The 288,358-nt window shown below is 38.2% G+C and overlaps 1 protein-coding gene and 1 pseudogene across 1 annotated transcript; both read right to left on the reverse strand.

Annotated features, from left to right (window-relative positions):
* Nucleotides 1-13,473: 13,473 nt before the first annotated feature.
* Nucleotides 13,474-15,767, reverse strand: LOC118547089 (exocyst complex component 3 pseudogene; annotated as a pseudogene).
* A 13,801-nt stretch (nt 15,768-29,568) lies between these two features.
* On the reverse strand, nt 29,569-195,050 carry KCNU1 (potassium calcium-activated channel subfamily U member 1). Its single transcript, XM_036110253.2, is given in 30 exon segments — nt 29,569-29,974; nt 32,785-32,918; nt 34,630-34,821; nt 42,393-42,532; nt 49,423-49,483; nt 49,909-49,947; nt 61,768-61,932; nt 63,318-63,542; nt 66,761-66,857; nt 115,129-115,243; nt 133,776-133,873; nt 134,009-134,098; nt 138,084-138,152; nt 138,492-138,604; nt 142,460-142,612; nt 145,852-145,921; nt 147,054-147,136; nt 148,181-148,286; nt 162,114-162,224; nt 163,880-163,971; nt 164,901-165,071; nt 170,104-170,179; nt 171,373-171,448; nt 172,410-172,521; nt 173,602-173,692; nt 174,794-174,855; nt 189,982-190,101; nt 192,832-192,983; nt 192,986-193,048; nt 195,023-195,050. Coding segments are annotated over 30 exon segments (3,510 nt in total).
* Between the last annotated feature and the right edge of the window lie 93,308 nt (nt 195,051-288,358).

Consider the following 288,358-nt stretch of genomic DNA (forward strand, 5'->3'; position numbering starts at 1 on the left):
ATATGTCTCCTTTTGGTCTTTCAAATATTGATTTTTAAAATATTCTTCAGGAGAAAGCCACTTGGGGACCTTTATCCTGGGGTTCACAGATGACGCATGCCCAGATGCGTTTATTGCAGGGTGGAAATAATAGACTTTTTCCTCTCCTCCTTTCTCTCCACCTAAGTATCTCTTTATTCGTTACTTTAATTACCTAATCGTAAATTTCTTTAGGGGGTTACTTAGAAAGAAAATTAGCATCAAAGCTTGGCAGTAAATTCTGGGGCTTTTGGAGACAGTCCAAGCTGTTTCACCTGTGATTAATTAGATGGTTTTTTTTTTCCTTTAAGTGCCAGAAGGCTGTTGAGGTCTTTAAGCAGTTACATGACTGCTGGCAGTGCTGCAATTATGATGGATGCGTGCGTCTGGAGTCTGGGGCTGCAGCCCGGCATTTGTTGGTGTATATGTGAGAGACAGAGATAGAGACAGAGGCAGAGACAGAGACAGACTTGGAAAGCACAGGCTTGGAAAAACTCCAAGGGTTTAAAAAACACAATGAGGTGCTTCTTTAATATTCTTGCAAATGCAAGTCTACAAGCTCCTGGCCAGGATCTCCTGTCAACATACTTTGGCAATTTCAGAAATGTTGGTTTAGCAGCACTCTTCCTCACCATTAGCCACTGAAGTCCTCTGTGGGTCTTTGCGTAAGCTCTTTATGGCATGCTCTAAGGAATGCACATTTTCGACAATCCTTTTGCTATATAGAAAGCAGAGCAGTCACACCTGTTTTAACATTTCACCCTGGTGAAAATCAAGAGGGGGAGAATGCAGTCTCTTTGGGTAATTCACTGGGTATCAAATTATCCCCAAACACTGGCATAAAGTCAAAGCGACATCTTGGTGTATTTGGAAGAAGGTTAATACTTCCAGTCACAATGAATATGCTATCAAGGATGCAACAGAGACATTTGGTGACTGTTTTATTACAAGCCCCGGCTTATCATTTTTTCCTTTATTCCCTGTGTGAATGAGGGAGTGAAAGGATCCTTCAAACCATTTGACTCAGTCAAGGTAGTAGAACATTTAAAGTTTTTGCCAACTTTTGCTGAAGTGTCCATGTAAACCCAGAAACTCCTAAGCTCCTGGCCCTGAGATCATTGTCGTCTCCCATATATTTCTCCATCTGCCCATAATGGCCATGACAATATTTAAACAGCAGATTAAGTATCTGGTACTAACCTGCCCTCCAAGAGCTGACAGAAATGTTAGTCACATGGGCTGGGTACAGAGACTTCTGCCTAGATCAGGGGTCTGCCAAGTCTCTTTGTAAAGAGCCAGAGAGGAAATGCTGTAGGCTTGCGGGACAGAAGGTCTCTGTTGCAACCACTCAACCCTGTTGTCGTGTGTGAAAGCAGCATAATCAAGAGGCAAATGAATGGACATGCTGCGTTCTAATAAAATGTGTTTGCTGACCCCTGGCCTACGACAGGGCTTCTCAGACTTTAATGGGCATACAGAACACATGGGGATCTTGTTACAGTGCAGATTTTAGTTCAGCCAGTCAGGGGTGGGCCTGCGATCTGCCTCCCTAACACCCTCCCAAATGAGCATCCCAAATGATGCTGCTGGGCCTCGGACCTCACTCTGAGTGGCAACCCTACAGTGTCTCCTGGAAATACATCCAGGGTCTTTCCAATAACACTGAGCCTCCGAGAACAGGGACGGGCATTTAGTTCATTAGGAATGCTGCTGTAGGACTAGTATTAGGTTTATACCCTCCAAGCCTATAATCTTCAAAGATTCTTGCAGCATTCCATCCCTGGAAGAGCCCAGATTTCCCTCTCCTGAATGTTACCTTCCTTTTTTCACCTTTAAGATTGGTTGTTAAGGTCTCGCGTTCCTAAACGGACAGATGGCTCCGGCTGTGGCGCAGCTGCACACACAGCTCATCACCGTCATTTACGCCGTCTCTGCTGCCGAACTGCCAGCACCTTCCTGGCCTCGGCGTGGAGGGCTCTAATGGCCGAGCAAAGGCCCTCTGGCCCCTGCCTAATTGGCTGCAATGCAAGAGCTAATGTAGGTTGAGAGACCAATTAACTGGGCTTGTTTCTACCAACACTGCATCTGAACATCAATTATGCTAAACACCATGCTATATTAAGACATTTCCGTGCCACTATCATTTGCTATGGGACACCTCAAAGCAGGGCGGAGAGGAGCTGCCTCTTACTGCCTGCCTAAAGGATTTCTCTCTCACAGTGCAGAGGGCTGGCGATTGGGAGCTCAGCTTTAGAACTAGAAAAACCACAACTCGGGGACATATCTGACACTAATTGGTTGCCTTCTCTGGGCCTCAGTCTCTAGACTGTGGGGGTTCAGGTCCAGGAAGCCAGAGAATAGGATGGGTGAGACATAATGATAGTCCTGCATGACCTGCTGATTCCATTAAGAAATGAAGACATTAAGCACTGGGATGCTCCAAGGATAGCTTCCCTAAACCTGGAGAAAAATTAGTAACTGGAAGCTCTGAGGAGGAAAAAGTTATATTTTCTTCTACAGGTTTAGCTAGTTTTGAATTCCATTCCTCCATCATTTCATTGCGAGCTTTTCCCTTGGAATGAGCTGCTTCATTTTTACATCAACACTTTGGTCTTGAGGCAGCCCAATTCATTTTCATTCATCCTGATTGTTCAGCTCCTATATACTGAAAATGCTGAGCAATCTAACCAAATCTATGACACAATGGAGTTTACAGTTTAGTTGGGAAGACTGGACTAATTCTGAAAACTATGAATTTACTCATTCATCCTTTTAACAAATATTTGTCAATCACCCATTATACGCCAGACACTGCTAGGCTAGAAGCATTGGTCCTACTCTATCTAGGGTTATTGCTACAAGGAAAGGCAGGTAATCAAATAAGCAACAGTAAATTTGTGTGAGATGTGCTGTTATGTCTGCCATAGATGCTACAAGGGCACAAACTACAAAAAAAACCCCTCAGAATATAATTATACCTCTGTATTAAAACATTAAAATGTAATGTATGCTTAAAATTCTCCATTACCCACACCTGCTTACTTCAAACTTCTACCACTCTCCTTAAAATCTTTGGAACTTATAAGAGAAAGCAGAATATCAGGTGTAAGACCCCTCAATTTCCAGCCGTTGGAAAGCTATGTTTGCATTTATTCTCAAACCCATCCTTCTGGTCCCATGGGAAGAGATGTTATTTCTCTTGTTAAGGTTATTCCCTCCACCTACGCTCTTGACCAGCCCTCCTGTGTCACCCAGGACCTTCCTGAAGCTGTGACTCCCTTTCTCCTTCCCAAATTGGCAACTTCATCTCAATTGGTTCCTTCTTCATAGAGTAAAATTATGATCAAGTCTGTTGTCTATCTTAAAAATAAAGTCCTCCATTGATCCTGCACCTCCTTGCCTTTTCTTATCTTCCAAGTCTAGAATTCTTGCTTCTTCACTTGTTTTCTGTTATTTCTACCTTCTGCTCCCTTCTTCCTCAAACACCTGCAGTCTGGCTTCCTCTGGCCCTGAACACCCAGACACTGCTCTGGCAAAAGGCCCAAATAATCATCTCCAGCTAAATCTGATGCATTCTTCATTTGACTTCATCTTTCTTTATCTTGACCCCAAATTTTACATTAATGACTATCCAGTTCTCTTTTCCCACTTGGCCTGTCCTTGTTCTCCACTACTTCACCGACCAATCCTTCTGTCTCCTCTGCTGAGCTCTTATTTCTCTGTGTGTACCTTAAATATTTTGTTTCCCATGTATGTTTTATTTTTGGATCTCTTCTCTTCTCTTACCGTCCCTGAGTGATCCCTGATCACATGCTGTCACCTACGACCATCTGTTGACTGTCAAAATGCATTCTAGTCAACTCTGCTCCTCTGAGCTTTGGCCCCCTCCATCTGCCTCTCAGCCATCTCAGCTGGTTCTAAACATAAATCATCAACTTTCCACCAAAATCTGCTATTCCTTCTGTCTTGGTGAATGGTGAGATCATGTGGAACTTGGATGTTGTCATCTACTCTTCTTTTTCTCACCCCGGCACCCAATTCATTGATCGATAAGTCCTGCCAACTCCATTTCTCTACCATTTATATTTGTTATATCTGTTCTCTTCTCCATTTTCACTGCTCTTCCCTTAGTTCAGCCCTCATCATCCTTTATATGGACAAAAGGCAGTTAGATTACCATCTGATTCTTTTGCCTCTGATGTTATCTCTGATTTTATACCCTTTCAGTCTACCCAACACATTGTGGCCAGGGTTACCTTCCTAAAATACAAATCTGATTGAAAACAAAAGCACACACACACAAAACCATCTGTGGCTGGCCATTGCCTGCAGCGGTTGTCAAACTATACAGGAGAGGTTCAGCTGAGACATTTGAGCAGCCTCTATGAGAGGGATAGAGAGGGTAATTAAGTACTTAAATCCTCTTTCTGCTCCCTGCACCTCACCCATTGTTGTGCTGGCAAATGTTTACCAACCAGCCCCCAAAAGGTAAAAACAAAAACAGCAAAACCCCTTATTTGTAAAGTTTGATATTTTCCATGGTGCAAATACTCCCACTATGGCCAATTTCAAGTTACAAACATTGCTGGAGTTTGGAAGAAATGTTCACAACTGACTCACAAAACCACACCTCTTGTTCTCTTTCCTCACACTGGGTATTTCTATGGTGTGTGTGTGTGGGGGGGGCAGGTGAAAATGATTCCCTGCCCACGTCTGGGCCATTGTAGGAGAGGCTTCTGATAAGCCTTACCTGGAATCAGCAGACCCAGATGGGCCCAGGCCTTCCTGCAGATTGTGCTGGAACTCAGGGAGGAGCAATGGCATGTAGAAACTGAATGCAAACTGAGGAGATAACTGGGCTTCATAAACAGAAGGTGAGGTGGAGCTGATGCCGACAGCAATACTAGGCAGCTACTCGTGCGAGTGCCCACTTTTCAACCCAGAGGACAGGGGGGCTTAATAAAGGGCTGCCCTTGCTCATGGACTGGCCCATCACCATGCTGATACCCTGCAGCTGGCCTGTCTGAAAGCCACCCTCCCAGATGGCACTGCCTCTGGTCCCCAAAGCAGGGCACATATAAGTTTTTCATAACTGTGACCGAATGGATTACTCCTTTCTGTGCAAGAATGTATGTCGTTGTCAACATCAAAAATTTCCCTTTGCTCTGGCAGCACCTGCCTTGTTGATTGGGTGCCTTCTGAACAGCTCACTCACACAAAGCATTTAAACCTGTCTGACTTCAAAAGTAAGGTAAGACAAGCCACGTCGAGCAGAATAGCACAGCCTAATATGATTATTTCTCCTCTTCCTGGTGATAATAGAATTATGCAAAAGCTGCCTTGACCCAGTAAGGATTTGCTCTTCAGAACCAAATCTCTGCTTTCCCCGAAACTCACCACTCCTCCCCTTGACCCCCATCCCTACTTGCTTTCTACTCATTTGGCATTGCAGCACATGTTTGTGTTCCGTCTTGCAAATCCAAGCGTCTCCCTTGTAAAGTACAACAAACTAATGAAAAGTGTGGCCAGATTTATCTAGTAGGTAAATGATGAAGAAAAGACATCCATCTTCATCTATTAATTCATTCTGAAATGTTAATTATCTCCAGTGTGACTGCAGTCAGCTCAGTTACATTTAATTTAAGGAGTGAGACTTTTTACAACTTTCTCAGGATTCCCTCTAGTTCTTACTGTCCTCAAGTTGTCTGAATCCTGGGAGGAGGCAGGCTCTGCCACTGGGCACTAGTAACAGTTGATGGGTAGACAGCCAAATAGAGCCTTGGAGGGAAGATCCGGAACAAAGCAGGTTTCAGAAACCAACCAGCTCCAGACAGGGAGCCTGCACTTTACCTATGGACATGGTCCCAGAGAGAATATGCCTATCCTTCACAAACACCTTATAAGGGAGGTATTATTAGCAAACTTTCATGGGTCAAACAATGATATTCACAGAAGTTAGGCCACTTCTCCAAATTCATGCCTGAAGAATCAGCAGAGCCTGAACTGGAGCCTGGCCTCTCTACATTTAAAGCCAGATTCTTTTCTTCATCCTGCATTTTACACATGACTGTGTAGACTTTCTTTCACCCCAGTAGGAAGACGATGTCTGCCTAATGAGGGTTTATTAGGTTATTTTGTTTGGTGGGTTATTAAGAGGCAAGAATAAAAGGAGATTGCGGTGAGAAGGGCATTTGGGAAATGGTAGAGTGACTTAAGAAAGTGGCAGTTTCTATTAACTGTGGAACTTTTAATAATCTACTCTAAATGCATGGATTAAGAAAGGACATACTTCCTGAAGAATATTTTCAAAAGAACAATTCTTTCCAGACTTCTTAGAGTACTAACTCTGTACACTAGGAAGATTTCCTCTGGGTCTCAGATCAGAACCCCATGTGTGAAGATGTCCAGACACAGAGTATCTTTTTTTTTTTTTAAGATTTATTTATTTATTTTAGAGAGAGAGAGCATGAGAGTGGGGGCATGCAGAGGGAGAGGGAGAGAGAGAACCTCAAGCTGACTCTCCACTGAGCACGGAGCCCGACACGGATCTCGATCTCATGACCCTGAGATCATGACCTGAGCTGAAATCAAGAGTTGGATGCTTAACTGACTGAGCCACCCAAGTGCCCTGACACAGGATATCTTTGATAGCAATAAAACAATGAGCTGCCATTCTTCTGAGCTCCTTTTGTTCATGTCTTTAGTGGTTGAAACTTGACACATGTTCTGACAACAAATTATAAATTTATTTGTGAATTAAGTAGTATTTGTAAAGCTATGAAAAGTTATTCCTTGGTAATAAAACCTCATGTTTATTATTAATTTATTCATCTAATATCCATTCAGCACCTAATGTGTAGGAAGCGCTAGTTTAGGTGTTGAGAATACAACAGCAGATGGGGCAATGAGTCTTTTAAAAACTCGTACTTAAATTGACTTAAAACTTAAAATCTCTTAAGAGGCCAGGAAACAGTCCCATTGTGAAATGATGAACTAGGGGGAACCTAGGTGATAGCAATAGGGGGGCAATAAGTAGATGAAACCAAGATATGTTTCAGAGGTAGAAGTGACAGAACTTACTAATGGATTGGATGTGGACTGGAGGAAAGGAGAGGATAGGGCTTTCCTCCTTGGCCTGGACAACTGGGTACATGTGGGTAGAGTTAACTGAGATGCAGTTCCATGGAGGAGGAAAGGATTGGGGCCAAGGGAATGGTAGAATCAGTAGTTTTCTCTTGGCCATATTAAATTTCACACACTATCAGATATCCTGGTGTTGAAATTAATTGATGCACAGAACTCAAGGATTATATAAGGGCTGAAGATATGAATTTTAAAGTATATAGCATATAGAGATCTTTAAAGTTATAGATTTGAATGAGGCCACTAAGGAAGGTAATAAGCAGAGAAGATGAAGAAGCTTAGGTTTGAGCTCTGCAACTTTCCAACACTAAGGGGTAGATAATGGGATCTATTCAATATGCCTGGAAGAAATGACCAGTGGAAAGGAAGAAAGCCCAGAGAGTGAGGTATCATGAAAGAGAAATGAAGAAGGGGTTTTTAGAAAGAGACAATGATAATCTATGTACAATGCTGCTGAGAGAGCAAGTGAAATGAGAACAGGAAGTTAGCCCCTCCACTGAATAACGTGCGAGGCACTGGTAACCCTGATAAGAATTGTTTCTCAGGCATTATCTGGTAGGAAGACAAGTTAGAGTGAGTTGAAAAAAGAACTGGGAGTAAGGAAATAGGTCAAGCAGCTAAGAATCACTTTGATTGAAAAAATTATATAATGAGGGCCCTTAAAAAAATCTTAGCCATATGATGAAATAATTATCACATGTCTCATCTGGAAAGCAATAGGGACTTCTAGAAAAGTCTCTCAGAAGAACTGGTCTAGTCTTTAACAGAATGGAAAATTTTGTCCTAAATGAATGGCAAATACCTTAGATTTCTTAGAACCAGAGCTGATATATGACTAGTATGCACTTGTATGGCAATACTGTTTGATATAACACTTCCATGATGGTTGGTAAACAGTCACTACCTTAAGTAACCCTGTTTTCCTTCCATCATACTACATGACCCAGCCTTCTAGACCTATTCAGAATTTAACAATGATGTAACCACTGACAATGTTGGTGATCAAAGGCTCTGCTCCCTCTATACAGACAACATCCAATATGATTTTGAGTGTCTGTAATCTACATGTTTTAGATAGTGTTACTGCTTAGATCCATGATTTCAAATGCCAGTAGCAGTTAACTAAGTACTGATATTTTGTAAAGAGATAAGTCTGTTTCAGAGTAGGCTACTTGTGGATGCTCTCAGTGGAGACTTTTACATCAAAGCTCTAACTACACCGCTATACAGGCTCCATAGGAGTCAGAGTTTCTCCCTCTTTCCCTGATCAAGCCTCTTGTCCCTTCAGGAAAGTCCAGGGCTTATTGGGCATGTGTTTTCTAGCTTTGCTATCAAGTTAAACTTACTTCAAGGCTAGAAGCCAGGACAACAAAAATTTAAAATAATGGAACAGTTCCTGCTGTGGTAGAGGACAGCCAGATATAGGGTGACACATGAGCTTAGCCTATTCCTGGTTGCAAAGGCACTAATTTTCTCTTCCAATACCAATCCCACTCAAGTCATGATAGAGAGACCAACAATGTGGAAGGTCTCAGAGGAGATCCATGTAGTAGGAACAGGAAGTCTGGTTTCTTTAGTTCTGTTATAGATTATCTTAAGTCACCTTTTAAGAAAGATAAAAGAAGGGCACAACAATGTGAGAGTTATATATAGAGAGAGTTATAGATGCAAATAAGCAATTTTATGGTATAAGCAGTATGTGCTCCCTATGTAGAGTCAGCATCCAATCTGATTTGTTAAATCACTCTGCCACTATCTTTTTTTAATTATAATTTTTTTATTATGTTATGTTAGTCACCATACAGTACATCATTAGTTTTTGATGTAGTGTTCCATGATTCATTGTTGGCGTCTAACACCCAGTGCTCCATGCAATATGTGCCCTCCTTAATACCCATCACCAGGCTCACCCATCCCCTGCCCCCCTCTAAAACCCTCAGTTTGATGCCACTATCTCTGCTGCGAAAGCCTTCCATAAGACTGTCCATGTAGACACCAAGAGTGCTTTTTCTTTCCTAGTCCCCCAAACTGTCACTCCTCATAATGCCAGATAGTTTTGAAATTCAAGAATAACTGAGTTCATTGGCCTCCACCTACACCATCCCTGTGTCATACTTTTACCTGACCCATACATAGCACTGCTTTTGGCCAGAGTTTATCAGAGTTACTCATGAAAACATCTCATTTACTTTCTAGTCAAAATAAACTAGAACTTTTGCTTTTGTCGTTATAGTTGATAGGTATTCTTACAGGGATCTTTCACTGCAAAATAAACACACCTTGCATAGGAAATGTACTTTGAGGCATTGCTGGCTGCATAAGAGGTAGAGGAATTTTCTATAGACCACACCTTAAAACAGAGAAACAAACATACAAATAAAAATCTACATGCTATGTTCAGGGATGCAGCAGTTTGTTGGGCCCAAGCAGTTGACCTAGGCAGATGACTGTTATAAAGTTACTATCAAGAGGTAGAAAGTTGAGCTTGGAATTACGCACTGAATGTAGGGTGTGTGTGTGTGTTGGGAGAGAAGAGGCAGTAGTAGTATTGAAGTGATTCCAGTCAGTGGTGCCCTCCGAATAGTGGCAACAGTAGAAGCAAATCTTTCTGGAAGTAAGTTTCACAAGTAGATCCAAATGATTCCACAGACTAAGGTCAATAAGCTTGAATGAAATATCAGCAAGCCCAGAGAATTCAGGTAATGCTGAAGGTCAGCAGAAACAAAACAAAAACAAAAACAAAAACAAAAACAAACAAAAATTAGAGTTCTAAGGACTGAAATGTTGGAATTGTCAGGCATTTTATATATAAAATGCTAATCAAAAATTAAAGGATACAACCACAAATACACACATTAAAAAAGATACTGTCAAAATTAAATGCACAGAATTGAAAAAGAATACAAATGAGGGGTGCTTGGGAGGCTTAGTTGGTTAAACATCTGCCTTCGGCTCAGGTCATGATCCCAGGGTCCTGGAATAAAGCCCCACATCAGGCTCCCTGCTCAGCAGGAACCTGCTTCTCCCTCTGCCCCTCCCCCTGTTTGTGCTTTCTCTCTCTCTCAAATAAATAAATATTTATTAAAAAAAGAATACAAATGACATGTTTAGAAATTAAACATTTAATAGCTGGATTAAAAAAAAATCCAAGTAGAAGAATTAAATGGCAATTATTAATAGCTGAAGAGACAATTAGTAAAGTGAACAATACAGTCAAAGAACTACTTGTGGTGCTGCACAGAATGATAAAAAAAATGGACATTATGAAAGACACATTATCATATGTAGAAGACGTGTCTAAGTATACCCAATCAGAGTGCCAGAAGTAGGTAATAATGTGAAAGAGGGGTAATACTGAAGAAACAATGGCTCTAAATTTCCTATTACAAACAAAAATCCCACTAGTACAATGTATTTCAGGCGAGATAAATAAAAAACAATTTATATCTGGGGCCATAATAGGATAAAGAAAGACAAATAAAAGGTCATAAGACAGACATTTAAGAGCAGATCACACTCCTTAAAAATAACAGTGTAAGCCGGAAGACAATGGAATAACTTCAAAGTATTGAGAGAAAATAACTTTCAACAAAGAATTTTATACTTAAGAAATTTTTTTCCATAATAAAGATGAGATATATTTACAAAGACATAAAAACTATGAGAGTTTACCACCACACATTGTCTAAAAGAATTTCTTAAGATGTACATCTAGAACAAGGAAAATTACTACAGAAGAACATTTTGACATGTAAGATGATGTGGTACAGATAACCTAGAAGAAATGGATAAATTCCTAGAAACATACAACTTACCAAGGCAGATTAATAATGAAATAGAAAATGTGAACAGACCTAAAACTGGTGGGGAGATTGAATCAGTAATCAAAATGCTTCCAAAACAAAGAAAAGCCCAGGGCCAGGTGGGTTCACTGGCGAATTCTCCCACACTTAAAGAATGAATGCCAACAACAACAAACTCCAAAAACAAAGAAAGAAAAAGCCAAAAAAATCCCTCAAAACCTCCCAAACAACAACAAAAACATACAAAAAAACAAAAACAAAAACAAAAAATTAATGTCAATCCTTCTCAATTTCTTCCAAAGAACTGAAGAGGACAGAACTCTACCAAACTTGTTTGTTGGGGCCAGTATTACCTTGATGTCAAAGTCAGACTTAAAAGACACTATAAGAAAAGAAAACTACAGGCCAGTATCTCTGATGAGCATGGATACAAAAATCCTCACCAAAATACTAGTGAACCAAATTCAACAGCACATTAAAAGCATCATACACCATGACTAAGTGGATTTATCTTGGGATGCAAGGATGGTTTAGCCCGTAAAAATCAATTAATGTGATATACTACATTAACAGAATAAAGGATTAAAACCACATGATCATCTCAATAGATGCGGAGAAAGCATTTGACAAAAATCAACATCCTTTCATGATAAAAACTATCAAAAAAGCCCTAAGAATAGAAGAAAATTACCTCCCTGTAATAAAAGCTATATATGAAAGGCCCATAACATACATCATACCTAGTGGTGAAAAAGTGAAAGTTTTTCCTCTAAGATCAGAAAAAGGCAAGGATGCACACTCTCACCATTTCTATTCAACATAGTACTGGAAGTCCTAGCCAAATCAATTAGGCAAACAAAAGAAATAAAAGGCATCCAAATAGGAAAAGAAGTAAAACTGTATCTTTATGCGGACAACATGACCTGATATGTAGAAATCCCTAAAGATTCCACTAAAAAAACTTTTAGAGCTAATAAATTCAGTAAAATTGCAGGTTATAAAATCAATAAGGAAAAAATCAGTTGCATTTCTATACACCAACAATTTAATATCTGTAAGAGAAGTGAAGAAAACAATCCCATAAGCAATAGCATCAAAGAGTGGACTGAAAACTCTGACACTGATGAAAGAAATTGCAGAAGATATGAGTAAATGAAAAGATAACCTGTATTCATGGATAGATGGAATTAGTATTGTTAAAATTTCCATACTATCCAAAGCCATCTAAAAGTTCAATGCAATCCCTATCAGATTTCCAATGGCATTTTCCACAGAAATAGAACAAACCATCCTAACATTTGTATGGAACCATAAAAGGATATAAATTGGCACAGCCACTGTGGAAAACAGTATGGAGGTTCCCCAAAATAGGTAAATTTTATTTAAAAATAGAATACCATAGGACGCAGCAATCCCAATTCTGGGTATATATCCAAAGGAAATGAAATCACTATCTTATTAGTGATTAGTGATTAGTGGATAGATATTTGCACCCCCCTTCAATGTTTGTTGCAGCATCATTTATGAGAGCCAAGACATGGAAACAACCTAAGTGCCCATCAACAGATGAGTGGAAAAGAAAATGTGGTACATATATACAATGGCATATTATTTGGTCATAAAAAAGAAAGGAAATCCTGCCATTTGTAAGAACATATATGACTCCTGACGGCATTATGCTAAGTGAAATAAGTCGGACAAATACTATATAATCCCACTTCTATGCATAAAACAAGGAGTAAACTGGTGGTTGCCAGGGGCTGGGGGTGGGAGAAATGGGTGATTTGGTCAAAGTGTACAAAGTATAAGTAAGTTCTGGGGATCTAACATACAGCATGGTGACTATAATTAACAATACTGTACTGTACACATGAAATTTGTGTGTTAACTCACCTTATTATGGTAATCATTTTGTAATACATACATATATGTATATACACTTTAAACTTACATAGTATTATATATCAAATATATCTCAATAAAGTTGGAAAAAATAAAAGTTATTATTCCTTAATTTTTTTTTGATGGATCATCATTTTCTAGTAACTTTCTCCATTTTTTCACCTAATTTTTCTTTTTCTTTTCTTTTCCTTTTTGTTTCTCTGCTCAGGATTTAAGCCTCATTTATTAAGCAGCAGAGTTTTAGAAGTCTTAATGAAGACATGAGTGAAGACCAAGGGGTGAATGAAGACAGGGCTCTTCCCTCTCCACACACCTTCTCACCATTGTGATAAACAATCTACCATGAGGCATTTTACATTAGAATTCTGCCTCAGAAAGGTGTTTACAACAAAATGAGAGAGCTTGAAGAATCACAACCAGCAGGGTACTTGTTCTCCAAGAAGCCATGTGCCCGGCTACCTCACAAACATGCTTAGCCCTTCAAGAGATAGGCACAAGGGACTGAAACATCTAATGTGACCCTTCAAGAGTCACTTTTGCTTTAATATATTTCTGAGGGTGGGGATGATGAGTGCAAATAATGTACATAAAGCTGAAAACCGACAGGTTATTTGAAAAGCTTTGCTATGTTCATCCTAGCAATTATGATTTCCTTGAAGATGGGCATGTAGTTTAGATTCATCTGCATTGGGCCCTGTTCCAGAGTCTTGATGATGGTCTGCTTTGTGTCCTGCTGGGCCAGTGTCTCCTCACATAGCCAAGAACATGCTGATGTGGTCATCCCTGGAGTCTGGGTGTTTGCTGATTAGAGTCAAGATGTCCACATAGAGCAGAGAAGGGTCAGTAAGCTTAACAACTTCTGCAGTGGCATTGATAGTGTCACCATGTCCACCTGTATCTTCACCAAATCCACAAGCCACCTTCTGGAACAAGAAGTGGAGTTCCTCAGCCTCCTTGCCCATCCTCTCAGAACCTCCCCATGCTCCTTGGTGCTCCAGAATGAGACGTGCTTCTGCATGATGACCCACAGGTACTCCACTTGCCATTCTCCTCTTTTTATATGGCTTTTTGATTTTGGCAAAATCATTGAAATATTCTTCCACAGTGAGACAGATTATTTTTATAGTGTTTGACTCTAACAGCCACTTCATTGTCATCAACTCATTGAGATGTTGCTCCAGATCTAGAAGATCTCCCCCAGAAGGCTTCTGCAACCCTCCTTTGCAATGGTGTCTGAAATCCAATCCATGTTTGGTTGGTTCAGAGACAGGCCCTCTTCTACTTCGTTTTTTCAAATACTCCCTTTTAAAACCAAATATAAATTCTTCAAAGCTCTGACAGTTGATGGCTATCATATGTTGAACATAGTGTGAGCATTGCTGACTTCTCAGCTGTTCTTCCTTATACAACTGAACTTCATCTTTGCATCTACTTATCAAAGAATTCATTTGCTAAAGATACAGACTAGTTTGTGTCACAAACCTTTGTTTTCACTTATCTGAGCAGCCACTTCAAAAATTTGTTCAAACATCTAGAAGGGAGTGTTACCCAGTAGTACCCACTTTGGTCAGTCTTCAGGCTCAGCATCTTTTACGCAGTCTTTCTTGTCTGTTTCAAGTGCTTTTTGCAGCCAGGTAATAATGTCTGAAGTGAGAATTGACATGTACCTGTGGAGCAGATCAGAGACTACTTTAGAGAAAGTAAAAGTTCTGGGGCATGGATATCCACTTCTGGGCCAATTCCACATTCCCCGTCATCTCTGTGCTTGTGTAGGGGTTTGAGACCCATGTCAACCACAGGCTCATGATCTCATTTGCTTCTAGGTCTTCTGACTCAAGCTCTTGCATCTGTTTTCTCAGAGCCTGATGGCATGTGTTCAGATGGTTTCTGAAAATCTCATAATGGGGAGGAATACACTCAACCATTAGGTTTTTGGCAATGATGGGTTATCCATGATTTCTGGGTGGCATATAAACCACATCTTGTTGGAATCCCTGGGGTCTGCCTGTGTGGCGTCAATTCTAGTATTCATGGTTCCATCCAAGATGGCCAACATTTTCTCTTTGCAATTCTTGGGCCTCTTGGGGAGAAACCAAGCTAGTTTGCTCTTTTTGGCCAGATACACATTGGTCAATTTTTCTTCCTTTTGAATGATCCTGACAACTGAGACCAGCAAGTGGGGTCACAGGAGACAATGACCAGCAAACTCTGCAGCACCATCCACATTGCTTGGTCAACTCATCTGAGAGCCCCTGCATGCTCCCAAAGTAGCCATGGATAAGGGTCATGTTGTGCATGTTCCCTCTGTTCATGTGGGACTGCTTATATGTCAGCCCTTCTTGGGAGAGAGCATTCTAGGTCCACCAGCTTCCAGTGGGCCTGCAGGAATGCCCCTTGTTCAATGAGGTCCTGTGTCTCCCTCACAATTTGGGGTCCTGAGATGTTCTTGAGTTTCTCCAAAGCAGCAGTGACCCGGCTATGCCACATCACAGCATACTTCATGCTCTCAATGGCACTATTGCTCAATAGTACTATTGCTCTGCAGTCTGCTGACATCGGCAAGGGATTTCTGGATGTCTCTGATGTCATTCAGTGCTTTATGGAGCTGGCTAAGGCCCATGCAGCTAACCTGTGCAACCACAAATGGATAGTGACCTTCCATCTGGCCTCTGTCGAGGTTCTTTTCCAGGCCTCTTTTCTGCCATGGTGCTCCACTTTGTCCAGCTGGCCTGGTCACTGAAGCAGCCCAGTATCTCTTTGGAACACCCTTGCAATATCTTCCTGATCTCTCTTCTTAGTGGCTAAAAAGCAGGTAAAATCCCCTGCACCTGTGATACTAGAGTCACCCCTCCTCACTGCCACTGGGCACCCTGTTGAAGTATCACCCAATTTCTTAAACATGTTAATCACAGTTAAAATATGTCTTCTGTATTATATCTAGATCATCTGTAGGTTGTCTCCATTGTCTGTTTCTTTTCTCTTGGTTTTTGGTCATTTGAGTCTCTCTATTGTCATTCATGGTAATTATTTCCTTATTTCTTAAAGGCAAAAAAGGAATAAAAGAGACTATCAACATTGCCATATCTCAGCAACTAGAAGGAAGCAAAGCTTGGGGACCCATCTGGAAGCTCATTTAGGTTGCTAAAGATAAATTAAGGCAAAGATAAAACTGATTCCAATCATTTATATAGAGTGCTGGATATTGTGTAGAAACTCTGAATAATGCTACCTTCCATCAGAGAGGGCTTATTTATTTTTTTACTTATAGGTAGTTATGGTAGGGATTGATCACCTTGATACGATCAGGGAATGGGGAGCATGGAAGCTCATTTCAGCCTTTGTGAGAACTATCCTATTTCTAGTTTGAAGTAATCCTAAAGTAGGACCTTTCAAGAACATCAACTGAAAGCAAAGGTTGTTTACCTGGGCTCATCCATTTGCCAGGCCTTGAATGCCAATTTTCCCCTCCCCAGCATGCTGAGACTGGCAAAAGCTCTGCTTAGCTTTTTAGCTTCTTATCCGGTCCTTTCTTCCTGGCTTCTCAGCCTCTTACAATGAAAATGTTAGGGATAAATAATATCCTCAGGGAAAAAAAGAAGCGCAGAAAGTTATGCTCACAGTTCTCCAATTCTCTTTTCTTCCAAACCTAGTCCCCTCAATTCCTAGCAGCCTTGATATCCCTCGACTCCATTTTTCTTCCTCTCAACCCAACAGACTGCTGAGAGCTCTTAGCTTTAAAAGCCAGCTTGACCTGCGGGTTGGTGCCAATTACTAGGGAAGAATCAGCAGAGACTGGTGAGCTCACTCAATGTTCTTTTCTCTTGGAGCTTAGCCTTCAACTTCTTACTGTGTTGCTTTACGATTACTTCAAACGGGTAATTTCAAAACAATTTTTATACAGTTTTAAATTTTTTTCCGTTGGAGTGAGGGTTGGTCTGCTACAGCTACACTATCATAACTATAAAATAATTAAAAAGCATAATATTTTTATATAAAAATTAGAATTCTCAATTTCTCTGAAAAAAAATTCTGGAAAAACTGGGCCCACATTCTTGCATGGAAATAATGGCTAGAGGTAAGTAGCTCCTGTTCTTTTAATTTTAGGTATACGCTCTTCAGTTTTCTTTAATTATCTGGATTACTCAGTTATCCCTGAGAGTAAAAAAAGAAGTAGGTCCATAATCAAGCTTTGAGTAACGCTAATACCTAATTGTGTTGTATAAAAGGAGAGCTGAAAGCGATGTGAGAATGCATATTCAAAAAAGGAAAAGGAAAATTAGAAGATTGTTGTATCATGGAAGTCAAGGGAAGACAATGTTTCAGGATGGAGGGCGAGATGACTGTGCTGATGAACTGTTCTAATTCTTCTATATTGAGCGACTGAAGTGTAATTAGTGATCTTGAAAGAGTATTTTTAGTAGAATAATGGATATGACAGCCAGGTTGGGGTGGCTTAAGTAGTGAATCAGAGATGTGGAAATAAAGTAGTAAATGTAGCGGGCTAGTGAAAAAGTCTGTCTGTGACAGGAGGGCAAGAGCAAGGATGTTACAGGGGATAATAAATTTAAGATAAGAGTGGCCTTTCTTTACTGCCTTCTTCCCAGTGCCATCAGCTAGCCTTTCCTTGCTTTCTTGCAAGATGAAACACTACTAAGATATTTTCTTGAAGGCAAGAAAGAGTGAAAGGTGGTCAGCATTTTCATCTCTCAAAAAAGAAAGAAACAAGGCTCACTGGGCTATCTGGAGGCTGATTTAGGTTGCTACCAAAAAGAGTAAATTAAGGCAGAGAGAAGGCTGACTTCAACCATTCCCCTGACCCGAGGAGTCATTGCATTGTCTGAAGTCACCCCCCTTTCCTGCCTTTACCAGAAACAGTCAGGAGACAGCAGCACAAAAGCTGCTTTTTTCCTTTTCAAAAGCAAGAGGAGGGCTGAGACATTTGCCCCCTAGCTTCAGGGATCTGTTAATTGGCTCCCCAGTAAAATTACAGAAGCAGGCTGCCTGATAATGATTGTAAATGACAGAGACGATCAGGTTTACCTTGTGATGTCCCCAGGGGACTTGCAGTTAGTTTAGTCTGAACTTAGCATCAGCTGCTCAGGTACCTTTCTTCCCAGCACGTGGTAGCTGGACTCATCCTGTATACTTTCAAACCTCATTAGTGTTAAGGCCTTCTCTCCCTCTCCCTCCCATCCCCCGCAGCCTCCTGCCTCTCACTGTCCCCCCTCCTCCTCAATTTCCAGGACTCCAGAAGCATGCCAATCCAATAGAGAAATTGAAGTAAGATTACTTGCAGAGGTTGGGCTCTTTTGTCTTCTGGCCTGGAAGAAACAACTCATGGCTTTGAGCTGTGGGTTATTGTCCCTCCAGGAAACTACACACCAACTTCACTGAACTCCAACCTCCATTAACTCCTTTACAGTTTGAAGGTACTCAGCTCGAGGATTTTATAGTTCATTAGAGGTGTTTGGAATGTACCGTAGGTCTTAAATAGAAGTTAATATGCCAAATAGCTAAATGTTGAAGGAGGCAGTTTTCATTAAAACCAAATCTCCAATCTTTTAATTTTCTAGAAGCCACTGTGTATGTGGGTGTAGTTATATATGTATGCATATGTATGTGTGTGAATATGAGGATATTTAATATATTAGATATATATTACACATTACATATACATATATTATAATACATATGATCTATGTGTGTATGTATATGTATGTATGGACATATGTATATATATATATATCTCCAAACTTTAATGTATGGATTACTTATGGATCTTGTTAAATTTAGATTCTGATCCAGGAGGTTTGGGATGGAGCCCACTTTCAGGTAATGTAGATACTGCTGGCTTGGGGACCACATTTTGAACAGCAAATCTTAAAGAGATCTTTGCTTATTCCCCTCCAGCTTCTTCATCTTAACCTAACTGTCCTACTCCTCAGTTCTGTTCAAATGTTGCTCCTGTGTCTCTTCAGGCTAACAATCCATTTGATAGAGGGCATTTTTGCTATTTCTCAAAATAACAAAAACTTAGCTATTGAGTAAAGTAGACTCTGGACTGGTGTTCTGGTTTCCTGTTCCAGACAAGTACACTGGGAAATACCAAAGATGATGTGAAATTTTTATTACTTTACTATTCTTTCTTTAATTTGCTAAATTGAGGAATGACTTTATGAATTTTTAATTAATTTTTATCTATTTCTACATATGCATATAAGGTTAGAAATTCACTTTTTTTACTGATTTGTATGTTTACCACATTTTTTTTTATTGTGGTCAAAAACATAAAATTTACCATTGTAACCATTTTTCAGTGTACCATCCAGTACATATAGTGTTAACTAGAAGCACATTGTTGTACAACAGAGCTCTAGAATTTTTTCCATCTTGCAAAACTGAAACTCTGTCCATTGATCAACAACTCCCTTTTTGCTCTCCCCCAGCTCCTGGCAATTATCATTCTCCTTTTTATTCCTAAGAATTTGACTGCTGTAGATAGCCTATATAAGTGGAATATTCAGTATCTGCCTTTTTGTGACTGGCCTGCCTCACTTAGCAAAATGTCCTCAAGGTTCATCCATGTTGTAGTATATGATAGAATTTCCTTCTTTTTTAAGGTGGAAGAGTATTTCATTATATGTATATGCCACATGTTCTTTATCCATTCATTCACTGATGGACAGTTTGCTTCCACCTCTTGGCTCTTGTGAATAATGCTGCAGTGAACATGGGTGTGCAAATATCTCTTCAAGGTCCTGTTTTCCCAGAAATGGAATTGTTGGATCTTATGGTAAAATTCTATTTTTAACTTTTTAAGGAGCCTACTTTCCCACAGCAGCTGCACCATTTTATATTCCTACCAACAATGCACACATTTCCAATTCCTCTACATCCTCACCAATATGTATTTTTTTTTTTTTTTTTTGGATAGTGGCCATCCTAGGGGGTGTAAGTTGGTATCTCATTGTGATTTTGATTTGCAAAATCCCTGATGATTAGTGATACTGAGCATCTCTTCATGTGCCTGTTGGCCATCTCTATGTCTTCTTAGAAAAGTGTCTATTGAGGTCCTTTACTCATTCTTAAACTGGATTGTTTAGGGTTCTTTGTTGTTGAGTTGCAGAAGTTCTTTAAATATTTTGGATATTAACTGCTTATCAGATGTATGGGTTTTTTTTTTTTTTGGTTTGAAAATACTTTCTCCCATTCCATAGGTTGCCTTTTCACTATGTTGATTGTTTCCATTGCTGTGCAAAAGTTTTTAAGTTTGATGTAGTCCCCTTCTCTATTTTTGCTTTTGTTGTCTGTGCTTTTGGTGCCATATCCAAGAAATCATTGCCAAATCCAATGTCATGAAGCTTTTCCCTTCCCTATTTTTTATTCTAGAAGTTTTATAGTTTGGGGATTTATGTTTAGGTCTTTAATCTATTTTGAGTTAGTTTTTGTATATGATGTAATGTTAAGGGTCCCAATTCATTGTTTGCAAGTGTATGTGTATATCTTGTTTTCTGATCACCATTCATTGGAGAAGTGCACCACAAATTTTAATATATAGTCTTTCAATTATCATTTAGATCTCAAAAGTTTGTAACACCCATTACAAAGTTTTAAATTTGACCCACGGTTGATTTAGTTTTTGTTGTTGTTGTTGTCGTTGTTTTATTTCCAAATATGTTGGTAAATTTTATTTGTTGAGGTCTGGATATTTGCTACCAATTTTGAATTTTATTGCAATATGGTTGGTATGGTATCATTGGTTCATAGAGACTGACGTTGTTGATGTCTCCATAGGAAATTAAAACATATAATATGTGTGCTGGAAAAGAATGTCCATTTGCTACTTGTTAGATTAGTTATCTATCTATCTATCTATCTATCTATCTATCATCTATCTATCTATCTACCATCTATCTATCATCTATCTATCTACATATCTATATCTATCTATCTATCTATCTATCTATCTATCTATCTATCTATCATCTATCTATGTATCATCTGTCACCTATCTACCTCCATTCGATCAAGCTAGTAAACTCATTTATATTATTCAATGCAAGTACTAATTATTTTTCTGCTTGATCTATCACTTTAAGAAAAGTGTGTTAAAATTCTTCCATATGATTGATTTCTCAATTTCTCTTCATAATTTTATCAGTTTTAGTTTTATATATTTTAAGGCTATCTTATATGCATGATTTACTTGAAGATTAGTATTTTGTTTACAAAATGAAATTTTCTTCAGTAATGATTTTTGATTTAAGGTATACTTTATCTGATACTAATAGTATCACTTGATTTGGTCCATATTTTTCTAGTATATCCCTTTATTTTCTTTCAGTTTCACATTTTCTGAATCATCATATTTTATGCTATAAACAGCATATAACTTTTAAAAATCTAATCTGAAAATCTTTATCCTTTACATAACAAGATTGCTCCTTTTACATTTATTTAATATCTTATGTATTTGTATTTCTTACTACCCTTTACATTTTTTTTATATGCTATTCTTTTAATTTGCTTTTCCAAAAAAAGGCTAGTTTCTCATGAATTGAGTCAACATTTTTGGATTCCATTTTTTTGTCCCTTTACTGATTAGTTTCTCTCAACTGATTTGGAAATCATGTATTCTTCCCTTTGTCCTTAAGCTTTATTCTCCAATTTTTTTTACATGCTAAAGATTTAACAAAGACTAACATTAATAATTATCTCTGCCCTCCTCCTGAACAATGATATGATGTAACAACAATTTTACTTAATCACACTTCTTTCAAATCCCCTATTATTTCTATTTAGTTATATTAGTTTCAACTTGTTTTAATCCCTTCTATTACTATTAGTAGTAGTATTACAACTGATATGTCTTTATATTTACCTCAAAAAATTCCACTTATTTTCTTATCATTGGTCCTTATATATTTCTCCATCATTTGGAGTTTATTCTCTTCTTTCTGAAGTATGTCCCTTACTAGTTCAAGGTTTTTAAGTGTTATGTTTTCAGTCTTTGTTTATCTAAAACTGTCTTTATGTTTGCCCTTCCCCTTTGAATGGTAATTTAGATAGTATAAATATGCATATTTTTATAATTTTTGTTATTTTCTTCCTCAGCATTTTGATGTTATTGGTCCATTACCTTTTCTTAATTTCTCAAGGGTAATCCCTTAGTAGGGAATCTTCTTTCCTGTCCAGGTATGGATATGTCTATATGTAGAATCATTTTAATTTTCCATTATTTGAGTGAGTTCATGACTCACTGGACTTCTTATATTTCAGAATTCTTATATTTTATCAGTTCTAAATATTTTATGACTTTTTTTTAATCTTCCTCATTATCTTGCTGTCTGGAAATTGAATTATTTATATATTAGACTTTTCATTCTCTTTCATGTCCCCTAACTTTTCTTTCATATTTTCCATTTGCTTATTTCTTTATTTTACATTTTATGTAAATTATTTAGATTTATCTGTATCTAACATTGCTTACATCCACATATTGAATTTTTATGTAATCAGCTATTTCTAGAAGTTCTGTTTCTTTTTCTCTTGAAAAAGAAAACTGCTGTATGTTTAAAAATTCTGTTATAATTTACCTAGCAGTTCTGAGTATTTGTAGAAGGAAGAAAATCCATTTGAATTCATTTAGTCATACTGTTGAAACCATAAGTGTTAGAATGATCTTTCAAAATATAAATGACAACACATCATTCCATTATTTACAATTGTTAAAGAGCTTCTTAATGTACTTAGAATAAAATGTAATCTGTTTCTCATGGTCTAAGACTCTTAATCAGGTCCTGCCTATTTTTTCAATATCATCTCATGTAACTCTTCCTGTGGCTTATTCAGTATTCTCTAAACATACAGGCTTGCTTTCTTTTCTTGAACATGCCAACTTCCCTTTCCTAAAACAGCGTTTCCACAGAATCCTTCCCACCCTTCGGTGGTCTCTGATCACCACATTCTCTAACACATCAACATGTCTAATTCTTTTCTAGTATGAATGAGTACAGAAGTAATGTTCAAAATCCTCTAGTTCAACTTTCTGCTTTTATAAAAAAGTAAAATGAGCTGGGAAAGTGGCAGAGAAAGTTTTAAGAACTTGCTGGGCAAGTTCTCTTAAGATCTCTCTTATTTGTGGAACATAAGGAATATCATGGAGGACATTAGGAGAAGGAAGGAAAAAAATGAAGGGGGGTAATTGGAGGGAGAGATGAACCATGAGAGACTATGGACTCTGAGAAACAAACAGGGTTTTAGAGGGGAGGGGGGTGGAGGGATGGGTTAGCCCGGTGATGGGTACTAAGGAGGGCACATACTGCATGGAGCACTGGGTGTTATATGAAAACAATGGATCGTGGATCACCACATCAAAAACAAATGATGTATTGTATGGTGACTAACATAACATAATAAAATTTAAAAAAAAAGATCTCTCTTGAAGATCCTGTGTTTAATGAGATATCTAAAACAAGTACTCATGTTTCCTGATTCCCCTGCCCTATGTTCCTTCTGGTGACTACTCCATTGATTATAGAAGGCCCACATAAGGGATTTGGGAAGACAATAGATAGACTGTAGGGTGATCCATGACCTCCCTCCCACTTATATGACGAATTTTGTGGAATATACAGACACATTAGTTTTCTGGGGAGGAAGGATGTACCTTCATCCAATTTTCAAAAGAGTCAAAGCCTAAAAAAATCTTAGAAACTACTGGCATATGGCCTCGAGAGTATTATTTTGTAAAAATAGGGCATTTATGGCTTCAGTAATTGGAAGTTATTGAGGGCTGGTGAAAAGGAGATAAAAGTGTTTAAGTGGCTGAAGTGAGGGGTAGGGGGTGGTTGCACACGTGTGTATGTGCGTTTCAACAAATAAATCTAGACTTTCCTGGCAAAAAAAAAAAAATAAATAAACTACTGGCATACATAGTGTTTATGAATTATTAAGTTTCCTGCATATTTTCTCTTGTCTTCATATCAGTTCTTCTATAAATAGGAATTGAACAAAAATTACAGAGGTGAAAGACCTATATTCCAAAAACCATAGAACATTGATGAAGGAAACTGAAGATGATACAAACAAATGGGAAGATATTCCATGCCCATGAATTGAAAGAATATTGTTAAAAATATCCATACTACCCAAAGCAATCTACAAATTTAATGCAATCCCTATCAAAATACCAATAGCAATTTTTCACAGAATTAGAACAAATAACACTAAAATTTGTATGGAACCACAAAAGACTGTGAATAGCCAAAGCAATCTTGAGAAAGGAAAACAAAGCTGGAGGTATCACCACCCCAGATTTCAAGGTACACTGCAAAGCTACAATAACCTAAACAACATGGTACTGGCAGAAAAAATAAACATTTAGATCAAAGGAACAAAATAGAAAGCCCAGAAATAAACCCACACTAATATGATCAGTCTATGATAAAAGAGGCAAGAATATAAAATGGAGGAAAGCGTCTCTTCAATAAATGGTGCTGGGAAAACTGGACACCTATATGTGAAAGAATGAAACTGAAACACTTTATTATGCCATATACACAAAAATAAAGTCAAAATGAATTAAAGACCTAAATGTGAGATCTGAGACCATAACAATCCTAGATGAAAATATATGCAGTAATCTTTGACATTGGACATAGCAACATCTTTCTAGATAGGTCTCCTCAGGCAAGAGAAACAGAAACAAAAATAAATTATTGGGACTACATCAAAATAGAATCTTTGGCACAGCAAAGGAAATCATCAACAAAATGAAAAGGCAGCCTACTGAATAGAAGAAGATCTTTGCAAATGACATATATGAGAAGGGGTTAATATTCAAAATATATAAAATATACAATTCAACACTAAAAAAATCCAAATAATCCAGCTAAAAAATGGGCAGAGGACCTGAATAGACATTTTTCCAAAGAAGACAACCAGACGGCCAACACACACATGAAAAGATACTCAACATCACTAATCATCAGGGAAAAGCAAATCAAAACCACAATGAGATATCACCTAACACCTGTCAGAATTCTTATTATCAAAAAGACAAGAAATAACAAGTGTTAGTGAAGATGTGGAGAAAAAGGAACCCTCGTGCACTGTTGGTAGGATTTAGTCAACATAGTAAATCAGTGTAGCCACTGTAGAAAACAGGGTGTAGTTTCCTCAAAAAATTAAAAATAGAAATATGCTACAATCCAGTAATTCCATGACCTGATATCTACCCAAAGAAAACAAAAAACACTAATTCAAAAAGATATACGCACCCTTGTTTATTGCAGCATTATTTAGTCAAGATATAAAAACAACCTAGGTGTCCATCAATAGATGAATGAATAAAGAAGATGTGGTGTATATGGGTACACACACACACACACACACACACACACACACACACACACACTGGAATATTGCTCAGCCACAAAAAAAAAAAAAAAAAAAAAAAGATCTTGCCATTTGTGACAAGTTGGATGGACCTAGAGGGTATCATGCTAAGTGAAATAAGTCAGAAAAAGACAAATACCATATGATTTCACTTATATTAGAATCTGAAAACAAAACAAATGAACAAAGTAGAAACAGACCCATAAATACAGAGAACTGGTGGTTGTCAGAAGGGAGAGGGATGGGAAAAAGGGGTGAAGGGAAGTGGGAGGTGCAGGCTTCCAGTTATGAAATGAGTAAGTCATGAAGGTAAGAGGTACAGCATAGGGAATATAGACAATGGTATTTTAATAGCCCTATATGAAGACAGATGGTAGCTGCACTTGTGGGTGAGCATAGTATAACATATAGACTTGTTGAATTACGATGTTATATACCTGCAACTATTGTAATATTGTGTGTCAACCATACTTGAATAAAATAAAGGACTGAACAATCATTATGAATTAAGAATCCACTACATTAGTCAACTAATGTTCGACAAAGCAGGAAAGAATGTCCAATGGAAAAAAGATAGTCTCTTCAACAAATGGTGTTGGGAAAATTGGACAGCCACATGCAGAAGAATGAAACTGGACCATTTCCTTACACCACACACAAAAATAGACTCCAAATGGTTGAAAGACCTCAATGTGAGACAGGAGTCCATCAAAATCCTAAAGGAGAACACAGGCAGCAACCTCTTCGACCTCAGCCGCAGCAACTTATTCCTGGAAACATCGCCAAAGGCAAGGGAAGCAAGGGTAAAAATGAACTATTGGGACTTCATCAAGATAAAAAGCTTTCGCACAGCAAAAGAAACAGTCAACAAAACCAAAAGACAACCGACAGAATGGGAGAAGATATTTGCAAGTGACATATCAGATAAATGGCTAGTATCCAAAATCTACAAAGAACTTATCAAACTCAACACCCAAAGAACAAATGATCCAATCAAGAAATGGGCAGAAGATATGAACAGACATTTCTGCAAAGAAGACATCTAAATGGCCAACAGACACATGAAAAAGTGCTCAACATCACTCAGCACCAGGGAAATCCAAATCAAAACCTCAATGAGATACCACCTCACACCAGTCAGAATGGCTAAAATTAACAAGTCAGGAAACGACAGATGTTGGTGGGGGTGCGGAGAAAGGGGAACCCTCCTACACTGTTGGTGGGAATGCAAGCTGGTGCAGCCACTCTGGAAAACAGTATGGAGGTTCCTCAAAAAGTTGAAAATAGAGCTACCCCATGATCCAGCAATTGCACTACTGGGTGTTTACCCCAAAGATACAAATGTAGGGATCCGAAGGGGTACATGCACCCCAATGTATATAGCAGCAATGTCCACAATAGCCAAACTATGGAAAGAGCCAAGATGTCCATCGACAGATGAATGGATAAAGAAGAGGTGGTATATATATACATAATGGAATATTATGCAGCCATCAAAAGGAATGAAATCTTACCATTTGCAAGGATGTGGATGGAACTGGAGGGTATTATGCTGAGCTACATAAGTCAATCAGAGAAAGACATGTATCATATGATGTCAGTGATATGAGGAATCTTAATCTCAGGAAACAAACTGAGGGTTGCTGGAGTGGTGGGGGGGTGGGATGGATGGGGTGGCTGGGTTTTAGACATTGGGGAGGGTATATGCTATGGTGAGCCCTGTGAATTGTGTAAGACTGATGAATCACAGACCTGTACCTCTGAAACAAATAATCCATTATATGTTAAAAAAAAAAAAAAAAAAAAGAAGAAGATAGCAGGAAGGGAAAAATGAAGAGGGGGAAATTGGAGGGGTAGACGAACCATGAGAGACTGTGGACTCTGAGAAACAAACTGAGGGTTCTAGAGGGGAGGGGGGTGGGGGGATGGGTTAGCCTGGTGATGGGTATTAAAGAGGGCACGTTCTGCATGGAGCACTGGGTGTTATGCACAAACAATGAATCATGGAACACTATATCTAAAACTAATGATGTAATGTATGGGGATTAACATAACAATAAAAAAATTTATAAAAAAAACTAATGATGTATGGTGATTAACATAATAATAAAAAAGAAAAAACTAATGATGTAATGTCGGTGATTAACATAACATAATAAGAAAAAAGAAAAATATTTCTTGGAGTTGAAAAAAAAAAAAGAATCCACTATATTGCCAAAGGATCTAGTGTTATGACTTGTATTAAGATGTTGCCATTTATAAGTAAAGGGTTTGCTTCTGGAGTTATGGAATCACTTTGCACATGAGTCTAGGGGTATTTTGACAATTTTATCTATCAAGACTGGCAATATAAGTACTTGAATGTTGGCGATAGTGCAAATACCTCAATATTTCTTTAGCCATATTTCTGGTACCCAATCCCCTAAAATACTGAAAAATAAAGAATTACTCATTCTGATTTCTCTGCTGTGTTGGAAATGAGATCGTTTGTGGAATATGCTTTTACTCTGTAGAACTGAGATTGAGATGCTAATCAGATTGGTTGATATGTGTACAGCAGATTTGTGGCTTTTAAATAACCATAGGACTAATCTCCACTTTTTTTTCTCAGGAATATTTTGTTTCTACCAAATCTGCTATGTGTATAAAATGACCCAGTGAATGGGCAGAGGAATGATACTGCCTTTGAAGTAGATGTTTGGTGGAATGTCTTCCCAGACCATTAATCATCTTCCCTTTCTTCCCTGAGGACAAGTCCTTCACTGGGGGCACTCTGCTCCTCAGCCATTGATAGCTGGGGTGGGGTGGCCAAAGCTGAACCCACTACATACTTTTTTTCAGAAATCGGGATCTGAGATTCAGAGACAGCCAGTGAAATCTTTGATGCATCTATAACTCTACTTATAAATGTGGAATTGCAAGCGAATATATTTTGCCACATGTAATGAAAAACAAACAAACAAAAGTCAGTCTGTAAAAAGTGAAGAATGAAGAAGACTCAGGTAAGCTTAAAAAAGAAAAGGAAAAAAAAAAAAAAAGAATTTCCTTGGTCTCTGACAACTTTCCTTACAATGACTCCTTTTTTTCTCCACATAGGCTGAGTGGATTTTATTACAACCAAGGCTTAACTAATATAAAATGCTATTTCCTGTGGATGAGTGTTTTGTTTTTCTTCTAGTTTTGTTTCATTTCTTTTATTTATGTGCTTAGATGCAGAATGTAAGTGCTGGAGTCTACTCAATCAGGTTTAAACGTTGATGTGATCACTTGCTAGCAAAGTATACTAATTTGGATGCACTCATACTAAAAATTTACTCATTATCTGAAATTCAAATTTAACTGGGCATCCTTTCTTTTATCTAGCAACCTTATTTTTGACATAGTTTTTTCCTTTGTAAAATGGAGGTAATAACCAAATCAGAAAAGATGTTAAAAATGTCAAGGATATCATAAACATTATTTCAAATAATGTTTTAGAAATGTGGTTTATTATTTTCTTTTGTCTTCCCTTTTACCTGTGCTGTATCTATAACACAAGAAGGTGTTGCTTACAAAGACCACCCATTGGGAGTAAATGGTTCATTTTGGAACATGGGGAAATGTTTTATGCATTTTATGCAACAAGGTCTTTATTATCAGATTAGAGAATTTGGAAGACCATATACTTCTGTCTACTTGACTTCACCTAGGCACCCCATCCCAGAATACTCTAATATTCATTCTTGTGCTGGGCATATAGCTAGGTCTTAGTTATATACAGACTGGTTTCCAATTCAAACCAACATCTCCCCATCTGATCTTTCTCACCTTCTATAGAAAGAGATGAAGAAAGAAAAAGCATAAGGAATAAAGGAAGGAGATAATATAGTAGTTTACTATTTGCCTGCTTAAGGATAAAGAATGTAAGATTCTTTATTTCTCATCTCTTGTGTCTAAATTCTTCTCATTTTTTTTTTTTTTTATCTTGATGGCTTATATCCCCTGACTGGATGAACCCAACAAGTACTGAAGGACCTCTTTAACACAGCTCATTCTAACATGTTTTCTGCTTGAGGGACAAGGGACATAGAGCAATGAACTTTCTTTACAGAGCATTCATCATGCATTTCTTTATTTATAACTCTAGATCCAGTGGGATTGGATGAGACTTTTGTCTCTCCCCAGTGTGGGTTTGCTGATCCACCACTAAGCAATGGGCATAAGAGTGGCATGCTTCTGTTTTTATTTTCCTGTTCAAAGTCACCACCTCTGGAGGTGCTTTACAAGTAGCCAGCTAGGGGCTTGTGGAGAATATCAACAGGCCTTAGTTTGGTTTTGAAGAAGCAGGGGCATTCACCTCTGTGCTTTCCTTCATTTTTTCCTTCCCATTTTCTCTCACAGTTTCAGTTTCACCTAAATGTGTCTGGGATGATAGTTTATTGCTCTGAGTCAATACAGCTTGCTTAGAATCACTAACGGAAATAGTTTTTGGCTCCAAATAATGAACAGATGTCATCAAAGGTTTTGTTGTAGTCCGGTGGACTGGGTCAATAGTAGGAGAATGATTTATGTTTGTAGGTTTCTCTGATGTTGGCACTATATTTATCATTTCATATGGACTCTGAGATGAAGTATCCAATTTGTAATAAGAAGTGCTGAAAGGGATGGCACAAAACACAAGATCCGAGGGCAGGAGCTTAAAGTCATTGGCTGGCCGGGTGATCACAAACCTGTAAGAAAAGCCAAAGATGACTCCCAAACCTCTGCAACCGGGACAGTTGTGGCTACAGGCAATGGCCCAAACAAGGAAGTCTTTGTGCTGGGCCAGAGGAGGAAATGTTTTTTGTTCTGCTTTGCTTCACTGGTTTCTTATTAAGAGTAAATACCTTTGACACAGAGCAACAGAAGTCCTAGACTAGGAATTAGGAGACTAACATTCACTCCTGCCTCTGAACCCAAGCATCTCTGACCTGAGTTCGGCATGGCATCTCCCTTCCTTGGGCCTTGATTTGTTCATCATTTTAATGGGAGAGGGATAGGACGGAGATGTGGACTGACTGATCTCTAATGGTCTTTTGGGCTCCAGGTTTCTCTGCTTTTAATATCCACTACACTAATGAATTCAGTCAGCCCAATATTGAGCACTTGACCAAGCTTTATAAAAAATCAGAGGATTACATACTTCCAGCTATTTCCATTCTAGCTTAGGCCTACCCTAACACTTAATGCCACAAACTTTCACACACAGTGCAGTGCGGCCAGTGTGGGGGGAAGAATATTAAACTGAAGTTTTATTTGAAATTTTGACTAGTAAGCAAATAGTGAATGTCAATGAGTCTTAAAGAACACCCAGAGCCTGGACCTGCATAAAAAGACTTCATAGGGAAGTAGGATGCCTTAACCTAGTATCAGGCACATAGCAAATTCTCAATAATGTGAGTTAAGTTAATGAACACACCAGTGTTCATGTCAGAACACTGAGGCAGAATAACCTTTCATGCCTTTCATCCTGCATTTCTTCATTGCTGTCCCAAGTGGTCACCTCTTCTTTCCTGAACAACCATCTCAGCGCACCTCTGACCTCTTTTCGTTGAATAATCTTCCCCCTTTTATCTTTCCCACTGAGTCCCCTGTAATGTCTATAATAGTTTAAGCAAGACCTACTATAGTCAAAGACTCCCTTTGAAACAGAAATATCATTTCCTTCCTGGAGGTCCTCTCAAGTATAGGCTGCATGTTCTCCCAATTACTGAGCTCCATGGGTTTTCCGGAGGTGTTGGAGCAAGGGCATGGAGTTCAGGCAGAGAGAGAGAGAAACCAGCATCATTCGTGCTTCCCAGTGCTGCTTCCAGAACATCACTGCTCCCTCAGCATCTTTGTGATTAATGCTCTATAGCCGTATCACCCTCCCTCTCGATTCATCGGTGTCATCTACAGACCTCCATATTTATTTAGGCCTCTGGCACTTGGGACACTTTTTCTTTCAAACTCTAGCACCACTATCATCTCAGCAATGGCTATGCCTATACTTCACGGGGAAATCCTGGTGTTACACACAAATTCCTTTGAGCACAGCCCTCACCTATGGCTATGTTTGTCTTGGCACCCATTCTTTTCCTTCCTTTCTCTGATGAGTAGAAAAATCTTCTTTCCATTCAAGACTACCCCACTTTGAGTAGCTTGGTTTCTTTCCCCTTAGAAAAGAGAACAAGTTTCCTTCAATATTCTTCCACTCTATTGTTTTTAATCTCTCCTTCTTCTACTGAATCTTGTCCATTCCCACTGTGAGGATCCTAGTTTGGACCTATATTACTGTGTTGTCTGTAGATTGCACACTCTCTTTTCCCCTCCTGCCCTCCACATGCATTTCCTCTATGTTCTCCTACACTGTGGTCAGATTGCTCTTTCAACTGAAATCTGAGCATATCGCTCCCATAATTTATACATGTAAAACACAGTGGTCTAGAAATGAGGCAGTTAATAAACATTTACCCAATGAGTCCAGCAGAAAACAAGTAAATCTTTCCAATGTGGACAGTGGCTTTCAGCTTTAAGAAGTTGTATAGACAAGCTGATACAGCCACTCTGGAAAACAGTATGGTAGTTCCTCAAGATGTTAAAAATAGAGCTACCCTATGACCCAGTGATTGCACTACTAGGTATTTACCCCAAAGATACAGATGTAGTAAAAAGAAGGGGCACATGCACCCCAATCTTCATAGCAGCAATATCCACAATAACCAAACTGTGAAAGGAACCAAGATGCCCTTCAACACACGAATGGATAAAGAAGATGTGGTACATATATACAATGGAATATTACTCAGCCATCAGAAAGGATGAATACCCACCATTTGCATCGACATGGATGGAACTGGAGGAGATTACGCTAAGTGAAATCAGTCAAGCAGAGAAAGACAATTATCATATGGTTTCACTCATATATGGAACAAAAGGAATAGAGTAGAGGACCACAGGGGAAGGGAGGGAAAACTGAATGGGAAGAAATCAGAGAGGGAGACAAACCATGAGAGACTCTGGATTCCAGGAACCAAACTGAGGGTTACAGAAGGGAGGGGTGTGGGGAGATGGGGTGACTGGGTGATGGGTACTAAGGTGGGCACGTGTTGGGATGAGCACTGGGTGTTATATGCAACTAATGAATTGTTGAACACTACATCAAAAACTAATGATGTACTATATGTTAGCTAACAGAACATAATAAAAATAAATAAATAAAGATTAAAAAAAAAGAAGTTGCATAGACATGGATGAGGGGTAAGTTACAAAAGAATCCTGATTTAAAATCTGGGTCTACATCTCAGGTTTCACTGGGGACAGGGACACCATTATCCTTACATGGTCAATATTAATTTGATCATCAGTTCATTCATGTTATTTACACCCAGCTTCCTTCTTCCTATATCACTGTCTACTTCCCCTGGACCCTTCTTTGTAATTATGGACCCTGAGCTCTGGACTTCTCTTTCACATTGAATAAAGTAGCTTTGGCTCTTATGCTTGGATAGATGGGTAGCACTCTCCAAGTAAGCATACTCCCCTTTTTTGTTCCGGCTTGTTCTCCTCTTCATCTATCATGCGGTATAAACCAAGGCACAGGATTCCAAAATTATCTAATGAGCCACAGAACACTTGCCCAAATGTCTTTCTTGGCTGGGGAGAAAAGAGAAAAACATGTGTCTGTTGGTACTTTAAGCAATAACAAGCACTTACTGGAAAGTTATTATCTTTCCTTGTAGTAAAAGTTTGGAAGACCCAAAAGCTGTTTCCTAATATCTTTTATGGTGGCAGTGTCAAGTAGGAAATTAGGTTTATGATAAGTTTTGAGCATCTAATCCCAGTGATTGTTTTTATCACTGTAATCTTTCAAGAGCCTCTTGTGGGCGTGACATAGCATGTTGTTATGCTAGTTTTTATTACTACTGCTATTTTGGTAACCATTAAAGAAGTAACAATGAGTAAAAGATTGGAAAATTCAGTTTTCAAGCTATATAATGGGTTGGGATGTTCAGTGACCCCCAGAGTGTGATCTTCTTATCCTACTCTACCACAGTTTACAGTCCCAAGTATTCCTCTTGACACTGCTCTCAGGCTATAGCCAACAAGGGCATGATGGATAGACAATAGGGTCAAAGCATCAGCAAATGCATTCAATGAAGCCACGTGAGAACAGTTTGTCTCATTATGTGATTCTCTAGGGTAGAGAACAAAGTGAGGACAAGATACAAGTGAAGAAAGGAAGGAGAACAATGTTGACCAGTCCACTGTCACCTCTGATACTGACAAGAAGTTGCCAGCAGCAGTTGTCCTGGGCTTATAATCACTCCCAATTCAATCTCGGGTGAGGAACCCAGGACCACAGAAATGCAAAGGACCAAAATGTGCTAAGGGAACTTTGCCATATTGTTTGCACCTGCAATTCAGATGTATGGAGCATGGGGTTTTCCCTTTTTGGCAGTATCTATCAAGACGTATCAGGTACAGAGACCTGGAAGAGCCTGCTCCATGTGAGGGGGATTCTGCTGATGTCCTCTGAACAAAAAATATTTCCTTAAAATGCCCTGCCCTGGACAACTGGTAGAGAGCTAAATGTAATGTCAACCAAAGCTAAACCAAAAGGCACTGATAACTACATTACTCATTCCCAGGCTAGACTCCACTGTGATCCCCAAACACCCAGATGCCCCACTGCATATGCCATAATGACCTTTTCCCCTTGCATTTTCCACTGGCTAGCCCAATCTGAGTCTTAGACCCAAACACAGAACGCTTCTGCCTGACTTAGGCTGACATGATCAGATTTCTTTATCAGCTCAGGTATAGGAAGAGTAAGCAGAGCCTGGGTCAGACTGCCTTGGAGGGTCCCTTGCTTTTCCAGTGGGACAAAGTGTGGCCTCAGACAAGTCCTTTTTTCTCTGAGTCTCAGCTTCTTGATCTGTTCAGTGCAATTAATAACAATGCCTACCATATAAATCCTTGGACAGGTTAAGTAAACAACAACAACAAAGCAGACTGGCACAGGGAACATGCTCAGTAAATATTAGTTATTATAATTATTAATACCCTTGCTAAGGTACAAAGTTATTAGATTTCTCAGATGCTTCCTGCACACTTGGATTTTTTATCTGGAAGATGAGGATAATAATTCCTGTCTTACCTACCTCCTGGAATTGTAAAAAAAATAAATAGGATATGTGAAAATACACTTTAAATTCTAAAATACTCTATGAATACAAGGTTGTATTAGATTTTGTTATTCTTTCTATGCTCTAGGCCATCTAGGAACCCAAATAGCCTGAATCATTTTCAGAAACCCAGACTGGTAAGGAAGTGGGAACCTTTATCATGATAGGAGTAGACTCACTTTAATGTCTGACAAGATGGTTTCCGTTAAGGACAGAAGCCCCAGCTTACACCGCGCTCTTCCAGACATAATTGAAGTGCAGCTGTGGGTCAGCCCATAGATACTCTTATCCAAATGCTGTTCCAGCTGAGAACTTATCCCTCCTGTCACCAGCATCTGAAGTAATTCCAGGACATGATAATTGTAGAAGGCCTGGAAAGCAAGGACAAGCCGTGTGGAAAGTCAGAAGAGCCAGCACAGACACTGTGGAGGTGTACAGTCTTGCAGACTTAGGGGGCATCGCTGTTTGAAATGGACCCAGTGTGGCAAAACAGGGTCTCTCGTCATCATTATTAAAATCAACTAAAAGCTCTCAGTTCAGGTAGGGCACTGGGTTAGGCAAAGTACAGAGAAAATACCATTGACCCAGCTCCTGCTCCCTTGGGCTCACACTGTGGCAGAAGAAAGTGGGTAATGATGCTAACACCAAGGATGCCCCCCCCCTCCAAAAATAGCCAGAGGAGTATGTCAGACCACAGATACCCTAATAATCATCAACATATATTTAAAACTATGTATTTAATGTGACTGCTATAGATTTTTCCTTAGGGGACTATTGACATTATTACTGTCATCTGTAACTGAATCTTCTGGATGTGAGCCTACTTATATTAAGTAGGTTAAAAGATGACTTCAAATGCCTTTTCCTCCCTAATGTCCTGACTGATGGTCTCCTCCTTTTGATTGTGACCTGCCTGAGGACAGGTATTGACTTGGGTCTTATTAATATTTAGGTCTCCCGTAGCTCTTAGGTACTACACAAATAGTAGGTGTTGAATAAATTAATAGAATTTTGGAATCTTTGGCATCAAAATGAAACCAAAGGAGGATGTGTGGGACAACTTCTTATTTTGAAAACTACTTTGAGTCTGAATAAACCTAGCTATGTTCTTAAACCCAAAGGATTCCTATCGTATTTAGTGTAAACTAGGCATTGGCATACATGTAAATAGCACTGTAATATATTACCCATTAGATTTTCCCAAATCTATTGAATACATAGTGTTTTAAATGTTCAACCTTTTGTTTTATCTAAATTAGACTTTTACTCCAGCAGACATGAGGATTTATATGTTCATATATTACTTATAAAAATAATAGGAATGACCTCAATTGTTACTGTCGTAGAAATTTTCCAGTTCACTTTCTCTAAATTCAGGGACTTGTCTTCTGCAGACTGAATTATGATAGGGGCCTGTTTACTAGTCTTCCTGTCTTGTTTTTATTCTTACTTGCAATCCCTGTTCAAAATCTTTCCAGAGAGATTCTCTAGGACACCAATCAAATCATGCTGTCCCCCTCCTCAAACCTTCAATGTCATATCCCTGCTATAAAACCAAGCTCATCTCCTCCATTAATGGTGCCCTCCAGTGCACGACAGTCTATCTGTTGCTCTAGCTACATATTTACTCCTTCATGCCTTTGCTTTGGAACATCTGACTGATCGCTCATCAAACTCTATGGTTGGCAAACTCTATGCTAGTCTCCTCATCAGAAAGAAGTTTTCCATGCAGAACATGCCCTCTTTAATACCCATCACCAGGCTGGGTGTTATACGCAAACAATGAATCATGGAACACTACATCAAAAACTAATGATGTAATGTATGGTGATTAACATAACATAATAAAAAAAAAGAAAGAAGTTTTCCTTTCTTTGTGATCCCACAGCCACTGGCTTTTGCTCCATTTCATCCTTCTATATTTTATAGTTAGTAGTTTGTCTGAAACACACCTGACTTTGAATCTTAGCTGAGATTAATCTTAGCTGAATAACCCTAGCTATGTTCTTAAACTATTTTCCCAAAGAATTCCTATCATATTTAGTGTAAACTAGGCATTGGCATACATGTAAATAGCACTGTAATATATTACCCATTAGATTTTCCCAAATCTATTGAATACATAGTGTTTTAAATGTTCAACCTTTTGTTTTATCTAAAAACTTAGCTGAATCCTAGCTGAGTACTTTTGGACAATTCATGTCCAGGAACAGTTTTATAACCTTTAAAGTTGACATGATAATACCATCTTTGAGCCTTGTTTGTGGGATGAAATGAGATATACCACACACATTACTAAATTCTGTTCTCAGGTATTGGGATCGCCTGGAAGGATGTTCATGAGTATAGATTTCTGGGATCCAAGATCCATTGGATCAGAATGTATGGAGAGGAGTGGGCATCAGAAATTTAAAGGCCACCTCTGGTGGTTCTGCCACTGGTTGGTGCTCAGATCACCCTCTGGGGCAACACTTCCTTAAATGATATGGTCTTTCAGAGGACAGACTTTGTCAATTTAACATTCATGTCCTCAGGGGTGCATTGAACAAGGCAGGTGTTAAACAGCTGTAAGAATACTAACTGCAATTGGCAGTCAGTTTTTAACAAATAAATATTGCTAGTAAAATGTAGAAGCCATTGGAACAAGAGGGTCTAAGAAATAATATAAGGTATATGAATTAAGATAGAATAACAGGAAAATAAGTTTTAAAATAGTTTTTAGGTTAAAAGATGACATCAAATGCCTTTTCCTCCCTAATGTCCTGACTGAAGTGATCCACTGACTGATGGTTTCCTCCTTATTTCTTCTTTGTTCCATTTTGCTACTACCCAGAAGGGTGCTTATGGAATCAGCTCCCTGAAATCCAGGCATGAACAGGGGATGTAAATCCAGGTTGAGCCACAATCCGTTTAAGAACAAGTGGCCATAGTGTAGAGTGATCAAACATAATGCTGTTAGAATAATTCTCCACTGATTAAAGAAAAGGTATAAATTCTAGGGTTATCCTGGTGTCAAGGGCTCTAGGGAAACATGTACTTTACATATTTAACTGAGAGAGGCTTAGCTTTTGAATATATCATTTCTTCAGTTTTGACATCAAAAGGATTGCAATTCTATATTGGGGAAAATAAAGGGATTTACATGTCACTCTTACTCCATGAGCTCATCTAGTATTCTTATTATTCAGGGTTCTATGGTATTGATCTCTTTCTTTTTTCCCTCTCTCCTTTCCTCCCTTCCTTCCTCCCTCCTCCCTTCCTTTTCTTTTTTCTTTCTCAAGAAAATAGGAAAGTTGAAATGTGCTTCAAATATTTTAAGACCTTTAAACTTGGATACTGTTTCTAATATAATCAGATTTACTAGAATTTGGACTTTCAGGGTTAGAAAATGTTGCAGCCCAAAGTGTTTTGACTTCTAGCTACAATGAAGCTGTAGGTCTCTCTCACAACTTACAATATTACTTAATAACATAGGTACTAACATCCTACCTACTTGCTGCTTTTTATTCTGAAAATCTAACCGCAAAAGGCCTTAAGATCAAACATTCTCTGAGAAATACTTCTGAGAATGAGGCTACATGGTAAGAAAACTACAACTAACCAGCTGAATGACCTTAAGGGAGTCACGTAACCTCTGTGAGCTTCAATTTCCTTACTTGTAAGGAAATTGCTCCCTACGTTCATGTCCAGTTCTGAAGTTCTATTGTTACAAAGCTGTGTAAGAGTCCTGCTTATGGACCTGAGTGTCTCTCCATATTTTTTTATAACATTAAGCTGATAAAGGATTAAAAGTGAATCTGAATTCTATTTTCTAATGATATGTTTTCCCATCTGGGGAAGGAGTTTACAGTAGTCCACCAGAGGCTATTTGAGACCCTAGCGTCAGCTGTATCAGATTTGGAGGGCAACACTATTATTTTATGTTGAGAAAAAAATCACAAGTGTATCAGGGGATAGAATAAAAAACTACATGAAATCCAAAACAAAACTTCAGTAAAAGCAGTGATGACTTCACAGCACATTATTCAGGCTTCATTCTATCCTCGGGACTTGCACATTCATTCCTTTGCATTTATTAAGGGGGAATGGAGAAAAAGGGGGAGAAGTCAGAGTCAAGACCAGTGATCTCATCTTGTTTCTGACTTGGCTGAGGTGTTAGCCACCTTTTTCCTGAGGGAGTCTGTCTGAAATTCATCTGTATTCCCCCTTGCACTTCTGTGTAGTGTGGGCATCAGGGAAACAGACCTTGAATTATAACTTCTGACTATGCAGCAATGGAAAACAGATCTCTTGGTGCATGGAGCTGGGCAGCAGGTTGGAAGAACCACCTAGAAGGTGTTCTTTGGGGAGGGGAATTATGGGACAAAAGGCACATGCAAAATTGGGTGGGATGGTGGACTCCTGTCTCTTATACAGGACTCTTGACTGGAAACTGGAAATCTATCCCAGAAGAGAGAACAGGATTCTGGTCCTTTCATTTTATGCCTCCCTCTCTGTTGGTCATATATTCTAACTTCTAGGGAGCAGTTTTCCAAATCTTCTTAACAACAGACATCATCCTTCACATCAAATCCTAGGCAGAAGCCTCATGCACAGCACAGATGAAAGCAGTTGTTCTGACTGGGGGGACAGGTGCAGGCAGGGGAGCATGATGGGGTAGGTGCACCCTGGGCTCCTTCCTGCTTGTCTGCTCAGCACCGCCTGAGCACCAGGGGTAGATTCCTTTAAGCAAAACTTGAAAATCAATGCACTGGAAGGATACTCATGATCACAGAAAGAGCTTTCTGGAAGGACAGAGGACTATGACAGCGAGGTCTAACTCTGGAATCATACAAAGTGGGGTTCGAAAACCAGCTTGTCATCTGTAAATGCTGTGACTTTGGCACTTTATTTGCCCTGCTAAGCCTCAGATTCTTGATTTGTAAAATGAGGCTCATAATTGTATTCTTCTAATTGGTTGAAAGAAGAATTAAAGTATTGTAGCAAAGACCTTGGCCCAAAGTAAGTGCTTCAGAGATGTTATTACTCTTCCTATCACAGTTGTTGCTCTGTTTATTAACATTATTCCAGCAAGAAAATTTATTGGGAGAAGTTACCTTGAGGTCTGTGTTGGGAAAGACCCGTAGGTGTGATCTGGAGGCAGAGAACTGTGATCATTAGTGGTGGCTGCCATGGAAATGTTTTAGAGAAGTGATAACCATGGAGCCCACAACTGCTATCCTAACTTTAAGGGGAGACCAAGATCTTTGCCTTTCTCTCCCACTTCTCAGCATGAAGATGCTCCAATATGTATGGAGAAGAAACTGGAGTGTTGACAAATGTATTCTGTAGCTACCACAGTGGTGGCTCCCAGATGTTTTCAGTGTCAGAGGATATATGTTCTCTTCTCCAAGGCTACTGCTCTCATTTCCACGAGATCAGGTGTAAGGTAAGAGACTACCCAAGATCAAAGAGTACTCAGAAGACTCAAGATGATAGAATTTGAGGCCCAGACCTGGCCTTTGGGCTCCTTCTTTCTGTGTGGCTGGACAATGGGAAGTCACCCTCACCCTTATAAAGCCAAGTGGACCCAGTAGCACCAGACCTAGGGGCAAGGGAATCAAGAGTGGGCAGTATGACCAGGTCATTTTCAAAGGTCTAGTTCAGCTCATCATGGCCAGAGATTTGGGACTGGCACTCCAAATAGTATTAAAGTGTGTTCATTTTGTTGTGTCATGAATCATTAAGGATTCAAGAGCTGAGGCAGAAGGCTACCAGGTAGATATGCAGAAGGTCAAGACCCAAGCCAGCCCCCTTGATAGAAAGATTTGCCCGAAGCTTCATTGCTATGCTTGTGACCTCATGTGACTCCCCCCTGGATCAGGCACAGTGTGGGTTTTCTCTCTCCCACAGACTTCACTGTGGGAAAGACTCCTGAGTTTTTACATAGCTTATTTCCTTTTCCAGGAGGACTAGATTGTCCTCCCTGTGGAGAAGCCCACAGATACAATATCTGAAGGCAGCCTGGGAGGTGGTGCTACTCCTCAGTGTGGTCACAAGACCTATGGTGAGTGGGGAGAGGCCCAGCTGCTGGCTCCCATGACCACGTTTGTGTTTGCTGTGCTGGCTGACATGATGTGTTCATTTGTTTTAATGTCTCTCTCAGCCCTCTTCTGCCCATCCTGCTCTCCCCACTAGCTCTAAACAGAGTCTGTGACTTTGTTCCTACCTCTGGGGACCAGTGGAGTTTAATTAAGGTTCCAGTGTAATTTAAGGCACAAAGCTGCCTGCCATCTAGGGATCTCTGAGGAGAACTGGGACCTTAACCCCATTTAAAATGTATCCTGCAGACAGGTCCAGTTCATCCAAAGTCACCTTCTGCCTGACATTCCAGTCATTAATTACCAGCAAAGTAACTGACATATCAATGACAGACAGTGATAAAACCCTTTCCCTGACAGAGCTACCTTCCCAGAAAAGTCACCTGACTTGACTCCTGGCTCAGTCAAGGCTGAATGCTGCCTAACCCTTTAGGAAATTCATTGTCTACCAACTTGTTGAATGTTAAACTATCACTGACCTGGTATTATCTCTCTGAGAGCTTGATGGGATTTATGAGATGCCCTCCCCCACCCCCAATGCTCAGGGAAGCAGAGCCTAAGGCAACATAATCCCCTCAGGGCCAGTGGCACTGACACCATGAGGGCAGTGTGTGTGGCCTAGCCATGCTCCCCAAAAACTGCAAACCGTGCCTTTGAGGCACCCACACAGTTCAGGAATGATGCCCCTTCCACACGGAATTACAGAAGGCTACAAGTTTATCAAGCTGTGTTCAGAGCCCTGTGCATCTGTACACTGATATACAGCCAGGCTGCAATGCTTCCCTTGGAAAATCTGGGGAGAAAGAGTCTGGGAGGTTGTAGGTAACAAGGATTTCCTTTGGAGGAGTTCTTGTGGCCATTTACGAATGGGTACGTACAGATTTTGTGTTTTGGTCCAATTCCTTGAATGAACCAAGAGTGCTTGCAGCTCAATGCCTTTTCCCTTTTTCCCTCTGCCTGGTGTGTTTCCTTCCCAAAGATCAGAACGGTGTGTGCTCTCTTCTCTTCTGGAGCTAGATTCCCATGCCACCATGTCAGTGCTGTCTTCCTTCCCTGGCCATGCTATTGAAACTTTCAGCTCCTTTCCTAATCCCTGTATTTCTCATTTCACATTGCCTTAGCCTTCTAGCTATCTGACATGCCACATATGTTCCTTATTTATCATGTTTCTGTTACTCTTCTCCATGAGCCCGAGCTCCATATGGGCACAGACGTTGGTCTATTTCATCACTGCTGTACTCCTAGCACTTGGAACAGTGTGCCCTGCACAGAGTAGGTATTCGCTCAGTGAATTAGCTCTACTTATGGAAATACCATAGTCGAGGCAAGGGACCTGCTCAGAGGCTAAAGAGGAGGTGAGAGCTGAAGAGCAACCATGTAGTCAAAAACACACCCCAGGAGTGGGGTAACATGGAGGGAGGGTTGACTTAGTTCTGAACAAAGCTCATACCTCCAAAGGCCAAAGCTTTTCCTTGGTCCCCATGTCTCCTTATGGCTGATTTCTGTATAAGCTGTTGGGGATATTTTAGAGAGAAGAGAAAGCAATGTCTTCTAAGCTCTGAAACCAGAGCTTGGTCTGCCAAGATGCACTTGAAGCTAAAAGGTAGGCACCTTGCTTTTTATGTGCTCATTCCTCCTGGTACTAAGTGTTCTGGTTCTAAGGGCCAGACATGTTTTTAATCTTGAAACTGTGAAAATTTGGCTTCTCTTGCCAAGTAGTTGTGAAAAAAGATGAAATAATGTATGTGAACAAGCTTTTTCAGAGAATCAAAGAGAACTCTGAATTGTGAGGCATTCTCCTTATTTCCCAAAGCTTGAACCATCCTTCCTCCCCTCTGCAAGCTGCACTTAGCTACACTTACTGTGGCCAGGAGGGAATCCAAGAAGCTGCCAGAAAAGACAGTGCCTGTGGAAAAGGATGTGCTGAGATGCAGGCTTGTTCCTGAGAAGGATTCATCCAGTCCACTCAGCTGTTCAATATAGTGGATATTGGAAGGATTTTCTGCAAGGCAAAGATGGAAAAAGGAAAGACAGGCAGACAAGCTTAAGAATACAGGACTGCCATACAAAGCAGGCCAAGGGGTGACCACTGAACAAAGAATTTGATGTCTACACTGGGGTCAATGTAGGATCTACACTTACTTCAGTATCTATCTATCTATCTATCTATCTATCTATCTATCTATCTATCTATCATCTATCATCATCTATCTATATATCATCATCTATCTATCATCATTTATCTATCTATCATCATCTATCTACCTATCATCATTTATCTATCATCTATCATCTATCTATCTATCTATCTATCTATCTATCTATCTATCTACCTATCATCATCATCTATCTTATCTATCATCTATCATCTTCCTTCCTTCCTCTCTCTTCCTTCCTTCCTTCTTTCCTTCCTTCCTTCCTTTCTTTTCTTTTCTCTTTCTTTCTTTCTTTCTTTCTTTCTTTCTTTCTTTCTTTCTTTCTTTCTCTTTCTTTTTCTTTCTTTCTTTCTTTCTTTTTCTTTCTTTCTTTCTTTTTCTTTCTTTCTTTCTTTCTTTCTTTCTTTTTCTTTTTCTTTCTTTCTTTCTTTCTTTCTTTCTTTCTTTCTCTTTCTTTCTTTCTTTCTTTCTTTCTTTCTTTCTTTCTTCTTTCTTTCTTTCTTTCTTTCTTTCTTTCTTTCTTTCTTTCTTTCTTTCTTTCTTTCTTTCTTTCTTTCTTTTCTTTCTTTCTCTTTCTTTTTCTTTCTTTCATCTTCCTCCCCTAAACACATGTATCCTTCTTGGGTACCTTCATCATCAAGGGTATATCCTTGCACCCCAGGCCCAGGTCCTCCAAACAAGTGTCCCCAATGTCACCTTTATATAATTTATCTTTCAAACCAGGACACTTTTGTAAGTAAAAGGGGATACTCTCAATAACTGCACGGGGAAAACAGGCATAAATGGGAACATATGATCACCCCCGGTACAGACATTTTTCATAATACTATGCCATAGATACCCTAGTATTTATTTGGGTTTTTAGAGTTATCTAGGTCCATAATGAGTTAAAGTAGTACCTCTCAAAAATTTAATGTGCATATGAATCTCCTGGGCATCTTGTTACAGATGTTACAGATTGTTACAGATTCTGATTCATTGGGTCTAAGGGTGAGAATGGGATTCTAGGTGTCCAACAAGCATCCAGATGCTGCTGATTCATGGACTACACTCTGAGTAGCAGGGATTAGAGAATCCTCCTAATTGGGGCTCATGTAGCAGTAGCCAAAGTAACCATTAGCATGTCTCTATTTGCCCCAGGCTGCAACTCAGATCCCTGGAGGAAGCCTCTGAAGGGAATGCAACTGGTCATTGTTGGGAATACAAACAGAAGCACTGACTGCCTTTGTTCCAAGACTATTGTTTCAAAAATGTTTAAGTAGAAAATAGCATTGGAAGATAAAGATAATATCTCCCACCAGAGCAAAGGGAATCATGCTTACTGCCCATTATAAAAGATTCTGGTTCCTGAAGCCTGGGGTTCTTCTCCTATAAAGCAATTCATGGTGGGTACAGGTATCATTTGGCCCTTTTCATGTCACCCTGTGGGAACAAGGCCTTGGGCAAGCAGCACAAAACTGATGATACTTTGGCTATGGCCATTGCTTTGAGTGATAAACTGCTCTTTATCTTTGACCCAGTGGTCTTGTGTCTTCTGCCAGTGTCCATGAAACTGTGGCAGGTTACCTTGTTGGTTTGCAAGTAACATAAGGTCTTACTTACATCTTTCACAGTTCTTGACAGTCATATTACAGATCAAACCAAATCTACCTGGCATACGATGCAGAATACATTCCTAACTAAGATTGGATTGTTCTTTAATTCTTCAAATTACTCCTTGTCTTTATAAAAGGTGAGCAATGCATGATAATATCAACCCACATTTTTTATGCACATGTATTTTTTTCTCCTTGCATTGCCAACCCTCGACACACTCACATACCCCAGGAGCCCTTGTCCAAATCTTGCTGTGTCATCTTAAACTATTGGCCTCTACTTTGCTAGACATTTTCCTGCATGCCACGGTACATTCTGTACCAAAGTGCTGGCAGTCAGACTTGCAGCTCTCATGTCATCATGACCCTTTCCAGCCAGCCAAAGAACAAAAACTGAGTGAGCTGACAGGTGCTTTGTTAGACTAATTTAACAAGGGCTGCCTGGTGCCAGCAAGTCTTTAGTTGAAGCAAGCTCTGAGTCCCTGGAGAGTGACCAGATGTACTTTGGGATCAGTGAGAAGCTGGCTGGCCCCTCCTGACCACTCCAACTTACATCACAGTCTTCTAATCAATGTCCTCAGTGTATATACACCTTGGGTTAAACATGGTTCAAAAGGATAGAAAAATAAAAATAAAATACAAATAAAAACTGTAGCTGGGGGAGAGGAGCAAGATGGTGGAGGAGTAGGAGACCTAAATTTCGTCTGGTCCCAGGAATTCAGCTAGATAGGGATCAAACTATTCTGAACACCTATGAACTCAACAGGAGATCAAAGAAAAGAATAGTAACAACTCTCTGAACAGAAAAGCGACCACCTTCTGGAAGGTAGGACATGCGGAGAAGTGAATCTGAGGCAGTATTCGGGAAGATAGATGGCGGGGGAGGGGCCTCCATCAGCCACTACTGGCAAGTGATAGAGCCATGGAGCACAAAATCAGAACTTTTAGAAGTTGGCTACGCTGAGGGATGTCGCTCCAGTGGCTAAGCAGGGGGTGGAACCCTCACTGGGACAGTGTGGTCTCAGGACCCTTGGGGTCACAGAAAGCCCGGGGGTGCCTGAGTGCGGCAGAGCTCCCAGGTATCGGAGCGGGGAAGCCTGCTGCAGAGACAGAGCCAAGGAGTGGGCTCTCAGCTCGGGGTTGCCATAAACCATGATCCGTAGCAGAGTCGGGCCACTGCTCTTCCAGCAGGGACCCAACAAGTGGCCAACACCAAAGAAATACAAACAATTATAAGAACATATTATGAGCAACTATATGCCAGCAAATTAGACAATCTGGAAGAAATGGATGCATTCCTAGAGATGTATCAACTACCAAAACTGAACCAGGAAGAAATAGAAAACCTCAACAGACCTATAACCACTAAGAAAATTGAAGCAGTCATCAAAAATCTCCCAACAAACAAAAGCACAGGGCCAGCCGGCTTCCCAGGGGAATTCTACCAAACATTTAAAGAAGAATTAATACCTATTCTTCTGAAACTGTTCCAAAAAATAGAAATGGAAGGAATACTTCCAAACTCATTTTATGAGGCCACCATTACCTTTATCCCAAAACCAGACAAAGACCCCATCAAAAAGGAGAATTACAGACCAATATCCCTGATGAACATGGATGCAAAAATTCTCACCAAAGTACTAGCCAATAGGATCCAACAGTACATTAAAAGGATTATTCACCACGACCAAGTGGGATTTATCCCTGGGCTGCAAGGTTGGTTCAACATCCACAAATCAATCAATGTGATACAATACATTAATAAAAGAAAGAACAGAACCATATGATCCTCTCAATAGATGCAGAAAAAGCATTTGACAAAGTACAGCATCCTTTCTTGATCAAAACTCTTCAGAGTATAGGGATAGAGGGTATATACCTCAATATCATAAAAGCCATCTATGAAAACCCACAGCGAATATCATTCTCAATGGGGAAAAACTGAAAGCTTTCCCCCTAAGGTCAGGAACGCGGCAGGGATGTCCACTATCACCACTGCTATTCAACATAGTACTAGAAGTCCTAGCCACGGCAATCAGACAACAAAAAGAAATAAAAGGCATCCGAATCAGCAAAGAAGAAGTCAAACTCTCACTCTTTGCAGATGATATGATACTTTATGTGGAAAACCCAAAAGACTCTACCCCAGAACTTCTAGAACTCATACAGGAATTCAGTAAAGTGGCAGGATAGAAAATCAATGCACAGAAATCAGTGGCATTCCTATACACCAACAACAAGACAGAAGAAAGAGAAATTAAGGAGTCAATCCCATTTACAATTGCACCCAAAACCTTAAGATACCTAGGAATAAATCTAATCAAAGAGGCAAAGAATCTGTACTCAGAAAACTATAAAATACTCATGAAAGAAATTGAGGAAGACACAAAGAAATGGAAAAACATTCCATGATCATGGATTGGAAGAACAAATATTGTGAAGATGTCAATGCTACCTAGAGCAATCTACACATTTATTGCAATCCCTATCAAAATACCCTCAGGTTTTTTCAATGAAATGGAACAAATAATCCTAAAATTTGTATGGAACCAGAAAAGACCCCGAATAGCCAGAGGAATGTTGAAAAAGAAAAGCAAATCTGGTGGCATCACAATTCTGGACTTCAAGCTCTATTACAAAGCTGTAATCATTAAGACAGAATGGTACTGGCACAAAAACAGACACATAGAACAATGGAACAGAATAGAGAGCCCAGAAATAGACGCTATGGTCTACTGACTCTATGGTCAACTAATCTTTGACAAAGCAGGAAAGAATGTCCAATGGAAAAAAGACAGTCTCTTCAACATATGGTGTTGGGAAAATTGGACAGCCACATGCAGAAGAATGAAACTGGACCATTTCCTTACACCACACACAAAAATAGACTCCAAATGGTTGAAAGACCTAAATGTGAGACAGGAGTCCATCAAAATCCTAGAGGAGAACACAGGCAGCAACCTCTTCGACCTCAGCCGCAGCAACTTATTCCTGGAAACATCGCCAAAGGCAAGGAAAGCAAGGGCAAAAATGAACTATCGGGACTTCATCAAGATAAATAGCTTTTGCACAGCAAAAGAAACAGTCAACAAAACCAAAAGACAACCAACAGAATGGGAGAAGATATTTGCAAATGACATATCAGATAAACGGCTAGTATCCAAAATCTATAAAGAACTTTTTAAACTCAACACCCAAAGAACAAATGATCCAATCAAGATATGGGCAGAAGACATGAATAGACATTTTTCCAAAGAAGACATCCAAATGGCCAACAGACATATGAAAAAGTGCTCCACATCACTCAGCATCAGGGAAATCCAAATCCTTAATCAGGGAAATCCAAATCAAAACCACCTCACACCAGTCAGAATGGCTAAAATTAACAAGTCAGGAAACGACAGATGTTGGCGGGGATGCGGAGGAAGGGGAACCCTCCTACACTGTTGGTGGGAATGCAAGCTGGTGCAGCCACTCTGGAAAACAGTATGGAGGTTCCTCAAAAAGTTGAAAATAGAGCTACCATACAGTCCAGCAATTGCACTACTGGGTATTTACCTCAAAGATACAAATGTAGTGATCCAAAGGGGTATGTGCACCCCTACGTTTATAGCAGCAATGTCCACCATAGCCAAACTATGGAAAGCCAAGATGTCCATTGACAGATGAATGGATAAAGAAGATGTATATATATACAATGGAATAGTATGCAGCCATAAAAGGAATGAAATCTTACCATTTGCAAAGACGTGGATGGAACTGGAGGGTATTATGCTGAGCGAAATATGTCAATCAGAGAAAGACATGTATCATATGATGTCACATATGAGGAATTCTTAATCTCAGGAAACAAACTGAGGGTTGCTGGAGTGGTGGGGGATGGGAGGGAGGGGGTGGCTGGGCAATAGACATTGGGGAGGCTATGTGCTATGGTGAGCGCTGTGAACTGTGTAAGACTGTTGAATCACAGACCTGTACCTCTGAAACAAATAATACATTACATGTTATATGTTTAAAAAAAAAAGAAGAAGAAGAAGATAGCAGGAAGGGAAAAATGAAGGAGGGGAAATCGGAGGGGTAGATGAACCATGAGAGGCTATGGACTCTGAGAAACAAACTGAGGGTTCCAGAGGGGAGGGGAGTGGACAGGATGGGTTAGCCTGGTGATGGGTATTAAAGAGGGCATGTACTGAATGGAGCACTGGATGTTATATGCAAAAAATGAATCATGGAACACTACGTCAAAAAATTATGATGTAATGTATGGTGATTAACATAACGTAAAAAAAAAAAAAACTGTGGCTAACAAGTTTAGGTTCTAATCTGTGTTAAAGACAACATTCCCCTCTGTCATGTCTTCCCCTTTTTTCATCAATTATTGTCAGTATTAAATCCCAGTGTGTTCCCTCTTATCTCCCAGACATATCCCCAAATGCACACAGGCACCTTCCCTGCCTTCCCCACCCTTCTTTCTACTCCCAGAGCTCCTCACTAGGAAAGTCTCATATATGTGCATTTCCCATAAGGTGTTGGTGAGAGATAACAGCTTATTCTGGTATTTCTGCATGGAGTGTTTCCATTTTAGAAGAGCACCACTCAGGGGCAGGATTAAGATGACACAAGGGAGACACCTAGGACTCAAAATTTAAGGACCCCAGGAGTGGGTGCCTCCTTAACATCTGCATCCTGCATGCCTCATTTGTGTCACCCTAATCCCAGTCCTGGTATCACTACAGGAAAGGAAGCTGCCTGATACAATGTCCCACAATGGGTAGGTAGGTGAGTATAGGGAGATCCTTCCTAGCCAATCTCAAACTCATGCCCCACCACCCACCCTCCACTGGAGATTTCCTCCAAACAAGAATGAGCCAGTTCCTGGTCTCACTTTCCTGAGAACTGAACAAGAGGAGAAGGCAGGTGTTATTCCTGCACCATGACATCCAGATATAACAGTCTCTGCTTGATGATGTCACTAGTTAGATAAAAGCCCAAAGTAATGTCCAGTCAAACACTTAATGTTTCTCTGGGCCCCATTCTGATTCCTCAGTCCTTTGACTGTGGATTCTAAAAAGAACCTTGGGACATCAATTATGGATGACAAAGATTTCTCCCTTGCATTCTGTCCTTGAAACACAACTTACTCAGTTCGGTGAGGATGGGGATTCTTCGGTATTTTGATTTCCCAGAATATCTGCCAAAGTGCTCTGAAGTCCCTTCTGTGAACACAGACAACAACAAAGAAGAAAAGAGATGGATACATGCAAACAAAGTGACTTACAAAACTTGGCAAGGATGGAGAAGCACACCATGTAACGTGATGCTTCATCTTAACAAAGTTACTCTCATGTCCAAATCCTTGTTTTTTTTCTATATTTAGGGGAAACATTGGGTCCTCCTCAGCATCTCCTTTTGAGAAGTGGTGTGTGTGTGTATTTTAAATGGCACTTCAAATGAACTACAAAAAAGGCAAAGCTCAACCAGTGGTTGCTTATTGACCACATTAGTAAAATATGATTATTCTCTGTGGAGTGGTAGTGCTGGATGATGGCCCAGGCAGGCTGTGCCTGAATCCACATTCATTTGCTTGCAAAACTTTCAGGAAACCATGAATAAATAGGTGGGGCTGCTCCACCAGTGCTTCTGGAGACACTACAACTGGTTTCTGACTCTTAGTGCTCTCAGCCTTTTGGAGATGCTCTCTGGGTATTCAGGTGCCCATGTGGCACTGCTCATGTCTTTCTTCTTCCACAGAATTGGCTGCCTCCCATCCCTGGTTATCCTGCCTCAATCCTGAATGCCTTGGGAGTTCCTTAAAGATGGGCAGGGTGTCACTTAGAGCCTCTAAGCTTTGCTTTCAGTTTACAGACAGATTTCCCTCCTGTGTGAGGAGGTGAAGCGCTTCACTCTCCTCTGTGAGCCTCGACTCCACAAGACAGCGATGCACAGAATCAGCCTGAAACACAGTGCTACCATGCAGGGAACCATGGACAGGTTCAAAACCAGGCAGAACACCAGAGTTTTGGTCTCTAAGCCAAACCAAAAAAATGTAAAGAATGAAAAGGGAAGAGAGAAATGGAGAGCTGGGGTCCATTTAAAAAAGAAACACACACATAATGATCTCATCAGAAGTGATGCTTTAAAACTGTTGGTTACCTTTCTTGAGCCTTTCTGAGAATACTGTGTAACAGGGACATGCTACTGTGAAAGGCAAAAATTCTACTTAAAATTCCCTGCTGCCTTGGAAGAGGGTCTGCTGTTTACTGAGCCAGGCACATGGGAGGGGACAGAGTGAGATGGGGAGTGAATGGAGATGAGCATGGTGGTAAGATAGGCTGACAGATAAAGGAGAGCTGCTGAGACAGGGACAGGGGAAAAGAAATGACCCAGAAGATTATTTTTTTCAGAGGGAATGCTATATACTATAATATTTACCAGATTTTCCATCTCCCCAAGACATTCAGTAAAAGAGGCACTTCTTACTAATGCAGAGTAGAACTGAATATATTTCTGAGAGTCACTAAAATTTGGATTCATGCTTCAAGGTGGATTTGGGGTAAAACCTGATGTGCCACAGGAAGCTCCCAACCTATTTGGTTTATAGTTAGAAGTGGCAAGTGTCTTAGGAATTTAGTAAATGCTGCAACTTTAGGTAGGGAGATGGAAGACCAGAGGGCTAACCTTGTTCACACAGCTATTTAAGAGGAAGGCTCATAGTTTGGCTTGAGATCAGATATCCTAACTCATTGGTAAATCTTAGTTGTGATGGGACCTGAATACCTTCCAACTGTTTTTCCTAAAAAAATGTCTCTGGGATTTCCATAATGCAGGAAGATTGGGGGAACTAAGATTTACTTTATTCTCAGAACTGTGTAAGATGCTTTCTCTGTTCTATGCACATTTCCTTCCTTCTTCCTTCTGCCAAAATTTAAAGAAAGTCTTCTCCATGGCAGGACTGTGAAGAGTCCCTGTCCCAGTGGCATCCTATGTGATGTAAATATAAAATAATTTCAGTGATGAGTATTGTGGAAAAACCTAACTTTTAGGGGCCAGTGATTGATGAGGGAAGGTGACTTTAGATAGGATATGAAAAGAGTCCTCTCTGATGTTGGATGGAGTCCTGAGTGGTGAAAAGCTACCCAGGGAGAGGGAATAGGATGAGGGATCCAAGGAAGGAAAGAGCCAGTATAAACAGGATGAAGTAGGAGAAAATTCAAACTCTCTACTGGCCTGCAAGACCCTATGTTATTTTCCTATAATTGTCATGGGTCACATTATAGGGTTTAAAGTAGGGAACTGACATTATTTACTAAATATTTATAGACGATCCCTCTGGCTGCTGTGAGCAGTAGAAACTATAGAGAGATCACAATTTTACTACAGTCATATCAAATCTGTGAATTCAGTGTATATAGTCAGATACTTCAATCTCAAATGTTCTTATTGGGTACAGACACATGTATAACAGTTGAAACAATTGCTTTGGACACCAGCTGAAGGACGGCAACTGAATTTCTGCCTTAATTCTATCTTGTCTTGTAGAGCAATGGTTAATTTGAATATGTGTCAGATCATAGCCTGAGTATATTTTACTAATGTCAATATTTTTGCTACCTGATAGTACATAGTATTATACCTGAAATCTTCCAGTCTGGCAGGGTGCTATTACAAAAGATTGCTTAATTGTAGATTACTACTGTACATTTAAATTTCAGTAGCATATTAAGCTGTCAGACTTAATTACCATTATATGTTTAGATTATGCCACAGATTATTTAGTTCAGTACCTAGGTTTGCCAACCTGTTCTCCTTGTGACGTGACAGGGCAGCAATTAGAGTGTCACTGGAAAACCTAAAGTTCCCCATGGAAATGTCCAGGAGGGCTGGCATTCTTACAGATCTTTCAGAGAGTCCTCACTCTGCTGTCCCCAACCCCCAACATCCCTCGGTGAATCACCGTATGGAATAGCTTTGGTGGTCCAAGATGGCCTTCATATATAAGTTTGTCATGACTGAAGATGTGGGAAAGCCCACTGATCCCACAAATGTCTCACCAGATATGCAAGGGCAAGGTTTCTGATCTTGATATGATTAACATTTGGGGCCCAAAAGTTTGTTTGTTTGAAACTATGTGGGGCTGTCCTGTGCATTGTAGGATGTTTACCAATATCTCTGACCTCTACTCACTAGCTGCCAATAGTATCCCCTCAAGTTGTGACAACCAAAACTGTCTCCAGACATTGTCAGATGACCTCTGGGGGCAAAACTGTTCCTGATTGATAACCATTATCCTAGAGGAAGGGAAAGTGAACTGCCCATTGGCTAGTCTTATGTTGGTACTCAGCATGCAAGGTGTTCTCTGCCTCCTAGAAGAATTTCACAATCCTTTATACTGTCAATTCTTGGAGGCATGTACTCCCATTTCCACCTCTTAAGGATGGTACAAGAGTAGTATTAATATGAAATGGGAAGAATGGTTAAGAGAACAAAACAGGCTTCTCTGAGGATTGGGAATTTCTGTATATAAACTCCAGGCAGATTCCTATAATGCCAGAGTCATTAATGAAATTTCTGAGTAATGATCCTTTGCTTTTCACAAGTTCATAATGTGACTTTTACTGATGCTATGGTGCCAGACAAGCAGACTCCATGACCTTTGTTGGGTGGCACAGTAGAGCCTGACTGGATCTGCATTTCCTGGTTACACAAATGGGTATGATGACATCCATAAAAGAAATGGTGCAAGGACTACACAATACATTTTTCTCTAAACTTTTGTTTTTATCTTTGGGGAGAGCACCTACTCATTCTTCATAATGATTGAAATACTTTGATATTCCTTCATTTTTTCTGCCTCCTTTCCAAATCTTTTTCCCCCTCACCTTTACCTCCTTTTACCAATTCATCTTTCTCCTTTGAGGGCAACCTTTTAACCTGTAACAGAGTACATGGCACATCATACAAGAACAACATTGTTTTGTTGAATTAATAAATAAGTTAAAGGATGAAAATTACTAGATATAAAAGAAACCAGAATTAAATTCACAGGTTTCTCTCTTTCTAGCCTATGTAAGATGTGAGACTTAAGTAAAACTAGTCATAGGAAGGACAAGTCACCCAGATGATTAACTAGATGGCCGATGTCAGTTTATCCCAGGCTATGTTATGCGGGCATTTTCATTTGCATATTGATGATATTGCCTTTAAAGTGAATACTTCTTCTCTGTCCAATCATAGAAAGTTGTAAGCATGGTGTACTCACATACACACCTACTCACACATATACCACACACATATCTTGTGTAAATCTGAGTGAGCCTAATTGCTAAGCTAAGGATTTATGTGCAGAACACAACAGCATTTTTAGATTTGTTTAGTAGTGATATGGCTCATACCTCCTTAGACTGGATTTTCATGGCACTCTGCTATTCATAAAGTGCTTTGTTATTAGTCTGCTTCGCAAAACACCCTGAAGCTCTGGGTGCCAACTGGGCTTTTGTTGCTTAGGAAGGGTGTCTCAAGTAGCTGGCTCAGTTCACTTACCAAAGATTAGGCTAGATTACTCACTTACTCCTTTGGTCCAAGAACCTTCTATTTTCCCACCTAGCAACAGTGACCTGGGAGTCAGAGAGAGCTCTTTTGGTTTCCTAATTTGATTCATGAACATTTTTATCCACAACCATAATCATGAAAGCCTCGCAATTTCTGTGATGTCTGACCACTCCAAGTTCCATGCACAGTGGAACAGCTGTGCTCAGCAGCTGCACAGCTAGAGGACTGAGTTCCTGATCCTGAGTATCAACATCTCCAAGGGAAATGGCTGGATGGAGGGGACCCCAACAATGATTTACTTTTATTTTTGACTTGAAAATCTGTTTTAGATACAGAAAATTCTTCACTAATAGTTACTTTCATATTAGGTTGAATGTCTAGTAGTCAATTTCAGAAATAGATTAATAGATAAGCCTTTTCCTATTTGGGGGGGAGAAGGGGAACCACAATTTTTAGTGGGAATTTACCTCAAACAGTTAGGTACAGTGAAATGTATGGGAACTCCTCAAGAGTCCAGCTTACTGGCTCATTTGCTTCAATTCATTAGGTAGGTGGTAAGCACCTAAGTGACCATAATTGTACTAGGCACTAAGAGGAATACAAAGGAGGAAAAAACTTGATCCCTATCCTGAATAGATCCTGCTTCTTACCATCTCTTTCCAATCTGAAGCTACAATATGACATTTTTAGTCTATGGAAGTCAGAAGAGACCTTAGCGATAGTCTTCTAAAGTTCATAAATTGAAAGAATCTTGAAAGAGTAAAAGAGGGGAGGAGCAAGATGGCAGAGGAGTAGGAGACCTACATTTCGTCTGGTCCCAGGAATTCAGCTAGATAGGGATCAAACCATTCAGAACACCTACGAACTCAACAGGAGATCAAAGAAAAGAATAGCAGCAACTCTCTGAACAGAAAAGCGACATTTTCTGGAAGGTAGGACATGCGGAGAAGTGAATCCGAGGCGATATTCGGGAAGATAGACCGCGGTGGGAGGGAGCCTCTGTCGGCCGCTACCGGCAGGTGATAGAGCAGCGGAGCACAAAATCAGAACTTTTAGAAGTCTGCTCTGCTGAGGGATGTCGCTTCAGTGGCTAAGTGGGGGTGGAACCCTCGCAGGGACAGTGTGGTCTCAGGACCCTCAGGGTCACAGAAAGACCAGGCATGCCTGAGTGCGGCAGAGCTCCCAGGTATTGGAACAGTGAAGCTGGCTGCAGAGACAGAGCCAAGGAGTGGGCTCTCAGCTCGGGGTTGCCATAAACCGTGATCCGTGGCACAGTCGGGCCACTGCTCTTCCAGCAGGGACCCAACAAGTGGCAGATCCGGGGAGACTCCCCTTCTCCCCAGGAGAATCGGTGCTGGAGTGCACCGCAGGAATCTGCTGGGTTTGGAGACTCCAAACAGGGTCATGTGCCAGAGATAGAAACACTTGGTCAACAGGCCCCTCCCCCAGAAGATCCGCAAGAACAGCCAACCAAGACCAAGTTTACAGATCAATGAGAATGGCAGAACTCCAGCACTAGGGGAATACAGCACATAGAATTCATGGCTTTTTTCCCGCTGATTCTTTAGTCTCTCAAAATTAATTTTTTTAATTTTCTTTTTTTTCTTCTTCTATTTTTTTTTGAATTTTTCTTTTTCCCTTTTTCAACCAACATCTTATCAATCCCCTTTTTAAAAATCTTTTTTATTTTTCATTTTTAGAGTCATATTCTATCCCTTCATAGTAGTTAACCCTATTTTTGGTATATATATATATGTTGTTCTCTCTTTAAAATTTTGAAATACAGTTTCTTCTAACAGACCAAAATATACCCTAAATCTCTAGTGTATGGCTTTGTTCTAGTCTCCTGCCTGATCACATTCTCTCCCTTTTTAATTTTAATTTCTTTTCTTTTTTCAACCAACTTCTTATCAATTCCTTTTATAAAATCTTTTATAATTTTCATCTTTACAATCATATTCCATCCCTTCACCATATTTACCCTTATTTTTGTACATATATAAGTTTTTCTTTCTTTAAAATTTTGGGAGGCAGTTTCCTCTAACAGACCAAAATATGCCCAAAATCTAGTGTGTGGCACTGATCTATTCACCAGCCTGATCATGTTTGATCATATTCTTTTTTTTTCTTTTTTCTTTTTTCTTTCTTTCCCCTTCTTTTCCCCTGGTTTCAGGTCTCTTCTGACTTGTTTAGTGTATATTTTTCTGGGGTCATTGTTACCCTGTTAGCATTTTGTTTTCTCATTCATCTGTTCTCCTCTGGACAAAATGACAAAATGGAAAAACTCACCTCAGAAAAAAGAACAAGAGGCAGTACCGACTGCCAGGGACCTAATCAATATGGACATTAGTAAGATGTCAGAACTAGAGTTCAGAATGACAATTATAAAGATACTAGCTGGGCTTGAAAAAAGCGTGGACGATAATAGAGAAACGCTTTCTGGAGAAATAAAAGAACTAAAGTCTAACCAAGTCAAAATCAAAAAGGCTATTAATGAGGTGCAATTGAAAATGGAGGCTCTAACTGCTAGGATAAATGAGGCAGAAGAGAAAATCAGTGATATAGAAGACCAAATGATGGAGAAAAAGGAAGCTGAGAAAAAGAGAGATAAACAACTACTGGATCACGAGGGCAGAATTCGAGAGATAAGTGATACCATAAGAACAAACAGTATTAGAATAATTGGGATCCCAGAAGAAGAAAGAGAGAGGGGGGCAGAAGGTATATTGGAGCAAATTATAGCAGAGAACTTCCCTAATTTGGGGAAGGAAACAGGCATCAAAATCCAGGAGGCACAGAGAACCTCCCCCAAAATCAATAAAAATAGGTCAACATCCTGACATCTAATAGTAAAACTTCCGAGTCTCAGAGACAAAGAGAAAATCCTGAAAGTAGCTCGGGACAAGAGGTCTGTAACCTACAATGTTAGAAACATTAGATTGGCAATAGACCTATCCACAGAGACCTGGCAGGCCAGAAAGGACTGGCAGGATATATTCAGACCACTAAATGAGAAAAATATGCAGCCAAGAATACTATATCCAGCTGGGCTGTCACTGAAAATAGAAGGACAAATAAAAAACTTCCAGGACAAACAAAAACTAAAGGAATTTGGATACACGAAACCAGCCCTACAAGAAATATTGAAAAGGGTCCTCTAAGTAAAGAGAGAGCCTAAAAGTAACATACACCAGAAAGGAACACAGACAATATACAGTAACAGTAACCTTACCGGCAATACAATGGTACTAAATTCATATCTTTCAATAGTTACCCTGAATGTAAATGGGCTAAATGCCCCAATCAAAAGACACAGGCTATCAGATTGGATAAAAAAACAAGACCCATTGATATGCTGTCTGCAAGAGACTCATTTTAGACCCAAAGACACCCACAGATTGAAAGTGAGGGGGTGGAAAACCATTTACCATGCTAATGGACATCAAAAGAAAGCTGGGGTGGCAATCCTTATGTCAGACAAATTAGATTTTAAACCAAAGACTATAATAAGACATGAGGAAGGACACTATATCGTACTTAAAGGGTCTATCCAACAAGGAGATCTAACAATTGTAAATATCTATGCCCCTAACATGGGAGCAGCCAATTATATAAGCCAATTAATAACAAAAGCAAAGAAACACATTGACAACAATACAATAGTAGAGGGGGACTTTAACACCCCCCTCACTGAAATGGACAGATCATCTAAGCAAAAGATCAACAAGGAAATAAAGACTTTAAATGACACACTGGACCAAATGGACTTCACAGATATATTCAGAACATTCCATCCCAAAGCAACAGAATACACATTCTTCTCTAGTGCCCATGGAACATTCTCCAGAATAGATCACATCCTAGGTCACAAAGCAGGTCTCAACCGGTACCAAAAGATTGGAATCATTCCCTGAATATTTTCAGACCACAGTGCTTTGAAACTAGAACTCAATCACAAGAGGAAAGTCAGAAAGAATGCAAATACATGGAGGCTAAAGAGCATCCTACTAAAGAATGAATGGGTCAACCAGGAAATTAAAGAAGAATTTAAAAAATTCATGGAAACCAATGAAAATGAAAACACAAGTGTGCAAAATCTCTGGGATGCAGCAAAGGCAGTCCTAAGAGGAAAGTATTTAGCAAAGAAGCCTTTCTTAAGAAACAAGAAAGGTCTCAAATACACAACCTAACCCTACACCTAAAGGAGGTGGAGAAAGAACAGCAAATAAAGCCTAACCCAGCAGGAGACAAGAAATAATAAAGATCAGAGCAGAAATCAATGAAATAGAAACCAAAAGAACAGTAGAACAGATCAACGAAACTAGGAGCTGGTTCTTTGAAAGAATAAGATTGATAAACTCCTGGCCAGACTTATCAAAAAGAAAAGAGAAATGACACAAATAAATAAAATCATGAATGAAAGAGGAGAGATCACGACCAACACCAAAGAAATGCAAACAATTATAAGAACATATTATGAGCAACTATATGTCAGCAAATTAGATAATCTGGAAGAAATGGATGCATTCCTAGAGATGTACCAACTACCAAAACTGAACCAGGAAGAAATAGAAAACCTCAACAGACCTATAACTACTAAGGAAATTGAAGCAGTAATCAAAAATCTCCCAACAAACAAAAGCACAGGGCCAGCCAGCTTCCCAGGGGAATTCTACCAAACATTTAAAGAAGAATTAATACCTATTCTTCTGAAACTGTTCCAAAAAATAGAAATGAAAGGAAAACTTCCAAACACATTTTATGAGGCCAGCATTAACTTGATCCCCAAATCAGACAAAGACCCCATCAAAAAGGAGAATTACAGACCAATATCCCTGATGAACATGGATGCAAAAATTCTCACCAAAGTACTAGCCAATAGGATCCAACAGTACATTAAAAGGATTATTCACCACGACCAAGTGGGATTTATCCCTGGGCTGCAAGGTTGGTTCAACATCCACAAATCAATCAATGTGATACAATACATTAATAAAAGAAAGAACAAGAACCATATGATCCTCTCAATAGATGTAGAAAAAGCATTTGACAAAGTACAGCATCCTTTCTTGATCAAAACTCTTCAGAGTATAGGGATAGAGGGTACATACCTCAAGATCATAAAAGCCATCTATGAAAACCCACAGAGAATATCATTCTCAATGGGGAAAAACTGAAAGCTTTCCCCCTAAGGTCAGGAATGCGGCAGGGATGTCCACTATCACCACTGCTATTCAACATAGTACTAGAAGTCCTAGCAACGGCAATCAGACAACAAAAAGAAATAAAAGGCATCCAAATCAGCAAAGAAGAAGTCAAACTCTCACTCTTTGCAGATGATATGATACTTTATGTGGAAAACCAAAAGACTCCACCCCAAAACTGCTAGAACTCATACAGGAATTCAGTCAAGTGGCAGGATAGAAAATCAATGCACAGAAATCAGTGGCATTCCTATACACCAACAATAAGACAGAAGAAAGAGAAATTAAGGAGTCAATCCCATTTACATCTGCACGCAAACCCATAAGATACCTAGGAATAAATCTAATCAAAGAGGCAAAGAATCTGTACTCAGAAAACTATAAAATACTCATGAAAGAAATTGAGGAAGACACAAAGAAATGGAAAAACATTCCATGATCATGGATTGGAAGAACAAATATTGTGAAGATGTCAATGCTACCTAGAGCAATCTACACATTTATTGCAATCCCTATCAAAACACCCTCAGGTTTTTTCAATGAAATGGAACAAATAATCCTAAAATTTGTATGGAACCAGAAAAGACGCCAAATAGCCAGAAGAATGTTGAAAAAGAAAAGCAAAGCTGCTGGCATCACAATTCCTGACTTCAAGCCCTATTACAAAGCTGTAATCATCAAGACAGTATGGTACTGGCACAAAAACAGACACATAGAACAATGGAACAGAATAGAGTCCAGAAATGGACCCTCAACTCTATGGTCAACTAATCTTTGACAAAGCAGGAAAGAATGTCCAATGGAAAAAAGACAATCTCTTCAACATATGGTGTTGGGAAAATTGGACAGCCACATGCAGAAGGATGAAACTGGACCATTTCCTTACACTACACACAAAAATAAACTCAAAATGGATGAAAGACCTAATGTGAGACAGGAGTCCATCAAAATCCTAGAGGAGAACACAGACAGCAACCTCTTCGACCTCCGTCGCAGCAACTTCTTCCTGGAAACATAGCCAAAGGCAAGGGAAACAAGGGTAAAAATGAACTATCGGGACTTCATCAAGATAAAAAACTTTTGCACAGCAAAGGAAACAGTCAACAAAACCAAAAGACAACTGACAGAATGGGAGAAGATATTTGCAAATGACATATCAGATAAAGGGCTAGTATCCAAAATCTATGAAGAACTTCTCCACTCAACACCCAAAGAACAAATGATCCAATCATGAAATGGGCAGAAGACATGAACAGATATTTTTCCAAAGAAGACATCCAAATGGCCAACAGACACATGAAAAAGTGCTCAACATCTCTCAGCATCAGGGAAATCCAAATCAAAACCTCAATGAGATACCACCTCACACCAGTCAGAATGGCTAAAATTAACACGTCAGGAAACGACAGATGTTGGCGGGGATGCGGAGAAAGGGGAACCCTCCTACACTGTTGGTGGGAATGTAAGCTGGTGTAGCCACTCTGGAAAACAGTATGCAGGTTCCTCAAAATAGAGCTACCCTATGACCCAGTAATCGCTCTACTGGGTATTTACCCCAAAGATACAAATGTAGTGATCCGAAGGGGTACGTGCACCCCAATGTTTATAGCAGCAATGTACACAATAGCCAAACTATGGAAAGAGCCAAGATGTCCATCAACAGATGAATGGATAAAGAAGATGTGGCATATATATACAATGGAATATTATGCAGCCATCAGAAAAAAACAAAATCTTGCCATTTGCAATGACGTGGATTGAACTAGAGTGTATAATGAGCGAAATACGTCAATCAGAGAAAGACATGTATCATATGATGTCACTGATATGAGGAATTCTTAATCTCAGGAAACAAACTGAGGGTTGCTGGAGTGGTGGGGGGGGTAGGAGGGATGGGGTGGCTGGGTGATAGACATTGGGGAGGGTATACTATGGTTAGCACTGTGAATTGTGTAAGACTGATTAATCACCTGTACCTCTGAAACAAATAATACATTATATGTTAAAAAAAAAGAGAGAGAGAGAAGATAGTAGGAAGGGTAAAATGAAGGAGGGGAAGTCAGAGGGGGAGACGAACCATGAGGACTATGGACTCTGAGAAACAAACTGAGGGTCCTAGAGGCGGGGGGTGGGGGAATGTATTAGTCTGGTGATGGGTATTAAAGAGGGCACGTATTGAATGGAGCACTGGGTGTTATATGCAAACAATGAATCATGGAACACTACATCAAAAACTAATGATGTAATGTATGGTGATTAACATAACATAATAACATAAAATTAAAAAAAAGAGTAAGAGAGAATTATACTTCATTCTCTCAAACATTAAACTAGGAATAGTAGTGGAGCATCTCTAAGATATAATGAGAATTGATACTACTACTACTAAATATTATTAATTATAATAATATGCCAATTTCTATCTTATCTAATATTTAATTAATAACAAAAACAGCACTTAAAATTCAGTGGGAAAACTGTTACATGCATTCCGTTTAGGAGATGGAAAGAGTTTTTCATTTGATTTAGGATTACCAAGGACTTAACTCTCTGCTACTTCTATTACAGAATTCTCAGAGTTGGAAGAGGTCTTCGACAATAACTGATCCAACCTCTCCTCCTCCCCATGATCAAAGTACTTCAGAGATGAGTTAATTCTCTTTCCTTATTCCATTCTCTCTAACCTCCTCCTATCAGGGAGTTGTTCTTACGTGATTCTTCAGGTGTCTGGGCAGAGCAGCTAATCCTCAGTGATCCAATGTTGAGGGTGGCCATGATGGTCTCTGTGTCTACCAGAGCTGGGTTGCTTGATGCCTTGGATGAGGAGGATAAGACAGCACACATGGAACATTCCTCTATGTTGGCTGCATGGAGGTCTTCAGGAAAGAGTGCCGATCCCTAATGAGAGAAAACCCAGTAGAGGAGGGACTTCTCAGATGGAGGGATTTTATATAATGGTGATGCCTCTTGTGGGATGCAATTTTTGAGCCAAAGCCTCTCCAGCCTTCACTGAATTGGTTTTAAGACTTAGTTACCTGATATCTGAACACATTTAGCCTCATTGATCATTAATATCTTAGTGAGACTGAATTTCACAGACCCTACCTGAGAGCAAGTCTGGATGAGCCAAAGGAGGGTAAAGAGGGAGGACCCTGCATCCATTCAGATGATTCAAGTGGGAGAAGTAAAGTAGGGATAACAGTAGGGGTAACAAGAAACATTCAGAGAAAGGGGAAGTAATGGATCTAAAGGCAAATTTTGCATCCCCACAATTTTGCTTGCAGCCGACCTTTTCTGTACCCTCTGGATTAACTAGCATAGTGGTGGTTGCTTCTTTCCCAATTTGGTGGAGAAATAGGGATAGATCTGGTTCTGTCTTCAGGTAGCTTAGATATGAATACCAGTAATTCCTAACACTAGCTGGATCTAGAGATTTCTGGTCCTTTTCCTTTTTTCCTTTCTGTGGCCTAAAGTAAGGGTACAGTGCAGAGAACTTTATGGTGGCTTTTTAAAGAAGCAAATGAAATTTGTTCCTTGAGAGAACCATTTTTGAAATTTGAACAATATTATATATTGTTAGCATTATTTCATGAAAAAGTTACATGGTTTGGGTGCATTTCACACTGCACATACTTTTTTTTTTTTTAATCCAGGGAAATAGTGGCATACAATAGCATACTGGTGTATAAATGTTCAGAGCAAATACAATTACAACTACAATGCCACATATGCATAATGGATCCATTCCTCAGAAATGTAAACCTAATTCCTCTTTCTCATACATCTATCAAGGACTATGTGGCATTATGTATTCCATAAAAGATGCGTCTTCAGAAAAGATGAGAAAGAGCACAAAGGCTAGCTAGTATCAGTTTAGCTGTGGACATTAAGTTAGAATCAGATTCAGAAATGTAGAGAAACTCTTATTTATATAAAGACCATAAAATATGATTATAAACATAAAACATAAAATGTAGTGGCTCCTGGGCATAAACTCTGGAGCCACAATGTCTAGATTTAAATCTTTGTTCTGCTACTTACCTGCTGTGTAAACTTGGACAGGTTACCTACTCTCTCCATGCCCAAAGTCCAACACCTTTAAAATCTACCCTATAGGATTATTTTGAGGGTTAAATGAGTTAATATATGTAAAATGCTTAGAATAGTTTTTAATACCTGTAAGCACTATACAACTACAAGCTACTGTTTTATTATTTATTAATGCTAGTACCATTAGTGTTGCCATCATTATAAATATTCACTATCTCTAATGTGACACTTACAGGTAGAATGTATATCCGGGGAAAATTCCGGAGAAATAGCCATTCTCTCTTCAGGTAATCCAGAGACCCAATGAACACAATGTCTTTCAGCTCCGGCCGTGTATAGCTGCTAGCTCTCAAGGGCATTACAAAATTCCGAAGCCCCATCAATGTTGAGGTAGCATCTCCAAAGACACATGCTACTACATGGTTCCGAAACTCATGTTTTGACTTGTCCATTCGTTTCTAAGCATAAGCATGCCAGAGTCTGGTCAGTTTTAGAAACAAGCTGAGAGCCTCTCAAAGAGGGCTCTGTCCCCTCATCCCAACTCTTCCAGGTACATCCATAGGAGGACTTTCATAAGGATAATGAAATTCTGCAAATTGCTCATAAAATGGAATTTACCTACCATGAGGCAATTATACTTTTTATCTTTTTGTGGAGTTCCTTCTTATTCCACTTTTTAAAGTCTTTTATTAGCATGGAGTGCATCAATTAAAACTCAGATTAGTGTCATTCCTCAAGGTGTGAAACCATAGAACCAAACGGGGAGCACATCTTTTATTTTCATTACGTGGTTTTGGCCTTATATGCACTATAGTAAGATTCAATGAAAAACTAAAACATTACAAATTCCATTGCTAAATGTATGTCTTCTAGTGAGTCCTGAAAATCGCATAAAGTTGTACATGTTGCAATTTTTGGTGGATTTTCATACATATGAAAATACCTATTAGTTTGGAACATACGAAATTGCCTTTTTATGGGTCAAAAATGGTTGAGTATTGGTAACTTCATATGGTTCAACCTAATATACCAAACTCACTCAACAGATGCTTTCCAGAGTTGAGGAAATTCATTATGCAAAGTGCAGAAAAGAAATGAAAAGGTCACAAAAATTCCATTTGAACCCAAACATTTGAACATGTCACATACTACCATCAGCATCACTGATTGTTAACATTTTCTCTGTATCTCCAAGTAGTACCTCCAAATAATCATATACATGAAAAATATTTAAATGAGCTTTTCCCCACATTCACAGAGACTTTTAAGAGTGATAAATGTAACTTTAAAAAAAGAGAGACATGATATTCCTGTAGGAAATTCATTTCAAGCCTTTGATTTCTTTCAGGGAATGAGTCAGTGTCTTCTCTCGTGGCTCTAGAATGGGCTAGAAAGAGCACTGGATCTGGAGGAAGACTTGATTCTGTATTCTGTTGTATGACTGTGAACAAGCTAGTTTACCCTCTGACACTCAATTTCTTTAAGTTTGAATGGTTTAAAAAATAAAAGCTAACTCTGTTGTGGAAATGAAATAATATATTGGAAGTACAGTGCTCAACTCATTAGCTCTTGTTCAATACCTGTTAATCAACTCTGAATCTTTTGAATTCCTAGAGTTTCAGAGGAGGACTCTTGGAAGCTGGTAGAGAACAGGTTAAATGCATATAGAAGCACTTCATACATGAGTGTGGTCTATATTCCTCAGCACATGAAGACTCAGAATACTTCAAATGGATATATCATCCTGCCCTATGCCCATATTTAGCTGGGTTAAATGACAAGCTTCTGTGAAACAGGGGGTGATAAAACCTAACAAGATAAATAAGTAACATCTGACATCTCCACAATTAGTTTGTCAAATTAGCATATACTAGAAAATACTCTCTTTTCAAAGGGAATTGCCCTGTGAGGGGAAATAAAGCTACTTGTCTGGAGAGCCTTCCTGGAGAGTGATGTGAATCTTAACCAAATCTATTAAATAATTGTCTCTAGCTAATCCGATTAGTTTTAACTTGAATAATGAAGCCTCTAATGGTATTTAATGTAACATGCCTGAAGTCCAATGATTGCTCTTCTGAGTAGAACTAAACAATTAGAAACAAGATACATGGCAGAGTGCATTAATGGGCACAGCCAGAGAGGCAATTTCTCCAAGAAACTGTGGCACAAAACTGTCTCCCAATTGAGAAAGATGGTGACTTTTGGAGGAAGGGGAGGATGCACTATTTGTTCAAAGTAACTTAAATCGACCACTTCCACTTGACCCTTCTGCAAATGAAACCAAATTCAAAGCCTCCCTGAATTCTGCAATATGGACATTTCTCCTCTACGGTCACACGTTTCAAAGCCTTTAGAATTTCTTAAACTAGAAGCCCTTCTAAACTTATCAAAAGACTCAGTTGGTGTTCTGAACTATATTCCATATCAAGTATCATAAAGGAGATATCTGTCATAGCAACCTGTCTGTGTGCTTAAGAAATATGGTATAATAAAACATCAGCTATTTCTATTTTTTTGTCTCTTGGATGCCTCCATCTGCAACCAACTTCTCAACCTTTCTAACGATTTCCCTCCCACTGAAAACATGTTTAGCTTCCTGCTCAATGGAGTTTATTTTGCTTAGTTTAGAAGAAGACATAATTGCTAAAGTGGTGAATTTCAGCAGCAACCCTAATAGTTTTCTAGTTGATATGACAGTTCTGACAATTTTATGCTTCTGATCAAATGATTGATCATGCTTTTACAAAAATTGGAACATATTCTGTCAGGACATTGGTACCAAGCCACAAGGATTGTGTGTGTGTGTGTGTGTGTGTGTGTGTGTGTGTGTGTAACAGGAAAAAAAAGTGAACTGAACTACTTTGGGAAAGCAAGAAAAAGATATAATTATCAATTAGTCATAGTTGAAAAAATTATATAGCGTTCATACAACAAACAATCACTTTGATTATATTTACCAACTACTGCTTGCAAAGTAAACCACTGAGATCATGCTTGCGTTGCTAACTCTGGAAAATGAGAATAGATGTGGACCTGGAAAGCAGGTGTCAGAGCCTGGATTAGGATATAGACTTTTTACATCTTAGTTGCTGGCATTTCAGTAAATTGAGTTAGTTATTTTCCTTGAGAGAACAGAGACAGAGACAGGATTCCAATATCTATTAGGATTCACCCATGTTATGCATCTAGGAGATACATTCTTGACTAATGCGTTAGGTATAAGTACAGCCAGCTCTAAGAGAAACCACTATAGAAAATCCAAACTTTAAACCAATAATTAGGAAAGTATTTCTTTAAAAAAAGGAAAGGCTTTAGAGTTTTGTAAATAGTTTCCCTGGTGCATTTAAATTAATTAGATTTACTAGCAAAACAGCAATGTGTCAGGAGAACATTATTCTAAATAACTGACTCAGCTAAACTGTGAAAGGTAGGGGGGGGAAGAAGGACTTGAACAATCTGATCTAATTGTTTCAAATCCCAGCATATTACCTACATGGTCTTTGTCAAATGCCATATCTGTTACCCTGCATACCATTCAGGCTGGTGATGAATGTGTTTTTCCTTTGAAATTCACAGTTTACAAAGAGAAATGGCAGGTGCTTATAACTAGTGTGAGGACGTTATTTACCCTAGGTGTAGGTTTATCTTATTTGAAATTTGGTGCAAGATCACCTACCAGAATCACACTGTCCAAAGGGATTGCTCTGCACCAGTGAAACATACCGCTGCTATCAAGCTGGTCAGAATCTTGTACTGTTTCATACAGAAAAGTCCTAAGTAGGGAGAATGGAGAGTTAGCTGAGAACATTTGCGACACTGGTGTGACAAAGCTAAGATGTCAAACTCAACAGAACCTTGAGCCCAAAGCACAGAATAACACAAAGAGAATAACCTTGGGTCTGTGAGACTCTGGAATAAAGATTCATGTCTGAAGGACACCAAGAGCTGAGCATATCCAGCTGAAAACATACTAAGCACTTTGTGTGTGTGCGTGCGTGCATGCACACGTGTGCACATGCATGTGTGTGCATTTAGCAGATATATCAAGCTCTCCTTTTACCTTACATTATATGTGCCTTGAAGGCAGTTATTTTTGCTCTTGATTTTGCTACTGTGGTGAGGCTACTATTGTTTGGGAGAAATCATGGGAGGTGTTTTGGGCACCTGAAGATAGAATTTAAAAGGCTGTGAGATTGAGTCATGAATGGTATCTCTCTCCTTGGCCTGTTTTCCTCCCCTCTCCTTTCCATATCATTTTGTATGAGTTCCTGTTGAAACATCCTTCCTTATTATATGTGTTTTGTATTCTTTACAGCTTCCATCACTGGCCTGAATTTAACTAAACTCTGCTCTAATCTTGGTTTAAGTCTTGGCAAAGCCCTCCATGTGATCACCCCACACTGCAGTTGGGCACAATGCTAGTCATGTAATATATTCAACCACCCAAAGGGTTAGATAATCTTTGGAAAAAATCCCATTGTATCTGAAGGAATGCATATTTGCTCAATAGAGAAGAGAGCAAACCCTTCTAGAAGCACAGAAAGTTTAGAGTCTGGGCCTATTTGAATCAGGAGAATCAAGGCTTAATCTGTAGAAACAACCTCAAAATTCCAGGGGCTGAACATAACACAGGTTCTCACTCACACTACATATATTCCTCAGGTGAACAGTTGTCTGTGCTCCACACAGCCACTCAGAGTGGTACAGAGGCTGTACCATCTTAGAGTCACACACCTAGAAAATGCATCCTCCTTAGTCATTAAGGCAAGGGAAGAGAAAGGGACTGGAGAAACAAGCCTGGGCTTTTAACTGCCATGGCCCAAAGTGACACACATTTTTGATCACATGTCATTGACCAGAACTAGTCACATGCCTCTTGCTAACTTTATGGGGGTTGAGGAACATGGGAAGTGACTGAAATACTTAGTGACCATTTCAGTCTCTACCAGACTTTAAAGACCACTCCTTGTTTTATGGATAAAAGTCAAAGAGCTAACAAATGGTAAAGCTGCCATTTGAATGGAATGCTGAGGTTGAGATTACTGATGCTCAGAAGATCCAATTTTCCTTTCCTTCTTTAGCAGATGGGCAGCCAGATGGGGCCACATGACTAGTTCTGACCAATGAAATGGGAGAAGTGATGGCTGATGTAGGGACAAGCTCCCGTGTGATTCTTCAGGCTTACTCCTGACCCGCTGTAGTGATGACCAGCCTGAGAACATGAGTGCCTACATACAGCAGAGTGCCTTGGCCTCAGTGACCTGTGCTGGACATGTAACGTGAAAAAGAAAGACACCTTTGTTGCGCTAAGTCACTGAGATTTCATGGTTGTTACCACAGCATACATCCATCCTATTCTGACAGAAATGCCTATTCTAAAAAACATGTTACATGGAATATTAGTAACTGGAGAGTTGTGAGGAAATGCTTTCTGCAGTCAAATAAAGTTTGAGAAAAATGTCCCCTCTTTGAGATTCACACTGCATTTTAGTGTTATGAAAGGTTCAAAAAAGTCGTACAAAAGAGAAATCCTTTCAAGTTTATATAATCCAGTGTTTTACACTTATTTGACCACACACATTTACCATCTACTTATTCATTTATTTATTTAAAAATATCCTTGAAACACCTTTTGGGACATACTGTACAGTGTCACACTGTAGGTTCAGCTGTGGTAAACAGTACGTTATGACAGCACTCTCCTGCGAGATTTTACTATACGTCCTGGGAGAAATACAACATATTGTGCTCTGTGCTGCAGGGTGAGGGTTTTGTTTTTTTTCTGTGAATTAATACAGTTTGTTATTCAACACCTGGCCCAAAGACTCAGACTCTAAGATAATATCAAGCAATTTTGATCTCTTTAACCTAGTCAGTTTCTAAATTACTATCTTAAGTCATAATTTTCCAGACAAAGGAACTTAAGATGGTCAGCTTAGAAGTGTCAGACTTAAAGTAATGGGATAGAGAGAGGACCCAGAGAAGCTGACATGGGAGAAGAGTTTGGAAAGTTAAGAGCTTATTGCTAATGAGATTGGCCAAGGCCAAGATGCAATCCTTCGTTTTCTTCCCCATTGATGACCTCCCTGTAAACTTAGTGGATTCTAGTCATTTACCTGCCTAGAAGATGTTGCAATGTAAGCCTCACGGTCAGTTTGACCAAAATGGGTTACCTTATTCTTTCAAATTAACATGCCTTTTGGTGGTTTAAATATCCTTAACTCTGCAGCTCCAACCCCAAATTCTAAGAGCCACACAGGCTCTTTTAATGATACTACTTAGGACGGTGGTGATGGCTTTAGGCCAAGGTGGTTAAAGAAACCCACCAGGGAACACACCTAAGACCAGAGTCTGTTTTTGATTTTTATCAGGATCTGGAGAACTGGCTATATTACTCCTTCATAGAATCTATTTTTCTCTCCACTTGTAGCTTCCTAGACACCATCCCTCAGATGTTGATATAATATAACCAAGTTACCTGCAGGGAGGTGGCTTCCTGCTCCCCACCCTTGGCACCCAAATCTACGACAACTGCTACTATTTTTCTTCTGGTCACTTTCTTCAGCCTTTTTACTTTTCCCCTCCTTCTCCCTCTTCCTGCCCCCTCCTCCATCCCCATAATAAATGAAGACTCCTGGTCTGAAAATTAAATGCCCTTTTGGCAAATGGAAAATGATCTTCTCTCAAGCACATTTTAGCTTGACTTGGAATACCAAATCAATCACTGTACACTCTTCTATCATAATAAAAGCATGATCTATGTACACAAGCTGTCACAGACAACATCTTTCTTCATTCTAATGTTATGGTAAACAGATATGCCTTAGAGGAAACACCTGTTGGAGACCTGCATAAAAGAAAAGGCTGGACGAGCCCCACTTCATCATAAAGGCATCCATCTGGTGTCCTTGCCAAGCAAAACCTGATGCAACTTATTTCACCATCCCTTAACTATAGCTCCCTTCTGCCATATGCCTTGCAAATGACATGATCCTTGCAGAAATATACCTTCCTAAAGAGAATAATACATCATCTGTGGGAATGTGTGGCACTAGCAGTCTTATTAACTAGGAAATGAAGATTAGAACATAAAGGCTGATGCTATTGGGGGAAAAAAGAGCCACAGAACACCATCCAGGTCATCCAGGGCAGAAAGGAAAAGCCACATCCTAACCATAGGCAAAAGCCTCTTGGGTGAGGGACCTTTCTGTGTAGGAGAGGCTAGCAAGCAATATGGGAGGAGTTACCTGAGAAGGCCCTCAGCAGGACATATTTGGGATGAGGGCAGGGGAGTTCACTGGTCACAAGATAGGCTTCTCCTTGCCCAAGCAAAGTAAGATACTTCTACCTTGGTGCATCCAGGAGGCATCAAATCCTGAAATGTCCTCAGAGTTAGGTCTCTGACTGCCATATTTAGAGGCTGACAGGTCTAGTGTGCTGGGTGAGAATAGTTTTTATAGCCAGTCCACTTGTGGATGTGCAGAGCAGCATGGGAATGAGGGCTCCAGCTTTCTTTGCTGATGACAGCCCTTTTCTGGGCTGTTGTAGTATGCATGAAGCCAATTGCCTTGTGAGTACAAGCTTGAACCTGTCCCAGCTAAGGAAGGCAGGCTCTTTCCTCTCTGGTTTCTGGAACCATTCTGAAGAGTACTTTTATTCTTCCATATCCATAGCAACTTATCCTGTATGAATCCTATCACTTAAAGGAAAATATAATTGAAGGACCATGTGCCTTTAGTTTTCAATGGTGGCATCTGATGAAAGAGATCAAACCATGTAGGAAGTCCTCTGTTAAGGCGGGGTAGGTTTCAGTGCCAGGTCAGGAAGCACAGTATCCAAGAGTGTAAAAGTCTGCTGTCATTATTTCCTCCAATTTACAGACTTGACTCGGATTATTCTTGAAGATGATCTGCCAATGGATGAGATCCTCCACTGTTCACAATATCTATTATAAAGTTTAAAAGGCACTGACAGGTTTTTTTTCTCTTTTGCAGGCCTCATTTTTGGATGTGTTAGGAAACCCTGGCTTGTAACCATTCTATTTGAAGCCTTTTTAAAACTCCATAGGTGGCTTGTAAATTCTTAGGAGAGAATTTTCTGGCCTAGATGCAGAACAATATATATATATATACATATATATATATATATATAGTGTTTGTATATATATATATATATATATATATATATATATATATATATATATATACATACACACACACACACACATATATATACACACACACACACATATATATATATATATTTTTTTTTTGCTCAAGACTTGAGTTAAATAAAAGTAACAAGTTTCAAACTCTTAGCATAGAAAAGACAAGTCCTTTGGCTGAGTGTTGGAAAGGAGTGGGGAGGAATGTGTCAGGGTGTCCAGGAGTTTCAGTGCCTTTCTTGGTTCAATCTTCGGAAAAATCCACTGAAACTGTATCTTGAAGGTAGTGATCAAGTTCCCACCAAAAATGGAGGGAAAATCCTCTGTTCCATTGATGCCTTTGGTGCTTCTAAGGATTTTGTATCTTGCGGGCTACAGCTGCCCTCTCTTTAATGACCTCGTATATAATGACGGAGGTTATTCAGTTTATACTTAATCTGAAAATACTAATTGATCGTCAATTCTGACTACCACCTTTTGTGTTCTGGGAAGAAGACAATCACCTAAAATTTGGGAATGTGAGAGCAAGTTGTATAATCAGTGCTTCCCACTCTATCCTGTGCCTGTCTCTTTCTCTCTCTGTCTTGCACACATTTACACACACCCCTACACACTACATGCATGCAATCGTCAAATTTCAGAATATGAGCCTTTATGGCCACATCATGATTTCATTTTTCTCGGTTTCACCTGGTTGCCACTTATTCATAACAAGGCATTATTTTTTACCTTGGAGAGAAACTTAAGGTTTAAAATCATGGATAATTTTTAACAAGGCATTATTTTTTACCTTGGAGAGAAACTTAAGGTTTAAAATCATGGATAATTTTTAACAGCCCATTTTCCTCGGAACCTGTGTATGAGCAAATGGAAAAGGGTTCCTGGGAGGTCTGAGAAATTTTCAGGACCAAGAAACCATGTAAGAATCTCAGGAAGGAGGAATGAACACAGTCGACCTTCCCTGTTAGAAAGGCCTCTGTGAAGACTTCTTTTTCCAGGAAAAGGGAAAAGTGTGCACCAGGCTCTGTGCCTTAACCTCCAGCTTGACCAGATATCATTGCTGAGACTCATTTACTACCAGGTAAAATGCAAGAAAACCGGCCCTGAAATCTCATGGGATATTCCATGTGTTGACAGCAGGTTGGTTATCTCTAAAGCATCATGCCTTTTGGTTGCCATGTGGGACGCCTTAGGAATGGAGGGGAATGGCTGCCACTGTGTGCTCAGGACTGGGGTTTTCCAGGACAGAAGACTTTCAGCCCTAAAACTGGGCACTATACTACCAGAATGGGGAAAAGCCCCTAAGGAGGGAGGAAAAGGGAAGGAAGAATAACTTGAAACACTATGCCCAGAAAACCTTCCACCCCTCTGTCTACAGGTGGGTCTGGTTGATGTTCAATGGAAGAAAAGATAGTTGGGTGGTCAGAGACCCGCATGTTTTAAAACATACAGAGAATTATATCTTCCAACCTTCCTCTGGTTCCTGTCTCTTGATTCTTTGCCTAAGAAATCATTGTGGTATTATAAACTTTAATAGTGAAGTTTGTGGGTATGATTTTTTAAAAATCTGTAAATGATATTTTAAAAAGGAGACATATTAAAATTCAAGATATCATTGTGTTCAGTGTAATCTTATTTTAGTCTACATAGGAGAATATAAACTCTGTGCTAATGTAAACCAAATCAGCTGTGAGTAGAGTGTTCTGTTTGCCTTTAAATGCTGCTTTACAGATGGAGTTTATCAAATCCATGGCCTCTGTTTTCAATGTTTACAATTTAAAATCTCCACAAAGACATTTTTTCCACCCTCTTGCTTAGAAGTGAAACACAAGGTCAGAGTGGTCCCAGACCAGGTGAAGGCAAGAATAGGATGGTGCTTCTATTAGATAAACCCACATCTGAACGCACATTTGAGCATCTCTCTGTTAAGCTTTGCTTTATTTCTGATGACTATAAACTGACAGCTTTCTGCAGAGCGTTTTCTATGAAAACATACATAGGCATCTCAGAATTTAAATGGTTACCAGACAGAAGATCAAGGAGAAAGATAAAAAAGACAGTTTCCCTCTTCCTTGCCCATTCCCCAGACAGACCCTCATTTAAATCCCTTTATACCTTATGGATATTGCATTTGGGATTTTCTACAATGTGAGGAGAAATGAGGCATGACCTGAAGCAGCAGGTACCTCTAATAAAGGCTGGAGTTTGTGCCCTGGGTAGAAGAGCCTGGGGCTCGGGGCAAGCCACACATCTCAGGAGAACAAGCTCCATAGCCAATCTTTTCAGCATGGGGCTGTATTTTTAGATGCTCTTTCCCACACCACCCAACACCTTTCTAAATACCAAATGACATGCTAAACACAGAGGTTGGCCTAAATGAAAAATATTTTCCACAGAGTTTGGGATACAGTCTTCTCTGTTCAGTGAACTAGGAACTGAACAGTCAAGTCAGTTACTGATACTTTTGATCCTAATGCACATTACTGAAGCAAATGTGAATTTCAGGCCAAAGACTTTTACTTTTTTGGTGGGATATGGAGGTGGGAAGTAGGAATTTGAAATATCTGAAAACTAGCTAGTTTTTAATTTTTCATTGTATTGATACATTTTCTAAGGTTTTGAGGGATTGAGCTTGAGTCAGAGATTAGCATGACCAAAACGATTTCCTTAGGCACCAAGTAAGAATCTTGGTCTGGGCAATTAACAATAATCATAACCCTTCAGAAGAAACTAAGACAGGAAAAAATAGCATCCGCCACAATGTTACTGGTTTGAGTGTGTGGTGTGCTTGTATACATGTGCTTGTGTGTGTGTGTGTGTGAGAGAGAGACAGACAGGGAAGGGGTATCAAATGGAAAGGTACAAATTGTGCAGAGGAAACACAACTAATTTCAGGGTACATGAATACTATTGGGTTTTCTTTCTAAATAAGGAGTTGTTTGTGAAGTCTCCTTATCTACATTCCTTAGTTTCTCTAACATTCCTGTTGCTGAATGTCAACATGGAGAGAGATTATCAGTGTGCTGGGGACTACAGATTTTTGGAAACACTGGAAGGACCTAATGATGTGTTGAGGGCTACAGACTTTTAAAATTTCCTCCCATCTGGAAGCCATCACTGGAGGGAAGGCCATTGAATAAACGCATCCTGAGTGTTAGAACATTTTACTTAGCACCAGTGACCTGTCAAGAAGCAATGGGGATAATGGAAGGGGAGGCCACTTGGGATCACTCAGGACATGGGGCCCTCCTTCTGCTCAATGGGCTACATGACGGCTCCTTTTTAAAAGTGGCATGCCTTGATTAAAGGTGAAAAGTTAGAAGTAGGAGCCTCTGGTGGGAGGGAAAAGGCTGTGGTTAGTGTTCCTTAACAAGAAGAAGAAGTGATTAAATCCGGGCTGTTATTAGGGATGAAAGGTAAGAGTCAGGGTTTTTTCATGTATGGGGGCCACAGAAGAGGATCTGCAGGATGAGGTAGCCTTAACAAGGCAGGAAGGTCACAGGCACTCCCACTTAGAGGTTCCCTATGTTTTAGCTCTTTAAGTTAAGGATGAATGAGAACGAAGGAGGAAAGAAGTAGAATGTTCATCTTGTTCTGGTCACCTCTAACTTGAAATTAAGTTTCTGCAGCATGTCAAATCCTTCACTTCTCTTATGTGTCACTATGAAGGTGACATCGGGATTTTCTGAAGCCGAGCCTGTTGCATCAAGAAACTATCTGGATGCTCTACCTCTTACCTCTACTGCTTAAGCTCCAGAAGGAACTTTCCAATGTTGTTTACTTAGCTGCAGCCATTTAGAGGGAGGAAGGAAAGAAGGGAGGGAGGGAGGGAGGAAGGGGGAGGGGGAGAGAGAGATAGGGAGAGAGGAGAAAAGAGAATGGTTCTACAAACTTTCTGGGAACTTTGCTATAATTTAAAAATCACCACCAAATAAAATTCCTTTGTATGTTTCCCCTAAATGTCTCCTGTGCTATGAAACCACTGTGCATGCTGATAAGTGAGTTTTGGCTTGGATCTTTCTCACCCAGTTTCAGAGAAGGGACAAGATCATCCCATGGTCCAACACACTAGTCACCCAGCAGGCAGAAGTTCAGGCATGTCCCTCTTTATTGCCAATGTAGACCAAATGGAAGACCCAAAATAGTGCATTGTCAAAGGCTTCAGCTAAACACTCTGTCTTTTGTACATTAGAATAAATTGACATTTGTATAGAATTATACAGGCACTTAATACAAATAAAAATGGTATCTGCCTTCCTGATGAGTACTTTCTTGACTATTTTGCAAGAATGCAAATGATTTCCTATCATCTCTTTTTCCTCCATATCAAAATCTCCATGGAAATAGATTCCAAATTATGTCTGAGCTCTCAACACTCTGTGAAAGAATAAAAAAATTACATGCTCTGTGAAATCTTCCAACCTCTTCCATTAGAGCATCTGAAAGGAACTCATCCTCTCACACTCAGGATGCTAGGGCAAAAGTCCAACAATAACCATACCAGATTTCAGGTGTCTTTTTTTTTTTTTAAATTATATTATGTTATGTTAGTCACCATACAATACATCATTGGTTTTTGATGCGGTGATCCACGATCCATTGTTTTCGTATAACAGCCAGTGCTCCATTCAGTACGTGCCCTCCTTAATACCCATCACCGGGCTAACCAATCCCCCCTCCCCGCTTCCCTCTAGAACCGTTTGTTTCTCAGAATCCATAGTCTCTCATGGTTCACCTCTCCCTCCAATTCCCGCCCCCCATTTTTCCCTTCCTTCTTCTAGTGTCCTCCATGTTATTCCTTATGTTCCACAAATAAGTGAACCCCTATGATAATTGACTTTCTCTGCTTAACTTATTTCACTTAGCATAATCTCCTCCGTGTTGAAGGAGGAGCCTCTGGTGGGAGGGAAAAGGCTGTGGTTAGTGTTCCTTAACAAGAAGAAGAAGTGATTAAATCCGGGCTGTTATTAGGGATGAAAGGTAAGAGTCAGGGTTTTTCATGTATGGGGGCCATAGAAGAGGATCTGCAGGATGAGGTAGCCTTAACAAGGCAGGAAGGTCACAGGCACTCCCACTTAGAGGTTCCCTATGTTTTAGCTCTTTAAGTTAAGGAACTTTTGACAACCTGAATCCATGTTGATGTGAAAGTTGGGTATTCATCCTTTCTGATGGCTGAGTAATAATATTCCATTGTATATATGGACCACATATTCTTTATCCATTCATCTGTTGAAAGGCATCTCGGCTCTTTTCACAGTTTGGCTATTGCGGACATTGCTGCTGTGAACACTGGGGTGCATATGGCCCTTCTTTTCACTACATCTGTGTCTTTGGGGTAAATACCCAGTAGTGCAATTGCTGGGTCATAGGGTAGCTCTATTTTTAAATTTTTGAGGCACCTCCACACTGTTTTCCAAAATGGCTGTACCAACTTGCATTCCCGTCAACAGTGTAAGAGGGTTCCCCTTTCTCCACAACCTCTCCAACATTTGTTGTTTCTTTCCCTGTCCATTTTTGCCATTCTAACTGGTGTAAGGTGGTATCTCAATGTGGTTTTGATTTGGATTTCCCTGATGGCTAATGATGATGAACATTTTTTTTCATGTGTCTGTTAGCCATTTGTATGTCTTCTTCAGAGAAGTGTCTTTTCATATCTTCTGCCCACTTTTTGACTTGATTATTTGTTTTTTGGGTGTTGAGTTTGAGAAGTTCTTTATAGATCTTGGATACCAGCCCTTTATCTGTAGTGTCATTTGCAAATATCTTCTCCCATTCTGTGGGTTGCCTCTTTGTTTTGTTGACTGTTTCCTTTGCTGTGCAGAAGCTTTTTATCTTGATGAAGTCCCAAAAGTTCATTTTTGCTTTTGTTTCACTAGCTTTTGGAGATGTATCTTGAAAGAAGATGCTGTGGCCGATGTCAAAGAGGTTATTGCCTATGTTCTTCTCTAGGGTTTTGATGGATTCCTGTCTCACATTGAGGTCTTTCATCCATTTTGAGTTTATCTTTGTGTATGGTGTTAGAGACTGGTCAAGTTTCATTCTTCTGCATGTGGCTGTCCAATTTTCCCAGCACCATTTATTGAAGAGACTGTCTTTTTTCCATTGCATGTTTTTTCCTGCTTTGTCAAAGATTATTTGACTATAGAGTTGAGGGTCCATATCTGGGTTCTCTATTCTGTTCCATTGGTCTATATGTCTGTTTTTGTGCCAGTATGTCTCGCTGTCTTGGTGTCTTGGTGATCACAGCTTTGTAATATAGCTTGAAATCAGGCAACGTGATGCCCTCAGCTTTGTTTTTCTTTTTCAACATTTCCTTGGCGATTCGGGGTCTTTTCTGATTCCATACAAATTTTAGGATTGTTTGTTCCAGCACTTCCAAAAATGTCATTGGAATTTTGATCGGGATGGCACTGAAGGTATAGATTGCTCTGGGTAGCATAGACATTTTAACAATGTTTATTCTTCCAATCCACGAGCATGGAATATTTTTCCATCTTTTTGTGTCTTCTTCAATTTCTCTCATGAGTGTTCTATAGTTCCTAGAATACAGATCCTTTACCTCTTTGGTTAGGTTTATTCCGAGGTATCTTATGGTTCTTGGTGCTATTGTAAATAGAATCGTTTCTCTAATTTCTCTTTCTACAGCTGCATTGTTAGTGTGTAAGAAAGCAACTGATTTCTGTGCATTGATTTTGTATCCTGCCACATTACTGAATTGCTGTATGAGTTCTAGTAATTTGGGGGTGGAGTCTTTTGGGTTTTCCACATAAAGTATCATGTCGTCTGCGAAAAGAGAGAGTTTGACTTCTTCTTTGCCAATTTGAATACCTTCTATTTCTTTTTGTTGTCTGATTGCTGTTGCTAGGACTTCTAGTACTATGTTGAATAACAGTGGCGAGAGTGGGCATCCTTGTTGTGTTCCTGATCTTAAGGGAAAGGCTCTCAGCTTTTCCCCATTGAGGATGATATTCGCTGTGGGTTTTTCATAGATGGATTTTATGAACTTGAGGAATGTTCCCTCTATCCCTATACTCTGGAGAGTTTTAATCAGGAAAGGATGTTGTATTTTGTCAAATGCTTTTTCTGCATCAATTGAGAGGACCATATGGTTCTTCTCCCTCCTCTTATTAATGTGTTCTATCACATTGATTGATTTGCGAATGTTGAACCACCCTTGCATCCTGGGGATAAATCCCACTTGGTCGCGGTGGATGATCCTTTTAATGTATTGTTGGATCCTATTAGCTAGGATTTTGTTGAGGATTTTGGAATCCATATTCATCAGGGATATCGGTCTGAAATTCTCCTTTTTGATGGGGTCTTTGCCTGGTTTGGGGATTAAGGTAATGCTGGCCTCATAGAATGAGTTTGGAAGTTTTCCTTCTGTTTCTATTTTTTGAAACAGCTTCAGTAGAATAGGTATTATTTCTTCTTTGAATGTTTGGTAGAATTCCTGAGGGAATCCATCCCGCCCTGGACTCTTGTTTTTTGGGAGGTTTTTGATCACTGCTTCAATCTCCTTACTGGTTATTGGCCTATTCAGGTTGTCAATTTCTTCCTGTTTCAGTCTTGGCAGCTTATAGGTTTCCAGGAAGGTCTCCATTTCATCCAGATTACTCAGTTTATTGGCATATAGTTGTTGATAATAATTTCTAATAATTGTTTCTATTTCCTTGGTGTTAGTCATGATCTCTCCCCTTCATTCATAATTTTATTAATTTGGATCCTTTCTTTTTTCTTTTGGATAAGTCTGGCCAGTGGTTTATCAATCTTATTAATTCTTTCGAAGAACCAACTTCTAGTTTCGTTGAGCTGATCTACTGTGTTTCTGGTTTCTAATTCATTGATTTCTGTTCTAATTTTAGTTATTTCTCTTCTACTGCGTGGATTAGGCATCATTTGTTGCTTTTTCTCTAGTTCTTTAAGGTGTAGAGTTAGTTGGTGAATTCGGGATTTTTCTATTTTTTTGAGTGAGGCTTGGATGGCTATGGATTTCCCCCTTAGGACCGCCTTTGCAGTATCCCATAGGTTTTGGACCAATGTGTTTTTGTTCTCATTGGTTTCCATGAATTGTTTAAGTTCTTCTTTGATTTCCTGGTTGACCCAAACATTCTTGAGCAGAGTGGTCTTTAGCTTCCAAGTGTTTGAATTTCTGCCACATTTTTTCTTGTGATTGAGTTCCAGTTTTAGAGCATTGTGGTCTGAGAATATGCAGGGAATAATCTCAATCTTTTGGTATCGGTTGAGACCTGATTTGTGACCCAGTATGTGGTCTATTCTGGAGAAAGTTCCATGTGGGCTCGGGAAGAATGAGTATTCTGTTGTTTTAGGGTAGAATGTTCTGTAAATATCTATGAGGTCCATCTGGTCCAATGTATCATTCAAAGCTCTTGTTTCCTTGTTGATTTTCTGCTTAGATGATCTGTCCATTGCTGAGAGTGGAGTATTGAGGTCTCCTACAATGAACATATTGTTATCAATATGACTCTTTATTTTGGTTAACAGTTGGCTTATGTAGATGGCTGCTCCCATGTTGGGGGCATAGATATTTACAATTGTTAGATCTTCTTGTTGGATAGACCCTTTAAGAATGATATAGTGTCCTTCTGTGTCTCTAATTACAGACTTTAGTTTAAAATCTAATTTGTCTGATATAAGAATTCCTACCCCAGCTTTCTTTTGAGGTCCGCTGGCATGGAAGATGGATCTCCATCCCTTCACTTTCAGTCTGGATGTATCTTTAAGTTCAAAATGAGTCTCTTGTAGACAGCATATGGATGGGTCCTGTCTCTTTATCCAATCTGCAACCCTGTGCCATTTAATGGGAGTGTTTAGGCCATTCACGTTGAGAGTGATTATTGAAAGATATGAATTAATTTTCATCATGTTGCCTGTGAAGATGTTGTTTTTATAGATTGTCCCGGTAAATTTCTGTTGTATATCACTCTTGAGGTCTTTCTCCTTTTATAGAACCCCCCTTAATATTTCTTGCAGGGCCGGCTTAGTGGTCACATATTCTTTCAGTTTCTGCCAGTCGTGGAAGCTCTGCATCTCTCCATCCATTCTAAATGACAGCCTTGCTGGATAAAGTATTCTTGGCTGCATGTTCTTCTCATTTAGTACCCTGAATATGTCTTGCCAGGCCTTTCTGGCTTGCCAGGTCTCTGTGGATAGGTCTGACGTTATTCTGATGTTCCTCCCTCTGTACGTAAGGAATCTCTTCCCCCTAACTGCCCTTAAGATGGTTTCCTTGGTTCTAAGATTTGCAAGTTTTACTATTACATGCCGGAGTGTTGGCCTGTTTTCCTTGATCTTGGGAGGGGTCCCCTCTGCCTCTAGGATGCAAATGTTTGTTTCATTCCCCAGATTAGGGAAGTTCTCAGCTACGATTTGCTCAAATACCTCTTCTAGTCCTCTCTCTCTCTCCACTCCCTCTGGGATTCCAATTATTCTGACATTGGAACACTTCATGGTGTCACTTATTTCTCTGATTCTATTTTCATGGATTCTGAGTTGTTTTTCCCTGGCCTCCTCTTTTCCCTTTTTATCTATTATATTATCTTCCAGGTCACTTATTAGCTCTTCTGCCTCAGTTACCCTAGCTGTTAGATTATCTAGATTGGATTGGATCTCATTGATAGCATTTTTAAGTTCTGCCAATTCACCTTTTATTTCTGCCCTTAGACACTCTATGTTGCCATTAATTGATTTCTCCATTCTAGCCATTGTCTTCACAATTGCTAGCCTGAATTCCGTCTCCGACATCTTGGTTATATCTGCATCCATTTGTAAATCTGCAGCATAAGTCATAATCTCTGAGTCTTTTCTATTTTGGGGACTCCTCCTCCTAGTCATTCTGTTGATGGGTGTTTGAGGGAATGTATAGAGTCCAAATTATTGACCAGAACCCAAGCAAGATGCAACTGTTTTCTTGGGACCTTAGGGTTGCTGGCCTTTTGTTTTCCCAGTCTGTCCTCTGGGGGACGGGCCTGAGGCATGTTACTCAGGCAACCCTGTTTGGGCGGAGTTGCCCTGCGCCCCTGTGGTGGGGGATGGGCTCAGTGGGAATCAGTCTTTGGGGCTTTTGTTCTCTGGCAGCTTTCCGCGTCTCTTCCATGAGTCAGAGCAGAAGAGACTGTTTCCAACCCTCTGCCTCAGAGCAGAGAGATCGCAGTCTATTCTTCAGTGAGCTCTCCAGGCCACACTGTCTCCGTTTCTGTCTGTGCTGCTATAAACTGCAGCGTCCTGGGTTGTGCGCCCCTCCACAGCGCCCCCAGTCCTGCCTCCAGGTCGGGGCATGTCTCTGCCCTTTGTGCTTCTAAAACCGCCAGCTTCTTCCAGTTCGTGCGCGCGACCCCGCCGCTCAGGGTCTCCACCCTGGGGGCTGCCCTAAAGTCCTTTCCCCACCGCTACCAGTCTGCGAGTCTGTGCCTGGTCCCCAGCGTGCGAGGCTGTCGCTCACTGGCGGTGTAGGATCCCCATGGCTAGGCACCCTCCGACTGCCATCTATCCTCCGATATCTGCCCACGGAATCATGGCTCCCCGCTTCATACCTCGAAACCAACCGCCTATGATATTCTGCTTGTAGAGATCCAGATCTTCCTACATCTCAGGCTGGTTTTGTGGGTGCTCAGAGTCGTCTGGTAGATATCCAGCTCAATTCCGGGGACCAGTTGAAATAGGGTTCCCTACTCCTCCACCATCTTACCCCACAAGAAAAAGATTTCAGGTGTCCTAATGGTTATTTTATTCTACCCATTGATTCTTTAAACTTCTTTGTTATTATTATTATTATTATTAATTTTGGTTTCAGTGGAAAATGGAGATTATATAATTGAAGAGTCACTTTTTATGTGGGCAGTCTTTATTAACCTCTACTTTTCCAAGCTCTTGAATACCCTTTTAATTTAAACTCAAAACTTTTGGTAATAGTTTGGGATGAAAATAAATGCCTTGGTGAAGTTATCCTAAAGTTAATCTTTACCTATTATTTCTAGACATCTGATGAGATACTATCAACTTTTCTATCTAGAACAGGATCAACAAGTTATTTTCTGTGAAGGTGCTGGGCAGATAGTAAGTATGTTAAATTTACAGGCCAAGATGCAAAAGTGGTATTATGCAGGTAGTTGTATAAAAAAGAGAAATTAAATTTTCACAATTTCTCATTGATGATATTCAAAATATAATTAAATAATAGTGAAGAAGAACAAAAAGGAGGAGGAGGAGAAGGAGGAGGGGAAGAAGAGGAAGGGGGAGATTTTTTTTTTTTTTTGTATTACAGATCTACTAATAAAAACAAAGACATTTTAAAAGAGAATTTCCTTAATTGGCATTTAGAGTTAGTGTTCTCTGTATTCAAAATTAATTGCAAATGTTCATATGTTAATGCTGACCCTAATAAGTTTTAACATATATAATCTTTGAAAATGTCTGTTTACACAGATAGGTACTGCCAAATACTGACAGTACTCCATGAGCAAATGATTCTAATTGAGCATAGGCATTTACAGAATTGTATTAGACTCTTCTCTCAGTATTTGTCTTATAGCAGGTCATTATATGGCAGGTTAATCACTTGCAATGGAAGGTTAGGTGGGAACGCCTCAATTGCAAAGTTAAATGAACTTAAAAATATACATTTCCTTTGCATTTCTGTTGAGGCCAAAACAAAAACAACAACAAAATGTACTCCTGGAACTGAGATCAGAAAATTTGTCAACTGCAAATTTGTGTGGAGATAGTGATCTCACTTCTTGTTTTAACTTTTGACATGACAGGAAGTGTATAAAGAAGTATGGCATTATTTGTGATTCAAAGAATAATAATTGTCATCGTAATGACTTTATAATAGAATAAGTTTCACATATAAGCTCTGTTTTGTCTTTTAATGTTATGCTGATTTCATTAAGAAACATTGTAAAATCTACAATGAATGCTAAGTTTTGAAGCCACTTAGTGTTCTATAATAGTGATCTAGGGCAATTCTCCAGAAAAATTTCAGTCTTGACCTAGAGCCCAAAAAATCACTGTTAAGCTCTTGAACTGCTTTGTGGTAGGTTAAGTCAAAATATTCAGTTTATATTTCTGAGAAAAATTCACAGAACTAACAAGAGTAAAGTCCATGAGAGCAAATGAAATTCACCATTGACAATATTGGCCAAATAAATATGATAAATTCAAATATTTTCCAAAAAACACCTGCTGATGAATAATACAATGAATAATGATAGTATTTACATACCTTGCATTTCACAAGTTTTGTAAATCTGTTGAAGTAGGATTTTTTTTTTCTGTTCTACGTGTATTTTTGACCATTATCAGTTTTTATACATCTTAGCAGGTTCCACTTCAGATTGAATTGGATTACGTGTTTTCTCAACTTTTTTGAAGACATTTTCAGAGGTAGTTGTGCCATGCAGACTATTCACAGAGGCTAATTTTTCAGTTCCTTCAAATTCAGCATTGGCTCCCTTAATGAACAACAACTAGACAGTATCAGTAACATTTGCTGACTCATAAGGAGCCAAGGGACACCACTCAAAATCATTCATTGTTTTTTAATTGACTATTAACATTGCTCCCAATGTCAACTCTTCAAGCAACTGTTTTTGCTGAAAGGTTAATAGTATTAAACAACTTTATTTTCTCTGGACACCCTTGTTGACTGTTGCAAAAACAATTTAATTGACTTACCATCAGTAAATGACTTTCCTTGCTTGGTTATCATAAGCTTTTGTTGCAAATTCTGCTGTGATTAAATAGTCTTTTTAAATTTTCTAGTTTTTTAAACCAGTGCTTTACTGTAATAAGGAATATTGCAATAATATATTATATATATACAATAATATAATAAATGCCATTATTTCAGTTTTATGACAGCTCCTTGGAGATAACCACCCACAAATAAAGCCTTGTATTTTTTTTTAAGATTTTATTTATTTATTTGACAGAGAGAGAGAGAGTGTGAGAGAGGGAACACAAGCAGGGAGAGTAGGAGAGAGAGAAGCAGGCTTCCCATGGAGCAGGGAGCCCAATGCAGGGCTCGATCCCAGCATCCTGGGATCATGACCTGAGCCGAAGGCAGATGCTTAACAACTGAGCCACCCAGGTGCCCCAGCCTTGTCTTTATATGACCTGAGTGGGAGCTTCCTCAGTGAGAATATCTGGTTCCCCTGGAGAATTTTCCAAAACTGGTGAGCAGTAGTGCTTAAAATTGCAGATAATTGAAGAAGAGATACAGTGTGGCAAACAAAAGGAGAGCCAAAAATCCTTTAACAGAAAAGATGGAGAATGGGAAGTCCATGGGAGCTTTGAAAGCTTTGATTTATTCATTCTGGGAATCTAAAAGGAACCACCTGCATGTACAGGACTGTGCACATGATGCCCAATAAGTAAGACATCCCTAATGTCTTACTCCTTGAGAATCTGCACAAACAAGAAGTGAAGGCTAAGGCAGAGATGTAAGCTGCTAGGGTGCTGAAGGCATTCCCCAACATGCACACAGAGCCCCTTCGTAAAGGTGGAGAGATTTACTGGTTCAAGGCATTTAAGGAAATCTCAGTGCAATCATTAGCTAACCACAAAGCTGAGTGTGTAGAGACTTGGTGTCAACACACCACAAAGAATGCAGACTTTAAAGAATTATTTCAGAAAAGTTATGAAACAAACAATAGGAATACCACCAACAGCAAACTCTGGGGTGAGGGAGGGAAATGATTTCTAGAGTTGCCATTTTATATTATTAAAAACATGTGGCTTTCAACAAGAAAGTATAAGACACAAATACCAAGGAAGTATGGTTCACACATAGCAAAAAAGCAGTCAAGAGACATTGTCCCTGAGGAAACCCAGACCCTGGACTTACGAGGCAAAGATTTTTAAAGCAGCTATTATAAATACAGTAAAAAACATGAGGAAGTTATGGCTAAAGAACTAAAGAAAACTATGAGAACAATGTATCACCAAATACAGAATATCAATGAAGAGACAGAAAATAAGAACCAAAATGGAAAAATTGAAAAGTATAATAATTGAAAACATATTTTTTAAGTTTTGAAATTCCAGTTAGTTAACAGTGTTATATTAGTTTCAAGCTTACAATACAGTGATTCAACATTTCTGTACATCACCTGGTACTCATCATAACAAGGACACTTCTTAAACCCCATCACATATTTCACTTATCCCCTCACCTACCTCCCCTCTGGTAACCATCAGTTTGTTCTCTATAGTTGAGTCTGTTTCTTGGTTTGTCTCTCCCTCTTTTTTTCCTTTGTTCATTTGTTTTGTTTCTTAAATTCCACACATGAGTTAAATGATATGGTATTTTTCTTTCTCTGACTAACTTATTTCACTTAGCATTTACTCTCCACCTCCATCCATGTTATTGTAAATGGCAAGATTTCATTGTTTTTTTATGGCTGAATAATATTCTTCCATATATACATATATATATATATGTATGTATATATGGAAGATCTATAATCTTCTTCCTCCATTTATCTATTGATGGACACTTGGGCTGCTTCCATGGTTTGGCTACTGTAAGTAATACTGCAATAAACAGGGGTGTATAGTTTCTTTCAAATTAGTGTTTTCATGTTCTCTGGGTAAATACCCCGTAGTGTGATTACTGGATCATAGGGTAGTTCTATTTTTAATTTTTTGAGGAACACCCATACTGTTTTCCACAGTGGTTCACCAGTGTCCCTTCCTACCAACAGTGCATGAGGATTCCTTTTTTTCCACATCCTCACCAACACTTGTTGTTCCTTGTGTTTTCAGTTTTCACCATTCTGATAGGTGTGAGGTGATATTTCATTATAGACTTGATTTGCATTTCCCTAATGAGTGATATAGAGCATCTTTTCATGTGTCTGTGGGCCATCTGCATGTCTTCATTAGAAAAATGTCTGTTCATGTCTTCTGCCCATTTTTAATTGGATTATTTGTTTTTTGGGTGGAAAATATTTTTACTGCAGGGGCTTAACAAGAGATTTGAACTGGCAGAAGGCAATCAATAAACTTGAATATAGGTCAATGGAGATTATCCAATATAAAGAATGGGGAGGGAATGAAGAAATATGAATAGAGCTTCAGAAAACTAGGATATCAAGTGTACCAACTTACACTTTCTGAGAATCTCAGAAAGAGAATAGAGGGAAAGGGGCAGGAAGAGTATTTGGTGGAATAATGACAAAATACTTCCCAAATTTGATGAAAACCTTAATCTACATGTCTAAAAAGTTCAACATACTCCAAGTAGGATAATTGCCAAGAGATTCACTCCTAGGTATATTATAATAAAACTGTTGAGGCCAAAGACAAAGAGAGAATCTTGAATACCAGGGAAAAAATACTATGATTAGGCACAAGACAAAAGTTGTCAACTCTCACTGTTTCTATTCAACATTGTACTGGAACTTCTAGTCAGGACAATCAGGGGAAGAAAGAGAGAGAGAAAAGAGAATGGAAGGAAGGAAGGAAGGAAGGAAGGAAGGAAGGAAGGAAGGAAGGAAGGAAAAGGCATCCAGATAAGACAAACAGAAGTAAGAGTGACGCTGTCTGCATATGACACTATCTTATACATACATGCAAAATCCTAAGGAATACACACACAAATCTATTAAAACTAATAAACAACTTTAGCAAGTTTGCAGGATACATATTGATAAAAAAAATATTGTATGTCTATATACTAGCAATGAACAATCTGAAAATAAATCGAATAAACGATCTCATTTACAACAGCATCAAAAAATTAAAATACTCAGGAATAAATTTAACAAAAGACACGCAGGATTTGTACAGTGAACACTGCAAAATTTTGTTGAAAGAAATTAAAGAAGTTCTAAAGAAATGGAAAGGCATCCCATGTTCATGGATTGAAAGACTACTGTTAAAATGACAATACTCTTCAAATTGATCTGAAATTTTAACTCAGTCTTTATCAAAATTCTAGCTATATTTTTTTTAGTATAACCTGACAAACTGATCCTAAAATTTATATGGAAATTGAAGGAGCCTAGAATAACCAAAGCAATCTAGACAAAGAAGAAGGTTGGGGAATCGCATTTCCTGAATAACAAATTACATTAATAAAGGTATTATGTTACTGTCATAAGGATGGACATACAGATCAATGGAATAGAATTAATAATCCAGAAAAGAACCCTTTCATTAGGGCCAATTCACTTTCAATAAGGAAACCAGCATAATTCAATGGGGAAAAGAAGAGCATTTTCAACAAATACTGCTGAGACAAGTGGATATCCACAGGCAGAAGAATGAAGGTGAGCCCTTCCCTTACATCTTAGACAAAAATTAACTCAAACTGGATCAAAGACTTAAATGTTAAGAGCTAAAAGCATAAACTCTTAGAAGAACACAGGTGTAAATCTTCAAAGTCTTGGATTAGGCAATCGTTTCTTAGATGTAACACCAAATAGCACAAGCAATAAAAGAAAATATAGAAAATTTGGATGTCATTAAATTAGAAACCTTTGTGGTTCAAAGGACTCCATGAAGAAAGTGAAAAGACAACTCATGAAATGTGAGAAAATATATGCAAATAATATATCTGATGAAAGACTTCATCAGGAACATATAAATAACTTTACAATTCAACAACAAAAGATAACTCAGTTAAAAATGCTTAAAAAGGCTTGAATAGCCATTTCTCCAAAGAAAACATGCAAATGAACATTAAGCAGATGAAAAGGTTCTCAAAATTATTAGCCATCAAAGATATTCAAATCAAAACAATGAGATTCTTCACACCCACTAGAATGGCTATAATCAAAAAGACACATAATAACAAGTGTTAAGATGGAGAGAAATTAGACCTTTCATACATTGCTATATCCCATACTTTTAAGTATATACCCAATTGAATTGAAGATGTGTTTATACAAAGAGAATTGAAAATGTGTTTATAAAAAACCCAGACACAAAAGTTCATTGCAGCACTACTCATAATACTGAAGGAAAGAAACAACCCAAATATTTATCAACTGACAAATGGATAAACAAAATATAGTGTGCTGATACATTGGAATATTATTCAGTGTTAAAAAGAATGAAGGATTGACATGCTATAAACCTTGAAAACATTATATTAAGTAAAAGAAGTCAGGTAAAAAAGGCCATATATCATATCACTCAACTTTCATGAAATGTTTATGATAGAAAAAACCATAAAAGTAGAAAGTAGATTAGTGATTATCAGAGGGTATGAGGAGGGATGAAAGGGAAGTGGACTGTTAATGGCTATGAAGTTTCCTTTGGGAGTGATGAACCCATTCTGAACTTAGATACTCATGATAGTTGACAACTCTGTGACTATACTAAAAACCACTAAAAACCACTGTGACTATACTAAAAACCACTTTAAAGGGTGAAGTTTAAAGTATATGAATTATATCTCAATAAAGCTTTCAATAAAAACACAAAGTAACCACAAGAACAAAGTATAGAATTCTATTTATTCTGTACTATTCATTATTTTTATATGTATTATAGCACTACTATAGTATTCTACTATTTATTTTCTTGTAGGGTCAAATTCTCCTCCAATTCAATGACTATAATTGTGCTGTGTACCATAATACATATGATTACTGACAGCCATAATGATAATTGAATAGCTTAGAAGAAGTTCAATTATAGTTCTTCCATAAAGAATCAGGAAAGTGCCTATGTTTCCAGGATTATTTCTATCTAAACTTGTTAAATAATAATGCTTAGATAAGTAAGTTCTAGGCAAAGCTATCCAGAATGATTCATTCCAAACCTCACTGAGGTTGAAAAATCTTGTAATGATTATCTCATATAACATTGAGATTTATAGAAGATGAGGTACTGTTTGAATTTCCTCTCTAAGGCTTACAGAGAACCTTTACATGTTCTATTAAGTTCCATGAGAACAGAGATCACATGTGTGATCTGGCATCTGGCACAGTGTCTTCCACATTGAAATTACTGGGGGCATCTATTAAATTCCCAATAAATATTTGCTGACTCAGTGTTTGGAGACTGAATAACTGATGAGAGCCATTGACTGTATCTCTAAATGTCACCAGTTGTGTTGCCACATTTTATTGGTTTAAAAGTTAAAAAGGTTTAAAAGTCCAGCAACTCTCCTACTACTAAGAAAGTCAACTCAAAAATAAAATTCAACTTCCTTATAGTTTTCCTCCCATCACCTTCCATGATGTTGGGGAAATTCATCTATTTGTAGATATATGGTGATTACATTGAGATGTGCCTCCCCCCAAACTCTAAAATAACAGGTGAAATTTAAAGTAATAAAATCCACATGATGAATACTATTGGATGTATTAGAGAACAAACCAAGAGATTATCTAATACCCCTAGATTCCAAGGAAAAATGTTCAGGATAGCAGGTTAAATATGATCATGATTTAATAAATGGATCTCATAAACACCATTTTTGAAGAAATATTCTCTGAATAAACTCCCTTCAACCTAGGAAATGAAGAACTGCTGGAGCCAACATCACCTATCTAAATTCTTCCCATATGAAACTTTCCCTCATTCCTGGGCTCAAACTTATTTAGCAACAGGTCGGAGAGGAAGCTCTGGTCCTGACATGTAGATGCAACAGGCTGTGATTAGCATAAGAATCGTTCAACTAATTCATTTTGCTCCAATTTCATGTTTTTCAAGCAAATTTCAGGTTATAATCTGTTTTATATTAGTATCATGATTGAATGAGCACTATTGGGAAGGCACTGTGCTAGGCACTTCACATTTATTATTGCTAATCCTACAATGACCTTATTTTCAAATGAGGAATTTTAGGAAGCTAGGTAACTTGATTAAGATCCCATTATTGTTCAGTGAATAAGGAGGGATAGACTGGTCATGCCAACTTGAGTATTTATGTAGTTTTATTGTAAAGTAACATATGACCATTTGGTTGGCATATATCCTTTCCTGGAAGGCCAAATCAAAGCTGATCAAAATGAAAACCAGACTGCAATGAGTGGCAAATAACCAATATGATAGGAATACCAATCCTTGAGAGGGCTTGAAAGCAAGCAAATATTGCCAGCTCCTTCCATTTAAACAACATTCACAAAGGCAAAAGTATTGGAAATTCTTTGAAAAAATGCACTTCTGCAGTGTAATGAATTCATGGGAGAACAAATGGTACATAATGCTATGTTTCAAAACATACACAAATTTTATCTTGTTTATGGGCAACCATTTAGCCTGAGTTTACCCAGGTAGGTAATGGCTTTTTTTTTTTTTTTTTTTTACTATCATTATAGTTTTGCCTTTCCCAGATATCATATAATTTGAATCATAAGATATGTAGCCTTTTCAGATTGACTCCTTTCTCTTAGCAATAAGCATTTAATATTTATCCATGTCTTTTTGTGGTTTTTTATTTTATTTTTTTAATTACAGAATAAAATTCTATTCTTTGAACAACACAGTTTGTTATCCATTCACTTATTAAAAGATAGCTTCATTGCTTGCACTTTCTGGTATTTATGAATAAGATGCTATAACATTCACATGCATAGGTTTTTGTGTGGGTATAAGTTTTCAAAGAAGTTGGGTAAATACCTAAGAGCACAATTAGTGGATTTGATAGTAAGACTGTAGTCAGTTTTGTAAGAAACTGCCAAACTGTCTTCCAAAGTGACTGCCATTTTTCATCCCCACAATCAATGAATGAGAATTTCTGTTGCTATTCACTGTTGGGAGTAATTGGTATTATCAGTTTTGTTGAATTTTAGCCAAATGAAAAGTTATGTAATGGTATCTCATTGATGTTCTTTCTGTAATGACAAATGAGTTGAGGATCTTTTTATATGTTTATTTTCCATCTGTATATCTTCTTTGTTGAGGTGTCCTTTTAGCTATTTGCTCATTTTTAATTAGATTGTTTTTCTTACTGAATTTTAGGTGTTCTTTGTTTATTTTGGATACAAGTCTTTTATGGGATCTGTGTTTTGCAAATATTTGCTGTGGCTTAGCTTTTCATTTTTCTTAACAGTGTCTTTCAAGGAACAGAAGCTTTTGAGTTTAATCAATTCAAATTTACTGATGTTATAATATTTCCTTTCCTAGATTGTACTTTGATGTTTTATCTAAAAACTCATCCATAAACCCAACTTCACCTAGACATTCTCCTATGTTTTCTTCTATAAGTTTTATAGCTTTGCATTTTACATTTAGATGTGTAATCTATTTTGATCCAATTTTTGTTAAAGGTATAATAGTATACATCTACATTTTGTTTGGTTGGTTTTGGTTTTGGTTTTTGCATATGGACATTGAATGGTTCCATTACCACTTGTTGAGAATACTATCCTTTTTCCATTGAATTGCCTTTGCTCCTTTGTCAAACATCAATTTATCACATTTGTGTGGCCCTAGGTTTTAGTTTGTTATGTTTTATATTGATTAATATATATTCTTTTACCAATATTATGATGTCTTGATTAATCTAGCTCTCTAAGAGAGTAAGCCTTGCAATTGGGAAGCATAAGTCCTCCAACTTTGTTGTTCTTCAATACTGTGTTGGCTATTCCAGACCTTTTCCTTTTCAAATAAATTTTACAATCATTTTGTAAATATCTACAAAATAGCTCACTGGAGTTTTGATTGGGATTGTGTGGAAGCTGTAGATCAAGTTGGGATCCTAAAATCAAGTTGGGATCTTAAAAATATTCAGTCTTCAAATTTATGAATATGGAATCATTCTGCATTATTTGGATCTTCTTTAATTTCTTTCATCAGCTTTGTTTTTTGTATATAGATCCAGTACATATTTTGTGAGGCATATGTAATTTTCTTTTGACACCATTGTAAACAGTATTTTTAAAATTTCAAATTCCAATTGTTTGTGGCTGGGATACAAGAAAATAATTGATTTTTGTATGTTAACCTTATAAGACTTTGCTATTCTTACATAATAGTTGCAAATATATTTTTGTAGAATCTCTGCAATATTTACAGAGACAGTCATGTCATCTGTAAAGAAAGATACTTTTACCTCTTCCTTTTCAATTTGTGTAACTTTTATTTTCCCTTTCTTGCCTTATTTCACTTAGTAGAACATCCAATATATTGTTAAACAGGAGTGATGAGAGGGTATATCCTTGCCTTGTATCTGATTTTAAGTGGAAAGCATCCAGTTTCTGATCATTAAGTATGATGTTACCTGTATGTTTTTCATAGATATTCATTATCAAGTTGAGGAAGATAGCCTCTCTTTACCTAGTTTGCTGAGGGTTTTTTTTTTTTTTTAAATCATGAGTGAATGTTGTATTTTGTCAAATGCTTTTAATGCATTAATTGAAATGGTCATATGATTTTTCTTCTTTAGTCTGCCATGTAGATGATTACATTGATTGATTTTTCAATGTTCAACCAGCCTCACATAGCTGGAATAAATCTTACATGGGCATAATAAAAATTCGTTTTCTATATCATTGCATTTGAATTGCTTTCATTTTGATGAGAATTTTTGCATTATGTTCCTGTGAGATACCGGCCTATAGTTTTCCTTTCTCATAATATCTATATCTGGTTTTGGTATTAAGATAATGCTGGTCTTGAGTTAGGAAGTATGCACTTTACTTCTATTTTGTGAAAGAGGTTGTGGAGAATTGATATCATTTCTTACTGGCTTGGTAGAATTCACCAGTAAAACCTCCTGAGGGTGGGGAGATGGGTGGGTATTAATCATTGGATATATTTATTTAATACATATAGACCTATTCAAAGAGTTTTGTGTGAGTTTTGGTACTTTGTGTCTTTCAAGGAATTGTTCTGTATCATCTAAATTATCAAATTCTTTGCATAGAGCTAATAGAGTTCCTGAATTATCCTTTTAATATCCACAGAATCAGTAGTTGTGACCCCTCTTTCATTTAGTCTGGCTAGAAGTTTAAAAATTGTATTGTTATTTTCAAAGAACTACCTTTGGGTTTTGATTTTCTCTTTTGTTTTTCTGTTTTCATTTTAATTGATTTATCCTCTAATTTCATTATTACTTTTCTGCTTAGTTTAGGCTTAAATTTTTTTTTTAAGGTAGAACCTTAGATTGTTGATTTTAGTTCTCTCTTTTCTAAATATATTCATTTAGTGTCATAAATCTCCCTTTAGACACTGCTTTTTTTTAATCCCACTAATTTTGATAATTTGTATTTTCATTTTTCTTTAGCTCAAAACATTTTAAAATTTCCTTTAGACTTCTTCTTTGACCTATGTGCTATTTAGAATTTATTTATTTCCACATAGATGGGGGATTTTCCAGCTCTTTCTGTAGTTGATTTCTATTTTAATTCCCAATGAGTTCTGAAAACAGATTTTGTATGATTTTGATTCTCTTAAAATTTGTTAATATATTGGCCAAGAATGCAGTATGGCCCTACAGAATGTCATCTATTTTGTGTACTTAAGAATGTACATTTTGCTATTGTTGAAGTATTCTACAAATGTCAATTAGATCAAGTTGATTGATAATCCTGTTTAGAGCAACTATATCCTTACTGATTTTCTGCTAACTTGATCAATTACTGAAAAAGGGGTCATTACATCTCCAACTTTAAGAGTGGATTTGTTTATTTCCTCTTTCAGTTCTATCAATTTTTTATTCCATGTATTTTGATGCTCTGGTTTTAGGTACATATGCATTTAGGATTATTATATCTTCTTTTTTTTTTTTTTCAGAAGGATTATTATATCTTCTTGAAGGATTGACCTCTTTATCATTATGTAATGCCCCTCTTTATCCATTTTCCTTGTTTTGAACCTTCTTTGACTAAAATACAGGCTTTTTTCATTAGTGTTAGCACAGTTTATCTTTCTCCATCTTTTCATTTTTAACCTCTTAGAATATTTATATTTAAAATGGGTTTCTTATAGATATTTATTTTTATATTTTATATAAATATTTATATTTAAACTGGGTTTCATTTAGTTCTGTTTCCTTATTCACTCTGACAATATGTCTTTTAGCTGTTTTATTTATACCACTTTTATTAAAAGCAATTATTGATATAGTTGGGTTATCTACCATGTTTGTAATTGTTGCTATTTGTTGCATTCGTTCTTCTCCCACACCTTTCTTCCTGCCTTCTCTGGTTTTAATTGAGCATTTTATATTATTCCATTTTATCTCCTCTCTTAGCATATTTTTTGTACTAAAAAAGTTAGGAGTTGCCTTTAAATTTGCAATATACATTTTTGACTAATCTAAGTCCACCTTCAAATAACACTATAATGCTTCATGTGTAGTGTTGGTAGCTTATGACAGAGTATTCCCAATATCTCCATTTACTCTCTTATGACACTGCTATTATTCATTTCATGTATATATATGTTATCATCACCAATACAATTTTACTATCATTACTTTAAACAAGTATGTTTTAGATCAATTAAGAGTAAGAAAAATATTTTACTTTATCTTAATTTATTCCTTCTGTAATGCTCTTTTAATGTAGATCTGAGTCTCTGACCTATATTACTTTCCTTCTTCCTGAAAATACCTTCTTACTTTCTTGCTTTCTTTTGACTCTTCTTGCAGGGCAGGTCTTCTGGTGGTGAATTCCCTAAGTTTTTGTTCATCTGAAAAAGTATTTTTCCTTCGCTTCTTCTTTTTTTTTCAAAGATTTTATTTATTTCAGAGAGAGACAAAGAGAGCACAAGCAGGAGGAGGGGCAGAAAGAGAGGGTGAGGGACAAACAAATTCCCCTCTGAGTGAGAGCCCAAGGTGGGGCTCGATCCCAGGACTCGGAGATCATGACCTGAGCTGAAGTCAGACCTTTAATTGACTGAGCCACTGAGGTGCCCCTTTCCTTTACTTCTGAAGGAAAATTTCACTGCATATAAAATTTTAGGTTGATGGGTTTTTTTTCTACCAATACTTTAAATATTTCACTTCACTCTTTTTTTATTTTTTTAAATTTTATTTTATGTAAACCCAATTAACACATAGTGTATCATTAGTTTCAGAAGTAGAGTTCAGTTATTCATCAGTTGCATATAACACCCAGTGCTCATTATAGCATGTGCCCTCTTTAATGCCCATCACCCAGTTAGGCCATTCCCCCACTCACCTCCCCTCCAGCAACCCTCAGTTTGCTTCCTAGAGTTAAGAGTCTTTTATGGCTTGTCTCCCTCTCTGATTTCTTCTTATTTTACTTTCCCCTCCATTCCCCTATGATCTTCTGTTTTCTTTCTTAAATTCCACATATGAGTGAAATCATATGATAATTGTCTTTCTCTGATTGACTTATTTCACTTAGCATAATACCCTCTAGTTCCCTCTACACCATTGCAAATGGTAAAATTTTTCTTTCTTTCTTTTTCTTTCTTTCTTTCTTTCTTTCTTTCTTTCTTTCTTTCTTTCTTTCTTTCTTTCTTTCTTTTTCTTTCTTCTTTCTTTCTTTCCTTCTTTCTTTCTTTCTTTCTTTCTTTCTTTCTTTCTTTCTTTCTTTTTTCTTTCTTTCTTTCTTTCTTTCTTTCTTTCTTTCTTTCTTTCTTTCTTTCTTTTTCTTTTCTTTCTTTCTTTCTTTCTTTCTTTCTTTCTTTCTTTTCTTTTCTTTCTTTCTTTCTTTTTCTTTCTCTTTGATGGCTGGGACCCTCAACTCTATGGTCAACTAATCTTTGACAAAGTGGGAAAGAATATCCAATGGAAAAAAGACAGTCTCTTCAGTAAATGGCATTGGGAAAATTGGACAGGCACATGTAGAAGAATGAAACTGGACCATTTTCTTATACCATAGACAAAAACACTTCACTCTCTTCTATACTACAGTTTCTGAAAATAAGACCCCTATATTTCTTATCCTTGTTCCTTCAAGGTAGGCTAGCTTTTTCCTTCGGATTTCCTTCTCAAGTTTCTCTTTGTTTTGTTTTTAGTAGTTTGATATGATATGCATAGATGTAGATATTTCCATATTTATCATACTTTGTATTCTCTGAACTTTCTGGATTTGTGATTTGGTGTCATTAGTTTTGGAAAGTTCTCAGCCAGTATTACTTCAAATATTTCTTCTGCTCTATTCTCTCTTTTCTTCATATTCCAATAATGCATGTGTTATACAATTTGAAGTTGTCCCATATTTCTTCAATATTGTTCTAATTTTTCATTTTTTTTCCTTTCATATCAGTTTGGGAAATTTCTGATGACATATCTTCAAGCTCACTCATTTTCTCTTCTGCTTTGTTCAGTCTACTGCTGAGCCTATGAAGGCAATTTTTTAAAATTTAATTATTTAAAAATTTCTGTTATGGTATTTTTTATTTCTAGCATTTCCTTTTGATTCTTAGAGTTTTGATTCCTTTTAACACAGCTTAACATGTCAGTCATACTCATTTTAAATCCCCTGCCTGATAATTCCAAATTGGTGAGATATCTGAGTCTTATTTTAATACTTGCTTTGTCTTTTCAAATAGTGTTCTTTCTTGCCTTTTAGCATGTTTTGTTTTGTTTTGTTTTTACAATGGGATATGATGTATTAAATAATAGGGATTAAAATAAATAGATGTATGAGGTTTTATGTTAATCTGGCTAGTGGTTGCACTTTTAACATTCACTGTTGAAGTTCCCAGAGGCTTCAAATTCCTCTAGTGTCCTTGCTTTTGTCTCATTTGTCTTTGCATTTCTCTAAGAACTGTTTCTTGCATATTCTGCACCTTGCAACATTTTCAACTATAATCTGCTGTCATTATATTTGAGCCCTGTTGATATGGCGGTGAAGTATGGGAGAGGGGAGAGGAGAGATTTAACTGTGATTAAATCTCAGTTTTCAGTAGCCCTGTATGTTGAAGCTATGATCTTCACAAGTGTATCTTAGCTCCACCATGCTCCCTTCAGGTGAGAAAGAAGGCTCAAGAGGGACAAATGCCATTCCCTCACCTGAGAGGCACTGGTAAAATCTTTTCCTTTAGGGAGTAGGCCTGTGTTATAGTGAACCCCTGGGTGTATTTCACCACAATTACTGTTCCCCTTCTGCTGTCAGAGTTACTGAGGGTATTTTTCTGGCTCTTTACTATGAGACTTTGGTAGAGTTCCTGGAGATAAAATCCCCAAAAGTGTGGAGGTCCCTGGAAGCCTGCAGCCCCAAGGAGTTTCTCACTCTTTACCTAATCCACATTAGACCCCCAGGAATTCATCAGAATTACCATTTAAGTGTTCATATCAGTTTATGGCTCCAGTGGCTCTCTCCCCAGGTAAGTGATCTCTGCTGTGACTCTCCAGATTTCAGGATGATGGTTTGCCCTGCAAAACTCAGTTCTCTAATGGGCAAAGAAAAGTCTTTAATTTTCAGTTTGTTCAGGTTTTTTTGTTTTTTGTTTTGTTTTGTTTTTTCCCTGTTATAAGAACAGAAGTGATGACTTCAAAACTCTTTACATGTTGGAGCTAAAACTGGAAATTTGGCAATGGCTTTCCTTATTCTCTATAATGCAAGTTTCAGAGGCAGGTTCTTCCATGTCACAAAATCAGGCAGCTCAGTTTTCAAATATGGTTCATATCTTAGCACATCCCATCTACCTGTTTAATCTGAGAACTCCCCTTTCAGTAATTAAATATACTTTCTTTATGGGTTATTATGATGTGATTTATGACATGTGTGTAATTGTCAGAATTACTGTGGTAATTAAAATATGAAGTGAATGCTGCCAGAGGCTTCAGTCACTCTCAGTGCCCTCATTAAAAATCAGGAGCTGACCAAATTATAAATAGACTGGTTTATACAAGTTCCTGGCAAAACCTAATTATGAAACTTATCCTTATTCTATCAGAACTCACTCCATTAGTCATGCAAATTCTGAAAATGATTAAGTTATTTTATGTGCTGGAATTGTGGAATTAATAATAAAGAGGTGAGTAGCAGTAATTAGACATTACTATGAAACTTTATTATGTCAGGTCACTCTGGGTCATACTGCCTCTCTTCCTGACCCCACTTCCAACACAACACAGACACACACAGACACACAGACACACAGACACACACACACACACACACACACATCCCTTTAAGATAGTTTAGTAAATGGCTTAATGGTTTTAGTAGATTTATAAGAACTTTTTAAAATGAGAGCTAAAACAAAAGAAGGATTTGTAAACTCTGCATGAGGTATTATTGTGAAATTGGTCAGAGAAAGAGATTTGGTCATTATCATCAGGAGAATCCTTTCTCTCTACAAAAGGCAAAGCATCACAAGGAGAAATTAGTTACTATGAGGATGTATCCAGATATGGAAGCTGAACCAGGAGCAAGAGATAACTTAAAGCTTAAAGGAGCTTTAGATGATCATGTCTACCTCCTTTCTAATTTAGAGATAGGGGATTTAGCCTAGAGAAATTATGTGGCTACCAGTGAATAAGAGAGTCAGGCTTCGAGCTTAGTGCCATGCTTCTCTTCCCTAATGTGTGAGAGGACACAGACTGATGGGGAAATTGATGCATATCAAATGTTTTCATAAGGGGACTGGGTGAGAGAACACTAAAGGCAGGTCCACACTAAGTTTCCAGAGTACAGAAAAGGTAATCCACTAGCGGTTTAGTTTGGTCAATCATAGTCTCATCTGAGACAAGAAAGTTACTCTATGGAAACAGAGACATCAAGATTCTTATTCAGAAGAGCCTGAGAACTTTGATGACTCAATCAACACATGTCTGGGGAAGCAAAAGTAAATAAAATTTAAAAGGTAAAAGAAAAAGAAAGGGAAGGAGGAATAGGAAAAGGAAAGAAGAGGAGGAAGAAGAAAGAAGAGAGAAAAAAAAGAAAAGCACACTTTATAGATAGATGTAAGATTTAAGATTTCTACATTTATGGGGTGCCTGGTGGCTCAGTCAATTAAGCGTCTGCCTTCAGTTCAGGTCATGATCCCAGGGTCCTGGGATCCAGCCCGTATTGGGCTCTCTGCTCAGTGGAGAGCCTCCTTCTCCCTCTCCCTCTGCTGCTCCCCCTGCTTGTACTCTCTGTCAAATAAATACATGAACTTTTTTTTTTTTAAAAAGAGTTCTACATTTATGTATCAGTTAGATTGTAGGGGCTTCAGCACTGCCAATTCAGCTGGGCTGGGGTGGGGCTTATGCAAATGTTCCTTTGTGGAGGATAAGGAGGAAAACAGAGTGTGACTAAGGAAGCGAGAGGGGCCGGGGGAGGGAGGAAGAGGTGTGCATTTCTAACAGGGGTACAGAAATTCAACCTACCTAACTGACCGACTTTACAAACTTAGCTATTTGAAATTTATCCTTTGGTACTCTCTTCTTAGGTTAGGAGCAGAAAACTTTCTGAGATCTCAAATGAAAGGCAGCAAAGCCGTGAACTTTGCCCAGAATGAAGCAGTTCTCCCCTCAGCCCTGCTGGTTTCAGGTGTGCAAGCTGAATGTCAACAATTACATAGATGTATCCAGATGTCATCCTCATGCAAATGTGACAAATAAGTAAACATGGAAGGCCCCTGGGAATATGACACAGAGGAAGAGATGGGGACAAGAGAGCCAGAGGTACCGCATGAGGGAATGGGTCTGGTCTTGGGGAGGGGGTTGCTGAAGTTCATATTATGTGTCTACAAGTCACTCCTAGTAAGGTAACAATTTTAAGAGATAGTGGAAGGAGGGTCTGACATTAGGGGATCTGGGGATGAGGAGATGAGTGAGAGAGACTGATAAACTGGAGAAAATGCAGAGCTTTATTGGAGAGAAGGCAGGGATCTGTTGACAGATGCAGGAGCCAATCACTTTTTTTATTATGTTCAATTACCCAACATATAGTATATCATTAGTTTTCGATGTAGTGTTCAGTGATTCATTAATTGCGTATAACACCCAATGCTCATCACAACACATGCCCTCCTTAATAACCATCACCTGGCTGAGCCAATCATTTAATGGTGTGTGTGTGTGCGCGCGCACGCATTGTATGATTTGACTTTTCATAGCAACACCATAAGGTAAACAGGAAAAATACTCTTATCCACTTTTTATGATGATGAGAAATTAGGCAACTCGAAGTCCTAATGGTAAACAACGACTTTGGACTCCCATCACTTAGACTCTGTGTCCACTGTGTGCTCCTCCACAATATGCTGGCACTTTATAGTGCTCTGAATGGATGTAGTGGTAAGTAGAGAAGGTAAATGAGAAAAGTTGACATGTGCTTCCCCCCGCCTCTTAAAAAGTTGGTTGGCTTTTTAGTGGGTTTGTTTTCTCTCCTCTCCAATGGTGGCAGGGCCTCAGGACTCTGCAGAGGGGCTCATGTGACAATTAAGCAGCTGCCTGGTCCCATCAGAGGACAGCTGAAGCCTCCCAAGGACACACCTTGCCTCAATGTGCACAAGGCCTTGCAGACCTCTATTCCTGCATCCTCCATAAAGGGCTGAAAACCTCCATGGAGTGACTTTTGTTTCTTTTATATTGATTTTAAGGGCCCTGCTGAACAATTCAGAATGCACAGACTCCTTTGTGCACCCCCGCAGGATGCTCGCATATTTGTCACTCACTCAAAGAGTAGTAAATCCTTCCAATGTGTCTTTCTTCTTGTTCTGTGTGTTTGTGTGTGTGTTTCAAATTTCTCAGCTTTTTAGGATAAGACTATGACACATTCACCTCCAAACGTGAAAGTGTCTCAGCAAGAGGCACTCTGAGAAAATGCATTTGAAAATGGCATTTGTTGGCTCACTGGAGCCAAATAGAGCCACCTCATCTCTTGCTTGAAACCCAAACAGGGTGACTGCCAGTCAGGGATTCCAACCAGCTGGTGGAATTGGCCTGCACAATCTGACAAAAGGGATCCCTTTTCCTTAACAGCAGCTTCTCCACCTCTTTCTCTTTCTTTTTTGCTCGAGAACACACAGTTTTGCACTTGTCCTTCATACAAATAACTGGAGGGTGGGAATTATTCAGAAAGCTCATGTTCGACACCCCATCTGTTCATTTCTGACGGCAATATATAATGTAAGGCTATAAAAACTTGAAAAATAATGCAACATAAAAAGGGATTGACTCAGCTCCAAGAGGCCATAAATGGTAACAAATACCACTGGATGATTTATTTCATGCTGTAATCTTTACAGTAAGTCATCTTTCAGACATTTCCTTGTGACAGGTTTTAATAATATTAATGCCCAGAGCAATCCAAATCATCGCCAATAGACGTATTTATCAAGCTGCCAATCCGAGTAAATGAAATTCTATAAGCAATAATGTAACATGTTTAAAGGAAGCTAATAAAACAAGTCAGCAGAGAAATATTACTTCAAAGTATTCTCTCCCTCTAATCCAGTCCTGTATGTTATACAGCCAAAATGCAAATCTTTCTGTACTTGATTTATTGCTCCAAAAATACCAATGACCTTTTCCCCAAGCTTCTGTATATTCACTCTCACACATTCATAAAGCCTGCAGTGCATCCTGCCAGAGTCGCTGAACACTGGAGTGCTTAGCATTTATTGTTATGTTTATCTTGCTTTTTACGCAGGTACTTGATTGGCAGCTGCAGTGAATAACATCTAAGTTTCCAAGCCTTATTAAAATGTAACAAATATCTGAGCCATAAACCAATCTTTGCAGTACCCATTCTAGGCAGGCCTTCCAGAATACCCCAGAAAGCGACTTGAGCAAAGTCCTAATGGTTCACTAGTTGCCAGGTAAATTTCACAGGAGGGAAAGCCAACCTGCATTTTCCTTCAATCAGGTTTGCTTCACTTTGCATTATTTGTTATTCATGTGGCTCACAGTATGCCAGCTATTAAAGCATTTGGCATTTCAAATGCAGTTCAAGATCTGCCTCCTGCAGGAAGTCTTCCTTATTAATTTCACTAATTTTCTGATCTCTAGCACAATAACTTCTAATTAATGAATCCATAAAAGCACAATGTACCTCAAAGGCACTCACCAAATAATATTTATTTGATCCATTCTATAATGAATGGATGCCTCTTCTTTTCTTGCATATCACACATGCTCCTTGAAGACAGATTTACTGTGATGGACACCACAAGTGTTCACCATGCCATATATATATATATATACATATATATATATAAAATACTGTTTGAGCTCAGGGGAGTTTTTTTGTTTTTGTTTTTTTTAGATTTTATTTATTAATTTGAGACAGAGATACAGAGAGAGAGAGAGAAAGCATGAGCAGGGAGAGAGGCAGAGGGAGAGGGAGAAGCAGGCTCCTCGCTGAGCCAGGAGCCCGATGTGGGGCTCGATCCCAGGACCCTGGGATCATGACCTGAGCTGAAGGCAGATGCTTAACCATCTGAGCCACCCAGGCGCCCCTCAGGGGAGTTTTCTGAGAGGCAGGGACCACATGATGAAGGGCATTGTTAAGGATATATATATATCTCATAGCAATATATAATATCATAGCAATTAGAGGATATATCCATAGATATATCACAGAACTAGATATATCCTCTAATTGCTATGATATTATACAAATGTGTTTACTTATGATTATGGTTCCTCAGTTTATTTGGAGTAGATCCCTTTGGAGTGTCTACCGAGCCCATTATCTGCACTTCTTTACTCTTTTTTTTTTTTAAAGATTTTATTTATTTAACAGAGAGAGAGACAGTGACAGAGGGAACACAAGCAGGAGGAGTGGGAGAGGGAGAAGCAGGCTTCCCGCCGAGCAGGGAGCCCAATGAGGGGCTTGATCCCAGGACCCTGGATCATGACCTGAGCTGAAGGCAGACGCTTAATGACTGAGCCACCCAGGCGCCCCATGCACTTCTTTACTTCTTTAAGAACGGCCTGATCTCCCACTCATGGCCAAGTTTGTTCCTGATGACTCCGCTTCCCGGACAAGTGGTGTTGGACAAGTCAGGAAACCTAATTTGAGTTGAGCCAATCAGATACTCTCTTCTGATAATGAGAAATTGGGATACTGAGAATCTCGTCACCTGGTTTATTGTACTGGAGCTGGGATGTGGCTTGAGGACAGGTGGAGCTGGATTCCTCAGAACAGAGTTACAGAGAGCTTCTGTGCAGAGGATAAAGCCCATGACCCAGTGGGGTGCAGCTGGAGAGCACTGCCTCAGGGCACAGAGATTCCCACTTCTTGGTTCCCATTTCACCAGAAGACATGTAGCACTTTCTCCCTTGTAGTTTTGCTGTTCTGTGATTCCTTATTAGGAATTTTCTTGTTTTTCTTCAGTTTAAGAGTTTCTGTCACTTGCAAGTGACTGGACATTCATTACAATGTTTATATTTCATTGATAAATCAGCTTTATAAAAGACCACACGAGAGACACATTTTTGTTTGAAAAGAGTTCATTCCTTGCGCTAAGCAAAATAAGTCAATCAGAGAAAGACAAGTATCATGTGATCTCACTGATATGAGGAATTTGAGAAACAAGACAGAGGATCACAGGGGAAGGGAGAGAAAAATGAAACAGGGTGAAACCAGAGAGGGAGACAAATCATAAGAGACTCTTAATCTCAGGAAACAAACTGAGGGTTGCTGGAGTGGAGGGGGGTGGGGGGGAAGGGGTGGCTGGGTGATGGACATTGGGGAGGGTATGTGCTATGGTGAGCACTGTGAATTGTGTAAGACTGATGAATCACAGACCTGTACCCCTGAAACAAATAATACATTATATGTTAATAAAAATAAATAAATAAATAAATAAATTAATTAATTAATTTAAAAAAAGGAAAAGAGTTCATTCCTTATAAGGAGAAGCCAGATTTTTATTGGATGTGAATCAAATACAAAACCTTTTGTGTCTTCGTAATCCAGGATATTTTGAGTTGAGATTTGGAGTACTCTTGGAGGACAGTGAGATTTTATTAGACAAGAATGGGAAGGGAAGCACATTCTAGGAATACACACAGGCCCACACCAGGAAAAGGAATATGGTGCCTATTTGGAGAAGTGAGAAAATATAATACTGTTTGAGCCCAGAGGAGTTTTCTGAGAGGCAGGGACCACATGATGAAGTGCATTGTTAAGGATCCTGATCTCATTCCTAAAGGTACCAACAAACCACTGAAGGGAAACAATACTGTCAAATTTTCATTTTTGATACCTCATCGTAAGTGTAATAGAAGGATAGATAATGAGGGATAAGAGGAGATGTGAGGAGACTGGGTCAACCCCCATGTCACAGGTGGTCCAAAGAAGATGGTGGCTTGGATTGGGATTAGAATTGGAGATGGAAAGGGTAGAGAGATTCAAGATATTTTTAGGATTAAAACAGAGAAAATGGGACAACTGATTGAATCCAGGAGAGAAAGCTATCTCATAACTTCCTCACTTGCTTCTCTTACCTCTCACCAGGTTCGCTAGCCCAGCCGATAGACCTGGCAAGGTTCACCGTTGGTTTTATTGTTCATTTTGCCTTTGTTTTTGCCTACCTTAGAGTTTGTTTCTGAGTACAGTGAATAGAGGCAGGTTAGAAATCAGGCACTTGGGGAGAGTATTAATTTTAGAATTTTTTGCCCATTTGGTATAGTGGAATTGGTTCCAGAATTGTTACTTTTCCTACTTCTCCATTTCTTCTCACTTCTTTTCAACTTTAGCTCTCCCGTCAATGATGTCTCACCTTGTACACTGTGATTCTTGGTGTGAAAACAAGCCAGCCAAGGGTGGTATTAGGATCAGGGGTTGGGATACAGTTTGAAGAGGCCTCTCATCCCCTGAAAATTTTATTCCGTGCCCACATACACACAGGCATACTCCTAGGAATTACTGTGTTATCCCTTCTCTACTCTTCTGTTAGTTCCTGGCTTGGAAAAAAAACTACGAGGAGATCTGGTGGCTGAAACAGTAAGATGAGGGAGAGTAAATAAGAAGGGAAGGAGAAAGAACTGGAGGCAGCTGCACAGATCTGGAGGTGGAGCTGAGAGTATCTGGCTAAAGAATGAGAGAGTTATGGGTTAGGAATGGTGTTCCTTTACTCTCACTGCCCTGAAGAAAGAAAAAGGTTCCAAGTGGGCAGGTAGACCAAGAAAGTCCCTCTGGATGGAGCAACATAAGCAGGGTTGGCAGAGATAATCTGCTTATGCAGATTGTAAAAACATGTTTCTCCTGTGCTCTTCTTCCTGGTCCCAAATAACCTTTAAGATTTACAGTCACCTGACATAGGCCCATGACTTTGAAAAACAGATGAGTGTAAACTCACCCAGGATGGTTTCTGCCTGTTTTATTCTTTAATATGTTCACCTTTCCCACTACAAATTAGCTATTAAAAAAAAAAAAAAGACAGATAGAATCCTTATAAAGAGGTCAGAGCCTTATGCCACTGGGTTCATTGATTTTTTTTTTTCCCTACCTCAGACCTTGTTCCTGGGTGAGCTTAAGGGATGCAGATAGAAATCAATTAATTGGGGTGTGGTGTGGGTGCCAGGAACTGTTCCTGGAAGACTGAGCTCATAGGCCAAGCAGATACTTGACCTGGCCCTACAAATCCTTCCCAGTTATCTTCTCCCTCTGAGCCATCTCTAAGTCTCTTAAAACTGGTTTCTGGTGTTGATTCCACAAAAAGGATTTCTCAAGGATTAAAGCAGAAGTAAAGCAAGAAAAAAAGGAAACATATTACCCATGGTCCTGGCTGTTGAATACCTACGTGGTGAGCAAAAACCAAAACCAGGGACATTTAGAAAGGCTCAAGAATATTCAGATCTACCTCCAAAGAGTGTAAAGACAGACACGAGGTTTGACTGACTGTAAAATCTAACAGAATATTTCAGTGGAAGCAAATCTAGCTAATCAGTATGAAAATGCTTTCCATAAAATATTATTTTAAGAACTAGAAATATTAATGTGTTCTTACTTGTGATAAAATGCAAATATAAAGGTCTTAATCCTAATAATCACATCAGTCAAGAAATAAAGATTCTGAACATTTTCATGTTGGAAGACCATTTACATTGTTCTCAGTTACCTTGGAATCAAACTCTGTAAAGTTTGCTACTCCCCATTTCAGGCTCCTCTAGCTCTTCCTGTAAACATATATATATGTAATGTATGTATATATAGGTGTGTATGAAGTATAAATGTATAAAGTAAATCATATATATACATATATATGCATAGATATATGTGATTTACTTTATTGATTCTTATATAGCAACACCAGAATCTTCCCCCAAAGAGTAATTTATCCACAATGTATACACTAGTGATTCTAAAAAATATGTATTAATAATTTCTTCCATTATCTAAACTGAACATTTTACTGGAAGTTTGAGACTGAAAATGGCAGCTTCTCTCACACTTACAAATTGCTTTATGATTTTTTTTTTTTAACTAGCTTTTCCCCACTGGTACCTTAAACACAGATGAGATATAATAATACCTACATTTCATTATGAGGAAACCAGAAAGCGGAGAGGCAGCAACCTGTCTGGGTTAAAACTGGAACTGGGATTAGAATCACAGCCTCCAGAAGAGTGGTCAGCCTCACCTGACGGACAGAGGCTCCTGCAGCAGAAAAAGTCCAACCTAGCAAGGGCAAGTGGTGGCACTGATACCATCTTGTCTGGGAGTAGAGCTGTCGTCCCAATATGACCCTGGGAGTAGAGGAAACTCTGGGTTTTAAAACAAAAATAAGGGGTTGTTTCTGGTCTTTACACAAGGGTTCTCCATAGAAGTACGTAAAATGATCCACTCATTTAGAGCATAAAACAGAGTAACAATGAGGAAAAAAAAATACTTGATTTCTACATGTTTTAACGAATGTGACTATTGCTTAAAGACAGGTGGTCTTGCAAATAAAAAAAGAACAGTGACTACTCAGCTTGTCTTGGGCCTTTGGGGAGAACAGAGTAGGTTTTCAAGGAGCCAGGTTATTTAGTTTACTATTTAGTACTATCTGCAGCAATATTTCAGAGTGAAATAAGTAAAATATCTGTTCCATTTCATTTGGCAGCAGCAAAGATCTCAGGGAAAAAAAATAAATAAGAAATATGTAATCACCACGGTGTAATCCCAGGGTATGGAAACTCACTTCTCTTAAATACCTCCCTCTGGCATAATTGACTTTTCATATGCATTTTAATAATGGTATTTCAGCAGGTTGCAAGGGAATTTTTTTTCTTCTGTTGTTGTCATAAATTATGGTTTGGAAAAAAAAGTGTTATAAATCTAATTACATTTTCACTTATATTAACAAGTCAGCACAATCTTCCAGCATGTTTACCAAGCAATTCCAATATTTACAGCTGACCTAATTGGTTGTGGGGTAGAAGCAATGAACAATATTTTATTGTCCTCGTAGCTGCGCATGTGCTGAAGACAGTTGTGGAGATGTGGAGCTACCCAGCAACCCCGAGGTTTTGCCTGCCCTGGTTTGCCTTCGTCCACCAGCTGAACAGAACAGGATGCAGGGAGACAAAGAGAAGTGAGTCCTGGAGTGGAGAGGAGAGGAGTTTGTTAAAGATGCCTTTTCTCAATCCTCTCTTGACAAGAAAGATTTCCCAATTATTTTGGGACTGTTAGAGACTCAGAATGAAGCTTTTCTTGGCAAGTTTAGATGAAAAGTTATAAATAATTGCATGAACATTATTGGGTGAACATCCTTGATATTTGATGCTGAGTTGAGGACGATTATGGTCCTGTCCTTGACTTTCACTATCAAACCCACCATGGTCTTTAGGAGCCCAGCATGGGACTAACATGGGCTGAATTCTGATATTCTCATGTCCTTGGGGAAAGAGCTAAAAAGGCAATTGTTCCTACCAGACAGAGACCATATTGCCTCATGGGGAGACAGGAACTGGGTCTCCCTTTCCTATTACTGAAGGTGAGTACTATGGCAGCTTTGCTACCCCTCAGATTTAAATTGAAATGACATTTCTCTCTAAGGCCTCTGTCTTTCCTACTCATACTATTGGTGGTAACACAGATGTAGACTGCTAATACAATGTTAGCAGAAAGCTGCTTTGAGAATCTCCAGACCATGGGCTCAATTATTTTGTGCGACAGTCGTGCCTCCTGTGTCATGATAACTGCTAACGTTTATTGAGTGCTTGCTGTTTGCTAGGAACTTGGCCAAGAGTCTTATACTTAGTCTTCTCATCAGCCTCCTGAGATCGGCACCACTTGTTTTACAGAAGAGGGATCTGAGCCACAGTTCAGGAAGAGCCTTGCTCATGATCACATAGCATGGAAGTCACAGAGCTGAGATCTTATTCTTGACAGTCCACTTCTGGTGTGTCCACCTTACCGGTGGGACTGGGAGGCCTCCTACTTAATCACTCTTGCAACCTAAAAACTAAAATGCCATAGCACACAATAGGCTTTGATTTGTGATTTTATTTTATTTTATTTTTTTAAAGATTTTATTTATTTATTTGACAGAGAGACACAGTGAGAGCAGGAACACAAGTGGGGGGAGTGGGAGAGGGAGAAGCAGACTCCCCACTGAGCAGGGAGCCCGATGCGGGGCTCGATCCCAGGACCCTGGGACCATGACCTGAGCCGAAGGCAGACGCTTAACGACTGAGCCACCCAGGCGCCCCAGATTTGTGATTTTAGATGTACCCGAAAGGCCCTCGTTGAATGTCTCCTAAAAACATACCTCCCATTGTGGTTGATGCCTGAAAGCCCATAGGTAGGGATCGGATTTCCTTAGCTGAAACATTTGATCCCTGATAAGAATAAAGCTACCTCTGGAAGGGCAAATATTTTAAACTTATGTTTTTGTAAATGATGGTTCAGATGTCGATGGGGATAGTAAGTGGCTGCGAAGTATGAGTCCTGGAGAAGGGTGATGGTGAGTGTCAAACAGAGAGCAAAGAACACAGAATGTAAAGTGTGACAGTTTTTCCTAGAAACTATGTAAGTCACGTCCTAGTCCTTGAATAGAGTTTTACACAGAAACAGTGACTAAGCTTCCCATAATCTTCACCTTGTCTTATTGAGTTGGTCTTTTATATATGACCTTAAACAAACAAGGCCTCACCCCTGCCTTTTAAGAGATTATAAATGACAAAAATGAAAACATGCAAAAACTAACTACTAAATACAAATAAATACATGCACTCAGTAAACGATCAGTTGTCCCACTGTAATTTTTATTTCCATATTAGGAGAATTCCTTCCTCATCTTCCCATCCAGTTGAATCAATGGAAATTTCCATACCCGAAAGTCCTAGGAGAATCTGACCTCATTTTTCTTAAGACCTGTCCACAGACTAACAAAGAGGTTAAAAAAGGCCTTTGTCCCTCCTTTATTATAGCCTTCTAAGCTAGTCAAACAGACAGGGCAAAGAAGACAGGAGTGATGGAAGGACTATGTTGAATTTTCCATGGAATTCCAAATAATTAAATATTATTTGTTAATCTGAATAATTCATTTACTTAATAAATACCTGATGAATTATTCCTCTCTCTATATAGTACTTTGCTAGTGTTGTGGTACTTTTCTTCTCAGAAATCCAATTTTTGCCTTTAGGTACAAGACAAGAACTAGTTCTTTCCAAATTCTTATTCTTCTACTCACTAGCACCCTAACTCTTTCATCTGTTTTTGGAACTCAGGCTCATTATGCTTAAAAAATCATTTCTACCTGTGTACATATATGTCAATCTTTATCCCTACGCCCTTACCTATCTGTACATGATACATTCATATTACTGTTTTCCTTGGACTTTGTATTAAGACTTGATGAAGATGTTTATTACAGTTTATGACCAACCCACACCCGCGGTAGGGATTCCTACATATCCAAATACCATAAGTTGCCATCAGGAAGACATCTTTAGAGGTTCTGGAATCTCTAAGGCTGCAAAAATGAGTGCTATCTGGACTCTTAGAGAAAGGTAACTCTGGAAAATCAAATGCTGGATGTACAGTATTAAGTACATGTGGGTTTCTAGAACATGACTTGAAATCCTACAGTAAGGGCAAACTCAATATGCATATATAAATAAAAGAATCAAAGAACATTTTTGATTTACTAGTAATGAACTATATTTTATTCAAATAAAAAAGTCTATGCTTGTCCAGAGGGAAAGTCATTTTAAAAGCTTAAAGGAAAGAGAGGAAGAAAGGGAGAAAAGTACCTGCTCACACAATGTTATAAGCTCAGTTTCTGTAGAAAGCTCAGATAGGATGTAAGAGAAGAACCATGTGTGGTGATTTATACACAATATTCTGACCTTGGAAAGGCCCTGAAAACTGGTTCTAAGTAGGAGTTCAGACATCACTGAGGCTAAAAGATGGTGTTTCTCTTGCCTGAATCATCTGGGGCACAAAATTCAATAAGGTGTGTAGAACTGAGAATAAAAAGAAAGGAAGGTCCAGCTTTCTTTCCCAGCTGTGTGTGCATGGGGGTGTGTGTGTGTGTGAAGGTGCATGGTATCTGAAAGTGAGCAGTCATAGGAGCAGATGTCTCAGGAGTCATCCCTGAGAATAAATTATATAGGGCTGGGAGTGGGTGTGCCAGAAGAGAAACGATTTCTCCCAGTTAGATGGATTTCCCCAGGTCCTTATGGATGGTGATACTAACAAGCTAACAAGCTTCTGGCCTGGCAGAGGATATAATGGCAGTCCTTCTGGATGGACTGTAATTTGCTCAGAAACTGAAGATTGCCATGAAATCAGTTGTGCTAGAAGACACTGAGAAACAACTAAAGAGTGAGCTGGAATTGCCATGGAAAAGTGTTGCTGAGGGGGAACAGCAAATTATAGGCAGATGTGGGCACGGTGAAGTGACTGTACCAGTGGGAGGTTCTGTACCATAGATCTTCACTGAAAACCCTGATGATATGCTCCATTGAGCTGATGGTCTATGGATGGTGGGTGGTAGACAGTGAATGAAATTTTGGAAGGTCTGAAACTTCAGACCCTCTCCCTCTGAATGTGAAAGCATGAAAATCTAAGAGCCAGGGAAATAGTGGCGGAGGAGGATGGGGGAGCAGAACAACAACAGCAGGGACCATTTTGCACTTGCTCGGTGCAACACTTGACTGTGTGTTAGGCTCTACATAAGAACTTAACCTGTTTTATCTTGATTATTTAGGTTCTAATATTATCTCACAATGTTTCAATTACTTAGGTTCTAATATTATCTCTATTTTGCAGAAGAGGAAACTGAAGCATAAAGGCTAAAGAGGATGGTGATCCAGGGTTCATGCCTGCTATAGGGACAATGCTTGTGACTGGTATCTGTGGTACACTTGAACTTTAAGGAGATAAGGCTGGCTTGGGCATTAAGAAAGACAGAAAAAATGGCATTCATGGTCTCTGGTGTCTCTGAAAGAACATGGCAAGTATGAAGATGAAGTTGATATCATATTTACATATGATCTCAGTCATAGGTTTTGTAAAGATATGGTGGGAAGGGAAATTATGAGGAAAGTACAGTATTTAGATTTCAATATAGTCTGTAACAGTTGAATTAAACAGATCCAGAGGGAAGATTTCTAGAGAAGAGCCGATATGCCCAAAGAAGACAAATCTTTCTGTTGGAAATGGTTTCCTCTCCTGATCCAGATCTATCATAAACTGCTTGGAAATTTCTGCTTCCTCTACTTTACTTGATTAGATATCTGTCAATATATACTTGAGTTTATAAACACCTACTTTTTAAAAATACTGAATGGCTTAGTGTGGTCATTGTGTTACTGGTCAGTCACAACATAATAGAAACTAGTTGTATCTAAATCTTTTCTTTGTAAATATCTAATTAAAATCTGTTTTACTGAAGAAGTAAATAACTGTAGAATAGTAAAATGGGTAGAACACTCTAAAGCTCACCCAAAGTAGGGTGGCCATAATAAAGAAATTGGAAATGAGGGCAGAGGGGCTCTAGGAGCAGTTGAAATGCATTTTTATTTATCATAAAATTTTGCATAAGTCTAACTGGATCACCAGGGAAAGGAAGAGGAACTATTCATCTTTGCTCTCTCATATTACATGATCTCTTGATTTAAGAACACAGAACTCAAGTGAATAGAACTAGTGTTTGTTTATTTATTCAACAAATACACATTAACTACCATCTATTAAGTAGACTTGTGTGTGTTAGTCTGAGAACCTAACTGCTATTTATAACATTGCTTATTCTATGTGAAGAGAAAGACCCCAGGGATGCAAAGAAATATTGGACTATAACTTTTGTATAAGTTAGGGCTGTCTGTATTGCTTCAAGTACTAAGAATAGAAGATAATAGTTTCGGAACTTACTGGAAAACCCACTGGTGGCCTGAAGATTACATCTTTAAAAGCACCAAGCCCTTGTCAGCAAAACTATAAATAATATTATGCTGTTTTGGGTATGTGAATGTAATACTATTAACTCACCAAAAATGGATCACAAATAGCACATACCACACATTTTACATTTTTCCCCTGATAGTGACTACTTGTCTCTATTAAGCCATCAAGTTTATTTTGCCACTTATTGTTGTTACTCAGGACATATGTTTGTCAATTTGCTAACTGGAGTTATCTTTGCCCTGCAAAAAACAAAAAGCAAAAACAAAACAAATAAACAAAAATAAAAATAAAACAAAACAAAAATACACCCTATCTTGCTTTTCAATTAAGAGGTACAGATGACTTCAGCATCATCTTTAAAGATGATCTGGATGGCTAACTTTCATGATCTCTGACCTTCTTTATGGGCTTTTAAAGCATATTCAGGAATACCCCCAGCCAGATAAAGGGCTGACAGGCCCAGTCTGTGGATGGACCATGCTGTCCAGATCAATCCTCCTTTTAGATGCCTGCTTTGGACCATTTCCTTATTTATCATAGACAATGGGGGGATTAAAGACAATGGGAAACATCCAATACATTATTTCATTGTTATAGCTGTGCTAAAGAATAGCAGGGAAAAGTCTGTGAAACTGAATGGCTACATTTACATTTAAATATTTTCTGTGGCTTTTGGTATTACTTGCTGTTCTTCTATTATCAGAGAAGATATGGGAAAAGACTAAATCAAAGAATAAGCATGGTTGGAGCACTTCATGTGTTATCCTATATGTTGTCTTTATATTCTCAAAAACAATTTTTAAATGTGAATTATGGTTTTTTTTGTGAATTATGTTTTTGTAAAAACTGTGCATTAACATAAACATAACGTATACACAAATACACACATGCACAATAGCAATAGCCAAGAATGTATTCTTGAGAAATTTGAGATGTTATGTCTCACAACACTCGAACACACATTCTCACCTCTTCAGACTAGCTGGTACATGGAAGGCTCCAGGTTTCCCCCATGCCTTGCCCATGTCGTAGCCTTCAAAGGAGCTGAGATGCCCAGTCTCTCCTACCTTTAATCCTACCTGTCACAGACAACTTTCTGGAACAATCCATCCATCCCTCATTGACCTCTTCTTCCTCTGACCTCCTGCCAGAATCATCGATGTAGCACACGAAGGAGTGCTGCTTTATTTGGCATCTGATTTATTTTATAGGAATTCATTTTGTTTACCCAACTAGATTGCATGGGGGTTGAAACACCATTTCTATATCTACAAATGCATCAAGCAGAGTGCCTACTTAGCACATGGAGATACTCAATAGATACCTACTTACCAACCATTTTAAAAGGAAAAAAAAATTGCAAATCCCAATTATAGTGAGTAGTTGTTTTGTTGTCATTAAGAGTAAGACAAAATGTGAATTCCTGCAATACCATAGCACTTTCCTCCACACAGTTCTTAATCCTTTCCCACAGATTATCTCGCTTTGATAAAATGTTGGAATAGAAGGCAAGGAAGGGCAGAAGCTATAATTCCTAGGACTTTTATATTCCTCCTGGAAAGTGTACACACGAAGAGGTAGCACCCTTGGTGGCTCAGACATTGATGCCAGCCTCACCTGTAGGAGTGGTACAATAGAGCCTCTGTTACCCAGGCTCATCTATATAGAACCCCCAATTACACAGAAGCATGATTCTTCATATATTAAAAGAAAGAGATGAGTTGTTAAAAAAAAAAGATCAAGGATTTATTTCAAAATTTACCTCCTTGAAGGCTCTGCACTTACTACTAATTATAATAAGGAACATCTAATGAGGACTTACTATTGACCAAGAATCAAAGTACTTTAAATACCTAATCTAATTCAGTCATTACAAAAAACCTACAAAGTATTCATGACTATTATACTCATTTAATGTAGCAAAACTGAGACACCTAGAAGTAAAGCAACTTGCCCAAGATCACACAGTTTAGAATCAGCATTTGAACTTAACCCTAACCCTAGCCCACACCCACATTATACAATGTCAGTGCACAATGACTATTCTCTGCTGGTAATACAGTATTTACCTGCAGATAATCACAATCATTAACAATTTTCCTTGTACAGTATAGGCACTAAACTGAAATGTTGGCAACATATTACAAAGCTATGCACAATAAACTCTGAAGTGATAGAACTTTTAGATTGACCCTCCATTTAAAATCAACTGAACAGATCACTCTCCACCTCCAACTCTGCATTCTGGTTAATCAAGATTTTAATGTACTGCAGGAAAAAGAGAGTGAGGGAGGAGGCATTTGTTGATCCTGTTTTGCAGATTGAAAAACAAAAGCAATCTCATCATCAGTTCGTTGGAAATAGGGGATGGATTAATAATAGAAATTGGGAATAACTGAAATTTCATCCCAACCTACATGTGTAGAGTCCCTGAAAGGTGATCTGAGAGAAAACTGGGTACATGACCTTTGGTTATCACAGGTATAAAGTATTTTGAGCCATGTTGCAAGGAGGTCTGTTTGTTTAGCTTACTGACATTGGGAGAAGCTGAGATGAATTCATGTTGGTGAAGAACAATTCCACTGGTCACTATAAGGGCTAATAAAGCCAACATTCTCATTTACGTCACATTTTTCTTGACCACTGATCCTCAGAAACCCACAGGGAACCAGGGTTCTCTGAGGCTTTTACCTGGTGGCGAAGCTGACATTGCTCATCAGTCTTGGCTGTCCCCACATCATACAGTCATGTACCGTAGAATCAGAGAATTCCTTCATGCTGTTTTTCTTTACCATCACTGTTGTCCCTGCAAGAACACAGCATATCTTTCTGGAAGGTATTTTTGAACCATCCCTACTGACTGAGACACTTCTAGGCCCCTGGCTAGGGAGAGGATAGAGATCCTTAGCCACAGACTAATTCTAAGAGGATGGATTATAGAAATCTCTTTCATTTCCTTCTGCAGACTTAGTGGGTGGAAAATAATTGTGAGAATTTCAATACCATATGGATGCTTAAATAAGCACCTACTGAGTTGCTGTTGTACCCTCCTAAGACATCACCCCTCTGCTCATGCAGGTGTAGCATCCAGGGAGCCTTCCTGCAATAGGCAGGGTCTGCAGCCATGTTTGGATTCCAAGAAAGGATCACTATACAAGTCCCCTTCTCCCCTTCTGCAGATACTACTCAGGCTGCAATTTAGTCCCAGTGGATACTGCCTTTTACTTTACTTTTTCCTTCAAAGGATTCCTTTATTATTAATTTTAACTTTTGAAGACTCTTGACCTTACATGGGCTAGGTCTCAAAACATATGTGAATTTCCAAACCTGGAAATAACACAAAGGGAAATAATTTTCTCATCTGCAAAATGGGGATAATACTGGGACTTCAAAGGATGACTATGAAGATAAATGCAAGAATGTTTGAAATTTAATAATTAAATGAGCAATATGAAGCTGCTTTGAGATGGAAAAAAACTGACACATGAGCCATTACTTCTTCCTGCACTCATATGTTGGTATTCCATCATGCCATTCTTATTCCAGAACCCAGATTCAACCTAGGAATCCTTTCAACACACTGGGCTAGGGCGTCATTATTGGTCGATAAGAACTGGCACTTAGTATTGTGATAAGAAGTTATCATTCTAAAGGATGCTTGGAAGTTAAATGCTTCTCTTTCACTCTTCAAGGACCCTGAATCATTGGCCTGCCTGAATCAATTCCTGGGTGTTCAGAGATGCAGAACTGTCTGAGAAGAAGTTATCAAGGAGATGGACAAAGTCAAAGAATAGCCATCACTGTTATTCTTCTTCCTTGCCCACCCAAGTGGAGAAAAGAAACATGGCCTTTTCTTCCTGTGTCAATTTAAGAATCATCTGTGTACTAAGACTAAGACTACTTTTTGTTCATGTGGAACAAACCTTTAAGCCCACACATCACCAGGTTTTAGACAATGGCCAGCAGAAAAAGCCACACAAACATCTTGGTTTCCCTCTTCTTTTGATGTAATGCTTTCTGACCCATTCTAATCCATGGAAAATATCAATTGAGTAAAAACACACTTCTGGAAGTAGAGAGACCTCCTTTGGATGTGTGATTTGTCAATGTACATCAGCAGTAACTGCATCGCATGGGTGTTCTAAGAGCCAGGTTTGGAATAAGACTGTTCCCTACCTGTAATCCTCAGATACCTTCACTTATATATGGAGGCTTGATGGGGGTTTTCAGGTTGACTGGCGTTTCCTTATTTCTTGGTTATCTTTTGCCCTGGGGGAAATGGCTCAGGGACAGAACATTTGAAGAAAATTCTGAGTGAGGACTGATGTGTCAACTGTCAGTCTTTAAAAGCTAGCCGCTGAGTACATGTGATAGAAGCTGAGCTATGGAATGCAAAAGGCAACATGCCCAAACTGGCTTAGGAACAATGGAACTTTCGGGAAATCTCTGTTTTCTCAAAGCCTAACTCGGCAGCCAACATTTGCCAGGTATTAAAAAACAGGTGGGAGGGGATAAGTGGGTGAGGCGAATGCTAGGTGTGAACCACTCAACATTTTTGCTAAAACTTTGAATCTTCCCTTGTGTCATTCTTAAGAAAATCTCTTCTAAAAACACATTAAAGATCTGTATGATCTTGGAAGCTTTCATAGTTATGGAAGTATGTGCATGTGGGGGTCAGAAAGAGCAGCCTGTATGAGGGCCGACAGCACCTCTGGCATGGGCAGACTGCCTGAAGGCGAAAGGTGAACTGGCTCCGTGACCTCTCTTGGTCCCTTCCAACTCTAATTCTATAATCCTAAGGACCTTTGCAAACTGTCTAAAAGTGTTCTCTTCAGCAGGTTGCAGACAGGGCAGTTAAGAATGTGCAACATCTTTTGTTGCCCTTGCCCCCAGTTTCTATGCTGCTTCAAACAATTGAGGAAAAAGCAAAGAATACCATCAAAATAGAAGCCAAAGTTCTCTCTCTCAAGGTTAATAAGCAACTGAAGTTTCTCTAATTACGTTCTAAGGTGGTTTGATCATTTTATTTAGTTATATTTTTATCTATCTACAGCTGACAGTGTGCAAGTATTTTTTCATATTTTAGGCAGGAAAAGAACAGAATGGATTTTTGCCTTATGCTCTAGCTACACTGTTAACATCTTGTCATGGCTTCCTATGACCTCCCTATAGATATTTTAAAGGTTTCTAGATAAAACATTAGACATCAAAAAGGACATGGCATCTAACATCTGTGGATGACTGAAAGAAAAAAGTCCCTATAAAAAGGCCAATATTTTGATTACGTTTCTCTCTTCTTCAAGAAGTGATACCCTTGGAAGCTACAGGCAAGCATTTTCCTCTTTGGCGTATGTGATAGGACTACATATGAAGACATGCCTCATATATGATTTCCATATGGATAGTAGTAATTCTAACCCTTTCTATCTTCTTCAAGAAATCTTGTGACACCCCTAAAAAGTGATATTATATATTCTGGACACCAAGGACTGGAGAAAATGGAGCCCTGCCATCAATTATAGGATTAGAATAACAACTATCATGAATATAGGAATACAAGGTATTTGTGTATGGTCTTTGTAGTTATCAAGTTGCTTTCCTTTTTATTGAAATTCAGTGGACATGTGGTCCCTGACCCTGCTTTAGAGAAGAAGAGTCATCTAAGAACCCCTTCTATTCTCTCTCCTATCTAAGGCCACTGGTACAGGAGGAGAGCTCTGACTGGACTTCAGAGCTGCTCAGGTAAGCCAAGCCAGGGAGACCAGCTGGTAGATTCATTAAGGAATTTCTATCTCAACTTTCTGGGTTTGGAATTCTCTTCCCTGGGAAACAGTGGCTGGGGTGACTCCTGTCTTAAAGGGATCAATTTGTCTTGGATATTAATGAAAAAAGTGACCCAGGGACAAACCTAAAGAGAACTGTGAAATGGGGTAAATTTAAATTTGGACCATGGATCCAAACCATTCGTATAATTGCCTCCTGTCCTTGACTCCTTTCACATCCTCTTTCCAATTTCCTTTTCGAAATTCCTCTCCGCTTTAGGTGTGACTCCAGGGCAAAAAATAACACTTTAATGAGGACTCTAAAACCAGTGCTCAGGGGGTGGAGATTAGGGAAATCTGGACACAACTTTCCCCAGGACCATTTTCCTATTGCCCATCTGTATGCCACCCCAGTGCATACAGATATTCCTGTAAGCTCCTCCTTGCCCTGGTTGAGGATCACAGCTCTACAACCTGAGGCATCAGAGGTTTCAGTGGTGAAATAGCAGGCAGTGAACTGTATAATTAGGGCTGGAGAAGTTCCTGCCCAATAATTTATCTAGCTATAGTAAGCAGAAAAACAGAAAGACAACTACTTCTCCTGATCTGAAGGCTAGCCCTGCTAGTCTTCCTGCTGTGAACCCCAAAACATCAGGGAATGGGCTAAAATAAGTATAATCCACTAGGACTTCTCTGCCAATTCTTATTTCATCTGCATTTCATTGATGAGAAAAGAAATAATGAGATTCTTTTTGAGCTTATGTTCCCACGGGTAATATGATAATTAACATACATATACTTACTATTTTCCAGGTACTGGTCTTAATGCTTTTTATATTAATATGCTCAATTTGTATACTCTTTATGTGCTAATATTCTCATTTAATCTTCTGAGATATGTGATATTATTATCAGCATTTTACAGTAATCTGAAGCACAGTGAGAGTTTGAATAATTGACTTAAAGCCACACAGCTAAGAGGTGACCAATGCAGAATCCATGCTCTTCACTACCACACTATGCTGCCTCTCCAAAATGTTAAGATTATGAATTTAAGTGGAGAAACGCTGATGTGGTTTCAGCTTAGAAAAGTGCAAGTAATCAAAGGCAAGAGGGATTATAAATCACTGAACATCAGAATTGAAAAGGGCCATTGAGATGACAAGAACTGCCCAGTTTGGAAATAACGACAACACTGAGACCCCAAAAAGTAGCATGTCTTCCCTTAACCACAGTGAATCAGTGGCACAGTTGTCGTCAGCATTCAAGTCTTCTGAACTCTCAATTAGCATAGTTGGAGGAAGAAATTGGTGGGTCTCAGCAAACTAAATTAGCTCACGAAAGAAATGGTTATTAGAAAAGAGTGGACTGGAGATACTCTGCATCGGGCTCTGAAACATGAAATACTCAACCTGAAATTTCTACTAATCCAAAGATAGAAAATTTTTCTATTTTGCTATCTTCCTTCACTCCCTTCACTCTAGGTTCTTAAGTCCTTTTTGAAAGTTAATTCGCTGGGAGAATTTCCAGATATTATTATGAGTTTTAAACCTATAAGGTCAAATAGCCCCTTTCTACAGTGATGTCCTCTTCCGCACATTTTGACTAGAGCTCTCTCCATATTCAAATTCCTACACAAGCCCACTCCCTAGCCCAGACCCGTGAGCATTTCATGGTACTCTGCTGCCATCGTCTGGCAAACTGAAGTCAAGAACAGCTGACACCGCCCACTATTTCAGCATCTGGGTACCAGATTATTTGATAAGAGTTCTCCTGGACACAGGGGATAGGCATGGCAGGGGTGGTGACTAAGGATCAGTGCCAGGCAGGAAGAAGAAACGATCCTATTAAGAGAAGAATCAAAGATTCTGAGAATTGTGATCACTACAGGGAAGCTCAAACATTTGATTATAGGTTTATTTATTTATTTATTTATTCCCTAGATACTATTAAACGCATGTTACAGAGGTGGGTAAAATTTGGCATATCTACAAATATGACGGCAGAGCCTTTCTATTTATGCAAAAATCTTTTCCTCTTTTTACTAGAGCAACTTCCTGCTTTAAAAAATATATAATAAGGGCACCTGGGTAGCTCAGTTGGTTAAGTGTCCAACCCTTGATTTTGTCTCAGGGTCCTGAGATCAAGCTCCACACAGCATGGAGCCTGCTTAAGATTCTCTCTCTCCGTCTCCCTCTGCCCCTCCCACCCTGCTTGTGCACTTTCTCTTTCCTGCTCTCAAAAAATAAAATAAAATAAAATAAAATAAAATAAAATAAAATAAAATAAAAGTAAAATAAAATAAAAATAGTAAAATCACTTAAAAGCTGATTTTAACGGGGGTGATTATTAATTTTTATAAAACATTTTTTGTTTTGCAAAATGACTGAGAGAAGTGCATGCATATGAGTGTGTATACTGAGCTTGGAAAAGTTTGACTTGTATACTGTGTTTACAGGAATACATCTACCGTGTGAAACCATGCTAAAGTTTCATATATTATAAAGATACATGTAGTGAGATGATACTTTTAATGTATTATTTTTTTCTTTCTTCACTCCTTTTTTTTTAATGGGATATTTATGTTATTTATCCAGTCTCATCCCTTGCCTCAAGAAAGATTCATAGGTCATAGAACACAAAAAGAATCAATGTTTAGCTTCTGAATCCAAAATAGGGTCTTGAAGCCCATTTAATTCATAATCTTCAGATGCCCATTTAATTCACAATTTTCAGACTTAAGCATTCAATGGCAACCCTATGGACAATAGGGATTTCAGGTTACCCTCATCCCAGATCACACCTAAGGCAGAGTTTCTACAGTAAGAGAATCAAACCAAGAAGACCAGAGGCTACCGCCACTGCCCAGTGCCCTGCTCAAAAAGCAAATGTGTAACCCTGAGAGAAGTGGGTCACTGTCCTGGCCTCCAGCTCTGGAGCAGTGGCTCAGACATTCTGCCCAGAGGGAGAGGCAAGCCATGAGAACAGCAAGTCCTGAAGCTCTTCCCAAGGGAGTTGGTTTTATTTGGAACAGTGTGGAAAAGTTCAAGCCCAAAGGTGCTTTGAAAACAATGGTGATTTTGGTGGCAAACAATTAGGTTGAAGTTGGTAGCTCCACAAGAGCAATAAGGTAAACCATAGGCCAGAGTTTACTAGAGTGAGACAGGAAAAGAGACAGCTAATAAACGCTCTCTTTGGGTCAGAAAGGACCTCAAAGACAGGCCCCCAAAACTAGTCCGCAATGGGACCCATATTTAATTGAATAATACCTTAGAACAATATATGCCCGAGGTTATTGTCAAGAATAATAGAGTCAGCAGCAGCCAGTAGTGCACCCCAAGAGCTGGGTGTAATACCAACAGAGACAGAGAGATGAACAGAGAGATCAGGAAAGGAGACAATACAAAGAACCCTATTAAAACCACCATCATCCCCAGGTGACCACGTGTCCGCTCAAGGCTGTACTCTGATGAGCAATATCAGAGCCTTAATGCTGTCAGGGGAATAGATTTCAATGAAATAGTCAATCCCAATCACTAATTCATTAATCAAACAAGCAATGACAACAAGCCCTGGTATCCAGAGTTGCTACAATATATTATCTAAAGGTCTAGTTTTCAAAAAGAACAGGAAAATTATGAGATATGTAAAGAAACAGGAAAACATGAACCATACACAGGGGTAAAAAAAAAAAGCAGACAACAGAAATGGCCTGTGCAAGGGTCCAGATGTCACACTTAGCAGACAAACTCTTCAGAGCAGCTATTATAAATGTGTTCAAAGAATTTTAAACACCATGATTCAAGAAATAAAGAAAGGCATGATGACAATGTCTTTTCAAAGAGACAATAATAAACAGAAATTATAAAAAAGAACCCAATGGAAATTCTATACTTGAAAAGTACACTAACTGAAGAGGGGTTAATGGACTGAATAGTGTCCCTCAAATTCACATGTCTACTTGTAACCTCAGAATGTGACTGCCATGGGCTGAACTGTGTCCTTCCCAAATTCACATGTTGAAGCCTTAACTCCCAGTGTGACTGTATGTGGAGATGGAACCTTTACAGCAGTAATTAAGGCCAAATGAGGACCCTGATCTGATAGGACTAGTGTCCTTATAAGAAGAGGAAATGAGACCAGAGCTTCTCTCTGCCATATGAGGACACTGGGGCGAAGGTGGCCATCTATAAGCCAGGAACAGACCTCTCTCCAGGAACTGAGTTGGCTGATACCTTGATCTTGGACTTCCAGCCTCCAGAACTGTGAGAAAATAAATTCCCCTTGATTACGCCATCCCAGTCCGTGGTATTTTGTTTTGGCCACCCAAGCTGCATACTACAGTGACCTTAAATGGAAATGACATCTCTGTAGATTTAATTAGTTAGGAATCTCAAGATGAAATCATCCTGGATTTTGGATGAGTTCTAAATCCAAAACTGGTGTCCTTAAAAGAAGAAGAGAACACAGAGGAGAGACATAGGAAAGAGGGCCACGTGAAGACAGAGGCAGGCTTCAGTGATGCCAGCACAGGCAAGGGCCACCAGCAGCCTCTAGAGTTGGAAGAGGCAAGGAAGGATTCTCCTGAGAGCCTTCAGAAGGAGTGTGGCCCTGCTGAAACCTTGACTTCAGACTTTGGCCTCAGACCTGGAACAGAATAATTTTCTGTTGTTTGAAGCTACCCAGTTTAGGGTAATTTGTTATGACAGGCCCAGGAAATTAATCAAGGGGCTTATGATAGGTGCAAAATACACTCTCCCCCAAAGATGTCCATGTCCTAATCCCTAGAACCTGTGATTATGTCATGTTATATATGGTGAGGGGGATTCAAGGTTGCAAATGAAAAGGCGCTAATCAGCTCACCTTGAAAGATTTTCCCGGATTAACCAGGTGGCTCAGTGTAATTATAGGAGTTCTTTCAATGTGGAACAGGGAAGCAGAAGATCCAGAGTCAGAGAAGGTAATGTGATGATGGAAGCAGAGTCTGAGCGATGAGATATGAGAAAGATCTGACCAGATCTGGCTTTAAAGACAGAAGGGGGCCATGAGCCAAGGAGTACAGTCAGCCTGTACAATCTGAGTAAGCAAGGCCCTGGATTCTTGCTTAGAACTTCCATAAGGACCCCTGCCGGGTAGACCCATTTTAGACTTCTGAATGACAAAATAATGTTAATTTATCACAAAGCCACTAAATATGTGGTAATTTGTTACAGTGGCAATTGGAAACTAATGCAGGGCCCAGCAATAGATTTGAACTGCCAGAAGAAAAAAATCAGCAAATATAGGACAGACTTATAGAGACTGCAATCCAAAAGAGCAAGAGCAAAAGAGAGAGAGACAGAGAGACAGAGAGAGAGAAGAAGGAAGAAAAATAAACAATTCCAGAAATATGTGGATCCCCATTAAGTGTACTATATACATGTAAAGATAGGACCAATTAGAGGGAAGAGAGATGGAGGAGAAAAAAAATAAATAAATAATGAACTAAATCTTCTCAAATTTGATGAAAAATATTAATCTACATATATGGGCACACCTCAGGGGTATTGTGGGTTTGGTTCCAGACCACTTTAAGAAAGCAGGTATCACAGTAAAGCAAGTCAATGAATTTTTTGGTTTCCTAGTGCATATATAAGTTATGTCTATGCTATACTATAATCTAAGTGTACAATAGCATTATATTTTTAAAAAGTACTTAATTAAAAAAATACTTTATTGCTAAATAATGCTACCCATCATCTGAGCTTACAGTGAATCGCAATGTTTTTGCTGATGAAGGGGCTTGCCTTGATGCTGATGGCTGCTGACTGATCAGAGTGGTAGTTGCTGAAGGTTGGGGTGTCTGTAGCAATTTCTTAAAATAAAACAATGAACTTTCCTGCATCAACTGACTCTTCCTTTTACTTGAACACATAGAAGCCATTGTAGGGTTATTAATTTTTCTAATTTCAATATTGTGTCTCAGGGAATAAGGCCTAAGGAAAAGGAGTAGAGTAGCTGGTCAGTGGAGCAGTCAGAACACATACCATACTTATCAATTAAGTTATATGTGTTATAGGGGCATGGTCCATGACACTCAAAACAATTACAATAGTAACATCAAAGATCACTGACCACAGATCATCATAACAAATATAATAATATTAATAATACTAAAGTTTGAAATATTGTGAGATTACCAAAATGTGACACAGAAACATGAAGTGAGCAAATGCTGTTGGAAAAATGGTGCCAACAGACTTGCTTGATGAAGGGTTGCCACAAAACTTCAATTTGTGAAAAATGCAATACCTGCAAAGTGCAATAAAGTGAAGCACAATAAAATGGGGTATGTCTGTATTATTTTCCTTCGAATGCTGTAACAAATTACCACAAAATGTTGGCTTAAAACAACATTCCTTTATTCTCTTACAGTTCTGGAGTTCAGAAGTCTGAAGTAATTTCCCCTGGGCTAAAATCAGGTCATTAAATTCCTTTCAGGGATTCTAGGGGATAATCCATCTCCGTGCCTTTTCCAGCTACTAGAGGCTCCCTATATTCCTTGTCCTGTGGCCCTTTCTTCCATCTTCAAAGACAATGGCATAACATTTTCTCTCTCTGAATCAGCTTCTATCTGCTTTAACCACAAGCCCTTTTCTCTTCTTTACATAGTTGAATCTCTTCCTTCTGCCTCCCTTTCATAAAGACCTTTATGACTACATTTAGATTCCACATAGATAATCCAGGATAATCTGCCTATCTCAAGATCCTTAATTTAATCCCATCTGCAAAGTTCCTTTTGCCATATGAATAACATTCACAGGGTTCCAGGGGTTAGGGTATAGCTATCTTTGGTGGCCATTACTTAGTCTATTACATTACACATCCAAAGATATCAGTGAACTCCAAATAGGATAAACACAAAGATATCCAGACACAGACATATCATAAGAACAATGCTGAAAGTCAAAGACAAGAAGAAAATCTTGAAAGCAGCAAGAGACAGACACAACTTGATTTACAAGTGAAACCCAGTGAGATAGATTAACAGATGACTTCTCATCAGAAAGAATGAAGGCTAGAAGGTAATGGGATGATATACTCAAAGTGTTGAAATAAACTGTCAACCAAAAATTCTATACCCAGTAAAACTATCTCTCAAAAATGAAACTGAGCCACACACACACAAAAAATGATAAAGACTTCAGAAAGTTTGCCCCTCCATAAAAACAAAGAATAAACTGACAAAAATGGTCAGAATGAATTTTTTCAGAATTCTGAAAACCGGCACTGACCCAAGAACAATTAGTCCAGAAAAATGAATATATCTCAGTAAAAACAGCAATATTTGTGGTGTTTTAACTTATATTAGTACCATCTCCAACTCCCTAGCTAATTAGTATCCTTGAAAAATAATGCCCTATATCTTGGCGCCAGAGGGAGTAGAGCAGAACTGCATTTCTTTCAAAGCCTTATTTCCAAAGAGGAGTCATTATTTGACTTGTGTGGTAGTTCCCTGGATGATCCTACTTGAATGGCTTGTCTTTTTCAACTTTATTTGAACTTACCTAGTTCTAAAATCCTCTACCCGGTAAGCCGTAGCATGTTTTAGTATCACAGCTGCCTGAGGCAATGGATAAAAGATAGGGCAAACAATAGACTAAATAAAAGTTTAAAGGGAAAATTGAGGAATGAGTTGTCCATAGGCACTTTAAAAAACTCTGAAACAGGTCTGAAAATGTAAACAACAACACACATGCCCAGGACTCCAGGACTATGTATAGATGCGTGCATGCTGAGAAGGCCCTAAGCTCTCACCTCTAACTGACTTTTATATTCTGCGTAAGCAGAAAATGAAGGCTAAAGCTGAGTTGTCAACTTCCTAGCTGAATATTGAAGGCATGCCTCAACAAAAACAAAATCACTTGACAAATACTGGGAGATTTATTGCTTGCAGGTATTTAACAAGATTTCTGTCCAATTATTAGATGGCCACTAAACTAACACAATAGAGAATTCAATGGCTACAAATGACAAAGATGCAGATATTATATAGCTCATAAAAGTCACTAAAATAATGACAACTACAACAATCAGTAACAACAAAAAACACTGGGGAATAAGGTGGGTGAAATCTGATTTCCATAATTACCACATTTATATTTGCAATGTCTAATTTTCAACAAAAAGTTATGAGACATGGAAAGAAACAGGAAAGTATTATCCATACACAGGATGAAAAGCTATCTACAGATACTATCCCTGAGGAAGCCCAGACATTGCTTTTACTAGTCAAAGACTTTAAATCTATTAAAAGTTATTTTAAGTATGTTCAGAGAACTAAGGCAAATTATAGCTAAAGAACTAAAGGAATATAAGAATGATGTCTCACAAAACAGAGAATACCAATAAAGAATTGCAGTTATTAGGGGCACCTGGGTGGCTCAGTCAGTTAAGCCTCTGCCTTTGGCTCAGGTCATGATCTTGGGGTCCTGGGATCGAGCCCCGCATCGGGCTCCCTGCTCAGCAGGGAGTCTGTTTCTCCCTTTCCCTCTGCTGCAGCACCCCCCCCCCAGCTTGTACTCTCTGTCTCTCTTGCTCTCTTTCAAATAAATAAATGAAATATTTAAAAAATTTAAAAATTTAAAAAAGAGAGTTATTAAAAAAATAGGAATCTTGGAGTTGAAAAGTGTAATAACTGAAACAAAAAATTAGTTCAATTTGAGATCAAGTTTGAGCATGCTGGAAAAAGAATCAGCCAACTCAAAGATAGGTGGAGATTACCCAGTCTGAGTGACAGAATCAAAAATAAAGAAAGCAAAGTGAACAGAATCTGAGAGAGCCTCTGGGATGCCATATAAATATACCAACATCCACTTAATGGGAGTCGCAGAAGAAGAGAGAAAGGGCAGAAGGAATATTTGAAGAAATAATGTTCAAAAACTTCTCAAATTGGATGAAAAACATTAATCTATTAAACACAACCAAGAAGCTTACAAATTCTAAATATGATAAATTCAAAAAGATCAACATCTAGACACTCTATAATCAAACTACTGAAACGGCACCTGGGTGGCTCAACTGGTTAAGGACAGAATCTTAAAAGCAGCAGGAAGTGACTCATCATGTACAAAGGATCCTCAATAGGATTGATTGCTGATTTCTTATGAGAAACAATGGAGGCCAGTAAGCAGTAGGATGACATATGCAAAGTCCTGAATGAAAAAAATGCCAAGAAACAATTCTACATCTGCTAAAACTATCCTTCAAAAATGAATGATAAATTAAAACATTTTAAGACTAAAAAAACCTAAGAGAGTTCATTGCTTTTAGACAAGCCCTACATCAGATACTAATGAGAATCCTTGAATTTGAGATAAAAGGACACTAATCAGTAACTCAAATCCACATGAAGAAATAAAGAGAACTGGTAAATGTATATTCCCATAAGTAAATATAAAAGAAAATATAGGGTTTTTTGTTTGTTTGTAACCTCTTTTTTTCTGATTTAAAAGATGAATGTATAAAGCAATAATTGCAAATCTATGCTGATGGCCACATATATATAAAGATATAATTTGTGATGATAACCTAAAGGGAAGAAATGGAACTATATAAGAACATAGTTTTTTTTTTTTTTTTTAAAGATTTTATTTATTTATTTGACAGAGAGAGGCACAGCAAGAGAGGGAATACAGGCAGGGGGAGTGGGAGAGAGAGAAGCAGGCTTCCCGAGGAGCAGGGGGCCCGATGCGGGGCTCGATCCCAGGACTCTGGGATCATGACCTGAGCTGAAGGCAGACGCTTAACGACTGAGCTACCCAGGCGCCCGATAAGAACATAGTTTTTATATACTATAGAAACTAACTTGACATTAATCCAAACAAGATTATTATACATTGTGATGTTAACAGCATATCCCAGGCCAATTACTAAGAAAATAACTAAAAAATATATATGAAAATAAATGGCAAGGGATTTAAAATGGTACATTAGAGGGGCGCCTGGGTTGCTCAGTCGTTAGGCGTCTGCCTTCAGCTCAGGTCAGGATCCCAGTGTCCTGGGATCGAGCTCCACATCAGGCTCCCTGCTCCATGGGAAGCCTGCTTCTCCTCCTCCCACTCCACCTGCTTGTGTTCCTTCTCTCACTATGTCTCTCTCTGTCAAATAAATAAAATCTTAAAAAAAAAGTAAAAAAAAAAAAAATAAAATGGTACACTAGAAAATATTTAACACAAAAGAAGGCAGTAATAAATGATTTCAGAAACAAAAAAGATGACATATAAAAAAACCCAACAAAAAAAGCAGTTGTAAATACTAACTTATCAGTAATTGCATTAAATGTGAATGAATTAAATTCTGCAATAAAGAAGCGGTGGGGGGGTGGGGTCTGGGTGGCTCAGTTGGTTAAGCCTTTGCCTTTGGCTCAGGTCATGATCCCAGGATCCTGGGATCAAGTCCCACTTCGGGCTCCCTGCTGGGCAGGGAGCTTGCTTCTCCCTCTCCCTCTGCTTGCCATTCCCTCTGCTTGTGCTCTCTCTCTCTATCACTATCTCTCTCTATTAAATAAATAAAATCTTTAAAAAAAATAAAATAAAATAAAGAAGCAGGGATTGGCAGAATGGAGAAAAAAAAAAACATGATCCAACTGTATGCTGCATGCAAGATACATAATTTAGATTCAAAGACACTGATAGATTGAAAGAAAAAGGATGAAAAAAGATATTTCATGCAAATGGTAAACAAAAGAGGGCTGGAGTGGTTATGCTAATTTCACACAAAATAAAATTTAAGACAAATATATTACTAAAGACAAAGACATTTTATAATGATAAAATGATTAATCTACCGCTAAGATATAACAGACTCATAGGCACATAACAGTAGAAATTCAAAATACATGATTCATAAAACTAACATATTTAAATGGGAAAACAGACAATTCAACAATAATAACTGGAACTTTAATACCTCACTTTCAATATCAGATAGAACAACTATCCATTGTTCTATCAGCAAGGATCAGCAAAGAAATATAAGACTTAAAAAAACCCTATAAACCAACTAGACCTAACAAACATCTCTATAACAACAATGTATAGTTGAGAATACATAGTCTTCTCAACTATACATTGAATATTTTCCAGGATAGATCATATAATAGTCCATAAAATAAGTATGAATAAATTTAAGGGAATTTAAATCATACAAAGTATGCTCTTCAACTACAACAAAATGAAATGAAAAATCAGTAACAAAGGAATTGGGGAAATTCATAAATATGTGGAAATAAAAACAACACATGCCTAAATAACCAATGGATCCTCCCCCTACAAATCACAAGTGAAATTATAAAATACTTTTAGATGAATGTGAAAATGAAAACACAACTCATCAAAAATATGACATGCCCCTAAAGAGTACTTAGAGGAAATTTTACTGATATTAATGCCTTTATTTATTAAAAAAGAAAAAAAAAAGATCTAAAATCACATGACCTAATCTAACCTTTCCTGTTAAGACATTGAGAAGAGAAAATTAACCCATATCAAGCTGAAAGAAGGAAATAATAAAAATTAGAGTATATATAATTTAAAGATTGAACAATAGTAGATAAAGATAAATTAAAATTGGTTCTTTGAAAAACCCAACAGTTAAAATTGACAAAGCATTTTTGGCAAGACTGGCTACAAAAATGAGGAAATACTCATATTACTAAAATCATAAATGAATGAGCAGATATTAGGCAAGAAAATGAAGTAAAAGGCCATAAAAAAGGTATTGGGGCTAATAAAACAAGTTCAGTAAGGTTGCAGAACACAAGATCAATACACAAATATCAACTGTATTTCTATATCCTAACAATGAATCATCTGCAAACAGAATCAAGAAAACAATTTCAGGTGCACCTGAGTGGCTCAGTTGGTTAAGTGTTCAACTTTTGGTTTCAGCTCAGATCATGATCTCAGGGTTGTGAGACTGAGCCTCATGTAGGGCTCTGCTCAGCGTGGAGTCTCCCTTTGTGCCACACCCTCCCCCCCCCCACACCAGCTCACGTTCTTGCTCTCTCTCTAAAATAAAGAAATAAATAAAATCTTAAAAAAATTGCATTTATAATAGCACTAAAAAGAAAAAATACTTAGGAATCAATTGAACACAAGTAGTATAAAACCTATTATCTGAAAATTATAAAACACCATTGAAGGAAATTACAGATATAAATAGATATAAAGACATCACATGTTCATGGGTCAGAAGACTTACTATTTTAATAGCAATATTTCCAAAACTGACCTATAGACTCAACACAGTGCCAGTCAAAATCCCAGGTGGCTTATTTGCAGAAATTGACATATTTATCCTAAAATTCGTAAGGAAATGCAGGGACCCAGAATAATCAAAACAATCTTGGAAAAGAATAATAAACTTGGAGGACTCATATTTCTAAATTTCAAAACTTAATACAAAACTATGGTAGTTAAGTCAGTGTGGTACTGACACAAAGCTAGACATACAGATCAAAGAAATAAAACTGAGACTCAGAAATAAACCCACACATTTGCAGTCCATTGTTTTTTGACAAGTTTACCAAAAACAGTTCAATGGGGAGGCTTTTTGAAAAAATGGTGCTGGGACAACTGAATATTCACATTGAAAAAAATGAAGTTGGAGCCTTTCCTCACAATAAACATAAAAATCAACTCAAAATGGATCACTGACCTCCATGTAAGAACTAAAAGCATAAAATTCTTAGAAAAAAATATTGGAGTAAATCTTTATGACCTCAGGTTAGCTATTCCACAAAAACACAAGCAACAAAAGATAAAATACATCACTAGACTTCATCAAAATTTAAATTTTTGTATGAAGAAAAGAAGAAGACAAACCACAAAATGGGAGAAAACATTGGCAGAACATACATCTGATAAGGGACATGTATTTAGAATATATAAAGACTGTATACAACTCAGTAATAGAAAGACAACAACCCAATTTAAAAATGGGTAAAGGATCTGAATAGACATTTCGGAAGACATACAAATGGCCAATAATATCCTCATAAAAAGATGCTCAACTTCATTAGCCATTAGGACAATTCAAGTTAAAACCACAATAAGATACCAATTTACACCCATTAGGATGACTATTATTTTTTTTAAAAAAAGAAAATTATTTTTTAAAAAAGGATGTGGAGAAATTGGAACTCTTGTGTATTGCTGATGTGAATGTGAAACGATGTAGCTGTTATGGAAAACAGTATGGCAGTTTCTCAAAGAATTAAACATAGAATTAATATCTGATTTAGCAACTCTACTTTGGGTATATACACAAAAAAATTACAAGCAGGAATGCAAACAGATATTTGAGCACCAATAGTGGAAACAATTCAAATGTCCATCAACAGATGAATGAATAAACAAAATGAAGTATATCCATACAATGTAATACTGCTCAGCCATAAAAAGAAATGAGGTATTGATACATGCTACAACATGGCTAAGTTAAGGGTGCCAGACACAAGAGACCTCATGCTGTCTGATTCCCATTTCATGAAATGGCCAAAACAGGCAAATCTATAGACACAGAAAGTAGACTAGTGGTTGCCAGGGGTGTGGACAGAAGAGAATGGGCAGTAACCACTACTGGGTATGGAGTTCCTTTCTGAGTTATGGAAAATGTTCTAAAATTGTAGTCCTGGTTGCACAAATCTGTTTGCACACTAAAACCCATTGAATTGTATGCTTTAAAAGTATTTATTTCATGGTATTTAAATTATATCTTAATAAAGCTATTGAAATATAAAAATATTAGAGCCAGGATCCCTCAGAAAGGACCCAGCCCACTCCCCCCCCCCCACCAACACACACAACTTGTGTTTCAGGTTGGTGAGGGGTGGCTGGACAAGGAAAATATGATAGCTTTAGTGGTGTGCAAGGGGGAAAAATGAGAGATGTGTTTTCCATTTTCATATGGATTTTCATTGATGGAGGGTGCTTAGAAGAGTATTTGGTAACAATGTAAGATGACTATGGAGGAGGAGACAAGGCAGCTGGTGGGTTTAAGCAGAGAGAAGGCCTGAGAGGGCTCCCACCTTCTGACATGCATGTATATACACCAGGAGACTGAAAATTCCAACAGCTGAGGGGCCAAAAGACCATATGGAATGAAAAGACCAGGAGTACAGGAAAAGGGGCTTTGCTGACCTCAAAACCAAAGGCTATGTATGGCAGGGATGATGGATTTCAGTAACAAATGACAGAAGGTGACTCAAAGCCAGGAAGAACCAATACTGTTTACTGATGGAGAGGTCACAGGAACTGACACTTACCAAGGGAATGAGGTACCTCAGGAACCAGGAAGGACTTGTATGAAAGGGTATCTTGCTGTCAACTATAAGAACAACCATGGGGGTGCCTGGGTGGTTCAGTCAGTTAAGTGTCCAACTCTTGATTTAGACTCAGGTCATGATCTCAGGGTTGGTAGATCAAACCCCAAGTGGGGCTCCACACTGGGTGTGGAGTCTGCTTAAGATTCTCTCTCTCCCTCTCCCTCTGCCCCTCTCCTCACCCTCCCCTCATGCTTGCTCTCTAACTCTCAAAGAAAAAAAAAAAACAAACCACAAACAAAAACCCAATAACCATGATGTTGAGCAAATTTACTCCTACATTTAAATATAATATTGGGAAGAAGAAAAGAATAAGTACCTTAGAGATAAGAATAGTCCTGATAGGAAATTCAAATTTTGAATTAAGTTTAAATGCTGAAACACTAGGATTTTACCCATAGAATCTTAAAGTACTTGGAAGAGACTAAGTTTTAAACTATAGGGGAAGAAGTTATCATGAAGGCTTGAGACAATTTCTCTTTTGCTGCTCTAGGGTAAGGTTGTTGGTAAGCTATTGAGTTCAATTAGAGACAAGAGAAAAAATTACATTTCCTCATCACTGTGTCAGAATGAGTAAATTTTAAATTCCCTACAATCCATTCAGTAGACAGAGTACTTAAGGAATGGTACTGTTCCCAGCACTAGGAGAAATGATAATTATGTGACAAAATAGAAGTGTTAGCTAACACTAGAGTGGCAACCATATTGCAATATAAATAAATCAATATATAGCACACCTTAAATTTACACAATGTTGTCAAATAAACATAGCTCAATAAAATATTTTTTTTTTTAAAAAGTGGTCATGAGGTAGCTTTGTGGCCAACGAAGCAGTCAGATACAGGCTGACATTTGAGACTGAAGATGGGAAGACCATTGTGATGGAGTGAAAAGCAATGGGCTGAAAGTCAGCAGGTCTGGTATTGAGTTGGGGGGTGCCTCCAATTGGCTCTTGACTTTGAACATCACTGAATCTCTTTCGGTACTCATTTGCTTGGCCTGTGAAGAAGTCTAACTAGATACCTAGCAAGATTTCTTCCAGCTCTAAAAGACTGATTCTCAGGTCTTGTATGCCCAGTTTGGGGAAATATCTGCCACTTCTTGGCCAAGTTCAAATGGGTATTATCTTTTAAGAGATAGAACTTCTCCTCTTTCTTTGGCCATGCCCCAAGAAGCTGGGCTGAGGGCAACCAGATATAAAGTGCAGTTACCTGGGAAGTGTCGATGGCTCTTGGCTTTGCAGCTACATTTTCCAATTAGCTCAGGAGCAAAGATATCACTGTGACAGGTGGCACAGTAAAAGAAGGCTCTGGACAATGAAAGCAAATCAAGAATGACTTATATGAAGCTTAACACTAAGGAAGCATGGCGCTGACTCAGTTTGTCTGCCATTAAGTTGCATTTGCTTTAGGACTTTCTCCCCATAAAGTAATAAAAAAATTACCTTATGACTTCCTTTGTAGATTCAGCAATAAAGAATCCTAGTGTGTTCTTACGCAGCCTAACTTGTGCAGGTGGATTTAGTAGCAGACCACTGGAAACAGAAAATAAAAATACAGTAATTTTCCCCTTTAATTTCTGTGGCAATATTTGTTGTTTCATTCTGTCATTACCAATGGATTCTCTAAATTGTAGAGTTAATAAGACTCCATCCCCTTTTACTGCCAAACACAGTAGAAAAACCGCATTTGATTATATATCTTTGATTGGTGCTAAATATCCAGAAGGGAGTAAGGTCACAACATGATTGCTGAGCTGCACACAGCTGAGCTAAGGGTGAGCTCCTCCCTGGACTGTGTTTTGAATCTGAAATGGTTAAACCAACTCAGATGCATGAAGCCTTGCTAATTAAGGCTACCCAATGCCATGGCCACATGGTTGCAAGTCTTATGGTCATAGTAGTGGTGTTTATCCTTAGGCTACTTGCCCTTTAAAATTAAATTATATCTAGTTAACCAGCCGGATTCAAAAGTTCCTTTTATTTGCCTATGCAATTTTTGAATTTGCATATTTCTTTTGACTTCATTTTTTTTTCTATCTTGATTGCCAGATTTCTGAGATCAGGAACCACATGAATTGTTTCTATTCTATATGAACACTTTGATGTTCTCTTTCCACATGGTTTGTGTGTTTGAAAATGACATCTTACAAATTTCACCCATGATACTCCTTGATGCAGTACTATATTACGACTATTTGAATTCCTCACATTTATTCCTATGTTTGTCAGGCTATCCCATTTTTATTTCCTTTAATTCAGACCTCCAACACGATGAGGTCTTATAACCTTGAAACTACCATCACTTCATTTGCTCATGGTAAAACATGAGCAAACATGTTTTTAACATTTAACATTAACAAAAAAAAACATTTACTCCCTTAAAACACTCCTTTTATATTAACACTGGAAAGAAGTCAAGTCTTAATTTTCGCAAAGTTATTATGTTGTTAGGGTACTCCAAAGTAACTTGTGAGTGTAAGAGCCTTACAAAAATAAAAAGGGTTGTACCACAAAATCTCTTCCACACTACGTCAAGAGTAGAAAGATGCTGAGTAGCTGGGTTGAGGCTGTACTGAGGTAGTTTATTTTATTTTTTTTAATTTTTTTTTATTTATTAGACAGAGAGAGAGACAGCGAGAGAGGGAACACAAGAAGGGGGAGTGGGAGAGGGAGAAGCGGGCTTCCTGCGGAGCAGGGAGCCTGATGCGGGGACCCTGGGATCATGACCTGAGCCGAAGGCAGACGCTTAACGACTGAGCCACCCAGGCGCCCCTGTATTGAGGTAGTTTATTATCTGAGACATTGGATGGCATTTTCCAAATGTTTACTGACTGATATTAATGAGCAAAATAAATGCTTTTAACTTTGAAAGGAAAAGAACACGGATTCGTGCCCCCACCCCAGTATCATTGGCTGATGTTCACTAGCTTGCAAGCATAAACTTAGTTGTATCTTCATATCTCTTATTTTTAAGGGAGTGTCCTCTGAACTCATATTAAATATTTAGTTATGAAGATACAGTCACAATAATAGCTGTGGTTGCATTTGAAAGAAGAGGTGAACTCCCTTTGAAGATTTTTCCAAACTGGCTTGATATCCTCTTCATGGATCATGGCCAGTTGCTCTCTAGATAATGTTCGCTACTGGAACAAACTTAGAACATTACCTGACTAGGGTCAGATCCAGCTTTATCTCTTAGCAGATGATAAATTATTCCCTAAGACAAATCCTTATGATTGTCAAAGGCTTTTCCAAGTTTTTTTTAATATTTATTTACTTATTTATTTGAGAGAGAGGAGAGAGAGAGCGTGAGCACATAAGCAGGGGGAGCGGCAGAGGCAGAGAGAGAATCTTAAGCAAGCTTCACCTAGCTTGGATCCTGATGTGGGGGCTCCATTTCACATCCCTGAGATCATGACCTGAGCTGAAATCAAGAGTTGGATGCTTAACTAAGCCACCCAGGCGGCCTGGGCTTTTCCAAGTTTTAAAGTCTGTTCAAGTGTATCAGTTAGAAGAGAATGGGTTTCCCCTCCAGTTTTTCTGTATACTAGTTTAAACCCCAGCCACTGAGATGCCCTATTTTCCTTCCACTTATGGCTGTGGTAGATTTAGTACAACATAGTGATCAGAATCACCACCCCCAGAGTCATGCTGAGTTCAGATGCTGGCTCTGCCACTTGGGACTGATGTGAGTTTGGGAAAATTATTTAACTTTTCTGGGCATCATCTTCCTGCCCTGTAAAATGGGACTAAGAATTGTACCCATTGTTGTAGAGATTCAAGAGTTTATGTAAGTGAAATGCTGTAGCACTGTTGGTCATGAACTAGCAATCGTGTAAAAGACTGTTATTATCCAAATCAGGATTTAATCTCTTTAATTCACCTGACTCTTCGGTGAGAAACCAAAGTTAAATGTAATTTGTATCAGGTTCCTCTTTCATTAGGGGTACATATGTGCTAGGTACTAAACAGCACCAGGATATCTTGAATATATGTGGAAATTAGTTGCCTAATAAATGTTTGTGTTTCTAGTCTGCGAAGTCCCATAGTCATCCTAATGAAGTTTAAAGAAATCTAGGATGCTAAAATTAGAAAGGACCTCAAGAGCATTTGGTGCAGTAGTTTACAAATACCAGTGAAAAAACTGACTATATCATGCGGACTTTAAAAATTCTCTTGTCCCACCCTTCCAGATTTTGATTTTGTAAAATTCAGAGTGGGATTTTGGAATCTATATGCCTTTAAAGCTTTGCAAATAATTCCATTCCACAGTCCATGTTGCTGAAGGCCAAGTTCTGGGCCAGTCTAAAACCAAACTGCCTGGCTTATGGTTCTAAGACTCCATCCTTTTTATGGTGACCTATTTCTGGCAGAGAGACCATTTGTGCACAGATTTAGATTCTGAGATTTTCTTGAGCATGGCAGGATTGTTAAATAGAATTTAGCCAGCCAGACAATACTATTTGTTATTCTCTCCTTAGTGACTTCCTTTGTACAGTACCCCACTGACTTCTTTTGCCCAGATATATTTTGTAACATGTCTACTTCGATTTTTCTTCTTTCCAAAATTTCATATAAAATTGTTCCTTTGTAGTCCATCTGATATCATTCAAACTTGTTGAATTTTGACTATTTCCCTATAATTCTAAGGCTCCTGATAAGGTCAGTTTTAGAGCTAGAAAGGGTCTCAGGTATTAACATGACTTCCTCATTTCCCAGAGAATAGATGTTTCTCCAACACCACGGAGCTAGTGAGTCATAATCAGGATCAGAATTTAGTCTGTTGATTCCAATTTAATTCAACTTAGTTTTCCACTAAAAATCATACATAAGCCAATATAATAGTCTTTCTTGTTCCCCATCCCATTTAACCCCTCAGTTTTTCTTATTTTTCAGCATTTTTTCTCTCTATATATATCATTGTAGCTAATTCGCTGTTTTTCCTGGATTTTCTTTTTTATTACATGATAAATTATCTTACTTCTTGTATTATCCATTATGGGTTCTCAAGAAATTCCAATGTTCTAATAATGTTGCTTCTTTCTTTTATCTACCTTACCAATAGCAGACTTTGTCCAGTAGGCGAAATTCCCATTTTGCCATATTTTGTAGCTTAGTTTCTAAAGCTACAGTTGGTGGGAGCATTTTTTGTCCTAATTCTTTTCATAGTACTATTTCATGGTCAAGACTTACAAGATCTAGTAATAAATTAAAAGGAACAGATCTGAGAAGGTGACCATTTCTTCTCTCCCCTGCTTATGAAAGAGAATTTGGGGAGGGCCGTGGGAACAAAGGCAAAGCACCTGTCTACCCACTAGGGTAACCATTCTAACACCAATCATTAGATTCTAACCCCAATCATTAGAGACAGTACTAAGTGCACCACAGCAGACTGGGTGCCCAACAGGCTGGCTCTCAACAAAAGGCAAAAGTTTAGTTATAGCTGCATTTTTGGAAAAGTCTTAATCATAAAGATTCTCCTTTAAAAAACTGAAGAGATTCAAAGTCTCATTGGTACCAGTAACCATGAAACATGGATTTGTGTTCGATGGCTATCAGCATGAGTCCCATCTTCACAAAACAGAGCCTAGGAAAGAAGACAAGTAATTGTGAGGAAAGAGGATAGCAGGGTGCTAATTTATAAGAATATGACCAATACTGTGTGCTCTGTGCCTGGGAAAACATTAGTACCTCAGCAGAGGAAGAGCCTCCCAAATGTAAGTGAAACCATTCTAAAGTATGTCTGTGACAGATATGAAATTGTCCCACATAGACTACAATCTTCTAAATTGCAGAGATACAGACTTGTTTATTCTTACACCTTCAGTGTTTATCATGGAGCCTGGCCCACAGTGGCCACCCCAATGAACATTGTTGAAAGAATATCATTGCATGAAGAAAGAGGAAAGTATTTGTCTTAACTTACCGGGAAACTTCAGGAAAACTCATTCCAGCAAAGTCATCAGAGAGACGTTGAGTCAGGATTTTGTTCTTCAGGCCATTAAAGAAATATTTTTGCCAGGGCTGTTTAGGAGAAACCTGGAATACATAATCATGCCACATGTAGCACACTGATATGGAATATGGGATGTTATAATTCAAGTTGTATATCCTGCTAAGCAGCAAACCAGCACCCATTGTGCTTAGGTCATAGAACGGAGATTTGTCCTAGTGGTTAACTGAAAAAAGGTCAAAGGAAGAGCTAAAACTCTACCATATACCTCAACTATTTACACTAGAGAGTTCAGAATGAAGTGAAAGTATCATGACTTGGTTTCTTCCCAGATGGCATTCAAGACTCCTTGCTGGAAACTGGAATTCTTCTCCTAATAATTTCAGCAAGGTAGACTGGTTTTTGAGTCAGTAACAGTAAGAGAAGGATAATATGGAATCTAAGTTGTCCCTCCATAGATATGGCTGTTCAAGATTTTTTTAAACATATTAAGTTTTCTATTGACTAGCCATACACCACAAAGAAAAAACATTCAAGGCATCTGCCCAGTATCGGAACTCTTCATAGCGTCAAATGAACTTAAAGAGCCATCCTGATAAATGGAAATGAGAATATAAAAATCAGGGACAGCAGTAGGTTTCTAGAGAAAAGGGAGATGAGAGGGAGAAGGATATCTCTCAAAAAGGCTAAATACAGCCTGTAGGGGATGTGGCCTGTTGGGTAACTCGTCTCTGATATTTGTGTAAGAACTCAGAATTTTGTTATGCTCTCCATTCATCCTCATCATTCTCCCCCCATCTGCTGCCATGAGACCCCCACCACACTGCTCTGATGAGGAAGGGCAGGCTCCTCTTAAAGCCCAGAATCCCAGGTGAATGTCTGGAATTTCTATAAGCTCTGAAACACTTTGGCTGTGGAGGGTTAAGGCCGGTTCAGAAATACTCCTCAGATGGCCAGCCTGTGGTTTAGAAAACACAACACACACACACACACACACACACACACACACACACACACACACACAAACACACACAAATATCCTGCCTTACAAAAAAGGACTACTTGTATCAAGCAATCCAGGCACTCGCCCTGCAATCCCCTTTCCAAGATTCAGCTGAATCTCCTATCTTCTCCCACCCACTTTCTTAAATTTCTCTATTGAGGAGCACTCACTTCAAGTCCCCATAACTAAAAAAATGGGCTTACTGCTTCTAATGTAAATGTTTCAGTTTTTGAAAGAGGGCAAAAAAATGATAGAAATGGAGATGCCTTACTGTGTTCATTTTTTAAAGATCAGAAAGGGAAACAGGCCGATAAGATGGATTTTGGATTTAGATAGTAGAATCAGGGAGCTCAAGTATGTCAGTTGGTGTAGATCTAATCTAAGTTTAAGCCTAACACAACTGGAAATGCTTTTTGGACTGTAATTTCTCACCATATAATTAATATAGTTGAAACACATATCATTGATCCAAGGTCTTGAATCTGAGTACTTGGAAGTTTTACAGATATTAACGTAATACTTAGAAAAATCAGGTTAGGAGATGAATAACTCTCATTTTACTGATGCAGAAACTGACAGAGAAAGTAAGTGTCTAATTCAAGAAAATGCAATCATAAGACACTGGAGTCCTAGCTGTTAATCCTAAGTTAATTGTTTATTACAGAATCTAAAACACCAGAGCTATGAGTATAGCATTAAAAAAATCTTACCCTGTCCTTGCCTAGTTTAGGATTTCTGAAAGTGGGTTTTAGACTTCACTTCCAAAAAAAAAAAAAAAAATTATTGTAACCACAAATCTCTCACAATTCCTATATCCCAAAAGTCTTCTTTTTTTAATTTTAAGATTATTTATTTATTTATTTGACAGAGAGAGAGAGAGAGAGAGAACAAGCGAGGGAGTGGCAAGCAGAGGGAGAGGGAGAAGCAGGCTCCTGCTGAGCAAGGAGCCCGATGAGGCACGCGATCCCAGGACCCTGGGATCATGACCTAGGCTGAAGGCAGCTGCTCAACTGACTGAGCCACCCAAGCACCCCCCAAAAACCTTCTTATGATGAATATTGACAGATGACCATCTTCAGTGAGGTGGTTACAACTTTAGATTACACAGAAAGAACAACAACATAATATAGGGTTAGTTTTAAATTTCTTCCTCTATTTCCATGAAAGACATGAAGTCTTCATAGAGAGTTCTCATTCCATTTACTTTCTCCAGCCAAGGAGATTAAAATCAGAGTCATCACGATGGATGTTATCTTGTTACTATGTAGACTGTATATACTATGATACGACTATCATTCACTCTTGTTAATGTTTTCTAGTCTTTAAAGTGTCCATAGACCAGCAGCCTGGACACCCCGGGAGATTTTTTCAGAAATGAAGCCCCACTCAGACTTCTGGAATCAGAATCTGCATTTTAACCAGACTCCCAGGGGATTTGTATGCACAATTAACGTTTTGGAAGCACCCTCTCAAACATCCCTGTCCTTGAGACTTGGTGAAAAGTGATGGATTCAAACCCCCAGAGTGGTGACAGTTTACAAATTCCATTGTCTTGGCTGGAGACTCCATGAGAGCCCAAGCAAGTCACTGTACATGTATACATGTATAACAATCTGGCAGAACAGTTATCTTGCACTTTCTAAGTACACAGCACAGGCAGAGACAATTTCCTCACAAGCACTTTTCGAGGCCATACACAGTGAGCAGGAAGAGAAGGCTAAGGTAGGTTCATTATAGCAGCATCAAGGCTCATTTCCTACTGCCTGATGGTCATCTCTATTTATCTGTGTATGATATTTCCTCACATTCACAGAAGGAATTACAGAAGAATTCTGTCTTTTCCAGCTAGCATTTTGCTGACCAGAGCATCTTTCATATTTTTTTTTTTGCTGTTTGTTTGTTTTGGTTTTGTTTTGTTTTAGATAGTACCAGGGACAAAACCAAAAAAGATGTAAAAATTTTTTAAATTTATTAATGAAGGAAATAAACTGTAAAGGAAGGCCAAGAGGGAAATTGAATATAAGAGAAGGCATATGTAGACTCCTAATAAATGGAGAGGAAAGGTCACTCTCTGGAGAGCCTCTGGACAATGCAATATTGGGTCCAGCTAAGGGTTGGAACCTTTCCTGGAACATTTCATGTGGGTGGCATTTCAAAGGCTGTACTTTGTGCTATAGCAGTCGTCCCAAGAGTCCCCTTGAACCACTTATTTTGTCTCAAAGGTATCAAGGGACCTGATGTGGGAGATTGTGAGTAGATACCTAAAACTGACAGGCATCAAGCATAGTGGTAAGACATTAGGTCAGACAATTTTACCTCTGCTACTCATTAACTTCACTATACGATCAAGTTAGTTAGCTTCACTGACCCATTACTGGGATTCTACCTTGAAATATTATCAAAGGGAAACGTAATGTACTTAAAATGAGTGACATAGTAGGTACTCAATATGTGGTGACTATTGTTATTACTGTATAGAATGTCCCCAAAATAACCTGAAAAATGAGATTTTAATTGTTACTTGTTCAATGAATATATTTATTATTTATCAGTTATTATGTATTTAATTTATATTTAAATATATGATTTTACCACTAATAATATAACCTTTATTTTTATTTATATTTCTGCTTTTAATAACTCAAAGTATTTCTACCTTTATAAACATAACATTGTAGACTACAGGTAGGAAGCAAAGCTATGATTTCTATTTTGCAGATAAATATTCTTACACAAGAATAAGATCAATAACTTCTTCAAGGCCAGCGTGGTACCTGGGACTTCCGTCTAGACCTGTCAATCCTCTCATAGTTCAAGTGGAAGTCAAATCTCATTTCTTGGGGCCTTCTTGCCTTCCTCAATTTTTTTTCTATTTCTGATCCTAACATGTAAGGATATGGGGAAAAAGCCAAGATTCAACAACAATTTACAAGGTCACCTTTTTGTTTTGTTCAACAAATAGAGACGTTAGAAAGGTGCACAAGCCTGGCACCAGACAGCCTTGGGCGATGAAGCCAAGTTTTAACTCGGCAAAGCAGATGATGTTGTCTCCGGTATTCCAGTTCCAGCTGGGGATCTTTGGCAGAAAAACCTGTTTCATGGTAGAAAGTAGGTCAGACATTAAGAAGAAATACAATTCAAAGTTTTTTTTTCTGAATGGACGTCTTTCTTGCATTTATTTGAAAGCATTTACTTGAAAGCATTTATTGTGCCCACGCCAGTGGAAGTGATAAGAACAAATTCAGCTTTTAAAAAAATTGTGAGTAGTCTACTGCTCCCATTTTTTAAAACAAAAATAGTAAAAGTTGCAAAATTGGGTCAGACGCTTAACGACTGAGCCACCCAGGTGCCCCCTTTTTTTTTAATTGTTAAAGTACCATATATGAGGGAAATCATATGGTATTTGTCTTTCTCTGACTTACTACACTTAGCATAATTCCCTCAAGGCCCACCCATACTGTAGCAAATGCAGAATTTCCTTTTTTATGGCTGAACAAAATTCCATTATATTTATAGCATATATTTTATTACATGTATATTTATTATATTATATATTTTATTTTTTTATATATATATCCCCTTTTCTTTAAATATAAATGGAGAATTTAGTCTATCTATATTTAAAGTAATTATTGATAGGTATATATCTATTGTCATTTGTTAATTTTTTTCTGGCTGTTTTGTAAATCCTCTGTTCTTTTCTTCTTCTCTTGCTCTCTTCCTTTGTGATTTGATGAGTTTCTGTAGATCTTAGAGTCCTTTCTCTTCACTTGTTGTGTATCTACTATAGGTTTTTCCTTTATGGTGACTATGAGGTTTATATAACTCATTTTTATAACAATCTATACTTAAATTTGATGACATTCTAAAAGTACATTTTTATCCCCCCTCCCACATTTTATTTTATTTTATTATTTATTTATTTATTTTTTAAAAAGATTTTATTTATTTATTTGAGACAGAGAGAGAGCACATGAGAGGGGGGAGGGTCAGAGGGAGAAGCAGGCTCCCTGCCGAGCAGGGAGCCTAATGTGGGACTCGATCCAGGGACTTCAGGATCATGACCTGAGCCGAAGGCAGTCGCTTAACCAACTGAGCCACCCAGGCGCCCTCCCACATTTTATTTTTGATATCACAATCTATAGCTTCTGGCCTTGTGTAGCCCTCACTAAGAATCACAGTTATAGTTACTTTTACCACTTTTTTCTTTTAACCTTCATACTAGCTTCATGAGTGATTAATCCACCTTTACAACATTAGATTATTCTGAATTTTATGATGCATTTGCCTTTGCCATTGAGATGTATACTTTTGTATCTTTTCCTGTTAGTAATTGATGCCCTTTCCTTTCAGTTTTAAGAAGTTTCTCTAGGGCGCCTGGATGGCTCAGTCGTTAAGCATCTGCCTTCGGCTCAGGTCATGATCCCAGGATCCTGGGATCGAGTCCCACATCGGGCTCCCTGCTCGGTGGGAAGCCTGCTTCTCCCTCCCCCACTGCCCCTGCTTATGTTCCCTCTCTCGCTGTGTCTCTCTCTGTCAAATAAATAAATAAAATCTTTAAAAAAAAAAAAAAGAAGTTTCTCTAACATTTCTTGTAAAGTAGTCCTAGTCATGATGAACTCCTCTAGATTTTGCTTGTATGGAAAACTCTCTTAATTCTGCATGACAACACTGCCAGATAAGACTACTCAGGGTTGGCAGTCTTTTTTTTTTATTTCTTTCAGTACTTTGAATAGATTGGGTCATTTCCTTCTGGTCTGTGAAGTTTTTGCTAAAAAATCTGGTAAGTAGTCTTATGGTGGTTCCCTTTTTTTTTTTTTTTAAGATTTTATTTATTTGACAGAGAGAGAGAGCACAAGCTGGGGAAGCAGCAGGCAGAGGGAGAGGGAGAAGCAGGCTCCCTGCTGAGCAGAGAGCCTAAGGACTCTCACCCCAGGACCCCAGGATTAGGACCTGAGCCAAGGCAGATGCTTAACCAACTGAGCCACCCAGGTACCCCATGGTGGTTCCCTTATACATTACAAGTTGTTTTTCTCTTGCTGTCTTTAAGATTCTCTCATTGTCTTTAGCTTTTGATGCTTTGATTATGAGTCTTAGTGTGGGTCTCTTTACTTCATCTTATTTGGAATTCTCTCTGTTTCCTGGATGTGGATATCTGTTTTCTTCCCCAGGTTAGGGAAGTATTCAGTCACTATTTCTTCACATATGTTTTCTGCCCCTTTCTTTTGTTTTCTCCTTCTGGGACCCCTATAATACAATTGACATTGTCCCTTAAGCTATCTCTACTCATTTCATTCTTTTTTCTTTTTACTACTCTGGTTAGGTGCGTCCCACTACCCTGTCTTCAAGTTTGCTGATTCTTCTGCATCATCTAGTCTGCTGTTGAACCCCTCTATTGTATTTTTTGATTCAGTTATTAAATTCCTCAGCTCTGTGACTTCTTTTTGGTACTTTCTTATATATTCCATCTCTTTGTTGACGTTTTCACTTTCTTCATCCATTCTTCGCCCTAGCTCAGTGAGCATCTTTATGACTGTTTTGAACTCTCTATTACGTAAGTCATTCATCTCTGTCTCATTAAGGTCTTTTTCTGAGGCCTTATCTTATTCTTTCATTTAGAATATATTCCTCTCTTTCTTCATTTCCCCTGAAATTCTACATTAGATAAAACAGCCACCTCACCCAGTTTAGAAGAAATGGCCTTGTGTAGGAGTTGAACCTTATTGTTCAACCCTGACATAGCTTCTGGTTGTCTCTCAAACCTTTGTGATTGTCTAATCAGACTAATTCATTTTTAGGGGCTCCCAGTAGTTGAGGGTATGCCCAGAGCTGTCAATGTCCCAAAGGAAAGGATCTCAGCACCTAGATTCAGGTGGACTGGAAGTTAGACTCTCAGGCAGCAGCTGTTAAAGTATAAAACTATACTTCTTTATGAATTTACATTTTTAAGTGATTAACAATTTTTTTAAAAGATTTATTTTTTTCAAGAGAGAGAGAACATGAGCGGGGGGAGGGAGAGAATCCTCAAGCAGACTCCCTGCTGAGCATGGAGCCTGATGTGGGGCTCAATCCCAGGACCTTGAGATCATGACCTGAGCTGAAACCAAGAGCTTGACGCTCCACCGACTGAGCCACCCAGGTTCCCCTAAGTGATTAACAATCTTAATGAGACTCCAAATTTCACCTGTAATTGGAAAAAACTTTTTGAGTGTAGAGCTATAGGTCTATTAATTATAGAAATTAATAAGTTTTATTACTTAGATGAAATAAGTCATTTAACTCCATAGACTAAAAGAGGAAGATAACAGATAGACTAGAATGTTACCATACCTTGTTATGGGATTGAAGTATCTGTATGATGATTCTGGTATTAGGGTTATAGTTCTTGATAGAGAGAACCCTACATAAATAACAAATATGCTCATCAGTGATGGGCCATATTCAATGGCTCTGCAATATAATTAATTTCAGAATTAAATTGATATGTGGGTAAGCATAATAAAACAATACATAAAATTTACTGTTATGTTGTTTTCTAAAAATGTTCTGTTTAATAACATACACAGTAAACAGTGCTATTGTTTTAGTGATTTAGTAAATGAAATCTAGGAAAAGGTCAACTCTTGGTACTAGGAGACTGTGGTCTTCTGGAACCAATTCTTGAGGAGGAAATAGACAGTTTCATATATTTTAGCCTTCAAACTCAAACACAGTAATTACAGGAAAAAAAAAAACAGAGATCGAATTTCTGTCCATAACATGAAGCAGCTCACAGACTATTGTATTCAACTTTCTCATTATACATATTAAGAAACTAAGGTCTATCTCATATGCACTGTATTATGCAGAGCATACATTCTCAACTGTTTCTTGCTATTTGTAGGATCACCTTCAGCTATGCATGTTTACTATGCTCTGGGGACCAGGAGTTCATCTGGGTTAGGCACAATGCCATTGCCATCACAATGATAGTTTGAAGCTATTACTACAAGTCAAGCTCCTGCTCATAGATAGCTCATAGTTAAAGGCGGTTAACCCAACTCTAGTCATCTTGAAGATACTTTCCAATAATCACAAGCACATTATACCAAATGATACACAATATTTCAGCAGAACTACTGGAGGAAAAACCCCAATAAGTAAAGTCTACTAACAGGGCTCACCAATCACAAATGGCATCTTTATTTTTTGTGGGTTAAAGATGTTATTTATAATGGTGTTATCTGAACAGGTATCAGTTATTTGTATGCGTGCCTTTTCAATTTAAATAGTTAGTATCCATATGAAACTTTAGGAAAGTATGTGGAGAAGCACAGAGATACTTAGAATACTCTATTTTTTACTTCCTTATTCCTACATCTTCACAGCCTCTGGGAGAAAAAAAAAAAAAGGCAGAAACCTTGAATAGGATGAACCTAGTGCTATGACAGATGATGTCTTCTCCTCTTTAGTCCACTGCACTGGCTTTATTTTAAAAGAGGTAGAAATAAAATCAGCATTGAAGCATATAAAACAAAGTACCAGGTTCTTACCTCATAATGTTTGAAGTGTCTTCAGCATGGGAATCACTACACAAAGGGTTGGCTATAATCAGGCATGCTTCTGCAGATTCCACCTATTCTTCAAGATTAAACAGCAGCCACCTTGTTAATTACATGGGAAATGTTCTACTGTGCCCCCTGTGGTTTTTCCTATGGTTTCATCATAAAATTTCCCATAAGAAAGAGAACACTTTTGGGAAGGAGTTGTGATGAGGATGTCTTTACATCAGGATCAGAGTCCTGTAGATGCTGTAACGGTCTCTAACAAAGATGCAAGACTGCTTTAAAATGGAGAAAGTACATACTTATATTTTTCCTATTGTCCAAAATCAAGTTTTTAAGCAACTGCCTGTATATTTATGTGTTCAGGACAGCAAAGAATGGGGGAACTGGAAGTATGTTTGGGCCAAAGTAAGCATTCAATATTTGTGGATTCTGAATCTTAAGGGTCTAGAAAATTATTGAAGTGGCTCTTGTAATACCAACTTGTGGGAAAGAGAAAGCTTATTCTGAGTCTCTCATTTTCTATTTCAATTCTTTATGTTAACTTTATAGATCTCTGATTCTAAAAACTGAAGCCCTAGGTTTATATGATTCTGTGAAACCTAAAACATGGGGGGAAGCTCGCTTTGATCTTAATTGAAAGCTGTCTAGATGGTTAGATTTTGCTCATTATTTTTCTTCCCAGGCTTAATGGGATTTCTGCTATTTTCCTTCATGTTTCTCCTATCAGAAGGCGTATTAGTGTGTTTAGAAAAAGTTGGGAAATCTGTCATCTGATAATGATCCTACTTGGATGGTAAGATTAAACACACTTCTGCTGTCCATAACTTTTTCAGAATTTTTAGACTGATAAAATAAAACTGCATTAGATAGAGAATTTAGTGAAATAAATAAATGTAAGTGTATGTAAACAGTGAGTTCTGCTTGATATCTGTCAAGGAGGATTTAGAGACCAATTACTACATTTCCTTTATGATCAGTTTTTAAAATTGAGGAAGTCTTATTTTCCTCCAATTTAAGCATCTGGAGTAATACTCTTGAAAGAGCAATACATTTTATGATCTTAATTGTTGCAGCTTAGGGAAACTAGAAGAAGAAAAAGAACCAGTTCTTACCGCAACCCGCCTCAGATCATCCCACTTAAGTGCAGATCCAGAAATAAAAGTTGTATAGGCCATGTTGCACTTAAATATGGTTTCTAATTCCAAGGAAGGAGGGACCCTGGACAAAGAATGTAGTACCAAAGATGTAAAAAGATGCCTGAATTTGGTGTAGAGATTGTTATATTTATTTAGTGCCTTTAACAGAACTCCTAATTTCCATTAGGAAAACATCCATCCTCCCTTACTTATCCATACTAGCCTTATTCCAGGCATGGGCCTGAAGCTCAGACTTAGTCAATCACTATGATATGAAAAAATGCAAATCACACTGATGTCCAAAAATTTAAAAAAAAGGAATTACTAAGGATGCTAAAACAAAAACATTTCAGTCATTCAAAAAGATACTTTAAACAATGGCATTTTAAAACAATGATGAATTTAATGAAATAGCTTCTAAATATATAAAGAAAAATTGACAAAACTAGAGAGATAAATTGATGAATTGTCACTGTAATGAGAGATTTCAACACATTTCTCTCAATTATTGATTGATTAAACAGAAAAAAAAATTGTCAAGTTTGATGTTTCTAAGTCCTTTTCTTTTTTCCCTTTATTGAGGTATAATTGACAAATAAAATTGAGAGCTATATAAAATGTATCATGTGATAATTTGGTATGTGTATATATTGTGAAAGGCTTCTTCTCATTAACTTTATTTACACATCCATCACTTCACATGGTTACCTTTTTTCAGGTTAAGAACATTTAAGTTCTACTCACTTAGCAAATTTTAATTACACAATATAATGTTACTAGTTTTAATCACTATGCTATACATTAGATCCTCAGAAATTATTCATCTTAAAACTGGAAATTTGTACCCTTTACCAACCCCTTTCTATGTCCTCCCCCTGCATCCCTACTTTGGGCAACCACCTTTCTACTTTCTGCTTCTATGAGTTTGACTTTTTTTTTTTGTATTTGTATTTTTGTATTTGTCTGGCTTATTTCACTTAGCATAATGCCCTCCAGATTCATCCATGTTGTCATAAATAACAGGATTTCCTTTTTTAAGGCTGAATAATATTCCACTGTGTGTGTGTGTATATATGTATGTGTATATATGCATGTACACATATATGTATACATATGTATGTATACACATGTATGTATTGTATGTGTATATATATTTTTTATATGTTCATCCATCAATAGATACTTAAATTAGGTTGTTTCTATACTTTGGCTATTGTGAATACTCCTAATTTTTTTTTTGAGAACACACAAATACTTATCAAACTGATAAATTACTTGACAATAAAGAAAGCCTCAACATACTACAAAAAAAAGTTGTCATACGTATTATGATCTCTGATCACAATACATTTTAAGTTAGAAGTTAATAACAAAAAATTCTTCATTTCTTAAAAAAATAGACTGCTAAAAGTCACCTGAGCTAAGAAGCAATTATAATGGAAGTTATAAAATTCTTAGAAATAAATCATGTTGCAAACACTAAACATCTAAGTCTTTGGATACAACAAATGCAATGCTTTTGAAGAAATTTATAGCTTTGGACATTAATATTGGAATAAAACCAAAGAAATAAGAAGGAAAGAGACAATAAAAATAGGAGTGCAAAGAATGAAATAGAAAAGAAATTATGAAACAAAGAAGATCAACAAAACCAAAAGTTGGATCTTTGAAACAAACAAACAAACAAACAAACAATAAGAAACTAATACAATAGGTAAAGCTGTAGTAAAATCGATGGGGAGAGAGAGAAGACAAAAATATAGGGAATTGAATTCATTATACTGAATGAAGAAGGTAAAATACCTACAGGAAAAGTAGAGATAAAAATAAGAGTGGAAGAATACTACAGATAACCAAATGTGACAGCTTTTAAGATTCATACAAAACAAATTACTAAAAGTATATCCTATCAGAACTCACTCTAGAGGAAACATAAAGCCCATATAGTCCTATGACTATTAAAGAAATTGAAGCCATAATTTAAAATCTCTCAAAACAAAACACACACAGACACCAAACAAAAATTTAAGTCCACCAGTTCTAAATGATTTTACAGTATCTTCTACCACACTTTCAAGCAACAAATTATCCCGTTTTTTATACAATGTCTTTCGAAGATATTAAAAGAAGGGAATAGTATCCAGCTAATACTACAAAGTCAAACTAACCATAACTCCAAAGGTATTAATGTAATTTACCACATCAACAAATTAAAAGTAAAAAAACATATACAGAGTCATCTCAGATGCAGAGAAAATGGTTATAAAAAATATCTTTTTACAGTTAAGAAACACAGCTCATGGTATTTGAGGAATAGAAGAGAATATCCTTAACCCAATAAGGAATATCTTTAAAATAAAAAAGGATGTCCTTAACGACAAAATATTAGAAAAGTTTTCTTTGAAATGAGAAAGAAAAGATATAATCACCACTTTTTTTGCTAATGTTATATTTGATGTCTCATCAAATACAATAAGAAAATAAAATAAATTGTACACAGGAGGATTGGAAAGGAGGGAATAACTGTCTTTATTTGAAACTATTATTTACATAGAAACCCCTAACAACACTACAAAAAAAAGGTTTCAGTAATGGAGAAATTTAGCAATATGGATAGATAGAAGATTAATATACAAAAGTCACTTCTGTGTTTTATACCAAAAGCAAACCACTAGAAAAAGTAACTAATAAGACAGTATTTCCAATAATATCAGAAATTATCAAGAACCTAGAATATAAATATACATAAAATAAATATCACATTATTACTGTTTTATGTTGTATATTCTCTAAGCCTAGTTATCTGGCTCTTCTGAAAGTTTTGAGAGCTACATAATATCTATTTATACTTAGCCATAAGTGGTTTTTGTTTATGCCACTAAGTATCCTGATATACAGGAATATAAATTAATATTTTACCTTTATGACAATTTATATCATAATATCTTGGAAATTTTTTTTCTTAAATAACAGGTAAACAAAGAAAGAAAAGAAAAAATTTCTCTATCAGTTATCAATTCTTGCTTAAAAATTTTCAAGATCTTTGTGGCTTGAGATAACAAATTGTTATTTCTTGAAATTCTTTGTTTTGATTTGGCTCAGCTAGGTGACTTTTCTGCTTCATGTGGTTTTGTTGGAGTTACTCCTATGTCTGCATTTAGCTGAGGGCTTTAGTGGGCTAGAGCATCCAAGATAGTATCATATATATGTCTATTGCCTCAACTGGGCTAGCTGGAGGGCTAGCACCTGGATGGGCCTCCTCTCCGTCAGAGTAGGTGAACTTCTTCTGTAGTGCTTCAGGGCTCCAAGAGACTGGAAGCAGAAGCTGCCAGGCCTCTTAGGGCTTGGCCCATAACTGCCCCAGGCACTCTTGTATATTTTGTTGGTTAAAATGAGTCAAACAGCAGTCCAGTTTCAACAGAAGGGAGAACAGACTCTACTTTTGTTGGAGGAGTAGAATATGTGTCAACAATTGTGAGGAATCCTGGCAGCCATCTTCTGAAAACAATCTACCTCAAGAATTCACATCCCTCCCCTGTACAAAATATTTTCACTTTCTCTCCCCAAAGTTTCTTTATTTTTAAATTTTATTATGTTATGTTAGTCACCATACAATACATCAGTTTTTGATGTAGTGATCCACGATCCATTGTTTTCGTATAACACCCAGTGCTCCATGCAGTACGTGCCCTCCTTAATACCCATCACCGGGCTAACCAATCACCCCTCCCCCCTCCCCTCTAAAACCCTGTTTGTTTCTCAGGTTCATTGTCTCTCCTGGTTCATCTCTCCCTCCAATTCCCCCGCCCATTTTTCCCTTCCTTCTCCTAATGTCCTCCATGTTATTCCTTATGTTCCACAAATAAGTGAAACCATATGATAATTGACTTTCTCTGCTTGACTTATTTCACTCAGCATAATCTCCTCCAGTCCCATCCATGTTGATGTAAAAGTTGGGTATTCATCTTTTCTGATGGCTGAGTAATATTCCATTGTATATATGGACCACATCTTCTTTATCCATTCATCTGTTGAAGGGCATCTCGGCTCTTTCCACAGTTTGGCAATTGCGGACATTGCTGCTATGAAAATTGGGGCACATATGGCCCTTCTTTTCACTACCTCTGTGTCTTTGGGGTAAATACCCAGTAGTGCAATTGCTGGGTCATAGGGTAGCTCTATTTTTAAATTTTTGAGGCACCTCCACACTGTTTTCCAAAGTGGCTGTACCAACTTGCATTCCCACCAACAGTGTAAGAGGGTTCCCCTTTCTCCACAACCTCTCCAACATTTGTTGTTTCTTTCCCTGTCCATTTTTGCCATTCTAACTGGTGTAAGGTGGTATCTCAATGTGGTTTTGATTTGGATTTCCCTGATGGCTAATGATGATGAACATTTTTTCATCTGTCTGTTAGCCATTTGTATGTCTTCTTCAGAGAAGTGTCTTTTCATATCTTCTGCCCACTTTTTGACTTGATTATTTGTTTTTTTGGGTGTTGAGTTTGAGAAGTTCTTCATAGATCTTGGATACCAGCCCTTTATCTGTAGTGTCATTTGCAAATATCTTCTCCCATTCTGTGGGTTGCCTCTTTGTTTTGTTGACTGTTTCCTTTGCTGTGCAGAAGCTTTTTATCTTGATGAAGTCCCAAAAGTTCATTTTTGCTTTTGTTTCACTAGCTTTTGGAGATATATCTTGAAAGAAGTTGCTGTGGCCGATGTCAAAGAGGTTACTGCCTATGTTCTCCTCTAGGATTTTGATGGATTCCTGCCTCACATTGAGGTCTTCCATCCACTTTGAGTTTATCTTTGTGAATGGTGTTAGAGAATGGTCGAGTTTCATTCTTCTGCATGTGGCTGTCCAATTTTCCCAGCACCATTTATTGAAGAGACTTTTTTCCATTGCATGTTTTTTCTTGCTTTGTCAAAGATTATTTGACTATAGAGTTGAGGGTCCATATCTGGGTTCTCTATTCTGTTCCATTGGTCTGTATGTCTGTTTTTGTGCCAGTACCATGCTTCTTGGTGATCACAGCTTTATAATATAGCTTGAAATTGGGCAACGTGATGCCCCCAGCTTTGTTTTTCTTTTTCAACATCTCCTTGGCGATTCGGGGTCTTTTCTGATTCCATACAAATTTTAGGATTGTTTGTTCCAGCACTTTGAAAAATGTCATTGGAATTTTGATCGGGATGGCACTGAAGGTATAGATTGCTCTGGGTAGCATAGACATTTTAACAATGTTTATTCTTCCAATCCATGAGCATGGAATATTTTTCTATCTTTTTGTGTCTTCTTCAATTTCCTTCATGAGTGTTTTGTAGTTCCTAGAGTATAGATCCTTTACCTCTTTGGTTAGGTTTATTCCGAGGTATCTTATGGTTCTTGGTGCTATTGTAAATGGAATCGTTTCTTTAATTTCTCTTTCTACAGTTGCGTTGTTAGTGTGTAAGAAAGCAACTGATTTCTGTGCATTGATTTTGTATCATGCCACATTACTGAATTGCTGGATGAGTTCTAGTAATTTGGGGGTGGAGTCTTTTGGGTTTTCCACATAAAGTATCATGTCGTCTGCGAAAAGAGAGAGTTTGACTTCTTCTTTGCCAATTTGAATACCTTTTATTTCTTTTTGTTGTCTGATTGCTGTTGCTAGGACTTCTAGTAGTATGTTGAACAACAGTGGTGAGAGTGGGCAACCTTGACGTGTTCCTGATCTTAAGGGAAGAGCTCTCATCTTTTCCCCATTGAGGATGATATTCGCTGTGGGTTTTTCATAGATGGATTTTATGAACTTGAGGAATGTTCCCTCTATCCCTATACTCTGGAGAGTTTTAATCAGGAAAGGATGTTGTATTTTGTCAAATGCTTTTTCTGCATCAATTGAGAGGACCATATGGTTCTTCACCCTCCTCTTATTAATGTGTTCTATCACATTGATTGATTTGCGAATGTTGAACTACTCTTGCATCCCGGAGATAAATCCCACTTGGTCATGGTGGATGATCCTTTTAATGTATTGTTGGATCTTATTAGCTAGGATTTTGTTGAGGATTTTGGAATCATATTCATCAGGAATATCGATCTGAAATTCTCCTTTTTGATGGGGTCTTTGCCTGGTTTGGGGATTAAGGTAATGCTGGCCTCATAGAATGAGTTTGGAAGTTTTCCTTCTGTTTCTATTTTTTGAAACAGCTTCAGTAGAATAGGTATTATTTCTTCTTTGAATGTTTGGTAGAATTCCCCAGGGAATCCATCAGGCCCTGGACTCTTGTTTTTTGGGAGGGTTTTGATCACTGCTTCAATCTCATTACTGGTTATTGGCCTATTCAGGTTGTCAATTTCTAAATGTTTCAGTCTTGGCAGCTTATAGGTTTCCAGGAAGGCCTCCATTTCATCCAGATTGCTCAGTTTATTGGCATATAGTTGTTGATAATAATTTCTAATAATTGTTTCTATTTCCTTGGTGTTAGTCGTGATCTCTCCCCTTTCATTCATAATTTTATTAATTTGGGTCCTTTCTCTCTTCTTTTGGATAAGTCTGGCCAGTGGTTTATCAATCTTATTAATTTTTTCAAAGAACCAACTTCTAGTTTCTTTGATCTGATATACTGTGTTTCTGGTTTCCAATTCATTGATTTCTGCTCTAATTTTAATTATTTCTCTTCTAATGCGTGGCTTAGGCATCGTTTGTTGCTTTTTCTCTAGTTCTTTAAGGTATAGAGTTAGTTGGTGAATTCGGGATTTTTCTATTTTTTTGAGTGAGGCTTGGATGGCTATATATTTCCCCCTTAGGACCGCCTTTGCAGTATCCCATAGGTTTTGGACCGATGTGTTTTCGTTCTCATTGGTTTCCATGAATTGTTTAAGTTCTTCTTTGATTTCTTGGTTGACCCAAACGTTCTTGAGCAGAGTGGTCTTTAGCTTCCAAGTGTTTGAATTTCTGCCAAATTTTTTCTTGTGATTGAGTTCTAGTTTTAGAGCATTGTGGTCTGAGAATATGCAGGGAATAATCTCAATCTTTTGGTATCGGTTGAGACCTGATTTGTGACCCAGTATATGGTCTATTCTGGAGAAAGTTCCATGTGCGCTCGAGAAGAATGAGTATTCTGTTGTTTTAGGGTGGAATGTTCTGTAAATATCTATGAGGTCCATCTGGTCCAATGTATCATTCAAAGCTCTTGTTTCCTTGTTGATTTTCTGCTTAGATGATCTGTCCATTGCTGAGTGGAGTATTGAGGTCTCCTACAATTAATGTATTGTTATCAATATGACTCTTTATTTTGGTTAACAGTTGGCTTATGTAGATGGCTGCTCCCATATTGGGGGCATAGATATTTACAATTGTTAGATCTTCTTGTTGGATAGACCCTTTAGGAATGATACAGTGTCCTTCTGTGTCTCTAATTACAGACTTTAGTTTAAAATCTAATTTGTCTGATATAAGAATTGCTACCCCAGCTTTCTTTTGAGGTCTGCTGGCATGGAAGATGGTTCTCCATCCCTTCACTTTCAGTCTGGATGTATCTTTAAGTTCAAAATGAGTCTCTTGTAGACAGCATATGGATGGGTCCTGTCTCTTTTAAAGCTTTTTTTTTTTTTTTTTAAGATTTTATTTATTTATTTGACAGAGAGAGAGACAGCAAGAGAGGGAACACAAGCAGGGGGAGTAGGAGAGGGAGAAGCAGGACTCCTGCAGAGCAGGGAGCCTGATGCGGGGCTCGATCCCAGGACCCTGGGATCATGACCTGAGCTGAAGGCAGATGCCTAACGACTGAGCCACCCAGGCACCCCATGGATGGCTCCTGTCTTTTTATCCAATCTGCAACCCTGTGCCGTTTTATGGGAGCATTTAGGCCATTCACGTTGAGAGTGATTATTGAAAGATATGAATTAATTGTCATCATGTTGCCTGTGAAGATGTTGTTTTTATAGACTGTCCCTGTAAATTTCTGTTGTAGATCACTCTTGGGGTCTTTCTCCTTTTATAGAACCCCCCCTTAATATTTCTTGCAGGGCCGTCTTAGTGGTCACATATTCTTTCAACTTCTGCCGGTCGTGGAAGCTCTGCATCTCTCCATCCATTCTAAATGACAGCCTTGCCAGATAAAGTATTCTTGGCTGCATTTTCTTCTCATTTAGTACCCTGAATATGTCTTGCCAGGCCTTTCTGGCTTGCCAGGTCTCTGTGGATAGGTCTGATGTTATTCTGATGTTCCTCCCTCTGTACTTAAGGAATCTCTTCCCCCTAACTGCCCTTAAGATGGTTTCCTTGGTTCTAAAATTTGCAAGTTTTACTATTACATGCCAGGGTTGGCCTGTTTTCCTTGATCTTAGGAGGGGTCCTCTCTGCCTCTAGGACTCGAATGTTTGTTTCATTCCCCAGATTAGGAAAGTTCTCAGCTACGATTTGCTCAAATACATCTTCTAGTCCTCTCTCTCTCTCCACTCCCTCCGGCATTCCAATTATTCTGACATTGGAACGCTTCATGGTGTCACTTATTTCTCTGATTCTATTTTCATGGATTCTGAGTTGTTTTTCCCTGGCCTCCTCTTTTCCCTTTTTATCTATTATATTGTCTTCCAGGTCGCTTATTCTCTCTTCTGTCTCAGTTACCCTAGCTGTTAGATTATCTAGATTGGATTGGATCTCATTGATAGCATTTTTAAGTTCTGCCAATTCAGTTTTCATTTCTGCCCTTAGAGACTCTATGTTGCCATTAATTGATTTCTCCATTCTAGCCATTGTCTTCACAATTGCTAGCCTGAATTCCATCTCCGACATCCTGGTTATATCTGCATCCATTTGTAAATCTGCAGCATAAGTCATAATCTCTGAGTCTTTTTTGTTTTGGGGGGCTCCTCCTCCTAGTCATTCTGTTGATGGGTGTTTGAGGGAATGTATAGAGTCCAAATTATTGACCAGAACCCAAGCAAGATGCACCTGTTTTCTTGGAACCTTAAGGTTGCTGGCCTCTTGTTTTCCCAGCCTGTCTTCTGCAGGAGGAGCCTGCCGTGCTGTTACTCAGGTAACCCTGTTTGGGCGAAGTTGCCCTGCGCCCCTGTGGTGGGGGATGGGCTCAGTGGGAATCAGTCTTTGGGGCTTTTGTTCTCTGGTGCCTTTCCCTGGCGGCTTTCCGCGTCTCTTCCGCGAGTCAGAGCAGAAGAGACCGTTTCCAACCCTCTGCCTCAGAGCAGAGAGACCGCAGTCTGTTCTTCAGTGAGTTCTCCAGGCCACACTGTCTCTGTTTCTGTCCGTGCTGCTATAAACTGCAGCGTCCTGCGTTGTGCACCCCTCCGCAGCGCTCCCAGTCCTGCCTCCAGGTCAGGGCACGTCTCTGCCCTTTGTGCTTCTAAAACCACCAGCCGCTCCCAGTTTGCGTGCGCGTGCAACTCCACCGCTCCGGGTTTCCGTCCCGGGGACTGCAGTTCACGTGTGCTCGACTGTGACGCTCGGGGTTTCCACCCTGGGGGTTGCAGTTCACCGGCGCGACCCCGGCGCACCGGGTTTCCATCTCGGAGGCTGCAGTTCGTGTTCGTGCGACCGTCCCTCCCGGTTTCTGTCCGGGGGGCTGTGGTTCTCGTGCGCGCGACCCCGCCGGTCTGGTTTTCCACCCTGGGGGCTGCCCTAAAGTCCTTTCCCGATGCTACTGGTCTGCGAGTCTGTGCCCCGTCCGCAGCGCGCGAGGCTGTCACTCACCGGCAGTGTAGGATCCCCACGTCCAGGCACCCTCCTGCTGCCGTTTATCCTCCGATATCTGCCCGCAGAATCACGGCTCTACACTTCGTACCTCAAAACCAACTGCCTGCGATATTCTGTTTGTAGAGATCCAGATCTTCTTACATCTCAGGCTGGTTTCGTGGGTGCTCAGAGTGGTCTCATAGATATCCAGCTCAATTCCGGGGACCAGTTGAAATAGGGTCCCCTACTCCTCCGCCATCTTTCCCCCCTCCTCTCCCCAAAGTTTCATCTCTTTAAAGCATCAGCTTTAAGTTCTGGATCTTGTCATCTACGTCAAGTCTAGATGTGGATGGGGCTCTTCAGGCACAGCTCCTCCTCATCTGATGACCTATGACCTAGATAGACAAGTCATCTCCCACTCAACACCCACCATACCATGATGAGGCAGGGACAGGAAAACTGCAGCAGACACTCCCAGCCAAAAGATGCTGGGGTGGTAACGGACAACATGTAGAAATCACTGGTCTACTGAAACTACGAAATCTATATCTGAGCACATTTTATCATACCCCCTGACTCAGAGGGCAGAGCATGTTTTTGATTAGGACCCAGTTCTGCTCTCATGAGCCAATCCATTGTTTTTCTCAATTCTTATCTCTGCCCTCTGACTCTATGAGTCATCTTCTGTTTTCCTAATAAATGGCCCATGTTTGTCCCTGAGTAGCTTTCTTAGCCTAATTCATGACTATGCTGGGTTGGGGGCCAAGAGGCATTTGTTTCCATTGTGAAGTCTCTCTTTCCCTTTTACTCCAAGCTGACAGTTGACATTGATGACTTTCTATAAATGTTATACAGGTTCACGCCCCCAAACTCATATCCTTTGGAGACAGATCTCTACTTCAAGAAATTTAGAATTCTGGGAAGAATGTCCTTCATCTTCTTAGAAGCCCTTTGCCTGTCTAAGAGGAGCATCTACAAGACACCATCTTAACTTTTTCTGAGGTCTTAACAAAAGATCTTACAGCTGCATCCTTGATTAGATCCTACCCTTTGACCTTGAGGTCATATTTTATAGCACGCTGGATTTGATTTTTTCCCCCCCGAGGTCATTTACCTCTGACATTTTTTTGGCCAGCTGGAGAGACTCTTCTGAGCCTTCTATATTTCCTTTAAGTTCTGCTTGAAAATTAAAGAGTTTCTTTTTTACCTCCATTTTCTTACAATATCTCATCATACATGATTATACTTAAAGCAAATGACACCTAACATTCTTTCAGGAAATTTTCTCAACAACCTTCATAATCTTACTCGGTACATTTCCTATCTATCATGTTATTTTGGGTGACATTGTTACCAAAATTGTGCTGTTCTTTCTGTACCCAATGGCGGTTTTCCTCACTGTTTTTCCAGCATCTAGTAAGAGTCTCCATGCAACCAGTCTAGCCTCTGCCTACCACCCATTCCAAGGAGAAAGCCACATTTTGGCTTTTGTTATGATAGCAACCCACTTCCAGGACCACATTTTGTATCAAGTATCCCTTTCCACAAAACAAACCATTCTGGAACTTACTGATCTAAAACAACAACAATATATTATTTATCAAGATTTTGTGGGTTGGCTAGTCTCAGCAAGGTAATTCTTCTGTTCCATACCATGTTGACTGTGGCCATTCATTGCGGTACATTCATTAGGGAGCTTGATTGAGAGCTGGAATGTCCAAAATGACTTTACCTGAATGACTGTTGTCTCACTTATGTGACTGGAGCAGCTGAGAGCTGGCTGGACCTCCTCCCCAGCAAGCTACTCTGATGATATAGGGCTCCAAGACAGTGAAAGTTGAAACTATCAATCCTCTTAAAGGCTAGGCCTGAAACCAGCAAATTGTCACCTCTGTGGCACTCAATTTATCAAATCCAGTCATAGACCAGCCCAGATTCAAAGGGAAGAGGAAGAGACTCCATTTTTTATTGAGAGGAGCAATATGAATATACAGTAAGGGAAGGAAATGTTAATAGTTGTGTTAAAGAAAAATCTACCACAATTGCAGATCATGATCATTGCTTTAAAGGAAATATAATGGAGCAGTGAGAAAGAAGGATTAGAACTCACCAATTTAGATAGCTTGAATTGGGGGTTGGGGGAGACTCTCTGAGTGCTGAAGAATAAGAATAAACTGATCATATCATAGTAAGAGAAGAGCTGAGAAAAAAGCACAGATCAATAAAGTGGCCTTTCTAGAAACTAAGGAGAGACAAAATATTAACTTTGAATAGGGTTGTGATAGTGGAGATGAAGTGGTAGAAACAGAATTAGTATTTATTAAGGAGACAAAATTGACGATATTGATCAAAGTGTACATAGGGTTTGAGGGAGAGGAGTAGCAAACACAATGCTTCATTTTCTGTTTTAAGGAACTGTACTGATAACATCCCATTTACTGAGATAGAAAATACTGTTTTCTTTCCTTCATGTATTTTTTTTTTTAATTTGCCTTGTTAGCTGGAGAGAGGGATATAAGATCATGAGTTTACTTTTGAAAATGTTAAATCTGAGGGACCTTTGAAACACTGGGATGGAAATATCCAGTAAGCAATTAGTTTGTGAATACAGAACCACAGAAAATGTCTGGCAGAGGATATAAATTTTAGAGTCATCAGAAATTATGTGTAATTGGAAAAATTCTAGATGAATTTTATATCATTTTAAAAATTTCATTCATTCTCTTGACAAGTACCTATAATAACCTACATTAGTCCATGAAAATAGAGCAGTATTTAATTAAATGTATTTAATGATTTCCTTTTTATCTCAAATGGATTATAATTATTAGCCCCTTATCACAATTTTAGCACTTTTTTTTTCTATTTTTTAAAATAAGGATTCAAGTAATATACAAATTACTGAGAAGACAGGCAGGCAATGATAGTGAAACAGAACTGTTGGCTGTCCATCAATAGCACCATGAAGGCGTTCAAAATGCTTATTGGTTATCTCATATATGAGAGCCCAAAGTTATAGTGGACAGGGCATGCCCTAATCTAAAAAGTACAAAGTGTTAACTATAAAATGTGTGAAGGTTGAAGTGATCCTGTATACAATACTGTATAAGATCAAAATGTCATTTCGAATATGTCTGACTTATTTAGCGATGTGTGGATGACTGAAGAGCCTTTTAGACAAAATGAAGAAGGTAGTTCACTACACTTTACACAAAATCAATTCCAGGGAGCTTAAATATAAAATATTTCAATATGAAAACATAAAAATGCCAGAGGAATATTTGCTTAATTCTAGAACAGAGAGGCCAAAAATGCCATAAAAGCCAGATGCCATAATGAAAGAGCCGATGGATTATAGTGCATGTAAATCCAATGCTCTGTATTAAAATAAAGCATGTGTGCACGCACACACACACACACACACACACACACACAAAGGCAAAGAGAGAAAAATCTTTACAACACACGACACAAAAAGGCTAACATCAAAACATATTAAGACTGCTTAGAAGTCAGTAAAGCAACAGATGACTATCCTCATAGAGAAGATAGAAATGGAAAGATGAATTCCTTCATTCCTCAAAAAAGGAAAAGAAAATGGTCAAAACACAAAAATTGTTCAGTCTCACTAGGAATCAAAATTGTAGGAAGGAAAAGCAAAAAGGAAATAATCGGAACATATAAAAAGTGTTCAATCTCACTATGAACCAAAATTGTAAAATAAAACGAGAAAACAATTTAGCCTACTTAAAAATCATTTTGTTTTAAGTACGCATTTTCCAGTGTTCCACAAAATAGTTGACCTGGACCCTACTTGTGGAGATGTAAGCTTCACAGAACAAAAACATCATCAAAAACAATCCTTTCTGCTTCTGTTTGAACTCACACTTCCAATTCTGAGAATTAACAGAATAATAATTATAAAGTGCACTACACTTGTGCACAAAATGATGGTCATATGTAGTAATAACAAATACGGAATACTTTCCTAAATGATAGGAAATCTTTTAAACAATGTTAGGACATATACATAAAAATATCAGGCAAGATATATTCCAAAATATTCTCCGAGATTAATGCTGGTTTTTAAGATTGCTTTTTCTTTTCTTTTTGCTTATTATTATTTCCTAATTTTTCTATGAATGTTGCAAAGGTTATTTTCTTCCATTTAAAAAATGCATGCATATTTCAAGGATTAATTTAGAGCTCATGAACCATACAGATACACTTACTCTCCCAGAAAAACAATCTCGATGTTGATTTCCCCTGACTTATGGTGGAGAAAATTCCTCAGGAATGCAGTCACGCTGTCAACTGTAATGTTTCCACAGACCACGATGAACCTAGGGAACAAGACTATGTGAGGTGGATCATCTGAGGAACAGAAGTATCTTCCTGTCAAGATTTAGAGATGGACAATTTGCTTAAACCTAGTTTTAAATCAATCTGGTATTTGAACTACCCAGATTTTAAAAATAGAAACACTGAAGATTGCATCTCCAAGAAAGAGAAGAAACATCAAATTTCTGTAGTCCCAATTCATCCCATGTTGGGTATGAATCCAAACATTTGAATTACACATAGCTTTTCAGGAATACAATAATAACTATCATAAGCATTATGTTTTTCATAGTTATTATAACATTATAAGGGACTGGCGCCTGTGTTATTTCACTTGATTTTTTTCACCTGATTCCTGATTGATCTAGTCTTTTTTCAAAGGAAAAACAGAGGCTCAGCATGGTTCACTGATTTTCTCAAACAGTACGGCAGGGTGGCAATATATTCTAGGTTATTTTGGTTTTTCTTCCACATCAAAAATTATCTAGTCCCTACAAAAAAGTGAGTCTAATGGAGAGACATCTGGGACAGGTGCAAAAATCTACGAACGTAACTTTTACAGTGAAAAATAGCTGTCAATTTCCTTGAGTTTCATGCATTTAAAGAAGCTATTTTTCCCTCTATTACTCATTTAAGGAAACCGAAAATGTACTTTCAGCTTAATTTAACCTTAAATTTTCCAGACCTTTTGGGCTACTTTGGCATGTGTTCCGCATTCCTTTCCTGTGATAAATTGGATCAGACTTTGGCTTATCTAGTTCATTTCATTGTTTTCAATATTTGTTTTTCACTCATTTCATTATTATTATTATTATTATTATTATTATTATTATTATTATTTTACTTTCTCCTTTGGACTCCTAGGTCAATCTCCTTCGGACTCCTAGGTCAATCCTTCTTCCAATTGTGCTGAGACAACTCCAAGACAGTTTGTCTTCACTGTACCTGTTTCCTCTATAGCAGATGGAGACTAAATAAAAAATTATTGCTTCAAATTTAAGATCTCCAATCCATTCTCTCCTTCTTAGATGTGAAAACCATAATGGAAACTGAAGTAACACATCACAGAGAAATAGGGTAAAAAAACAACACTAACTCTGTCTCCCTTCTGGAACAGGTATCTGTGACATGGACAAAACAGGTGATCTATGAAGTGTTGTAGAAGATGTGGAAATTGCTCTTCCCCCTAGCAAACCTCTGCCTGTGAATGAGCTCCCATATGGCGTAGGGAGATTTGAACCAACACAACAGAATTGAAGTCATTATTTTAAATTTGAACTGTGGTTTTAATTTGATCCATTATGTGAAGTTAGGCATAAGTTAACCATATGATTAAAATGAATAGGACAGTTAGGAATAGATGTAAGAGAAGAGTTAGTGGTAAGAGATGTAGAAATATTGCTACAATCAATACTTGACAAGGAATGACAACATTATCTGTCATTTTAGTTGACTTACTAAGGGCTAAGCATCTATATAGCAGTGATTATCAAATAGCAAATATTTTCTTATGGTATTTATTTTAGCGCAACCCTCTCAGCTGAATGAAGGACTTGCCAATATATTCACCTACGCCAGGTGATAGGTGTTTAGAAAGGGATATGTGACTACTAGGATTTCTCAAACTATAGAAATTGTACCTGAAAGCTATACTTACTTCTTCCCTTTGACTACTTCATAGGAACTGGTATATTTCCTCTTGTTAGCAAAAAGTTCCACCATTTCAGGGACATAATTTGCAAATAGGATCTAAAATGATCAGCAAATAAAATCTTAGGCGTCTTTATTTTCAAGGGTAGTCCAAAATTCTGATTATAAAGGAGAAAGAAGGTACATAAAACTTTCTCTTATCTAGGAGGGGTGTGACTGTGAACTATTTTTAAAAGGCAGACCATTTTTTCTTCCTTACTTCAACCTTTGGATTTGGTTTAAATTGAATAAAATGCTTTGCAACATTCAAAATGATGAAAGCAAAGACAAGCAGTAAGGCAACCTTCCTGCCCATTTTGTCCTGTAGTCACATCTAACTGCCTTTCAGACTCTTTGAGTTGGTACTACTTGAGGCCTTAGAAAAAAATAAAGCATGTGGGACAGAAAGGGGTTCAGGAAAAATGAATGAAATGAGGGGATGTAACAATATGGACAGAGGAATATCAGTAAGGTAGAATTCTGTTAATGGTTTTTAAGGGATTGAAATTAAAGTCACTAAAAGAAAAGGTTTCCTTTGTCCATGACACACTCCTGAACCAAGTACAGATGTTCACATATCTGAAATAGAATGCTAGTTCAGAGAGAGCTTACTCATTTGGTCTGGAAAGAACAGAATTTTCTTCATATCAAATCTCAAATGCCCTTCTTTCTCTTTGGAAAAAAGACTTTAGTCTGATGGTCAAAGATAAAGGAATATAGGGTTGCTCAATTCAATGTAGAGGCTAATAAGGAAAGTCTGCTCTCCTTTGTCTGCCATCCTCATCCTTGGCAATCAAGCAATTATGTCATGAGCCCTAGGGGATGCAGTTTGGAAAATATGGGCTCTAAATATCTTTCCATTTTCATTTGACACCTGCTCTGAACAATGCAACATTCAATCTCAAACCTATATTGTTTTATTTCTCACCATTAACTACATGTTTTTGGTTTATGTAGCTATATTCAAAGATATTAAAAATATTCTTCACCAAACTCCCCAGAGTGAAAAACATGATGAAGGTCCGTCCTAGGGATGTCTTGGCTACCACATCTCCAAAGCCAACAGTTGACGTTGTTGCCATGACCAGGTAAATAGACTCAAAATATGATATATTCTGTGAATTTCTACCTTTGAGCCAGGGATCACCAGAATTTTCCACCTGTCCAAAGAGAGAAGATTCAGGAAAGTTCTCTAAATGGAATCCAAGGGCAAGTTTATAAAGAATAGACAAAACTCTAGACTAGTTTCACTTAATTCAATCCAAACGAAGTATTAAGTGATTCCCAGGTTGCACTAAAGGGTTTGCGAAGTGTGGGTAGTGATTATGAAGTCTTGTGTTCCTTCATTGTGATTACTGCTGAACTCTGTGGTGACATGTAGCTTGAGCCCACATTTGGAGTGCTCCACTGGGGGACTGGTTGCCCATATCCCTTTCTCTTTATTTGGGCAAATCATAGCATCCAAGAGTCATGAGACTCCAAAGGCTCTCAGATCGAGCAATTATTATTTATTATCATTTTCCACTAGCTCAGGATTATCATTAAAAAAGAAGCACTTAAAAAAAAAGAAGAAGCACTTACATGAGCACTTCATTTCAATGAGCTTAAGCACATGAAGGCTAGAGTCTAAGGAAAAGCAAACAAAAAATTTTTCCAGGTTATTTTCCACCTCCAAAAAAAAAAATCTTTTCCGTGATTAAAAAAAACTCTGAAGAATACTTCCTCTGATTTCTCCCTAAGTCTTCACATTTTAAGAAAACTAAATTTATTAGATTATCTTTTTTATATTAAATAAAATGAGTAACTTAGGCAATGACACTATACTTCATATTTATAGTATATACATAAACATAAATATGATATATAACATACATAATAACTATATAATGTATACAACTTTCCATTTTCCATTTTTAGATTTTTTTCCAAATAGCTTACGTATTTCCTATGTTTTCCATTTCTATTTAGCACAAAAATGATAAAATGTTAGAGATGCCTGAGGAAAGTAGGTTTTTTTGTTTCAGTGTTAAGAACTGAAACAGAAATTAGAAATAACATTGTTCATTCAGGTATTTGATCACTTCTTAAAAGTGACCTTTTCTTAAGTTTTTTTTTTTTATTTTTTTTATTTTTAAAAAATTTTTTTTTTAAAGGTTTTATTTATTTGACAGAAAGACAGCCAGAGAGGGAACACAAGCAGGGGGAGTGGGAGAGGGAGAAGCAGGCTTCCCGTGGAGCAGGAGCCTGATGTGGGGCTCGATCCCAGGACTCTGGGATCATGACCTGAGCCGAAGGCAGACGCTTAACGACTGAGCCACCCAGGCGCCCCAAGTTTTTTTTTTTTTAAGATTTTATTTATTTATTTGAGAGAGAGAGAGCAAGCAGGAATGGGGGAGGGGCAGAGGGAGATGGAGAAACAGACTCCCCACTCAGTGGGGACCCCAACGTGGGGCTTGATCCCAGGACCCTGAGATCATGACCTGAGCTGAAGTGAGATGCTTAATTGACTTAGCCATGCAGGTGCCCCTAAAAGTGACCTTTTCTTAAGTTTGATGAGTAGGTTAAGGGTATGGACTCCTATAATACCTACACCAAAATAAGAAAGGGATCATACATCTATATTTAACTCTCATGGCTGGCAGTGGATTTTGTTGCAAAGTCTACTAATCTGCTTCCACTAACTTCTGTAGTCTTCACTGTTTTCTGAGACTAGTATATTATAAGAAAACCAGTTTAAACCACACAGATTAAGTCATATATATGTATTTGAGTCATATATATTTCCCCAGGATTAAAAGAGTTGCTTGAGATAGTTTCAAGCTAAAACCCCATAGTGTCTTTTATAGCGTCATCTCAGGACAGGGATTCAATCCTATCCTGGCACATTTTATATAAATGAAAACTAAATTTATTTCAACCTGGAAATCTCCTTCAGTGAAAGTTAAATCACGCTTTAAGGTTTAGCTCACTCTCTTTGGGAGTATTTAGTGTTTCATCCTCCTCCCCTCTCTCCCTCCCAGCACCTCTCTCAGATTCGGCAGCCTCCTGCTGGCCTACTTGTCCACTCTGCTCTTCCTTCTAACCATGTGAGCATAGACCCATCAGTCCCAGATGGGAAATAAACTAAGTTAAGGTAAAGGATTATGGACCAATGTCAAGATACTGAATTATTTTCTATTTTTAACTCCATCTTTCAAAACTGAAATGCTATGTTTTAAAACTTCACGTTGTTTGAATAAGAAATGCTATAAAGGAGGACACAAGAATGCTCTCCCATCTCCTCTTTACCTCCCCACCATTTGCATAAGTTATGTTATCTTTATATTGTACATGTGCATGAAGTCTGCAACCGTAATTCCCTCCGTTATATCTTAGTCTATTTCTAATTTATTCAATAATCACCACCTCTACTTTATATCATGGTTTCCTCTTTCCTGAGCTCCTGGTTTTGATTCATCTCCTATGGGGCTGGATTTTATATCAAGATACATTTTTAAAAGGGACCCATGGGTGCTATTTTCTCTTGAGTACTTAAAATGGCAGGATAGGCTATACTTTCGCACAACTTTGCAGACCCTACTCTGTCACCTTTGGTATTGATTGATGTTGACAAGAAATTTGAGGCTGGTTTCATGACTCCCTCTTATATAGACTTTGCTTTCTTCTGCTTGGATTCTCTCCTTATTCTTAAAGGTCAGTAAACTGCTCCAGAATATGATTGGAATATATAATTCAGGGTCATTTTCCCTGGGATACAGTGTACCATCTAACCCACAGATTTTATTTTTTATTTATATGTTTTTATATATATTTATATATAAAATATACTTTTATATATTTATATTTATTTATATTTTTATTTTAAAGCATTTTTCGTGTCCTTTTCTTCAGGAACACTCATTTTATAGTTTGTTCAATTGACATTGCTTGGAGTACCTTTGTTCTTTTCCATGTCAATGTTTTTGCCGCAAACTTGTCCACCATGTTCCTGAGCATGTTTCTGTCACATTGACTACATTTTGGTTCTCTCTAATGTAGTTTTCAGCTCTAGTAATACTTTTTCCTTTTTCTCTGATATCATTCAGCCCATTTTTCCAACTCCTGCTGCTGATTAATAATCCTTTATTTTAAACCTTATATATTTTGCTTAAATTCCTATTTTTAGTTTTTAAAGCCTTTTGTTTGCATTTTTTCTCAAATATGGATGTGCTTTGTTTCTTAACTTTTCCTTTGTTTCCTTGGACAAATTATCTTGTAATTGTTATTCTTCTATTACATTAAAGAACTGTTGTTATATACTGATATGTCTCTGTTCTCTACCACACCTCCTTGCTATTTTTGGCAGAATTTAAGCATGGGCACCATCCTGATTACTTTCTGGTTAATACTCACCTTTTAATCATATCAACTTTTAGCTGAAGGCCAATAAGTATATGTGAAGATGGTAAGCTGGGACAATTATAGCTTTCATTTTGATTTGTCATTTCAAATATCCTTCTCCAAGAAAATCTGCCATTTTCTTTGCTCTGGGATCTAGCTCTTACAGGTTTTCAACAAATGTTGGGGTGACTTACAGTGGATCCCCTTACATCACAAGCCTTCTGGTTGCTTCTCCATCTTTCTCTACATGCATCCTTCATTGGAGGTCTCCTCACTTGGGTGTCTAGATGCCCAACAAGGGCACGTGTTCACATGTTTAGAAAGTTCGAGCAAGAGACTTTGATTCAAGTGAGCCTGGTTGAAACTGTGTCTAACTCAAGAGCACATGCTATTAACAGGGAGCAGCTAGTCTTCCACTAAGACTATTGGTGGCCTTGGGAGAGTGGATTGCCAGAACTTTGTATTTTCCCAAAGAACCCAGAAATCCGAGATTTTATGTGAGCTCACCATAAAAGTGAGCAAGCAATAAAAAAATAGAACAGAAAATACAAACTAATTAGGTCAAATAAAATATGTTGATGGGCCACATTCAGCCCAAGAGCCCTTCATTAGAACTGCTACTGAAGATGAAAAATTCCCATTACCATGGTTTCTCCTGTAGCACTCTCTTGTCTACCATCCTGTGATTACCAACAGGTCTTCAGAAGGACACTGATGATTGCTGCTCCCATGGTGGGCCCATGCACCCAGGTGCAATACTCTAGATCCAGAATCTGCTTGTATTGCTGTGATCTTCTCTCAGGGCAATTTCTCTCCTGCTTGAGGACTGAGGAGGGATACGGCTGGTTTTAGATTTCTTGAAGGTTCATATCATGGTTTGCATTTGGTGTTTGACAGTTTGCTTTCAGCTGAAGATGGTAACTTCAAATTTTTTCTTTTTTATTGTTAATGTTTTAATTAATTTTGAAATAAGGACTCAAGGGAAAAGATGCCTGCTGTATTTTTTGTTTTGTTTTGTTTTTCTCAAAGACCTCTGTTTTTAAGATCCTACTTCAATTTCTGCATTTTTAATGACTGCTCCTCAACTGTCCTCAAGCAATAAAGTCCAGGAGTTTGTTCCTTATTGTTGAAATCTATTTATTATATTTCAGAGGAAAGGAAATAAAGTCAGACACTTCCCACACCCCACCCCTTAGCTCCTGCCTCACCCAGAACATGGAGTGAAGGAGGGACAGTCTCCCATAAAGCCTGCCCTTCCCCCATCCCTCACTTCCCTCGAAGTGGCAAGGTTAGAAAAAAATTATATTATAAAGCTGATTATGTGAGATAAGAATGAGCCTTTCCTACCGGCAAAGGAGGCGGCTATATATGCAGATAGATTTCAGGAGAACTAAAAAAGCCCCGAAGCTCCCCTTAGCTACTCACCAATCCCTCTCCCACAACTCTCCAGCTTCATTAGTGTGAAAATCTCTCACTGCCTTCATTTCTTTGACTTTCTATTCTTTTGTAAAATGCTGCGACCTCTATGAAGATATAGCAATAAGATTCATCTGTTGCTTATTCTTTTGAAGGGTAAGCTTGTTAGATCCTTTCCTGAGAGCAAGTTTTGAAAGTTGAAAGAAGGAACATAGATATCCTGAGTACAGGAAATATGTATTTGTAAAAATATGGGGGTGCAGAAGACCCACAAAGGGGAAGTAAAATGATAAACCTCACACAGTGAGACAGGAGTTCAGAAGATTTGGCTGAATTTTTAAAAGAAAAGATGTTCATGCTGACCAGCAAGATTAGGGAGTTTGATGAGATGCTTACCAGGTGAATGAAACCTGCAGCAGTGAACCAGGTACTGAGGACTATTGATAACAGTTTGGAAAACTTCACTGCATTGCTAGAGGAAGAAAGACAAAAAACTGTCGGGTTCTGACAGGTTCCAGAAAAACACAATACCCCATCCTCTAAAATCTGGCTACTCTTCTGTGCCAGAAGCAATGGTACGCTTACCTGGGAGCATTATTAGAAATGCAGGATCCCAGACCCCACCCCTGATCTATAGATCTACATCCTCTACTTGATTCATATACACATTAGAGTCAGAGATGCCCAGCTCTTAACATAGCCTTTGACACACACTTGTTCAAAATCTTTACACGTTGCTGTGACATTCACTAGCCTGATATTAGATTGTTTTTAAAAATATAAGTGTATCATCATAGAATAAATTTGATAGATTTCTACATTGTCTAAAGTAACTGTACAAAGTGCAGTGTCCTAGGAATCCAGAGAATGGGTTTGCAAAATGGAATTTTGAGTAGATCACAGAAATGACTTATAGTGCTAAACTCATACCAGGATCTTTGAGTGAAGGGGATCAGATAAGCTCCTGTTTCCTAAGTAAAGCTCTAGAGTTTAGTTGAAATTTCTATGGTTTTCAGGTAGGGCCACCTGTTACACAAGAACAGCCCAGTCCCGACTGCTCCATAAACCATGAACACTTAGCAGTGAAATCCAACTGGCCTATAAAATTTGATGCTTCTAGGGAGAACATAAAGACATGGAGATTTTCAGTGGGTAACATTAAACCAAACTGCTTAAAACTTTAGAAGTATTGCTGCTCAAGATAGTTTGGATTTTTTTTTTTTTTTTGAGACATTTAGGTGGCTCTATTTTTGTAAGCAGTTTCACGGCTGCTACTGGGTACCTCATGCTCAGAGAAATTGGTCTTACATTCCTAGACAGAAGAGATGTGATTCATGATAGCAAGTATGTAGAACCAAAGCCTCTGAATTACTTTTAAAATTTTTTTGAGGGGAGGCACAGAATTAAAGTTTAAATGGACTTGTACATCGTAGCTCTGCAAAACAAAGAAGAAACAAACTCTTTCAAGTGATGGCAAAGTTCTCAGCCAGTATATGATATTAATACAATGAGAGTGAGTGAGTGAATAGTATCGTGGGAGCTAAGGGATTTCATGGGATTTGCACTGAAATTCTGATGGGAAATGAGTTGAAGGTTCAGCTTACATTTTAATTTCCTAATCCAAACCAGGAAGTAAGCAGGACTTAAGGCAGGGCTAGCATTTACCTGGTTCTGATGGCTTGGAGAATTTGCAGGATTTGAGGGAGTTCTAGCAGCCGCAAAGCTCTTAAGAACCGTAAACCTACAAAGCAATCAAAAGGAGAAATCTGCCAAAAGGAGAGGGTCACTTCAGGGAGCACTGTGTGTTATAACACCTTTGGGACTATTTATACTCTTCCTCTCCTAGAGATGCTCAAATACAACACACCAGAGGTTTAAGAGCATGACCTCTAGTTCAAGTCCTGGCTCTGACACTAAACAGCTATTGTAATCTAAAGCAGTTCCCTTAACTTCCGTAGTTCCTCATCTGCAAAATGGGAATTATAAGTACCTACCTCATAGGGCTGTTGAGCTAATAATATAAAGCCTGAGGAAGCACAGCTCACGTATAATAAACACTACTTAACATTTTACTCTATTGAACTCCTCTTTAGAACAGGCAATTACTCATAAACCACTTAAACTCCTGACTGTAGAATCTCTGTGATCTGCTCCTCAGTTTTTGCATGATGTTTTACTTTACATAGTTTGAGAATTGGGACCACAAGGAATATTTGATAGGTAATAGATAATAATATAAAATTCCATAAAAACTGATAAAAGCCACATAATGCTCACGTGCTGTCCATGCATCCACATTAAAAACAAAATAATTAAATAAATCTCTAACAGCCTGTCCAGAAAGGATGATTTAGAGCTTTTAAAGACCCAGGGAGGTTTTTCATCTCTTCCAGTCTCTGTGGGATTCCAGCATAGAGGGGCTGCAGGGGGATGGGATGATTGGACCTTGCCTCTCAGGCTGTGGATGAGTCAGTCCATAAACAATAAACAGCTACTGTCACCTACCCTGTATCTGGTATATCATCAGGTACTGAGTTTAAAAAAAAATAAGTTCTGAAAATATATTACAAAACCATATAATCATGACGATAAATTTTTTAAATGGCATTTAGGCTTTAAAGGAAAATGAAGGGTACTTACGAGTGAACATGGAGGATTTTTTTTTTTTTAGAAATTGCTCCTGATTCCCACAACACACTTACCTAGCCAATTACTCTTCAAATAATAAGAAATAAAGGTTGGTGGAATGGTAAAGATGTCTACAATTGAATTCATCTCCAACCAGAACTTGATCTTGTCATCGGCTGCCACAAACTATGAAATAGAAACAAAAGACTCCAAATTCTGTTATCCTCGACAATTTTAAAATGAACATAAGAGTGGCTTTATTCAGCTACATTTCACTCATCCAGTGAAGCTTTGATCTCATTCTATTAGAAACATACTTTTAGTGGGTGTTCAATAAATGAACATGAACCCATTTTACTCACCAGATCTTAACTCTCACACTTCAGAATAAACACTTTGACCTTCCTGCTGCTCCTAGAACTTTCTGATTTATATAATTGCATAGATAAAGCCTCCTATTTGTGAGCAATGAAGATTTAGGATGGCCTTCAGTGGAAAAAGCACAACTATCTAGAAACTTGGCTGGCCAAACCCCATGTCGGAGCTTCCTTATTTAGATTAAGAAAGTAAGCATTTCCAGAGGGAGGTTACTCTAAAAAGATTTTGATGGTCAGTGTGGTCAGAGTTAAGTTTTGAAGGAAGGTCATAAAAATACAGAGCATATACACACACACATTATATATGTCTATATACACATATACATACATATATACACTTGTATGTGTGTATACACACACACACACACATACAGTCTCTCCCATAAACATGGGATGGATAAATACAATGAGATCTAGATCTAGGATGGATCCTCAATAAATTCCTGTGGAACGAGAGAACTATTTAATAAATGAGTATAACAAAAATGAAACAAAGATATGCAAAAATTTTATACAGTTATATGGCACATATGCCATCAGTGGAACCAATGACATTTTCAGAGGCTATTACTCAGGTTTGCTAGCTTGTGGTTATTAGCAAAGCTTTCTCGGTGGTAGGTGGGAAGCCAATAAGGAGGACAGCATGACAGGGTGATGATATTTAAAAAGGAATCATTCTCATTTGCATTGGGATTTTTCGCCAAGATACAGTTTCAAGGGCAAGAGAGAGTTTTCATGCCTCTTTATACATTGGACAATTTAGGGCACAGACCCTCTAGTTTTAGAGCCTGAAAACATAGCCAGATAGTACAACGAAGACACACATAGACCTCTTTGAGTGGCACCTGTTGTGTTCATCTGTTTACTCACTCTTTCCATAGATACTTACTCTCAACCCAAAATAGAAACTAAAGAACACATTGAAAGTCAAATCAATAGGGATGGTTTTGTCTTCATATGAAGAACAGCTTCCAACAGGGCTGGAAAAGAAACAAGAGCAATGTATAAAGATGTACATTTTAAAAGCTCTGACTATACAAGACCAAATGAAGACAAAGAGTAGTCAGTGTTCTATTTATTCACCATGACTGGTTAGTCCAAGACACTTAAATTCACATCATAAGGAAATTACTTTTCCCTTGGGAGGAGAAGTATGCACAAACAAAACCATGGACTGCACATGGAGCTGAAAATAACAAGGCAATTACCTGTTCTTCCTTTCATAGAGCTTATTGGTTCTGTTTCTGCTTTATCAATGAGGATTCAGGGGCATAGAGATTATGTGGCTCCTCTTGGTTTGCAAAACCATCTACCTAGCCAGGACATTTTGGCTTCTGTACTCCTCTGATACAGAGCTACTCTAAGTCAAATGGATTGATCTGATCCAAATTTAAGGAATATTTCCTAAACGATCAGGAAGGAGTTCACAAAACAAAGGCTGTTAGTTTCCCTAGTCTTTCTAAAATAGCCTGACTTCAGTGGCCCTGTAATCCTAATTTTACTTCAGCTGGAAATCCAATGTAATTCCTAGCTAGCTGATCAGTGTGGAGTTCAGATTAGATTGGGTTGTGTCCAAGAAACTGTTCTAGCTTGGGCATAGAAGAAGAGAATGGCTTTAGAGAAGAGCAGACAATAATGTGCTCCTTTATCCCAGGTGAGGTCTAGCATTTTCCTTTCTCAAAACCATCCAAAGTTGTTTGAAACCTATGAGAAACTCTAAAACAGCTACAGAACTTCTGTTTCAACACTTAAGGACTCCAAAGGCATAGAACACCCTCCTCAGTGGAGACCAAGGGTGGAGACCACAGCTGGAGGCTTCTAGTCTCTGAGACTCTAGAATAGACCTGTGTGCAGCACCACAGCCCCTAGCAATTCATGATGACAGGATACAGGGGAAACTTGTGCATTTTTTTTGTGGAATTGGGTGTAGTGCTTCTTGGGTGGGGAACACTTGTCCTTTTTTATGAGTTTGTGTGTGGGTATGTCTAAAAGCATGTTAAGCATTATTCCTGACAGAAAATTCCAAATTAGCTGGCAACCTACTGACATAGCAGACAAGGGTGATTGGGGATTTTACTCACTCAGAAGAGTTGATGAAATAGATTATTAGAGACCCAATGCTTAGTACAAATACAAGGATCACCTGGAAAGAAAGAAAAAAAAAACATGGCCAATGTGCAAATCATTTTACTGACATATAGATGAATAAACCAACCAACAAAATTGTTTTCTCTTTTAACCTTGCCTATGTATATGTAGCCATTTTTCACACATTCATTTATGTTAGCATTCATTCATTCATTCATTCAAGAAAAATTGATTGGACCTTTACTGGGTATTCAATAAATGACATACACCCACTCATTTTACTTATATAATTTAAATTCCCACATACTTTAGTATAAACAGCTTGTCCCTCCATCTGCTCAAGAAGTCCTATCATTTATTCATTCCTTCACTCATCAAACATTTATGAAGTGCTTAATATGTGTTATATACTGTATTACATGCTGGGAATGAGGGCTATTGGATATAGGCTCTGGACTTGAATTGCCTATGATACTGTAGAAGAAATAGTCCCAACAAGTCCATCTAAAGGATAGTCAGGATTTTGACAGGATGGGATGTGCTGTAAGCGAGGAAAAGAAAACAAGTGCTTTTAACACGGCAATGTGCTTGGTTTGTCGATGTAATCAGAAGCTTACCCCTTCAAAACCATCAAGGCATTTGAATAAAATCTTTTGCAGCCTCCATGACTTTTCACGTCACCTTAAAGTAAAGGGGATAAGAAATGAAAGGGGAGCGGGGAGAAGGGTTGCAGTGGGGATAATACTCATAAGGGTCCCACTTTGCAGTTCCCTTGAATTGGGTGGAAACATGTTCTTGAACTGGTTGGTCACAACTCTTTTCTCAGTACACCTCATATGCCTTTATCCTGCTGGGACCCGTACCACTCCAGATGCCTACTTGAGCAGGTAAGAGAAAACTCTCACATGTGACCCAAATCTGGCCACTGGAACAACTCAAGCATTCTTTGCCTCAACAGATAGTGGAAGGTCAGATTACCTTCAGTGTGACAACTTCTGCATAGAGCAGCTAGCTCAAAGACCCCTTATCACAAATGAGCCAGAAGTCAGTCCTCTGTGTCCCCAGCGTTCCAAGAAATGCAAACTGAAAATTCTGAGTGGTACCTCTTAAGCCTTTTTCCCTAGGCTTGACATGAGACAAAAGCACTCCCACACCTCTGCCACACAGAACTTGTTCTAAAAATCCTCTTCTATTTCCAATTTCACTTAATTCTTTTAATGTTTTTATTTAAATTCCAGTTAGTTAACATACAGTGTAACATTAGTTTCAGATGTGCAATATAGTGATTCAGCACTTTCATACATCACCCAGAGCTCATCACAAGTGCATTCCTTAATCCTCATCACCTGTTTCACCCATTCCCCCCCCCACCTCCCCTCTGGTAACCATCAGTTTGTTCTTTATAGTTAAGAGTCTGTTTCTTGGTTTGCCTCCTTCTCTTTTTGTCCCCTTTGCTCACTTCTTTTGTTTTTTAAATTCCATATATGAGTGAAATCATATGGTATTTGTCTTTCTCTGACTCATTTACTTTGCTTAGCATAATACCCTCTAGTTCCATCCATGTTGTGGCAAATGGCAAGATTTCATTCTTCTTTATGGCCGAGTAAATATATACTACATATATACTACATCTTCTTTATCCGTTCATCAGTTGATGGGCACTTGGACTATTTCCATAATTTGGCTATAGTAGATAATGCTGCTAAAACAATGGGGTACATGTATCCCTTTGAATTTTTTTTTTTTTTTGGTAAATACCTAGTAGTGCAATTGCTAGGTCATAGGGTAGCTCTATTTTTAACTTTCTGAGGAAACTCCATGCTGCTTTCTAGAGTCGCTGCACCATCTGCATTCCCACCAGGAGTGTAAGAGGGTTCCTGTCTCCAGATCCTTGCCAGCACCTGTTGTTCCTCATGTTGTTGATTTTAGGCATTCTGACAGTTGTGAGGTGATATTTCCTTGTTGTTTTGATTTGTATTTCCCTAATGATCAGTGATGTTGAGCATCTTTTCATGGGTCTGTTGGCTATCTGTGTCTTCTTTGAAAAAACTCATGTCTTCTGCCCATTTTTAAATTGGGTTATTTGTTTTTCAGGTGTTGAGTTTTATAAGTTCTTTAAATCACTCACCACGATCAAGTGGGATTTATTCCTGGGTTACAAGGGTGGCTCAATATTCGAAATCAACCAACATAATATACCACATTAATAAAAGAAAGGATAAGGCCGTAAGATTATTTCAATAGATGCAAAACAAAACAAAACAAAAAAGCATTTGACCAAGTAAAATATCCATTCATGATAAAAAAACAACAACAACAAAGTAGGTTTAGAGGGAACATACCTCAACATAATAAAGGTCATATATGAAAAACCCACAGCTAATATCATCCTCAAAGGGGAAAAACTGAGCACTTTTCCTCTATGGTCAGGAACAAGACAGGGATGTCCACTCTCAGCACTGTGATTTAACATAGTATTGGAAGTTCTAGCCTCAACAATCAGACAACAAAAAGAAATAAAAGGCATCCAAATTGGCAAGGAAGAAGTAAAATTTTCACTATTTGCAGATGACATGATATTCTATATAAAAAAAAACAAAAGATGCCACCCAAAAGCTCCTAAAACTGATAAATTCTGTAAAGTCACAGGATACAAAACCAGTGCACAGAAATCTGTTGCATTTCTATACACCAATAATGAAGCAGCAGAAAGAGAAATTAAGGAATCAGTCCCATTTACAATTTCACCAAAAACAGTAAGATATCTAGGAATAAACCTAACTAAATAGGTAAAAGACCTGTACTCTGAAAACTATAAAATACTGTTGAAAGAAATTGATGACAACACAAAGAAATGGAAAACCATTCCATGCCCATGGATTGTAAGAACAAATATTGTTAAAATGTCTATACTACCAAAGGAATCTACACATTTAATACAATCCCTATCAAAACACCAACAGCATTTTTCACAGAAATAGGATAGACAATCCTAAAATTTGTATGGAACCACAAAAGACTCAACAGTCAAAACAACCTTGAAAAAGCAAAGCAAAGCTGGAGGCATCACAATTCTGGACTTCAAGTTGTATTACAAAGCTGTAGTAATCAAAAAGTACCAGCACAAAAATAGATACATAGATCAATGGAACAAAATAGAAAACCCAGAAATGAACCCACAACTATATAGTAAATTAGTCTTCAACAAAGCAGGAAAGAATATCCAATGGAAATTCTCTTCAACAAATGATGTTGGGAAAACTGGACAGCAACACGCAAAAGAATGAAACTGGACCCATTTCTTACACAAAAATAAATTCAAAATAGATTAAAGACCTGATTGTGAAACTTGAAACCATAAAAATCATAAGGAGAACACAAGCAGTAACCTTTCTGGTTTGTTTTTTTTTTTTCAAGCAGTAACCTTTCTGATATGGGCCATAGCAACTTCTTTCTAGATATGACTCTGGAAGAAAGGGAAACAAAAACAAAAGTAAACTGTTTGGACTTCATCAAAATAAAAAGTTTCTGCACAGCGAAGGAAATAATCAATAAAACTAAAAGGCAACCTGCAGAATGGGAGAAATATTTGTGAATGATATATCTAATAAAATGTTATTTTCCAAAATACATAAAGAACTAACTTACCCTAATTTACATGTGATTGGGTAAGAGGCTAAGAGCTTCAACTTGTTTTCTTCCAATTGCTTTGTAAGTGGCAATGTTGCAGTTTACTTAACACCTGACAGTTACTGGCATCTATTTCTTTGGGCTCTCAGCTCTCACTATAAGTTCCATTTTAATATCTACATTAAATGTTGATAGAGATATTACTAAGTTTGTGGGTCTAACAGCAGTTATAAATGTATTTTGCAGCTCAGGACAGATGTTGGGAGTGGATATGTGGAGATTATATACATATATCTCAGTATTGATAGTTATTAATAGTTTCATGAAATATTTTTCTGTTCTTTACACATGATATTTTTCTCTCTTACTAAGTGATTCTTCAAGTATAAGTCATATATTGACAGGCTTCCAGAAGGATGATGGCAATCCTCCAAACCACAGAAATTACACACCCCCCTCTGAAAAAGAGAAAATTTTAGTTTCATTGAAACTAAGAACAATACCAACCTCATGCCACAAACCAAAAGAATATTATCCAGAAATAATATATAACAAACAGAAAAATGTATACCCAACCAAAAGCAGGCACTGGGAGCTAGCAGCTTATGAACAGGGCTCAGTGAGTCAGGCAAAAATAGGAGGAAATTCCAAGAGGACATGTAAATTTCCCTTGGGTTGGGGAGGCAAAATCTGGAAGCAATGGCTGTTTGGGGGTGGACGGTCGGGGGGTGTGGGTAGAAAGCCCTCCACCTGAGCCCATACACTGAAGATAAAGCCACAAAGCCAGAGGGACCTGCGGGAGACTGCCACCACACCGCTGCTGATGGGGGACCACTTGGCTAGCAGCATCAACACTACTTTTCCCAGAAGCACCTGGGAAAGCAGTCAGAGAAATAAACTGAAAAACATGAGACCTGGCCCAGAGAAAGCCTTGTTTGTGGAGTTGTTGGCCATAGCATTATCCCCTGTGTTTGTCTGTGTGGAAAAACACTCAGTAAATTGGGACAGATTTCCACAGTGGGGCTTAAAACTGCCCATTTAGTTGGTGGCTAATTATGTGTGTATCTACAGAACACAACAGCAGCCGACACAGTAAACAAGGAACACTGAATACTCTAAAGCTTCATTTATGAATTTTAGCAGACAACAGAAAATGCCATTTACATGGAAAGTGTAAGAAAATAGGAGGCTCAAGCAGAGAAGAGAGATAAAATGACCTCCAATGAAAGCATTAATATAGAATATGTAATTAAACTTTGTCAAATTACAATTAGTGTTCCTAGTGAGATTCTAAAAATTTGTTAAACAGCACTGGAGGATTGGAAAGGTAAAAGGAGAAGATGGGAGTAATATAGAGACAGTAAATGAAAGAAGCTGCACCCCAAAGTTTGTCTGGGAAATCAACAAAAAAAAAGGTCAGGATTATCAACATTAGCATCTTAAAAGAGGTGCCCTTTGGAGTTGAGTTTCAGACCTTGGAGGAGGGGTCCTAGCTGACCTGACTGGTGGTGGTACCTCCGAGGAGATGATGGAAGCCTGCTCTGGCAGTGCTGGAAAAACTGGGATGTAGGTAATTGCTGAGGCCTGGCCTCATTTCACAAAGCAGAGGGGAGAGGGTGGATTTGGAGCTGAGACACATAAGCTTCATCTCTAACAGGGAGCCTTAAGTGCTAGAAGATACTGGAACAACTGCATTTACAGGGATTCTAGGAAAAAGGATGGAAAGTCAAAAATTCTCCACCCAACAAAACTGTTATTCACCAGTGACAGCAAGGAAAAAAAAAATGTTTTATACATTCAAGTTATGAAAGTATACCACCCACATCTTCCCTTGCAAATGAATATGGGGAGTCTCAAGAAAAAGAAAACATTCAGAAACAGAAAGCATGTATGTAAGACAGCTGGTGCCTAATGAAACTGATAAAATTAATTTTTGACTCTAAAACAAATATGAAGAAAAAATTCTTATACCAGATGTATAATGCTAAAAACAAACAAACAAACAAAAAAACACCATAGCAATCTAGAACTGAATGTTCAGATTCATTCAACAATTTCTGGAATGAAGGAGGGCTGATATGGTGGAAAAACATGCCAAAGATCTCATGCAAGGGGAAGATATAATATAAAACATGCAGAGATACACAGAGGAAATATAGTATGGGAAATTTGTTCTGAACTTGATTTACCACGTACGTCTATGATATCCTATTAAAAATGGAATTATGTAAGTCAAAATATGTAAGAAAATAAATAGAAGTAATAAAAATTAACAAATAAATGAAAATATCAGCCAGTGGTCAATGTTTAGCATACCCTGAATGGTTTACATGTATTATCATATAATTCTCCCGTCAATACTCTAAAGGAGGTTATTCATATTGTATGAATTAAATCCAATTTAGAAAAATGAATTTGCCCAAGATGACACAGTAGTAAGTGGAGGACCCAGTGTTTGAGTCTCTGTCTCTCAAAATTTACGGTCACGATGTAATGCTGCTCTCGCCAGTAAGATAAGGAACTAAGACTGTGACAGAGCTCTTACCTGCCTAATACCCATTTTCCTTTTCTTTACTAACTTATCTCCCATTTGTTTTTTTAACCCACTTATATTTAGATATTCTGTTATGCAGCAAACTCAATCTCTAAGTATTATGAGGACCAATAAAACAAATCACCATAAAGGAGAATAATCAAATTCCCCTGGTAAATTAACAAATAAAATGTATTCTTAAATCAATAAGAGAACAAAAATCCAGCTCCATGATATTTACAGGAGACACATTTAACAGGAAATTAGACAAAAAATTGACAGATGGGCAAAGATATCCCAATCAAGTATGAATAAAACGAAAGCAAAGTTACATGCTAATACTGTATTCAAAACTATTCAAGCAAAAAAACACAACCCACTAACTGTGACAATATTTCATATAGATAAAAGACACAAGCAAGCAGTAAGATTTAATAGGTAACTTTATGCAGTAATTGATATTATATAAAATATGTAATTTAAAATGTGTTGGAAACGCAAGATAAAGCTACAAAATTATAAATGAAAACTTTTGACATGTCCCTTTCAATCAGTCAGCAAATAATTAAGGATATGGAAAATACATATAACATAATTAATAGTGCTTATATATCAAACATAATATTCTTTCAAAAGTCAATGGAGCAATAAAAATTGAACAGGCACTAGGCGACAATGGATCTCCCCATAAATTTCATAAACCAGAAGTCATAAAGTAGTGATATTCTTGGACCAAAAATTTTACCAAAGTAGAAAAGATAGCCACTCAATCCCAAGGAAACAAAAGCGTATGGCATTTCTCTAAATAGATCATGACTCAAACAAATCAAAATTAAAATTTCAAACAACAAGACGAATTAGGCACTCATAAAAATAATACTTGCTAAAGTCTATGAGATATGGCCAAGGAAGTACCCGGAGGAAAAATTCTTGTAAAACAAATTCCACGCAAGCCAGAAAGATGAGGCCAGCACAGAGCACAGGCTGCGCAAGCGCGGTGGGAGCTGGGGCCGGGCATGCGCAGTGCTTTCCTGCGGCTTCCAGGCTAAGCCAAGCGAGGTGCTGCCGCGGTGGACCCGAATACAGGGATCCCCAGATTGATAAGGAATATTACCTCAGACCTTTAGCGAGCTGACTGAGGAGGAAGTATGAGGACAGCTCAGGAAGACTCAGATCATCAAACTGGCCCAGCAGCGAAAATAAACTCTGTACTCGGAGACCCAGTGACAAGTAAATTGACGAACATGAGGAAGCAAAGTATTGGCCAGAACCCTCACGACGGAGACACAGGAAACTGTGCAAAGGGAGCAGATTGAGCAGTGTTGCGCTGCTTTTGCAGAGGGACAGCCAATCATCGACCATAACTCATGGACCGCCTTCCACCAAGCCCTAGAAATCCCAGAGCCTGAGGGGTGGCTGTTTCTGCCAGGTGTCTGTGCCGCAAGCTGACCAGTGTGGCCGCTTCCTGACCTGGCGTACTGGGAGAAGAAGCCTCAGCGGAGGGTGGGGCCTGAGAAGCCGTCGCACCAGTTGCGGGTGGCTCTCCACAACCGCGCCAGGTGATAAAGAGGAAGCATGAGGAACCCAAGATGGCGGAGGCCGCCGTACCCTGGCCCGCCGCCGCTCGTGGTAGAGGGAGGGTAGAGAGAAGAAGCCCACGGCCCCCTGCCATGAGAAACAATGTGAGCCGCTGCCACGTTGAAAAATAACCTGTGGGTTAAGGATGTTCCTTTAAGGGCAAGCTTCACAAGGGGGAGCAGCAGGTTTATTGCTTATTAAGCCATTAGGGGCTTGAACTTGCTCTCCCTGCCTCATCTTCTTTCAAAGGGGAAACATGTCGATTTGGGGATTTCTCCCAATAAATTCAGGGTCCATTTAGTCAGCTCTTTCCCAAGCTTCGGGTAGACTTTGGATGATAGGAAAAGAAGCAGGCTTGGTATCAGAGAAGGTTTATTGAAAAATTCTCACCCTGAACTGGTGGGGTAGCATGTTATGTATCATCATTCACTAAAACTGACTGGAGTGGGGAGAATGAAATCAGACAAAATAAATGGGAAAAAAACGGATATTGAAATTAAGGATAAGAAAGATATTAATTATATATACGTACGTTTATATCATTGAAACTAACGAAATATAGAAATCTCTAGCAAGGCTAAATGAAACCAAAAGAGAGGGACATGGCCCATCATGAGAGAGGAAGGGTGTGAATTAGGTATAGAGAGAAAAGTGTTCTTTCTAACCGAAGTTAGAGTTTAGTCTATAGAGCAGTCAAGGAGACTTTCAAAACAGCATTCCTTCTAGTGGCTCCTTTTTCTTGGAAAGTGACCTCTGGCTTCAAAAAACAAATCTTTTCATTTAAAACTAAGGGGGCTATATTATTTATTGTGCAAATACATAAACTTCTAAGAATGAAAGTAACTCTATTAACAGTTAAACCAGGACAACTGGCAAAAACCTGACCTTATCATGCTTATAATGTATATCATGTTGATTCAGTAATTACTGCTTAACACGTATAAGAAACACCTGGGAAAACATGTTTGTAATCTCAAGATAGGTGCAAGAAACTAAAAGGACATCTAAATTTTCTGACACCTGTCTATAAATTTTTTTTAAAATTTTTTCTAGATTGAATTATTGTTAAATTGTTAACACATCTGATTAAAGCAACATAGCTATACTACAAATCCTAATAATTTTCAAACCCAAGAAGTAAAACTATAGGAAATTTATCCAAATGAGGTAGATATTTGCAATTAATTAAGGATATTACTTCTTGCTAGAATGAGATAGGCTTGAGCATCAATTTTAATCATTTTTTGTTTATAGAGGCAAGCACTAAGTATTGTTTACAAAAATGTTAATAAGTTATACCTGTATATGTATTATATGCTAGGCATACATGTGTATATTTACATATTAACTAGTAACTCATGTAATGATTATGTTAATTCTAATACATTAACTCATTTTTTCATTGAAATAAACTACAGATAGTATTTTTCATTCCCATTTTATAATTTTTGTATTTTATTTCTCTGTGCATCAGATTCTTCATTTATCAAAAAGAGGTAATGACAATACCTCTGTTTTGTAAGATGGATTTTAAAAGGGTGATGGGAGAGGAGAACTGGTGTGAGAAGTCGTCAGGTAAATCCATTTTAGGAAATCTCACCCATGAAACTTGGAGAATTGATATAGAACAAAGCCGGCCTTTTGGAAATCTGTTAGAACAACCCTACCCCACTTTCCCAGGATATATTCCAATTTGAAGACACAAGAGATCTGTTAACTAACCTGAATTTGGATCTAATTTTGCCTTCACTGGCTGCATTAGGCACTTACTTTACTAGTCTCCACAAAGAACTGCCACAAGAAATAATAAATTTTATTATTTCAAAATTTAAATTTTATAGATACAACTTCTGGGGGAGAAGAGTTGTCTTAAATCACCTAAACACCTGAAGAAAATATATCTGAGAATGTTGCTGAGAATCTTGAGATTTGAAGGAATAAGCTCATAGCAGTGGATGGAGATGGGGGTAAGGAAGAAATGAATTTTTTACTGTGTACCCTTTGATATTTTTTGAATAGTGTGCCATGTGCATAAAAAAGACAATGTAACCATGCACAAATAATTAGTGAATATCATCTAGTATCTCCTGCCAGTTTTTTCGTTATTCATATGATAAAGATTTCTAAGGCATAGTCACATACAAAATAAGTCCCTGATGCTTGATAGTATATTAAATATAAAATCTGAAATAATGGAAGAAAATGGAAAATAAAACATAAAGATACAACTCATCTCAAGGTGGTAGAGAAGGTTTTTAAATTTTATTTTTTTAAAACAATGGATGTAAAGTATGAAGTAAGAGACTGGTTTTTATGTTTTTTTCCCTAAGAAGTACCACTGAAAATGAGCAAAACCCAGTGAAAAAAAATTTTTAGTCAATTTTTCCAGCATTATTTTTGAAATATTTTTGTCTCATTTCCAAACAAATTGTGATGCTTCCTTTGCTCATTTAGTTGTTCTGAATACTAAGATTGACAACTCTTGCTCTAGCTAAGGGCTTGTTTACAAATTACAGAAAGGATTACACATTCACAGAAAAGATTACACATTTATGGAAAGAAGTTAAAACAAATACAAAGACACATAAAGTGCTGGAGTACCTGAGAAAATAGAAGCAAGAGAAGATGGGAAAACAGAATGTGGACTTAAAATGGTGCCTAGAATGATGCCAAAAATAGATACGTTTTTTAAAGATAAGCCATAATTTTAGTTCTGAATGTTCTAGCCATCAAAGCAACAGAGAAGCATAGTCAATTACACAATTAACTACAACCCCTCTGCCCTGGAAAAAAAGGAAAGATGGTTTAGGAATAGGACTATATTTGGAACTTAATGCAAAAGAAAATCTCCCAAAGATAGTCCTAACATAACTTGTGATGACTAAAACAACACAACCACAGATGCTACAGAGTTGATTAATACTTTGCCATGTTTTAATCTAGAGAGGGATCTCTAGAAGGTATCCTGTTTTGAAAATAATATATTTTTCCCTTTGATTATTGGAATTTTCCTTCTTTTTCTTTGCTTTTCCTCTTTTTTCATCTTCCTCTCTTTTTTCCTCCTCTGTCCTTTTGTTCTTCTTCCACTGCGTGATTGGCTGTGAATCCTCCCCCAAAGTATTAAGGATACTTAAAAAATCTACTTAGTCTGTAGATTTTTTTTACTTGCTCTATTTGGGGGGTTTGATATAGATACTGTGCCTTCATTGAAAAAAAGAAAATTGAATGTTTTCTTTCTCTTCCACACCCTGTTTAATTAACATTAGGGATATCCACTTCTTGAAGATTTGGTTGACTAGACCTTGAAATCATCTAGGTCTCCCACAGATGGAGGGGGAGGAGGGGTGATTGTGGTGGTGGTGATACAGGGCTTTGACAACATCTGTATTTCTTCCAGATATTTGTCTGTTTAAGTTTCTTTCATTTATGATTAGTTTTGGTAATTTATATTGTCCTAAGGAGTCATTCAGTTTTCAAATTTAATTGCTTATATAGCTTTCAATTTGCTTTTTATTTGTATCCTCATTTTAATGTCTTATTTCTTATATATTTGTACTTTTTCTCTTTTTTTCCTTGTTTAGGCTAGCTATTGATTTCTCTGTGTTATTGTTTTAAATAATAAGATGTTTTATAACTCATTAATTTCTAACTCTTTATATTCTGCATAGATTTAATGTGTTTTCTTTCTCTAATTTTTTGAGATTGATAATTCATTTATTTTAATTATTTTCATTTATCAAAATAAGTTTTTATTGTTAGGCATTTAACTCAGAACCACTTCCATCTTGTACTCTAGGTGCAAGGGGTATGTGGTGTTTTCATTATCTTTATGTTTTAAAGATACTGCAAGTGTTACTTTGATTTTTCTGAGTTAAGGTTCTTTTGAGAGAGGGAAATGTTACGATTTCTGGCTGTAAGGTCTTTGTTTTTCTTTTTTTTCTGGGTTTATTTATTGTTTCCTTATTTCTTATTGTGCTGTGTTCAGTTAATGTCTGTCTGTACTTTGTAGGTTTCGTAATTGGGACTGTTTTTTTGTGGCCCAATATATGCTAAATTTTTACAAATAGTTCATAGACACTTGTAAGTTTAATTTCTGTTTTCAGCATATGGAATTTCATCATTTCAATCAGGATTCTCTTATTAATTAAGTTACTTTGATATTCTTTGTGTTTATTATTGTTAAAAAGAAACAGGTCCAAAATGGAGTCATTTATATTAAGCCCCACAAAAGACTTAATACCTAACCTACTTGCTGTTTTAGCCTTTCCTGGCAATGCAGTTTTAAACCAATCAGTCTGGAAATTCCTGACCAGCACTAGTGAGGTAATCTGCCTGCTCTATCCCCTAAGGAAAGGTGACCTTCCCTGAAAAAATTTTTTCTTTTCTTTTGCTAATAGCTTCCTTGCTCCAGTCTCCTTCCTATAAAAACTTTGTTTTGTACAACTCCTCAGTTATCTCTCTGCTTGTTAGATGGGATGCTACCTGATTCATGAATTGCTTAATAAAGCCAATTACATCTTCAAGTTTACTTGGTTGAATTTTGTTTTTTAACATTATTTTTTTCCTATTTATTATATCCTTATATGATAGGTGAACTAAAAGCTCCTACAACCAATGTGTTTTTAGTATTTCTATTTATATCTTATAATTTTTTTAATTTATTATCTTGAAGTTATATTTTTGGTGTAGGTAATTTTTGATGATACTTGGTATTTGTATTTTTGGTGATATTCATGATGTTATATTTTGGTTGAGGTTTGTTATATTTACCATTACAAATATTGTGTGTTGAATTGTGTCCCCCCCCAAAAAAAAGATATGTTGAAGTCCTAACCCTCAGTACTGCCAAAAGTGACCTTGTTTGGAAATAGGGTCTTTGCAGATATATTTAAGATCATGAGGATGGGCTCTAATTCAGTATGACTGGTGTCCTTGGGAAAAGAAAATTTGGATATATACACAAGCAGAGGAGACATTATGTGAATGCCACGTGAAAATGAAGGCAAAGATCTGGATGCATGTATGAGCCAAGGCACACCAAAGATTGCTAACCAACCAGCAGAAGCTAGGAGAGAGACATGGAACCAGTTCATTCTCACAGCCCTCAGAAGGAATCAACCCTTGACTTCTAGCCACCAAAACCACAAGACAAAAAATTTCTGTTGTTTTCTGTTGGTGTGTGGTACTTTGTTACAGTGATCCTAGGAAACTAATACAGGTTACTTGGCTTCATTTATTGTTTTTTTGCCCTGAATTCAAATTTATCTGATACTAAAATGTGCTCCCAATTTCTGTTGTCACTTGCCTGGTATACTTTTGACAGTTCCTTTATTTTCAAACTTTAGTGCCTCTTGAATTTTTAAAACATAATTAGACCATGTCAGCTCCATGCTCAAAAAACCCTCAATGACTTCCCTTTGCATTAGAGTAAAATTATTCCATTTGAAAAGCCTACTTCCTTAGTATGAAGTGCAAAGCATTGCATGGTTCTCCTGTCTCTTCTCAGACCTCATTCTGCTCTGCCCTCCATGACCTCTAGCACAGGAGTCTTATTGTGGTACTTGTAGTAAGCTGAGCTCTTTACTTCCACAAGTCTGTTCTCTCTGTCAGTAACCTTGTTTCCTCTTCAGTGGCTTTATACTTCTGCTTCTTCATGTCTTAGCTCAAATCTTACCTTTTCAGAGATTTCTTCTCTGATCACTGTATCTGATGTGATCTAACTCCATTTCCACCGAAACTCTCAAACACATCACTCATAATTCCCTGGTAGCATTGATCACCGTATGAATTTATTTTATTTATATTCATATTTGTCATCTCTACCCCCACTAGAATCTAAGTCCCATGAGACTTAAGACTCTTGTCTGCATTTTCACCATGTCTAGAATGTCGGCTTTGCATGTAGTTGGCAAAGAGTAAGTATCTGTTGAAAGAAGTAAGGGAATTACAAAGAAAGGAAGGATGGATGGATGGAAAGGAAATCTACAAGCCATTTTGTTCTCTTCTCAGCCTTTCATAAAATACTTGCTCAGAACCTCTAACTGAGGAGTGCCTTTCAATGTTAGAGTGTTTATTCTAATCTAAACTCTACTCTGTGCCTCCTGTTGTTCCAGCTACTTAATCATCAGCTGTAACAGCTTGAAAGAAACAGTTTTTCCATTATTAAAGAAGTAATTTTTATTGGTATGTAATCAGTGGTCATTCCTTCTTCACCCACTTCCCATATGCGATGCTCATATGGTGGATGGTGTAAGTTATCTTCTCCCTCAGCCCAGAGACCTTTAATATGTTATTCCCAATATTATCCTCATACAGTCACACATGATTTGAACATTTGAAGAGATCCTAGCCAAGAAATCCCTGATCTAATCAGGAAGAATCACTAAATTCTTCTCTAACAGGTCATACTGACAGGCATTTCAGAAAAAGGACCAAAACTAGAAGAAAGAAAAAGGGAGAGGCACATTCCCAGATGATTCAACATTCCCTGTAGATTTTATCAAGAACAATTATATATGTATATATTTCCAAATACATTTAAAAAGTAATTTTATCTTAATTAAACAACATTAACCAGAACAGAGCAATGTTTTCACCAATTACAAAAAAAGCAAAGGATAATCTCTAGCTCACATATATCTACTTCCACCATATCACCATCTGATGGCAGCATACCCTCAAAATATAGATTCTACTTTTTAATGTTTCAGATCAATTCATTCCTTTATAGGGCATCTGCTATTTCCAGACAATGTGATATAAATATTTCCATGGCCTAGTCTGTTCTCTTAAGGAGCTCACAGTACACTGGAAGAGACAGGCATATACACAGATAATTTTAATAACAGTGTGCAATGAATATTATAGAAGCTTAGAGATGGACTCTTAGCCTAATATGAAGATAAGGTAAGATTTTCCCCTATGAGATTATACCTGAATTGAGTTTTAATATGTGCAAGTTACCTAGATTAAAATAGGTAGTAAAATGATGAATATCATCATACAGAGGCAAAAGAGACTAGTTTGTATATAAGGAAGAAAAGAGGCTATTGGAATCAAAGGAGGAGAAAATAGTTGTACATTTCAGGCCCAATGATCCACTAAACATCACATTTTTGGGGCACATCTATATGCTGGGCATCCATCTACATACAAAGAAAACAAAATGAACACAATCTTTGTCCTAATAAAGCTTTTCTTCTAGCACATACACTAATGATCAATTGAAACTATAATGCCAAGTAATTATATTCAAATTAAAAACAAGCAGAATATGGATAGGGCAGACACAGGGAGATGGCAGTGGGGAGGCAGTGATATTTTAGATAAGGCCACCAGGGAACACCAGATGTTTACCTAGGTGATAAAATTATATATACGGACCATAATCACACTTATGGCTAAAGTACGTTAGCAAGCTAACAATGAAAATGCACTTACCAACACTTGACCCACAAAGGTCTGTGCTGAAAGCAGCATTTCTATACGATTACGAAATATTCCTTGGAAGTGGAGACTTTTTAAATGTTTACTACGGATGCTCTTTGTCAAGAGTAGTTCCTATAAGGAAGAGAAAAGAAATGAGAGTGAGCTGGATCCCAGAGAAAGTAATCTGTTTTATGTATGTTGGTAGAGCCTCCTGCTGTGTTATCAGCCAGAAATTACTATACCTTGTCCAACCCAGAGAACCCCAAAATCCCTTATTCAGCATATCATGAAATGAATTTTACTGGGTTTGCATTTTACTGGTCTTTTGCACAGCTTTTTAATTAGGAATTCTGCGGTCACCATGCCTTCTTCACATGCTCTCAGTCCTAGACCCTTCAAACTGACATTATTGTAGTGATCAGGATTGGGAATAGCATGCTTCTTCCTGCTCTGGGAACATCTCTTATCCTTTTCTATCAAGATACATGGACAAAGGAAAAAGATTACAAATTGGTTTTTAGTGATTACTTAAGTATCTGCTCTTTTTTGGGGAAAGAAGGAAAGTTTCAGCAATTTTATGTTGCTTTTAGTTCCTTATCTGGTGACATATCCTGCTGATATAATCCCTCCTCATATTTATAAAGTGCTTTACTTATTATATTTAAATTTATAGTAATCCTATGAAGTAGACAAAATAAGTGTGATTAAAACCACTATCTACTGCTAAGGAAACGGGGGTATAGAGAAATTACATGACTGGCCCATAAGCAGGGGATAAGAGGCTGGAGTCTGAACTAGCCCCCATATCTGTTGATAAGCTACCACCAAGAAAGACACAAGTGAGCTAGGATTGACCACACCATGCTGACTGAGACCCTCTGACTTTTAGAAAAACTCATTATATATGGAGCCAGGGTTTTGAAATGACTTAATTTTTCTACTCATAATCTCTGAATGGTGAAAGAAAAGTCTCATTAAATAACTATTTGATAATAGAACTCATATCTTGATCAGTGATTTGCCCTCTAATATCTATGACTCATCATGTGCATTCCTGAGATGTTGTCTGAGACTTGATTTAAAAAAAAATGTTCAGTATAACATTAATGTGGAACACTCCTTTGAATTTCATTATGAAATTAGAGGAGCCTTCTGTGGGAAAACAAATTGACCCTAAGATAAGATATAATAAAATCATACTTATGAATGTAGTAAACATTTTAAAAATGCACATTTAAGGAGAAAACTATGACTCCAAATAATTTTTAAAACATCTTTGACAGTTGTGACATTTTTTGCATTAGGCCAACTTTCCCAAAGGCTTAGAGAAAAAATACAACACTCTCGATTTAATTAAATATAACAAGTTACTGAGAAGTCACTCAGCTTGTATCAAATTCTCTCAAGGTTCAAAACCAGAAAAGTAGAGTATTCTGGAGGCTTGGACCCTACTTCTTAACATCTCCTAATAGTTGCTTCCTATTAGAAATTAAGACACCTCTGGACAGAAGGGCAGACATGAATTACATTCCAAAGAAGGGAAAAATACTGCAAATGTTTATGGACAAATAGGTTCTCACATTTTTGTAACCACACAAAAATAAATACAATGGAGGGAAAAGATACATTTTCTGGAGCAGAAATCTAAGGAGATTAAACAATTCTAGCAATTCAGTTGTGCATTGGGAAAAAAGAAAAAAAGTAGAAGGCAGATTCTCCATACCCATTACTCATTTGTGTACTCTATCAGTCTTGTTAAGGAGTAAGTGCTCCTCAGAATTCTTTCCACAGTTTTTATGCCACTGCTTAAAGTCGTTACAAAAATTAAGAATAGAGGGGACTCATTTAGCAACAAAATCTATGAACTACTATACTGGGTACATGTTGAATGCAGAAACCTGAATTCCATTTTATGATTATTGCCAATGACCTTAAAAAGTTACCAAGTTATTACAAATTCTGTTATTTTATGTCAATGTTTACCACTAAGAGAAATGTTTTAAGCAACTTTTCAATATTGACTACAGTGCACAAGTGAAATGTGTTCTGTTATGGAAATTGCTGTATCAGTAAAACAAAGTTTGGGAAACAAAAATTGGGAACAAATCACACAGGGCATAATAAAGCTCTGCCTTCGACCACCGGTATTAGAACAGCCATTATACAGCATTTGAGAGTTTTATTTCAGCTCTTAAGCAAAGTCTTACCTAAGATACCATTATTCTCGTCATCATCATTTGCTAGCTGTTACCCCACAGCCCCCACCCTTGCAAAGCTTGTTTGGTTGTGAATAGTGTCTCTGCATTTGTGGCTGGATGGCATGTGAATGTATGCATGGGTTTCCGTATGAATATATGTACAACTAGGTGTGTTGTGTTAACATGGTATATAAAAGACAATGTACATGTGTTAAGTACATATGCATCCTGCATGCGTGATTTATGAAAGTAAGGTTGACCTGATGGTGGTCTTTGCCTGCCTCATAGTACCAAGCACAACTATCATTTTAAAATTCAAAATAGAGGCATAGATGTAAATGTTTGTGGACATTTTTTTTTTTTTTTTTTTAAGAATAGTGACTCTCTGTTTCCAGAGCTATCATTCATCATCAGCCACAGCAGACATTCTTTCTCTGAGTGGTGGGAGAGGAGGCCCAGCTCTGTACCTGCTGCCTTTGGAATGGTGTCCTGGGGTCCTGTTTTCTACCCCAGGGGAGGATCAGCCCCTTTCTAAGGCACTGGATTATAGCTGGGTCTGTTAGCTCATGAAAACTGAGTGAAGCTTAAATTGTTTTCTAAACCCAGTCACTTGCCAAACCTGTCTCAATCTTCATACAGTAGGATCCAAAATAAGGAAACTGACCAAGAGAATTCCTGTTCCCTTGATGTTTTGCCATTTTTTAATGGTTCTCCAGATCAGTCTGAAAATGAGTAAGATGAGGAGTCCAAGCAAGAAGGTCACAAAGGAAGAGAGAATAAACGCTGCTTGGATCTCACTTGAGCAGGCCATTTTCCCAGATCTTCCCCACTATCACTCTGCGGCTTTGTTCGAAAGATCAGGAGACGGAACTGCTGGGCTTCTGTGATGTCATGATCACATGGTAATGATTCCAGAAATTAGAGTTTAGTGTATCAATGAGTCCTAAGGCCAGGTGTAATAGCAATAAGTGATTCCAGGAACAAGGGTCAGCTAACCACTGCAATGCTGACTCATAGGATGCAAATGAATGAACAGGAGAAGACCGGGTCCACAACGTGGTCTTCAGAAGACAAGAATTCTAGATCTAATTCTTTTACTGACTTTCTTTCTGACTTAGAGGAAATTACAGCCTTCATGGCTATGGTCAATGGTCAATGGGCTATTTGGTTTGTTGCAAACACCTTCATTTTTTTTTCTTTTCTTTCTTTCTTTCTTTTTTTTTTTTTTAATTTTTTATTTTTGGTGGAATGGCATCCAGCCATCTGTGTGTCAGTGAATTGATTCTTTACCTGAGCAGATGCCACATGCTCAGTAATCGTGGAAGGACAGATGAGAGGAGTACTTCAAAATTTTTGCTTAGCTCATCAATAAGAAAGGCACGATAGGGCAGGTATTATAGAAAGTACTTTTACTGGTGCGAACATTGGTCAGTTGTTAAATATTTGAGCCCAGAAATCTGTTCCTCTGATCTCTTCTTTATGGGACCGTCCCTTCTTGCTTTTATCCCTGCCCTGTCAGCAAACACTTTGGGCCAGCAGAGGTAAAGTTCAGAATGAGAGCAATTTCTTTTATTTTCTCTGATGTTTTCAAAGGCATAAGAAATGTCATGCCTTTCAGTGCACCCACGTGGCAGGCAAAATGTCAGAGCCTGATGGGTGGGCCTAGTCCCCCCAGTTATTGTGAAGATGGCCTGACACAAGGTGATGAGACCCAGGAGAAATGTTGTTGTCCTTTGGAGCCTTCATGATTCTGCTCTATGTGGCAGACTATTTCTAGAAGAGAATTACAACATTTCCTAGAACTGCTGCCACAGTTATATTTCCTTCTAAGCTGAGCTATAATTTCCACAAAATCTAGTCATTAAGCTAGCATAGGGCAATATTAGGAAGGACTCTGGTCTAGAGTTAGGAGCCCTGAATTCCGGCCCCAGTCTTTCATTTAAGTTGCTGTGTGATGTCTAATAAGTCACTTTACTTTTCACAGTCATTTATTTTATGTTGAAAATAACATAATAACATACTTGATGGAATTACTGTAGGGATTCAATAAGGTAGTGTGATCGTATTTTGAAAAGCATAAAACTCAAAACAAGGAAAGATAACCATTAGCTATTTCAGTTCCTTTTCTGAATGGCACTGATTATAAAGCAAAGAGGAAGGGAGGGAGGGAGGGAGGGAGGAAGGAAGGAAGGGAGGAAAGAAGGAAGAAATTATGTGTTTAGATCACATGCACGCATGAGCATAAGCCCCTATAGCTAGCTATTTGGAAAATAAGATCACAGTTTCCAAGTTAAAGCTCATTTACTTAGTCTGATTAATCTTAAGACATGGTTAAGCTATCATCATCAATTCAACTTTCTTATTTTCCTAACTTTTGCTATTTAATATTGTCAAAGTACTACCAATTCTTTCCAAGATACTATCTAGGCATCTCTTTCCCCCTTTCCCAGCAATTGTCCTATGAGAACAAAAAGATTCAATTTTAATTAAACAGCCAGGTAGCTTGTCCCTCTAATATATTATGGTCATGGTAATACTAGTTTCTATGGCTGAGTCAAGGAATGTGTGGATTTCTTTCAAAGTCGGTCTTTCCAAATTTGTCTTGAACCTCCAGTGTCTGGGTCATCTGGTTTCCCTGGAACTGTCCCAGCTTCTGTACTGAAAGTCTAACATCCTGAGAAGACCCTTGGTCCTGGGCAGATTGGGGTAGGTGGTCCTCCTGCCCCCCCCACTTCCACTTCTTCATCTATACAGTGCTTCAGCCGCACCGCCCCATCCTAGCTACGAGGGCACGCAAAGTCTTTTCTTTCTCCAGGCCTTTCCGACACACGGTGCCCTCTGCCTAGAACACATACTTGTGTCTCCAGCAGCCGCTTTCTTCATTTCTCTTTTAAAATGGCCCACCACACTCTCCTGACCATCCTTTAGAAAGGAGGGCTGGTCACAGGCCCCAGGATTCTGTGATGGCCCTTTCCTTCATGGCACTTCATGGCATTTCTTGTAATTACCTTATTTCCTGTTGTCTGGTTTATTTTCTATCTTCCCTCACAAAATGTAAGCTCCACAAGCTTAGGGATACCTGTTTTATTCATTACTGAGTAGCCCGTGTCAAGTAATATACCTGCCACATGCTTGGCAAGTCACCAGAACTTAATAAATATCTGGAGATTGAATGAATAAATCCTAGATCCTTAGAAATATGTTAGGTGAATGAAATACTGACTCTACATGGACTTTAACCCAAGTTATCCACACTTCTCTCCTCTATATTTCCCATCTCTCACTACAAACTATTTTCATGAAGGAAGTGTGCCATCTGCAGTTGTTTATGCACAGGGCATGGTATGTGGTATGTGTGTGTGTGCTCAGAATGTGTGTATACAATGTGTGTGGTTTGTGGTGTGTGTGTGTGCATGTCGTGTGTGCATGTGATGGTGGGAGTTTGTGTGTGGGCGCATGGTGACGTGTGTGTGCTTTTGCGAGCAGTGTGTATGTGTTGAGTGGTGCGGGTGTGTGTGTGTGTGTGTGTGTGTGTGTGTGTGTAGGGGAAAGGGCATATGATTTGGATCAAGTGCCATTCAAAGTGTTACTATCTTTGCTAACAGGTTCAAATTTGGTAACTTTTCTCAGAGTTACTGAGTTATTGTGGCATGGTAGAAGTGTGTGATGAAGGAAAAGCTGCCATTTGTAGCTTGGTAGCAATTCAGTATTCAGAACTAGAGAGACAATTTGAAACAACATTACCTTTTACAATAACTGAGAAAGGACTCCCCTTGTACTAGATAATTTAAAGAAAAGAAAAAATTGACTATTCTGTTGGCTACCTACAATCAGCCAGAATCTTCTGTGTGTGTGTGTGTGTGTGTGTGTGTGTGTGTGTGTGTATTGAGCAAGTACTATGTGCCAGGCACAATGGAAGCACAATGGTCAACAAAAGAAACCTAGTTCATTCCCTCACAGGGCATACAGTTAACTGAGGAAGATGTTTACAATTAGAAACTAGGAAAAGTGTTTGAGGGAAAAAAACAGGTGATGGAAGGAGGGACCTAATCGAGGTGAGGAGGCCAGAAGCTGCCTCGAGCCCGTCGTGTGTGAAACTGAGGGCTGAAGCATGACATGCTACCTCAGTCAGATCCTCCAGTGGGTGTGGAGAGGCCAGGAACAAGCACTGCGCCCACCGTTAGGCAGAGGTACCATCTTGGGCAAGGTTGGGAAGGATGGCACTTCTGAAGAGAGTGGTTGCATGCACAGTAATGACCCAAGAGAAGCCTGGCTGCGTATGAAGGGGACCAGATCACGCAAGGCCTTGTATTCAGGTTAGGATTAAAAATACACACAGACCAACAAAAATTCATCCCAAGAACAAGAGGAAACATTTGAAAGCTTTCAGAGAAGGACGTTAAGTGATTGAATCCCAGTTGTAAAGGGATTACCCTGACTTACAGAGAAGACACCGCAGCAGGTGAGATGTGTTGGCTGGTGGAGATACACGGGCAGGTGGGAGTGACGTCCAGCAGGTAACATCTGCTCCCCTGCATGAGGGACATGAGGGAGAGGACTGGTCAAAGCTACCCTGCTTTTCCAGCTGGTACTTCTGGGGGTTTCTTGGAAGCATTCACTGCTGTGCCTTTAAAACTCCACCTAAGAGGGACGCCTGGGTGGCTCAGTCAGTTAAGCGTCTGCCTTCGGCTCAGGTCATGATCCCAGGGTCCTGGGATTGAGCCCCGCATTGGGCTCTTTGCTCAGCCGGAAGCCTGCTTCTCCCTCTGCCACTCCCCCCCCGTGCTCTCTCTCTTTCTCTCTCTGTCAAATAAATAAATAAAATCTTAAAAAAAAAACTCCATCTAAGAAATAAAGACAATGTGATGAAGAACTTTTCTTTTTTCCCACTCAGATGAATTTTTTTAACGTGTCAGTGATTTGATTAGAAAATAGCTTCACTTTGTACACATCTCTATAATTTACCTCCGGGCATTCAAATATTCTGGAAAAATTGTACTTTATAATGAGAATGAATAAATGTTTTATCTTAAAAATTTAGTTTTCAACAAATGTGCCCTATTTGACAAAAGTAAGTAAAAACTTCATTTTTTTAAGTGTCTACACCAGCACTTATGAGTGTGTGTGTGTGTGTGTGCCTATGTGTGTGTTTGTGTATAATGATTCTGAAAATAATAACCATATTGTGATGTTATCTTTTAAGGATCTAAATCCATCCATCACACTGTATGGTATAACTCTACCCTCTTCTGTTTCTGTAAGAAGAGGTTCATTTCATACCACAATGAACATCCTCACCTTCTGTCAGACACTGGTCAAGAAGTACTAGGCCTCAGTCCATGCAGCTAGTCAATGTCAGAACCAAGTCTAAAGTCAGAGATGAAGATGGTTCCACCTCCACAGAACACACATGCTAGTGAAAGTACATCAGCTTTCTGGGGTGAACATCTTTTTGTTGATTTCATGTATCTGTGGCTTGGGGAATGTTACTTACAGATTGTAGCCTCAGTCTCTCAAGGCCTTTGGACGAAGCTATTTTAATCACCTTTACCTTTCTTTACCTTTCATCTTCTGAAGGCTTCATTTCTATTTTTGGTTGAACTCCTTAAGTGTCATGAAATAGAAGAAATAGTAAATTAACTACGTCTGGAGAAAGCTTAGTGTTGAGGGAATATGATTTAATCCATATTCTCTTTAGAGCCATGATCCCGCCCTTTAAAAAGTCACTGTTCTTTTTAACTCACTCTCTTGTTCCCTATGTATTCCAAGTGGACAAACCACAACAAAATGTTCCACTGTGGTAGGCACTTCAACTCAACTGAATGTCTATCTACACTATATTGGTGAGAGTATGTGTTTGTGTTTAGAAACTATCAGCTCTGGAGAGGCTGATACAAGCAAGGTAATTGTAGTTAAAATCCATACAGAAAGTTGAGTTCTGTTTTTCTTTTTTCATTGAGTTTGTTGGTTTACCTCTGAAGCATAAGCCTTTGGACAGGCTTCTTATGCTCCCCCATCTTCATTTTCTCATTAGTAAAGTGAGGAGGCTGCTACTGGTATTTGGGATTCTTACCAGCTTTGAAACATGAATCTTTGATTCTATAATCGTAGATTATGACTCGACTAGATTGTGAACTCTTTTCCATATACCAGTGTCTAACCTCATCTACCAGATGAAGTCATTAAAAAATGAACAAAAAGGAAGAAGCATCATTTCTGAGTGGCTTTTTACTGAAGAGGTGTCCCCTTTGAAAAGTTAACTTGGAACCCAATTTGATTTCTTCTTGGATCTCATGGAATTTTCTTCATAGAGGGAATATGGTTATGTTGGTCACAGTCTCTGATTCCATCTGTGCATCCAAGCCTCTTTCCCTATGTGATCTGAATAGAAACATGCTAACTGGTTTGCCAGACACACCGTCTCTTTGGTTCTCTGTCCAATCTCCCATTCCTTTTCTCACTAATTTGCTTTCCGTGGTACTGCAGAGTTATGCTTCATTTTGGGTATTTGCAAACTGCATAGTAAGTCCATATGTATATCAAATATGTGGGTGGATTGCTAAGTGCAAAATGAAGAAATTCCTCAATCTTTTTAATTTTCTCATTTGTGGTTCCTAATTATTGTACCGTTTGGAGGGTGGTCTTAAATCGTGGTGCAAGTATTAACAAAAGTTAAGATATGAGCCTTCTCCATTTGGCCAGTAGGTGGGAGTATTTCACAGGGAATTAGCAAACTGCAGGGATTTTTTTATTTGTTTTGTTTTAGAAGATGGAGGACCCTTCTGGAAGAGAACTAAAAAAGAGAAAACAAAAACAGAAAGTTAAGAACGAAGAGAGGGACACCCAATCATATAAAATACAGGGCTTGTAAACAGTCTCACCAAAAACCCATTTTCTGTTCAGGCTCTCTCTGTTTATCCTCTGATTCTGCCCCTTTTGATAGAATAAAGGATGAATTAAACTGTTGATAACTCTGGAGTTCTTGTGTTTTTTTTTTTTTCCTTTTCTTTCTTTCATTTCTTTTTCTTTTTCTTTTTCTTTTTTTTTTTTTTTAGTATAATCTCTATGGATCCTTGAGAGTCCTAAAAAACCTTTTCAGGAGAAGGAATAATGCAGTCTCCTCAGAAATCAGGCCAGCTGAACACCAAGCTGGTGATTTCATCAGAATGCTTAATGCCCACCAGCAGAAGTGGTGTGAGAGCAACACAAGTGTAGGCTCACTGTTGGCAGCTTCACCAGCGACTCTGGCCAGGGTCTCAATGCAGTTATCATTATGTCATCCCTTTGCCCATCTTCTCTACTGCTACCGTTTGGAATTATTTGTCTACCATTGAAAAGATTAAGGCAAATCACCAAACATTGTCCCAGCAGCTGGTTGCTGTATGAGTGTGTTTCTGCAGTCACAATTTCAATGAACTACGTGTTTGTTTGAGTCTCTGGGCAGTTGTATTCAACTTGAAGATTAGGTTGAAAAACGGAGCTGTCACCAATGGCATAGGAGATGAACGCCATCTCTTCTGTATCAGCTTCCGTTGAATTGGCACGTTCACCCAGACCCTCCTCTCCAAACCCCCACTGTGCCCTTGCAAGCTTTGGAAGGAGATGAAATGATGGACTGGCCTCCTGCTCTGTCTTTGGTTTGAGGATAGCCCGGCAGTTTTCCAATTATTCTCAGGAGACAAACCAAAACCCTCTAGATACAAAATAACTTTCTAAAACACAAAGTTATTTTAATCTACATATTTTAAAGAAAATCCCAACAAATGATATAAGGTGCATACACAAGGCAAATGAAGTTCTTTGAAACTAGTTAACATCTTCTAAGACACAGCTTTGCATATTCACTAGCTCTATTATTTCTCCCAGCAAAGGATAAATTTGCCCTCTTTATTGGCATTTCTGACTTTCTTCATCAGTATTGTGATTTTAATTGCATTTATCCAAAAACTGCCTTTGTAAGCAGTGCCCTTGATACAGTGTGAAAGTAACTGTTGCATTAATATATTTATTTTCTTTTTTCAAGATGTCCTTGAAGTAAGGGTCTTTTGGAATATAATATGCAAACAGTATGTAGATAAGCACTGAGGCAAAAGAATTACTGAGCATTAAATCTGTTTATCCCTAAGTCCTACTCATTTCTTTTACTTCTTTTTTTTATTATTATGTTATGTTAGTCACCATACATTACATCATTAGTTTTTGATGTAGTGATCCATGATTCATTGTTGGCATATAACACCCAATGCTCCACTCAATACGTACCCTCTTTAATACCCATCACCAGGCTAACCCATCCCCCCACCCTCCACCCCTCTAGAACCCTCAGTTTGTTTCTCAGAGTACATAGTCTCTCATGGTTCATCTCCCCCTCCGATTTTCCCCCCTTCATTCTTCCCTTCCTGCTATCTTCTTTTTTTTAACATACAATGTATTATTTGTTTCAGAGGTACAGGTCTGTGATTCAACCGTCTTACACAATTCACAGTCTCACCATAGCACATACCCTCCCCAATGTCTATCACCCAGCCACCCCATCCCTCCCAACCCCCACCACTCCAGCAACCCTCAGTTTGTTTCCTGAGATTAAGAATTCCTTGTATCAGTGAGATCATATGATACATGTCTTTCTCTGATTGACTTATATCGCTCAGCAATAATACCCTCCAGTTCCATCCATGTCATTGCAAATGGCAAGATCTCATTCCTTTGATGGCTGTGTAATATTCCATTGTATATATATACCACCTCTTCTTTATCCATTCATCTGTCGATGGACATCTTGGCTCTTTCCACAGTTTGGCTATTGTGGATATTGCTGCTATAAACATCGGGGTGCATGTACCCCTTCGGATCCCTACATTTGTATCTTTGGGGTAAATACCCAGTAGTGCAATTGCTGGGTCGTATGGTAGCTCTATTTTCAACTTTTTGAGGAACCTCCATACTGTTTTCCAGAGTGGCTGCACCAGCTTGCATTCCCACCAACTGTAGGAGGGTTCCCCTTTCTCCGCATCCCCACCAACATATGTTGTTTCCTGACTTGTTAATTTTAGCCATTCTGACTGATGTGAGGTGGTATCTCATTGAGGTTTTGATTTGGATTTCCCTGATGCTGAGCGACATTGAGCACTTTTTCATCTGTCTGTTGGCCATTTGGATGTCTTCTTTGGAAAAATGTCTGTCCTGTCTTGGGCCGATTTCTTGATTGGATCATTTGTTCTTTGGGTGTTGAGTTTAAGAAGTTCTTTATAGATTTTGGATACTAGCCATTTATCTGATATGTCATTTGCAAATATCTTCTCCCATTATGTCAGTTGTCTTTTGGTTTTGTTGACTGTTTCTTTTGCTTTGCAAAACCTTTTTTTTGTTTTAAATTTTTTATTGTTATGTTAATCACCATACATTACATCATTAGTTTTTGATGTAGTGTTCCATGATTCATTGTTTGTGCATAACACCCAGTGCTCCATGCAGAACGTGCCCTCTTTAATACCCATCACCAGGCTAACCCATCCTCCCACCCCCTCCCCTCTAGAACCCTCAGTTTGTTTTTCAGAGTCCATCATCTCTCATGGTTCGTCTCCCCCTCCGATTTTCCCCCCTTCATTCTTTGCCTCCTGCTATCTTCTTCTTCTTTTTTTTTCTTAACATATATTGCATTATTTGTTTCAGAGGTACAGATCTGAGATTCAACAGTCTTGCACAATTCTCAGCGCTTACCAGAGCACATACCCTCCCCAGTGTCTATCACCCAGTCATCCCATCCTCCCACCCCACCCCCCACTCCAGCAACCCTCGGTTTGTTTCCTGAGATTAAGAATTCCTCATATCAGTGAGGTCAGATGATACATGTCTTTCTCTGATTGACTTATTTCGCTCAGCATAATACCCTCCAGTTCCATCCACGTCGTTGCAAATGGCAAGATCTCATTCCTTTTGATGGCTGCGTAATATTCCATTGTATATATGTACCACCTCTTCTTTATCCATTCATCTGTTGATGGACATCTTGGCTCTTTCCACAGTTTGGCTATTGTGGACATTGCTGCTATAAACATCAGGGTGCATGTACCCCTTCGGATCCCTACATTTGTAACTTTGGGGTAAATACCCAGTAGTGCAATCGCTGGATAGTATGGTAGCTCTATTTTCAACTTTTTGAGGAACCTCCATACTGTTTTCCAGAGTGGCTGCACCAGCTTGCATTCCCACCAACAGTGTAGGAGGGTTCCCCTTTCTCCGCATCCCTGCCAACATCTGTCATTTCCTGACTTGTTAATTTTAGCCATTCTGACTGATGTGAGGTGGTATCTCATTGAGGTTTTGATTTGGATTTCCCTGATGCCGAAGGATGTTGAGCATTTTTTCATGTGTCTGTTGGCCATTTGGATGTCTTCTTTGGAAAAATGTCTGTTCATGTCTTCTGCCCATTTCTTGATTGGATCATTTGTTCTTTGGGTGTTGAGTGTGATAAGTTCTTTATAGATTTTGGATGCTAGCCCTTTATCTGATATGTCATTTGCAAATATCTTTTCCCATTCTGTCGGTTGTCTTTTGGTTTTGTTGACTGTTTCTTTTGCTGTGCGAAACCTTTTTATCTTGATGAAGTCCCAATAGTTCATTTTTGCCCTTGCTTCCCTTGCCTTTGGCAAAGTTTCTAGGAAGAAGTTGCTGCGGCTGAGGTCGAAGAGGTTGCTGCCTGTGTTCTCCTTTAGGATTTTGATGGACTCCTGTCTCACATTGAGGTCTTTCAACCATTTGGAGTCTATTTTTGTGTGTGGTGTAAGGAAATGGTCCAGTTTCATTCTTCTGCATGTGGCTGTCCAATTTTCCCAACACCATTTGTTGAAGAGACTGTCTTTTTTCCATTGGACATTCTTTCCTGCTTTGTCAAAGATTAGTTGACCATAGAGTTGAGGGTCCATTTCTGGGCTCTCTATTCTGTTCCATTGATCTCTGTGTCTGTTTTTGTGCCAGTACCATACTGTCTTGATGATGACAGCTTTGTAGTAGAGCTGGAAGTCCAGAATTGTGATGCCGCCAGCTTTGCTTTTCTTTTTTAACATTCCTCTGGCTATTCGGGGTCTTTTCTGGTTCCATACAAATTTTAGGATTATTTGTTCCATTTCTTTGAAAAAAGTGGATGGTATTTTGATGGGGATTGCATTGAATGTGTAGATTGCTCTAGGTAGCATTGACATCTTCACAATATTGGTTCTTCCAATCCATGAGCATGGAACGTTTTTCCATTTCTTTGCGTCTTTCTCAATTTCTTTCATGAGTATTTTATAGTTTTCTGAATACAGATTCTTTGCCTCTTTGGTTAGATTTATTCCTAGGTATCTTATGGTTGTGGGTGCAATTGTAAATGGTATTGACTCCTTAATTTCTCTTTCTTCTGTCTTGTTGTTGGTGTATAGGAATGCCACTGACTTCTGTGCATTGATCTTATATCCTGCCACTTTACTGAATTCCTGTATGAGTTCTAGCAGTTTTGGGGTGGAGTATTTTGGTTTTCCACATAAAGTATCATATCATCTGCAAAGAGTGAGAGTTTGACTTCTTCTTTGCTGATTTGGATGCCTTTTATTTCTTTTTGTTTTCTGATTGCTGTGGCTAGGACTTCTAATACTATGTTGAATAGCAGTGGTGATAGTGGACATCCCTGCCACGTTCCTGACCTTAGGGGGAAAGCTCTCCGTTTTTCCCCATTGAGAATGATATTCGCTGTAGGTTTTTCATAGATGGCTTTTATGATATTGAGGTATGTACCCTCTATGCCTATACTCTGAAGAGTTTTGATCAAGAAAGGATGCTGTACTTTGTCAAATGCTTTTTCTGCATCTATTGAGAGGATCATATGATTCTTGTTCTTTCTTTTGTTAATGTATTGTATCACGTTGATTGATTTGCGGATGTTGAACCAACCTTGCAGCCCAGGGATAAATCCCACTTGGTTGTGGTGAATAATCCTTTTAATGTACTGTTGGATCCTATTGGCTAGTATTTTGGTGAGAATTTTTGCATCCATGTTCATCAGGGATATTGGTCTGTAATTCTCCTTTTTGATGGGGTCTTTGTCTAGTTTTGGGATCAAGGTAATGGTGGCCTCATAAAATGAGTTTGGAAGTTTTCCGTCTGTTTCTATTTTTTGGAATAGTTTCAGAAGAATAGGTATTAATTGTTCTTTAAATGTTTGGTAGAATTCCCCTGGGAAGCCATCTGGCCCTGGGATTTTGTTTTTTGGGAGATTTTTGATGACTGCTTCAATTTCCTTAGTGGTTATAGGTTTGTTCAGGTTTTCTGTTTCTTCCTGGTTCAGTTTTGGTAGTTGATACATCTCTAGGAATACATCCATTTCTTCTGGGTTGTCTAATTTGCTGGCATAGAGTTGCTCATAATATGTTCTCATAATTGTTTGTATTTCTTTGGTGTTGGTTGTGATCTCTCCTCTTTCATTCATGATTTTGTTGATTTGGGTCATTTCTCTTTTCTTTTTGATGAATCTGGCCAGGGGTTTATCAATCTTGTTAATTCTTTCCAAGAACCAGCTCCTAGTTTCGTTGATCTGTTCTACTGTTCTTTTGGTTTCTATTTCATTGATTTCTGCTCTGATCTTTATTATTTCTCTTCTCCTGCGGGGTTTAGGCTTTATTTGCTGTTCTTTCTCCAGCTCCTTTAGGTGTAGGGTTAGGTTGTGTACTTGAGATCTTTCTTGTTTCTTGAGAAAGGCTTGTATTGCTATATACTTTCCTCTTAGGACTGCCTTTGCTGCATCCCAAAGATTTTGAATAGTTGTGTTTTCATTTTCATTGGTTTCCATGAATTTTTTTAATTCTTTAATTTCCTGGTTGACCCATTCATTCTTCAGTAGGATCCTCTTTAGCCTCCATGTATTTGAGTTCTTTCCGACTTTCCTCTTGTGATTGAGTTCTAGTTTCAAAGCATTGTGGTCTGAAAATATGCAGGGGATGATCCCAATCTTTTGGTACCGGTTGAGACCTGATTTATGACCTAGGATGTGATCGATTTTGGGGAATGTTCCATGGGCATTAGAGAAGAATGTGTATTCCGTTGTTTTGGGATGGAATGTTCTGAGTATGTCTGTGAAGTCCATTTGGTCCAGTGTGTCATTTAAAGTCTTTATTTCCTTGTTGATCTTTTGCTTAGATGATCTGTCCATTTCTGTGAGGGGGGTGTTAAAGTCCCCCACTATTATTGTATTGTTGTCAATGTGTTTCTTTGCTTTTGTTATTAATTGCCTTATATAATTGGCTGCTCCCATGTTAGGGGCATAGATATTTACAATTGTTAGATCTTCTTGTTGGATAGACCCTTTAAGTAGGATATAGTGTCCTTCCTCATCTCTTATTACAGTCTTTGGTTTAAAATCTAATTTGTCTGATATAAGGATTGCCACCCCAGCTTTCTTTTGGTGTCCATTAGCATGGTAAATGGTTTTCCACCCCCTCACTTTCAAGCTGTGGGTGTCTTTGGGTCTAAAATGAGTCTCTTGCAGACCGCATATCGATGGGTCTTGTTTTTTAATCCAATCTGATAGCCTGTGTCTTTTAATTGGGGCATTTAGCCCATTTACATTCAGGGTAACTATTGAAAGATATGAATTTAGTGCCATTGTATTGCCTGTAAGGTGACTGTTACTGTATATTGTCTGTGTTCCTTTCTGGTCTATGTTGCTTTTAGGCTCTCTGTTTGCTTAGAGGACCCCTTTCAATATTTCTTGTAGGGCTGGTTTTGTGTTTGCAAATTCCTTTAGTTTTTGTTTGTCCTGGAAGCTTTTTATCTCTCCTTCTCTTTTCAATGACAGCCTAGCTGGATATAGTATTCTTGGCTGCATATTTTTCTCATTTAGTGCTCTGAGTATATCATGCCAGTCCTTTCTGGCCTGCCAGGTCTCTGTGGATAGGTCTGTTGCCAATCTAATGTTTCGACCATTGTAGGTTACATATCTCTTCTCCTGAGCTGCTTTCAGGATTTTCTCTTTGTCTCTGAGACTTGTAAGTTTTACTATTAGATGTCGGGGTGTTGACCTATTTTTATTGATTTTGAGAGGGGTTCTCTGTGCTTCCTGGATTTTGATGCCTGTTTCCTTCCTCAAATTAGGGAAGTTCTCTGCTATAATTTGCTCCAGTATACCTTCTGCCCCTCTCTCTCTTTCTTCTTCTTCTGGGATCCCAATTATTCTAATGCTGCTTTGTCTTATGGTATTGTTTCTCTCTCGAATTCTGCCCTCGTGATCCAGTAGTTGTTTATCTCTCTTTTTCTCAGCTTCTTTATTTTCCATCATTTGTTCTTCTATATCACTGATTCTCTCTTCTGCCTCATTTATCCTAGCAGTTAGCGACCCCATATTTGATTGCACCTCATTAATAGCCTTTTTGATTTCGACCTGGTTAGATTTTAGTTCTTTTACTTCTGCAGAAAGCGTTTCTCTAATAACTTCCATGCTTTTTTCAAGCCCAGCTAGTATATTTAAAGTGATGATTCTGAACTCTAGATCCGACATCATACTAATGTCTGTATTGAGTAGGTCCCTGGCAGTCAGTACTACCTCTTGTTCTTTTTGTTGAGGTGATTTTTTCCATCTTGTCATTTTGTCCAGAGGAGAATAGATGAATGAGAGAACAAAATGCTAACAGGGTAACAACGTCCCCAGAAAATATACTCTAAACAAATCAGAAAAGACCTGAAGCAGTGGGAAAAGAAAGGGAAAGAGAGAAAAAAGAAAAAGAAAAAAAAAAGAAAAAGATAAAGATAAAAACAAACAAAAACAGAACAAAAAAACCCCAGAATATTATCAAATATGATCAGGCTGGTACATAGATCAGTGCCACACACTAGATTTTGGGTGTATTTTGGTCTGTTAGAAGAAAGTGCCTCCCAAAATTTTAAAGAAAGAAAAACTTATATATGTACAAAAATAAGGGTTGATATGATGAAGGGATGGAATATGACTGTAAAGATGAAAAGTATAAAAAATTTTATAAAAGGAATTGATAAGAAGTTGTTTGAAAAAAGAAAGAAGAGGATTTAAAAAAAGAAGAAAAACAAAAGGGAGAGAATGTGATCAGGCAGGGGAGTAGAAAAAAACCATACACTAGAGATTTAGGGTATATTTTGATCTGTTAGAAGAAACTATCTCAAAATTTTAAAGAGAGAACAACTTATATATATATGCCAAAAATACGGGTAACTACTATGAAGGGATAGAATATGACTCTCAAAATGAAAAATAAAAATGTTTTTTTTTTAAAAAAGGGATTGATAAGATGTTGGTTGGAAAAGGGAAAAAGAAAAATTAAAAAAAAAAAGACTTAAAAAAAATTAACTTTGAAAGACTAAAGAATCATCATAAAAAAGCCATGGATTCTATGTGCATTATTCCCCTAGCGCTGGAGTTCTGCCGTTCTCATTGATTGGTAAACTTGGTCTTGGCTGGCTGTTCTCGCTGATTTCTGGGGAAGGGGCCTGTTGCTGTGGTTCTCAAATGTCTTTGTTGGAGGCGGAATTGCCCCGCCCTTGCTGGGTGCCGGGCTAAATAATCTGCTCGTGTTTGCTCTCCAGAGCTTTTGTTCCCTGCAAGCTTTGGAGGCCGAGAGTGAAAATGGCGGCCTCCCAATCTCCACCCCGGAGGAGTCGAGAACTCCGGGCCCTGCTCCTCAGTGAGCCCCCAGAGAAAAGCAGTCAGTCACTCCCGTCTCCCCAGTGTCCGGACGCACTCCGTGCTCACCTGGCCTGTGACCGAGCGTTTCTATCTCTGGCACCCGACCCCTTGCGGAGTCTCCAAACCCAGCAGATTCCTGCAGTGTGGTCCCGCACCTCTCCTCCCGGGGGAGGAAGGGGAGTCTCCCCGGATCTGCCACTTGTTGGGTCCCTGCTGGAGGAGCAGTGGCCCGACTGTGCCGTGGATCACGGTTTATGGCAACCCTGAGCTGAGAGCCTGTGGCTCGGCTCCGTCTCTGCAGCCGGCTTCCCCGCTCCGATACCTGGGAGCTCTGCCGCACTTAGGCACCCCCAGTCTTTCTGTGACCCCGAGGGTCCTGAGACCACACTGTCCCACGAGGGTTCCACCCCCAGCTTAGCCACCGGAGCGACGTCCCTCAGCGGAGCCGACTTCCAAAAGTTCCGACCCTGTGCCCCGCGGCTCTATCACTTGCCAGAAGCGGCCGACGGAGGCCCCTCCCCCGCCATCTAGCCTCCCAAATATCGCCTCGGATTCACTTCTCCGCACGTCCTACCTTCCAGAAAGTGGTCGCTTTTCTGTTCAGAGAGGTATTGCTATTCTTTTCTTCGATCTCCTGTTGAGTTTGTAGGTATTCAGAATGGTTTGATCCCTATCCAGCTGAATTCCTGAGACCACACGAAATCCAGGTCTCCTACTCCTCCGCCATCTTGCTCTGCCCCTAATCATTTTTTTTTAAAAATGAGGAAACCAAGACCTCGGCAGAGGAATTTATTCTTTGGTTTGTGAAAACAGAGCTACCTCAACCCATCCAAATGCATAGCATTTTGGAGAGAAAAAAAAAGATAAGCCTACGATGTTGAGTAGTAACCAAGGTCTAATAGTAAGCTTGTTTGGTAAAATCTTTGGGCCTCCTGAATATTTTTTTTTAAAGATTTTCTTTATTTATTTTTGCCAGAGAGAGAGAGCACAAGCAGGGGGAAGAGCAGGCAGAAGGAAAAGCAGGCTCCCTGCTGAGCAAGGAGCCTGATGTGGGACTCGATTCCAGGATCCGTGGGTCATGACCTGAGCTGAAGGCAGACACTTAACTGACTGAGCCACCCAGGCATCCTGGGCCTCCTGAATATTTAAAAATATCTTTTAGGGTCTATAATCAGTAGTGCCAGGGGCCAGGTCCTTGCATTCAAGTGTCATTGCAGTTATTCACCAAAGGTTGCTCTTTGGAAATCTTGCCACTAGAGAGCAACGTTGACTAACTTTTGACCTGAAGGGTTTTTGTTTGTTTGTCTTGTTTTTTGTTTGTTTGTTTTAAGGGCAAGTTAGGCTTCTTTGCCCTGGGATACAACCAAATAAACCCTTTAAAAATTACACTTTTGCAGTTCCTGCTCACAGTAAGAGGAAGGATGGAGTTCTGGATGATCACAAGATCAAGGAAAACCCTTGGCTCCCCTTTGTTGCAAATACCTTAGCTCACCTCAATGAAGTTGGAAGGAGAGATGTACAGTTCTATGCACATGAATCTCATTAATTTGGGAAAGGTTCTTCAGGATACCTTTCCTCTCTGGATTTTCATATGTATGTCAGAAAACTGTAACTTGTATTTGCCAAAGTTAATCCTTGTCTGAAACATCATCCTTGGGTTAGTCAGCTGATGAAAGAATGAAAATAATCCACTTTATTGCGTCTCCACTCAAAATATCTTCTTTAGCATGGGCTTTTCTTGTTGCAGAGTCCACCTCACAAGAGTGATCTCAATCATAGGCAGTTAAGGTTCACCACAGAGATCAAGAAATTGGCAAGAGAATCTTAAAAATGTTTCCCACTGAATGTGATAATGCAAAACAAAGCGCAGAAAGATAGGAGAAATTTAACTAGTTTCCTCCAGAAAGGCAATGGTGCCGTAGAAAAGATGGTCCAGGATATTCTCTTCTTTGACTATCTGAGTTCTTCCAATCCCTTCTGCAGCTGGGAAAAAAGCTTCTGGGAGACCTTTTGATTTCTAGACTCTTCTTTCTAACTCTGTCATACACTGGTTGTTGTCTCCCTTACCCTACTGTCCCATATGCTTCTCACTTCTAGAGTGAGGCCACAGTGGGTAGTGAAGGTGTGCTGAGCCTAATACCTCAGCGGGGCTGAACAACACCCAGATAATCACATCACAAACCTTTCTATTGGGGGAGGAGCATGGATGAGCCAGCTCTGCTTCCCTGTTTGCTGAGAGTTCCTAGTTTGAATAACACGCATTTCTGCCTAATGGGCTGTCACTTGCGCTCTAATAGAAATCACCTGCTCCTAGAATAATCATTAAACAAGTTGACAGCACACAATAGCTGGACTTCTTAGCTGTAATACTGCCTGGCTGAATCAAGTAGATGGAATAAAAACAACCGAAAACACACCACCACACATTGTTTAGAAACATTATTCACAGGGGAATCGTGGCCTCTGCAGATGGTGACTCCTCCTCTGGAGAGTCAAGAGGTCCTTTGTAGCCAGGGGCAAGTGCCCTGGACCCTCAAGGGATGGCTTTGAGTCTTGATTTTGCTACTTACCAGATCTCGGGGAGAAAAACAAACAAACAAACAAACAAACAAAAAACCCCACCAGTCTCCTGGGAGATAAAATATCTACCCTGTCTCCCTCATAGATTGCATGAGGGTCAAGTTTCTATGGGGAAAGCAGTTTGTAAATTAAAGTATTAAGCCCTCAGTGGGATAGCTCTTTGAACACTCAATAATAATAGCTGTCATTTACTGAGCATAGGGTTCCCTGTTAAACACTTTGTGTAGATTGTCTCACTAAATCATCACAACTACAGAGATTAAAAATTTGAGGTCCAGAGAAATTCAGCAATTTGTCCATGTTCTCTGAGCTAACAAGTGGTGATTTCAATTCAAAGCCCAGTCTGTAGTCTAGTAGACTCCAGAATCACTGTTCTCACTGATGGGGTTCAGGACATGCTGCCTCAAAATACTAAATATCTTAAGGAATCTTTTAGAAGTGGCAGAAGCAAGAAGGTGAACTCTGATCTCCCTTGCCCCTTGCCCTTGTCCCCAGAAACAGATCATAAAACTCCCATGTGAAAGGTATCTTCCTGTACCTGGAGGAAAGAAGCCATTCTTATCACCAGAAATGGAATTCATGATTTATTTCACTATTTATTACCCCTAGCCCAAACTCCTTTATCTTGTCAATTCTTTACAGATGTATTTTTTGTTGTCCAAAAGGTATAAAAGATTCCTGCTCTAGTCACTTCTTTGGGTCTTCATTCTCTTGTGAAGGCTCCCCTGTATATGTAAAAATTCAGTTTTTATTGTGTATGCTTTTCTCTTGTTCATCTGTTTTTAGCCAGTTTAATTATCAGGCCCAGCCAGAGACCCCGAGTGTGGAGGAAAGTTTTTTCTTCCTCTACCTCACCGTTAAGCCACACTGCTCTACAGACTGGCTTTTTGCAAGCTGCCACCTGAACCTTGGGCAGTGAAATCTGAAGTATCTGAGGCTCTTCCCTGCAGAGAGGTTAAACCGCCTTCCTCCTTCAGGGCCACAAGGTTCATTACAAAGGGGCACTCGATGCTAATGAAGCATCTTTAAGGGCCTTATATAACTATCCCCATTGCTTCCACCACTCTAATTTGGAAATCACATTGTGATGTAAGGGAAGATCTTCAGACTAAGGAGGAAAGAACAGAGCTGGAGATGAAGAGAAAGGAAGGCAGAGCACATGGGATGAGGCCAGTCACCATACCTAATTAGCAGTGTTTTACAGCCTGCACAGAGGAGAGCTCTCCTAAGAAGTCAGATTAGGAGGTTGTGGTGTTTCGAAGACGCCGCTGTCCCCTAGGAGACGGAAAGGAGTGGAGTGTGGGAGGTGGGCCTGGGTCATCTGAAAGGTCTCAAATCCGGAGAATGTGAGCAGAACAGGGAAATAGCCCCATAGCTCCAAGATGCATCAGGAAGAAGATCTAACCTATAATACATCATTTGCCATCCCGGGCTTGGTGTCTGTAGCTGGAATTAGATTAACCCCTCCATACATACATATCTTTTTAAGATGCAAGTTCCTTGGTTAGGGTAGGGGTGGCAGTAAGGATTAACTCATATATTGATTTTATTTTGATAAATAAAAAAAAATCAGCTGAAATTTGTAGATCTTCTTTTTCTTCCTCCATAGCATCTGGCAAAATCTGTTCATGTTTTAAAAGATGAGTTTAGTGGAGCAGATAGTTTTTCAGAGAAGGCAAAAATACAAAAACAGTGAGAAACTATGAAGAGATTGGTGGGGGCCGGGAATGGAAAATAATGATCAAAGTCTACATCAGAGAATATGGCAGTGTGATAATGAATAATGCTGGTAGAAACAAAGAAGAGTGGATGGATGTGTATTTAGGAGGTAAAATTGTGAGGACATGGTTTTAACTGCACATGGGAACGGCGGTAAAGCACACTACAATTTATCATGTAAATCTGATTGAAATTTATTTACTAGACGGGAAGAGTTAACAATTGCTGAGTTTTATGATAATCATTGAAAAAAGCCTTTAAAATAGTCCTTTAACCTAAGCAAATTTATACCAGAAAAATATTCAAGAATAAGCCCAAATCAAAGTAATTCACTTGTTCAAAACCCCAAATATGTAAGTAGCAATGGATAGATCCCATCTCTATGTCACCAGTTAGAAGTCTGGGTTTCTGATTCATTGGACCACAAGTTAGATCTTTTTACAGTTGTCAGCATGACAAAGCCAGACGATGTTTTGACATACCTGTCTACTAGTTCTGAGGTGAACTGGTATTTGCTGGGGAAGGCAGGAAGAACATGACTATTAGAGTGTTCATCTGTACTTTATTTCACGCAAGGGACTGTGGAATTTGGTGCCTCCACTATACATTAGCAATGCAATTTCCCCCTTTCATTCATGGTGTTAAATAGCATACTTCTCATTCTGTTTTCATTGGCGAAAAGACCTGATCATGGTGTATTTTAATCTCTTATAATAGAACAAAGCATTAACTTCGGGATAATGTAGGAAATTGAAGGTTTGCTTGTGTATGACCTAGGGGTGTCCCAAGAACATGGATTTTAGTCTTTTCTTTCTTGTCCCATTAACAATCTGAGCCAGCTTTATTTGCAGAGCTCATGTCACACGGCCACATGGGTAAGTCAGAGCAACTATTTTATGCTAGGGATGTAGTTAGAAACAGCAAAATATCTACCTACACTAATTGGAAGGGGGATAAGCTTAGCATAGGATAATAAAAGTAGACTATAAAGTGTCTTACTGGGAATCAAAAACAGTAAGAAAATAAAACAATAGAATAGATTCTTGGCATTCAAGGATAACAGTTTAAATTTATTTTTTTTTAAATTTTATTTTGTTATGTTAGTCACCATACAGTACATCATTAGCTTTTGATGTAGTGTTCCATGATTCATTGTTTGTGCATGGGTGTTATACATTTTAAATTTCAATTATTTAGGAACATGTAGTAGTAACTAGTAATGGGACTCATGAATTTGAACTTAATGTTCTAGAATGGGCTAAGATGGCAAATCTCTTAGTGGGTGAACTTAGTTGGCTTCCCAGTGTCTGAATCTTGACTCAACCCTGTTCTCTACTTAGCACTGTCTATTCACTACTGCTCATGACTGAATTTAAAAAACAAAACTAAAACCACACATTTATGTATTTTGAAAAATGACCTTGAAATCACGGGATGTTATACACGAACAATGAATCATGAAACACTACATCAAAAACTAATGATGTACTGTATGATGACTAACATAATAAAAAAATTATTTAAAAAAAAGAAAGAAAGTCAACAACTAACTTTGAGATGAAAGAAGAGGCTCCAAAGGTTATGTTTCTCAGAAAGAAAGTAATATTAAGGAGTCTAATGGTGAGTTAAACTCAGAACTATGATGTACTCTACAGAGAAACAAGAGTAAGCAATCTATGAAACTACTTCAGCAATTGCTTCCACCAGAATTTATTTTAATAGCTATATAAAAGATTTTAGTACTAAATTTATAGAATCATTAATTGTCTAAGGGGTTCACTTAAAATTTTAAGTTATACTTTATGGCATTTTATGGAGGAAAGGATATGTAATAGCGGTATTTTCAAAGTTGTGAATTTGAGAAGACTTAGGGGCATTTCCCTCAGGAATGCGTATTTCCCAAAGTGTTGATGATATGGCACAGATAAGGAAAATGGAATAATTTAGAGATGATGCAAAGTAGTTAAAAAAGGATTCACTTTTTCCAGGCAGATATGGATTTGGAGATCAAGGCAGTATGACTTCGAGTCATAACTGGCTGATAAGTGAAATTCCAATGAAAGAGAGAGATGTGGGGACGCAGGTGAGAGGTTGGAAACCCCCCAAAATCGTGTGCAGCAGTCAGGAACTTCATGTGAGCAGATTCCACGAACTATGAATGAGGAGTGGAGGGCCTAGAATTCCAGTCCAGGTCTGCTCCGAACTACCCCTGTGACTTTGGGGGAGAGTCATTTATCCTCTCCCATCCTTCATTTCTTTTTTGAACCTTAATTTCTTCATCCATAAAATGATTGCAGGGTCCTGGGCAATGTCTGAGGTATAGTTCAGTGATTTTATGGCTTCTAGGCAATCATACTATACAGTTTTGCATCATTTTTTCTCCTTCTATTTTACATGAGACATTAAATATTTTCCACGTAACTAAAATTGACCTTAAAACATTGTTTTGATGATTGTGTAATACATATTATCTGAATTATTTAGCCACTTACTATTTAGAGTTTTCAATGTTTTTATTATAAAAGTGCTGCAATAAGTATATTTGTAAATATTTCTTCCCTCTCTAGTGATTTCCTTATATTGAGTCCTAAAAGTGAAATTACTATATCAAAGAATATGAGCATTTTTAAGGGCTGGATATTTATTGTCAAATCTCTTCTTGGACAGCTTGTGTTGCTTCATTCCTATTAGAATTTCTGGGTTTCTCTCTTCTACCCTGTCATGTTTAACATGTTTCAAATATTGGGTCAGTTGATAATTTAATGTATTTTATCATTTTAATTTTTATTTCTTCTTTCATTTTTAAATTGAATATTTGTGCATGTGCATTTATAAGTCTTAATGCTTCATGTAGGGCAGGAAAAAGTTTTCTTCCAACCTCTTCACATCCTAGCTGGGTATGAAAATGAAACTGGCAGAGACAGATGAATAGGTGAAAAGCATACAAATTTTATTGAATTTTTACATGCACATGGGAGCCTTCACACACACAAAAAATGAAGATCCAAAGAAGTGACCAGAACAAGAAGTTTTATAAACAATAAATTTGTGAGGACTTGACAAGGGAAAGGGTTTTGTGCTAGGGGGAGTAAATGGTGAAGAAGTAACTAGAAGATAAGGGTTGGTTTAACCAAGGTTTGTTTGCAGTTTCCTCTGGTGCCCTCTCTGGGCTGATAAGAATTTATCTCCAATAAAAGAAGAATTTATATCCTGCCTTTAAGTAGAAAAGGGTTTTTTTTCTGCATTTACTGTTTCTTAATGGTACACCTTCAACTCAAAATAATTTTTATGTCAAAGAGGCATGTATTGGGGTGACATATTCTAGTTTCCTTCATTCACTAGGAAATCATCTGTTGCTATCCATTGACATATTTTTTTTTTCTATTGGAAAGGCAGTCCTTTCTTTGTTTTAGTGTTAATAGTATCTTTTATATTAAGGACACTATTAACCCTTTGGCTCTTTCCTTTTTAACCCATAGATGTCCTGGCCTCACCTACCAGCAATTAGAAATTCCTGCCATTCATAAATCTTAATGTTCAGAGCTTTACCCTTCTTGATGAAGCACTTCAGGGTTTCTCTTGCCACATTATTCTTTAGAAACTTGGATAGGGAAGGGGAGGAATTCACATAAAGATCAGATATTTGTACCCTCCCAGGATGGCTGCTCCTTTTATCTCAGAGTCCTTGACAAACAACCCAATGCTATTCCCCACATTCCCTAACCAACATGGGGACTCTTCTGTGCTTGACCAGCAGGTAGGTTTCTCTACATTTTTTAACCAGCTCTTTGGAAAGGGTTTTCCACACTAGGATAGATGAGTTTCTCAGGTACATCACAGGCCTGGCCTCCCCTCCTCAGACAGCATAGGTGATCGAAGGGTGTAGGTGTTTCTATGGCAGGCAGTGGGAAGGCCAGCTTCATGCTTTTCTTGGAACCAGTCTTTCGCACTGATCGTTAGGCTCCAGCACTTTCTTTCTGACATACCCCTACATGTTCTCCTTTCCATCCAGTTTACCAGTCAGCTCTGTGAACACATTTGAATGTGCTTAAGATTCTTGTTCTCTCTTTCAAACTGACTCTTAGATCCTTCCAAGTAAGAGGCTGATTTGAACATCCATTCCCTCTCTTGAGCATTCCATGGCAGTTGGGCAGCTTGCCAGCTGGTAAGGGTTAGGGAGCTTCAGGGGGTGGTACCACCTGAGGTCTTGAGGATCAAAGCATCTGCCTGACTCCTACCCAAATACTGCTACGTATTGTGCACATACTTCTCCCAAGTTTGTTCTGATGTTTTCCATGTAAAGAAGTTCATGTTTTTATGTAATCAAATTTAGGATTTTTTTTCCTTTAAGATTTGTTCCACTTTTATTCTACATCAAAAGTACCCCTATAGTCTGAACTCTAATGTTCATCTGGAAAAGACTTCTTATGAAGAGCTTAAAAAGGGAAAAGTAATAATTTGCCCTATCAGTTACCACAAAGTTTATCAAGTCACAATGATTAAAAATAGATTGGCTTTGGCAAAACAAGCACTCCAAGTGACCAGAGTGGAAAATCATGAAATGACCTTATGTAAGCATGTAATACATAATAGAAAAAACATTGCATATTAGTAAACAGGAAGCCTCTTATTCCATGAATAGTATCTGAAAAATTGGCTATTTAGGTAAAATAATCAAGGTAGAACTTCATATAACTATGAGGTACATGTATAGCTATTTAACCCAATTTCAGACAGCCAGTTTTACTTAAAGTGTTAGATACCATTCTAGGTACTGAGGATATAACTGTGAAATAGACAAGGACTCTTCCTTATTTGAGCAGGAAAAACATGCACTAAATGAATGAAGGACTAAATTAATAAAACATCTCACAATACAAGTTCTATGAAGGAAATGAACACGATGATGAGTTAGAGAAGAAATGGGGAGGAGGTAGAGTGACTTCTGAGGGGGTAGTCATAAAAAGCTCTACTAAGAAGGCGGAATGTGAGCAGAGGCTGCCAGAGTCACCTCTTCAGTAAAGGATTGAAAAAGAGTAGATGACAGCAATGAGGAGGGTGACATCTTTGGGATATCCTGATGGCCTGAGCATGAGAGGAGCTGGGGTATTGCAGGAGCAAGGAGTAGTGGTGGGGCACAGACCCTAGGGAGTGAGGAGAACACTCATACTGCCTCATGGCCCTGAAGGGTGGGGGAATGAGAGAGGGAGATAAGAGGCCTCCAACAAAAAGATGTGGGAGAAATGGAGTTCTTTGCGGAGAGACAGTTTTCAGTAAAGGCAAAGTCATGCAGAGTTAGAGGATTTACTGTTTCCAGATGAGGGGACTGAAGGTGCAGATTAGAGGCTTTGCAGGGGCAGGAAGGTGTGGGGAATGGATGAAGTGTCCCAAGCAGGAAGAGGATGAGAGTGGAAGTAGCAGTCAGGAGACGATAGTACAAATGGTCTTTAAGTAAGCAGGGTCCCTTAAGGGAAGAACAGCCATCATGGGATTATCTCTGAGGATTCCCCTGGAGAAAAAGGAACGACTAGTTCTGTTCTTACTATCCAATCCATCATCTAGTAGCAGCTAGCTCTGTAAGCAGTAAAGAAAGTCCCATACCTCATCATAACTGGGGAGGTGCTAAGCAACTGTGTTATGAAAGTCTCCTTTCATAGGTCCAGTGGGGAATGGCTGCATAGAAGCTCCCTATCATCTTCCCACCCTCTCCTACTCTGGGAGGGTCACAGGCATTCTACCAAGGCTCAGATAAGCCATGGTTCAAGCCTTTGCCAGCGTGGCCTACTTGATACATGCAAGGTCAACAGGGTGCTGTGGAAGAGCCATTATCCGACATGAATTCTTACCCAGAACCTCCAGAAAAGAGACCAGGTAAGCCACCACCTTGATTTTTTTCTTATGAGACTCAGAGTGGAGAAATCAATGAAGCCCACCCACACTTCTGACCTACAAAATTGCATAAGAATGAATTTGTGTTGTTTTAAAGTGCAGAGATGGTGGTGATTTGTTACACAGGAATAGGAAACAAATGTGAACTCTAGGCACCATAGTGATCACGGCCTTTGACTGAATGCTATTGCTGGTATTTCAGATGCTGGTGCTCTTGGAAACTGGATGCACCCACATCTACTTTGAGAGAAATTTCCTCCTATCTTGCTTTTTTGCTTTCCCAATTCTTTATTCAAGTTCCAGAATGAATGCTTATTATTAGCCATTTGATCACGTGCCCAATGTGGTAATTGCAAAGGGGTCTTGGAAAGGGAATACTTGAGCCTCTATAATGGGAGATAGGCTCTGCCTCTTTTTTAGCTCGTAATTTGAGGAGATTCCCAAATATTGAAAGGAGATTCAAATAATGGTCAGGAAAAAAAGTGTTGTTACTGCTATATATCACTCTTTTTGTTGTCCAATACCAAGATACACCCGAGCTCCTACGGTTTCAAGATTTTAGTATTTCAGGAGAATAGTGCTTCCACTAAAAGGCTAAATGGTAGGTCTATTAAATCTGAGGCTATAACATGCACCTGGCTATTTTGGGCTTCTCTAGCAACTGATTAAACATAAAGAAAGGAGGTTTGTGATATTGGAACATTGGTCAAGAAAATTGATGTTGATTATCAAAGGGGATAGGTTTGCTGCTACATGAGGTGAAATTTTGTGAGAGGGTCTTTATATGTGCAAAACTAAGAGAGGATTTTTTCACTTTGACCTCTTGAATCCTGAACCTGTACCTTCAGGAGGAAAGAGCTCCATTGTTGGTTGCTGGTGTAGAGTGAATACCAAATCTGTGTACAACACCCCTATCTTGTTTGGTGCTTTCTGCTAGATAACATTATGTCTGTTTTTTATAGCACTGGAAAACATTACATCTTACTGAGCCATTCTATGGTTTTACAGAGCTAGCTACTACTAGATGATAGATTGGATAGTAAGATCAGTAAATCCTATGGCCTTGGATCCTTTCACTGTAAAGTGAGTTCACTGAAAAGTCTGTTCTTTGGCTAAAAACAATGTTCTGTGGAATATTACTCTATTTTCTAAAATTTTATTGGAAATATTTCAGTTTGAAGTGTGAGGTGTATACGCATGTCTAAATTAACATTAATCTATACTTCAGGGGTGGTTACATAACATGTGAAGTGTGCTACTCAGTAATTTACACTTCAGAATATTTCACAGGTGATTGGTTAGAATGTGAAACCTTATTACACAGTTCATACTCTCTTCAGAGGACACTCCAGAAGCTGTTTCACATACCATAGTCTGATTTGGCACCAGAGGGTTTATTAATTAACATAAATAATATTAGATTATGTCACTGGAGAAATGAATAGTGTCAATATATGTCAAACAGAAAGATTTGTCCAGAAAAGTCTACCATTGCATGATTAATAGTCTGACAATCCCAGTAGGCTAATATTCTTTAAGCAATTCCTTAGGTCTAGAACTCTACTTATGTCTGAGTCCTCACTTTATAGACAATTCTTTGCTCTAATCAAACCAGACACATAGCTGGTTCTACCATCTAAATATTTGCTGTGGCAAGATGAACCTTTCATGCATGGGGCTTGTGGAGAGCCTACAGAGGCAGAGTAGAAAGGAGGGGAGTGAGGACTTCACCAAATATGCAAGATTGATTATTTGCCTGTTTGATGCTGCTTGCTAATAAATATTGGTACTTGTGGCAAAATTAGGTATGGTGCTTGCTTTTTTAAAAAAAATGTAATAATGACATTGCAGAGGAAATAATTGTCTCCAACCATTACTGATCACTGGAGGCAACCAATATTTGCCCAAAAGGACCTATCAATTCTGAATGGGTATATTGGCTTAGTTCAGCCTTAATAGATGTCATTAGGGTAAATAATGCAGTCAGTAGGATCACAGATGGCCACAGTGGTGGGTATATGGTGGGCAGGGATCAATTTTCTGGTTGTTTCCTGACTGCTTTCATTGGTATACAAAAATGAGTTGGCTTATATCAACTCTGGTCTCCTTGTAGATGGTGGCTGCTGCCAAGGAACTCAATGTAGGACATTTGTCAATGCACTGCTGCCCTCCATAAGGTGCTGAATGCCTGACCCCAACCCACTAAGAGCTACAACATCTTAGAGGTGCCAAATGAAGCTGTACTTTCTCTGAGTTTTCCAGGTGCTGGAGCCATGTGGTAATCTGAAGAGAAATACAGAGAATGCCCTTCTCTCTGGTTCTTGACTTTCTCGCTTGGATACTCTCTGGTTCAGAGTCTCACAAGCTTTCTCAAGGAAAGAATTGTTTTATCCTGTGGTTTTAACATCATTCTCCACAAGAACAGAAACACTGCAGTTCAAGAGACCCTGAGAGTGGTAGCCAATGTTCCATTAACCTTATTACACCCAGTATCCCTGGATAATGCAAACACCCATGTATATAAACTTACACAAATAAGACACTTAAAAGAGAAATATGTGTGCATGTTTAGGTTTATGTGTGGGGAGAGGGGTGTTGTTGAGACCCCCTATCAGTCTGTCTTTAGGATAAGGTCATAACATATTAATGTATACCTAGGTGAAAAAATTGTATTTGGCAAAAATTAGTCATTATTCATTCTGGGACAATTTCCTTGCTGTGCTTAAAGTCTTTTGACACTTAGGATACTTCAGAATGTTTATGACAGAATGGAATTTTACAAAAGCAACATAGCATCTGCAGCTACTCCAAGGTAGCGTATAGGACAGTCACGTTCAGGCCCAGAGAAATATACAGTTGGGCCCAAAGATGGTGTTTTAAGTTTTAAAAAATGAGTTGTTAACATTTTAAAATCAAGAAATTTGGGGGCAGCTGGGTGGTTCAGTCGGTTAAGCATCTGCCTTTGGCTCAGGTCATGATCCCAGGGTCCTGCTTGCTGGGGAGTCTGCTTCTCCCTCTGCCTGCCACTCCCGCTGCTTGTGTGCTCTCTTACGCTGTGCTCTCTCTCTGATAAATAAAAATCTTAAAAAAAAATTTCATTTCAAAATATCTGGATTTCTGGATGTATTTGAAAAGTCATACTGCACCCTCATTGCCAGATGGCAGTAATAGGTTATGATTTTTAGAGAGGGCACTCTTCTCCAGTTTTTTTATATTTTCCACCTGCCCATTTCATTCTTTTTTTTTTTTTTTGTCATTTAAAACCTTTTTATTTTGAAATAATTTCAAACATACAGGAAAGTTATAATCCATAGAACAGAAAGTTGTACAAAGGACTCCTATCTATACTTCACCCAGTTTCACCCGGTGTTAGGATTTTGCCACACTGGCTTTCTCTGTCTCTTTCTCAATCTACCTACCTATATAAAATGATTATTTTTCTGAACCAATTGGTAGTAAGCTGCAGACATGATGTCCCTTTACTTCTAAATAATTGCAGCATAGATTTCCTTTTTTTTTTTTTAAGATTTTATTTATTTGTCAGAGAGAGAGAGAGAGCACAAGCAGTGGAGTGGCAGGCTTCCTGCTGAGCAGGGAGCCCAATGACGGGCTCAATCCCACCCTGGGATCATGACCTGAGCCAAAGGCAGCCGCTCAATCGACTGAGCCACCTATGGGCCCCTGCAGCATAGATTTCCTAAGAGTAAGGATATTCTGCCCATTTCATCCTATAGGTATTTATATTCATATGCTCTGCTTTGGAACCTCATTCAAATGGCATATTTATGAAAGTGCCCAAATTAATTCTACAGAAATTAACTTACTCTACTAAAAGCTCTACAAATACAATATCATAGGCTCTTAACGTTAATTTCATCTTGTCCAGTGGTTTCCAAAAATCTGGTCGTGAACTAGCATGTGGATGACTGCAGGAAAATTAACTGGGGAAGTTTTCTGAATTCAGATTACCAGACACCTATCCTCAAAGATATCTGCTGTGTTTATGACAATGTCTAGAGGAATTCTCTTGTACAAGTGTGTTGGGAACCATTGGTTTCCTCCAGCCTTTCTTAACCTTGGAGTGAGGGAGTTGTGGGAGGGCCACAGAAGTGTATCACTGACTGCTGAAGCTTGACTGCTTGATGGGTCCAGGAATACTGATAAGTAGAATTAAATTTGTTGGCATTACTAATTTTATTTTGATCAGAACAGTCCACTGAATGCAAAAATCAGTATCGAAGAGAAAGGTAGCTGAAGCTAAAATTAGGTCAGAAGCAAAATCAGGTCAGATGTCTCTATCCCATGCTCCCTCTATTTTTCTCCAATCTATTCTCTGATAACATAAGCATCTCTGCTCTGCACATCCTCTTAGTTCCCAGGCTTCTTCCAGTTTTTCAAAATGCTTATCAGAGGGGTAAGCAATTGAGTGATTCTTGAGTTTGATATTTCTCTCATTTTTTCTCTTCTACTTTTTTCTTAATCTCCTCTGTCCACGGATATTCTCTGAGGTTCTTGCACAGTATCAAGATAGAGCACTCGCATTCCAATGGTGGGTCACATAAATATCTCTTACTTAAGTTTTGACATTGATCCGTTTTTCTCTGGTCTTTGTCAGTATTTTTCACTGGATAATGTTCATCATTTATTTCCTGATTTTACACACGCACACACACACACACACTCAGAGGAGGTTATACTCAGAGGAAGTGTATGGTGGGGGTCGAGGAAGAAATTAGTAGCTTCAGATTGGAGTCCAGAATCCCTGTGGCTTCAGGAATCTGTTTATTGTCCCTCTGAAAAAAATTACCTCAATCAGTACTCTGTCAACAGCCTTAAAAAATAAAGCACTGGTATCCTAATGGGCACAGGAAAGCAATAATGTTCTCGTATGGGCTTACTCCAAGAGAAAAGTGCTAGACAAGACTAAGTAGCTACTCACGGCTGGAAGATTGATGCTGCTTCTGTGCATATGAACTAAAGGCAAATGAAGAAAATTTCTCCTGAATTATAATTAGTTCTTTTATCTGTATGAATATTTCAAACCTCAAGTTTGATAAAATAGAAGAAACACAACATAACTTCTGTGGCTTTGCTGAATGCCACCAGTGCAACAGCAGCCTGATTAAATAAAATACAGCATTCAGGACTTCATGAAAAATGTCATTCACATGCTCAAGCCTTCTCTTTTCCCTTCCTGACTCCTTCTTCCTCTTTTCCTTAATCTCCCCCCCTCCCTTTTCCCTTGCATTAGTTGTCTTTCTCTCTGCAAAACACCATCCCAAACAGAGTGGCTTAAGACTACAAACATTTATCACACAGTTCTGTGAGTTGGCAATTCTGCTCTCAGCTTGGTTCAGTAATGTATCTGAGGTCAGCTTCTGGTCAGCCAGGAGGCTCTGCTTCTAAGGGTTGGCTGCTCATCAGCTGAGGGATTGAGGACAATAGAGCAAGTATCTTTTAATACACAGCAGGCTAGCCTGTGTCAGTTCACATGATGGCTGGGAAGGTTCTGAAAGAGCGTGAGGTATGCAAGGTCAGGACTGGTACAGCTTCATTTCTACCTCACTCCATGGTCAAAGCAAGTACAACCCAGATGCAGAGGACTAAGGGTTAGATTTTGCCTCTTGCTGGGAAGTCCTATAAAGTCACATTGCAAAGGGGGATGGATAAAGGTTGGAGTGGAGAATTGGGGCATATTTTGTAACCTATCACCTCCCTCCTGCAATTTTCATGAATCTCTTGGTAACTTACAATCATTGCAGTACATGTATATGTAGGTTCTGTAACGTGACTATAGAGTGACAAAAAGAATAAAAAATACTGTTGCTATATTCAAGTTGCTTATAATCTACTGAGAAGAAAAACATCACCTTCATCTGAGATCTACAGATAAAAGCAATTTCAGTTTATAACAGTCAAATATATATACACTAGGAAAACATGAATGAAAGGTTATTGGTAGAGAGGAGTATTTGAACCACAATGAACTTTGTTTAGCTACCTCAGCTCCCTGTTTATTTCTACCACAAGGCTAAGCTCTTCTGAGGGATTGTCAAAACCATCTTTAATCTTGTTCCACACAACTTAGATAACCTCTTGCATGTTCAGCAATTTATTTCCAACAATTTTAAACATATTTAAAAACAGGAAAAAACAGTACAATTAACCCCCCCATATACCCACCACCTAAATCAAACAATTGTCAACATTTTGCTACATTTGTATCATATATATACATACATGCACACATAAGCACACACATATAGATATATGTATCATATATTAAACATTGCTAGAAATACTGCCACATAGTTTATTTCCCAATTGTAAGGGGGAAAATAAACATTCACAATGGAGAAATCTGATTATCACCATCACAAATAATGAAGCAAGTAGTCATTTTGTGACTCTGGATATGAAGCGACATATCCAGCACCACCAATGAGTTATTTTATTAAATTGTGGCAAAATATACATAACATAAAATGTATTAACTATTTTGAAGTATACTGTTCAGTGGCATTAAGCATATTTACATTGTTGTGCAACCATCACCACTATCCATCACTAGGACTTGTTTTCATCTTCCCAAATGGAAACTCCCTACCACTAAACATCAACTTTCTCTTTCTCCTTTCCCCAAGCCCCTGGCAACCACCATTCTATTTGTTTTTAAGAACTTGACTACTCTAGAAACCTCACATATATGAAATCACAATATTTGTCCTTTTGTGACTAGTTTATTTCACTTAGTATAATGTCATCAAGATTCATCCATGTTGTAGAATGTGTCAGAATTTCTTCCTTCTTAGGGTTGAATGATATTCCATTGTATGTATATACCATATTTTGTTTATCCATTCATCCACTGACAGACATTTGGATTGCTTTCAGCTTTTGGCTATTGTGAATAATGCTGCTATGAACGTGGATATATAACTACCTGTTCGAGTCACTTTCAGTTCTTTTGGATACTCTGAAAATGTTATTTTATTTTCTTAATTTCCTTTTTAGACTGTTAATTGTTAGTGTATAGAAATGCAGTTGATTTTTGCATGTTGATTTTGTATTCTGCAACTTTGCTTAGTTAGTTTATTAGTTCTAACAGTTGTTTGTTTGTTTTAATCTCAGTGTTTCCTACATATAAGATTATGACATCTGTGAACTGAGATAATTTTTTTTCTTCCTTTCCAATTTGGATGCCTTTTCTTTCTTTTTCTTGCCTAATTTCTTTGGCTAGGACTTCCAGTTCTATGTTAAATAGAAGTGGCCAAAGTAGGCATTTTTTATCTTATTCCCAGTCTTAGAGAAAAAACTTTCAGTCTTTCACTATTGAGTATGATGTTAGCTACGGGTTTTTCATATAAGGTTTTTATTATGTTAAGGTAGTTTCCCTCTATTCCTCATTTGGTGAATGGTTTTATCATGGAAAGTTGTTGAATTTTTTAAAATGCTTTTTCTGCATCACTTCAGATAATCATGTGGGATTTTTTTCTTTCTGTTAATGTGGCATTTTATATTGATTTTGCAGGTTGAACCAACTATGCATTCCAGGTATAAATCCCTGTTGGTCCTTGGTATACCCTTTTAACATCCTGTTCTATTTTGTTTGTTAGTAATTTTGTTGAGGGTATTTGGGTTAATATTCACTAGTTTTCTTTTCTTGTAGTGTCTTTGGCTTTGGAATCAGGATAATGCTGGTCTCATAGAGAGATTTAGGAAGTGTTACCTCCCTTTCAATTTTTTAGAAGAGTTTGAGGTTGTGTTAATTCTTCTTTATATGTTTGGTAGAATTTCACCAGTGAAGCCATCTTGTCCTGAACCTTTCCGTGTTGGGAGGTTTTTGATTACTGACTCAATTTTCTTGTTCCTTACTGGTCTGTTCAGATTTTCCATTCTTGACAATTTAGTCTTGGTAGCTTGTAAGTTTACAGGAATTTGCACATTTCTTTTAGATTATAATCCTTTTTATTTCTGTAAAGTCAGTAATAATGTAAGCCACTTTCAATTCTGATTTTATTTACTTTAGTCTTTTTAGTTACTCTAACTACAGATTGTTAATTTTGTGATCTTTTTGGAAAAACAAAAACAAAAACAAGGATCTTGTTTTCACTGATTTTTCTCCATTGTTTTTCTGTTCTCTATTTTATGGATCTCCACTCTAACCTTAGCTCTTCTTTCTGCAAGCTCTGAGCTTAGTTTTTTCTTCTTTTTCTAGTTCTTTAGGCTAAACTCTTCACTTGTGACCCTTGTTCTTTTTAAATATAAGCATTTACAGTTATAAATTTCCCTCTTTGTGTTGCTTTTGCTGCATCCCATATCCTTTTGTGGAGACACAATTTTTCTAAAAATTATGAGTTTATGTAATCTTCATTTCAACATAGCAGAAAATTTACTTAGTTTTTGAACTTTATATTTGTGTCTCTTTTTCCATACATTGCAGTCATGACATAGAATAATGTTAAAGTGATTGTTTTTTTGTAGCATAATACAATGTTCACAAGTGTCAAAATAAAAATATAAATATTAAAAAATTTTTTTTATTATGTTATATTAGTCACCATGTGAGTCACCATGTACTCATCATTAGCTTTTGATGTAGTGTTCCATGATTCATTGTTTGCATATAACACCCAGTGCTCCATGCAATACATGCCCTCCTTAATACCCATCACAGGGTTAACCCATCCCCCCACCTCCCTCCCTTCTAAAACCATCAGTTTGTTTCCCGGAGTCCATAGTCTCTCATGGTTCGTCTCCCCCTCTGACTCCCCCCCACCTTAATTTTTCCCTTCCTTCTTCTAATGACACTACAGACAAAGGGCTGATATCCAAGATCTATAAAGAACTTCTTAAACTCAACACCCAAAAAACAAATAAGTCAAAAAATAGGCAGAAGACATGAACAGACACTTCTCCAAAGAAGACATACAAATGGCTAACAGACACATGAGAAAATGTTCATCGTCATTAGCCATCAGGGAAATTCAAATCAAAACCACATTGAGATACCACCTTACACCAGTTAGAATGGCAAAAATTGAAAAGGCAAGAAACAACAAATGTTGGAGAGGTTGTGGAGAAAGGGGAACCCTCTTACACTGTTGGTGGGAATGCAAGGTGGAACAGCAACTTTGGAAAATAAATATTAACACTGAAATTAAACTGCTGAACAAAGTTTAAGATTTCTTTTGTACTTCTTTTTAAAATAGGCCTATCCACTTTTTTTTAATTGTGATAAGAACACATTAAAGGTTCTTTTAACTTGAGATCTACCCCCTCAACAAATTTTTAAGTGTACAATGACATATTGTTAATTATAGGCACACTGTTGTGAAACAGATCTCTAAAATTTATTCATCTTATATACTGAAATTTTATATCCATTGAAAAACAACCTCCCATTTTTACCTCCCCCCAGCCCCTGGCAACCACCATTTTTCTTTTGTGTTTCTATTTTAGATAACTCATATGAGTAAAGTCACGCATTGTTTTTCCTTCTGTGTCTGGCTAATTTCACTTAGCATAATGTCTTCAAGGTTTATCCATGTTGTTGCATATAGCAGGATTGACTTCTTTTTGAAGGCTGAATATTCTATTGTATGTATATGCTCCATTTTCTTTATTCATCTGTTCATGGACACTTAAATTGTTTCTATATCTTGGCTATTATGAATAGACTGCAATGAACATGAGAGTGCTAATATCTCGTTGAAATCCTGATTTCATTTATTTAGGATATATATGTGGAGGTAGGATTGGGGGTCATGTGGTAGTTCTATTTTTAATTTTTTGAGGAGCCTCCATGTTTTCCTTTAGAGGTTGAATCATTTTACATTCTGATCAACAATGTACAAGGACTCCAATTTCTCCCCATCTTTGCCAGTTGTTGTTATTTTATATATGATAGCCATCCTAACAGGCATGAGGTGATACCTCATTGTAGGTTTTGATTTTCAATTTCCTGATGATTAGTGTTATTGAGCATCCATATTTACATAGTTAAAAAGTAAACTACAAACTCAAAGAAATTTAGTTTCTTTGTCCCCTCAACCCATATCCCTTTACCACTTCTATATAACCATTTTTATTAATTTTTAGCTGTTTCTTCTGATAAATATCTTTATAAGTGTATATATTTATGCTTATATATAAATAAAATAATATATATTTGTATTATTATTTCCTCTCCTTCCTCACACAAATGTTAGCATGCTATGTACAGTGTTTTGTACCTTATTTTTGATTAATGTTTTTTTCTAGAGATTTTTCCATATAAGTACATAGTTATCTTTTTCATTCTTTTTATGTGGCTGCATATTAATTCAATGTACAAATGCATGATATCTTATTCAAGCACTCCCTTACCAGAAGACATTTTGTGTTTTTCCAGACATTTACTATTACAAATAATGCAGTACTAAATAATTTTGTGAATGATATTTTGGACTTCTATAGGTGGGTGTTTAAAGTAAATTAGTCTGAGCAGAATTATAGGTAAAAGCATGAATACATCTGTAATTTCCCTAACTTAATTTTACCAACTATCCAATGCTTGCTGCTTTTTCCACATAAGTAGTGCAATGCAGTGGGAATGCTTAGACTTTGGAGTCTCACTGGTCTGGATTTGAATCCTGATTTTATAACTTACTAATAAACTTTGTGGCCTTGAAGGTTAATTATACCTACTTCACAGGGCTATTAAAATGAAAAGAAACAATGTTTAAAGCATCTAGTATCTTGTTTTGCATCAGAGATGCTCCCCAAATATTAGTTCCCCTTTCAACTGCTCAAGTCAATAACATCTTAATGACTTTGGCTGTTCGATATTTTCAGAATTCTAGATTCCTTGGTTTTGATTCTTTCGTGACATCTCTTATTAACCTTCACACAAACTTAGTTTAGCCATAGAGTACTCCGAGTTTTATCCAGAAATCTTCAGCCATTTTTGTTGTTGTTGTTGTTAGCTTAGAGTGCCTATTTCTGAACACATCTGTGCTATGGACTGTAGGACACCATTCTTCTCTGTGTCAGAGTTGGTCCCTGCTTTTTAATAAGATGTTTTGCTGTGTAACCCATGAAAAGAAGTGTTCATCAGTCCACACCTGGCATCCTCTGCTGCATCTGTTCTTAGGAGTCTAGAAATGAAATTTACATGATTGATTTCTACCTTAAAATATCTCACCATTTTGAATCATAAAAATTTTCCAAGCTTTATGTTATCAAAATTTCTCTGTTATCCTACTTTTAATTGTCAGAGCAATTTTCATGGATCCCAATTGAGCCCACACAGCCTAGGTCTGAGAATATAAGAGGTTTTTAAACTGCTTGGATTATACTGGCTCAGCAGCACTCATGCATATAGGCATGAGTCTCCACCAAATATTGAATCAAACAGAGACCATCTTACTAAAATAGTTTCTAACTTGAGAAAGTAATTGCTTTTGGATTATTCCAGTGACTTATATGATTCAATACAGTAGGGTTCTTAGCTTTTTAAAATCTATTTCATACTGTAGAGTACATGAATTTTATTTTTTTAAATATTTAATGCTTTAAACTTTAAGTGAAGAATATCTTTTAGCAAATATTCACTTTTTCTGGGCAAATATATGTATGTTTAGCTAAGAGTTTGTTTGGCTATGAATAGGGGTTCCTAACTCTTAATATCAACTGTATGATCTCACTTATATGTGGAATTTAATAACAGTAAGCTCATAAAAACCAATAGTAGAATGGTGGTTGCCAGGGGCTGGGGCTGGGGGAAATGGAGAGATGTTGGTCAAAGGGTACGAATTTTCAGTTATAAGTAAGTTCCCAGGATCTAAGGTACATCATGGTAGCTGTAATTAATACTGTGCTGTATACTTGAATGTTGGCATGAGAGTAGAGCTTTAACATTTTCACTATAACAACAAGAAAATGGTAATTATGAGGTGATGGATGTGTTAACTAACCTTATTGTGCTAAACATTTAGTAATATATACATGTATCAAATCATCACATTGTACACCTTAAGCTTACATGAAGTTCTGTGTCAATTATATCTCAATAAATTTAAAAACTCAGGAAATTTAAGTAAGACATAAAAATAATTGTTAATATTGTCAACATTAAGTGACATTGCATTATAAAAGCTTTTATAATTCAACTAGAGACAGTGCAATCTTAAAGTCTTGAGTACCATTTTTTTTAATAAAGAAGAAATTATTCAATTCAGTCTCTACCCCCCACTCCTGCGAAAAAATTATGAGAATAACTCTTAGTAGGGGCTGCCTACCTACACTAGGTTTATTAATCCTGCCTTCTTGATGATTCTTCACATTTGATTAAAATGCAAATGAATTCTGAGTCTGGAAAAAAGAGAAGTTGAGAAAATATCAATTGATAAGATAGCCCAGAACTGGCTCCTAATTTGACAACTGTTCTGGGATTATGATGTCTTCTAGATTAAGCAACATCTTGAAGAAACCAAAAATCCCATTTTATATAAGAACCTAAGCTCCTACCGTGGCCTTTAGAATCTTTTGTTTTTCAGCTAAGAGTCAGGAGACAAATGAGGAATATTAAACCCAATCAACGCATGAGAAGAGAAGAGATCATTTTCTCCTGGTGAATTATTTTAAAGAGGATAAGATACACTGAGAGAGTGTATTTATATTCTGTCAGTTTATTTGAAAGAATGATATTCAACATTTCAACCCACCTTATTAACATTTCTGAACAGAAATACCTTTTTCCCCTTGAACATAGTGAACTAATCTCCTTGGTTTCAAATCTTATGACCATGCCACAAATACCTAATGGCATCTTAGAGTAAATGAAACAAAGAAAAGAACCATTTCTTAAATGGGATTATGTACAGTGTTGTAACTGAATATATTACTTTGCTATTTTAAACTTTACTTCAAGCTTCTGATATGCCACATAAATTTTCTTACTCCTTATGCCATCTTGAATCGCAATGTGGAACACAAAAGAGATCTCCTGGAATCCAGTAGGCTAAGATTGCAGCTATGGACACTTCTTCCAACTGGAAAAGCACCTCTCTTTTCATCCTTGGCCCTTGGGTCTTTGGGGTACCTTGAGAATCCAGTGGAGCTTCAGAAGAAGAGTATGGCCATGCTTCATGTGTTTCCTTCAAGTTGTAAGGATAGCCGGCAAGCTGTTGGCAGCTAGGTAGCTCCTGATTTTGCCCCTGGGAGCAGGTTCATCCTCGCAGAAGTGCCCGGGGAGTGACTGGAAGTCCCTACACTCTACCTGTGTTCTCCACAATATTCTGTTTACCAGCCGGTGTTAACTTTGGATTAAGAGACTTTCTTTCCCAGGTTCTCTTGTTAAACTTAACATCTCTCATAAGAATACTCAATACTAACCAAGTTGCTAATGAATTACAAAACTATTTTGGGAATTATAGAACAGAGATGAAGGAAAAATTAGAGTGATGTATCTGAGCAGAGAGTGCCCTGGTACAAGGGACCGACACATTGAGAGCACTTGGCAAATAGCAGTGAGCATGTCAGAGAAGGAGAGACGGAAACTTTCCATAGACAAATTGGGCAATTGTTGGCGCCTCCAAGTGTTTATATGCTGCAGTCATTTTATGGGTGTAGAATGGCTTTTCCTACTTCCCCATAAATAGGGTGAGAAACCATCAGCCTTGAAGAGGAAAGGGACCCTAATTTCATTGAATTTTTTTCCTTGGGTTAAACAGATATGGTCCTTCTTGTTTAATGCTGTGGACAGTTTTCTCCTAATTCACCATTTGGGGCACTTTATGTGGCTTAAGAGTAGAACAGAATTGAAGAATTATGAACAATAATTAAATAGAGAACATCACATTTCAAAAAAACTGTGGTAAGAGGTGAAAGAAAGTTTGAAATCCTTAGTGGATAGCAGAGTGTGACATCAGTGATTTATGAACAATGGGGGACCCCTGGGCTACCCCCACACCTGCCTCTCTGCTGATCTCTAGCACTGACCCAGCTGTAGCTTTTGCTTTACTTCTCTTCATGCCTCCTATGCTCTCGTGCCTGGGCAGCAGCATGTTTTTCTGCGGTTAGAAGGTTTAGATCTGTTTGAGCCCTGGCTCTGACACATTTCAAATGTACAACCTTAGGGAAATATCTTCATCTCCTTGGGAGATGGTACCACATGCTTAGCACTTGCATTATGGACCCACCAGGATCCTATTCCTAACAGCTGGATACAGTGTTTTCCAATTGACAAGGTCTCTTCAACTGTTATTTCTTTTTCTTTTTTCTGCCCTTGCTCTCCCAAATTGCATTATACTAAAATCTTTTCTGATTTATCTTTAGTAAACCTTAGTTACATCAAATCTATAAATTAGATATGTATGAGCAAGGAAAACTAAAATGATGTTTTAATGTGTGCTTTATAGTTTTAATGCACATTTATTTATTTATTTATTTTTAAATTTTTGGCTTTGAAACAAAAAATTCTCCATTGCAGATTCATGGCTTTATGAGTTTTCTCTTAAAGATTTAATAAAATCCTGCCTTTCAGCCCTCAGTTTGGAGGTCCCATATTCATATTACACTGGTTGGGTGATGCAAAAAACAAAACAAAATAAAACTATTGACTTGTTCAAAATTCTTACAATAGGACACTCTTCCTGAAATAGATATGCTGCTCCAAGACTGATGGGCTACCCCAGAAGACTTTATAGTCACTGCTATACAGCTGTCGTCTGTGAGAACTGAGGGAATTTAAGCTCAGGAAGTGTAAATATATTGATATCAACTTTCGTAGGCTGGATGCTAATGAGAACTTGCCTCTCAGATATCCAGAGCAATGGGACTGACATAAGGGAAAATAAAGCCTATGCACTTTGTATCAGTGAATTAGATCTAAAATAGCACCCATTCATATTGACCAGGATGGTAAGTGAGAACTTCCAGGTCAGCCTTATGAAGAAGGTGGGAAGGAAGGAACTGTTAGTGTTGATGTTTTCCAACAGTTCTCAACATGCAAGTACCTTAAAATTCTTGCACGTATACTTGGTGCATTTAACTGTGCATTTTCTTCCAAATAAAATTATTGCTATTATTATTTAGTATTACTGCTAGTCTAATATTTATGGAATCATGAAATAAACAGGGATTGGGTCAGTGTCCTTCAGACTTTGGGATCTAACAAGATATTGAATGTATGGTAATCCTTCCCTTAACATCTGGTGTCCTCTTCATTAGATCAAGAACCCTGATTTTTAGCTGAGCATATTACAACCCAGAATAAAAGATTATATTCCCAACCTTCTTTGCCAGCTAGAAATGCAAAGGGATGAATCTTTACCAGGAAGATTCTGTGCTTTTCTGTCATTCCTCCTCTTTCTTCCTCAATAATTATACATAACCAAAAGGTAACCTTGGAAAGGGAGCCATAGGCTGAATTTAGTGGAATGAACTGAGAGGAGCCCAAATTCCTAATAGTGCTATGGAGCTCTTTCCCAGCCTAGAGTTGCTCATTCAAGACTTCCTCTATGCAAGAAAGAATTTAATTTCTTTCTTGTTTAAGCCACTGGTTGTTGTTTTCTTTGTTATATGAGAATAAATCCTAAGTTTTTAAATATAGACAGGATCAATAACAGCTCTATAAAGGGGCTATATTGGAGCCTGAGAGAAGAGGGAATATAGTAATACTAATCTCATCTTTATTTTAAAGTTTTGATATTTTGTTTACATAGAGTTTTTGCATACATTTTGATGTTTTAAAAATATTACATTGGGATTCTCACTTCTGATAAGATAAACTAGACATATTTTCCCCTATTATTTTAAGTACAGCTGAAAGTGTTTGATATATGCAATTATATGTAAACTATGGACTTTGAGCTATAATATGTCAATGCAGTTTCATTGACTATAAAAAATGTACTGCTCTGGTAGAGGATGATGATAATGGGGGAAGCTGTACATGGTGTAAGGGCAGGGGATAGATGGGAAATCTCTGTACATTTATTCAATTTTGCTGTGAACCTAAAACTGCTGTAAAAAATAAAGTCCATTTTTAACAAAACTGATAGGACTGAAAGGATAAATAGACAAAACCACAATTGTATTTGAAGAAGTCAACACCCTTCTCTCAATAATTAATAGAACAATTACACAGAAAATCAGCATGAATAGAAAAACTCAATACCATCAATGAATGGGATGTAATCCAGTTTCATAGAAAATAAACCATATTTGGGCCATAAATCCAACCTCAACAAATTTAATGACAAACAAACTCAGATTGAGTATTTTGTAACCACAATTGAATTAGAGTAGAAATCAATAACAGGAAGATAACAGAAAAATTTGTAAACATTTGGAAACTAAACAACATACTTCCAAACAATCTATGGGCCAAATACAAGTTTTAAGGTTAATGAAAACGTGTTGAATTGCATGAAAATGAAGATACATATCAAAAATGTGTGAAACAGCAAAAGCAGTGCAGAGAGGGAGAGTAATAGCACTAAATGAATACTTTCAAAAAGAAGAAAAGTCTCAAATCAATAATCTATGCATTCACTTGAAGAATGTAGAAAATGAAGATCAAAATAAGCAAAAACAAGCAGAAGGAAAGAAATAATAGTGATGAGAACAGGAATAAATGAAACTGAAACAAAAGAGCAATAGATAAAACCAATGAAACAAAAAGCCAGCTCTTTGAAAATACCAATAAAAATGACAAACCTCTAGCAAAACAAATTTCCAATGTCAAGAATGAAATAGGATGTCATTAGAGACCTTGCAGACACCAAAATGATAATAAGGAACTATTAGAAATAATTCTACATGCATGCATTTAACAAGTTAGATGAAAAGGACTGATTCCTCAGAAAACACAAACTACCACAACTCAGTAAATATGAAATAAGTAATTTTAATAGCTCTGTAACTATTAACACATTGAGCTCATTATTTAATAATTTCCCCCCAAAATAATTTCTAGGCCTAGATGGTTTCACTGGAGAGTTCTGCCAAACTATTAAAGAACTTTAGTTCTTTAAGAGAAATTCTAAACAACCATTTCTAGAAAATAGAAAAGAAAGAAACACTTCCCATTTTATTTTATGAAACTGGGATTAATCTGACCAAAAGAAACCAGATCACAAGTACAAAAAAAAAAAAGAAAGAAAGAAAGAAAGAAAGAAAGAAAACTACAGAGCAACCTATCTCATAAAGTAAAATCTGTAACTGAATATTAACAAATATATATTAGCAGTTTATAATAGGAATTATACTCATGACCAAGTGGGATTTATTCCAGGGATACAAGGTTAGTTCAATGTTCAAAAATAAATCAATGTAATCTACTATAAAAGAGGCTAAAAGCAAAAACCACACGATCATATCAATCAATGCAGAAAAATAATTTGACCAAATTGGCCTGGTATTCATGGTAAAAACTCTATGTAAAATAGGAATAGAAGGTAGCTTCATCAACCTCAGAAAAAAAAAAACATCTACCCTAAACCTACAGGTAACACTATTGTTAGTGATGAAAGACTGACTGCTTTCCCCCTAAGATCAGGAACAAGGTAAGGATGTCCACTTTTTTTTTTTTTAAAGATTTTATTTATTTATTCATGAGAGACAGAGAGAGAGAGGCAGAGGGAGAAGCAGGCTCCCAAGGAGCAGGGAGCCCGATGTGGGACTCGATCCCAGGACCCTGGGATCATGACCTGAGCCGAAGGCAGACGCTTAACCATCTGAGCCACCGAGGTGCCCAAGGATGTCCACTTTTATTAAATATGGTGTTGGAAGTTCTAGCCAATGCAATAAATCAAGAAGAGGAAGTAAAAACAAATAAATTAGAAAGGAAGAAATCAACTGCCTTTTATGTGTGGATAACAAGATATCTACATCCAATGAGTTGAGGAAGGTCACAGGATATAAGATAAACATAAAAAATGTTTATGTATGAAATACATGAAAATGTATTTCTATATATTAGTAGCAAACACATGGTTAGTGGAATTAAAAATAAAATATCATTTACAGTCACCTAAAAAACTAAATACTTTGGTGTAAATCTAACAAAACACATTTAGGACTTGTATGCTAATAAAAGAAAGAATATCTAAATAAATGGAGAGACATACTGTGTTATGTGTTGGAAGACTCAGCATAGTAAAGATGTCAAGTTTCTTTAAATTGATACATGGGTTTAATACAACTATTATCAAAATTCCAGCAAAATTTTATCTAGGTATAGGTGAGACTGTTCTAAAATGTGTATGGAAATGCAAAAACAAACAAACAACAAAAAAAAACTAGAATACAGCTAAAATGAGTTTGCAAATGAAGAATAAAATCAAAGGATTTAGTCTACCTGATTTTAAGACTTGTTAGGTAGTTATACTAATCAAGTCAGTATGTGATTGGCACAGGGACTAACATATGGATCAATAAAACACAACAGAGAACCAAGAAATAGCCTCAGACAAATATGACCAACTGATTTTTCACAAAGGTTCAAAAGTGATATAAGGGAGGAATGATAGCCTTTTATGGGGCCAGCACGCTTCCGCTGCGCTACTCTGCTAGGAATGATAGCCTTTTAATACAAATAATGTTGCAGCAAGTGGACATCCATAGTTAAAGAAATGAAATTCAACAAAAGTCTCACATTTTATGCAAAGATTAACTCAGAATGGATCATGGACTAAAATGTAAAACAGAAAAATATAAAAACTTTTATGAAAGAAAGTGTAGGAGAAAAATCTTTGGGATTTAAGGCTAGGCAAAAATTCATAAACTTGACACAAAGTGACTTGAAGATCCATGAACTCAATGATCCATAAAAAGAGAAATTAAATTGGACTTCGTCAAAATTAAGCTTATTTTCTTCTTCTTCTTTTTTTTTTTTTTGAAGATTTTATTTATTTGACAGAGAAAGCACAAGCAGAGGGAGAGAGAGGGAGAAGCAGGCTCCCTGCTGAGCAAGGAGCCTGATGTGGGACTCGATTCCAGGACCCTGGGATCACGACCCGGGCCGAAGGCAGCCGCTTAACCGACTGAGCCACCCAGGCGTCCCAAGCTTATTTTCTTCTTGAAAGATCCTTCAAGTAGATGAAAATATTTGTAAGCCTTATGCCTAACAAAGAACAAATATTTAAGATAATAAAGAACTCTTAAAATGCAACGGTAAAACAAAAAATACAACAAAACAACAAACAAACAAAAATCCAATTAGAACATGGCAAAAGACACGAACAGACATTTCACTAAAGAGGATAAATTGATGATGACAAATAAGCACATGAAAAGACATTCAATATCATTATCCATTAGGGAAATGCAAATGAAAACTACAGTGATTAGGCTGATAATTTTCCAAATCTCAAGTTCTGGTTCCTTTTAGCTTAGAAATTTATCTCCTTTCTCTTGTCTTTCACTGCAAGCCACAGGGAGAAACCAGGCCATGCCTTCAACACTTAGCTTAGAAATCTCCTCAGCTAAATATCCAAATTCATCACTTACAAGTTTTACTTTCCACAAAACATTAAGACACAAATCATTCAAATTCTTTGCCACTTTGTAACAAGGATCACCTTTCCTCCAGTTTCCAGTAAGATGTTCCTCCTCCCTGAGACCTTACCAGAAGCACCATTAAAGTCTTTTCAAAGCAATCTAAGCTTTTTCTTTATTATTATTATTATTATTATGTTCAATTAGCCAGCATATAGTACAGCATTAGTTTTTGATGTAGTGTTCAACTATTCATTAGTTGCATATAACACCCAGTGCTTATCACCACACATGCCCTCTTTAATACCCATCACCCAGTTACTCTATCCCCCCCACCCCCCTCCCCTCTGTAACCCTCAGTTTGGTTCCTGGAGTCCAGAGTCTCTCATGGTTTGTCTCCCTCTCTTTTTCTAAAATGTACTTCCAACCCATCCAGCCTCTACCCATTACTTAGTTCCAAGCCACTGCCATAATTTGTTACAGCAGCAGTACCCTACTTCTCAGTACCAAATTTTATATTAGTTTGTTGGGGCTGCCATAACAAAGCCACGACAAACTGGGTAGCTTAAAAGACAGAAATTTATTTTCTCATAATTCTGGAGGCTAGAATTCCAAGTTCAAGGTGTCAATAAATTTGATTTCTTCTGTGGACTCTCTCCCTGGCCTGTAGATGGATGTCTTCATATGGTCCTTCCTCTATGTGAGTCTGTGTCCTACTCCTCTCCTCTTCTTATGAGGACACCAGCCATACTGAATTACCGTCCACCATGTGACCTCATTTTACCTTAATTTCCCTTAAGGTGCTATCTCCAAATATAGTCATATTCTGCAGCTAGGACTTAAACATATATATGAACTTGGGGGAACCACAGTTCAGCCACAAGGCCCCTTATGTATTATTTATTAAAATCAATATATTTAGTTTTCTTCATTCTCCCAATTATCTCTGAAGATAATAAAAATTCAAGGGTGTGCCTTTTGGGACCAATCAAAAAATTAATCAATGAGCAAATATTACTCAATAAAGGTGCCATTTTAAATTTTATTAAGTGTTTACTATATGATAGACAATGTATACATATTAAGTATTTAAAAAGTTTTTAAACAACTCTTTATAAAGGGAATTTTCCACCTAAAGTAGCACTTTCCTAGTAGATATCAGAATTCACTATCATATTTCATAACCAACTTAAACAGCTCATGTAGATAGAAGACATGAAATTGAATGATTCTAGTACTCTAGACACTTATTGAACCTATCTGAAGACACTTTTTACCAATGAACCAGGGGACTTATTTCAACTAATTGTATTGGACATGTGGACTCATTCTGTTCTAACATAGTGCTAGTAAGTAGCATAGCCTCTATTATTAGCTCCTTTCTAGCATTTAAAAGCCCTTGATTTCTCTTTCTATCCAGTAAACAGCTAAGATAATTTCTTCACTGCTGTATGTTCCCTTGGTGGCAAGTTAATAGACGTAGAGTTGTAAGTCTGTCGGGTTCTAAACCAGATTTGAATCAAGGTCTGTTAAATTCCACACCGGAAGCTCCTGCATTCATCCCGTACTGCCTGTGTGCCCACGACTTCCAGGTGCTATGAATAATGCACACACTTACGAAATACAGCTCTGCTCCCTCAAGAGGCTAATGGATCTGTTGAGGTAAATAGAGATGAAAATAATAATGTGAGCAATATTTCAAGAAAAAAAATTAATTGCTGAAGAATGGAAAAGGCCAAAAGCACTGGGGCCTTTTAGGTGAGAGAGCAGGGTGAAGAAAGAGACTTCAGGCAGCGATGTAGAAGCATGTAAACAACGCCGACGCACTAATGTTCCTGTATCGGGGTTGATAAAGCTGAACGGGTGTGTGGTCGGGTGTGGCTGCAGTGTGCATACGGAAACTGTATTTTATTCCCTATGCTAATACTCCTGGGAAATGGACCCTACTCATCTCAGTAACAGGCATGGCACAACAATCCTCAAAAAAGGGTGAGATGGAAGAGGAGATTTAAAAATGACCATGGGGGCACCTGGGTAGCTCAGTTGGTTGAGTGTCTGCCTTTGGCTCAGGTTGTGATCCTGGGGTCCTGGGATCGAGCCCCGCATTGGGCTCCCTGCTTCTCCCTCTCCCTCTGCTGCTCCCTCTGCTTGTGCTCTCACTGTCTGTCAAGTAAATAAATAAAATCTTTAAAAAAAATAAAAAATAAAATAAAAATGACCACAAACTCAGCATAATAAACCATGGGGCTCTATTGGAGATTTGTGTACAGGAAGTGACACCTGGTGACAGTGGTGTTTTTAAGAGATTCATCAAGAAGATGAGTGGAAGAGGGGCAATAGGAAGGGGGATGTAAATTACATATTTTAATCAAACCCCAAAATTCTGTAAGTTATTTGTATTGCTTGGGAATTAGAGGATAAAATTAGAGGTGCTAAAGTCAATTAGAAGAATGAAGTCCTGGGGCGCCTGGGTGGCTCAGTCGTTAAGCGTCTGCCTTCAGCTCAGGTCATGATCCCAGGGTCCTGGGATCGAGCCCCATATCGGGTTCCCTGCTCCGCGGGAAGCCAGCTTCTCCCTCTCCCACTCCCCCTGCTTGTGTTCCCTCTCTTGCTGTGTCTCTCTCTGTCAAATAAATAAATAAAAAATCTTAAAAAAAAAAAAAGAAGAATGAAGTCCTCTGATCAAGTGTGAGCAGACATCGAGCGGAGTGCAGACACTGGGGTTGTCTTATTCACAGCTGTGTCCTCAGAATTTACCTCAGTACCTGGCACACAACTGATATGCAATAAATATTTTTTTTTAAATGGACAAAAGCTGAACTGATCAAATTAAAACAGTGCTGGAGAACTTCTAAATTGGGATTGATTATGAGGATTTGGTAAATCCAGGGAAGTTGAGAATGTCCTACATTAGGCTTTCTTTATTACCAGTGTCATTAGATATTTGAGTGGGAGCCAGATTTGGGGAAATAGGTTTTTTCTTTAATTTTAAGTAGTTTCCTGGGGCTCCTGGGTGGCTCATTTGGTTGAGCGTCCGACTCTTAATTTCAGCTCAGGTTATGATCTCAGGTCTTGAGATCGAGCCCCATGTTGGGCTCTGTGCTCAGAGGGGAGTCTGCTAGAGATTCTTTCTTTCCCTCTCCCTCTGCCCCTCCCCCCCATGCTATCTCTCTCAAATAAATAAATAAAACTTAAAAAAATAATTTTAAGTAATCTCATACCCTGATTCTGATATTCATTTTATTACAGAAAATTAAGAAGTGTTTTAATAACTATAATAGCTTCAGCAAAAGTTAGGTTCTTGAGTCATTAAAGTTATTGTGTTTAGACTAGGACTACTTGCTTAGAAATAAAAAGTCATTAAATATTCAGGATCTGATCCTGGATCAGATAAGTGTGATCCAAATACACTGGTATTCAACCTTGTACACAAAAATCACCTGGAGAACTCTTCAAATGCCCATGCCTGCAACTGCCCTCAGATTTCCAGATATAATTTGGTCTGGAAGTGGAGCCTGGATATGAGTATTTTTCTGAAAGTTGCCTGGGGATTCTAATGCACAGCCATAGTTGAGGACCATTTCCCAGGAAAGTCATCTCCTGTTACCCCACCTTCCTACTACACACACTAAATCTGTACTACATGCTTTACCTTTCTCTAAAGGTACCAAGCTCTTTTACATTTTTGTGCCATTGCTCATCCTGTCCTTTGTCAGTCCTACTTCATCCAGTGAATACATACTTAGTGTACTTGTGACCCAGATCAAATCCATTTCTTTCATGGCATCTACTCTCTTCACATGGCCAACTCTGGCATGACCCATTCCTCCCTATTTGTGTTTTCACAGCTCTCAGTTGACAATTGTTCATTTAATTTCCCCACTACATTGTGAGTTTATTGGAAGCAAGAAATGTAGTTCATTTCTTTTAATATCCTGATAGCTTTTCACATGGTAAACAATTAATAAATGTGTATTTGATGCAACCAAAATTGTTTGAAAATACAAAGTAATTTCCAAGTATGTTGAAGTCGCACCCAAAGATTTTTTTTTTTTCAAGCATCCTCTGTATGTGTTGTATATATCAGGACACAGAACTAAAAACTGGAAGTCGTATTTTATGATCTGGCAGTCTTTTGATTTCCTTGAGTTTTAGTTTCCTCATCTTTGAAATGAGAGAGTTGTGCCAGATGGTTCCTAGGTTCTCGTTGATTTTAAAAGCAATTCATAGCTTATTGAGTATCAAATTGTCAAATATTCTACTGGGGTGGTAAGAAGACATGCAACTTCATGTTTGAAAGAAACATTTGTGAAGGTCACAGATCAAGGATGCAGGCTTTCTAAAAGACCGAGACTTAACCATGAGTTTATAGAACACTTAGTTTTAAGTTTGTTTAGTTTTTTGCTGTGAGGTTGGGAGTGATGATTTCTAACTCTTTACCCTCATTCACAATTTACCACTACATCAAAAGCAAGGTCACTAGAAGAATTTGAAGCCTCTGGAAAGGACAACTACAGCAAACATTAAACATAGCCCACGAAGCCAGATTAACATAAAACACTATACAAAAGGCCTATTTACCTCAGTTTCTATAACCTGATACATCATGTCAGGCTTTCAACAAAAAATTAAAAGGCATGCTAAAAGAAAAACAAAAGTACAATGTGAAGAGGCAAAACAAGCATCAGAACAAGACTCCGATATGACATATATTTTGAAATTATCAAACAGGGAATTTAAAATACCTATCATTAATATGTTAAGGAGTCTAATGGAAAAAATAGACAGCATGCAAAGATAGATGGGTATATAAGTGGATAAAGGGAAACTCTTAAACTCAACAGGAAATGCTGCAAATCAAAAATTCAGTAACAGAAATGAAGAATGCCTTTGCTGGGCACCTCAGTAAATTAGACACATTCAAGTAGAGAATCAATGAGCCTGGTTATGTCAACAGAAGCTTACCACGTTGAAATGCAAAGAGAAAAGAAATGAAAAAAAGAAAAAAAACATTCACGAGCTGACATAAAATCAAAGGTATAACTTCCAAATAAACAGTCAACAAAACCAAAAGACAACTGACAGAATGGGAGAAGATATTTGCAAATGACATATCAGATAAAGGGCTAGTATCCAAAATCTATAAAGAATTTCTTAAGCTCAACACCCAGAGAACAAATGATCCAATCAAGAAATGGGCAGAAGACATGAACAGACATTTCTGCAAAGAAGACATCCAAACGGCCAACAGACACATGAAAAAGTGCTCAACATCGCTCAGCACCAGGGAAATCCAAATCAAAACCTCAATGAGATATCACCTCACACCAGTCAGAATGGCTAAAATTAACAAGTCAGGAAATGACAGATGTTGGCGGGGATGCGGAGAAAGGGTAACCCTCCTACACTGTTGGTGGGAATGCAAGCTGGTGCAGCCACTCTGGAAAACAGTATGGAGTGTCCTCAAAAAGTTGAAAATAGAGCTACCATACAATCTAGCAATTGCACTACTGGGTATTTACCCCAAAGATACAAATGTAGGGATCCGAAGGGGTACGTGCACCCCGATGTTTATAGCAGCAATGTCCACAATAGCCAAACTGTGGAAAGAGCCAAGATGTCCATCGACAGATAAATGGATAAAGAAGAGGTGGTATATATATACAATGGAATATTATGAAGTCATCAAAAGGAATGAGATCTTGCCATTTGCAACAACTTGGATGGAACTGGAGGGTGTTATGCTGAGCGAAATAAGTCAAACAGAGAAAGACATGTATCATCTGACCTCACTGATATGAGGAATTCTTAATCTCAGGAAACAAACTGAGGGTTGCTGGAGTGGTGGGGCGTGGGAGGGATGGAGTGGCTGGGTGATAGACATTGGGGAGGGTATGTGCTCTGGTAAGCGCCGTGAATTGTGCAAGACTGTTGAATCACAGATCTGTACCTCTGAAATAATGCAATATATGTTAAAAAAAAAAAAGAAGAAGAAGATAGCAGGAGGGGAAGAATGAAGGGGGGGAATCGGAGGGGGAGATGAACCATGAGAGACGATGGACTCTGAAAAACAAACTGAGGGTTCTAGAGGGGATGAGGGTGGGAGGATCGGGTAGCCTGGTGATGGGTATTAAAGAGGGCACGCTCTGCATGGAGCACTGGGTGTTACACACAAACAATGAATCATGGAACACTACATCAAAAACTAATGATGTAATGTATGGTGATTAACATAACAATAAAAAATTTAAAGAAAAACATTGGAATACAAGAAGAAAGTGAGAATGGAACAGAAGAAATATTTTAAATAATAACAAAATTTTCAAAATTAATGACAAATATCAAACCACAGATCCCAAAAACTCAGAGCATACCTCATATAACAGATAAATAGGAAAAAATCTATACCTAGCCATATGATATTCAAAGAGAAAATAAACAAAAAATAATGAAAGAAGTCAGAGAAAATAATTTATCTATTGAAGAACAAGAATAAAAATCATAGCAAACTTCTCAGAAACGATGCAAGTGAGAGTGAGTGAAATATTTCAAGTGCTGAAAGACAAAAACCATAAATCTAGAATTTTATATTCATCAAGATTACTCTTGAAAGTGAAGGAGAAATAAAGACTTTTTCAGACAAGTAAAAACTGAAGGAATTCATTACCAACAGAGTGGTCCTGCAAGAAATGTTACAAGAAATTCCAGTAGAAGAGAAATAACATGTCAGAAACTTGAATCCATATAAAGTAGGAGCATCAGAGAAGGATTAAATGAAGGTAAAACAAATCTTTTATTTTTCTTATTTTAAAAGATCTAAAAGACAACTTTGTCTAAAATAATAATAGTTAACAATGTATTGGGTGATTATAGCATATGGATAGTGAAATAAACAGCAATATAATAACTGACGAGAGAGAAGAATTGGGAATACTTTGTTTTAGGGTACTTGCACTATGTGATGCAGCACAGTGTTTTTGAAAGTGAACATTGTTTATTTGTAAATATATATTGCAAATGCAAGAGAAACCACTAAAGATTTTTGAAAAGAACCATAATTGATATGCTAAGAGAAGATAAAATAGAATCACATAAAATGCTCAATTAAAACCAGAGAAGGGGGAAAATGAAGGGAAAAAAGAAAACAAGTGCAACAAATAGAAAAGTTACAACTGTGATAGATATTAATACAATAATAGCAACAACCAATTTATATGTGAATGGTCTAAATGAACCAATTAAAGGATAGAGATTTTCAGAATGGGGAAAAAAAGACCCAACTGTATGCTATTTGCAAGAAACCCATTTTAAATATAAAGACTCAGTTTAAAAGTAAGTGGAAAATCCCCCCAATATGTAGCAATTTAACAACACACTTCTAAATAACACACAAGTCAAAGAAGAAATTTAAAGAGAAATTCCAAAACACTTTGAATTAAAGAAAATTTGTGGTATACAGCAAAAGCAGTTATTAAAAGGAAATTTGTGTCACTGAATGCATATATCAGAAAAGAATGAAATCTAAAATCAATAACTTAAATTTCCACCTGAGGAAATTACCAAAAAAAAAAAGGCAATATGAATCCGACCAAACAGAAGAAAAGAAATAATGAGAATTAAAGCAAAAATCAATGAAATTGAAAACAGGAAATCAATAGGAAAAAATCGACAAAACCAAAAGCCAGTCCTTTGAAAAGATCATTGAAATTGACATGCCTGTGGCCAGGCTAACTAAGTAAAAAAGAGAGGATTGGATGCCTGCCTGACTCAGTTAGTAGAGCTTGCGACTCCTTGTTTTAGGGTTGTGAGTTCAAGCCCCACATTGGGCGTGGAGCCTACTTTAAAAAGGAAAGAAAAAAGAAGGAGAACAGAGATTACTACTGTCAGAAATGAAAAAGTAGACATCACAAAAGATCTCATGGACATTAAAAATATAATAAAGGAATACTGTGGATAACTCAATGCCCACAAATATGAAAAATGAGTTAAAATGTATCAATTCCTTGACAGATACAATCTGCCAACTCTCACACAAGAAACAGATAGTCTGAATAAGCCTACAACTATTAAATTTTAAAAAATTGAATCAATAATTAATAACTTTCCAAAGCAGAAAGCAACAGTTCCAGATGAGTTTACTGGTAAATTCTACCAAACATTTAAGAAAGAAATTATACCAATTCTTTACGATCTCTTTCAGAGGATAGAAACAGAGGGAATACTTTCTAACTCATTCTGTAAGGCTAGCGTTACCCTGATACCAAAACCAGACAGATATTAAAAGAAACCTACAGGGGCGCCTGGGTGGCTCAGTTGGTTAAGCGACTGCCTTCGGCTCAGGTCATGATCCTGGAGTCCCGGGATCGAGTCCCACATCGGGCTCCCTGCTCGGCAGGGAGTCTGCTTCTCCCTCTGACCCTCCTCCCTCTCATGCTCTCTGTCTCTCATTCTCTCTCTCTCAAATAAATAAATAAAATCTTAAAAAAAAAAAAAAAAAAGAAACCTACAGGCCAGTATCTCTCATGAGCATAGATGCAAAAATCCTCAACAAAATATTAGCAATAGAAATCTGACAATGTATAAAAAGAACTATACACCACAACCAAGTGGGATTTCTCCCAGTTATGCCAGGCTGATTCAACATTCAACCATCAAGTACTGTAATCCATTACATCAACAAAACAAAAGGAGAGAAACCACTTGATATTTCAATAGATGCTGAAAAAGCATTTGGCAAAATTCAACACTCATTTGTGTTAAAAATTCCCAGCACTAGGAATAGAGGGAAATTTCTTAAATTTGATAAAGAGTATCTACAAAAACCCTACAGCTAACATCATCCTTCATGTTGAGAAACTTGAAACTTCCCTGCCAAGATCAGGAATAAGACAAGGATGTCTCCTCTCATAACTCTTTCTAATTCCTACTGCAAATCCTATTTAATGCAATAAAACAAACAAGGAAATAAAAGTTATGGAGATTGGAAAAGAAGAAATAAAATGTCTGTTCATAGATGACATGATCATCTATGTAGAAAATCTCAATGAACTGACCAAAAAACTCCTGAAACTAATAACCAAACATAACAGGTTTACAGGATACAAGATCACTATTTAAAAATCACTTGCTTTTCTACCATTTATTATGGTCCCCCAAATTGAAACAAGATAAACCTCACAAAACATATACAGAATTTAAATGTGAGAAACTACAAACTTTTTTTTTTTTAAAGATTTTATTTATTTATTTGACAGAGACAGACACAGTGAGAGAGGGAACACAAGCAGTGGGAGTGAGAGAGGGAGAAGCAGGCTTCCTGCGGAGCATGGAGCCCGATGTGGGGCTCGATCCCAGGACCCTGGGATCATGACCTGAGCTGAAGGCAGACGCTTAACGACTGAGCCACCCAGGCACCCCGAAACTACAAACTTTTTGAGAGAACTCAAAAAAGATTTAAATAAATGCAGAGATATTCCATGTTCATGAACTAGAAGACTCAATGTTGTTAAGATATCAATTCTTCCCAACTTGATCTATAAGTTCAACCCAATTCCAATCAAAATCTCAGCAAATTATTTTGTAGGTAGTAACAAACTGACTTGGAAGTTTATATGGAAAGCAAAAGACTAAGAATAGCTAGCATAATACCGCAGCAGCAGAACAAAGTTGGAGGACTCACTCACTCACTCAGTTTCAAGACTGTTGTCAAGCTACCATAATTAAGATGCCATGGTATTGGCCAAAGAATAGATACATTGACAATGGAACAGAATTCAGAGCCTAGAAGCAGGACCACAAAATATAGTCAAGTGGTGCTTGAAAAATGAATGGTGGCAATTCAATGGAGAAAGAATAGTCTTTTCAACAAGGGATTATGAAACCATTGTCAAAAAAGAACCTAAACACAGACATTTACAACTGTCACAAAATTAATTTCAAAATGGGTCATAGGCCTAAATTTAAAATGAAAACCTATACAACTTCTTAAAGAAAACATTGGAGAAGATTTGGGGTTGGCGATGAGTTTTTAACCATCTGAGCCACCCAGGCGCCCGGCGATGAGTTTTTAAATAAACCACTCAAGGCATAATCTATGCATGAAAAAAATGATGATTGATAAGTTGGGCTTTATTAAAATTAAAAACTTCTGTACTCTTGAAAGTGCAAGAAATGTTACGCTTTTGTCAAGAGACAAAAGTGTTTCCTTTTTGGTGATGGGAGGTGCCAGATTCAGTGTCTCTTTTACTTTTTTTTTTTCTTTTACTTTGAAGAGGATATCTTAGCACACTCAGACTACCAAACCCCTAATAATGTTAGTAATATGGTAGGGATTCAGAGTGTTCATAGAGTCTATCTTCCTTCCTCTGAAGTAAATACTTACCAAGGTCTCCAATGTCATTGCCATTTTTTGCTCATTTTGATCAATAGTGTTTTATCAACAGGATGGACCAATGCAATATTCTGTTAAAAGGCCAGATAGTCCGAGGCCATTTGGAGGGCAGAAGAGATAACAGGTGTGACTGAAAATGCATTCTGTTGTCAGTCCCAGGTGAGCAAAATCTGCTTGGAAACGTCTTTTTTTGATAGAGAGGGAAAAGAACGCATTTACCAGATTGATAATATGAATGTTCTTTGGAGGTGGCCACAGGCCTTATCCTGTAAGGAGGCAGAAATCTTAGGTGTGGCTGTTCCCTGAGACCAAGGGCAATTCCTTTAGAAGAACACAGGTGAGAGCAGTCAGAACTAACATTCCTCTGGCAGCTGCTGGATGGGTAATGAATTCTGCCAAGGTGACGTGAGTGGAGACCATGGGAGCCATTACAATAAGTAAAGCCCATAATCTTATAGAGAATTAAACTATGTAAGGTATGTGCAAACCAGAAAGCATTAGTAAGATTTTAGTATTACATTTAGTTACTGGAGTCAAAGGGGAAGGAATTTATTAAGTGATACGTGTTTGGAAAGTTCTGGTATTACTACTATCAGTACCTTTTTCCTTAGTGAAGTGGATCAGGAACTCAGAAGGTTTAGCAAGATCTTCATGTGATGTGTTTTTGTTTTTGTTTTTTTTTTCTCCCAGTTACTATACTCTCTCAATGTGTGTGTTTTAGATTAATTTGACTTTGTCGCTTTAAGAGGGTTTTCACTTGGCTCCTAGAATCAATTTATAGATGTGGATAGCCTTGTTCATACACAGAATACTGACACTTTCCAGCAGGGGGGAAGACTATTACCAATAAGAATTCAACACAAGGGACCTAGCAGACTTTTGCAGTTACAAGGAGAAGAAACCAGAATTAAAGCTTGTCTGTGATAGTGCTCCAGCCAGGACTAAATGCAATAACACACATATTGATTGACCTTGCTCCTTCAGCCTTGTGGTTTGTGTCATGGTATAGGTTAGAAACAATTTAATTTCTTCATTTCTGCCTTCCATAATGCAGACCAGTTCTTTTGGCCCTTGGATAGCATTTCTGAGGGGAAAAACAGCTTATCTTAAAGACTTATCCCAGACTTTGCCGCATGGTCAGAGAATGAAATCATTCTGCCCATCTTTCCCACATGCTTGGGATCTAAATGTTAGAGAAGCAACCCACAGCCCTCTCTGGGGCTCAGTTCTACTATTTTAAAATAAAGAGATTGGAATCAGTGATATTTGTGGACACGGCCACTCCAAAATTGTTCTCTATCTCCTGAGATCACCTTTCTGTATTCAGATTATCCTAAAATTAACAAAATAAAGACATTTGCAGATAGACAAAGATTTAAAAAGTTAACCATTCACAGACGATGGGTTAGCCTGGTGATGGGTATTAAAGAGGGCACATTCTGCATGGAGCACTGGGTGTTATGCACAAACAATGAATCATGGAACATTACATCAAAAACTAATGATGTAATGTATGGTGATTAACATAACAATAAAAAATTAAAAAAAAAAGTAAAGCTTAAGCATGAGGAAAAGTGAATGGTAAGGAAAAAAGCAAGATGCAAGAAGTAATAGTAGCAGAGGCATTAATAGAATTGAATCATAAATTTAATTAACTAGTAAAAATTACTACTTTTATTAGAAATTACCAGTATAATCTCTAAACAACTAAAAGATGCAGGTGGGAGTGTTATTTGATTTAAAGGTAATTGAAGTATGCTCAAGTTCTTACCTTTACAGAGGTTGGCTAGAGATGCTCAGTAACCTTAGACTTTGTTAGGGAAATTATAGTTAATATGTGTATTAAAATAATATTCATTGTAGAAAATTTGGAAAATAAAAAATATAGGTGAAGATAGAAATCTCATATAGCATCATCCCCAGAGAGATAGCCATTATCAATATTTGATATAATTCCTTCACATATACACATATGTATGTAATTTTGTATATATGTAAATCCCCTCATATATATATAGTCACACGTGTGTATGTATATATTCACATATATGTACATATTTACATACAAACAGTTGTACGGTTTTGTGAGCTGTACCCCATTCTGCCACCACTCAGATCCGTGACACTGGGCCCAAATTCACAAAGCAGGGCTGATCATCTTTTAGAGACCATTCAATATTTCTGTGCTTTTCCCAAAGTTTTCTATGTCCCTCTATTTCTCTCTCTCACTCTGTCTCTCTCTCTTTCTGTCTGCTTCTGAGCTCTAACATTTTTGCCTTTAGTATTTGTAAAATTTGGTGCTTCCTTGAATGCAAAATCAGTCATTTACCTGATCTTATAAAAAAAACTTCTTTCAAATTTTGTAATCTTTTATTTTTTTAAAGATTTTTTATTAATTTATTTGAGAGAGAGAGAGCACAGTGGGGGCAGGGGCAGAGAGAGAGAGAGTGGGAGAAGCAGACTCCCCTGACGCGGGGCTCAATCTCATGACCCTGAGATCACAATTTGAGTGGAAACCAAGAGTCGGTCGCTCAACCGACTGAGCTACCCAGGTGCCCCAAATTCTGTGGTCTCTTATTGAAGATTGGGGTAGAAGGTGATGGTGACAAGACAGTGTAATAATGCAGAATGTCAGGCCTTCTCTCGTTTGCTGACGTGCTTGCAGTTTGCTCTCTCTTAACTCTTCTTTCCCTTACCTGACTTACAGTATTACCCCTCCCTATGTCTCCCACAGCATGGTGTCACCATCACTCCCATTTCTTCACCACAGACCCTTTCAATGCCAAGACATAAAAGTATAGTTTCCAGCAAATGCATTTGACTTTTCTACCATATAGTATTTTCTCACTTTGTTACATTTTTTTGTATCCCTCCCAGTACCTATATTTTTTAACTTAATATATTTAACTTAAGGAATATTACTTGAAATTGTGATTTTTGTTATTGGCCACATGATAATTGAATAAATATGCTGCATTTGATTTTATCCCTCACCGGTATTAATGGGTCTTACTATAGTTCCTTAGGACATGTGACCTCTCATGTCTCCCTAGAAGAAACGTCAAGAATGTTCATGTTCTGTCATCCAGTAACCTCACTTCTAAGGCTTCTGCCACATATCTGATGCTTTTCTTCTTCAAGTAAGGATTCATAAGCATCTAATTTAGCAGTGAGTAAACAAATATCTCCATTCCTAAAAAGCAGTTAGCCCTATGATAACAATGAGCAGCTCTCTTAAAGTCAGGCCATACCCCTGAGGAAACTATGTATATAAAGAATAAAAAGATAATTAACAAAATCTCCTATGTCTACTTGAAATGATAGAGTTACTTTAAGTAGGAGTTCTGTTATCATCCCATATGTCTTAAAAGTCCCCAGTTCATTATTGTCAATGCACACCTTCAAACACACCTAAACTTATGTGCTATCCTAAGTTTTAAGAAATATGAGTCCTGTCTATGAGCAGCTTAATATAAAGGATAAATCTGAAGTAGATTTATCTGGAACCTTACAACTAGTATGTCTACTTCTAGGGGGAAAAAAAGGCACAAGATAGTTTTATGAGCCTGTGGCCAAAATTTCATTTTATGATTCATCCAAAAGGAATGATAAACAATCTTGTCAACGAGTTAGTACAAACCACTCAGGAACTTTATGTAAACTCGATTATATGATGTTAGGAAAGTTTAAAAATTATTCATTCCAAGAAGCATTTGGCTTATTATTAATAAACAGATTGGCTTTCCAATATAGGTAATAAATACTAGAGTTGACTAACTGTTGTCTGCTTTTGTTCACTCCTAAACCTTCCCCCCCCCCCCAATCAGATCACCATGGAAGTTGTAATAAAATTTGTATCTGGTGCTTCATTCACATTTCAATATTATTTTGTTACTATTCAAACCAGTGAATAGAAAACAAATTTACATCATGATAAGAGTACAGGCAGATGCTATCCATAATGTTAACTACTTGTCATACGTGGAGATGTATTTTCTCTCCCTTAGGAATGGGATTTCTCATTTCTCCTTACGGTAGAGCAGTAACATTTATTGTCTCTCAGCAAAATCTACGAGGCATTCATTGGATGATGTGTTTCCTCAGAATAGAGTTTTACAGTTTATAGTTTCTCTCACTGGCCTCATCTCTGCCTAAGGCCTATGTGACAGAGATTCTCCCTGGCAAGGAGTATGGAGAGGGAAGAAAGATTAAATCATGCAGCTACAGTCTCCTCTTTCCTGTGACAGCCCACAGGGGCCCCATATGAAAGCTGTGGGTACCCTTAATAGAATTCCCCAGTGGGCAGGGGAGTAAGCTGCTGAAAGTACCAGAGGCCAAGAGATGGAAAACAGTGGCAAGTGGAGTTTTATCAGTCAAGCCTAATAGAATCCACGTACTTGAACTCTGTTCCCTGAAGTCACGTTTAAACCCAAATAACAGTTTTTGGCACTTCCTGGAAATGATCTTGCGGACAGCTTGGGAACTCTTTTTTTTTTTTTTTTTTCCCAGAGCATTTTCTTCCTTTTTTTTTTAAATTTTATTATGTTATGTTAGTCACCATACAATACATCATTAGTTTTTTATGTAGTGATCCACGATCCATTGTTTTCATATAACACCCAGTGCTCCATTCAATACGTGCCCTCCTTAATACCCATCACCGGGCTAATCTATTCCCCTCCCACCCTCCCCTCTAAAACCCTGTTTGTTTCTCAGAGTCCATAGTCTCTCATGGTTCATCTCTCCCTCCGATTTCACTCCCTTCATTTTTCCCTTCCTTCTCCTAATGTCCTCCATGCTATTCTTTATGTTCCACAAATAAGTGAAACCATATGATAATTGACTTTCTCTGCTTGACTTATTTCACTCAGCATAATCTCCTCCAGTCCCATCCATGTTGATGTAAAAGTTGGGTATTCATCCTTTCTGATGGCTGAGTAATATTCCATTGTATATATGGACCACATCTTCTTTATCCATTCATCTGTTGAAGGGCATCTCGGCTCTTTCCACAGTTTGGCTATTGTGGACATTGCTGCTATGAACATGGGGGTGCATATGGCCTTTCTTTTCACTACATCTGTGTCTTTGGGGTAAATACCCAGCAGTGCAATTGCTGGGTCATAGGGTAGCTCTATTTTTAATTTTTTGAGGCACCTCCACACTGTTTTCCAAAGTGGCTGTACCAACTTGCATTCCCACCAACAGTGTAAGAGGATTCCCCTTTCTCCACAACCTCTCCAACATTTGTTGTTTCTTTCCCTGTCCATTTTTGCCATTCTAACTGGTGTAAGGTGATATCTCAATGTGGTTTTGATTTGGATTTCCCTGATGGCTAATGATGATGAACATTTTTTCATGTGTCTGTTAGCCATTTGTATGTCTTCTTCAGAGAAGTGTCTTTTCATATCTTCTGCCCACTTTTTGACTTGATTATTTGTTTTTTGGGTGTTGAGTTTGAGAAGTTCTTTATAGATCTTGGATACCAGCCCTTTATCTGTAGTGTCATTTGCAAATATCTTCTCCCATTCTGTGGGTTGCCTCTTTGTTTTGTTGACTGTTTCCTTTGCTGTGCAGAAGCTTTTTATCTTGATGAAGTCCCAAAAGTTCATTTTTGCTTTTGTTTCACTAGCTTTTGGAGATGTATCTTGAAAGAAGTTGCTGTGGCCGATGTCAAAGAGGCTACTGCCTATGTTCTCCTCTAGGATTTTGATGGATTCCTGTCTCACATTGAGGTCTTTCATCCATTTTGAGTTTATCTTTGTGTATGGTGTTAGAGAATGGTCGAGTTTTATTCTTCTGCATGTGGCTGTCCAATTTTCCCAGCACCATTTATTGAAGAGACTGTCTTTTTTCCATTGCATGTTTTTTCCTGCTTTGTCAAAGATTATTTGACTATAGAGTTGAGGGTCCATATCTGGGTTCTCTATTCTGTTCCATTGGTCTATATATCTGTTTTTCTGCCAATACCATGCTGTCTTGGTGATCACAGCTTTGTAATATAGCTTGAAATCGGGCAACGTGATGCCCCCAGCTTAGTTTTTCTTTTTCAACATTTCCTTGGCGATTCGGGGTCTTTTCTGATTCCATACAAATTTTAGGATTGTTTGTTCCAGCACTTTGAAACATGTCATTGGAATTTTGATCAGGATGGCATTGAAGGTATAGATTGCTCTGGGTAGCATAGACATTTTAGCAATATTCTTCTGATCCATGAGCATGGAATATTTTTCCATCTTTTTGTGTCTTCTTCAATTTCTTTCATGAGTGTTCTGTAGTTCTTAGAGTACAGATCCTTTACTTCTTTGGTTAGGTTTATTCCGAGGTATCTTATGGTTTTTGGTGCTATTGTAAATGGAATCGTTTCTCTAATTTCTCTTTCTACAGCTGCATTGTTAGTGTATAAGAAAGCAACTGATTTCTGTGCATTGATTTTGTATCCTGCCACATTACTGAATTGCTGGATGAGTTCTAGTCATTTGGGGGTGGAGTCTTTTGCGTTTTCCACATAAAGTATCATGCGTCTGCGAAAAGAGAGAGTTTGACTTCTTCTTTGCCAATTTGAATACCTTCTATTTCTTTTTGTTGTCTGATTGCTGTTGCTAGGACTTCTAGTACTATGTTGAACAATAGTGGCGAGAGTGGGTATCCTTGTTGTGTTCCTGATCTTAAGGGAAAGGCTTTCAGCTTTTTCCCATTGAGGATGATATGCACTGTGGGTTTTTCATAGATGGATTTTATGAACTTGAGGAATGTTCCCTCTATCCCTATACTCTGGAGAGTTTTAATCAGGAAAGGATGTTGTATTTTGTCAAATGCTTTTTCTGCATCAATTGAGAGGACCATATGGTTCTTCTCCCTCCTCTTATTAATGTGTTCTATCACATTGATTGATTTGCGAATGTTGAACCACCCTTGCATCCCGGGGATAAATCCCACTTGGTCGTGGTGGATAATCCTCTTAATGTATTGTTGGATCCTATTAGCTAGGATTTTGTTGAGGATTTGGAATCCATATTCATCAGGGATATCACTCTGAAATTCTCCTTTTTGATGGGGTCTTTGCCTGCTTTGGGCATTAAGGTAATGCTGGCCTCATAGAATGAGTTTGGAAGTTTTCCTTCCGTTTCTATTTTTTGAAACAGCTTCAGTAGAATAGGTATTATTTCTTCTTTGAATGTTTGGTAGAATTCCCCACGGAATCCATCCTGCCCTGGACTCTTGCTTTTTGGGAGTTTTTTGATCAGTGCTTCAATCTCGTTACTGGTTATTGGCCTATTCAGATTGTCAATTTCTTCCTGTTTCAGTCTTGGCTGCTTATAGGTTTCCAAGAAGGCCTCCATTTCATCCAGATTGCTCAGTTTATTGGCATATAGTTGTTGATAATAATTTCTAATAATTGTTTCTATTTCCTTGGTGTTAGTCTTAATCTCTCCGCTTTCATTCATAATTTTATTAATTTGGGTCTTTTCTCTTTTGGATAAGTCTGGCCAGTGGTTTATTGATCTTATTAATTCTTTTAAAGAACCAACTTCTAGTTTCTTTGATCTGATCTACTGTGTTTCTGGTTTCGAATTCATTGATCTCTGCTCTAATTTTAATTATTTCTCTTCTAATGCGTGGCTTAGGCATCGTTTGTTGCTTTTTCTCTAGTTCTTTAAGGTATAGAGTTAGTTGGTGAATTTGGGATTTTTCTATTTTTTTGAGTGAGGCTTGGATGGCTATGTATACTGCCTTTGCAGTATCCCATAGGTTTTGGACCGATGTGTTTTTGTTCTCATTGGTTTCCATGAATGGTTTCAGTTCTTCTTTGATTTCCTGGTTGACCCAAACATTCTTAAGCAGAGTGGTCTTTAGCTTCCAAGTGTTTGAATTTCTGCCAAATTTTTTCTTGTGACTGAGTTGCAGTTTTAAAGCATTGTGGTCTGAGAATATGCAGGGAATAATCTCAATCTTTTGGTATCGGTTGAGACCTGATTTGTGACCCAGTATGTGGTCTATTATGGAGAAAGTTCCATTTGCGCTCGAGAAGAATGAGTATTCTGTTGTTTTAGGGTGGAATGTTCTGTAAATATCTATGAGGTCCATCTGGTCCAATGTATCATTCAAAGCTCTTGTTTCCTTGTTGATTTTCTGCTTATATGATCTGTCCATTGCTGAGAGTGGAGTATTGAGGTCTCCTACAATTAATGTATTGTTATCAATATGACTCTTTATTTTGGTTAACAGTTGGCTTATGTAGATGGCTGCTCCCATGTTGGGGGCATAGATATTTACAATTGTTAGATCTTGTTGGATAGACCCTTTAAGAATGATATAGTGTCCTTCTGTGTGTCTAATTACAGACTTTAGTTTAAAATCTAATTTGTCTGATATAAGAATTGCTACCCCAGCTTTCTTTTGAGGTCTGCTGGCATGGAAGATGGATCTCCATCCCTTCACTTTCAGTCTGGATGTATCTTTAGGTTCAAAATGAGTCTCTTGTAGGCAGCATATGGATGGGTCCTGTCTTTTTATCCAATCTGCAACCCTGTGCCGTTTTATGGGAGCATTTATGCCATTCACGTTGAGAGTGATTATTGAATGATACGAATTAATTGTCATCATGTTGCCTGTGAAGACATTGTTTTTATAGATTGTCCCTGTAAATTTCCGTTGTATATCACTCTTGGGGCCTTTCTCCTTTTATAGAACCCCCCTTAATATTTCTTGCAGGGCCGGCTTAATGGTCACATATTCTTTCATCTTCTGCCGGTTGTGGAAGCTCTACATCTCTCCATCCATTCTAAATGAGAGCCTTGCCAGATAAAGTATTCTTGGCTGCATGTTCTTCTCATTTAGTACCCTGAATACCTTGCCAGGCCTTTCTGGCTTACCTGGTCTCTGTGGATAGGTCTGACGTTATTCTGACGTTCCTCCCTCTGTATGTAAGGAATCTCTTCCCCCTAACTGCTCTTAAGATGGTTTCCTTGGTTCTAAGATTTGCAAGTTTTACTAATACATGCCGGGGTGTTGGCCTGTTTTCCTTGATCTTGGGAGGGGTCCTCTCTGCCTCTAGGATGCAAATGTTTGTTTCATTCCCCAGATTAGGGAAGTTCTCAGCTACGATTTGCTCAAATACATCTTCTAGTCCTCTCTCTCTCTCCACTCCCTCCGGGATTCCAATTATTCTGACATTGGAACGCTTCATGGTGTCACTTATTTCTCTGATTCTATTTTCATGGATTCTGAGTTGTTTTTCCCTGGCCTCCTCTTTTCCCCTTTTATCTATTATATTGTCTTCCAGGTCGCTTATTCGTTCTTCTGCCTCAGTTACCCTAGCTGTTAGATTATCTAGATTGGATTGGATCTCATTGATAGCATTTTTAAGTTCTGCCAATTCACCTTTCATTTCTGCCCTTAGAGACTCTGTGTTGCCATTAATTGATTTCTCCATTCTAGCCATTGTCTTCACAATTGCTAGCCTGAATTCCGTCTCCGACATCTTGGTTATATCTGCATCCATTTGTAAATCTGCAGCATAAGTCATAATCTCTGAGTCTTTTCTATTTTGGGGACTCCTCCTCCAAGTCATTCTGTTGATGGGTGTTTGAGGGAATGTAGAGAGTCCAAATTATTGACCAGAACCCAAGCAAGATGCACCTGTTTTCTTGGAACCTTAGGGTTGCTGGCCTTTTGTTTTCCCAGCCTGTCCTCTGGGGGAGGGGCCTGCCACGCTGTTACTCAGGCAACCCTGTTCGGGTGGAGTTGCCCTGCCCCCCTGTGGCGGGGGATGCGCTCAGTGGGAATCAGTTTTGGGAGTTTTGTTCTCTGGCAGCTTTCCCTGGTGGCTTTCCGTGTCTCTTCCGTGAGTCAGAGCAGAGGAGACCGTTTCCAACCCTCTGCCTCAGAGCAGAGAGACCTCAGTCTGTTCTTCAGTGAGCCCTCCAGGCCACACTGTCTCCGTTTCTGTCTGTGCTGCTATAAACTGCAGCGGCCTGGGTTGTGTGCCCCTCCGCAGCACTCCCAGTCCTGCCTCCAGGTCGGAGCACGTCTCTGCCCTTTGTGCTTCTAAAACCGCCAGCCGCTCCCAGTTCCCACGCGCGACCCTGCTGCTCTGGGTTTCCACCCCGGGGGCTGCCCTAAAGTCCTTTCCCCGCTGCTACCGGTCTGCGAGTCTGTGCCCTGTCCCCAGGGAGCGAGGCTGTCGCTCATCAGCGGTGTAGGATCCCCACGGCCAGGCACCCTTCCGCTGCCGTTTATTCTCCAATATCTGCCTGCAGAATCACAGCTCCCCACTTTGTACCTCAAAACCAACTGAAACCAACCACCTGCGATATTCTGTTTGTAGAGATCCAGATCTTCTTACATCTCAGGCTGATTTTGTGGGTGCTCAGAGTGGGCTGGTAGGTATCCAGCTCAATTCTGGGGACCAGTTGAAATAGGGTCCCCTAGTCCTCCGCAATCTTTTTTATCTCTCATTTTTTTATTTGCATTTTTTAAATTATTATGTTATGTTAATCACCATACATTACATCATTAGTTTTTGATGTAGGGTCCCATGATTCATTGTTTGCGTATAATACCCAGTGCTCCATGCAGAACGTGCTCTCTTTAATACCCATCACCAGCCTAACCCATCCTCCCACCCCCTCCCCTCTAGAACCCTGTTTGTTTTTCAGAGTCCATTGTCTCAGCTTGGGAACTCTTATCATCTGCTCTCCATATTAACTCCTCTCAGTGATTACCAATGAGAGGCAAGAAAACTTTTGTAGAACTTGTTAAAATATTGTTAAGGAACGACTGGAGACTAATGTCTACGTTCTGTACTCTTTTATAGTATTGCTGACAAAATAATTTCGTAAGCTTTGCAACCAAGTGAATGGAATGGTTATGTGAGCATTGTTGACAACATTGCACTGCTGCCTGTTCCTGGCAGGTAGACTGTGAAGCAATTTAGAAGGACAGGAACATCGTTGTCCTGAAAAAAAAGGACACCTTAGATTTGGTTCTGGCTCAACTATTCACTAGCAAAATGGCCTTGGTTGAGCCACACAGCTTCTCTGGAATCTATAGTTTTCTTACCTGCAAAATGTAAGGGTCTAAGATGTTTGCTCATTCTAACTGTGATTCTTCAGTTCTGTTCTTCCAATGCATGATATATAGGTAGAAGTAGCATGGAGTATGAGAGAATGAAAGAAAAAGAGCACAGACTTTAGAGAAGTTTATGCTGTTTATTTTCAAATTCTAGTTCTACTACACACGATTGGAATAGACATAATCCCTTCATCTCTCTGTGCCTGTTTCTTCATTTGTAAAGAGGAGATAACAATGCATACCTCCCAAGGTTGTTGGGGATATGAAATATAAAAACAAATAAAAAACAAGAAAAAGCTTGACCATTTACTGGCACAAAATATGCAGGCTGAAAATGGCAATTTTATTTACTTTTGTGTCTGAATATTTTCACATAAAAGTCCGAATACCACTTATTTATAGATAACAAAGAAATAAAGAATAGTATACTGTATACTTTTTGAAAGAATTCTAGATTAGAATAAAAATTCTGGATTTAAGTTCTGCTGTGTGGATGACAAGGAAAACACAACATACCAAGATTTGAGGACTGAAAGCTGTTGATAAAGTGTAATTCATGGGATATATATCTTTTAAAAGAAAGTCTAAAAATCAATTATCTGAGAATCAAAATCAAGATGTTGGGAAGAAGGCAGTGTAATAAATATCAAGAAAGTAAAAGAAATGAGATAATCAAAGTAAGAGTAGAAATTAATGAAATAGAAAACAAATATACAAAAGAGAAAAATCAACAAATGAGATGTTGGTTCTTTAAAAAGACTCATAGGATTACTAATGCCTTAGCAAGGCAGATCAAGAAGAAAGAGAAAAAGCACATTACCAATATCAGGAGTAGAAAAAGGGATATCATTACAGAACCTACAGATACTAAAAAATAATAAGATACTGTATGTTAACTATACTGGAATTAAAATTAGAATCTTAATAAAAAAAGATATCTTTTTAAGAACATAATGCTGACAAATTAAAAAATTTAGATGAAGTGGATAAAAAGCTTAAAAAACACCAAACTTACACTGACTCTTTCAGAGAATAGAATAAAAAGGAAATATCCATATGAAACTTGCATAATTTTGTTACCAAAATCTTGATACAAAAATATTGTACAAAGGACAATACAGAAAAAAAAATTATAGATCAGCAAATCATGAACATAGATGCAACATCTTAATAAAATATTAGCCAACTGTATCAAACTTTATATGTGAATGTTTTTTAAATTTTTTATTTTTTTTTAAAGATTTTATTTATTTGAGAGAGAGAGAGCAAGGGAGGGGGGTGGGGAGAGGGAGAAGCAGATTTCCCACTGAGGAGGGAAACTGACAGGGGGCTTGATCCCAGGACCCAGAGATTATGACCTGAGCCAAAGACAGACACTTAACTGACTGAACCACCCAGGCACCCCAAGAATGTTCTTTTTATAACACAACCTAATTGGATTTATTTTATGATTGCATGTTTGATTTAACATCAAAAAGTCAGTCAATGGAATTCACTACATAAATAGAACAAAAGAAAAAAATAATGTACTCATTTTAAAAGACACAAAAAGAAGTATTTGATAAAATCTAATAGCCATTCATAATAAAAACTATTCACAAATTAGTGATAGAAGCAAACATTCTTGATCTGTTAAGATGTGTTAATTAAAAATAATGTAAACAAATAATGTAGTTAACAGTGTCTTACTAGCAGCTGAAAGTGCGAATGAGATCAGGATTTATGCTATTTCCACTTCTATTCAATATTTAATAAAATCTCAGACAGTACACATAGGTCAGAAAATGAGATGAAATTGTAAGGATTTGGCAAGATTAATTAAATTATTATTATCCACACAAGGCCTTAGGGCGTGAATAGGATAATCAAAGAAATCCACAGAAAACTACAAGAAGTAATAATTTAATGAGGTCACTGGATTCAAGGTTAATATACAAAAATCATTTGTATTTCTATATATCATCTAAAATAATTTTTTTAGAATTTATTTAAAATTAATATTTATAGAAGTATAAATAATATCAATTATTTAAGAATAAATCTAATAAAATATGGACAGGATTTCTATACTGAATTCTACTTGCTGAGATAAATTTTAAAAGACCCAAACTAATGGAAAGAATTATTATTATATCCATGAATTAGAACACCCAATATTTCAAGATGTCAATTCTCCCACAAATTGTTTTAATTCAAAGCTGTCTCAGTCAAAATCCTAGAAGGATTTTTGTTTTGTTTTGTTTTGCTTTGTTTTGGAAACTGATAATTTGACTCAAAATTTATTTTATTTATTTTATTTTATTTTATTTATTTATTTTTTTAAAGATTTTATTTATTTGACAGAGAGAGACACAGCGAGAGAGGGAACACAAGCAGGGGAGTGGGAGAGGGAGAAGCAGGCTTCCCGTGGAGTAGGGAGCCCAATGCAGGGCTCGATCCCAGGACCCTGGGATCATGACCTGAGCCGAAGGCAAACACCCAACGACTGAGCCACCCAGGTGCCCCTGATTCTAAAATTTATTTTAAAAAGTCTAAGGCCCAAGAAGAGACAAGACAAACTTTAAAAGACAAAAAAAAAAAAAAAAAAAGGTCGAGGACTTTCTACAACAGATATTAAGACTTAGCATGAAGTTACATAATTAAAATAGTGTGTTACTAGTGTGAAGAAAGAGAGCAGGATGTTGAAATAAATTAAAGAGTCCAAAAAGAGACCTATATGTAGTCGCTTGATTTATTAGGAAATTGCCACTGCAAAGAAATGGGAGAAAAGTAGTTTTTTTTTTTTTTATTCCCCAGTAAATGGTATAAGGTTAATTGGATTTTCATATGGACAAAATGCATTTTAACCCCTACTACACACTATATACAAAAATCAATTTTAGATGAATTGTACATCTGAAAGTGAAAGATAAAATGATTAATCCTTTTGAAGAAAACATTGGAGAATGATTTCATGATCTTAGGGTAGACAAAGATTTTGTTTTAGAACAGAAAAAGTACTTATTATAAAAGAATTGATTTATAAAAGGAAACCTATTAAAATTAAGAACTTTTATTTATCAAATATATATTTGAAAATAAAAAGGCAAGCCACAGAGTGAGGAGAGATATTTGTAATACAAAATTCCATCAAGAGATTCATATCCCCAGAATATATAAAAATCCTAGGCAAAGCAATAAGAAAAGAATTAATAGAAGAAAAATAGACATAATTCTTGAAGAGGCAGTTCACAAAAGGGTAATCCATGTGGTAAATAAATATTTCTAAAGGTGTTCAATTTCATTAGCCATCATGGTGTGCAAATTAAAACTAAAATCAAGTACCATAGCACACTTACCATAATTGCTAAAATGAAATTTTCAAATGTTGTCAAGAATGTGTAACAATTGGAACACTCATAGACTGCTAGTGGGAGTGTAAACTACAGCAATCATTTTAGGAACCTGCTTGGTAATGTCTGCTAAAGCTGAATATATGCATATCCTCGGGCCCAGCATCTTCATACCTAGGTATATACTCAGTAGATAACACACAGACGTTCATGACTATTCATAGTAGCACGATTTGTAATACCTTCAACTGCAAAAAAACCTGAATGTCTACCCTCAGTAAAACAAATAAACGGTGTTATATTTATAATATTATACAACAAGCAGAGTGAACAAGCTATTACACAAACAACACATATGAATTTCATAAAGATGTTGCTGAGTAACCTAAGCCAGTCACAAAAAAGGAACACACTGTATCATTCCATTTAGATGAAGTTCAGAAGCAAGCAAAACCAATCTATGATATTAGTCCTTAGAATAGTAGTAAATTTGTGGAAAAGTACTTAATGACATGGGATATGAACAAGGCTTCTGGGGTGCACAAAATTTTCTATTTTTTGATCTGGGTGGTAGTTACATAGAGCTATTCAATTTGTAAAAATTTATCGAGCTAGATACTTAGGACTCATAGACACTTTTGAATGTTTGTTATATTTCAATAACGTGTTTACTTATAAAAATATTGGCTCTATCACTTACTAACTTTTTGTTCTTTGGAAAATCACTTATAGTCTGTATCTTATTTCTCTTATCTCTAAAATAGAGGTGAATGAATAACTGTTTCACATTCTGCAAAATAGGATTTTTGGGGGGGGAGTCTCTGTTTCTCTTTTAAGTACAGTGTGGTCTATTGGTCAATATTTCCTCAGTGCTAGGGATAGGATGGTGAGCCGATAGTTTCCCTGCCTTCAATGAAATTACATTTTGTTTATTTGTAGATGAGGACAATGATCACATTTGATCCTACCTAAGTTCAACTTTCTCTTTAAACCTCCACACACAGTGTTGCTTAAAAAAGTGGCAAAAAGTCGTAAAATTCATCCCTGATGAAGACAAAGGTGATACAAATTTCACTTTTTATTCCCCACTGTTCCCTCCATTGATCAATAAAATGGAGAGAGTATGGATAAGGTAGCCAGGACAAATTTGAGAGCAAACAGTTTTGTCATTTAGTGTATTTAAGAAGCTTAGAATTGTTGATAGCACCAATTTTCTTGAAGCATAATCTTTGTAGAGTTTTACTAAATTCGTCCTTGTTTTTTTGATCATTCAGTGAGGACCTACCTCTCAAATGCAGTCGATTGTACATTCCCACCCAAGCACGAAGCTTACAGCCACTTTGCCTGTGACTTTCCTGGCCAGTCCCCAGTGCTCATAGTACATGTCCTTTCTTACCATGGCTCCAACCTAAAGAGAAAATTGTAAATTGTTACATTTCCAAGGCCACTTTTTATAGGATCTTTGGGTCTCAACAGGAATCTGTACACCATGAAAGTGAACTAACTACCTAGCAGTGATAATAGAACACCATGGTGTGTGAGTAAAGGAATGAAGAGAAAGAATTTTTCTTTCTTTTAATACCTGGGAAATTGGCACAACTGCTAAAGCATATGGATTTTTTTTTTTTTTTTAAGAGAGAGAGAGCACAAGTAGGGATGGAGGGGTAGGGAAGAGGGAGAGAGAATCTTAAGCAGACTCCATGCTGAACACCAGCCAGTGCAGCACTCGATCTCACGACCCTGAGATCACAACCTGAGTCAAAACCAAGGGTTGGAGGCTTAACTGACTGTGCCATCCAGATGCCCCCAAATCATGTAGATTCTGATTAATCTTAGAATTGGGCTAGCTTTACTTCTGGTTCCCTAAGAAACAGTGGAACATTCAGGAACTTTTGAATTCCATTCAGCATTCAGGGTAGGTGGAAAGGGAAGATGGTTGGGGGAGAACTTAAACTCCTGAGCTCAGTAATGCTAAATTATTGTGTCTCATTAAAGATTATCAAAAACCTTCCATAGAAGAAACAATTTGACTTCTCACAGAACAGATTCTATTTTCCTAATATACCTCTCACATTGTGAAATGAGGACATGAGGAAATGTCCTTTGGTCAGAGTCAATCTTACAACTTTGCCCTAGATTTTGTTAACTCTGTTGTAGTTGAGCAGTGACATGCAAAGGCAATTACTACAAATCAAAACTGCAGCAAAGGCAGTCCTAAGAGGAAAATATATAGCAATACAAGCCTTTCTCAAGAAACAAGAAAGGTCTCAAATACACAACCTAACCCTCCACCTAAAGGAGCTGGAGAAAGCACAGCAAATAAAGCCTAAACCCCGCAGGAGAAGAGAAATAATAAAGATCAGAGCAGAAATCAATGAAATAGAAACTAAAAGAACAGTAGAACAGATCAACAAAACTAGGAACTGGTTCTTTGAAAGAATTAACAAGATTGATAAACCCCTGGCCAGACTTATCAAAAAGAAAAGAGAAATGATGCAAATAAATAAAATCATGAATGAAAGAGGAGAGATCACAACCAACACCAAAGAAATACAAACAATTATAAGAACATATTATGAGCAACTATACACCAACAAATTAGACAATCTGGAAGAAATGTATGCATTCCTAGAGAAGTATAAACTACCAAAACTGAACCAGGAAGAAATAGAAAACCTGAACAGACCCATAATCAGTGGGGAAACTGAAGCAGTCATCAAAAATCTCCCAACAAACAAGAGCCCAGGGCCAGATGGCTTCCCAGGGGAATTCTACCAAACATTTCAAGAAGAATTAATACCTATTCCTCTGAAACTGTTCCAAAAAATAGAAATGGAAGGAAAACTTCCAAACTCTTTCTATGAGGCCACCATTACCTTGATCCCAAAACCAGACAAAGACCCCATCAAAAAGGAGAATTACAGACCAATATCCCTGATGAACATGGATGCAAAAATTCTCACCAAAATACTAGCCAATAGGATCCAATTATTCACCACGACCAAGTGGGATTTATCCCTGGGCTGCAAGGTTGGTTCAACATCCACAAATCAATCAATGTGATACAATACATTAATAAAAGAAAGAACAAGAACCATATAATCCTCTCAATAGATGCAGAAAAAGCATTTGACAAAGTACAGCATCCTTTCTTGATCAAAACTCTTCAGAGTATAGGGATAGAGGGTACATACCTCAATATTATAACAGCCATCTATGAAAAACCTACAGCGAATATCATTCTCAATGGGGAAAAACTGAGAGCTTTCCCCCTAAGGTCAGGAACACGGCAGGGATGTCCACTATCACCACTGCTATTCAACATAGTATTAGAAGTCCTAGCCACAGCAATCAGACAACAAAAAGAAATCAAAGGCATCCAAATCGGCAAAGAAGAAGTCCAACTCTCACTCTTTGCAGATGATATGATACTTTATGTGGAAAACCCAAAGACTCCACCCCAAAACTGCTAGAACTCATACAGGAATTCAGTAAAGTGGCAGGATATAAAATCAATGCACAGAAGTCAGTGGCATTCCTATACACCAACAACAAGACAGAAGAAAGAGAAATTAAGGGGTTGATCCCATTTGCAGTTGCACCCAAAACCATAAGATACCTAGGAATAAATCTAACCAAAGAGGCAAAGGATCTGTACTCAGAAAACTATAAAATACTCATGAAAGAAATTGAGAAAGACACAAAGAAATGGAAAAACGTTCCATGCTCATGGATTGGAAGAACAAATATTGTGAAGATGTCAATGCTACCTAGAGCAATCTACACATTCAATGCAATCCCCATCAAAATACCATCCACGTTTTTCAAAGAAATGGAACAAATAATCCTAAAATTTGTATGGAACCAGAAAAGACCCCGAATAGCCAGAGGAATGTTGAAAAAGAAAAGCACAGCTGGTGGCATCACAATTCCGGACTTCCAGCTCTACTACAAAGCTGTCATCATCAAGACAGTATGGTACTGGCACAAAAACAGACACATAGATCAATGGAACAGAATAGAGAGCCCAGAAATGGACCCTCAACTCTATGGTCAACTAATCTTTGACAAAGCAGGAAAGAATGTCCAATGGAAAAAAGACAGTCTCTTCAACAAATGGTGTTGGGAAAATTGGACAGCCACATGAGAAGAATGAAACTGGACCATTTCCTTACACCACACACAAAAATAGACTCCAAATGGTTGGAAGACCTCAATGTGAGACAGGAGTCCATCAAAATCCTAAAGGAGAACACAGGCAGCAACTTCTTCGACCTCAGCCGCAGCAAATTCTTCCTAGAAACTTTGCCAAAGGCAAGGGAAGCAAGGGCAAAAATGAACTATTGGGACTTCATCAAGATAAAAAGCTTTTGCACAGCAAAAGAAACAGTCAACAAAACCAAAAGACAACCGACAGAATGGGAGAAGATATTTGCAAATGACATATCAGATAAAGGGCTAGTATCCAAAATCTATAAAGAACTTATCAAACTCAACACCCAAAGAACAAAGAATCCAATCAAGAAATGGGCAGAAGACATGAACAGACATTTTTCCAAAGAAGACATCCAAATGGCCAACAGACACATGAAAAAGTACTCAACATCCTTCGGCATCAGGGAAATCCAAATCAAAACCTCAATGAGATACCACCTCACACCAGTCAGAATGGCTAAAATTAACAAGTCAGGAAACGACAGATGTTGGCGGGGACTTGGAGAAAGGGGAACCCTCCCACACTGTTGGTGGGAATGCAAGCTGCTGCAGCCACTCTGGAAAACAGTAAGGAGGTTCCTCAAAAATTTGGAATTAGAGCTGCCCTATGACCCAGCAATCGTACTACTGGGTATTTACCCCAAAGATACAAATGTAGTGATCTGAAGGGATACGTGCACCCCGATGTTTATAGCAGCAATGTCCACAATAGCCAAACTGTGGAAAGAGCCAAGATGTCCATCGACAGATGAATGGATAAAGAAGAGGTGATACACACACGATGGAATATTACGCAGCCATCAAAAAGAATGAAATCTTGCCATTTGCAATGACATGGATGGAACTGGAGGGTATTATGCGGAGCGAAATAAGTCAATCAGAGAAAGACATGTATCATATGATCTCACTGATATGAGGAATTCTTAATCTCAGGAAACAAACTGAGGGTTGCTAGAGTGGTGGGGGGTGGAAGGGATGGGGTGGCTGGGTGATAGACATTGGGGAGGGTATGTGCTATGGTGAGAGCTGTGAAGTGTGTAAGACTGTTGAATCACAGACCTGTACCTCTGAAACAAATAATACATTGTATGTTAAAAAAAAGAAGAAGATAGTAGGAAGGGAAAAATGAAGGGGGGGGCAATCAGAGGGGTAGATGAACCATGAGAGACTATGGACTCTGAGAAACAAACTGAGGGTTCTAGAGGGGAGGGGCATGGGGGGATGGGTTAGCCTGGTGATGGGTATTAAAGAGGGCACGTACTGCATGGAGCACTGGGTGTTATATGCAAACAATGAATCATGGAACACTACATCAAAAACTAATAACATAATAATAATAAAAAAAAAAACCCACAATGAGATACCACCTTACACCAGTTAGAGTTGCCAAAATTAACAAGTCAGGAAACAACAAGTGTTGGCGAGGATGTGGAGAAAGGGGAATCCTCCTACACTGTTGGTGGGAATGCAAGCTGGTGCAGCTGCTCTGGAAAACAGTATGGAGGTTCCTCAAGATGTTAAAAACACAGCTACCCTACGACCCAGCGATTGCACTAGGAGTTATTTATCCCAAAGATACAGATGTAGCAAAAAGAAGGGGCACATGCACCTCAATGTTGATAGCAGCAATGTCCACAATAACCAAGCTGTGGAAGGAGCGAGATGCCCTTCAACAGATGAATGGATAAAGAAGATGTGGTCCATATATCCATGGAATATTACTCAGCCATTAGAAAGGATGAATACCTGCCATTTGCATTAACATGGATGGAACTGGAGGAGATTATGCTAAGTGAAATAAGTCAAGCAGAGAAAGACATTTATCATATGGTTCCACACATATGTGGAACATAAGGAATAGAGTGGAGGACCACAGGGGAAGGGAGGGAAAACTGAATGGGAAGAGATTGGAAAGGGAGACACACTATGAGAGACTCTGGACTCTGAGAAACAAGCTGAGGGTTACAGAAGGGAGAGGGTGGAGGGATGGGGTAAACTGGTGATGGGTATTAAGGAGGGCACGTGTTGGGATGAGCACTGGGTGTTATACGCAACTAATGAATTGTTGAACACTACAACAAAAACTAATGATGTATTATATGCTGGCTAACTGAACATAATAAAAAAAAAGTAGATCTTTTCAGATTATACTTAATGCCAGCAATGACTCTGCAGCATCCCTCTCAATAACAATAATAGTAGTAAGATCTTAGCATGTATTGAGTGCTTGCAATGTGTCAGATGCCATTCTGAGATTTCATGTCTGAAATCATTTATTCTTCACAATGTGCCTATATGATGCACTTAAAAAAAAAAAAGATTTTGGGGCACCTGGGTGGCTCAGTCGTTCAGCGTCTGCCTTCGGCTCAGGTCATGATCGCAGGGTCCTGGGATAGAGCCCCGCATCGGGCTCCCTGCCTGGCAGGAAGGAAGCCTGCTTCTCCCTCTCCCACTCCCCCTGCTTGTGTTCCCTCTCTAGCTGTCTCTCTCTCTGTCAAATAAATAAATAAAATCTTTAAAAAAATAAAAATAAAAATAAATAAAAATAAAAAGATTTTATTTATTTATTTATTTATTTATTTATTTATTTATTTGAGAGAGAGAGAGAGAGAGAGGGCACGAACAGGGGGAGGAACAGAGGAAGAGGGACAAGCAGACTCCGCGCTGAACTCAGAGCCTGGTGCCGGGCTCGATCTCGCAACCCTGAGATCATGACCTGAGCCAAAATCAAGAGTCAGATGCTCAACCAACTGAGCCACCCAGGTGCCCCTATGAAGCATGTTTTAACAAAGTTTTCATGTGATGCAACTGACATATAGTAAATTGCACATACTTCAAGGGTACAATTTAATGTTATGACATATGTAAATATCCATGCATGCATCATCACAGTCAAAAATTTTAAGAAATTGATCACTTCCAAAAGTTTTCTCATGCTCTTTGTAGTTCCTCCTTCCTATGTGTCTTACTTCCCATCCCTGTCCAACCATTGATCTGCTTTTCTGTCACTCTAAGTCAATTTGCATTTTCTAGAATTTCACATGAATCCTATAGTTTCACATGAATCATACAGTTTTTTGGGGATGGTCTGGCTTATTTCACACAGCATAAATATTTTGAGATTCATTCATGTTGTTGTGGGTATTTGTAGATCATTTTTATCACTGAGTGGTGCTCCATTGTATGGATACACCACACCTTATTTATGCATTTATCTGTTGATGGATATTTGGGTTGTTTCCAGTTTTAGGTTGTTACAAATCAGGCTGCTATAAACATTTGTGTATAAGTATTTTCATACACATATATTTCTATTTTTCTTGGGTAAATATCTAGTAGTCAAATAGTTGGGTCATATGGTTTATTAACCATTTTAGAACACCTCCAAACTGTTTTATTAAGTAGTTTTACAATTTGTTATAGAATTTTACTTTGTATCAGTGTATTAGAGTTCCAGTTACTCTACATCATTGTTAATACTTATTACTGTCTGTCTTCTTTTTTTTTTTTTTTTTTTTTTTTTTAGTTTAGTCATTTTGTTAGGTATGTTGTAGTATCTCACTGTGATTTTAATTTGCATTTTCCTAATGACTAGTGATATTGGGTAAGTTTCCATGTGCTTATTTGTGAATTGTTTGCTTGGGTCTTTTGCTCATTTTTAGGGGGTTGTTTATTGTATGGAGTATAGGGTACATAGAGGACTCTGGAAAATAAGCAAACAAACCCTAGTTATAAACAATAACTTACGTTAGAGATCTCTACCACCAGCCTCCCTTATCTAGGTTAATATATTCTTGTTTTACCCCCTTTCTTCTCCAAATTTAGGTAACATTTGATAGATTTCATAATATATATGACAGCATTTCTTAGTTGGTGTTTCCTTCAGACAAGGTTGAGCCTGGGACTTTGGCTGTAGAAAAATATTGAGTAGAAAGAAAAGCTTTTGCTGTATAGTACTAAGTTCAAGTTTTGGTTCTATTACCTGCTAGCTGTGTCACTTTTGTCTCTGAGTCTTAGTTTCCTCATCTGGACAACTGGGGGTGAACACAAGGGTGGTGATATCCTCCTTAAAGAGCTGTCATGAGGATCAAAGGCGTTAGGGAAAAGTAAGCACCCAGAACTATGCTGGACTTGTTTTATATTTCTTTGTCTTTTTTTCATTCTGTAACTTAAGTTGAAGACAAGCCAGAGATGTGTATAGAGCTTGAGAAAATAAATATGTGACATTCCTTGGGGGATTCTTTTAAACACTCTTTAAGTAGATGCCTTTATAATTATACACATAAGAATAAAAGTTCTGCCACTTAGAACTGTAGGTTAGCAATGAACAAAAGCTACCTGGCACATCTATGTGTCAAATTTTGTGCAAGTCAGCACAGGGAATACAGTAATGGAATATCTTCCTTCAAGTGCTTGAAGCCTACCTAGGGACCCAGACTATGTCCCCATAATTCTTCTTTTTTATCATTTCAAATTATATGAAATATTTACTGGGAAACAAAAGATCTCCTCTAGCTAATGCTGAATGTTGCTGATGTTTTTATGAAATATGGAGATGATATTGTTTGCTAGATTTAGGTAGGGAGTAGACTGCAAAACTGGGATTTGAAGATCCTGAACAGTGCTAAGTATTTGTAATGCGTTTAAATCTATTCCAAAATACCTTGTGGTAGACTGTATTATTGTATGATTATTATTCATTCCTTAAGTCCTGTTTCCCTGTGATTATAATACCCATTTCAGGTCTCTAATTCTTCAACACTGACTGGGTGTCCAACAATTTGATTCAATTCTGACAATAACTACCCATAATTAGTGCTGACCCCACAGAGCTCAGTCCCTCAAAACTGTCTCCATTTCAGATGTCAGTAGCAAATGGGGTCCCCAGGCTACCCCCACTTTTGACTACTAACTACCAGTTCAGGGATTCAAGCACCCCCACCCCAAGTTTCAATAATTTGCTAGAATGATTCATAGACCTCAGGAAAGTGCTTCAGTTATGTTACTGGTTTATTATAAGGATACAATTCAGGAACAGACAACTGGAAGAGATGCCTAGGTCAAGGTAGGAGTGGGGAGGCACAGAACTTGGTGCCTCATAGCACATCAATGTAATCATTAACCCAGAAGCTTTATAAACCCCATCATAGGAGTTTTTGTGGAGGTTTCATCATATAGGCACAAATGATCAAATTATTGGACATTGGTGATTGAACTCAATCGCCAATCCCTCTTCCTTCGGGGGGATAGGGCTGAAAGTTCTACCCTGTATTCTCACTGTTGGTTTTTCATGTGACCCTGACCTATCTTGAAACTACCTAGAACTGCCCTTCTCATGAGTCCTCTCATTAGCATACAAAAGACAGTAAATTCTGAGAGTTTGAAGAACTCTATACCAGGAACCAGGAACAAAGACCAAATATTTATTTATTTATTTATTTATTTATTTATTTATTTATAAATTTTATTTATTTATTTTTAAGATTTTATTTTATTTTTTAAGATTTTATTTATTTATTTGAAAGAGAGAGAGAATGAGAGAGAGAGAGAGCACATGAGAGGGGAGAGGGTCAGAGGGAGAAGCAGATTCCCTGCTGATCAGGGAGCCTGATGTGGGACTCGATCCCGGGACTTGATCCCAGGACTCCAGGATCATGACCTGAGCCGAAGGCAGTCACTTAACCAACTGAGCCACCCAAGCGCCCCTATTTATTTATTATTATACCATATTTTCCATGCCCCATTGACATTGGGCTTGGTCATCTGACTTGCTTGGAACAATGAAATATGGGTAAGAGTGACATTATGCCTGCTCCAAATGAAGCATTTAAGAGGAAATCTATATATCTGCTCATCCTCTTGAACTTCTGTCCTCTGTCACCAGAACAGCATGCCTCAGAGAGTAGTTGCTCCCTGAGTACTCCTTGAGGTTCCCAGAATATGACTAGCAGAGCAGACTTAAAGCCAGATAACAGCCTAGAGCCAAGCCCAGCTGAGCCTAGCAGAGCCACACCCAATTCACAGACCTGTGAGTAAGCAATAGATGTTTGTATCATTAACCACTGAGATCTTGAGTTTGCTGTTCCCGCAGCAAAACCTGGCAGATACATACATGGAAGTGTGTTACTTCATTGTTATCCTTTGCTTCCTGCTGGATTTTGAGCACAGTTGTACAACCTGTTGGAAATAAACCATTTTTTACTAAGTTCAGAATTAATATCCATTTAGATTTTCTTTGCATATTGAGTTTTAAGAATTTTAAAAATCTTCATTGTAATTTGCTCCTATAGATTCAGGCCCTCTTAAATCCACAAAGACCTGGAAATTAAAGGAATAAATAAGTAGTATACCTGTGGGGCAAAGTCCAACGCAGACTTTGCAAAATCCAATATATTTGAAAAAGATGTTCCTTGGGCAGCTCAGTCCAAATGCCACTGGCTTCTTCCATCCCTGGTTGATAGTACATTATGCTCAGGACTTACCAAAAATGCAGCCAACCTGCAATTCAAACCTGCTTGCTCGGAGGCCACATTCCCAGTGGGAGATGCCTCACAGAACTTAGTCATCTCTTGATTAACAATGGCTGGTCAGGGAGGACAGATCTAAAAAGGAAAATGGGATGGATGGTGACGTACATGCTGAAAAAATGTATATAGGAAAGATACAAGAAGACAATAGAGGAAAACAAGAAAAAAAAAACAAAACCCTGAATTAAAAACAACTGAAGTTTGCCCTGTAGAAATTTAACTTGATGTACATGCATGTGCAGTAAAATACTTCAAAGCCCAGGGAATCAAAGCAAAGAAGATGTTAGCTTATAGTAAGAGGTGAGCACACGGCTCTACCGCTGTCTCAGTGCTGGGACAGGTGCTGACTTGGATTATAGAAGGGGGAAAAATAAACTAGAGCTGCTTCTCAAAGCCTTCCTTGGAGTTGCCTGTTTAGGCTTTTGTTGTTTTGCTTTCCCCTTGTTTTTTGGTGTTTTTCTGGCAACCAGGCCACTGCAAATCAGGACTTGAAAGCAAACCTGACTCTGTTATGTCTATAGGACGATGAGCACAGCAAAGCCTGTCTCTTTGATTTGTGCTCTCTTTGCCATTGATCTTTTTTTCCCCACAGCCATAAGAAAAAAAGATCTTACAATATCAAGAACAGGAAATGAATTTCCCACCTGAATCATCCTGAATTATGGTTTTTATTAACTCATTTGTGGATCTCTGGTCCTGGGCCTGTGAGTCGTGGGACTGGTTGCTTGGTCTCAAAAGTAAATGCAAAACTACTGACAAACTCGGGAGACTTTGGTCCAAAATACCCCAGTTTGAATATACCCAACCTTATAGTCTTTTCTTTGAAACCCATTTTGTTGTTTAATGTAATGCAACATTTTAGTTTGCCTTATATCTAGTAATCTCTATGGGTGTTGGGTGAAATTGATTTTAAACCAATTTTAACCTGAGCCATCACCATTAATTTTTTTTTTCAATTTTGGAGTTTGAGTCACTGAAATAATTGCTGGAGCTTGGTAGTTTTAGATGGATTGATTTTCATGATCTACAACATATCTAGTTCAAAGTAAATGGCCACAATTGGGATGGAGAGATATCCCATTTTTACTGTTGTTTGCCTTTCTGAGTAAATTTTGAAAAATATGCTTTAAGAAAGTAAAGTGTAGTTATCATTGTCATTGCATCTATGCATTAAGGAAAAAAATCTTTAATTATTGGGGATAAATGAAAGGAGCTTTCTTCCTAAAGGTGAAGATATTCCATGTACAGAGTTCATCATTATAACACTGGGCTCCTGTTTGTATTTTAGTTTCAAGTTCCTCCCTCTAGAAAATGGGATTCAGTGAAAGCAGGGTCCAGGGGAGTTTGGATCCTGTTTAAAACACACTATTCTCCAAACATTACCTTCCCATGGACAACCCAGGAGAGCCTGCATTCTGTAGAACAAGCCCTCCATTTACACACACGCACTCATCTTTTGATGTTCATTCCCCTAACGATCCCAACTTGAACTCATGCATAGGAGCAAACAGTGGCTAAGTGTTGGCTTATCTGTCGAGGAGTAGAATATATAGGAGATTTTCATATGGTCTGACATTTCCCTAACTTGAGAGAAGGATGATGATGGAAAAGCAGCCCTCGTCTTGCTCCCATGCAGCCAGAAGAAAAGAAATGAAAAGAAAATGAAAGCTTTCCCTGGGCACTACCAGACTCTGCTTCCAACTTCTTCCTCTGGTGGCAAGTACAGATCATTAACATTGGTAATGTCCTTACTAAATCTGCTTGGAGAAAGTGACAAGTCTAATTTGTTACTGACAGACCGACGGCTGGGAGTATGTTTAAAATGCATTGCTCTTACTCCTGAACCCTTTGAATTGCTGTGTGGTTTTTGTCAGGTAGGCTTGGTATTTGGTTAAAGACTATCTGTGATTTCATCAATCTCCCCAGCAGCCTCCCAGAGGAAAGGCCCACCGCTTCGGTGCCCTCCTTCTTTCGTCAGTCCCAGGAACAGCCTCTGCAGTGAGTCCAAAGGTGCTGTGATTGGAAATTCAGAACCTGGGGAGGATTCCTTAAGCAAGTAATTACCATTAATAATCAATAACTCTCAGGCTGACAAATAATAATGACAGATCGGGATAAGATTAAACGTGTTCTTTGAGACATAGGGATGTGGCAATGATATGGGCTTTCATTAACTAGAAAACATATGCAGGGCCCCATTTTGATATGCTATAGACTGATTTTAAATTAAATCAAGTGGAGTTTAAAAACATGATGCAAATGTAGTCTGCGAGGCATGGAAATGAGTTAGCCTCATGAAGGAAAAGTTAAAATGATGGCCTATGACCTAAAATTATAATACAGTGAATTTTATGTGGAAGAGGGTGATAGTCTGATCCCAATGCCAACTAAATTCAGGGCAACGATTATGAATTTTAAGTGCCATATGAAATATTTAGACTATACATTAGGAAGATTTCCTCCATAACGTAGGTATGAAGCTTGGGCAAGAAGTCATAAAGGGAAATGGATCAAGTGTAAACCAGATATTTACTCCTATACTATTGGCCTCACTTCTAGATAGAATTAAGGGTACTGAGTCTTTGAAAATCATTCATGGAATTCTGAAATTTTCCACCTGAAAGTAAGTTCCAAAAACATCAAAAGAACAACTATCTGCAATGATAGATGTGGGTCACAATTTAAAACAAAAGTCATGTTCTTAGATTTTACATCTATTTTCCTTTTCATTAATGTCAGTGGTTTTCTAATTTAGTTTTAGAAGCTTAGTCTTTACTATTTAGTAAATCCCCCTTTAGTCTGATCCCAAACTATATGCACTATGGGAATGGAATATAAACCAATAACATACATGTTAGGCATTGTACATGCATTATCTCATTTAATCCTCTAAACCTATGAGATATTTACATCATTGTTTCAATTTTCAATAAGGAAACTGAAGTTCTTTTTTTTTTTTTAAGATTTTATTTATTTATTTGACAGAGAGAGGCACAGCGAGAGAGGGAACACAAGCGGGGGGAGTGGGAGAGGGAGAAGCAGGCTTCCCGCTGAGCAGGGAGCCCCATGCGGGGCTCGATCCCAGGACTCTGGGATCATGACCTGAGCCGAAGGCAGACGCTTAACGACTGAGCCACCCAGGCGCCCCGGAAACTGAAGTTCTAAAGATCATGGATATTTTGAATTTCAAGAATTTGAGAAGAAAACAAGTGGAAGACAGTGTAGGAAAATCAGAGCCCCATAAAAGCAAAGTCCAGTGAAAGACCATTTCAGTTGGCCCTGATTTGGAAACAGATACACCGAGATATTCACTTATCCATTCTAAATATCAAGGGCACAGAAATATTTAAAATCAAATAAGAAACAGTCCCCATCTTTGAGACCTGAGTGTTACGGCAACAGCTTGGGGAGGGCATGTTCCCAAAGGGGATAACTGCTGAGCTGGGTCAGGGTTATGGATGGAAGCATGCCAAGGCAATTTCACGGGAGAAGCTAGACAAATCGGAGGACTCAGCTTAGCATAGAAAGATAGCAGGCCAAAGAGGCAGATGTTTGTGCAGTGGCAAGAAGCACAGTATAGCTGGTGTATAGATGGTGTCAGTTTGGTGAAGGGGAGTGGTGGGGAAGTTAAGGGAGGGAGGCCAAATGTCAGGAAATTAAGCCTGGAAGTTAGGTTGGATCTCGATGCTCAAGGAACTGGTATGTTACGGCATTAGGAGAAACTCCAGGATCACGGGCTTTTGGCAATACAGTCTTCACTTTCACCTTTGAGACTGTGCAGTCAAAGTCCCCAGGTACTGTTTCTTTTCATCTTTAAAAGGGTCTAGAAACTTTGGCTTTTGTTGAGTGCAGAAGCTCACTGGTGGTGCAAGACTAAAATTTGTTCATCTACTTACCACCCTGGAGAAATCCCTTCTGGGCTTCAGTACTCAGATCTGTACACTTCTCTTAACAGCCTTTTCTTGTCAGTTCTCTCCTGACGTCTGGAAACATTATACATATTGCCACAAAGACCTCCATTAGCCAAGACTGTGTCTGTGTAAACTGGAAAATGCTGGACTTCCTTCTGCCCTTCCCCCTCCCTACTGCTGACAGCTCCCCTGACACCTGGCTTGGGAGACAGATGCTTTTGTACAAAGAATGCTCCTTCCTCTAGGTAGACACAATCACTTTCAGAGCACAGGGCTACTATATTTGCCTTGCTACTCTTCTTGCTCAGCAGGACATTGTTGTACACATCACAATGTTTGCATAAACAGCTCTAACTTTGTAATCTGATCAGCAATTTCCAGATAAACAGCACAATGGGACGGATCACTCTGCCTCAGAATATGGCAAGCTTCTGCCACTGGGAGTTGTAGAACGAAAGCTGAATCAGCATCAACTATTAGTAATATTATAGGGAAGATTTCTGCAATGGGTAGGACACTGGAATAGATGGCCTCTCAGATCCTTCCTGACCCAGAAATTCTGCCCCTGCCTTATGACTTCCCAGAGCACTGTGGCAGACCAGTGGCCTGTTACCATTGCCTTAAGGCCTGTGAGTATGTGCAGTTGGGTGTGAACAGCTTTTGGAGCAGATGGAAAGGACAGATTTCTTAATGGTAATTGGCCCCTTGGATATCAGTGCTCACTTTCTACCTCATTTTTTGAAGGTCAGTGTGTCAGTATAAGAAAAAAAAAGGATTTTTCAGATATGAATTATTTTGTAGCTTCATAAATTGACTATAAGTTGAGTATCTTCAATTCCTACCTAATTCTCCACATACCGAACATGCAGAGTCAGGAAATTCAGAGGTTTGGATAAGGTCCTGGCTTTGCCGTTAACTACTTGTGTGATCCTAAGTAAGCCACGCTTTTCTGGATCTCAAATTGCACATCTATAAAATAACGATATTTGAGGATATAGCTTCAGTTTTCCTATTGCTGTTCCCCACCACATTGTGAGGATAGGCATGAGTCCCCTCCTCATTTGCCAAAGGTCTCATCCTACAGAACACTGAACTCTAAGGCCACTCATAAATCCTCCTTCCTCCTTTTCTGCTAGGAAAGGTAGCATGCTGGGGCTCTGATCATGTAGCCCTCTTTTCCCAGCAAGTAACAGATTCAGCAACAAAAAGAAGCTCTGCCTTAAAAGATTATTTAAATTGTTATGGCTTTGTTCTGATTTAAAACTAAAACTAAAACTAAAAATCAGTTATAGCCCTCTGGAGGTTTGGATAGAGACTCATTCAGATCATTTGCTTCTAGGATTGTTATCCATTAGCTTTCACACATTGCCCTGTATAATAACACAATAAGTTGTTTCCCACTTTGTGGACTTTTACTACAGGGAACTCCCATCAGTCATATTGCTACATGCTTAATATTGGCTCCATCACAAATGCATCTTTTTTAGTACATTCTGCATGCTCACTATTCTGCTACAGATTGTACACATCACTCCAGTTTTGGTTGCGTCAATTGCTGTTTATTTTGGGGAATAAGTACAAATGTAGGTACACTATGTGGAGAGTGTATTTATATTCACAGGGCAAATTTGTGTGACTGTGCATATTAATTACAGCATTATTCAAGTGGTTCTTGTAGAGATGGGGACCTACGCTGTATACAAGTCATTTAAAGTTCACTTGAGTGGAAAATATTTAGATAAACCAAAAGCAGCATTCCAGTAAATGCAACATTGATTCTTAAATTTTTCTAGTAATTACTTTGTGAGCTTTGTAGCTCTCAACATGAAACCTGTACTGTAAATTGCTAAGCAAGAAAAATTGAACAAAAGACACATTCAATTTGTATGGAAAAGAGTCAGTATTAGACTCTCAACTTGACCTTTTATGAGTGATATGATATCACAATGATATGATTAGGGCAAGTGCGGGGCAAGAGGTCACTCTTATCCAGAAGAAGCAAGGAGTCTATTGGAGTCCAAGGCATGAACTGCTCTAATATCTAAACCAGCTGCTTTGTCTCTTTTTTCTAATTTTTTGCTCTTAAGTAATTCCTGGGTGTCTAAATCTCATTTGAAATTTACTGCTTTAACTAGGTGCCATTTATTTATTTATTTATTTATTTAATGAAAGCAGGAAACAAGAAGCAGTGGACAGGGTGTTGCTTGGGTGAAAGAGTAGAGCTCAGATAATGACAATATATTCCAAATCAGATGGGATTTGGGGCAAGTCACTGAGCTTTAATTTCCTCACTAGTAGAACTGGTAGAAGTACTTAGGAAAATGGGGTTAATACCTGCCATAAGTCCTTCCCAGTGGTGTCTTTATGTTGAATGAGCTTCTGTTGTGAAGAGACATTGTAGTGCAGTTGTTGAAAACAAGTCCTTTGGTAAGAGTGGGAGAGAGGCTACAATCCTAGAGGGGCTAGGAGATTGGCAGTTTACCAGTGCTGGGACTCAGTTACCAGACCAAGGAGGGCAAAGAGGCTAATTGGATGTTTTTTTCTCACTCTTAACCTAGAGTTCTTTAAATTCTCTCTAATGGGGAGAGGATATGTCCTGGTGTCTACAAAGAACTGAAGCCTCCTGATGGGGTCAGGCCAAGGATTGAGCTGTCATTCTATGGCTTTAATCCTTGACAAGGCACCCTTGCAATCCTTGTTGGATTGGTTCCCATGAACTAAATACTTAGAGATACATCAATAAGTAAGAATTTAAGGGAGTTTGAAAAATACATGTACAATCCACAATGAAATAAAAATGGTTCAAGACAAGAGCCAATGAAAATTCTGAATCATGCCTTTTCTCAATGCCTTAAATTTAATGTCTTTTGAAAACTAATTCTATTCAAGGGTAGTTAAAATACTAGCTGTATTCAAGCTTATTACAATAAATAATGTCTAATTCCTAATTGCATTTTAAATATAAAACAAGTCAGACTGAGACAATTAGAAAGAGTAGCACCGAGAATCTTATGTTGTGCCCATTCTTCCAAGATATGTAACTAAAAATTATAAAATAATAATACCAAGATGTAAAATAAAAGTAAGGAAGTCCATTAAGTTGGAATATTTTCCCCAAAGATGGTTCACTTAATGCTTTTCTGGAGAGATGTCATTATTAAATGTAAAACTCTTTCAAACATCATTTTGATGATCCTGCCTTGCAGAGTGCCCTAAGCATACTCTTTTCCTGCCTGTTGGGAAACTCAGAACTGACTGAACACAGCACAAGATGTCTCTGAGGCAGCAGCATCTCTCTTGTACTCTAGACTGGGGAAAAGAATGAAGGCTCAGATTCAACAAACACTTGAAGCAAAAGAATGGAGTTAGGACTCCTACAGCAGGAAGTGTTAGTCAGGGACGAATGTTGCTGCCACCACACCTCTGAGTAAGAAAACCTCCAAAGAGCTTCTCTAGAGTTCTGTGGCTGCACCATCACTGAGCAGTGTTCCTATAGGTAATGGTAAGATTAGTAGCTTTTCCTTCTGTAAGGATGGTGGAAATGAAAGAAGAACAGATATATTTGTGCCCAGTTATTAAGTGTAATGAATCAGCAGCAAGTTTAAAAGAAACAGAATTGATAATACACTTCTAACCCTTCATGGAAACAGATACAATGTTTAAAATCTGGCAGCCTGGCCTTTTTATCTCCCTTCTCATTTTTGGCTGTGGCAATGTTGGCTGGATAAGACCTCCCAGCATCTGGTTCAGGGTGGAGGAGCCATAGGTGATCACTTTCACATATTTTCCTCTGGCTCCCTTCTTTGGTCTCAAGATTAAAAGCCAAAAGGGTTTGTTGATGCTGGGATTCTTGGAGGTGAGCGTCTCTGAAGAGCAGTGGGGATAAGATTGCCCCTGAGGCAAGAAAAAGGGATGGGTCTAAGAATAGAAACCAGAATAAATAAATAAATTATAAAAGTAAAATAGAAAGGCATAGAAAAATAGTAGGTGAATAATCAAGGAGAGAAGAAAAGGAGGGAACCAGTTATGGGCTGAATTGTGTCCCGCAAATTCCTATGTTGAAATCCTAGCCCCTAGCACCTCAGAAATGTGACTGTATTTGGAGATAAGACCTTTAAAGAGGTGATTAAGGTAAAATGAAGTCACATGGATAAGTCCTGGTCCAATATAACTGTTATCTTCATAAGAATAAAATATTAGGACACAGACACACATGGAAGGAACAGCATGTGAAGATGCAGAGAGAAGACAGGCCTCCAAAGAAACCAACCCTGCTGATACCTTATCTCTAATTTCTAGCCTCCAGAACTGTGAGAAAATAAATTTCTGTTGTTTAAGTCATCCAATCTGTCAGAACCAAAAAATAAATAAAATAAAATCCTCCAAGGATACATAGGAAGACTAGAGAAAAGTAGCAGATACCTAGAAATCCACAAGAAAATAAGATGAAAATAAATGAGTAACAACTTGCAAATAAAAAAGGAAAGGGAAAAATGGGGAGAGGGGAATCAAAGGATATGGTGGCATTTCCGGCCAAATATCTGTGGAAAGGAGAAAATGAGGCCTAGGAGACCAACAGGCACGGAATGAAAGAAGACAATAGGAGAAAGTAAACATTAGGTTTTGCTTGTGCATGATTAAGGTAAAATGTGAATGTTCAGTTGAACTTCCTTACCTTTTGAAACACTGACCCCAGGGAGAGACTTGCTGTTCTTTCCAGGAAGCTTCAATTACTTGGGAAAATAAATATGTGAGTGAAGTGATCTTGATTATATGTAAGAAACAATTTCAAATGAAGAATAACAGTGGGGAAAATGCCACCAGATTATTATTTCTAAAAGAACAGATTTATCCATAGGTTGAGCAGGTAATTAAGATTCTGTTAATGGTGATGCTAATCTGGCTCATTTTCTGTTCATATTGGCACTCTCTAAAACAGAAGTGTTGTTGATGGTTTGCCCAAAAATATGTCATAGAAACTGTGGAAGAATGTCTGATATGTGAGGCTTGAAGTCAAGTACTGAGAAGGGGAAAAATGTGTTCCAGATTTTTTGCAGATGTTCTCAGATCAAATTACGGTGTTGAAAAATTGCATAGTATGTTCAATGGAGCATCCAAGATGAAAAGACAATTCAGTGACTTTGTAATCTGGATAAAAAAAGAATCTTGGAGCCGTGCTTGTGTACAGTGTAATTCACAAATTCAGAACTGTCAATGGCAGAGGTAATGACAAGGAAGCTAAAACATTTGACTTTTTAAATCACTTTCACATAAATTTCCCATAAAAACTTTTATATAAAAGCCCAGATAACAGATCTTCCTGATTCCTTATTTTCCATATCTGTGGAGCAAGTGTTCTATTTGTCTAGATTTTTTAATCAAGCAGTATATGTTCTATATACATGAAATGTTTAAAACACTGGATAGAAGAAAGAAAATACCATAGAAATCATAGAAAGAATCATAGAATTTCAGAGTATGGAACAAAACCAAAAAAAATTCAGAGTATGGAACAAAACCAAGCATCACTTAGTTTATGTTTATGTTCTTTAATTTTCATCCCCATAAAACTGAGGTTCCAAGAATCTAACTGATTTGGACAAGGTCACCCTGCTGGAGACCATGATAGATCAAGACTAAGACACAAATCACTGCAACTTTTGAGGTTCCTGGACTTTTGAGATCTTTGAAAAAAACATGCTGGATATTCCTAACAAAATTTTTACTATTGTTTGGAAAAGAAAATAAACCTCTTAGTAAACTGTATCCCTGATATAAATCCAGGACATTATAGGATATACCAAAACTGTTTCAAACTTATATTTGGGGGATATCATTCTCTCATTCATTCAACAAATACTTACTGAGCACCTGCTATGGGCCAGGCACTGTTCTAGGTACTGGAGATACAGCAGCTGCCCTTCTGGAATCTACATGTTAGTGTGGGAGACACTAAAAACAAGAAACATGTATAGAAAGTCAGATGTAATAGTGCTACTGAGAAATAGCATTTAAGAACGAGATAAGGAGTGCAGTGGTGGGTTAAAATTAGCTTATCAGAGTAAGCCTCACAGATAAAGTAATGCTTACGCAAAGCTCTGAAAGAGAAAAAGGAGTGAGTTGTGCAGACCTGGGGGAGGAGCATTCCAGACCCTAGGAGCAAGTTCTGTGCAGCTGTTGAGCTATTCCCAGATTCTCGTCATTTTGGAGGCTGAACAACCAAGATGACTTGCCAGTATTTATTAAATGAAAGGAGTAATCGGGGTAAGTGCCACTTAACCTCTTCACTATGTAAGGTGAATGTCCTCTTGGACTTCCCAACTATCTTGTCATATAAGAACTGTCCTGGGAAAGTGGGCACATGTAATGAGCTGGCTGTGTGAAGATGGTGGGAGAGAATATTTGTTAAATTCAGTCAAGAGCTAATTGTTTTCTTCCATGTCAGCTTTTAACTGTAGACACAGTATGATTGTTTGGGTTCAGGAGTCTAAATTGGAATACTACTTTCTGATAAAAATATGATGGATTTATGCAGTGTGTCACAACCAAGGAAATGAACAATGTAGCATTTCCAGGTCATAGGAGACTGTGAATTCCACCCTCTAAAGATGATATCTTAGGCATGTTTCCTATAAATGCAAAGAATAGCATGTCAGCAGGGTTTGGAATGACTCTTTTCTTTAAAAAGCACACCTAAGAATTGGTCTTTCCCAAACATTCAATTATTCTGCTATGCCAGCCTTTACAACAATCTGTTATATGAAAAATTAAAAATCTAGTGCAGACACATTTGAAAAAGAAAAAAAAAGAGCCTCTTCTTTTTTTTTTTTTTTTTTTTTAGGATTTTATTTATTTACTTCAGAGAGGGAGAGAGAGAGAGAGAGAGAGCAAGCATGAGTGGGGGAGGGGCAGACAGAGAAGCAGACTCCCTGCTGAGCAGAAAGCCTGATGTGGGGCTCCATCCTAGGACTCTGGGATCACGACCTGGGCCAAAGGCAGACGCTTAACTGACTGAGCCACCCAGGAACCCGAGTCTCTGCTTTTCATCCATACATTTATTTCTTGGTTTCTGTACATTAAAATACATTACTATTCTATAGTTTCCTGAGTACAGATTCTTTACCTCTTTGGTTAGATTTATTCCTAGGTATCTTATGGTTGTGGGTGCAATTGTAAATGGGATCGACTCCTTAATTTCTCTTTCTTCTGTCTTGTTGGTGTATAGAAATGCCACTGATTTCTGTACATTGATTTTATATCCTGCCACTTTACTGAATTCCTGTATGAGTTCTAGCAGTTTTGGGGTGGAGTCTTTTGGGTTTTCCACATAAAGTATCATATCATCTGCAAAGAGTGAGAGTTTGACTTCTTCTTTGCCGATTCGGATGCCTTTGATTTCTTTTTGTTGTCTGATTGCTGTGGCTAGGACTTCTAGTACTATGTTGAATAGCAGTGGTGATAGTGGACATCCCTGCCGTGTTCCTGACCTTAGGGGAAAAGCTCTTAGTTTTTCCCAATTGTGTAAGACTGATGAATCACAGACCTGTACCTTTGAAACAAATAATACATTATATGTTAAAAAAAAAAAAAAGAAGAAGATAGTAGGAAGCGAAAAATGAAGGGGAGGATGGAGGGGGAGACGAACCATGAGAGACTATGGACTCTGAGAAACAAACTGAGGGTTCTGGGGGGGGGATGGGTTAGCCTGGTGATGGGTATTAAAGAGGGCACGTACTGCATGAAGCACTGGGTGTTATACGCAAACAATGAATCATGGAACACTACATCAAAAACTAATGATGTAATGTATGGTGATTAACATAACAGAATAAAAAAACGAATGATATACTGTATGGTGACTAACATAACATAATAAAATTAAATTAAATTAAATTAAAGTACATATTGCCATATATCCAATTTACATGTCATTTATTAAATACTCAGCTGTTGAAAATAGTGAAGTTTTCGCTATTGAAGATGATGCACACAAATCTACTAAAGTTATCAGGTACCTCTCACAGGTTCAGTGTGGAATGGGAACAGGTTAGGGATGAGGAGAGCTGGCAGAGCCGGGAGTTAAGCTGCAGTAGCTGACGGTCCCTGGAAATGTTTTTGAGCACTTGAAGCATGAGAAAACAGCTATTTGAACAAATACTCTATTTTTGAATATGCCTGAAAGCAGGACCCACAATGAGACCAATGCCAAAAAAAAATGTTTTTCCTTCCGGTTACAATGCAGTGACTCAGCTTTGTAAACATTTTCTCTATTCGCTTAAGAAAGAACTTCAGTTTCAAATCCAGAGGTGTCTTGTATAGAGACATTATGGGCGAGCAAGCTCCGACATCAGATATAGGGATTCAAATCTGAACTCTCGTACTTACTTGCTGTGGCATTTGACCTCTTTGCCCACTTCTTCTCAGTTTTCCCTTAGGACTGCACTAAATTTAAATGACATAACACACATAAAGTGCTTAGAACAGTGTTTGGGACAGTGAAAAGGCTCAAATATATTAGGTACCACTGTTATGTTTCAGTGGCTTCTGGAATAAAAAGTTGGGAATTATAAATATACTACCAGACTCATTGCTTCAGATTCATTCTGCTATGATGTGAAGAGCTTGGGCTTTGTAGTTAGACCTGGGTTCCAACCCTCGGCCCCACCTCTTACTAGACCATGGGACAAAAATTCTTTATCTTCTTCCAGTTCCTGTTTCCTCATCTGTAAAGTGAAGGTACCGATGCCTTCCTGGCAAGGATGTGACAAAGTGACAAGGATGAAATGTTAATGCTCAGTAGGAATGGCATTCCTCATATTTACCTTATGGATATTTAATGTCATATTTGTCTTATTATACATCCACTTAACAAAAGTTTATTGAATGCTCACCATGTGCGAAACCCTGAGTAATGTATTATATTAAGTGATGGGTATGTTTACAAATGTATTTTTATCAAAAGTGGGAGCAAGAGAAGGGAGAAGAGAAAGAACATGGAGATATTATTCAGTTATTTGGTTATTATAAGATATGCAGACAATGCTTACTGAGAATTGGTTTTCTTCTGTCCTGCTTCAAGATAAGAAAGGAAATTAGGTGAAACTCTGAGAGAAGTTACTCCCAGTGTTCATATTCTGTGGCTTTATTTTGCTCCTGATTATTAATGGTGGAAGGTGAATGAAGCTTCTCTTCAAATGAGTACATAGGCTAGATACCAGGGAAGACTTCTCATCAGAAAAATTTATCAAGCCATAGCATTGTTGTTTGTGGGAACCATTAGAAACCTCATCTGTGGAGTCCTTTAAAGAGAAAAATGGACAGGGTGATGGTGCATTATTGTAAATGACTTAGACTCTGACTCTGTCCAACTCTTTGTAAAAAGCCTAGTGCATTTTGGGACATAATAAATTTTGAATTATAAGTAACATTCTCACATAGCCTCTGGGGATGGACTCTCAGTCCTAATAAGACTTTTCCAACTCTAATTTTTATGATTTGCTGCTGTATAGGTAATACTCATGAATTCAGCAAGATCTATAAATGCAAAGTATTTTGTAGTCTCAATATGTCAAAGATAAGATTTCATTGAAAGTAACATTATAATGAACACTATTGAGTACCTCTAAAATGTGGATCTAAGGACAATCTATAGAATTTTATATAGGGTGAGCATCAGATGAAGTGCTAACCCAGGTTAATTTTAAGGTGAGATTGATTGGGAAATAAGATTAAGTAGAAATGAGAAGAAAGATCATTATCCTCCAAAATGAAGGCTGCTGCAGGATTTATAGTGGAACAAAAGCAGAAAGGACCAGAACTAGTGAATTAGGTAAAAGTTCAGTATATATCAAACCAGTCATTTTGGTACTAATACATTTCTGAAAGAATCCTGCTTTAGACAATCTATGAAAGAGCATAATGTGTATATATGGGTGGTGAAATGTGAAGTACCTGCGTGTGTGTGTGTTGGGGAGATTCAGAGAAATTGAAGTAGAGGTGAGGTTAATGCATCTTTTGGATTAATGTAGTCATAATGTAACTGATGCAAAGAGAGAGTAGGTCATAAATTGCTTCAAGGGAATCAGAGGGCAATAGGGGGCCTGGGCAGACTCTCTGAATAATAGTTTCAAAGCATCTGCTGTGCAATATGGTTAGAACCTTTTGAAGCCCCATTGTATAACTCACTTGTCACTTGGCTTGAGGAAGAGATGACAGATCTGCCAAGAACATTCAGGAAGACTTTTTTTTTCAGGGAAGGGAACAAGGCAGATGTTCATGTTGTATTGATATTTTAACAAATGCATTGATTTAGCATTCTGAATTTACCTGGAATTTTAATATTTCATATATAATATGTTGAGGAAAGATGCGGCCCTAGCACCTAGGAAGTGCTCCGAAGAGACAAGAATTTACTTAGGTAGCACAAAGTCATTTTAAAGAGTAAGAAATACCTTGTTTAATTTCCTGTAATATGCTTCATTATCTTCTCTTGGAGTTGCCCTTCACCTCATGGAATTAATTCAGAAATTTGACCTTTTCAAACTGTGCAGAAGAATAAGATTGCTAAGGCACCACTCGTGACAAAAGCCAGGATTTGGAAAAGTACAGATTGTACCTCAGCTCCTCTCTTTCCACATATCCACCTGTCACACACACACAGTCACCTCCCACCCCACCGCCCCACGCCCACTCCATCAACTGCATGAGTCAGCCATTTGTGTTTAAAGTTACCCAAAGATCCCTGGATTGTTGCCTTAACCCTCCTCTAAGCCCTGCCTCTTCTAATCTCTCTACTTTCCAGTCAGTTGGAGGGATTTGCTAAAAGTTGCAGTGATTTGTTACTAATTTCCTTTAAAAAGTTGGTGTTTTCTCAATGCCTTTAGTCACCTTAGCATGGTGGTCGAGGGAGGTCTGAGTTTTAGTGGCCTTTCAGCCTCATCATCTCCCACCACTCTTCGTGAACTTTATGACTGTTTTCATGGGTCTGTTTACCATTCCTGAACATCCCATGCTTTTCCTTGATTCTAGCCTTGTGATTGCTGCTTTCCCTGCCGAGAATTTCCTAAAGTTCCCCTACCTCTCTTCTTTGTCAGGTTAAATCCTAGTCATCTGTCCTCCATGGCTTAGTTTAGTAGTCATCCCTTCTAGGAAGTCTCCCTGGAAAGTAGAGTTTGTGGATCCCTTCTGTATGCAACTCCAGTATTCATTCCTAGTTTTTGTGCTTACCGGTTCAGTGCAGTGGCTCCTTGTTGTTGGTGGTGGTTTTCTCTCAATGTTCTGAACTCATTGAACCAAGAAATACGGCTTACCTATTTCTGAATTCTCAGGACCCAGCATAGCCCATGCTCGTGGAAGGTATTTGTGGAGTATTTATTGATTGAG

This window comes from Halichoerus grypus, chromosome 3 (assembly GCF_964656455.1).
Source record: "Halichoerus grypus chromosome 3, mHalGry1.hap1.1, whole genome shotgun sequence".
Lineage (NCBI taxonomy): Eukaryota > Metazoa > Chordata > Mammalia > Carnivora > Phocidae > Halichoerus > Halichoerus grypus.